At 41.8% G+C, this 253,685-nt stretch overlaps 2 protein-coding genes and 1 long non-coding RNA gene across 9 annotated transcripts; 1 reads left to right on the forward strand and 2 right to left on the reverse strand.

Moving 5' to 3' along the window:
* Nucleotides 1-37,071: 37,071 nt before the first annotated feature.
* Nucleotides 37,072-79,540, reverse strand: LOC124115123 (tropomodulin-like). Of its 5 annotated transcripts, none has more exons than XM_046475950.2 (10): nt 79,458-79,540; nt 56,043-56,185; nt 53,475-53,631; nt 52,977-53,105; nt 46,106-46,192; nt 45,305-45,435; nt 44,885-44,992; nt 41,792-41,935; nt 41,464-41,611; nt 37,072-39,755 (listed from the first exon to the last, which is right to left on the reverse strand). In XM_046475950.2, exons 2-10 carry the CDS (start codon nt 56,169-56,171, stop codon nt 39,727-39,729), a joined length of 1,062 nt encoding a protein of 353 aa, XP_046331906.1. In that variant the 5' UTR covers nt 56,172-56,185; nt 79,458-79,540; the 3' UTR covers nt 37,072-39,726. The 5 variants fall into 5 exon arrangements, with proteins under 5 accessions (XP_046331906.1, XP_046331904.1, XP_048251113.1 ...); XM_046475948.2 differs by lacking the exon at nt 79,458-79,540 and adding an exon at nt 77,059-77,212; XM_048395156.1 differs by lacking the exon at nt 79,458-79,540 and adding an exon at nt 73,896-73,915.
* LOC124115121 (dynein axonemal heavy chain 6-like) lies at nt 63,257-161,493 on the forward strand. 3 transcript variants are annotated; one of them, XM_046475943.2, is made up of 78 exons: nt 63,257-63,410; nt 82,088-82,302; nt 83,679-83,885; nt 84,680-84,803; nt 87,637-87,772; nt 88,139-88,286; nt 89,959-90,081; nt 90,250-90,384; nt 90,877-91,012; nt 91,213-91,354; nt 91,601-91,799; nt 92,312-92,511; nt 93,098-93,206; nt 93,598-93,718; nt 94,182-94,333; nt 96,043-96,195; nt 96,617-96,718; nt 97,291-97,440; nt 97,747-97,875; nt 98,199-98,312; nt 98,853-98,996; nt 99,670-99,879; nt 103,417-103,629; nt 104,376-104,556; nt 105,259-105,355; nt 106,140-106,294; nt 108,951-109,033; nt 109,569-109,715; nt 110,674-110,784; nt 111,047-111,172; nt 112,423-112,578; nt 114,372-114,533; nt 115,095-115,232; nt 115,730-115,883; nt 116,291-116,775; nt 118,051-118,242; nt 118,921-119,117; nt 120,254-120,437; nt 121,532-121,759; nt 122,611-122,832; nt 124,049-124,196; nt 124,417-124,574; nt 125,159-125,290; nt 125,604-125,775; nt 126,440-126,603; nt 126,860-126,991; nt 132,982-133,142; nt 133,651-133,801; nt 134,286-134,467; nt 134,890-135,076; nt 136,029-136,183; nt 138,343-138,523; nt 138,870-138,995; nt 139,487-139,596; nt 140,511-140,673; nt 142,195-142,277; nt 142,937-143,174; nt 144,276-144,578; nt 145,605-145,790; nt 146,054-146,226; nt 146,508-146,688; nt 147,022-147,201; nt 147,911-148,017; nt 148,266-148,392; nt 148,897-149,043; nt 149,415-149,606; nt 149,793-149,983; nt 151,235-151,328; nt 151,745-151,985; nt 152,404-152,504; nt 152,986-153,090; nt 153,231-153,345; nt 153,916-154,208; nt 156,090-156,176; nt 157,082-157,328; nt 157,792-157,955; nt 158,535-158,757; nt 160,055-161,493. In XM_046475943.2, the coding sequence occupies exons 2-78, from the start codon at nt 82,096-82,098 to the stop codon at nt 160,156-160,158; spliced, it is 12,576 nt and encodes a 4,191-aa protein (XP_046331899.2). In that variant the 5' UTR covers nt 63,257-63,410; nt 82,088-82,095; the 3' UTR covers nt 160,159-161,493. The 3 variants fall into 3 exon arrangements, with proteins under 3 accessions (XP_046331899.2, XP_046331901.2, XP_046331900.2); XM_046475945.2 differs by lacking the exon at nt 63,257-63,410 and adding an exon at nt 79,719-79,851; XM_046475944.2 differs by lacking the exon at nt 63,257-63,410 and adding an exon at nt 79,722-79,846.
* Nucleotides 97,845-98,941, reverse strand: LOC124115125. The gene is made up of 3 exons (XR_006857945.2): nt 98,804-98,941; nt 98,187-98,294; nt 97,845-97,926 (listed from the first exon to the last, which is right to left on the reverse strand). It is a non-coding gene; the product is annotated as an uncharacterized LOC124115125 (long non-coding RNA).
* Nucleotides 161,494-253,685: the final 92,192 nt, after the last annotated feature.

Below are 253,685 nucleotides of genomic sequence, written 5' to 3' on the forward strand. Positions count from 1 at the left end.
GTATATTACAGAGTCATGGTAGGACGTAAAGTACCTTTAATTGTATATTACAGAGTCATAGTAGGAGGTAATGTACCTTTAATTGTATATTGCAGAGTCATGGGTAGGAGGTAATGTACCTTTAATTGTATATTACAGAGTCATGGTAGGACGTAAAGTACCTTTAATTGTATATTACAGAGTCATAGTAGGAGGTCATGTACCTTTAATTGTATAATACAGAGTCACGGTAGGAGGTAATGTACCGTTAATTGTATATTACACAGTCATAGTAGGAGGTAATGTATCTTTAATTGTATATATTACAGAGTCATGGTTAGGAGGTAATGTACCGTTAATTGTATATTACAGAGTCATGGTAGGAGGTAATGTACCTTTAATTGTATATATTACAGAGTCATGGTTAGGAGGTAATGTACCGTTAATTGTATGTAACAGAGTCATAGTAGGAGGTAATGTACCTTTAATTGTACATTACAGAGTCATGGTAGGATGTGAAGTACCTTTAATTGTATATTACAGAGTCATGGGTAGGAGGTAATGTACCTGTAATTGTATATTACAGAGTCATGGGTAGGAGGTAATGTACCTTTAATTGTATATTACAGAGTCATGGGTAGGAGGTAATGTACCTTTAATTGTATATTACAGAGTCATGGTAGGACGTAAAGTACCTTTAATTGTATATTACAGAGTCATAGTAGGAGGTCATGTACCTTTAATTGTATAATACAGAGTCACGGTAGGAGGTAATGTACCGTTAATTGTATATTACAGAGTCATAGTAGGAGGTCATGTACCTTTAATTGTATAATACAGAGTCACGGTAGGAGGTAATGTACCGTTAATTGTTTATTACAGAGTCATGGTAGGAGGTAATGTATCTTTAATTGTATATATTACAGAGTCATGGTTAGGAGGTAATGTACCGTTAATTGTATATTACAGAGTCATAGTAGGAGGTAATGTACCTTTAATTGTATATTACAGAGCCATGGTAGGAGGATATGTGCCTTGAATTGTTTATTACAGAGTCATGGGTAGGAGGTAATGTACCTTTAATTGTGTATTACAGAGTCATGGGTAGGAGGTAATGTACCTTTACTTGTATAGTACAGAGTCACGGTAGGAGGTAATGTACCTTTAATTGTATATTACAGAGTCATGGTAGGACGTAAAGTACCTTTAATTGTATATTACAGAGTCATAGTAGGAGGTAATGTACCTTTAATTGTATATTGCAGAGTCATGGGTAGGAGGTAATGTACCTTTAATTGTATATTACAGAGTCATGTTAGGACGTAAAGTACCTTTAATTGTATATTACAGAGTCATAGTAGGAGGTCATGTACCTTTAATTGTATAATACAGAGTCACGGTAGGAGGTAATGTACCGTTAATTGTATATTACACAGTCATAGTAGGAGGTAATGTATCTTTAATTGTATATATTACAGAGTCATGGTTAGGAGGTAATGTACCTTTAATTGTATATTACAGAGTCATGGGTAGGAGGTAATGTACCTTTAATTGTATATTACAGAGTCATGGTAGGACGTAAAGTACCTTTAATTGTATATTACAGAGTCATAGTAGGAGGTCATGTACCTTTAATTGTATAATACAGAGTCACGGTAGGAGGTAATGTACCGTTAATTGTATATTACAGAGTCATAGTAGGAGGTCATGTACCTTTAATTGTATAATACAGAGTCACGGTAGGAGGTAATGTACCGTTAATTGTTTATTACAGAGTCATGGTAGGAGGTAATGTATCTTTAATTGTATATATTACAGAGTCATGGTTAGGAGGTAATGTACCGTTAATTGTATATTACAGAGTCATAGTAGGAGGTAATGTACCTTTAATTGTATATTACAGAGCCATGGTAGGAGGATATGTGCCTTGAATTGTTTATTACAGAGTCATGGGTAGGAGGTAATGTACCTTTAATTGTATATTACAGAGTCATGGGTAGGAGGTAATGTACCTTTACTTGTATAGTACAGAGTCACGGTAGGAGGTAATGTACCTTTAATTGTATATTACAGAGTCATGGTAGGACGTAAAGTACCTTTAATTGTATATTACAGAGTCATAGTAGGAGGTAATGTACCTTTAATTGTATATTGCAGAGTCATGGGTAGGAGGTAATGTACCTTTAATTGTATATTACAGAGTCATGGTAGGACGTAAAGTACCTTTAATTGTATATTACAGAGTCATAGTAGGAGGTCATGTACCTTTAATTGTATAATACAGAGTCACGGTAGGAGGTAATGTACCGTTAATTGTATATTACACAGTCATAGTAGGAGGTAATGTATCTTTAATTGTATATATTACAGAGTCATGGTTAGGAGGTAATGTACCTTTAATTGTATATTACAGAGTCATGGGTAGGAGGTAATGTACCTTTAATTGTATATAACAGAGTCATGGTAGGACGTAAAGTACCTTTAATTGTATATTACAGAGTCATAGTAGGAGGTCATGTACCTTTAATTGTATAATACAGAGTCACGGTAGGAGGTAATGTACCGTTAATTGTATATTACACAGTCATAGTAGGAGGTAATGTATCTTTAATTGTATATATTACAGAGTCATGGTTAGGAGGTAATGTACCGTTAATTGTATATTACAGAGTCATGGTAGGAGGTAATGTACCTTTAATTGTATATATTACAGAGTCATGGTTAGGAGGTAATGTACCGTTAATTGTATGTTACAGAGTCATAGTAGGAGGTAATGTACCTTTAATTGTACATTACAGAGTCATGGTAGGATGTGAAGTACCTTTAATTGTATATTACAGAGTCATGGGTAGGAGGTAATGTACCTGTAATTGTATATTACAGAGTCATGGGTAGGAGGTAATGTACCTTTAATTGTATATTACAGAGTCATGGTAGGAGGTAATGTACCGTTAATTGTATATTACAGAGTCATGGGTAGGAGGTAAAGTACCTTTAATTGTATGTTACAGAGTCATGGGTAGGAAGCATGGTACCTTTACTTGTAATTGAACGGGTCATGGGTAGGCAGTATGGTACCTTTACTTTTTATTTAACGGGTCATGAGTAGGCAGTATAGTACCTTTACTTGTAATTTAACGGGTCATGGGTAGGCAGTATGGTAACTTTAATTGCATATTTACAGTTCCACCAACAATCGTCCAGAGGACGGGGTTTCCGGGCTAATGAGGTTCCACTGTAGTGTATGTGTAGTAACTGTATTCTGAGGAATTGCCCACCACCGTAAAGTTCTGTGAAGGAACATTCCTCGTCAGAAATAACGTAAAATCTGGCAGCCGTCCAACTTTGATGGCGCTCATCTGGGAGTGCTATATCCCTCAACTGCTGACAACGGGTAGACTCAGCGCGACGAGCCTCCTTCACAGACAATGCTAGGGGTAATTAGATACCCCATGTACTGTCAGACACTGCCCGAGCAGGCCGGACAACAATACGCTGATGATATATATGAGATCATATTACACCTTTGTCAATGCGCGGGGATATTGTCACACCGGGAATGCTAATGATAGGAAATATTACCTAGTCGGAATCTGTAGGCCTATACATGCATGTCGAGTGTGTGATTGGCGTCTCGCATTTTAATCACGACGCTGGTCTTGATCGTTTATCAGTTTGGCATAGACACACCAGTTATTGATAAAGCAGTGGTTTAAACCCAGCGGATCCATGCATCAAGGGCCATAACTCTGTCCTGGGGTGTAGCATACTCTCCCAAAGCAGTTGTTTCACACCAATTTGTGATCGCATTTTACTTACCTACAGAAGCAGTCAATATGTCAAATAGACTAATGACACTTACAAGTCACCTGTATTTACAGATTAGTTGAATGTAGGTTTTGACTTTAATACATAAACTATCTCGAGTGAATCTGGGAACAACCTCTGACCAAAGCATTGAGACGGCTAGAGAGCCTATTAAAAAGTCACATGACCTCATTCTGACTAGACTATGTCCTAAACTACAGACTCACACATCATGATATACGTATAATGTTTATTGACACCAAGCAGTAATTGCCTCTGATCATGAATCGGATATTACAGTAACACCTAAAGTTGTTTTCCATTTTCTACTATGGTACATAAGGGGAATGGAAATGATCTGTTAAATAACAAAGACTTGTGAAAAATACCCAGAAAAACATGAAGCAAGAATTACGATTTGATTTCTTTATATTTTAAATTTCAAAGTGATTTTTTTATAAAGTCTGCAGAGTCAATCCCGTGGGCCTAATTAAACACCAGTACACTTCAAATCTTCAAAGAAAAAGTGTTGTGTGCATCACAAAGTAAGGAGAAAAGAGGAGTTAGTTTTTGCCCTTCAGTATATATTCCCCGGGGAACTAATCAACATGGTCATTTCAAAGGTCTGGATGATCTGTGTGTGGTCGAGATCGAGGCGGTCTCCGGGCAGACGCTCTATCCACTACACCACAGAGGCGGTCTCCGGGCAGACGCTCTATCCACTACACCACAGAGGCGGTCTCCGGGCAGACGCTCTATCAACTACACCACAGAGGCGGTCTCCGGGCAGACGCTCTATCCACTACACCACAGAGGCGGTCTCCGGGCAGACGCTCTATCCCCTACACCACAGAGGCGGTCTCCGGGCAGACGCTCTATCAACTACACCACAGAGGCGGTCTCCGGGCAGACGCTCTATCAACTACACCACAGGGGCGGTCTCCGGGCAGACGCTCTATCAACTACACCACAGAGGCGGTCTCCGGGCAGACGCTCTATCTACTACACCACAGAGGCGGTCTCTGGGCAGATGTTCTATCCCCTACACCACAGACGCTGTCTCCGGGCAGATGTTCCATCCACTATACCACAGAGGCGGTCTCTGGGCAGATGTTCCATCCACTACACCACAGAGGCGGTCCCAGGGCAGATGTTCCATCCACTACACCACAGAGGCGGTCTCCGGGCAGATGTTCCATCCACTATACCACAGAGGCGGTCCCAGGGCAGATGCTCTGTTAACTACACCACAGAGGCGGTCTCCGGGCAGACGCTCTATCAACTACACCACAGAGGCGGTCCCAGGGCAGATGCTCTATCAACTACACCACAGAGGCGGTCTCCGGGCAGACGCTCTATCAACTACACCACAGAGGCGGTCTCCGGGCAGACGCTCTATCAACTACACCACAGAGGCGGTCTCCGGGCAGACGCTCTATCAACTACACCACAGAGGCGGTCTCCGGGCAGACGCTCTATCAACTACACCACAGAGGCGGTCTCCGGGCAGATGCTCTATCAACTACACCACAGAGGCGGTCTCCGGGCAGACGCTCTATCAACTACACCACAGAGGCGGTCTCCGGGGAGACGCTCTATCAACTACACCACAGAGGCGGTCTCCGGGCAGATGTTCTATCCCCTACACCACAGAGGCGGTCTCCGGGCAGACGCTCCATCTACTTTACCACAGAGGCGGTCTCCGGGCAGACGCTCTATCAACTACACCACAGAGGCGGTCTCCGGGCAGACGCTCTATCAACTACACCACAGAGGCGGTCTCCGGGCAGACGCTCTATCCACTATTCCACAGAGGCGGTCTCCGGGCAGACGCTCTATCTACTACACCACAGAGGCGGTCTCCGGGCAGACGCTCTATCTACTACACCACAGAGGCGGTCTCATAGCAGATGCTCTATCCACTATACCACAGAGGCGGTCTCCGGGCAGACGCTCTATCCACTACACCACAGAGGCGGTCTCCGGGCAGACGCTCTATCTACTACACCACAGAGGCGGTCTCCGAGCAGATGCTCTATCCACTACACCACAGAGGCGGTCTCCGGGCAGATGCTCTATCCACTACACCACAGAGGCGGTCTCCGGGCAGACGCTCTATCAACTACACCACAGAGGCGGTCTCCGGGCAGATGCTCTATCCACTACACCACAGAGGCGGTCTCCGGGCAGACGCTCTATCCACTACACCACGGAGGCGGTCTCCGGGCAGAAGCTCTATCCACTACACCACAGAGGCGATCTCCGGGCAGACGCTCTATCCACTACACCACGAAGGCGGTCTCCGGGCAGACGCTCTATCCACTACACCACAGAGGCGGTCTCCGGGCAGACGCTCTATCCACTACACCACAGAGGCGGTCTCCGGGCAGACGCTCTATCCACTACACCACAGAGGCGGTCTCCGGGCAGATGCTCTATCTACTACACCACAGAGGCGGTCTCCGGGCAGACGCTCTATCAGCTACACCACAGAGGCGGTCTCCGGGCAGACGCTCTATCAATTACACCACAGAGGCGGTCTCCGGGCAGACGCTCTATCAACTACACCACAGAGGCGGTCTCCGGGCAGACGCTCTATCAACTACACCACAGAGGCGGTCTCCGGGGAGACGCTCTATCAACTACACCACAGAGGCGGTCTCCGGGCAGACGTTCTATCCCCTACACCACAGACGCTGTCTCCGGGCAGACGCTCCATCTACTTTACCACAGAGGCGGTCTCCGGGCAGACGCTCTATCAACTACACCACAGAGGCGGTCTCCGGGCAGACGCTCTATCAACTACACCACAGAGGCGGTCTCCGGGCAGACGCTCTATCCACTACACCACAGAGGCGGTCTCCGGGCAGATGCTCTATCTACTACACCACAGAGGCGGTCTCCGGGCAGACGCTCTATCCACTACACCACAGAGGCGGTCTCCGGGCAGATGCTCTATCTACTACACCACAGAGGCGGTCTCCGGGCAGACGCTCTATCTACTACACCACAGAGGCGGTCTCCGGGCAGATGCTCTATCTACTACACCACAGAGGCGGTCTCCGGGCAGATGTTCTATCTACTACACCACAGAGGCGGTCTCCGGGCAGACGTTCTATCTACTACACCACAGAGGCGGTCTCCGGGCAGATGTTCTATCCACCAGCCGTTTATAATCTACCATGTACATGAAGAAAGGGGACTTCAACCACATGATTCAGACATTTAAACAATGTCTGAAACAAACATATTCAAAACCGCCCATGCAAGTCTATAATATTTTCGGATATTTTAAAAAGGGTTTTTTCTGTAAAATGTGTTCATTTCAGAGAATAGATGTTAGTTGCCTAGTACTCCTAGGCCAAATTTAGAGATTCTTACAAAATCACGTAATATGATGCCCCGGCCTTATCGCCCACTCCACAAAGTTAGACCATGTAGAGCACCAGTACCCGCCACACCATGTGGCCAACACAGAAGCCCAGCCGTACACTGAGGTAGGCTTGTCCTCTTTAAGAAAAATGGTGATTTTAGGAAACTGAAAATGTTAAGAGCGTTACAATCATATTATTGATGTGTTTTTCCTTCATTATTTGGAATGCTTTCTGTCCCTTTCTTACAAGAGATTCCAGACAATGCTTAAATTTATACTTTTGATGGAAGATTTCACAACAGATTTATCTGTCTGACACTTCTGCTACTGACCACTTCAATTTGCACCCGTCACATCGTTTAGACCACAGTCTTTTCATTATTGATAATTGTCAATGCAAACATAAGATAGGAATTCCTGTAGTTGAGCGGGTGTATGACATCGATGATCAAGATCATAAGCGAAGGTTCCTGTCGGTGCTGAAGATCAGTAGTCTCTCGCCGTCGGTGGCGTCGTGCAGGAACACGTCACCAGCCTCAGTGCAGGTCCAGTCACCTTAAAGGCCGATCGGAATAAGCCGAGTGGCTCCGAATGTCTCCGAGTAGGTTTTTGTCATGGTCAAATGCACTTTCGAGATAATGAAACTTCAATGACATCAGCCTATTGTAATCACGTTGTGACGTCATGAACAATGGTTGAGGTAATATCGTATATTTCTCAACAGTGAAGCGTCATGCTACTTCATATCGCTTATGTGTAATGATATTTAAAGATATTTTTCCTGATGAATATAAATGGTCCAGGAATCTGAATTTGTAAGTTTCTTGACATTTGAAGACCCAAGACATATTATCTGACTGTAGGCTCCCCTCAAGTATGAGTGAGTATACGTGACCTCCGGCCATTGATAAGATCATACTATATATATTCTGACATCAAGCGTATGGTCTGGAGGACCTGTCAGTCCTTGGGAACTGTGTCAGATGACTTTACCCGCCGTCACTGCTTCCCCAGTGACTCAGAGGAAGAAGGGAGTTATAGCCTAAAAAAGGACAACCATAAAATGAATTAAATCAACAGCTTGCAAATACAGGCAGACAGCGGGATTAATTGCAACAATTCTAGTTCTCGTGTTGCTTTGTTTCGTTGAAATTCATTAACTACCGTCTGCATCTCACTTCTGTCCCGCCATGTTGGATTTCGGCAGACGACAGCAAAGATGTAATCTATTCAGAGTCGCCCATCTCGGAAACTTCTGACAGCGCGGGACAATAATCGATGCCTACACTACATAGAAACTGCCTGTTGGATCCAGGTGAAGTGCGCTGCGAGGAGCGAGAACAGGCGGAGCGCGCGCGCGCTCACGTCTGCCGAGGGTAGGGTTCCGTTTCATATAGGCGTCTCGGTTACTGCCCAGCTTTTTCACAGAGGTACCTTTGAGCATAGAAATATCAGTAATTATTTAACTGATGGGAATGTTTTGTCAAGGTCACTTGGAAGGCCGGATTCAGGTCTGTGTTTAATCTTTATTTCAGCAATTTATTATCCCGCCTTTCGCCAAAGACATAATCTCCTGCGATTTGTTTTGCTTTTAGCTAATGTGCGCAGTAGGTTTTACATCTAGATTATCATAAACTGAAGTGAAGTCCCATTACGGTGCGACAACCAGTCGACGCTGTGCGATGCCTATCCGAGGAAGTCCTGCGCCAGTGCGGGGATATCGCGAAACAAGATGGCCGCCCACGTGCACAGGCCGACCAAAGGGCATCACTTGTTACCCGACACTGTCCCTTTCGTCACTCCAATTAAGATAGCCTAAGTACAAATGTGTGTGTAGCAAACTTATCACTATGACAGCAATGGGCAAACTCGCTGCCAGTGATACCAGGATGTTTGGCGTCTATGGCTATATTAGGGTAGACGTTGTCGGTGGTGAAATAGGGTTTAACGTAGCGTCGGAGATTATTGCACTCACAAAGCGCGTGCGTGCATGCGTGCGTGCGTGCGTCCGTCCGTGCCTGCATGTGTGTATATATACTACATGCCTACTGAGTAACCATTCCGTAGTTTAACATGAATACCCAACTCAGACACAGTATATTAACTCCGAGCCGACCAGTCCTTGTTTTAGCACCTTAATGCCGAGCGCCAGGCGGGGTAACAAAAAGTACCATTTTGGTATTACACAGCCGGGGATCGAACCCCTGATCTTCCGCTCTCCGGGCGGACTCTCTACCACTAGACCACGGAGGCGGTCAGGTCGGCGTGAAGGCCACATAGAGTGTTTAGTCTTTAGGATCTCCCAACGTGAGGCCGCAGATTACAACATTTGTTGAAAGAACAAGAACATTTCTTAACATATAACGTTCCTGTGATGTACTACCAAGGTATCGAACTGGTCGGGACTATGGTAGTCTGACACATGGCAGGGGGCACAGGCTTCAGGCGGCAAAGGTGTCGTACTTCGCTGTACAGTACATCAGAAACCTAGGGCTGAAGCCAGGATTCGCTCTGAGTGTTTCATGGTTTGCTCTGTTACGAGGGCTGGCTGAAAAGTTCTAAACCTCAATGGGATATCTCAATCGGATTGAAACAAACTTTTGCCACCAACAAGTACAATCATTTAATGAATCATAGACATAAGAACTTCAACTGTAGTGTTATTATTGTCTTTGTACGAGACCATCTTGTGAACCTACCCATTGAAATCACCAGAAATGGACAAAACTGGCTATAGGGCAGTCATCAAGTACCTGCAACTGAAAGGGCTAACTCCAACACAGATACATGCTGACATGGTCTCCGGTTTAGGGGATGATGCCCCTTCCTTTTCCACTGTAAAGAAGTGGGCTGCGGAATTCAAGCGTGGCAGAGAGAGCCTTGACGATGACCTGCGTCCAGGAAGGCCTTCAACAGCAACCATTCCGGAAAACATTACCCGGGTGCATGACACTGTGATGGCTGATCGACGATTGACCACTCAACACATTGCCAGTGTTGAGGGCATCTCTCATGAGAGGGTTGAGCACATTATCACCAACGAGTTGGGAATGACAAAAGTTTCTGCAAGATGGGTGCCAAAGCTCTTGAGAGCGGATCAGAAACGTGTCACATTCCTGACGTCCCGTGACAATTTATGCCGTTTTGAAGCAGATCCCGATGGTTTTTTGGCCCGATTTGTAACCATGGATGAGACCTGGATTCATCACTTTCAACCAGAAACCAAAATTCAGTCTAAACAATGGAAGCATCCGGAATCACTCCCCCCCCCCCCCCCCCCCCCATGATGGCTTCCGTCTTTTGGGATTCCAAGGGTATTCTGCTGATTGACGATCTTGAAAAAGGCCAGACTATCAATAGAAGATATTATGCTGACCTACTGAGACAGTTGTGTGAAGCTATCAAAGCTAAGCGACGGGGAATGCTCACTAAAAGAGTCCTGTTCCACCAAGACAATGCTCCTGTTCACAAATCGGTGGTTGCCATGTCAGCGATCCATGATTATGGCTTCGAACTCATTGACCATCCCCCTTATTCACCCGATTTGGCCCCGTCAGACCTGTTTCCCAAAATGAAAAAGGAACTAGCCGGTCGCCATTTTCCTAGTAATGATGACGTCATTTCCGCTGTGAATGACTTTTTTAGGGTGACTGAAGACAAATTCTTCTTGGCCGGCACCCAGGCCTTGCAGTTTCGCTGGCAAAAGTGTGTAAACCTGGAAGGGGACTATGTGGAGAAATAAATGAAAACCATCGACTTGGTACGGGTCTTTCACAGTTAGGCTTAGAACTTTTCAGCCAGCCCTCGTATATCACGTCTTGCAGTGCGAGAGGAATGCCTTATGTGTGACGGGTACGGGTTTGGCACTGACACGTTCAAGGTCACAATAAGGGCAAATGTATGATTGCAATCAGTCGATCCTGGCACGACAAGTGGACATAACCCGCGGCCTATAAGACCAGTGGGTCACCCGTAACCCCTTGCTGCAAGTGTCACTCTACTATTGAAGTACCAAGTACGTCTTACACTGGACAATGGATGATCCCTTGATACAAGTGTCACTCTGCTATTGAAGTACCAAGTACGTCTTACACTGGACAATGGGTGATCCCTTGTTACAAGTGTCACTCTGCTATTGAAGTACCAAGCACGTCTTACACTGGACCATGAGTGATCCCTTGTTAAAAGTGTCACTCTTCTATTGAAGTACCAAGTACGTCTAACACTGGACCATGGATGATCCCTTGATACAAGTGTCACTCTGCTATTGAAGTACCAAGTACGTCTTACACTGGACCATGAGTGACCCCTTGCTGCAAGTGTCACTCTGCTATTGAAGAACCAAGTACGTCTTACACTGGACAATGGGTGATCCCTTGTTAAAAGTGTCACTCTTCTATTGAAGTACCAAGTACGTCTTACACTGGACCATGGGTGACCCCTTGCTGCAAGTGTCACTCTGCTATTGAAGTACCAAGTACGTCTTACACTGGACCATGGGTGATCCCTTGTTACAAGTGTCACTCTTCTATTGAAGTACGAAGTACGTCTTACACTGGACAATGGGTGATCCCTTGTTACAAGTGTCACTCTGCTATTGGAGTACCAAGTACGTCTTACACTGGACCATGAGTGACCCCTTGCTGCAAGCGTCACTCTGCTATTGAAGTACCAAGTACGTCTTACACTGGACCATGGGTGATCCCTTGTTACAAGTGTCACTCTTCTATTGAAGTACCAAGTACGTCTTACACTGGACCATGAGTGATCCCTTGTTACAAGTGTCACTCTGCTATTGGAGTACCAAGTACGTCTTACACTGGACCATGAGTGACCCCTTGCTGCAAGTGTCACTCTGCTATTGAAGTATGAAGTACGTCTTACACTGGACCATGGGTGATCCCTTGTTAAAAGTGTCACTCTTCTATTGAAGTACGAGGTACGTCTTACACTGGACCATGGGTGACCCCTTGCTGCAAGTGTTACTCTGCTATTGAAGTACCAAGTACGTCTTACACTGGACCATGAGTGACCCCTTGCTGCAAGTGTCACTCTGCTATTGAAGTACCAAGTACGTCTTACACTGGACCATGGGTGATCCCTTGTTAAAAGTGTCACTCTTCTATTGAAGTACCAAGTACGTCTTACACTGGACCATGAGTGACCCCTTGCTGCAAGTGTCACTCTGCTATTGAAGAACCAAGTACGTCTTACACTGGACAATGGGTGATCCCTTGTTACAAGTGTCACTCTGCTATTGAAGTACCAAGCACGTCTTACACTGGACCATGAGTGACCCCTTGTTAAAAGTGTCACTCTTCTATTGAAGTACCAAGTACGTCTTACACTGGACCATGGGTGATCCCTTGTTACAAGTGTCACTCTGCTATTGGAGTACCAAGTACGTCTTACACTGGACCATGTGTGACCCCTTGCTGCAAGTGTCACTCTGCTATTGAAGTACCAAGTACGTCTTACACTGGACCATGGGTGATCCCTTGTTAAAAGTGTCACTCTGCTATTGAAGTACCAAGTACGTCTTACACTGGACCATGGGTGATCCCTTGTTAAAAGTGTCACTCTGCTATTGAAGTACCAAGTACGTCTTACACTGGACCATGAGTGACCCCTTGCTGCAAGTGTCACTCTGCTATTTAAGTACCAAGTACGTCTTACACTGGACCATGAGTGATTCCTTGTTAAAAGTGTCACTCTGCTATTGAAGTACCAAGTACGTCTTACACTGGACCATGAGTGACCCCTTGTTAAAAGTGTCACTCTGCTATTGAAGTACCAAGTACGTCTTACACTGGACCATGAGTGATTCCTTGTTAAAAGTGTCACTCTGCTATTGAAGTACCAAGTACGTCTTACACTGGACAATGGGTGATCCCTTGTTACAAGTGTCACTCTGCTATTGAAGTACCAAGTACGTCTTCCTGTGGGCCGATGGACTTCGTCCTGAAGGATACATGCAGACAGGAGCCAGTGATTACATGCTAAGGGCTGTGAATGCTCTGAGGGGCGCGACTTGGTTGACGTCAATCTGAAAGGAGTATGTTAATACAAGGTCTGTGTTGCCCCCGAGAAGACAGCTGAATGCGACACCCTGACCCCCCGGGTAGGACGAGGCCCTTGGGTGGCCATATGAGTGGTAGAATGAATGGCAAGGTCAGCCGATGACGATCGCCGGTGAGACCTCATATTTGACTGTTAGCATGTGTCGGTACTGTCATCCAACAGAATGGACATCGTGGGCAGAAGATAATAGTGATGCACAGAATCAAAATAAAGTCGGATAATGAGCATCTGTATATTTCTCGAACCAACAAATAATTGTGAAAGTGATGACTATAAGTTAAACTGAACCACAGTGACGGGTATACTGTATCTGAAACTCAGGAATTAGTGAGTGGTGTGGATTATCTCCGCTTTGAAGTGTTTTTCCGTTGCATCACTGCTTTTCAACTTAATGTGGGAGGAAAGCTCGAAATGATTCAAATCTTCGTGAAAAACCCGATCATGGGATTCTGGCACGCCAGGGGGACGCAACACTGCAACACTTCGACTTCCTAGCTTTGCCTGGTGACGTCACTGAGTAGAGTTGTGGCCTTTCGTTGCCAGGATCAGCTGCGTGTGGTACTTCCCCCCTCCCCTCTTTCTCTTTCAGCTTCTTTCCGAATACTGTTCAGAGCGGTGTTAAACCTACATGCTAGCGCCTCGTATGCAAACTGTCTGGCAAGAGAAGGTACACGCATGCTTGGTGGTGGCTGAAAACAAAACAAACAGCCTTATACGGGTGTCACAGTTTGGTTTTGGTCTTAAGTTTGCAGTGTTTCGGCGACTGTTTTCAGCCAAGGAAAGTTTTCAACGTTTTCAAATAACGTTGTAATTTTGTAGTCAAATGCAATTTTCACGTATATACCTTCTTTTGCCCAGCAAATACGCACTGTACAACTCGCGCCTTTCCATCTCGTATTTGGCAAAATAATAACAGCTAACGAAACCTGATACCCAGCACATTGTAGGTGAGGTGAGGTGAAATGGGTTTTAACGTCGCGTTCAAGATTATTGCACTTATATAGTGACGTGTATGCACGTGTGTGTGTCCGGACCGATGCCGATTTTATAGTGCTAGCACACTGAGATACCACAGCAGTTTAACATGAATACTCGACTCAAACACAGTATTCGACTCAAAGCAGAACAGTCCATGTATTGGCCTTTTAATGCCGACTGCCAGGCAGGGTAACAACAAGCACCATCTTCTAACGTCTTGTGGTATGACGCGGTGGGGGATCAAACCCCCGACCCTTCCGCTCTCCCGGTAGACGCTCGTGTACCACTAGACCACGGGGGGAGACGTCATGAGCAGTAGATGACGTCATGACGTATTGGACTGAACGATATAGACATGTGACGCCATATTGTTTCAACTGCCCAATCAGTCAGAGAACCCGGAAGTTCAAACCTGATGGCTCAGTAGGTCACGTGTCATCCTCGTTCCTCAAGTGTACCGTATCTCTATTCTGTTATGATAAATACCCTGGGGCCATTCGCCGCCATAGTTTCCTTCAGGAATAATGTGACCACCTCCTTCTTTTTTCTAACTTAGCACACAATTTGTCCCGCTCGTGAGAGTGATTTGATGGGATGGTCGTTTAGCATCGTGCTGTTCTTATCAGTGTTAAACATAGTTATTGTAGCGGATGGGTCCAGGGTGTTTGCTATAACAGAACAGAGTTACATTACCCTGGAATAATTGAGGGTGACCATGTCCCAGCTCCGTGTGAAGTCCGATGACTGTATATTATCTTGTTTTGGAGATTGCATTCAGGTTGGTGTTGAATGAGGTCTGTACAAAATGTGGCGTTCCATTACTGACAGTATTAATGGCAACTCATATCAGTCACCAGCTAATATGAAATTAAATGGCTGTTATTTGTCCGGACGAGGGAATAAAAACTAAGCTCCCGGACCCCCGCACCCGGCGACCCTCGTCGCCCCGTGTGTTGATGAATCAGCTGTCGCCCTGCTGTAGACGTACTGTCGCTCGACGTGTCATAACGACCATCACTGGGACCTGTTGTTTTTACGCTTGTCTTAATATCCCCACCTAAGCCTATTTATCCACAATATCGCCTCGCAGGCGTTACTCTTTAATGACGGCAACCGTTACCCAGGGGAGGTAATTAATCCCAAGGGAGACAATCAACTAGTGATTAATTCATGAACCACTCGATAGTGTCATTGTAATGCACACATGGAGCTAATGAGCATATTTGTGTTTGATAAAAGAAATTAATAGGATGGTTTTTTTCTCGTTTTTTAAAGCAACCACATGCTCTATTTATACGTAATTATAAATGTTATAAAATGTTTTTTCAAGCAAATGCTAATGCCACAAATGCCATTTTCCTTTAACCCTCCAGGGAGCTCATCCGTCTTGTTTTTGTAAATAGTAAACTATAGTAGAAATACTTGAAGACTTTCATATACCAGTAATTCATACTGACGTCTGCCGCTGCCCATCACCATATTTTGTTCTTTTAGGAACAACCGAATGTAATTGTAAATATTTTAAATAATAATTGAAAAAAAATCTTTAAAAAAACAACAACGTTGACAACAACAATGGCTCTTATTTCCCTTACAGCTATGACATTAAAAGAAATGCTAAGTTTGTTTGTGTGTTGAAACGAAAACAATGTCAGACAGTTTCATAAACTAGTAACTCAAGCTGTCCAGACAGCAGGCGAACACGCTTACATCACACTTGGTTAATTAATAGGAGTAATTATTTAAATCTTGTTAACAAACGTTGCCTGAAAGGCGGTAAGTTGAGAACACTGTCACGGCTCAGGCTAGATAAGCGGTAATCCCCTTAGACTAGATAATCTAGTCAGCTACATTAGCAGGTCCTCGAGTCGCCGGTCTATCTGGACTGGCGCCCTGTCCCGCTTGCGTATTCTCTTTCATCTACAATTAATATTATGTTATCCGTAGAGCTGTGAAATTCGGCTCCAACCACAAATTTTGCAGACCTACTGGCATTGCTGAATCATTTGACGTTCTTTGATGAATGTTTGATGACCGACGCGGAGTGCCTGGTGTTCAACGACGATTCAAGCGAGAATTCATGTTCAGGTTGTTTCTGGTGCTAATTGAAGGCTGGGATTTGCCATTAAAAAAAATCACACATATAACTAACTGATATAGCAACGATTTATTTTCGAAGGAGCACACTGTAGACTTTTCTTATTATAGATGAATTAGTGCACTGGGGAGTGTGCTGCACGTGCTACTGGGTCGAGATGTCGCTAAATATGAAATAAATGGACCACATCAGTTACCTCCCTTGTTTCTTACTACCCGTTTGAAATATTAATCCAAGTGCAAGATATTATCTTTGTTTATTTTATATTTTGAAACAAGACCATACACGTGGTCGTGTGAACAGCGCGCAGGTCAACGTTGCGGAGAGTAGTTCGATGGGTTCCGTGGTCGGCAGCTTGGCTTCAGGGAGTTTCTAGGGCTTAGGTCCTGCCCCACACTGCAGTACATGTAGTATTATGGTGTATCCTTAGGCAAGTGGCTTCGAAACATTTTTATCCATCTTCAGACAATATCTTTTGTCACACTGTTGTCTGAAGTATGGTGAGTATGGTGCAAATGCAGTCTGTGAACATGGAACGTGATGTTAAGGGTGGACTTCGTGGATGGACGTTCCAGCCCCTGTATGCCTCAGATAATGTTTATATATAATTTTGGAAACTAGTTCCAGTCTACGTCAATGACTAGGTACGTCTGTTTACTGATTCCTACAAAAGTGGCGACACTCCTCGAAACTTAACCGACAAATAGAAAACAAATTGATAAATGTATGTTCAAAGACTTTCGGCGAACCCCAAGCGTGTTGTTGATGAGCCTGGCGACACAGTACGTGCAGGTCTGAGGAGACCCGACACGAGTAGCCTCGGAACACACTCGGAAAATATCGGGCATTTGACGTTGGAATACGCCTGGGAAGTGATTATTAATTGTGGACTGCCATATATACCAGTATTTGTTCTTTAGAAGGATCGGAAGATGGGCATTTGAAGTTCGATAATTAACTATGAACCCGATTGTACTGGAAGCTTGGTACGACACCTGTCTCCATTTCTTTTGACCGCCGTCATATAGCTGGAATATTGCTGAGTGCGGCGTTAAACAACAAACCAAATCCAAAGTATTTCCGACTTAGTTCGAAGCCGTTTACGGCCTTGATGAACGTTAAGGGTAGAGTTCAAATTTTGAAAAACCACGAATGATAATATGGGCGAATCTGTGATAGGATTCTGGCACGGCGAAGAGGACAGCTCTTCAATATAATATAATTGTTAATGCAAAATTATAACCAATGGCCCAAAGTGAAAAATAGCTGCGAAGTATATGAATGGACCAGTGCTGACACAAGGTGTTCGGGAGAAAGGGTAAGCAAGACTACCGATGTATCCCGCTATATGCTCTCTGATTCACTGAGACCCAGGAGGTCGTCTCACTACATCCCTGGCTCCACGTCTAACCAGTTCCTATCGTATAGCAATCAACATACATAACTTAATAAGTCCTGGCTGGTTTCAAGTCTCTTCTTCAACCAGAATGAACAGCTTTAAGCAAAATCGTCCCATCTGAATCTAACAGGCGCCATTTTCAATGGAAACAGACGATTGGAAATGAAAGGGCTTCGGTTCTCACTATGAATGAATAATAAAACTATTATTAGCATTACACGGCGCATAATGAACCTTTGTGACTCGGCAAGATCTAATTAACCAACAGTATTAGTGGTCATTAAAGCACGTGGGGGACTGACCACTTGTAGTCGCCCCTACATCGTCCTCCCGCCGGGGTCGGTGCCAGGTCCACCTCACAAATCCGTTATTATGAATGGCGTGTTAGATCGCCTGCTGCAGGGAAGAGGTCGATTGTTTTTGTGCGGGGGTTGGCACTGGTTGCGTTTTGGAGAAACATTTTTTTTAGAAATAATACGTTTGTGTCTGTTTCAAAGAACATTATACAGTCTGTTTTTCATATCCTATTTCATAGGTGGTGTTTAAGGGGACGTTATCATGACGCCGCGGGTCCTGAAGAAATGAGCTGTTGTTTGAATATTGGCAGACAAATTGGTAAATGTATGTTCAAAGACTTTCGGCGAACCCCAAGCGTGTTGTTGATGAGCCTGGCGACACAGTACGTGCAGGTCTGAGGAGACCCGACACGAGCAGCCTCGGAACACACTCGGAAAATATCGGGCATATGACGTTGGAATACGTGATTATTAAGTGTGGGCTGCCATATATACTAGTATTTGTTCTTTAGAAGGATCGAAAGATGGGCATTTGAAGTTCGATAATTAACTATGAACCCGATAGTAAAGGAGGCTTGGTGCGACACCTCTCTCCATAGTATTTCCGACTTAGGTCGAAGCCGTTTACGGCCTTGATGAACGTACCTGACACAAAGAGCAATCGATAGAGTTATAGGCAAACAATCAGCGCAAATATCAAGCGTCACTGCATTTGTCTACACAAAAGTCTTAACTACAAATTATAACACTGGTGTCTGCAGAAAGGGAATTTCATGCAGTCACGTGTTCAGGTCTACACTTCATCGTGACAAGAGTGATGCCGAAATCACGTATTCCTTCTGTACGTTCCGTGAAGGTGTATTTTCTTCCATCACACTAAGATGCTATAACATAAGTCAGCAGTGTTATTTAGAGCATAACGCTGGAAGAATGTCGCCGCAGTAATGCTAGACGGTCTGTTAGTTTGTTTGTTTGTTGTTTAACGCCGCACTCAGCAATATTCCAGCTCTATTACGGTGGTCTGTAAATAATCGAGTCTGGACCAGACAATCCAGTGATTGATATCATGAGCATCCATCTACTCAAATGGGATACGATGACATGCTTCAACCAAGTCAGCGACCACACGATCCCGTTAGTCGCCTCTTACGACAAGATTAGTCGCCTTTTACGACAAGCATGGGTTGCTGAAGACCTATTCTACCCCGAATCTTCACGGGTCGGTCTGTAAGTAGAAGTCTTTACTAAAAGGATCGTTTACGCCTCTCTCTCTATATAGTGTGTTACTGTTCCCAAATGTTTAACATATTGTTACAACTGACTTTTACTGACTGTTTTTTAATCAAAATTTAATAGTTTCAGTAGTGTGACAATAGAGTATATTTTTGTAGTCCTCAACACTTGGAATCACGAAATATCGCGATAATTGATAATTATTAACGAAGACAGCTGCACGTGCATACTTATGAAATGGAAACAAGCCATTCCGAACTTTACTTACAGCAATGACAAGAATTGCAAAGTGCGCTTTTCAAGACATCTCCATTTTTCAATCGATAAACATCAATGAGTTTTGATCACGTGGTTACAATCCGGGTAAGGGTTGGCAGTCAGGTGACTGTGAGCGGTGATACTTAGCAGTGGGTGCATCTGGAACGAGGACATATACCGATTCAAATACCACATCTGCACGGTGTTTTCTCAAATTATTGAATGCATGTTGTCCGTGTATCTATCTATCTACGTGTCACATCACAGCACTCACATTCACCAGACTGATATCGTCGGTCAGTCGGCGTGAAAACCATTAGCAGAAAGGGTCAAGCAAGTTTTCTCTGAATTTAATCTCAATCCAAAGTCAGGTGCAGCTACAACAACGGGAAGAGCACCAACGGCAGCAAATACAATCATCTCGTCTGCCGACCAAACGGGATCAATTCCACTCAGGTTATGGGTTAATGCGGGCAACAATAAATACGTGTCGTGTAAAACGTGTGTAACGCAGAACAGTTCGTTCAAACGGAACTATGTTCTGACCGCTCATGTTTTGTGGCGCGGGAAAACAAAAAGGGCGCCCCCTTTCGGCTACATGGCGACGGACTTACGTTGAGCACGTGCAGTGTACAATTACGAGGCTCCAGATCACATTAAGTTTGACTGAAATATTTTGTGTTTATCCAGAACTGAGCAATAAGCCATACTTCATATGATGCTATTACCAGTACGTCTGCGGTCGGAGACTTGGATGTTGAGGGCAATAATTTAGTCTTGGTAGCTGATGTGCGCGGTGTTGAGCTGGCTTGTCATGCGGGCGAGAGATCGCGGCAACATCTCGCAGTAACGGACGAGAAATTAGCAATTTAAAGAAATGTGTCTACACTAAGTACACAAATGGCTTCCTCGATTGCCCCCTCTTTCACAGGCCGTGTGGTTTGGGGGAATACATGAATAGAACAACGAGACACATCGAGACTTGGGGTCGGCACAAAACGAGAGTTTGTTAAATCATAGCTTGCAGATTATACTCAAGATGGTGATATTTAACACTGTGTTTCAGATTAAACGCCATCAAAGGAAGTCCCACTAATGAATGATCGCAGGCCATTGAGCTTTCTGTTGGCTGTACGAGGACGATGTTAAAGCTTCTGCTTGCTGTAGGCGAGCGACGCCGCTGGGACGATATGGCGTCGCTCTGTAGGATCAGGTGTATGATGGGTAACGTAACCCAGTAATTTGTACGGAGCAAGTGACAGAGGTTAAGCACTGCCCCGGTAATGACGTTCAGTTGCACCTGGTCGGCCAATCTTCAAGGTCAAGGGGTGCACGGACACGACACTTCCTGTACACCTTCGAGGTCAAGGCTCAACGTGCTCAATGCGTTGTTGGTGCTCACGACCATGGTAGTTCATATATATTAGTGTAGAGCTCCGGTCGACTTGTGCAAACTGGTGCCAGAGCTCCGATCATCAAATTTCTAAGATCGCTTTTGAAAAAAAGTGTAATGGAAGCATCATTAGCGATCGATACATATCAGTGACTTTTCAATTCTGTAAACAGGGGCGCCGCTGGCCCGGCCAGTTCGCTGTACAGAGTTACGTCCCCTAGGCGCACCAGAAACCTATGATCGTTGGTTCCAAATAGATCGCCCTGATTATGATTCTAGGTTTACCAGTACCATACCTGTGCTCATGGGTTACACCAAAGTAGTAAACGTTTGAGCCCTCAGGCCTGCAACACTTCTGGCTTTCCTCCCACATTAAGCTGACACGTCTTGATATAACTGGAACACTGCTCAAAGGGGCGTTAACCCCGACTCACTCGCTATTATTTAAATTGACAATCTGGGATTCCGTCCAAGTGGCTCACTCTTGTAAGATCGTGTGGTTACAATGTGGGACCTGACAGAGAGTGTGTGTCATCGTAGTCCACGGTGTGGGCCGTTGTTCACGATACCAACCTCAATTAATTATAGTTTATAACAGTATAATACTGCTGACTGGTACGTAAAACAACATTCACTTACGCCCTGACCCCACCGTGACACGGGGATTCTCTATGAAATGTATGTGACTTTCGAACTTGACATGTTGTTAATGGGGGACTACTGAATACCATAGTTGTTTTAATCCTCCAGAAACCATGACCAGACCCACTTGCACAGAATGGCCTAAGCGTAAACACTACTTTGTAGGTCCTATAGCTTCACATGACCTGAGAGCACCAAGATCTCTTTGTTGGTATAGTCGTATATCCATGCCAATTCTAGACTGGTCATATGACCTGAGAGCACCAAGATCACTTTGTGGTATAGTCGTATATCCATGCCAATTCTAGACTGATCACATGACCTGAGAGCACCAAGATCACTTTGTTGTTATAGCCGTATATCCATGCCAATTCTAGACTGATCACATGACCTGAGAGCACCAAGATCACTTTGTTGGTATAGTCGTATATCCATGCCAATTCTAGACTGATCACATGACCTGAGAGCACCAAGATCACTTTGTTGGTATAGTCGTATATCCATGCCAATTCTAGACTGGTCATATGACCTGAGAGCACCAAGATCACTTTGTTGGTATAGTCGTATATCCATGCCAATTCTAGACTGATCACATGACCTGAGAGCACCAAGATCACTTTGTTGTATAGTCGTATATCCATGCCAATTCTAGACTGGTCACAAGACACTTGACATATAGAACTTGGCCTGCTTTATTGTGGGGCTTTTCAAAACAAAAGTAGGTTGACAATTGTCGAAGTTCTCGTCCAGAGGCAACCCATGCTTGTCGTGAGGGGCGACTAACAGGGTGGGGTGGTCAGGCTCGTTGACTTGGTTGATACATGTCATCGTTTCCCACTTGCAGAGATCGATGCTCAATTGCTCATGATGTTGAAGGCCGACCACGAGTGTCGTGGAAAACGGCATAGACCCTCTCCAGACTGTAATATATCTATTACTATATATATTAGTAATATTAATAATATATCTCTTCCGCTTGTCATCACACTGTCTCCAGTCATGCCGGTAACGTCTAGCACTATTGTGTCGTAGGGGAGTTGAATATAGATTACCATAATAAAAAACTAAAGACGTCTTGCACATTATTTCTTCCTAAATAGTCGTTATAGAACACAGCAGCCTATATAGATACATGTATAATCAATATACATGAACTTCATTTGAGAAGTACCTGTTTGGTTTAATAAGCAACAATATCATATATAGTTTATATTGGGTATTACACATGCCATTAACAATTCATTATTAGGGTTTTTAAGTTCACATATTCTTTAAACTTTCTTCTTGATGGTAGCAAAACCACAGAACGAACCAGCAGTTGACACTATATTAAAGAGGGACATTCCTGGAGTTGACAGGGCTCATTGATACATGTAAACAAGGAGCCTTCTGTCTCAAGATAATACTGATAACACCAGCTGGCTACAGACGTTGGAAAGTTACACCGTGACTGGCCTTTGATCACTAGATTGTCTGGTCCAGACTCGATTATTTACAGGCCGTCATTAGCTGGAATATTGCTGAGTGCGGCGTTTAACAACAACAAATATCGTCCGGAAACAGGAAAGCGAAGACCAACGTTCATGCCACTGTATAAGCTTCACTGCCAGTTGAACTAATCTTAGGAATCCAAAAGGACTCAAAAAAGTTATAGGAGCCACATCATAAAAAATACCTGAATATTCTCTAGTTCTGATTTGCACATATCCTTTTTCTACCCGAAAGACGAATATTTTTCGTCGATAAGGCATCACTGAAACAGTTTGTTTGTCTGTGTGTCAGTTGCAATAAGGATATGTCTGTTGTTTTTCAGAAATTAGTTTCTGCACCATATTCATGAAAATAGTGCCGACTTGGGTCTATTGGGTGTGCCAGAAACATATGGGTTCGTGAGGAACGTGGATTCCAATACCAGATTCGTCCTGATTATGTTTCTAGGTTTGTTAGCATTATATCAATGTTCGTGGGTAAAGTGGTAAAGGTTTAAGTCTTGCATGACTTCGGGTTTTCCTCCTACACCAAGCCGACACGCCGTGAAATAACGTTACTACTATTCAAACATTTCAAACTCACTCGCTCTCATGAAAATAGTTCAAACGGTTTGTGTTTCGGAAACAAAGTAGCAGAAGGAAGGACAGAGTAACTTTGTTGACCTGAGGAAAAACTTGTTTTAGAGGTCAGTTTGGTTGTGCCTCCGATCGTGGATGTCTATATATGGTATTGTGTCAAGATTCAGCCCCACTCATGTCGAAGTAGGTGTTTTCCCCGAGCCCCGTCGCGCCCCAGAATGTCGACACGTCTAGGGGTGCATGGCCATGGCTGGGGCTCCCTCCAGCCCCAACACGGGGAGTGATTTGATATTGAACACGGCCATAGATCACCGCTGAAGTCATCGTCGGAGTAACATATGTGCGCGGAGGTGTAGACAAATAATCGTCTGCTCCCGAGTCAACGGCGTCAGCGAACGTAGTTCCCGGTCACTGAGGTGTGATTAGGCCTCGTTAAAACGTCATCGTTGGAGAGTTATTTGCCCATCAATGCGAACAACGGTGCGTATTGATCTCACTCATCTGCAGCGCCATCTACAATCGATAGCCACTTCTAAAGGTAAACTATCGTCGAGGGTAACTGTTTTGTCGCGTATGTATTTCCGACCCGACACAGTGTCTGGCCTGGCACGTGCTCTTGACGCCGACTGATTATCCCCCGACATGGCGTTAATCTGGGGTCAATTATTGCAATGTTATACATCCAATTGTCTTCTTGAAGAATGGAACAGCCGGCAATTTGGCTTTATTATCAAAATGTTGTTGCATGTCAAGAACAATGAAGGAACAAATCCCTCTGGAGACAGGACGGGGAAACTAAATAGCGTCTCCGGCGGGGACTGCGACGTCAAACCACTCAGCAACATGGGCGGCACATCACTCAATCCCTGAACCCGCACAAACACACTCTGTTTCTCGGATAGATCTCGTGCTTTCACGTTCATACGTGACACGCAATCTCGCCGCTCAGTATTCATAACGGAGTGTTCTCCCATTTTAGATAGCCTATTTCACAGCGCGGTATCGGGCAATAAAATCAGTAGTCGGATAAGAACTAGTGATATTAGACTCCTGAGGAAACTGTTGATTATTTGTTAACACGCATTATTCGAACCAGCTTTATGAAACTAAGTTCAGAAAGTCCTGCCTCGACTACATGGGAGGTTGGGGTTGTTCCGATAGTGGTCAGTAAAGCACAAGTGTATGTAGCAGGCTACATGACAGGGAATATGGGGATGTATGCATGCCACGCACTCTTATCGAGTGTGCGTATGTGTGTGTGCGTGTGAAGTCAGTGTCTAATTGGAGTCACAATACACATTGATCGTAAAATTCCTTCTTTATTGGACAAAAATGACTAATTCTACTTGTGGTAAAACGCAATCACAAATTCGATTTTTAGAGTTTAGATAGACATGTACAAATACTATTTTCTGTTTATTTTTCAATGTTTTTTACTTGTGGTAGTTTATTTACCGTTCATTTGTGTCAGCTGAGTCAAATCAAATTTATTCCATCCCACTTTGTGGTTTTACTTACAAGAAATATTTGTCAAAGACACCAATGAAATTGTCAGGCAAGTTGTATTGTAACTGAAATGGACCAAGCAACTTGCGTATTGAGTGATTTTCCTCTCTGTCAGGTATTTCACTGATTGACTGGACATAGACATTGACTATAAGATATTCAGTTATCCAATCAGGACATTATCAGTACTGGGATGTTTCACCTTAGTCTGACGCCACAGTGAGCAGTGGTCCAGTTGTAGTGTAGGTCATATACATGACGGCTGTGTAGTGTGAGAGAATTCCATGTACAATATACAATATAGATGTAAGTTACACAAGTCGCAGTCGCATTGCTTTGTAAGGAAAGGTAGCTAAGTTTTGGACAGTGGGTGAACTGTTGACATCAAACTATGAAACTTATATAATGTCTTCTCTCGCCACAACCCATTGTGTGTTGGGGGGTTGTTCTAACCCGGGTCCCCACAGGATTTGTAATCGAATCTTTACGTAACGGTCACATATTGTTTTGTTACGTGTAATTCTACTTTACAAACCTGATACCTCGCGTGTCGCATCTGGTCAAAGCATCTGCGAAGACTTATTCATCATCGGGGGCGGTATGCTGCTGATATGCAATGGGTTTGAATCACAATCGATTTTACGTGAAGCTAAACTTTCTTCAGATAAACTTTTAGACAAGCAACTGGTCTCTGAACTGAACATTTTTTACAGGAAAAAACAGTTGTAAAATTATAGTTATGTAGTCATACTCCAGCGTTTTGGTCATCTCTCTCTCTCTATCTATCTATCTATCTATATATATGTGTGTGTAGTGCAGTAAAAAATCACCTGCGTTTTTAATATATATAGTCAATAATCTTCAGCGTTTTGATCACTTTATATGGTCATTTATCTCCTGCGTTTTGATATCAGTATATATAGTCATTAAACTCCAGCGTTTTGATCATCAGTATATATAGTCGTTAATCTCCAGCGTTTTGATCATCAGTATATATAGTCATTAATCTCCAGCGTTGTGATCATCAGTATATATAGTCATTCATCTCCCAGCGTTTTGATATCAGTATATATAGTCATTAATCCCCAGCGTTGTGATCATTACTATATATAGTCATTAATCTCCAGCGTTTTGATCATCAATATATATAGTCATTAATCTCCAGGGTTTTAATCATCAGTATATATAGTCATTAATATCCAGTGAGTGAGTGAGTGAGTATGGTTTTACGCCGCTTTTAGCAATATTCCAGCAATATCACGGCGGGGGACACCAGAAATGGGCTTCACACATTGTACCATGTCGGGAATCGAACCCGGGTCTTCGGCGTGACGAGCAAACGCTTTAACCACTAGGCTACCCGACCGCCCCCATTATTATCCAGCGTTTTGATCATCAGTATATATAGTCATTAATCTCCAGCGTTTGGATCATCAATATATATAGTCATTAATCTCCAGCGTTCGGATCATCAATATATATAGTCATTAATATCCAGCGTTTTGATCATCAATATAAATAGTCATTAATCTCCAGCGTTTTGATCATCAATATATATATAGTCATTAATATCCAGCGTTTTGATCATCAATATATATAGTCATTAATATCCAGGGTTTTGATCATCAATATATATAGTCATTAATATCCAGCGTTTTGATCATCAATATATAGTCATTAATATCCCCTCTTCTTCCTCTGAAGGCTTCCCTGTGCATTCTGCAGCTATGTACATCGCCCGATGAGCACCGTTATAATTAGTAACACAGTTTGTTTCCGTAAGTGGTAAAAATACTTTTAAAAACAAAATTTATGAAGAAAAATGTTAAAGCTTAAAAAAAAAATCACATTTTCTAGATTGATCATCCATTGCATTGGGTAATGGCATATGACTATTAATCACTATGTCGTTCACAATAAGGAACGAATTGGCAAAAACAATAATTGGTGATTAATCATTTCCGCCAAGACACTTCCCTATGCCACTGCTGAATTAAAGTTATCAATCTTTAATTTCTGTCAAAATCAAATATCTGTTTGATACTATAGAGAATGGGCTAATGTTCGTCATCTTTTAATATATTTTTTTTCTTAATAACACAATAATGAATATTTAAGATGAATGTCATCGAAGAGTCGCCGCCATGTTGTTCTCTTATTCCAAGCCAAGTCATCCCTCGTCGACCTGGTGACTGCAGGTAGAGCTATCGCTGTTTGATCTATAGTCGTGGTAGCGTCATTAATTGACTGCCGTATCTCTCCTTACTGCGAGGCACATCTGTGGCCCGATCATAATAGGTTTCATTCCTCTCAGCTTTCCACAACTAATCAACATTTTCAATAACTCGGCGACAGGAATCTTCCTACCTGTTAACGGCTACGACGGAGCAGACGACATCAAACAAACACGCGCCCTCCCGCGGATTAATAGCATTTGCACATGGCACGTGCACACCTGACGTCACGGCATGTCTACACTTCCTGTCGACTTGTCGTCTGCTTGGCGCGACAAAATCTCCTGCCGTCGTTCCGTTGACAGTTGGGGGTCTATCATCAATAGTCATAGATATGAGTTTATATATCCAGACTACCTTCAATGAGAAATATATGTCTGCCCCCAATATGTATGTTATCACGACATGGCTTTGATTAATTGACAAGATATATATACATAGCAGTTCCCGGGCGCATAGTTTATATGTTCGGCCCCGACCATGAGTTTTTATGTTAGAATCTATGGCAAGTAAGATGCAATACTGACCACTGATTAGTGGCCAGGTGTGGCGCTGACATCGCCCGGGGGATTAATCACGAGATCGGGCAGTAATTATTGAAACTGATATCCTCAAATTAAAATAGATTCAATCACCCATGTCTACAAGTCCGCGCCATACTCCTGGGCAGTGTTTGTTGTATGGCTCCACACTCTGTCCTCCCTGTAATCAGTCGGTGAATTAACTTGATATGGCGAGCTTATTACGAGCGGGACTCAATGAACCAACAATACGGAAGCTTCTCAAATATTGACGGTTACAGATATTTGTTCTGCTTGAGAAGTATCAAGATGCTGCTGTAAGGCACTAATTCCGTCTGAGGATGTGAGGAGAAACGATGGAACATGAAAAGAATTTCAAATGAAAATGTACCACCGATAGCGACATTTCTAGCCGAGGGTGTCTCCATGTGGCGGAGAAAGTAGACAAGCCATGAGATATATATGCTTTGCTTAAACAAATTTTGATTTTATTTTTTTTACTTTTAAGAGGTAGAAGGCGAAAAATATTTGCACAAGTATCACTCTTGTCCCCAACTTGTATTTTCATGATTCAAATAAAACTGTTTTACAAAAAACAAAAAACCTGCCGGCTGGCTAACTACGGCACTGACTGCACTTATTACAGCAACGTTTCTCATAATATTAATCACTGAACCGTTTGGTCCCGGCTCGAATATTTACAGACCGCCGTCATATAGCTGGAATATTGTTGAGTGCGGCGTTAAACAACAAACAACGATACGACACCGTGATGTCAAGGAACGTACACCCTGACGTCTATCCAACGATACCACGATGTCAAGGAGAGTACACCTTGTCGTCTTTCACACGATGCCACGGTGTCAAGGAGAGGACACCCTGACGTCTATCACACGATGCCACGATGTCAAGGAGAGTACACCTTGTCGTCTATCACACGATACCGCGATGTCAAGGAGAGTACACCTTGACGTCTATCACACGATACCACGATGTCAAGGAGAGGACACCCTGACGTCTATCCAACGATACCACGATGTCAAGGAGAGTACACCTTGACGTCTATCACACGATACCACGATGTCAAGGAGAGGACACCCTGACGTCTATCACACGATGCCACGATGTCAAGGAGAGTACACCTTGTCGTCTATCACACGATACCACGATGTCAAGGAGAGGACACCTTGACGTCTATCACACAATGCCGTGATGTCAAGGAGAGTACACCTTGACGTCTATCACACGATGCCACGATGTCAAGGAACGTACACCCTGACGTCTATCTCACGATACCGCGATGTCAAGGAGAGTACATCTTGACGTCTATCACACGATGCCACGGTGTCAAGGAGAGTACACCTTGACGTCTATCACGCGATGCCACGATGTCAAGGAGAGTAAACCTTATTGTCTATCACACGATACCACGATGTCAAGGAGAGGACACCCTGACGTCTATCACACGATACCACGATGTCAAGGAGAGTACACCTTGACGTCTATCACACGATACCACGATGTCAAGGAGAGTACACCTTGACGTCTATCACACGATACCGCGATGTCAAGGAGAGTACACCCTGACGTCTATCACACGATACCACGATGTCAAGGAAAGTACACCTTGACGTCTATCACAGGATACCACGATGTCAAGGAGAGGACACCCTGACGTCTATCACACGATACCACGATGTCAAGGAGAGTACACCTTGACGTCTATCACACGATACCACGATGTCAAGGAGAGTACACTTTGACGTCTATCACACGATACCACGGTGTCAAGGAGAGGACACCCTGACGTCTATCACACGATACCACGATGTCAAGGAGAGTACACCTTGACGTCTATCACACGATACCGCGATGTCAAGGAGAGTACACCTTGACGTCTATCACACGATACCACGATGTCAAGGAGAGTACACCTTGACGTCTATCACACGATACCGCGATGTCAAGGAGAGTACACCCTGACGTCTATCACACGATACCACGATGTCAAGGAGAGTACACCCTGACGTCTATCACACGATACCACGATGTCAAGGAGAGTACACCTTGACGTCTATCACAGGATACCACGATGTCAAGGAGAGGACACCCTGACGTCTATCACACGATACCACGATGTCAAGGAGAGTACACCTTGACGTCTATCACACGATACCACGATGTCAAGGAGAGTACACTTTGACGTCTATCACACGATACCACGGTGTCAAGGAGAGGACACCCTGACGTCTATCACACGATACCACGATGTCAAGGAGAGTACACCTTGACGTCTATCACACGATACCACGATGTCAAGGAGAGTACACCTTGACGTCTATCACACGATACCGCGATGTCAAGGAGAGTACACCTTGACGTCTATCACACGATACCACGATGTCAAGGAACGTACACCCTGTCGTCTATCACACGATACCACGATGTCAAGGAGAGTACACCTTGACGTCTATCACACGATACCACGATGTCAAGGAGAGTACGCCCTGAAGTCTATCACACGATACCACGATGTCAAGGAGAGTACACCTTGACGTCTATCACACGATACCGCGATGTCAAGGAGAGTACACCTTGACGTCTATCACAGGATACCACGATGTCAAGGAACGTACACCCTGTCGTCTATCACACGATACCACGATGTCAAGGAGAGTACACCTTGACGTCTATCACACGATGCCAGATGTCAAGGAGAGTACACCTTGACGTCTATCACACGATACCGCGATGTCAAGGAGAGTACACCTTGACGTCTATCACACGATACCACGATGTCAAGGAACGTACACCCTGTCGTCTATCACACGATACCACGATGTCAAGGAGAGTACACCTTGACGTCTATCACACGATGCCAGATGTCAAGGAGAGTACACCTTGACGTCTATCACACAATACGACAGTGTACGCCTTGATCGCCATATATAATGTAATTTATACATTTTTATATATCACGTTGGGGCAAGTGTGTACGTTTTCACGCCGCTTTCAGCGATAATATAGCGAGGGACACCAGAAATAAGTTTAACACATTGTTCCCATATGTGGACTCGAACCCAGGTCTTGGTCGAGACGAGTGCACGCGTTAACCACCAAGCTATCCCCGCCGTTTCTTAGTAGCAAGTTTATGTCGGCAAACGAAAACAAGATTTTGGAAGTATTTCCTTAGGTCACAGATTTACTTAAAAGTTGTAAAGTGGGTAAATTGAAACATTAAATTAACTAACTAATGTTGCGTTTGTACAACATACTTGACCATAGGCATGCATATCTATTTGAAGAAATGAAAACTGTATTCGTTTTGTTCACACAACAGAAACCAATGCTCATATCCCTTTCTGTATGTTTACAGTTCACGCCCACTTCGAGGAGCGCCAAGAAGCGAGCAACCATTCTTTTCGTCCTGGTAAATTAAAAGGGGGGTAACTCCAGCAGAACGCGGGTAACGATCTCGCCGTCAATCAGCCGACAGGGGATTAGAGTGTCAGCTTGGCTGTCGTCTGCGCGTCCGGCGCGGTTCTCACTTCACACTGTATCAGACTGCCAAGCTATCTCCGGGCATCTGACCGGCGTTAGACGTCGGCAGGTCGCGCTCCGTATCTCAAGAGTCATTCACATATCTTCGTGAAGCACAGGTGACGGGATTACTCTCATGAATATTCTCATTAGGTCACATAATGTCTGATGAAAGGGTAGTCGGTGAAAGAATGCGGCTTTATGATGTTAATTTCTATTACTTTCCTTGAAATGTAATCACGATTATATCAAACATGGTGGTGTTTTAAGGGAAAAGAGGCATGTTTGTGTGTCGAAGATAAAACTACATAATTACCTATAACTGCGCCTTGGAAGGTTGAAACACACGCTGACATATTCTGGTCATATACTGTAACTACTACCACTGTTAATAATAACCATATCAGTGAGTGAAGTTTGTTTTGTGCCGCTGTCAGCTACATCCCAGCTGCAACACTGACCTCCATGTCAGTCTGATCTCACGACAAGCAGGGATGCTGACAATATACGGCGTCTGAGAAACGCGTGTACGCAACTCTGCGTCAGTGATGTCCGAGGCAATTCCCAATGTTGACTTTTGAATTTTGATATGTTCCCGTGTTGTCTTTGTTTAGATTTGCTTTTGCATGTGTTTGTGACGGCTGCCTCCGGTGGGGCAGGATACGCTCACCTTTTCGCGAACACCTGGTATCCTCGCTATGTGACATCACTCATGAAATAGTCGGAGTCGTACAGTGGACGCTGCTTTAAGAAGAATTTTTTATTGTTATGGAAATGTTTTTGTTTTTTTTTGTCGTTTTTATTCAACAAGAAAGTGGATGCGTTATTTCCCCAAGCCAGTTGAGGACGTTTGCAGCTATTCGAAGTCAAAGCAAGGTAGTTGGAATACTGCGAGGAATACATGGACCAACAAATCGTCCTGAAATGTCTTCAACCAGAACAGTTTTCATCAATGTCCCTGCTGTTAAAATCTGTTCAAATGAATGTAACAGTCATATACTAACAACCCACAACCGCGACAGTACATTTGTTCACACATCAACTGGTGCAGTTTTTGTTTTGTTATATATTTCAATATTCATCACACAAAGAAAATAGCCTCATAAAGCTAAAATTGACACACAAGTATGACACAAAAGTACGCGAGCATGAATAAATAATGTTTTCAGGCTATCGCGCCAGGTGACATAAAAAGTAACGATAAAAATATCGAACTTTTTATTGAGTGTCGTATATAAATATTATAACGATTATGTTGTTTATGTGTTGATTAACGCCGTACTAAATGATCTAGTCTGGACCAGACAACCCAGTGATTGATGTCATGAGCATCGATCCACGCAATTGGGATACGACCTCAAAGTCAGGAGTCTGACCACCCGATTCCGTAAGCCGCATGGGTTCTTGCAGACCAATTCTAACACGGGTCCTAAACCGTCCGGAAGCCCATCGGTGTATGATATATTTTTTTGTTCAAAATATTAATTAAAAGTGCTAGAAAATTTGCCGTAATCATGCTCAATGTGCTCGAGTGAAATCACATTTTTACTGACAGCGAGAAAATGGTAGTTGCTACCTTCAACTTCCGGTTTGGCATGGACAGCGCTTACCCCTTGTGTCACATGATTCTGGCTCGTTCAAGGGACGAAGCTGTGCGCAACGCATTGCCGATTCTGAGGCGATCTGGTAACCTGTGCCACCCCTGGTGGAAGTTTACAATTCAAAATCATAAAACAACATTTTGACACACATATTTTGTAGTTAAGCAAACTAATATAGTTGTCTAGAATCGGTGGTTGATGATAGGAGACAAAAATATATTAAAACCAAGCATAAAATCTGCATCTTAATCCCAACATAGTTGATACCACCGCTTCAATGAGTTTGGATTAGAAGTATGTTTCTTTTGCACACGGTGTCGTGATTTCGACGCTGATATAGACCTATATCACTGAAGGGTAATAACGGACGCTAGTCCGCTAGTCCGGGACTAGTGGCAGACTAACAGGGCTACATGTTGTGTCCCTGAACCTAGTTATGCTACATCAAAATACTGCTGAACTAGTTCCTGTCTTAGTTCCGCTGAAGAGAACAGTATGCAGTGCTGCTCCCCTTAGCAATGTCAGGATGCGCTGATTAATAATCACTAGCTTGACAGTTGCTTCCCGATTAGTCAATATGTTGTAGAAGGCATTAGCGATTTGTGTGATAAGTGACCGACATCATGCATATTTGCTTCATTTAAAAATGAACAATTCGGAATTGCAAAAGGTGTCTCTGGAGTATATATATACTGTTTAGAATAAGTAAGCTGACGAATCTCGCCGGCTCCCCAAATAGCACAAGGCACTTCAACCCCTGGTTACAACCTGTACCAAGTGGATGAAAATTCTTTCGCGCTTTTCAAGTTATGCTCCGGAAACGAAATACGGACGACAGACAGACCAGATGATGACTTTATACGTATTTAAGCCATTGGGTTAACAATGAGTTGTGCTGTCATATCAACAGATAAACACTCATTATAAATGATAAATCTACCATGACACTGAAGAAATCTTCGTTCTGATTGGTCAAAACAGGATTAAGATAAAACGGTTTCAAATTCCATTTGCTACCTCTAAATTAACAAGCTTATTCACGCAAATTAACGTGCGTATGAATACATCTATCGATAGCCTACATATAACAATGGCTGCCGATAACCAAACGGAACTGTATACGTTCGGAACATTATCGGATGTTTTTGTCACTATTACTGGTACATCAAAAACAACAACATAAACACACAAAGAAACCAGATTGTATTAGATACATCTTCGTTTATAGCTAGAATAGAGTTGAAGCTGGACGCACGTGCGGTTACCGAACACCTCAAAGATATTTTACGTGCTCTTCTTCCACGTATCGAAAAAGAGGAAAAGGGAGCAGTAGAAGAAGATGTATTGTACATAAACACCCACAAGGGGGGGGGGGGGGGGGGGGTGTAAAAACATGAACAGGACTTATAATGGAAAGTTACAAACATTGACATACACAATGGAAATACATAATTGCTATGGTTAAGGTCTAGAGAGGAGATGCAGATTATCTTTGCATGAACATTTTGTAAATGAAGTAGGAGATACTTTTTGCAGAAGCCGCTGGTGGATTTGGTAGTATTGTATTTTAAGTGGTATTTGGTGCAAAGCTGAGGCGGTTGATGATATTAGTTCCAGTCTCAGATCTTTGTAGAGAGGGCTTTTCAACAGAAAGTGTTCCTCATCTTCTATTTCGTTTGTTTAACAGAAGGTACATATTCTTTCTGCTGATGGAGTGTTCAAGCATCTTCCTCTCTAAATTTAAAACCCGTGAGCACGGAGCCTTGTAGCCGCTTTGCGGTGTTCTAATGAGGTGGCTTCATTTCCAGTTTGTTTCCTATTGTCTGAGCTGATTGTCAGTTTCACTGAGGTATACGCAGTTGAACTTTTCATGCACAGTTTCCTTAAATTTTCCAGGATAAATGTTATAGTGAGCCGGATCAGAGAAAAGATAGTTGAGTAGAATTTTTATTGAAGAGGTCCATGGGTTCACTAATCTTGTCTTCGTTGAAGGCGACAGTGAGTAATCTGCCATTCTTCAAATCTAATAGCCGAAGGTAATAGTTGTACATTGATAAGAATATTGTAATGTTCAGGGGATAGAGTCCGTGTTCTGCCAGACAGCCGATGTTATACTTGTTCTCCGAGGAACTTCTAAATTTCCCTTTACAATGTTGAGAGTGAATGGATTTGCTTCCTGTTAGGCCAGTTTTGTAGAACGTCCAGTGTTTGACTTGAGTGTCCAACACCTCCAAACCATGTGTTGCTGCTATTGGCTCCACCCGTGCTTCATGTAGACGTAATAAGGATATAATAGACGAAGAGGAATCCGTTGTAATATTAGGTTTGTTTGTTGTTTTAAGCCGCACTCAGCAATATCCAAGCTATAAGACGGTGGTCTGTAAATAATCGAGTCTTGACCAGACAATCCAGTGATTGACATCATGAGCATCGCTCCACGCAATTGGGATCAATGACATGCATCAACCAAGTCAGTGAGCCTGACCAACTGATCCCGTTAGTCACCTTGTACGACACGCATAGTCGCCTTTTACGGCAAGCATGGGTTGCTGAAGACCTATTATACATCACGGGTCGCGGTAACAAGGGGAATATCTAGTTCCTGAGGTGAGGTGAGGTCAGGAGAAGTGGGGTTTAACGTCGCGTTGAAGATTATTGCACTTATTTTGCGACGTGCATGCGCGTATACAAACACTGTATACTGACTCCGAGCCGACCAGTCCTTGTTTTATTCCCTTAATGCCGAGCGCCATCAGGGTAACAACAAGTACCATATTTATAAATGTGCATTAATCTTGAACGCGACGTTCAATCCCACTTCACTTCACCTCACCTTTGTGTACAGCTACAGCTCCAACTCCAAATGCATCTTCCTGTATAGAGTCGCTCTATATATTACTCCTGGTATACCCCAATAGCAGTTCGTATACTTTTGAGATCACACGACGTCATTACTGTTTCCAGGTATACCCAAGAATGCCTAGTTGGGGACACGTGACAGTAGGTTGTATAAGCAGAGGTATATATCAGCTTGGCAGCTCGATGCACGTGCATTCCATGCATATCCAGGAACTGAACAATAATCTGTAACCACGGTCAGCTGGCTCAGAGCACAAAGACAAATCCAAAGCAGGTGAGGTGAAACAGGGTTTAACGTCGTGTTCAAGATTATTGCACTTACATCGGGTCGTGCATGTGTTTGTGTGCGTGCGTGCGTGCGTGCGTGCGTGCGTGCGTACGCCTACTCTTGTACTAGTCCGGACGATTGCCGGTTCTATAGTGCTTGCTCACTGAGATACCATGCAGGAGTTTAACATGGATACCTCACTCAGAAACAGTATACTGACTCCACCCAACCAGTACTTTCAGCCCCTTAATGCCAAGCGCCAGACAGGGTAACACGTACCATCGTTTAACGTCTTCTGGTATGATGTGACCGGGATTCTAACAACCGACCTGCTGCTCTCAGGGCAAACACTCTATCCACTAGACCAGGGAGGCTCAACGGTTTCTTTTAAGTTTCCGCGTTAATTCAAGCAGGTGAGGCGATATGAATTGTCTGGCAGGATTATATATGCTTGTTTTGTGCAACAATTTTAATAGTCTGAGCATCCATCCACTCTGGTAGAACCATGGCACACAAGGTCGCAGTTGAGTGTTGGTTCTCAGTTAGGTTATCCACAATGTAGTGTAGTTTATATTCAACCTCATGATTCTGTTCTGATCAATTTCCTGGACAGGCTAGACGAGCTTGGGTTTGAGCCCCATTACACAATACTGAAAATAGCTGTCCACTCCAATTACTCATGAGCAATGCTGGGATTGTGTATCAAAAGCATATATTCATTTCAGCTACAACTACCAAACCAGATATATTTTTATATTTAAAATTTGGGGCCTGGATTTTCAGTCTGGTACAGTGACACACACTGAGCCAGGTCACAGTTGAGATTTGGTTCTCATCAAGTCTTTCACTGGAGTATCCACACACCTTGGTTTAGCCACCATTCCTTATGGTATTGAACAATTGAGTAAACTACTTCAAGTAATCACAAGACAGGGCTTCTACGGGATGTACTGTTTATTACCAGTTAGATGCATACTGTAGAAGGTACTTTACATTCAGCACAACCATTGGCAAGAAAACAAAAAGACTTCTAGCATATGTAGACTTGAGATGCATTGGACACCACACTCAGGGTGCAGGTAACAACCATCTTGGCCATCTTCCGCATGCCATTCAAAAAACAGTCACATATATTTCAGGCAAACCTTTTTTCCACAGGTGTTTGGTTGGAAGAGTAGCCTCATTCCACAGTGTCTTTCAACAAGCAATTTGAGATACCAAATTGTAGAATGATTTTTTTGTGTCAATAGTCATTCTATGATTGTTATAACTCCCAGCTCCAGGCCAAAAAACAAAAAGCAATGTTCCCCTATGTCAACTGACAAGGGCAGATAACTCAGACTGACTTTGGCCACGACAAACTGACAGTCTCCAACATTGCCATATGAAGCACATTCTACAATTGACAGCCAGAAATAATCATTGTAAGCCTTAAGTCTTTTGTTTTCTTAAAATCATACTTCTACAGAAATGGTTTTGAGATTCTAAAAGAAGAAAGCATGTCTACAATAGGTAAGAAACATCAGTCAATACTCTTGATCTGGGCCTGTACACTTAACTGGAAGGCCCTGAGTATGGATATAACATGGTTTAATGAAGAAATGATAATGGTGAAGACAGCAAGTGAAGGGCGGAGTGATCTAATACTAAATATTCATCATCAGAACCCGAGATCTCTGCAAGGCCAGTTCTTGCTACAGTGAAGTGGCAACCTGCACATTTGCTAAACTCTGTGACCACACATTCCACAGCCACACAACTTCTGGAGATGTTTCCAAAATGGTGGCACCAACATGCTACTCTGGAAAGTCAGTGCTGTCTACATATCTTCTTAAATATACTGGCTTTCAAAACCAAACACATACCCAGAAATGTTAAGCAACATTGTTTTTCATGAAGGTAATACAGATATGCCAAGCGTAAAAAGAGCAAGAATGAGAAAACCTAACAGTACATAACTGTTTCTTCATCACAGAGAAAACATGAATGAATATAGAGATACTTAACTCACAGACCAAAGACAGCTTAATAATGTAGAGTCAATATGAAAACTGCGTATTTACTGTTCAACTTGTGTTGATTGCACTATCCATTGCACTAAGAACCCTGATGGTGAGCTGGTGTGGGCAGGCCCTGCCCCGCCTTCAACACCACAGTCCGCCAGCACATGTACAGTACATTAGGCAGTGCCACACCTCACTACATTTCCTTAACAGTGAATAACCTCATAATTTTGACATGAATTTTGAAAAAGAAAGAACTGAAAACGTATGCTTGGTGTCATGGTTGGATTCATATGAAATTTATTTATAAAATATATAAAAAGTTGAGAAAGTTCATCAATTATGCCTATTGTAGTCTGTCATCATGCATTGCACGTAACTGTACTGCTCTCCCCAGACCTGCCCACGCCGAAGGCAGCCAGACACTTCAAACACACTGACACATCAATGACATGGGCTGTCTGAAGCTTTGTATACACCAATACAAGTGGTTTGGACAGGCAATAAGCATGCATCATGTAAAATACATTATGACCTGTAGCCCTTGCGAGGAAACAGTTGGGTGTTAAAGTGGTTGGATGCACACATACACATAACTCTGTGTACAAAAAGTATTCATTTCTGTAACCAACATTTAATCACAAATGTATAATTTTAAAAATAGTTACACATTTGTTTTATCTGTGTACACGCAATTGAGTAAATCATTACTAGAAATCGTCAAATAACATTAAAATTGTAAATAATAAAACATGCTGAACCTCTGGTTGAGAATAGTATCATTAGCATGATTAGAATGTTATTTTCTAATAAGTAAACAAAGTTTAAAAAAACAATTTGGTTCAAACGACATCCTATGCAACAATTGTAAAAGCTTAATATATGTAATATCTATGTACAGATATTGAAATGACCACAGCGCTCATCAGCTGTACCACACACGGCATTGGTCAGGGTTAAATCAAAGTCGCTATCACATTGTCATCACTGCTGCTAAATACTAAAAACAGCCTGATCCATGCCTATCTGAGATTAAACAAATTCCCAGGAATATCAGTAAGTTTGAATATTAGATTATTTAGAGTGTGACTTCATAAATAAAGGCCGAAAATCATGATCTTCAAATACAGAACATCTTTCTTCTGGTTTAACAAGGTCTTGTTCAAACTCAAGACATAACCTTATTGTAATACACATAGCATGGCAATGGCTCAGCATTAGCATGTATAAATGAAAAATGATATCTACAAATCTATGCCCTATACAGAAACTAATGAAGCAAATAAATAAAGTAGGCAGCAGGTAATATGAATAAAGAAATCCTCACAGAATCCTTCTTCAACAATGTTCAATGGGAGGTTACTCCAGAAAATCATCCAAGGGAGGGAACTCTGCACAATGCAAGCATGGTCGCACACAATCTACGAAGCATTACATAAAGTCTGAACATTCCTGTAATAGTGTGGTCAGGAACTGTTGTGAAGAAACTTGACTTTGTAATTCTTTTCTTCAAGAGTCTATCTGAATAGCCAATTTCTTTTAGGTTCTGGTCAATGACACCCTCTGGGTGTTCAGGCCGGTGAGGGCTTCATTCCTTTCCGGCACGTTTCTTACGTACTGCAAAACAAGACAGCAAAGATGTCAAGTAAGATTAGTTGCCAGCAACTGTAGGGATGAAGTATTCAAAACAAATAAGAAACAGAGATCCACTTGTTGCACAACAAGGGGTACTGTTGTCCTGAGGGCCGATCTCATACATTTGTTTGGGTGTGGGCTATTACCATTATTACTTGTGAGTGACCCCCATCTCAGTTGTCTCCCCATTGGTCACACTATGTTAACATCACTGATTAACTGTTGATGTCACACAATGTTAACATCACTGAATGACTGATGATGTCACACAATGTGAATATCACTGAAAAATGTTTGTTTGATGTTTATCGCTGCACTCAGCAATATTCCAGCCACATGATGGTGATCTGTAAATAATGGAGTCTGGAGCAGACAATCCAGTGATTGACATCATGAACATCTATCTATGCAATTGGGGTAAGATGATCAAGTCAGCAAGTCCAACCACCCTAATGGGTTGCTGATGATCAATTCTAACCTGGATTTTCACCGGTACACAGAATAACTGTTATCACACACACTGGAGATGTAACTGATATCACACATTGGAGATGTAACTGATATCACACACTGGAGATATATAGAATACTAAACGAGCTCCCATGTAATACCAATTTTATGAAACGAGTGAGTAGTTGTGGTATGTGACGAGCAAAAGTGAGTCAGATACCACAACTATTTACGAGTTTCATAAAATTGGTTTTACACGGGAGCGAGTTTAGTATTATATTTATTACTTGCCATTTATAACGTTTTTAGAATTATACTGTTGAGTATGAATAGGCTGACACCTACACGATCCACGGCATAGTCAATTTGAGTTTAACAGAATAATACTTCAAACACGTCAAAAGTTGAAATGTATGAATTAAATACCATACAACGGTCCTACTTTAGAATTCAGGCAGCCGTTCAACAAAATTATCGTAGGGCTAAGTAAGTGAGTGAGTGAGTGAGTATGGTTTTACGCCGCTTTTAGCAATATTCCAGCAATATCACGGCGGGGGACACCAGAAATGAGCTTCGTAGGGCTAAGACTATTGCAACTCACATACTTTAACTTAGACTAACGATTGTCGTTGTGCTACAATACGATCGCCTTGTGGAACAGGCCTTGTACCTCAAAGTTTACAATCACATCACAATACTCGATGACGTAAATTGTGGAATTTTGTTGCACGATCCATCGGCGAAACAATGCCATGTGACATCAGCCTAGCAACAAGGTTGCTGGGGTCATAGAGTGTGCATAAGCTCCTCTCAGTGATATCAACTCCACACACAATGTTGTTGAATAAGCCAAGGGATGTTGAGAGCTTTCAATATTTGTTTGTGAAACGTGTTTCGAGAGTAAATAAGCACGCGTTTTGGTATTACACAATGTGTAATACAGCTGTATGTTTATTAAACTGGTGATCTCTTCAAGGGCAAGTAATAAATAACTGATATCACACACTGGAGAAATAATTGATATCACAAACTGGAGATATAACTGATATCACACACTGGAGATGTAACTGATATCACATGCTGGTGATACAACTGAATAACTGATGATGTCAAACAATGATCACATCACACAACTGCGACATTAATGAACATTTTGACATTGCCATACACATTTGACATGTTTGTTTCAATTGGAATCTTGGCATATTTTGACAATGACTAACTGGCCGGTGCTACTCACAGGCATCATAGTTGGTCTTCAACTTGTCTATGACCCGAAACCTGGGGTCAGGGAACTCAAAGGTTAGACCAAACCGAAGTAGGGTGTTGTTCGCCAGGATCAGCTTCAACAGGTTCATCTCCACCTGGTTGCCAAGCAGCTCAGGTTTCTGGGGAAAAAAGGAGTAGATTCAAGAAAGGATCCTGATATTTAAGGTATGCTGCTCTTTAGTGTTCCTTTGTGAGATGTGTAATGACTGTCCACACCCACATCACCTACTGTCTCCACCCTCATCACCTACAGTCCCCAGCCCCATCACTTACTGTCCCCTCCCCTCATCTCCACTCACCTGGTTGGCGACTCTCAACTCTGTGACGACCTGGTTGGTGTTGATTGCCCGCATCAGCCCCACCAAACACTCCCCGCTGATGTAGTTGGATTCCACATTCACTGTCCGCAGTGTTTTGTTCTCGGACAGTGCTTCTGCTAATTTCTGGGAACAAAATTTCAGAAATTTATCAATTTCAACAATTACAACAATTCCAGGTTAAGAGATAAGGGCTGGAAGAACACTGACATTACTTGAGAAAAAAGCACTGTGTCATTGGTCTTCCCCTTCAGTAGCATTAGGGGATGAATGGGGAACTGGTTACAATTCATCATAAACCTTCAGAGACAACAACACAGCTACCATTACTCACGTACCTTCAGAGAGACAATAACTCGGCTACCATTACTCATGTACCTTCAGAGACAATAACCCGGCTACCATTAATCATGTACCTTCACAGAGACAATAACTCGGCTACCATTACTCATGTACCTTCAGAGACAATAACCCGGCTACCATTACTCATGTACCTTCAGAGACAATAACCCGGCTACCATTAATCATGTACCTTCACCGAGACAATAACTCGGCTACCATTAATCATGTACCTTCAGAGACAATAACCCTGATACCATTACTCATGTACCTTCACAGAGACAATAACCCTGATACCATTAATCATGTACCTTCACAGAGACAATAACTCGGCTACCATTACTCATGTACCTTCAGAGACAATAACCCGGCTACCATTAATCATGTACCTTCACCGAGACAATAACTCGGCTACCATTAATCATGTACCATCAGAGAAAATAACCTGGCTACCATTAATCATGTACCTTCAGAGACAATAACCTGGCTACCATTAATCATGTACCATCAGAGACAATAACCTGGCTACCATTAATCATGTACCTTCAGAGACAATAACCCTGATACCATTACTCATGTACCATCAGATACAATAACCCAGCTACCATTAATCATGTACCTTCAGAGAAAATAACCCTAATACCATTAATCATGTACCATCAGAGACAATAACCCTGATACCATTACTCATGTACCTTCAGAGACAATAACCCGGCTACCATTATTCATGTACCTTCAGAGACAATAACCCTGATACCATTAATCATGTACCTTCACAGAGACAATAACCCTGATACCATTAATCATGTACCTTCAGAGACAATAACCCTGATACCATTAATCATGTACCTTCACAGAGACAATAACCCGGCTACCATTATTCATGTACCTTCAGAGACAATAACCCTGATACCATTAATCATGTACCTTCAGAGACAATAACCCTGATACCATTAATCATGTACCTTCAGAGACAATAACTCGGCTACCATTACTCATGTACCTTCAGAGACAATAACCCGGCTACCATTAATCATGTACCTTCAGAGACAATAACCCTGATACCATTACTCATGTACCTTCAGAGACAATAACTCGGCTACCATTAATCATGTACCTTCAGAGACAATAACCCTGATACCATTAATCATGTACCATCAGAGACAATAACCCGGCTACCATTACTCATGTACCTTCAGAGACAATAACCCTGATACAATTAATCATGTACCTTCAGAGACAATAACCCGGCTACCATTACTCATGTACCGTCAGAGACAATAACTCGGCTACCATTAATCATGTACCATCAGAGACAATAACTCGGCTACCATTAATCATGTACCGTCAGAGACAATAACTCGGCTACCATTAATCATGTACATTCAGAGACAATAACTCGGCTACCATTAATCATGTACATTCAGAGACAATAACTCGGCTACCATTAATCATGTACCGTCAGAGACAATAACCCGGCTACCATTAATCATGTACCTTCACCGAGACAATAACTCGGCTACCATTAATCATGTACCATCAGAGAAAATAACCTGGCTACCATTAATCATGTACCTTCAGAGACAATAACCTGGCTACCATTAATCATGTACCATCAGAGACAATAACCTGGCTACCATTAATCATGTACCTTCAGAGACAATAACCCTGATACCATTACTCATGTACCATCAGATACAATAACCCAGCTACCATTAATCATGTACCTTCAGAGAAAATAACCCTAATACCATTAATCATGTACCATCAGAGACAATAACCCTGATACCATTACTCATGTACCTTCAGAGACAATAACCCGGCTACCATTATTCATGTACCTTCAGAGACAATAACCCTGATACCATTAATCATGTACCTTCACAGAGACAATAACCCTGATACCATTAATCATGTACCTTCAGAGACAATAACCCTGATACCATTAATCATGTACCTTCACAGAGACAATAACCCGGCTACCATTATTCATGTACCTTCAGAGACAATAACCCTGATACCATTAATCATGTACCTTCAGAGACAATAACTCGGCTACCATTACTCATGTACCTTCAGAGACAATAACCCGGCTACCATTAATCATGTACCTTCAGAGACAATAACCCTGATACCATTACTCATGTACCTTCAGAGACAATAACTCGGCTACCATTAATCATGTACCTTCAGAGACAATAACCCTGATACCATTAATCATGTACCATCAGAGACAATAACCCGGCTACCATTACTCATGTACCTTCAGAGACAATAACCCTGATACAATTAATCATGTACCTTCAGAGACAATAACCCTGCTACCATTAATCATGTACCGTCAGAGACAATAACTCGGCTACCATTAATCATGTACCTTCACAGAGACAATAACTCGGCTACCATTAATCATGTACCATCAGAGACAATAACTCGGCTACCATTACTCATGTACCGTCAGAGACAATAACTCGGCTACCATTAATCATGTACCGTCAGAGACAATAACCCGGCTACCATTAATCATGTACCGTCAGAGACAATAACTCGGCTACCATTAATCATGTACCGTCAGAGACAATAACTCGGCTACCATTAATCATGTACCGTCAGAGACAATAACTCGGCTACCATTAATCATGTACCGTCAGAGACAATAACTCGGCTACCATTAATCATGTACCGTCAGAGACAATAACTCGGCTACTATTTGAACCTGTGGTGAGGGGGGTATACCTTGGCTACTTTGTCGGTGGCTGCCACACCTGCCATCTCGAAGATCTTCAGTGTATTGTTTGTTTTCAGGGCCTCGCATACATTAAGTAACTGCTCGATGGAGAGATTCTGGAACAAAGTTACACACGCGACTATTGATTTGTTTCAGTTTCAACACTCCTGGCTCTCCATGAACATCCTAATCAAACCCTCAAAACACGTATACAATAGTTGTTATAACAGCCACACAAAGTCTTCATGACACTTCTTAAATAGTTCTTAAGACTATTTTATCATAGTTCTTAAAATGATTGTGTCATTATTTCCTTTAAGCTAATAGTAAACAGTTCCAAAAAACAGAGCAGACTAATTCACAGGTAGGGCCACACAAACCAGTTTTGTATAATACACACTGAACATGGACTGTCCAGCTGATCTCACCTTGATATTATTGAGGTTAAGGTGTATAAGCTTGGCATCATTGCTCTTCAGCTGCTCTATGCTCTTCTCAATGTCGGTGTCATTCAAGGGCTCGTCCGGGACGGCCTTGAACTGCTGGGCTCGAGCATGACCTGCATCCAATGCACTTGTATTAAACACGGACTGAGAAACAATGACCAGAACAACCGGGGAGCATAGTCTTGCACAGGAAGACCCCCACTCACACAGACTGTCCTCCAAACAGAGAGATTTGAAACAAAACTAAGAGACATTACCATTTTTATTCATGTGGACTTGACTTTGCTCCTAAATTATGGTTCCATTGAAAGAGCAACCAAGAGCAAGAGTCCAGTGAAGACAATAGCAGTCTCTGAGACCTGTTAAAACTTTAATCTAGTCCTTTTGCTTCAATATTAGCTAATGTGATAAAGTGTGTATGGCTTAATTAGGAGAAAAACTTACTCGGTTTCTAAATTTGATGTAGTCCCAGTGTCGGGGGTCAAAAGGATAATGGATACCTCTGTTTAACCAATCAGAATTACGGATTCTTCAATATCATAGTAGAATGCTGGTTAATGTGTAACTATATGACGGCAGCCTGTTCATAATCAATATTTACCAGACAAACCAGTGACTGATACTATGAACAAACATTTCCCCATTGCCGGGTACAATGACATGCAATGAACCAAAGCAGTGAGTCAACTGCTTCATTGAACTGCTTGTACAAGCACAGGTTGGTAGGGATTCTGCCGTATGATGAGTCTATGTGAAGCGATTGAGTGTACGAGGGTAACCTACCTGTGAAGCCGCCCTCACTGATCTTTTCGTCCTGCAAGGAGGCGTAGTACTGAGTCTGGGTCAGCATACTGTGGAAGCCCAGAACAGCTGCAACACATGGAGTACACATGTAGGAAACGCAATAACTCTGGACACTGAAACATATTGATCTGTAGAGCAGTGTGTCGACACAAACACAACACACGGAGACGTAGGAAGGGAGGTAACTCTGCACACTGAAACATACTGATCTGTAGAGCAGTGTGTCGACACAAACACAACACACGGAGACATAGGAAGGGAGGTAACTCTGGACACTGATACATATTGATCTGTAGTGCATTGCGTCGACAAAACACACTGAGACATAGGAAGGGAGGTAACTCTGGACACTGATACATATTGATCTGTAGTGCATTGCGTCGACAAGACACACGGAGACATAGGAAGGGAGGTAACTCTGGACACTGATACATATTGATCTGTAGTGCATTGCGTCGACAAAACACACGGAGACATAGGAAGGGAGGTAACTCTGGACACTGATACATATTGATCTGTAGTGCATTGTGTCGACATAGGAAGGGAGGTAACTCTGGACACTAATACATATTGATCTGTAGTGCAGTGTGTCCACAGAAAGAATACATGGAGATCTAGGAAGGGAGGTAACTCTGGACACTGATACATACTGATCTGTAGTGCAGTGTGTCCACAGAAAGAATACATGGAGGTCTAAGAAGGGAGGTAACTCTGGACACTGATACATACTGATCTGTAGAGCAGTGTGTCGACCCACAAACACAACACATGGATATATAGGAAGGAAGGTAACTCAGTTTGTTTGTTTGTTTAACGCTGCACTCAAAAATATTTCAGCTATATGACAGCGGTCTGTTAATAATAAAGTCTGGACCAGCCAAACCTGTGATTGAGCATCGATCTACGCAATTGTGATCAATGACATGCATCAACCAAGTCAGCGAGCCTGACCACTAGATCCCGGTAGTCGCCTCTTACGACAAGCATAGTCGCCTTTTATGGCAAGTATGGGTTGCTGAAGACCTATTCTACTCCGGGATCTTCACGGGTCGAAGGTAACTCTATACACTGATACATACTGATCTGTAGTGCAGTGTGTCGACAACACATGGACACCTACCGTAAGGGAGATAACTTCTACTACAAGGCAAGTGCCACATGCAAAATATGGTGGGCGTGTACTACGTGGTTAAGTATGGTTGGAGCGTACCACATAGTAGTTATGGCGAGAGTGAACTCCGTGGGAGCGTAGGGTGGGAGCGTACCACATGGAAGTTATGGTGAGAGTGTACTACGTGGGTAAGTATGGTGAGAGTGTACTACGTGGCTAAGTATGGTGGGAGCATACCACGTGGAAGGTATGGTGAGAGTGTTCTACGTGGGTAAGTATGGTGAGAGTGTACTATGTGGGTAAGTATGGTGAGAGTGTACCACATGGAAGGTATGGTGAGAGTGTACTACGTGGGTAAGTATGGTGAGAGTGTACTAAGTGGGTAAGTATGGCGAGAGTGTACTATGTGGGTAAGTATGGCGAGAGTGTACTACGTGAGTAAGTATGGCGAGAGTGTACTACGTGGGTAAGTATGGCGAGACGGTACTACGTGGGTAAGTATGGCAAGAGTGTACTATGTGGGTAATTATGACGAGAGTGTTCTACGTGGGTAAGTATGGTGAGAGTGTACTACGTGGGTAAGTATGGTGGGAGCGTACCACGTGGAAGGTATGGTGAGAGTGTACTACGTGGGTAAGTATGGCGAGAGTGTACTACGTGGGTAATTATGACGAGAGTGTACTACGTGGGTAATTATGACGAGAGTGTTCTACGTGGGTAAGTATGGTGAGAGTGTACTAAGTGGGTAAGTATGGCGAGAGTGTACTAAGTGGGTAAGTATGGTGAGAGTGTACTACGTGGGTAAGTATGGCGAGAGTGTACTACGTGGGTAATTATGACGAGAGTGTACTATGTGGGGAAGTATGGTGAGAGTGTACTATGTGGGTAAGTATGGTGAGAGTGTACCACATGGAAGGTATGGTGAGAGTGTACGACGTGGAAGGTATGGTGAGAGTGTACTACGTGGGTAAGTATGGTGGGAGCATACCACGTGGAAGTTATGGTCAGAGTGTAGTAGGGGGGTAAGTATGGTGAGAGTGTATCACATGGAAGGTATGGTGAGAGTGTTCTACGTGGGTAAGTATGGTGAGAGTGTACTACGTGGGTAAGTATGGTGAGAGTGTACCACCTGGAAGGTATGGTGAGAGTGTACTAAGTGGGTAAGTATGGCGAGAGTGTACTACGTGGGTAAGTATGGCGAGAGTGTACTACGTGGGTAAGTATGGCAAGAGTGTACTATGTGGGTAAGTATGGTGAGAGTGTACTACGTGGGTAAGTATGGCGAGAGTGTACTACGTGGGTAAGTATGGCGAGAGTGTACTATGTGGGTAAGTATGGCGAGACGGTACTTCGTGGGTAAGTATGGCAAGAGTGTACTATGTGGGTAAGTATGGTGAGAGTGTACTACGTGGGTAAGTATGGTGAGACGGTACTACGTGGGTAAGTATGGTGAGAGTGTTCTACGTGGGTAAGTATGGTGAAAGTGAACTACGTGGGTAAGTATGGCGAGAGTGTACTACGTGGGTAAGTATGGTGAAAGTGTACTATGTGGGTAAGTATGGTGAGAGTGTACCACCTGGAAGGTATGGTGAGAGTGTACTACGTGGGTAAGTATGGCGAGAGTGTACTACGTGGGTAAGTATGGCGAGAGTGTACTACGTGGGTAAGTATGGCGAGACGGTACTACGTGGGTAAGTATGGCAAGAGTGTACTATGTGGGTAAGTATGGTGAGAATGTACAAAGTGGGTAAGTATGGCGAGACGGTACTACGTGGGTAAGTATGGCGAGAGTGTACTTCCAGGGTAAGTATGGAGAGAGTGTACAAAGTGGGTAAGTATGGTGATAGTGTACTATGTGGGTAAGTATGGTGGGAGTGTACCACATGGAAGGTATGGTGAGTGAGTGAGTGAGTATGGTTTTACGCCGCTTTTAGCAATATTCCAGCAATATCACGGCGGGGGACACCAGAAATGGGCTTCACACATTGTACCCATGTCGGGAATCGAACCCGAGTCTTCGGCGTGACGAGCGAACGCTTTAATCACTAGGCTACCCGACAGCCCTGAAGGTATGGTGAGAGTGTACTACGTGGGTAAGTACGGTGAGAGTGTACTACGTGGGTAAGTATGGTGGGAGTGTACCACATGGAAGGTATGGTGAGAGTGTACAACATGGGTAAGTATGGTGAGAGTGTACTACGTGGGTAAGTATGGCGAGAGTGTACTATGTGGGTAAGTATGGTGAGACGGTACTACGTGGGTAAGTATGGTGAGAGTGTTCTACGTGGGTAAGTATGGTGAAAGTGAACTACGTGGGTAAGTATGGCGAGAGTGTACTACGTGGGTAAGTATGGTGAAAGTGTACTATGTGGGTAAGTATGGTGAGAGTGTACCACCTGGAAGGTATGGTGAGAGTGTACTACGTGGGTAAGTATGGCGAGAGTGTACTACGTGGGTAAGTATGGCGAGAGTGTACTACGTGGGTAAGTATGGCGAGACGGTACTACGTGGGTAAGTATGGCAAGAGTGTACTATGTGGGTAAGTATGGTGAGAATGTACAAAGTGGGTAAGTATGGCGAGACGGTACTACGTGGGTAAGTATGGCGAGAGTGTACTTCCAGGGTAAGTATGGAGAGAGTGTACAAAGTGGGTAAGTATGGTGATAGTGTACTATGTGGGTAAGTATGGTGGGAGTGTACCACATGGAAGGTATGGTGAGTGAGTGAGTGAGTATGGTTTTACGCCGCTTTTAGCAATATTCCAGCAATATCACGGCGGGGGACACCAGAAATGGGCTTCACACATTGTACCCATGTCGGGAATCGAACCCGAGTCTTCGGCGTGACGAGCGAACGCTTTAATCACTAGGCTACCCGACAGCCCTGAAGGTATGGTGAGAGTGTACTACGTGGGTAAGTACGGTGAGAGTGTACTACGTGGGTAAGTATGGTGGGAGTGTACCACATGGAAGGTATGGTGAGAGTGTACAACATGGGTAAGTATGGTGAGAGTGTACTACGTGGGTAAGTATGGTGGGAGTGTACCACATGGACGGTATTGTGAGAGTGTACTACGTGGGTAAGTATGGTGAGAGTGTACTACATGGGTAAGTATGGTGAGAGTGTACTACGTGGGTAAGTATGGTGGGAGTGTACCACATGGAAGGTATTGTGAGAGTGTACTACGTGGGTAAGTATGGTGAGAGTGTACCACATGGAAGGTATGGTGAGAGTGTACTACGTGGGTAAGTATGGTGAGAGTGTACTACGTGGGTAAGTATGGTAAGAGTGTACTACGTGGGTAAGTATGGTGAGAGTGTACCACATGGAAGGTATGGTGAGAGTGTACTACGTGGGTAAGTATGGTGAGAGTGTACTACGTGGGTAAGTATGGTAAGAGTGTACTACGTGGGTAAGTATGGTGAGAGTGTACCACATGGAAGGTATGGTGAGAGTGTACTACGTGGGTAAGTATGGTGGGAGTGTACCACATGGAAGGTATGGTAAGAGTGTACTACGTGGGTAAGTATTGTGGGAGTGTACCACATGGAAGGTATTGTTAGAGTGTACTACGTGGGTAAGTATGGTGGGAGTGTACTACGTGGGTAAGTATTGTGGGAGTGTACCACATGGAAGGTATGGTGAGAGTGTACTACGTGGGTAAGTATGGTGGGAGTGTATCACATGGAAGGTATGGTGAGAGTGTACTACGTGGGTAAGTATGGTGAGAGTGTATCACATGGAAGGTATGGTGAGAGTGTACCACATGGAAGGTATGGTGAGAGTGTTCTACGTGGGTAAGTATGGTGAGAGTGTACTACGTGGGTAAGTATGGTGAGAGTGTATCACATGGAAGGTATGGTGAGAGTGTACCACATGGAAGGTATGGTGAGAATGTACTACGTGGGTAAGTATGGGGAGAGTGTACCACATGGAAGGTATGGTGAGAGTGTACCACATGGAAGGTATGGTGAGAATGTACTACGTGGGTAAGTATGGGGAGAGTGTACCACATGGAAGGTATGGTGAGAGTGTACTACGTGGGTAAGTATGGTGAGAGTGTACTACGTGGGTAAGTATGGGGAGAGTGTACCACATGGAAGGTATGGTGAGAGTGTACTACGTGGGTAAGTATGGTGGGAGTGTATCACATGGAAGGTATTGTGAGAGTGTACTACGTGGGTAAGTATGGTGAGAGTGTACTACGTGGGTAAGTATGGTGAGAGTGTATCACATGGAAGGTATGGTGAGAGTGTACCACATGGAAGGTATGGTGAGAGTGTACCACATGGAAGGTATGGTGAGAGTGTACCACATGGAAGGTATGGGGAGAGTGTACCACATGGAAGGTATGGTGAGAGTGTACCACATGGAAGGTATGGTGAGAGTGTACCACATGGAAGGTATGGGGAGAGTGTACCACATGGAAGGTATGGTGAGAATGTACTACGTGGGTAAGTATGGTGAGAGTGTACTACGTGGGTAAGTATGGTGAGAGTGTACTACGTGGGTAAGTATGGGGAGAGTGTACCACATGGAAGGTATGGTGAGAGTGTACTACGTGGGTAAGTATGGTGGGAGTGTATCACATGGAAGGTATGGTGAGAGTGTACTACGTGGGTAAGTATGGTGAGAGTGTACTACGTGGGTAAGTATGGTGAGAGTGTATCACATGGAAGGTATGGTGAGAGTGTACCACATGGAAGGTATGGTGAGAGTGTACCACATGGAAGGTATGGTGAGAGTGTACCACATGGAAGGTATGGTGAGAGTGTACCACATGGAAGGTATGGTGAGAGTGTACCACATGGAAGGTATGGTGAGAGTGTACCACATGGAAGGTATGGTGAGAGTGTTCTACGTGGGTAAGTATGGTGAGAGTGTATCACATGGAAGGTATGGTGAGAGTGTACCACATGGAAGGTATGGTGAGAGTGTACTATGTGGGTTAGTATGGTGAGAGTGTATCACATGGAAGGTATGGTGAGAGTGTACCACATGGAAGGTATGGTGAGAGTGTACTATGTGGGTTAGTATGGTGAGAGTGTACTACGTGGGTAAGTATGGTGAGAGTGTATCACATGGAAGGTATGGTGAGAGTGTACCACATGGAAGGTATGGTGAGAGTGTACTATGTGGGTTAGTATGGTGAGAGTGTACTACGTGGGTAAGTATGGTGAGAGTGTATCACATGGAAGGTATGGTGAGAGTGTACCACATGGAAGGTATGGTGAGAGTGTACCACATGGAAGGTATGGTGAGAGTGTACCACATGGAAGGTATGGGGAGAGTGTTCTACGTGGGTAAGTATGGTGAGAGTGTACCACATGGAAGGTATGGTGAGAGTGTACTACGTGGGTAAGTATGGTGAGAGTGTACCACATGGAAGGAATGGTGAGAGTGTACTACATGGGTAAGTATGGCGAGAGTGTACTACGTGGGTAAGTATGGTGAGAGTGTTCTACGTGGGTAAGTATGGTGAGAGTGTACTACGTGGGTAAGTATGATGGGAGTGTATCACATGGAAGGTATGGTGAGAGTGTACTACATGGGTAAGTATGGCGAGAGTGTTCTACGTGGGTATGTATGGTGAGAGTGTTCTACGTGGGTAAGTATGATGGGAGTGTATCACATGGAAGGTATGGTGAGAATGTACTACGTGGGTAAGTAAGGTGGGAGCGTACGGTGCGAGTGTATGTGGGAGCATGGGGTTGGCATGTACAGTGTGAGTGTACTCACCGGCCAGGTCTACCAACTCCTCCTCTGAAGCCTCCGTAAGGATGTCGTCCCACTCTGTGTCAATGTTGAAGTCACCATCATCGTTGCTCTTCTTTGGCTTCTCCTCCTCCTTCTTCTTGAACACTTTGCCTGTACAACAACCAGACACAGGGCAAAGTCAGCATTCATTGAAAGCAACAAATAGAAACCAACAAACATAGATAACTTCTTTGTCCTCCAAAATCTGACGCCACCATCCGCAGCATTACTGAACACCAACGTAATGGAGACAAAACGTCATGTCCTTGATTCATTGATCCTGAAAACTGTTACTACAGACAAAGAAGGTTTCATTGTTAAATCTCTAAGTCGGTGGAGATCTAACCTCTTTCAACAAAGTATGCATGACTTCTTACAAGTTAAATGACTGGCCTGTCTTTTAAGCCTAGTTTGCAATACATTGAAATGAGTGTTTTTGAAACCAAACTTAACCCCTGGCAGGGAATGGTAGCAGGTTACCTCGGGTCTCCTTCACATAGCTCTTGTTCTGCTCCCAGTCCTTCTCCTGCTTGGCCTGGTTCTCGATGAACTTGAGCAGCTTCTGGCGGTTGAAGGGTCCAGTCGGCTCCTTCGACGTCTGGTCCCTGCATCTCAGGCCAGGGGGCAGCAGGGAGTTCTGACAATAGAAGGTGATTGTAGTAGTGTCAGATGATGACAGAGGGTGATTGTAGTAGTGTCAGATGACAGAGGGTGATTGTAGTAGTGTCAGATGACAACAGATGATGATTGGAGTAGTGTCAGATGACGACAGAAGGTGATTGTAGTAGTGTCAGATGATGAAGGTGATTGTAGTAGTGTCAGATGATGACAGAGGGTGATTGTAGTAATGTCAGATGATGAGGGTGATTGTAGTAGTGTCAGATGATGACAGAGGGTGATTGTAGTAGTGTCAGATGATGAAGGTGATTGTAGTAGTGTCAGATGATGACAGAGGGTGATTGTAGTAATGTCAGATGATGACAGAGGGTGATTGTAGTAGTGTCAGATGACGACAGAGGGTGATTGTAGTAGTGTCAGATGACGACAGAGGGTGATTGTAGTAATGTCAGATGATGAAAGAAGGTGATTGTAGTAATGTCAGATGATGACAGAGGGTGATTGTAGTAGTGTCAGATGACGACAGAGGGTGATTGTAGTAGTGTCAGATAATGACAGAAGGTGATTGTAGTAATGTCAGATGATGACAGAGGGTGATTGTAGTAGTGTCAGATGACGACAGAAGGTGATTGTAGTAATGTCAGATGATGACAGAGGGTGATTGTAGTAGTGTCAGATGATGACAGAAGATCATTGTAGTAGTGTCAGATGACGACAGAGGGTGATTGTAGTAGTGTCAGATGACGACAGAGGGTGATTGTAGTAGTGTCAGATGACGACAGAGGGTGATTGAAGTAGTGTCAGATGACGACAGAAGGTGATTGTAGTAGTGTCAGATGACAACAGAAGGGGATTGTAGTAGTGTCAGATGACGACAGAAGGTGATTGTAGTAATGTCAGATGACAACAGAAGGGGATTGCAGTAGTGTCAGATGATGACAGAAGGGGATTGTAGTAGTGTCAGATGATAACAGAAGGTGATTGTAGTAATGTCAGATGATGACAGAGGGTGATTGTAGTAGTGTCAGATGATGACAGAAGGTGATTGTAGTAGTGTCAGATGATGACAGAAGGTGATTGTAGTAATGTCAGATGATGACAGAGGGTGATTGTAGTAGTGTCAGATGATGACAGAAGGTGATTGTAGTAGTGTCAGATGATGACAGAAGGTGATTGTAGTAATGTCAGATGATGACAGAAGGTGATTGTAGTAATGTCAGATGATGACAGAGGGTGATTGTAGTAGTGTCAGATGACGACAGAAGGGGATTGTAGTAGTGTCAGATGATGACAGAAGGGGATTGTAGTAGTGTCAGATGATTACAGAAGGTGATTGTAGTAGTGTCAGATGATGACAGAGGGTGATTGTAGCAGTGTCAGATGATTACAGAAGGTGATTGTAGTAGTGTCAGATGACGACAGAGGGTGATTGTAGTAGTGTCAGATGATGACAGAAGGTGATTGTAGTAATGTCAGATGATGACAGAGGGTGATTGTAGTAGTGTCAGATGATGACAGAGGGTGATTGTAGTAGTGTCAGATGATTACAGAAGGGGACTGTAGTAGTGTCAGATGATTACAGAAGGTGATTGTAGTAGTGTCAGATGATGACAGAGGGTGATTGTAGTAGTGTCAGATGATTACAGAAGGTGATTGTAGTAGTGTCAGATGACGACAGAGGGTCAATTCAGTAGAGTCATATGACGCTTGAGGTCATTGTAGTAGAGTCAGATGATGACAGGGTGATTGTAGTAATGTCAGATGAAGACAGAGAGTCATTGTAGTAGAGTCATATGACGCTGGAGGTCATTGTAGTAGTGTCAGATGACGACGGAAGGTGATTGTAGTAGTGTCGGATGACAACAGAAGGGGATTGTAGTAGTGTCAGATGACGACAGAAGGTGATTGTAGTAATGTCAGATGATGACAGAAGGTGATTGTAGTAGTGTCAGATGATGACAGAGGGTGATTGTAGTAGTGTCAGATGACGACAGAGGGTGATTGTAGTAGTGTCAGATGATGACAGAGGGTGATTGTAGTAGTGTCAGATGACGACAGAGGGTGATTGTAGTAGTGTCAGATGGCGACAGAGGGTGATTGTTGTTGTGTCAGATGACGACAGAAGGTCGATGAAGTAGTGTCAGAGGATGACAGAGGTGATTGTAGTAGTGTCATATGACGACGGAGGTCATTGTAGTAGTTGTGATAATTACCCTAGATCCATTCACTAAATTTGCTCGGCTTTGGGTTTCAATTTACATTACACTGAAAATAGCTTTTCATCCAAATTACACTTCTGGGCGAGAAAGTCTCTTTGAAAATCTTTTGAGGGGATGATATAGTGATGACACCTCTAAAGCGGAGGTACAATTGGGACATGGGACAAGACAAGTACATAGCCAGCCTTGGTGACAGGAACAAGACACTCACATCGGGGTCAAAGTCTCCGTTGAGTTCCTCCAACTCCTCGGTTGTGAGCTGAGTCAGGAGATCGTCGAGGTCCTCCAACTCGATGTCCGGGACTTCCTTGTCCTTGTCCTTGTGCAGAATAGCCGACATCGCAGAGGTCAGGTCTGCAACATACAACACATCATGTTATACATATTTATACATTGCTAATTCCACACAATACATGCCAATAGGAAATACAATTATGTAGAATAATGATGCCAATACAACTGTGGTTTGATTCTGATCATTAGAATCATGGACCAACCTGTGTCTTAAGTCTAGACCACCCACCATCAGGGTGGTCTGTGTCTGGACCATCCACCATCAGGGTGGCCTGTGTCTGGACCACCCACCATCAGGGTGGTCTGTGTCTGGACCATCCACCATCAGGGTGGCCTGTGTCTGGACCATCCACCATCAGGGTGGTCTGTGTCTAGACCATCCACCATCAGGGTGGCCTGTGTCTGGACCATCCACCATCAGGCTGGCCTGTGTCTGGACCATCCACCATCAGGCTGGCCTGTGTCTGGACCATCCACCATCAGGGTGGCCTGTGTCTGGACCATCCACCATCAGGGTGGCCTGTGTCTGGACCATCCACCATCAGGGTGGCCTGTGTCTAGACCATCCATCATCAGGGTGACCTGTGTCTGGACCATCCACCATCAGGGTGGCCTGTGTCTGGACCATCCACCATCAGGCTGGCCTGTGTCTGGACCATCCACCATCAGGGTGGTCTGTGTCTGGACCATCCACCATCAGGGTGGCCTGTGTCCGGACCATCCACCATCAGGGTGGTCTGTGTCCGGACCATCCACCATCAGGGTGGTCTGTGTCTGGACCATCCACCATCAGGGTGGTCTGTGTCTGGACCATCCACCATCAGGCTGGCCTGTGTCTGGACCATCCACCATCAGGGTGGCCTGTGTCTGGACCATCCACCATCAGGATGGCCTGTGTCTGGACCATCCACCATCAGGGTGGTCTGTGTCTGGACCATCCACCATCAGGCTGGCCTGTGTCTGGACCATCCACCATCAGGGTGGTCTGTGTCTGGACCATCCACCATCAGGGTGGTCTGTGTCTGGACCATCCACCATCAGGGTGGTCTGTGTCTGGACCATCCACCATCAGGGTGGTCTGTGTCTGGACCATCCACTATCAGGCTGGCCCATCCACCATCAGGCTGGCCTGTGTCTGGACCATCCACCATCAGGCTGGCCTGTGTCTAGACCATCCACCATCAGGCTGGCCTGTGTCTGGACCATCCACCATCAGGCTGGCCTGTGTCTGGACCATCCACCATCAGGCTGGCCTGTGTCTGGACCATCCACCATCAGGCTGGCCTGTGTCTGGACCATCCACCATCAGGCTGGCCTGTGTCTGGACCATCCACCATCAGGCTGGCCTGTGTCTGGACCATCCGCCATCAGGCTGGCCTGTGTCTGGACCATCCGCCATCAGGCTGGCCTGTGTCTGGACCATCCGCCATCAGGCTGGCCTGTGTCTGGACCATCCACCATCAGGCTGGCCTGTGTCTGGACCATCCGCCATCAGGCTGGCCTGTGTCTGGACCATCCGCCATCAGGCTGGCCTGTGTCTGGACCATCCACCATCAGGCTGGCCTGTGTCTGGACCATCCACCATCAGGCTGGCCTGTGTCTGGACCATCCACCATCAGGGTGGCCTGTGTCTGGACCATCCACCATCAGGCTGGCCTGTGTCTGGACCATCCACCATCAGGATGGCCTGTGTCTAGACCATCCACCATTAGGACACAATGACACAAGATTGTGTGAGTCACAGAGGCTGACGATCTACATGATCTAGTCTGATGTTGGGTTACTGGGATCTTCCAATATCTAAATGTATTTCTGTGTAAACTTGCAAGGGAACACATGCCACATCACCTACAGCCACTGATGATGGGGGTGTAGGATTGGGCATACCATGGTGACTGGGACTGTTCTTCATACCTACCATTGCAGACCTCATTGTCCCTTGGCATGTTTAGAGAGGGTAGGAATGGAGTGTTTTCAGGGCAGGGCATGTTTAGAGAGGGTAGGATGAAGTGTTTTCAGGGCAGGGCATGTTTAGAGAGGGTAGGAATGGAGTGTTTTCAGGGCAGGGCATGTTTAGAGAGGGGAGGATGGAGTGTTTTCAGGGCAGGGCATGTTTAGAGAGGTTAGGAATGGAGTGTTTTCAGGGCAGGGCATGTTTAGAGAGGGTAGCGTGAAGTGTTTTCAGGGCAGGGCATGTTTAGAGAGGGTAGGAATTGAGTGTTTTCAGGGCAGGGCATGTTTAGAGAGGGTAGCGTGAAGTGTTTTCAGGGCAGGGCATGTTTAGAGAGGGTAGGAATGGAGTGTTTTAAGGGCAGGGTACTAGTCGGGACGTTTAGGTGTGCCCACAAGAGGAACGTTTTTTTTAGGAAATTTTAAATTCTGTTGATTAATTGGTTACCCATGTTCATATTTTCACATGTTTTTGAACAGTCCATCACTGGCTTCACATAATAAAAGTTGTCACAAGGCATATATACATTTATAAAAATGTGATTTTGTGCTTTTTAGCATGTTATTGTCAAAGCATTGAGAATGTATTTTAACCGTGTGATCATGTTTTTAAGCTTGCCAATAGGCACTTTTATAAGGAATTTTGAACCGTGAAGAGTGTTTCTACATTTCCTATGTTAAAGCAAATAGAGTTTGAGCGAGTAGTTTAATGCTGTAATTAGTGATATGAGCGAGTAGTTTAATGCTGTAATTAGTGATATGAATGATGAAACACAATCCTAGAAAACAGTGGACCAGCCCTAAAGAACATTCTATGATGACTAAGACAACCATACTGACTGACAGTACCTGACAAGGTTCACTAAGTTCATCACGGAACACAAGTACCTGCTGCTGAAGACAGTACGAGGTAACTGCCTCTCACCATGTCACTCACTCAAACATGTCACATAATGATGAGAGTATAAAAATTGTTGTGAACACTGTCGTCAAAATATTACATAAAACTCTCCACCCCTCTCTGTGCCAGTCTGCAGTAATCCAATCCCTAATACAATCTAAACGATTCCAAGGACAAATGGCAATACTGGCCATGATGATGAGACACAGGAAAATATCCAAACTTACCGGCCATTTTGAAAGTTTGCTTGTTTATCTGTGTTGATGTATAATTCTATAAGCCAGGGGAGAGGTAAATCCACCAGAGTAATGGAAACACGACAAGAGTTTGGTGCGCTACCTATGATGTAAAGAATAAGCCACACACTGCCGGTGCAGTTGGGCTGAGTATTGAGGCTCCCCACCCGTGGGGGAGCACAGCGTAACTTACACAATTACATTCTAGGGTTACAAATCTATTTCCACTACCATAGACCCATGAAATAAAAGGTATCATGTTTTAATGTTTAACATGTGATAAAAACATAGATATGAACATAAACCGTTGGGATGACCACTTTGACTGTAAGCATCATTAATACCATAGTTACTTGCAATTAACTCTCCATCTCATTTACTTTGAAAAAGCCTTACAATTCTTAGATCAGATCAGGGGTTTTGACCAAAGAATCAAGAAAAATTCGTTCAAAGTGTTGACAGTATTTGTGTTTAAATATTTTAAGTACATGTACACAAGTGTTGTGGTCCATTGACATGAATAAGCACTGGGCATGAGTTGCATCCACATTGTCTATTATTCAAACAAAGTGAAAAAAACACCTGATTTTCTCATAGGACTACTAGGGGTGAAACAATACACCGTTGCATTGAGAGTTTTCATGCCACGATACGATACACAATACGCCTTTTCAGTATTGATACATGACAATACACTTGCTTAAGTAAATAACTTCCTCATTGAATGACCTGGAGCAATTTTGTCAGTGAGATATTGCAAAATGTGCTGAAATTAAGTGTTTCAAGTTCAGTAGAGAAAATAGCTGCTTTCCTTTTGAACCTGCTCGGATATATTTATAGTCAATCCTTGTGATTTGATGTAAATATGCATATCGCAATATGTATCGTATCGTGACCTATGTATCGCAATATGTATCGTATCGTGACCTATGTATCGCACTATGTATCGTATCATGACCTTCCTGTATTGTATTCATTGCCATGACAGATTAACTCGTCATATGAACAAATCAGGTGTTGTTTAATTCTTTTGAGTAGTAAACATGCTGTAGCAAGAACATGAAGAATGAAAACAACCATCCCAACACATCCAATGACGTCCACAGAGCTACGGATAAGCTGCGTATTTGCGTAAAATACACCCCAAAACTAATCAAAACCCAATTACTTTCAATGAACTTGCGTAGAGAAACACATGAAAAAAATGAAAAACTCAATTGTTTGAAAACAGCACACGTAAATACCCAATGAAGCTTTTTCAGCATGTGGAGCTAATTTCCGTAACTTAGTTACGTGCTAATTTACTTTCTTACTCATTTAGGGATAAAAACCAATAGAGTGATGAATAGATAAGTGAAAAATCCAATGAAAAATGTAATCATGGTAATAACCCAATTAAAATAGAAACCTTCAAGTAAAAACTCAATTGCTCAAAAAGTTAGCTGGAGCTCTGCGTCCATCAAAAAGGGAAGGTTTTGTGACACGTCCACAAACCAATTACCAGCTGTTTGATTGTTTGTTGTTTAAAGCCACACTCAGCAAATGTTCCAGCTATATGATGGCGGTCTGTAAATTATCGAGTCTGGACCAGACAATCCAGTGATTGATATCATGAGCATCAATCCAAGCAATTGGAATACGATGACATGCATCAACCAAGTCAGCGAGCCTGACCACCCGATCCCATTAGTTGCCTCTTAGGACAAATATAGTCACCTTTTACGGCACGCATGGGTTGCTGAAGACCTATTCTCTACCTGGGTCTTCAAGGGTCCAATAACGAGCTGGCCAACATTGTAGCAATGTGAGAATTAAGTCCACATCTTAAGAGTGATGATTAAGCAGATGACCAGGGTGAGATATTATTGTTTGTTTTCACTAGAGCACATAACTGATCTGCTACAGAGTTGCCATCTACCCAATGGTGAAAGTGGCAGTCCGTAAGAAATATCCCTAGTCCTGCTACAGAGTTGCCATCTACCCAATGGTGAAAGTGGCAGTCCGTAAGAAATATCCCTAGTCCTGCTACAGAGTTGCCATCTACCCAATGGTGAAAGTGGCAGTCCATAAGAAATATCCCTAGTCCTGCTACAGAGTTGCCATCTACCCAATGGTGAAAGTGACAGTCCATAAGAAATATCCCTAGTCCTGCTATAGAGTTGCCATCTACCCAATGGTGAAAGTGGCAGTCCGTAAGAAATGTCCCTAGTCCTGCTACAGAGTTGCCATCTACCCAATGGTGAAAGTGGCAGTCCATAAGAAATATCCCTAGTCCTGCTATAGAGTTGCCATCTACCCAATGGTGAAAGTGGCAGTCCGTAAGAAATGTCCCTAGTCCTGCTATAGAGTTGCCATCTACCCATTGGTGAAAGTGGTTAATTTTACTAGTCTCAGACCAGTGGACTTGTTACTTTTGAAGCCGGTCATGACCTGTCTGTGTTGTTCTTGGATTACATTATACGCCCCTTATTTACATTGTACGTTTTTATGCCATTTTCAACTGCGTACTTATCAGAAAAGGGAAAAAAAACCAAAACATTTCAAATTGTCCGTCCTCTTAATTAAATATCACCCTCCCCCATGGAGAGCCTCAAAACTGCCAAACCATCTATATTTACCTAGGAATCAGTCATATGTACTCATTACTCATTAACCTCATTATAAGGTCACAACTAAAATAAACCCATGTCCTCCCATCACCACCCTCAACAGACATTGAGGCAGCAGTCTCCTTCCTCATTGCTACTCATGTTCCTAAATCCCTGGTAAGGAAAATCTTAACATCAAATTATCAATTTAGTTCCCATTTTTCCCACTATAGTGAGGAGGCTGAGAATACAACTATGGAGTAGGACATCTCAAAACCATATGTTTAGGTTTAATGTTATAAACAAGGTGCTCCCTCTCGTCAGTAGTGATGGTTGGGGGGCTCCTGAGGGGGGGATGACTGATGAGAAACATCACCATGTTGTCACAGAGTCTTGCAACAAAAGTGAGCGAGTGAGTGAGTTGGGTTTAACGCCGCTTTTAACAGTATTCCAGTTATATCACAGCGTGTCAGCTTAATGTGGGAGGAAAGCCCGAAGTGATGCAGGTCTCAGACGCTTACCACTTCAGTGAAACCCACGAGCACGTGTACGGTGCTGACAAACCTAGAAAAATAATCGGGGGAAACCGGGATTCAAACCCACAATCATAGGTTTCTGGCGTGCCCAAGGGACGCAACTCTGCACGTCGAATCGTGGCGCCTTAGACGACTGGGCCACCAGTGCCCCCTTGCAACAAAAGACAAAACAGAGATCGATATAAAGCATGAAAGTCAAGCGGTCCCTGGCATAACCCTGATTTTAACTGCTGAAAACTCAGAGGGTTTCTAGATTCAAATATGATAGGAGCAAACATCAAGGATCCTAGGAACCCCTTAATTTAAAACCATAACGTACCTTGGAGGCAAATGATAATTTATGACATAGCCTGTTACAGTTTGAGATGTTAGGGTTGTTTCTGGGTTAGAATTCTAATTTAAATAATATCATTCATTACCAGGGTTACATTTTTTCCTCTTTCCTCAGTATCAAAAACAAGGAACATAACATATAGCGACAACACAAGATGTTGTTGTGTTCTGGCACAAGTTACATTGCTTAGGACGCCGAGATGATGAAAACAAATCACCAATTCACAACAAGAGCATGACAACAAGCTTTACCTCTGAGAACCTTTTATAAGTTTAGTTAAATACTATCATGACCATATAGACACTATAGAAAATCATCAAATTTTGACATTTTACTTTACTTTTACAAAATTGAATCTGAATGCACAATAAATAGGTAAGGATTTGACAAAAAAGATTCCTGCTGTCATAGTTTATGGCTAATTGGAATCGAACAAGATTTAAACTAGAAATTTGAAAGTCATTACAGATTGAGTGGCACATCTGTGCAAAGCCCCAAATTATTTTTGGCAGTTCTTGCCAAGATAGCATCATGCATAGAAGTCTGCGGAGAAACCTGAGCTCGGGCACAGATCACTCAGAAAGCTCTGGTAACGGCTGATGATGATCTCACATCAGCTGCACTTGCTTCAACACCAAGGACAGTTTGGAGTTCTGAAGGTTTAAATATTGACGGAGGGGATTCACGTTTGGATACATCAAAATGCTGATGGATCTGACATTGCTGGGGACGCCTCTCAGGTTGGTCAATGTTGTGTTTGTAATGACTAGAAGCCTTGTGTGATAAGATGTCATGCAGCACTCTCCTCACTGGGCTGGGTGCTGTGATGTAAAACTGTGCAGCAGCAGGTACGAGCAACCACCACCTCTGGGGACACACATCCACTCCTCAACTGTTGTCCAGCAGTGTCAGTACATGAGGGCGTGATTGGGCGAAGGGGTATGTAACTACTGCAGTTACATCACAGCGGGATCGATCCTGGCCCCGGCAAATCACACCGTATCACGTCATCACAGAATCAGCAAGTCACAGTCGACATGTGTCTCCTGTTGAGTCACCTCAACCATGTCCATCTCAGATATGAGCAAAATGAAGACACATGACCAATAGTCACAACTCATAACTGTTTTAAGTAACTGTCTTTGGTATTTCTTGCCGAAAAGATCAGAGTACCGTATATCGCTGTGTATAAGGCAACCCCACGTATAAGACGACCCCCCTGTACACGCCTTAAAAATCAACCCAAAATCCTACCGTGTCAGCTGGTTTGACAATCTGCATCGAGGAGAGGGTCATTTCAACTTTATTTGCAGAAATTATTAAACTTTATTCAAGGAAAAGAGATACAAATAATGTTTATGTATGGAAATAGTTATTGGAACAGTTATTTAGGACGAAATGCGAAGTTTTATTGTCAAATGCTGGGCTGGCTATCGGACGCCGGTTGACATCGCCAGTGGGAAAAAAATGTGAGATCTTCGACTCCGTGTATAAGACGACCCCCCTTCTTAGCCCCCTCATTTTAGGTACGAACTCGCCTTATACACAGCGATATACGGTAGGTAAAAAAATAATTGATTCTTGATTATCCTTATAACATGTATAATTATGGAGTTACTGTTGTTTTACAAAGGGTAATACTAGAGCCTTGACCATGCTTTGGCTTGTGAATAATCTTGTTAATGGAGTCTGGTACAGACAAACCACTACTCAAGTGAACCAGTCTATGTTATAGGGGTAGTGGCTCTCAGTATGGCCACACACTGTAACCACTTGATTTTATTTCATTATAGCTCAGCCAGCATGAGGTACAGTGGCCTATTCTACACCAGTCTATACACTGAACTCTATGACTATGAGGAGTTATCATGCCCAGCATGTACAGATAGTAGTGCTGTTTAACATGTCCAACAGGAGCAGATAGGTGTGTCCCTGTCTTCACCTTTATCCATTTCACAACAAGACATTTACCAATAGCTTCAGGAAAAAAAGACTTGATTTCTGGTGTCGAAGGAACCTGTTTTAACGATGTTAGGTGTGCCATTACAGTTTAAACCCCGTTGGAACCCCAACACAAGGAATACAGGTGTTCATGATATACAAACTGCTGTACACACAAATGTAGAAGCTTCACAACACCGCACTACTTTTAATGTGCCTTCTTCCATCGAGACAAACTCCACTGATTCATCGTGATTATCAAATCATAACCATGATAAATCAAATGTAAAATACCATAATATCTACCAACGACGAACAAGTTATAACCATTACTAAGGACAAGACAACTGACCCTCCTTGAATTCCTCCATTGCGTCGAGTATACCAGTGTCGCGTCCGAGCGTCCACACAGGTGGACAGTGGTGGGAGAGACTGAAGGCCACGCTCACCGGAATGTCCCATGTTTACTCTTAATTACAAAGGCCATTGATGAGGGAACTGAGTGACCCTTTTACACTCAACAATACAAAGTGAAATTTCCCACAATGAGCCTATTCTTAAACCAAATTGGGTGATTGTAAGGATAATATCATTTGAGCTGATTAAGTTATTTTCTCACGAGTCACATATATAACTAATGAAACAGGGAAATGTATTCTAATCAGAGAAATGTATTGCAATGTGGACATGTCAGTGTAAGTAATTTCTTTCAAAGTAGGTGGATGTGATATAGCATAAGTTGCCAATGGTTATACTGTTATATGCATGTTAATAATAATACGCAGAAAAGTAAACAACTGGCATGTAAGATTTGATAAGTATTTAATTTATACAACCTTTATATTTCTTTTCAGACTTTGGTACAATGAATATTATTATCCTTGGGAGGCAATATTTTTTTCTCTGTGCCTGTTCTATACATTTGTAAGAAGTGGACGCACATTTCTGCGCCATGTAAAACCCTACATATAAATTATAGTATGTATGAAACTATCCCTCATCATGATGCTATACTTCTTGTGAAATACTGAAGGTAGACCAACATATATAGTCTCTGAAATAAAGTTCTCTAGACAAGCTAGAAGGTTAAATATCAATAATTCTATACACACAATGAGGGAACCTTCGAGTACAAAGGATTCCTCCAGTCTCCTGATGTCAGACCAAGAACTGAGGATCAGGGAAGAGCACTGGCTGCGTAGAGCTGAGAAGGGGTCAGAGCGGAATTTTCAAGGGTGTTCACTGTTTTATTAAACATATATCCGATATACTCTCTGGTTCTGTAAGAAGGGATACATAGAAGGCTGCTGAATGGCATTAGCATCACAAATATTGGGATCATGATCATGACTCCTTATCTGTTCTGAAGGGGGACATAGGTGTATGGTCGACAGAACCAAATAATATATATATCATGAAAACAGTAATATCTTGTATAAATGCTGTAATATAATATGTCTGTTTAAAAAGGTTATTAATACCTATGCCGTTTACATAACACGACATATCGCAACATCATCAACAATGACAGACCATATGCCCACATTGTGTGAACTATTTATGCCAGAATCATGACTTGCATCACTACGGATACAATCAGGACATTTAATTGAATATTTTCAACACAAAGTACATCAAATACACAGTTTCATTAATTCAGGGGAAGCCCATTGTTCCCCCTACCATCTCACAAAGACAAAAAAACAGCAGCAAGTTTCTTTGCTATCACTGACTATGTGAACCCTTAAAAACAATTGTCAATCCTTACCAGCTGAGAAATCCTGGTATTGTAGTAGTGATCTACCCACGTCCACTAGCTGACTGACCACCTGGGCCGAGGCCACCCACTATTTACATAAGGTAGGTAACATGGGGCGGCTGATTCAACATTACATAACACCATGCTGTGTGCAGACTCCCAGGAGAGTGGGGCACAGGGCTGCTCTCTCACTGGTCTCACAGTATGTCTGTAATGTTAGTCTGGACATGCTCTGTTACATCCCCTCAATGAATAGGAGTAATTACTGGATGTGTGGATGCCCAAACTTTACACCAATGCCTTTACATCAACCTTGTTTAGTCAACCAACATGCTTTTTAACATTTCTTGGTGTGCTGATCTTATCACGCTTATTGCAGAACTTCCTGGTTTGTGCACTTTGTGGTCATGGTGGTTGGGAAAATGTAAACATAAAAAGACAATTCAGATGTTTTCTTTTGTTCTTTAAAGACTTACTAGAATCTGTTCCCATGGGAGCAGCGTTAGTTCTGAAAGCTTGTCTTGTCTGTCTTAAAATTTAACTTATTGTAAGAAAATGTTTTTGTGGTGAACATAACATAAGTGGAATAATATTTGTTGTACTTTTCAGATTTATTTTATTCCTACCGTTCATTATCTTAGGGGTGTTAGGATTAGTATACCAAGCTTCATCCTGTGCCACATATCACTGTGACTGAACTTGACTTGTTGTCAGGGTATTAGCAGCTGCACTTGAAGCTGCTTGGTTCTAAGCAGTTTCTATTGGGGGTTACAGGGTTAATTAACTGGCACATTCCAGGCTGAATCTCCCTGTGTGTGATGAGACAACACACTGGCCACCAGGCCCCTCCCAGGCTTGTGTTTGCAGGGACCACAACACACACCTACTTTCAACACCCTCGTGCCCCACAGGCTGGTGTCTGCACACATCTCTGTCATCATAACATGTCATCACTGTAGCCTGCACTCTTACAGCCACACATTCTTATTGACATCCTCGTGTTTCTTGCACTGCCAAAAAAGCTTTCGTGTTAGGATATTCAATTGTAACAAATCTAACATCAGATATCGGGGCTTTACCTTGACTCACACAAGTGGGGTCCAAGATACCCCCAATACTACATTCTAAGGGTCCTCTCAGGCAATATGACGGTCCTGTATACCCGGTAGTAATGAAATGGTGTAGTGTACGGTAAGTTTTGTTAATTACTTTAGAGCCTTGAATGAATCAATGAAAATGATCATGTTGACAGTCAGGTCAATGGATGAAATGGCAGATACCCATAACTGCCCCTGATGTGATGTAGGTCCAATGAAGAACACTTGTGATTCATCTTCCAACTGTCACCAAGGCTAGATAATAAGCAGTAATATAGAAATCTAAATTTGAGCTAGCCCCCTTCCTTTTCACCCATAATTGATAATACCCAAAATAATTGTGAGCGAGTGAGTGAGTATGGTTTTACGCCGCTTTTAGCAATATTCCAGCAATATCACGGCGGGGGACACCAGAAAGTAGCTTCACATATTGTACCCATGTCGGGAATCGAACCCGGGTCTTCGGCGTGATGAGCCAACGCTTTAACCACTAGGCTACCAGACCGCCCCCAAAATCATTGTGAGCCTATACTGTGCATTAATCACATGTTCATCATTTTCCACGTGTTTGTCACACTTATCTGTGACCATGGGTATCACAGAATAAACATCTCACAAGATACCATATTTAAGTCTAACTTTCAGGCCCTGGGAACTTATAATAAGCCTGTCATATTGATTTTAACCATGCCTTTGCACTAAAAAACACAAGGAATTTCTAACCATGAACATTGTCTAAAAATATCCTAATTTTCATTACCCAGAGACCATATAAAAAATACCCAATGTCCAAGTTCCTGCAGTTTGCCAACTGGATGACCTTTAAACATGCCCAAGGTCTACTGACTGAGACTGCAACTTGGACAAGCATGATGGGAATAAGCATGATACCGAGAAGATGTGTGACATGAATACATCATCCAAGGCATGATCATGTTTTAGTTACGTTTGGCAATGATATACAGTTATATACAGGGGATATACACAAGTTCGATTTTTTTTAGTTAAAATGATGAACATGTCTTAATGACTTTTGTCTCTTCCAAAATCTCTGGACATATATCTGTGTATGTTATCATCCAAAACCAAAATGGGACTAATAAATTCCAGGAGGAATTTATCATACATATATTGTCACTTCATTTGTTGAACGTTTCTGTCAGCTCATAAGATGCAGTGCCAGAAACTAACAGTTTGAGCCCACTAGTCCTTGTGATGATATAGCAAAACCCTTAACAACCTAGGCACATTTCTACTGGTCCTTGTAATGATATAGCAAAACCCTTAACAACCTGGGCACATTTCTACTGGTCCTTGTAATGATATAGCAAAACCCTTAACAACCTAGGCACATTTCTACTGGTCCTTGTAATGATATAGCAAAACCCTTAACAACCTGGGCACATTTCTACTGGTCCTTGTAATGATATAGCAAAACCCTTAACAACCTAGGCACATTTCTACTGGTCCTTGTAATGATATAGCAAAACCCTTAACAACCTGGGCACATTTCTACTAGTCCTTGTGATGATACAGCAAAACCCTTAACAACCTAGGCACATTTCTACTGGTCCTTGTAATGATACAGCAAAACCCTTAACAACCTGGGCACATTTCTACTAGTCCTTGTAATGATATAGCAAAACCCTTAACAACCTGGGCACATTTCTACTAGTCCTTGTAATGATATAGCAAAACCCTTAACAACCTGGGCACATTTCTACTGGTCCTTGTGATGATATAGCAAAACCCTTAACAACCTGGGCACATTTCTACTAGTCCTTGTAATGATATAGCAAAACCCTTAACAACCTGGGCACATTTCTACTAGTCCTTGTAATGATATAGCAAAACCCTTAACAACCTGGGCACATTTCTACTAGTCCTTGTAATGATATAGCAAAACCCTTAACAACCTGGGCACATTTCTACTAGTCCTTGTAATGATATAGCAAAACCCTTAACAACCTGGGCACATTTCTACTAGTCCTTGTAATGATATAGCAAAACCCTTAACAACCTGGGCACATTTCTACTAGTCCTTGTAATGATATAGCAAAACCCTTAACAACCTGGGCACATTTCTACTAGTCCTTGTAATGATATAGCAAAACCCTTAACAACCTGGGCACATTTCTACTAGTCCTTGTAATGATATAGCAAAACCCTTAACAACCTGGGCACATTTCTACTAGTCCTTGTAATGATATAGCAAAACCCTTAACAACATGGGCACATTTCTACTAGTCCTTGTAATGATATAGCAAAACCCTTAACAACCTGGGCACATTTCTACTAGTCCTTGTAATGATATAGCAAAACCCTTAACAACATGGGCACATTTCTACTAGTCCTTGTAATGATATAGCAAAACCCTTAACAACATGGGCACATTTCTACTAGTCCTTGTAATGATATAGCAAAACCCTTAACAACATGGGCACATTTCTACTAGTCCTTGTAATGATATAGCAAAACCCTTAACAACATGGGCACATTTCTACTAGTCCTTGTAATGATATAGCAAAACCCTTAACAACATGGGCACATTTCTACTGGTCCTTGTAATGATATAGCAAAACCCTTAACAACCTGGGCACATTTCTACTGGTCCTTGTAATGATATAGCAAAACCCTTAACAACCTGGGCACATTTCTACTGGTCCTTGTGATGATATAGCAAAACCCTTAACAACCTGGGCACATTTCTACTAGTCCTTGTAATGATATAGCAAAACCCTTAACAACCTGGGCACATTTCTACTGGTCCTTGTGATGATATAGCAAAACCCTTAACAACCTGGGCACATTTCTACTAGTCCTTGTAATGATATAGCAAAACCCTTAACAACCTGGGCACATTTCTACTGGTCCTTGTGATGATATAGCAAAACCCTTAACAACATGGGCACATTTCTACTAGTCCTTGTAATGATATAGCAAAACCCTTAACAACCTGGGCACATTTCTACTGGTCCTTGTGATGATATAGCAAAACCCTTAACAACCTGGGCACATTTCTACTGGTCCTTGTGATGATATAGCAAAACCCTTAACAACCTGGGCATATTTCTACTGGTCCTTGTGATGATATAGCAAACGATTAACAACCTGGGCACATTTCTACTGGTCCTTGTGATGATATAGCAAAACCCTTAACAACCTGGGCATATTTCTACTGGTCCTTGTGATGATATAGCAAAACCCTTAACAACCTGGGCACATTTCTACTAGTCCTTAGGTTACCATAACTATGGGGCTGTTTGGTAAGGACTAGAGGATGTGCCAATTTCTAACATGTGTCTAATGCTGAGATGCCCTAAGTGCTTGAAAAGAAGCACACCTATGCACCACCATTTAAGTCCAATAACTTAGAATACGCTGCTAAACCCCATTTAACCTCACCTCATCATACAAGGGAAATAAAGAAGACATATTTCTTCTTTCTACATGATATATGTCCTTGAACTACAATAGTCTGTTCCTGCTGCAGCTACTGAGCTAGTCATGCTATTCCTAGCCAATCAATTACTCTGCAATATTATTTTGAAGACACAAATCCATGATGTGAAGAATGAAATCCAGATGTCGTGGAGCCATGGTGGACATAAATCAGAGCAATTCCACATCCTTAATTGAACCCGTGTGATGATGATAATATAGCAATGACCTGCAGTCTTCATGTAACAGGTGTGTTATTACTGAAGATGAAACAACATATGTTGATATCCCAGGTTGTCATGGTAACTGTTAATATCTTACATTACTGACATGCATGAGAATCTTCCAGGAATAATTGGTTCCACGCTGACGTACAGGAAGAAGAATGTTCATGATATATGTACCGACTGCACACGTATGTGCATGTCTGATGTCAGTAGGCTGTCTTTACATCAGCAGGCTGTGCCTGGGGAGGGTGGGCTGTACAACACCACCCATGGTTCTACTAACGTTTTTAAATTGCTGATCTTACAGATCCTGAAACAAATATATATCTAATACAGTCTATGCAAGCCTATAAAAGTTGGTAAGACTACAATACTGCAGTTCAGTCTCTGGGCTCCTCTTCATTATATTTTATTAAGATAATTTAACATCTGCTTTTTTCTGTAAAATATATTTTCAATTCCGAGGCTATAATGTTAGCCTAACACATGGTCCTAACCGACTGGCAGCAAATTAAAATACTGGTACTGGCAAATTTATTCCCTGTCCATTTTCAAAATTTCATTTCAGAAAAAAACCCACTAAATAGGCACTATTAGGCCTTTCCTTCATCATTCTTATCAATACTAAATACTTTCTGTGCTTTAGCAAACAAGAGAGAATCGACTGTCAACTGCTTGATAACCTTGTCATTTCTAAGTATGTATGATAGTCTCAATTAAGTTTGCCTTTAAACAACCGAAACAATTCAAGAGTACATCAGCCAAGGGCAAAAACCCTCAGTATGAAATGAGAGACGACTAACTTACAGATTGATACAGGGAAACGTGAGAAATACACCATCGTTTGTAAGGAAAAACAAACACTGAGAGGTCTGTGCTAATATTAATATTTTACATGGTGTAATGCTATGAAAATGCAGAGTTTTCTGTTCTCAGTTCAATAACAATGGTGCAGGTCTAAACATCGGAATTTCCTGGTCCAAGTTCTCTTTTACGACTCAGAAATCAACAATAACTGGAAAACAGTAACTGTGATCAGTCTTTGGCAAGTTTGGGGGTGAGACCTGGCAGAGTTTCAGGGTCGCTGACAAGCAGTAGCCATGTCTAACCCTGATTGTGTGTCAAGTTGAGCAACATTCCTCATGATCAGACAGATAGTTGTAAACTGTTTCCTTAGAACAGAGTCCGGAACCTGTCTCGGTTCGGTCTCATATTACAGGTTGGTTGGTTGGTTTGTTGTTTAACGCGGCACTGGGCAATATTCCAGCTATATACAGGACTTCCTAGCTTCCAAGCAGCTAAAACTCCAAAATTATACTTAAAAAACAACCATTTACCCTCACAGATTTAGTTAAATTCATTTTTTGTTAACTCTAATCCAAATGAAAAAAACCAAAACAAAATAATTCCCAAACTGTCATCATAAACAGTCATCATTGGAGAAGACATATAATTATGCAAACAAAATTGCAGTCTTCAAGGAAAGCTGGTCTTACACCTGACATGCTACAGAGAGCTACACAATATGCTGACTTGAAGATCTCGGGAGTTCAAACATGTCAAACTGTGTACTTTATTGCAATAGTATCTAACCTAGAAACCTGTTCAATCTTCATTTTCAAACACTAAGATGAATATAACAAGTGCCCCTGAAGTGGTAACTAGCAAATGCACTGCAGCAAATGTAAATATTACCATATTGGAACTAAAATTTTCTAAGTTCTTGTTAATAATGTTAAACAGTAACTAATGTTATTGCTTTTTGGGGGTGACTTGTATATCACTGATAACCGGCTTTAAAGTAGCTTTAATACTTAATTCTACATTATTGCACTGAATGTTATATCAAAATATCTCAGAATCTAGAAAAATAAGAACTCTGACAAAATAAAAATTTCCAATTTGTTGCTAAGGGCAGTGACTTAGTTTATAATTCCACTTCTAAGGTAAATCCCTGTATGGGGGAAGTGTCAATACTACATGTATGAACATGGTTAATGCTTCTGACTTGTACTGTTGTGAATAAATGTAGATTTGTCCCTGTATATTATGTCTCATATGTCATATTATATAGCATGATATACATGATATAGTAAACATGGTCAAATGTGAATATATTACTAAAATAGTGAATCTAAATCCTAGAGAGGACTACAACCCTGACAACTACACAACAAACAGGTGAGCCATCATGGCCACCGACATCGCTACTGTCCACAGAAAGTATGTTGGGACTCAGCGCAGTAATGCATTAGGCCTTAGTTGTTTAGTCGGCATCACAGTGAGTGAGAGAGTGAGTTGGGTTTAATGCCGCTTTTAAAAGTATTCCAGTTATATCACGGTGTGTCGGCATGACAGATTAGCTATAGTAATAAGAAAGAATTGGGTGTTCTGTAACTTCTTTTGAGTAGTATATAAATAAAAATAAAAGGCCTTAGCATAATAAGTAACAAAAAAAAATGACGGTGTTAAAGTATGATTAGATAATAACCATTCAACAAAAATGAAAACTCTATTCGTTGAATCAACATTATCACAAGTCCTGCACCATGACTGTGGAATATATTTACTTTATGAAAACTTAACCAATCTACATATATATATATATGATGATGTTAGACATCAATTGTTAGTCTACGTTATCACCTAAATTCAGGCCAAATGAAACCTTGATATACTTAAACACGTTATGCCTGATCCCAACCTGTAGTTTACTCATTTCAACAGCCAGTGTGACTACTTCATCTGTCTATATCTCACCTGCCCTGCTACAACTGAACACCCAACAGCCAGTGTGACTACTTCATCTGTCTATATCTCACCTGCCCTGCTACAACTGAACACCCAACAGCCAGTGTGACTACTTCATCTGTCTATATCTCACCTGCCCTGCTACAACTGAACACCCAACAGCCAGTGTGACTACTTCATCTGTCTATATCTCACCTGCCCTGCTACAACTGAACACCCAACTGACAAGTGGGATTCAATAAGCGTCCTGTCCAGAAATAGATAGCCAATTTGAACCAAACTACCCCGGTAGTCCAACATAATCTGGGTAATGTGTGGTGAATGAAAATTAGATTTCCTATCGCCTTTATCCAATGTGTGTTTTCAACAGTGCAGTGAACGGTATTGAGCAGCAAGGCAAGCCCTGACCCTGTTTGTTGACCGACCTGTTCAGAATGGGTGACTGTGAGTTAGATAGCTACCTAGCTGTGGCTTAGCAAACATTGCATGCAGACAGCAGGCACTGTCAAACAATCCCACCATTTACAAAAATCATTAATGAGGAATTCCGCTTATTGATAGTGTATTCAGTGGCTGAGATCCTTTATTTCTGGATGCAAGGGTCTATTAGTTTTCATGATGTAAACATCGCAGTTCAACATGTTCATGAGTCTATCCAAATATATTTCTGAGTTGAGTCTTTCCATCTAAATATATCTGATCATTACTGTATAATACTGACTGGGCATGGGACATGTAGTATTTCTTTAGGTGCAATTCTTCAAGAGTTAACATCCAACTTTTCAACTTTCATTCCAAATTTTATTCTAGACCCTTGTGTTTCCATGGCAACAAGAGACGCCAATCATAGGTCGATACAGTTTTGAATATATTTCAACATGTGTAGAGTTACACTTTGCAGATGCAGTGTTAGAAATTGGTACTAGTCCTGTAGTCCTTGCCAAACTGCCTAATCATAAGGACTAGTAGACGTTTGCCATTTTTAAGGGTTTTGCTATATGTTATCATTTTAAGGACTAGTGGGCTAAAACTGTTAGTTTCTACCGATGAGATGACTGATTATACATATGGCTTCACATACTGATCTATCCGCCACAATTAGATATCCTTTGGTTTGGGTGAGTTAGGGTAAAAACCTCGTGTGAGAGGCCTGGATTTCTTGAAATGCAACTATGTACCATCATCAGATGTGTCTATCGCATCTAGTCTGACCTCTTTGGAACAATTCTTCAAACACATGTGAAGATAGTGACTACTGACAGTTCGAGGGACTGGTCAGACAAGTTTAAGTTTTCACTCCCATGGGAACTGTGTCCATGGTGACCCCTTTTTCATGCAGAACACACGACTCAAAATTAACAGTACAAATTATATCCAGGAAAGAATTAGTTTTAGAAAAGATAAATATATCCAAGCATTTATCTGAGCCGTTTTTCCCTTTTAGGGGTTTTCTCATCCCAGTGTCAAAGAGGTAAACAAAGACAATTGGAAAATGAGTATCAACATGATGACGGTAATATCGTAAACATCCCTGATCTCATTTTGAAAATGACCTTCAGTTGTTCTAACAGGCTACTTGTATTACTCTTCCTCACAAGATCAGGATATATGCACCAAAACAGAATAATTAAAGGCAAAGAGATATAGTGAAAGAAAGTGTAGGTTTGTATTTCCAACTGCAATACAAGATGTCCGTGGCAAGTCATCCAAGACACTGCAGTAGTGTTACAATGACTGTGTAATGATCCACTGCCTTCAATACTGTGGCGGGCCACAAAAACATGGGTTTGGTACCCACTCTTCCAATGTCGGTATTCAATGCGGGTATTCAATTCAATATGGGTATTCAATGTGGGTATTTAATTCAATATGGGTATTCAATGTGGGTATTCAATTCAATATGGGTATTCAATGTAGGTATTCAATTCAATGTGGGTACCTGAAAAACTAGTTATGAAAAGAACTGGGCCTCCCCAAATCTCACCAGTCAACAGGGACATGATATTGATAGGAGCATGATGAATGGCAGTAACCCTGTTGATGGACTACAGCATACATCATCACATGTGAGTGTAGACTATCAACTGGGTCACTGATTCCAAATTATAGCCAGGCCTCTGCTATTTCTACAGCTAGTACTGACCATGGTTATGTCGATCTCTGGTGAAACCTAGATGTTCTGTTGGGCTAGGTAATGGCTATACCATGTATACCATGTCATACTAGGTCGAGTTCCACACTGCAGTCTTAGTGCTGTGATTGTCATACCATGATACATCTATGTTAAAGTATGGGAGTTATGGTCGCTTTGTGTAACAGAGTTCTGGTATAGAGCACATATAAAAGATTCCAATATGTGTGTTGTAAGACGACAAGTGGTAACAGTGAGGATGGTACATCTTCCCGAGGCAAGAGAGTTAACTGACCATTAAGTCCAGTTTCCACCCTTGCCGAACTAGGCTGGGATTATGGAATTATAGTTATGGTATGGCAACATGAAAACCCAACCAACTGTCACCAAGGTGACACATACTTAAGATGTAGAAATGTATCTTCTAAAGCAAAAGTTAAATAATATTACCATGCAATCACTGAATAAGTAAAAATGTATAGAAACATTTCTTGGAAGGTTACGTATGCGTGCCAGGAAACCGAGAACATGATAATTTTGTGTATTATCTGGTAAAAACCTGGATTTTATATCTGTTCTATGAACGTCAAGACAGTCTTATCAATGGAAGAGTTATCTTTCCTTGCCCGAGCCATGTAAACTATGCTGTGAGTATCCACGCTTGCCTGCTGAGGGCCACCCAGTAACCTGGGAAATCATAACAACAAGCTACAAGTCAACTAGTGTGTGCACATGGTACAGGTAATACACATGATAAACAAAGAGTCTAGAAATAACACTGTCCTACAACTGGACATCAACAAAAGTGATAGAAATTTGCACAACCTGAGACAATTTTTGTTAACATTTATACTGGTATTCTTTGGGCTGTAGAATTTTGAATATTTAGGGCATGTCAGGGGCTGTTTCCATATGTTGCCACTATTCAGGTTAGTAGACTTCCAGCATGTCCAGGGTAAATTTCCTTCCTTGTTAAAATACATAGATCATTAACTCTCAAAACACACAATAAAATCAATATCTCTCTGTGTCATTGTTTACCTGGAGAATTCGCTGAATAATGTTGCCCCCTGATGAGTAAGTGTGTCCACCAAGTCTTATAGAACAGCAGCACAGACACTGGCTTATTACTGGGTTTGTTGGAATGATGACACAATTTTATATGACAGAGTACTGCCATGAGGTGAAGCACAGCTCATAAAGAAACTAGTAATGACTGTCACTGTCAGCAGAGGACTCAAGGGTAAAGACGGTGTCATTGTGCACTGAGGCGGAACTGGAACCACACTATCGACTGTTAACATTGAAAGTAATGCTGATAGAAATAGATTGAATAGAAATAATCATATACTTGAATTGGCATACCCTTGCTTGTTACGACACAACATGTCAACTTCACAGCAAACAGCAGTGTAGCTTAAGGTGAAATATAGCCTGAATCTGTGCTTGAGTTGGCTTGACAAACATTTAAAATGAGAGACTATGCCCCATGGCCTGGTGCGAATTTACAGTTTCAGACTAGATATTGTTATAAATGTGTGAAATTGACCCATTTTCTCAGTGTAATTATTTTAATCACTCAGAATTGATCTCCAACATGCACAAAATCTATGTTTGCAAACAAAATGCCATTGGAAGAAATTGAACCAAACTTGCTAGCACTGAGCCTAGTGCCCCTTTAACCCAAAAATTCTACTTTGTCTACAGGGTTCACTAGCACTTTGTCTACAGGGTTCACTAACATCAATGAAGTTAAAATTCTTGCACTTTTCAGTTTTGCACATGTTGTAAGGACTTAAAGCTCATATTGTGGAATTGCTTTTATTAATCCAAATAACAAGTCAATCAACCATCTGGAAGTTCAGGTGAAACACTTCCAACTTGAATATAATCAATTTAAGAATATTAGAGCTTAATTATTTCCTTAAACCAGTGACCTCATCCTAAACAATTTCCTTCCTGTAGCAGAAGAAAGAAACTTATATATATATATATATCCTTTGTGATGTGCACCCATTTGCAGAGCGCACAACATGCATGGTTAAACATGGTATACAAGGAATTCTTATCCGAAACAAACTTACTGGGTGACAGGGAACATACAGCCTACATTTATTGCTCTGGTTGTTTTTTGTTAAATGCCACACACAGCAATATTCCAGCTATATAATGGCAGTATGTAAATAATCAAGTCTGGACACGACAACCCAGTGATTGACATAATGAGCATGACTCTAAGCAATGATGACATGCATCAACTGAGTCAAGGAGCCTGAATTCCCCATCCTGTTAGTCGCCTTGTTGCCTTTTACAGCAATTATGGATTGCTGAAGACATATTCTAACCCAGGTCTTCATGGTGCTCTATTGCCACTTGCAAAACCAAACCAAAGCCAATGATGGTACTCTCAATAACATCATCATGAGATTACTATATGAGACAAGAACCCAGTTGTAATGTTGCTCAATCTCTTAAGTGACAGGGAAGTAAAATGAACTTGATTTGAGCAAGTGAGTCAATGGTGGAAGATGCTGCAGTTCACTGAGTTAGTATGTCCCTTAGCATGTGTTGTCACACTAGATTCCATTCATATCCCAGATTCGCCCTGATAATGATTCTTGCTTTATCAGCACCATACATGTCTGTGGGTTTCACTAGAGTGGGAAATGTCAAATCATGCGTCATGTAATATATTTCCAATCATAAAATCATGTATATCTTATACAATATCCCGGAAAAAACTAATATGCATGTAGGGCATTGTAGACCTACATAAATTGGGTTCTACTACTATGATAAGTGAATATATCTTAATGTGTCAATTATTCCATGGCAAAGTGCATAACTATCCATATGGAATTCTCTCTTAAGTGCAAAATGTTTACTGAGGTAAATTCTGAACACTTGAGAGAGATGAGCAAAGATGACATCTAATGATCTATGTAGCTCCAGTATATACACACATTCTTTTCAAGGTCAAATCTTTGGAATACAAAACTCACAAGGATTGACAAAAGCACTGTCAAGATACGATATGACACTAAACATAATAATCCGAGACGTCTGTTAGAAACGAAGAAGCCATGTCGAGTTCATATGCCAAAGATCTTTGAAAAAGAAGCTTCGGCTATAGTTTTAAAGCGATATGGCAAAATAAATGTTTCAAGTTGAGGTACACAATATATCAATACAATGTTTTGAACGGAAGCAGTGGGACATTAAGTTTGATTGTGGTGTATTTGTAATCGCCAAGATGACAGTTCCGAGTTGAACAGGTGCCCCTTGGAGTTGAATCCCTGCCCATTTATGGAAAATAATGAGAAACGGTAAACAAACAAACGTAAAAATGAAAATGCATTCACTAACATAGACATCAGTGTTGAATATCTGAGTGATCTGTCAATTATGTATAATGTTCTTAATTAGAAAAACGTACTAACCGGTCTAAAAACAAAATCTTTTCCTGTCTGCTTCCTTTAATCAATTCTCGCCAAATCTCGTAAGCGGAAGTGCTCTGCGCGTGATTTGGTATTTTGTGTTGCTTCCTAAATTTTTATCACATGACAATATAATTCTTTTACGCATTTCCCGTGTAACATTTAAATTTCATGTATTGTAAGTGAATTTTGGGATTTGCTGAAAATTGTTAGGTGGTTTAAGTTTTCCGGTAAGACTCGGCCATGTCCGACTCGTTGCCATGCGATAGCTATCAACCAACATGGCGGACTAGGTTGCGTGAAAACACTGGGCAGAGTAATGAATATTTTATCATAGTGTGTAGCGTACAGATTCCCAAGGCATCAGTTTAGATAAACACTATCAAGAAAAGGTGAGGTAAGATAATTGCTCATGATTGCCAATTTAGAATTTTGAAGATAATTGCCGATAACAGATTTAAATAAAAAAGCAAATGAAAACATTTGCTCTAGGGCCTAGATTTGTGCCTAATATTCTTGTTGAAGTTTGCTAAATGTTCCGTGTTCTGTATGTTCTTTTTGAAAATCTAGGAAATGGAAAAGACATACATAATTGTAGATTTTTTTCACACTTATGTGGCCATGGTGATTTCGAAAAATAGGTCATACATTTACCATAAGACTGTGTATGTAAGTTATCTGAAACACAGTGTTGCAAACATAATTGGGAATGCTGCTTGTTTCAACCTTGGACTTGAGGTTATGTGACTGTATATGAGCTGCTTGAAGAAGAAAACAATTGTTCCCAATATTATGTACATGTATACAGGTTTTGATCCTGACTAGGTCCAGGTGTTGATGACAGTTCCATTCATCTGTTTTATATAATAATGATAATGATCATAACATCTACTTTTTATTTTACAAACAAATAGTGCAGTAGATTTAAAGTCTGATAATGTTTTTATTTGTTCATTATCAAAGTGTATTCTCTTGCATATTTGTTCACTGTTGGTTGTTAAGCAAGTTTAGTTGTATTATTAACAAAGATTGGAGCCCAAAAGATTTGCAGACAAAAGATCCTCTATTTTGAAGCTGATTGACAACATGGCTATTTGGAATAACTATCAATATTATGAAGTCAAAACTAGTAGCAGTCTGCATAGAATTTATGTCATGTTGTTACCTGAAGTTATCAATTCAAAGGCAGATTCATAATGTGTTTTGATATAACAATATTCTTAAGCACAAAAATACATAGGATAAATTTTCAAACTGACTGTCTTTTGGTTCCAACGTAACATTTCGGAATTGAGACCGCATCTCATTAAAACCATATGAAACTGAGATGAAAGAGTGATACATTTTATGTTCTGGTTTGACACAATTTCAGACATTGCCTGAATAAATATAAACATTACTCTGTGTTTTATCAGCCTACCAGTATGTACATTTTAAGTAAAGGGGACACATAATTTTTAATTTCCTCTTTATTTCTTACCATTCCTGATCTCATCATCTCTCCAAGGCAAGTCAGCTAACTGATTACAAGCATTCAGTTTCCACCTTTGTCCAACTAGGCTGGAATTTCTGAGTTACATTTTGGCTGTCCTAACACGTTTATGCATAGTCCAATAAACAATTGGGTAACAAAATCAACATCTGGCTCATAAACAACATTGCTTCTGTTGTGCAGATTTCAGTCAATTGCAGGATTTGCAGAGCATGTGTACCATGATCAAATGGGCATCAACAAATATTTTCCAAATCTTTTCATGTTTTTAATCAAGGTGCTCAAGTGATTTGATGTACTTGCAATGTAAGACCCATTTTATTACACTATAGATTTTGATTATCTATCAGATTGTCTTGACTTGGCACCATCATTTTGTTTGAAGGAAATGTGTGAGGTGAGGTGAAATGGGGTTTAAAGTTGCATCAAAGATTATTGCACTTATAAAGCGACGTGCATGTACGTGTGTGTGTGTGGCTGCTTGTACTAGTCTGGACTGATGCCGATTTATAGTGCTAGCTCACTGAGATACCATGCCACAGTTTAACATGAATACCCCACTCAGACACAGTATACTGACTCCGAGCCGACCAGTCCTTGCTTTAGCCCCTTAATGCCGAGCGCCAGACAGGGTAACAACAAGTACCATCTTTTAACGTCTTTTGGTATGACGCGGCCGGGAATCAAACTCCGGACCTTCCGCTCTCCGGGCGGACACTCTACCACTAGACCATGGAAGCGGTCTGAAGGAAATGGGAGTGATATGAGAGGTGGAATCTGATTGGTCAATAGAAGAGACATAAATCGTAATAGCCACTGCTGGCACTATGATCGAGCCACAAAATTCCAACCTAGTTCAGCAAGGGTGGAAACTGGACTTTACAGTTAGTTACCTCCCTTGCCTCAGGAAGATGGATCTCATTTACACATATTTACCAAATGAATTGAGTTAATTGTTCAGCCATATTGTTTTGTTCTCTTCAAGACATTCACAATCTAACAAAAGGTATTTTTTAAAACTTGTGTACATTCAAGTCCAGCTTGAAACATGATTATGTAAACCAAGAGAACAAGCAGATAATTCATTATAGAAATCATTTGCATATTCCTTTATCATGTCAGTAAGTCACTAATTCTTCAGACTTGGCCATGGCATCTGGCCCAAATGGATCCACGGGAAGCATGGGATTCCCCCCTGGCATGGACGGGATCAACCCAGAGAAGTTGAAGGCCAGACTGTACTCCTATGCTCCACAACAAGCACCAGCCAACCCTAGGGCCCTCCACTTCAAGGGGGTCACCCAGGCCCAGGCTAACAGAGTGAAGACACCCCTTGGGCCAAGAGTTGAGCCATTGGTCAGTGCCATTTTGAATGAATTGAATTTAGAAAACTTGGATTAAAGGGTTTGATGTTGTACATATTGAAAGTATGCCCTCACATTTTTGTGAAAAATTGGATGAAAATCTAAAAATTAATGTAGTAGGGCCTGCAGAAATAGTTTGAACAAAATAGATTTTTTTATCTTGACAAATTATATCAATAACTGAGTGCTGGATACAGTAACTACAGCCACTCAGTTTTTAACGATGTGATGATATTTCACAGAAACAAATATATTCAGCCTGTTCTTTTAAAGATGAATCAATCCATAGCGCTTATGCTTCACCAAAGACACTCACTCGGCCAGCCAAAGGCTGAATATTGACCCTCATCGATTACCCTGTGTATTATATGTGAATTATGTCCATTCTTTTATAATATATATCCTGAATCCATTCGCAATCCTAGTTTCTTTTTGAGTCCATTTCCATTGATACAATGCTTAAAATAGTCATCCAGTGACATAATATTGGTATGTGGAGATTCCAGTGCTCAACTCGTCTTGTTGTGTGTCATCTCAAGTACATGTACAACTGGGAATGTCTTGTAGTGTAGGAACTGCTCTTCCCATCTCAACACTCAGGATACATCTTTTACAGCTGAATGTCCATTCATGAAAGTATTCTGATTCAAATACATTTATTGAAGGCTGGCTTGTACCATACCATAACTTTGAATGTAGACACCAAACTTACAACCAGACGAGACACTTTGAATGGTTTTTTTTATTTCAAGCTCATGAAATTCTGTGCTAAGTTAACTATAAGAAAGACTGAGATGGTGACGTCTCTTTGGAATGAAGCTGTGGCGGTGAATATGTATGGTATATGTCATAATATAAGGGTAACGCTATTTTTCAGGGCATTATCATTTGCAGAAGCCCGAGATCTTCCATTAACTGCAGTTGATAAGACCGAGGGCTTCTGCAAATGATTATGCCTTGAAAAATAACTTGTTTTTGTTATCAAATAAAAGGATACAACAATATTGGTTTTGAAACATTTACTGCAATCAACACGAATGTCAATGACCCACTTTTACAAGTATTGAAACGTCATAAAGCAACCCAGATGACGTCACTATTGAACGTGACGTCACCTTACAACTGGCGTGATAATGGCCAATCATCAAGCAATATGAAGGCATTTAAAGTTACAGTGGCCCGCTCATTTCTGATAACATGCGGGCGGTTTAATGATAATTCTATCCATTTTAACTATAGTTGAATGCAGATGTAGTACATTCAATAATTAAGAATGAATATTGCTCTCTGTATTCAAAACAGGGTGTGTGTTATCTCAGCACTGTTGCATGATGATTCAGTGAATTAACCTGAACACATGACTTTCAGACATGCCTCCAGAAGCATCAGATGAGGAACCAGCCCCACTACATCCACAAGGTCAACAAGGAACGCATCCAGGCAGAACGACGAGGCAAGAAGGATGAACCGGCAACCAAGAAACTACGACGGGCAGGGTCAGTCGAACCCATGGAGGTCAGCAGTGGAGCTCAGTCACCTTTGCCGGACCTTCCAGAAGATCTCCAGGCCAAACAGGTCGGCATTTAAGTATATTCTTTATAGAAGGTTTAAAACTTGCATAGTGTACTCTATCACAAGATCAGCAACAGCTTTAGAAGGCCTTGAATTTTGCATTCTCGCCTTCAAAAGGGCATAAAATGTTATTTGTCTTGAAGGTATTACAATTACATAAAATGCTTGAAAAGGCCTTGAATTATTGTTGAAGGCCAATTATTCAAAGCTTGATTGCTAAATTATATTAAAATACTGGTGTGTGGACTTGGATGTTGTAACTGTGTTTCTACTGTGCACATGGAAACATTCTGACAATTGAACAGCGTATAATGTCTTAATAAATCAGTTTGATTTAGGTCAAATTTTAGACTTTGAAAAATTGGATCTCTTTACATTTAAACTTGGCAAAGACCAATTTGTTTTAATCTTTAATTTCAATGTTATTAGACTCAAGCATAAACTGAGTTTAACAAAAGAGATAATTATTGAAATATTGCTTCAGGTAATGAATGAATCAGTTAATGGTATCTGATTATTGACCATATTCACCTTGACCATAAACATTCCAGCACACTTGGTTTAAGCAGCCAGAATCATTAATGACTTCAGAAGCTCATTGTATAAGATGTAAATAAAATCTCTGAGTTGTCCTTGTTCATTTATTGCAGTGAGTTTTACCTTCTTTGTTATATTGGTAAGAATCCTGTTCACCTGTGAAGATATGTTACACTTATTTGCAAGAAAAATAAAATAAAAAAAATTCTGGAGAAATTTGAGATGAAGATATTGTTGACCCCCCATGTCTTCTCCCCCAGGATGCTATGGTCTATCACACAACACCACGGCTACCCTCCCCACCACAAGAACCCAAGCCAGAGTCCCCTCGGGGCAGAACCCACATACAGGCTGCCTCTATACCACCATCAACAAGACCAAAGTGTAAGTTTAACATTCTTTTAAAGAAAACTGATACCATCTTTGTCTGATATGCACCCCACAGTGGACACTGAAGTAAAGATTTCAAATATGAACACCTCACAAATCCTCACTGAAGTAAAGATTTCAAATATGAACACCACCCTAACCCCCACTGTAGTAAGGATTTCAAATATGAACACCTCCCAAACCCCACTGTAGTAAGGATTTCAAATATGAACACCTCCCAAACCCCACTGTAGTAAGGATTTCAAATATGAACACCATCCCAACCCCACTGAAGTAAAGATTTCAAATATGAACACCATCCCAACCCCACTGAAGTAAAGATTTCAAATATGAACACCACCCTAACCCCCACTGTAGTAAGGATTTCAAATATGAACACCTCCCAAACCCCACTTTAGTAAGGATTTCAAATATGAACACCACCCTAACCCCACTGAAATAAAGATTTCAAATATGAACACCTCCCAAACCCCACTGTAGTAAGGATTTCAAATATGAACACCTCCCAAACCCCACTGTAGTAAGGATTTCAAATATGAACACCACCCTAACCCCACTGAAATAAAGATTTCAAATATGAACACCTCCCAAACCCCACTGTAGTAAGGATTTCAAATATGAACACCACCCTAACCCCCACTGTAGTAAGGATTTCAAATATGAACACCTCCCAAACCCCACTGTAGTAAGGATTTCAAATATGAACACCTCCCAAACCCCACTGTAGTAAGGATTTCAAATATGAACACCATCCCAACCCCCACTGAAGTTAAGATTTCAAATATGAACACCATCCCAACCCCACTGAAGTAAAGATTTCAAATATGAACACCACCCTAACCCCCACTGTAGTAAGGATTTCAAATATGAACACCTCCCAAACCCCACTGTAGTAAGGATTTCAAATATGAACACCACCCTAACCCCACTGAAATAAAGATTTCAAATATGAACACCTCCCAAACCCCACTGTAGTAAGGATTTCAAATATGAACACCATCCCAACCCCACTGAAGTAAAGATTTCAAATATGAACACCACCCTAACCCCCACTGTAGTAAGGATTTCAAATATGAACACCTCCCAAACCCCACTGTAGTAAGGATTTCAAATATGAACACCACCCTAACCCCACTGAAATAAAGATTTCAAATATGAACACCTCCCAAACCCCACTGTAGTAAGGATTTCAAATATGAACACCTCCCAAACCCCACTGTAGTAAGGATTTCAAATATGAACACCACCCTAACCCCACTGAAATAAAGATTTCAAATATGAACACCTCCCAAACCCCACTGTAGTAAGGATTTCAAATATGAACACCTCCCAAACCCCACTGTAGTAAGGATTTCAAATATGAACACCACCCTAACCCCACTGAAATAAAGATTTCAGATATGAACACCTCCCAAACCCCACTGTAGTAAGGATTTCAAATATGAACACCTCCCAAACCCCACTGTAGTAAGGATTTCAAATATGAACACCTCCCAAACCCCACTGTAGTAAGGATTTCAAATATGAACACCACCCTAACCCCCACTGAAGTTAAGATTTCAAATATGAACACCTCCCCAACCCCACTGTCGTAAGGATTTCAAATATGAACACCTCCCTAACCCCCACTGTAGTAAGGATTTCAAATATGAACACCACCCTAACCCCACTGAAATAAAGATTTCAAATATGAACACCTCCCAAACCCCACTGTAGTAAGGATTTCAAATATGAACACCACCCTAACCCCCACTGAAGTTAAGATTTCAAATATGAACACCTCCCCAACCCCACTGAAGTAAAGATTTCAAATATGAACACCACCCTAACCCCCACTGTAGTAAGGATTTCAAATATGAACACCTCCCAAACCCCACTGTAGTAAAGATTTCAAATATGAACACCACCCTAACCCCACTGAAATAAAGATTTCAAATATGAACACCTCCCAAACCCCACTGTAGTAAGGATTTCAAATATGAACACCATCCCAACCCCACTGAAGTAAAGATTTCAAATATGAACACCACCCTAACCCCCACTGTAGTAAGGATTTCAAATATGAACACCTCCCAAACCCCACTGTAGTAAGGATTTCAAATATGAACACCACCCTAACCCCACTGAAATAAAGATTTCAAATATGAACACCTCCCAAACCCCACTGTAGTAAGGATTTCAAATATGAACACCTCCCAAACCCCACTGTAGTAAGGATTTCAAATATGAACACCACCCTAACCCCACTGAAATAAAGATTTCAAATATGAACACCTCCCAAACCCCACTGTAGTAAGGATTTCAAATATGAACACCTCCCAAACCCCACTGTAGTAAGGATTTCAAATATGAACACCACCCTAACCCCACTGAAATAAAGATTTCAGATATGAACACCTCCCAAACCCCACTGTAGTAAGGATTTCAAATATGAACACCTCCCAAACCCCACTGTAGTAAGGATTTCAAATATGAACACCTCCCAAACCCCACTGTAGTAAGGATTTCAAATATGAACACCACCCTAACCCCCACTGAAGTTAAGATTTCAAATATGAACACCTCCCCAACCCCACTGTCGTAAGGATTTCAAATATGAACACCTCCCTAACCCCCACTGTAGTAAGGATTTCAAATATGAACACCACCCTAACCCCACTGAAATAAAGATTTCAAATATGAACACCTAGCCCTCACTAATGTAAAGATTTCAAATATGAACACCACCCAATTTCACTGAAGTTAAGAAATCAAACTTTGACACACCCTCTCTTTATAAAAATATGGATCTATCATCCTCCTGTTTATATTGACCATGACCTTTCAGTCGGTGAGAGTTATGAAGGGGTGAAGGATGCTCACCAGATCATCCGAGTGATCCATGAGAACCCGCGTGTTGGTTTCCTGTACCTCAGTCCTGCTGTACCCAAGTCTTCAGTAGATTACCACTACTACAACCTCAGGTGAGATCATATCACACTGACCAGGAAGAAATCCACTGTACCACATTTGTCATAACCATTGGATTTTAAGGAGGGGGGAGGGGTATTTTCGAGAAAAAAAACATAATCAAATCCCTTGTTTTACTCTTTCATTCATTAAATAGGCATTGGCCAGTATATAAATATATTAAAGCCAGAGAGGTTTAAAGTGAAAATTTAATCTTTGAAAGAGTTACAAGTGTAAGAAAGCATTAACAGGGTAAACTTGTACTTGTGGAAATGATCAGAATGGCAATAGGACTCTGGTGGTCTGCATAGAGTATAGTCATGGATATTTGGGAACTTTCTTTTTGGAGTACAGATGTTAGAGATGCTTTTTCTGTACAGGGTTGTCAAGCATGAACATGTTCACAAGAACGACCACTGCACAATCAGCCGGAAGGGTGTGACGAGGATGCGCAGTGATGATGAGACTGAGTTTATCACCCTGGACAGATGGGAGCAGGAAGTCAACTACTTCAACAAACTCATCCAGGTCAGTTCCGTCATTCTACACACTTTACAAGGTGAAAATAATAATCAGTGTCAAATTGTCTCATGGGTATATACAACTATGCAGATATGCATAGATCATAACATCGCTAATGCAAATAACATATTCAAAACATAAGGTGTATTTGCACTTTTGTCCAGTCTATCAATTTCAAAGGCATGTTGGGGGATGTCTTGTTGAAGGAAATTTTTCACTCCAACCTACCAGGATATTTCACCAAAATATCTGTAAAAATGGCTTGCCTAATGATAAGCATATCACCTTCACTTTAAGTGCTGTTTGATGTGTACAAAAAGGGGTACCAAGTAGTTTTGGTAGTTATAGTTTGGGTACCTGGGTCATCAACTTTACATGTCCTAGCTCTGGATAAAAGGAGGTGAATTAGGTCAGGCATGCGTTCAATAGGCCGAGGCGCTTTCTGAGCACTTACTTAGCGCTCTCCGTGGACGTTCGGGTGCAATTGAACGATGTGTCAACTGCCGCCGGCATAGGATGCGGTTTTCAAAATGGCGTCAAAGACTGATTTTAGGAATATTGTTGAACATCGTGTATGTGAAGTTTTATTGTTTAGAATAAAGATACAATAAACTTACCATTAGTTAGACGGTCACCGATTAGACAACACAACTTTATTTTATGGCATTATCGTGATATACGTCGGACCCAACTCATGTAATCCTACGACTTATACTATATATAGACTGTGATTGTGTTGATTCCCCGCTGATTGCGTACAGCCAATTGTCAGTGATACTTGACAATGAGTGAGATTTTCCGTAAAATGCTTGTCCCGGAATAACATGAGTTGGTCACTAATGCCCCGACGGCAGGGGACGTTGTCCAAATCAACCACTGGTTAAGTTGTCAGGGACAAAATCGATTATATACAGGCCGCCCTGATATTGCTGGAATATTGTAGACTGCAGTAAAAAGGAACATATCGCAATGTTTTAGATTTATTTAAGAGAAGACAGACACCCATGAAAATATCTGAAATTACGTTTTCTTTGAGTTTCGACAAGTGAAGGTTTATATCGCATAATAATATATGTCAATTGTTTACAAAAAGAAATCATATGAGTGTTATTGGGACAAAACTGCAACTTCACACCAAATTTTTTTATACATGTATCTTGTTCACAAACAGATGCATGAAAAGGATTTTTTCAGTACTGAAATTAACATGGGTTGCAAGGAAAAATACTCCATGCTGCGAGGGGCTTCAAAATGCAGCTAAAACAATTGGGTTTTCCTGGTTATAACAAGTGACAATCTTCCAATAAATGTCATCACTAATGTGGTGGTATCAAACTTCACCGCTGTGTGCATGTATGTCTAACAAGTTGTTCCATGTCGAAAATGTAATGTTCACAGGCCCCGCGTGTCTCCTCCTCTGTATGCGCGGAGGCGCTAGAAAGCGCTCTCAGCGTGAGTTTCATTCATCGGGAAATATTCGGAGGTGCTCGCTAGTGCTCGCTGGCGCCTCAGCACAAAACGGCTGGTTGAATGCACCTCAGATATTAATTGAAACTGAATGTCTGTCCTGCCTGTGGCCTTGGTCCTGACCCCTGCCTGTGGTCTTGGTCCTGACCCCTGCCTGTGGTCTTGGTTATATATTGAATGTTTTTTTTACAGTAATCATTTCTTTTTCCAGATTCCTGCATTTGCCCTCTTCCGGAAGTGGAAGGCCTTCAGTGTTTGGAGGAAGAATGTCCGCACCAAGAAAATACAGGGTTGCAAGAAACAGCTGAATGAAAACCTCTTCATCGTCAACCCTGTAAGTGTTGTGTTTGTACTGTCCATGTACTAACGTGGGGCCGACTGATTCACTCACCATTCAGTGCATCACCATACTCTGTGCCATGCCATGATTCAGCTGTATGTTTCAGTAGCAATGTGTATTCAAGATAACCAAGTATGATGTGTACTGCGTTTGTTTTCCCAGTCTCTGCGACCAGCTCTGTTGAATGTCCGTGAGATGTGTCACCGTATCAGTGAGATGGGATTGTGTCAGATTGACAAGGATCACACATACACGCTCACTGACTTCAGAGAGGCCCAGTTCAACCAACTCAATGATGTAAGTGGCTCATATTATGACTATATAAAACTACCTTAAAAATATAAAAACAAAACAATATTAATAATCTATTTTATTCTGTTTATATCTTCAGGCACAAATAGGATGTTGTTACAGCTAACTTTACTTTTCCCATTAATATAAGCAGGCATATAATATATCTAGAATAATGAAACAATACCAATAATAGACTTCTATAGCACTTGACCCACTCTGAGGCATGTTTGAAGCGGATGACATATTATTAGAAATCGATTAGTGTGCATTCAAATTTCCCTTCTCAGCTCCTTTAGGAGTATACTTGGTTCATAATCAGTCTGCACAAGAGACATTTGGGTCCACAAGCCCAAAGGTTTTGCACACTTGTCTTTAGTTTTTAGTCGTTTTAAGTCACTAGATTTTCAAAAGCTATGTTTTGTTTATGACTGCAGTCACAGGCTCGTATTAAGCCTGAATGGAAAGAGGTGTAATGAGTTGCATAACCTGTTCCAGGTGGCGGGGCGCCTCCAGGACTTCCGGGAGCTGGTGAAGGAGGTGGTGCGCAGCGCGTGTCGGACTGCACTGCTGGAGGCCGGCTTCACCCCAGATGACTACTTCTATGATGGTCAGGACAGCCCCGGTCTGTATGGTGAGTCTTGGGGTCCCATCACAGTTCAGATGATGCAGTGTCTAGCAGTGAACAGAGAGCTAGACACCTTGCAAAGGCATCTGTCCTTCACTTAGTTGGGGAAGTGATGTCGTTGGCTGGTACAGTTAGAAATCTAGGTGGGCTAAAATATGTACAATGTTAGACCAGTCAGAATAAGTTGCCGATTGTGTGTTGTGCAGGTGAGGGCAACATGGCCCCTGGGACGGCCTCCAGCTACCTCATGCAGAGCAACTACGACATGGACATATATGGAGAGGCTCCAGACAAGATGACATACACCGAGCAGGCCAACAAGAGGACACACTGCAAGAGACTTACATGGTCAGTGCACTGCATTCAGACTATCTTAACTATCTCTTTGTGAAATGCAGCTTTCTTGCTGATATTTTTTTTCTAGGTTTTAACAATCTTAATTTCATTAAGGTATAATAATGGTTCTTATTGATTCTTGAGGTATTCCTAGTCTAAGGGTAGAGAGGATACTGCCTGTAATTATCAAGGTTGTAGGACTGATGGAACCACAGATGATTACATGGACACGTTGAAATGTTTGTGTTGCGTTTTCAGCTTCATCCGACTGGCAGATTATCTGATTGTGAACACGATGCATGTGCTGGCTGTGAACTCGGTGTCCACCCTGCTCAACTACCTGTCTGAGCAGCTGCAGAACACACCCACTCTCGCCCAGATACAGGGACTTGAGGAGGAGGGGGAGAAGAAGGAGGAGAAGGAGGAGAAGAAACCAACAGAGGACAAGAGTGGAGAGGTGGGTGAGGTGGAGAAGTTGAGATGTCTGTGGCTGCAGTCAGATGGTGGGGGTGGAGGAAAGAGGGAATGTCAAATGTGAAGAGGTGTCCAGGATACCTCAAGTACACAGAATATAATTATACAGATTTTATTTAAAAAGATGGGTGCATTTGTGATCATTAGTTAAGTACAAGTGCTAGATGTACACAAATAATCCTAGAAGCAATTGGTAGTTGTATTATCTTTGTTGAAAACATTTTACTAAATGCAACCTATTCATATTCCAATGTATGAATTTTGTATATGATTATAGCTGTAGAAACTAACATTTTTAGTCTGCTAGTCCTTATGATGATAACATAAAGCAAAACCTTTAAAAATGGCAAATTTCTACTAGTCCTTGATACCTTAACTACTGGGCAGTTTGGCAAGGACTACAGGACTAGTGCCAAAGTCAAGTCCTTTTTGACTTTTATATGAAATGTGAAAAAATGTAACTTTATTCTATTTCAATATAATCATGTCATACAGACACAGGACGAGGAGGAGGAGATTCCCAAGTTACCTCCTCTGTTCATCTCTGAGTTTATCCTGGAACCGATGCAGCTACTGTTCTCTCCGGATGTCGACGACTTCCAGGACGGTCTGGCAGAGGTCATTAAGAGATTCCAGGATTCTGTCCTCAGTGTCATGAATCTGGTGCCAGATCCCTACTTTGATGCTTTTACCAGGTGAGTCTTCTTTGATTATAGTTGTTTAGGACAGTCTGACAAGGATGCCATGCATATGGGTGTTGTTCATTGCAGCTCCTGTCAATCGGTTGACATAGTTGGCATAGGGAATGTTTATACGTCTATACTGAAAGAGGACGTCAATATCTGTAACTATCAGCCAATACACTATTTGTAGCAGTATGTGTGTTGGTTACTTACAGTTATGGGCTTCAAAATAAAAACCTTCTCCATAAAAAAATTAAACCCCAAGGCCAGAACTAATTGATAATTAATTTAAAACAGTGTCAGTTCAGTGAGAATGTTTTTTTGTTATATATGTTTTTTTTGACAAACTTCAAGGCATCTGTGTACATTAACTGACACATGACAGATGTCATTTACATGAAGTTTGACATTTTGGTAGGATGAATGAAGTACACAGTGTATTTTAACAATTAAAAGAAGCCCACGGAGCAGTATACTTTGTACATGGGGACACTAATATGATTTGAGCTTTCTGTTTATTGGTGAGGGGGGGATGAAAACCATCTGATTAATATGTTTCTACCTAATGCCCTACTAAGACATTGGTGTATTTTGTCAGACCAATAATCAACAACAAGTTCGAGGAGAAGACTTGCGGTGATGGTCCAAGCCTAGGCACCATGTTCGAAGATGACAAACACCTCCAGACCATCATCTACAGCATCAGGGTGAGAATATATTCAACTAAATCACCATTGCTACACTTGCTGTGCAGAGTTGTGTTTCTTAGCTGTTACAGGATTAGCTGGCCATTGTTTTGAATCCCTGATTAGACGTAGGAGAATTCTGAATCTGAGTTTGAAATACTGGGGTACTGTCAGAGCCAGTTAAATGGGCTCGGTAGGTCAGTCTTTGTGATTTTGCTGCTTGCGTGGAGCTCTCAATCACTGGTTTGTCCGGTACAGCCTGATGACAAGCTGATGTATGTATATATATATATCTGGAATATTGCTGATTGTGGCTTTACACAACATTCATTCCCTCACTTGTTCAGCTATGTTTCATTTGCTTGAATCCTCCACATGTGAAGAATGTGTATAAACCTGGTTGTGTATGCAGGACGCCATATCAGCAGCTTTCAACGCAGCCAGCCAGTACGCCGACACGTTCGAGCCGTACAGGGAGTTCTACAAGGAGAACGAGAGCATGGACCTGGATAGTGTGCGAGCTCAGGAACATGGTCAGTGTTGGTTCTTGAGAAGGATTTGTTGTGAGAAGATACTATTTGTCCTGCTGTCTTGGGTATTGGGTTGGGCATGGCTTTTCTACACGTAAACATTGTGATCACTTTCTAATATTCATTTGCCTTAATAATCCAGACAGTAGACAGCCAGTTCAAACGTATGATACAAAATAATGCCATCAATTTTGAGGCATACACCAACACAGCCTCTAAGCCTTAATTGTGAAACTGTTGACATCTTCATTCACAAGGAAAGACAGAAAACATTACACCATGCAAGGCAGGTCTTTCAACTGGCATGATTTTGCTTGTACAGCATCTCATTTTACCTACATTAGTGACCTACCCCCAAACTTATTTATCCGACGTCACACTTTTGAACTTACATGAGCAAACATCTTGTCCTACAGTAAGGTACCAGCGATTTTTGATTGATGAATATTTTATTTTTCATTCCCAGATGTGGCATTTTTCTCTGAACATCTTGAGAAGTATCATAGTCAGCACAAAATGGCTGAGAGTATTGTTGCTAAGCGACCAATTGGAATGTTGTTGGTGGATGCTCTGAAGATGAAGAATCAGTTGATACCGTCACCGCTCCGATGCCTGGATGTAAGTCTCCCTACACAGACCTTTGTTTTTTGAAGGTTTAGTTATGGAAATTTGCACCTGTATCAAACTAGTGGTCTTAGGGACTTCGACTTGGGAGATCTTTTGGTATTTTCTTGGAAACAAGGACTCCCCTAGAGCTTGTTCCCCAAACAAGACATGTGACCTGATGGGTGCTAGGATACAATTGTGCTGTCATAAAGAAAGACATTTGATGTCAACTTACTTCAGTAATAATCGCCATGTGTGAGGACTGCAAGGACTCATTTTCTCTCGATAGTTTGTAATGTAATAAAAATAGTAATTCAGAACATTTCAGCATAAATGTCTCCTTTCAATTAATCAGATATTATATCTAAAAACTGCAGTTATTAATTACATTAACAGTTATAAGTCTGAAAATAGGACTTTGCAGAAAATGAGTCCATATGAGATGTATCTCTGTAACAAATAGGAATTGAGGGTTGTGAATTATATTTTTGTGGTCCTAAACTACAAGTCACAATGTGATATTTCACCCAGGAGGTCCCTTATCTCTTGGTTGGTCACATATATCAAAATACTTCACTGAGTGAGGGGAATATGTAATTTCATGATAAACATGTTATATTGTTATGAGAGATTCTCTGAACATTTCAAACGACAGGGAGAATTTAGTTCAGTTCAGACAAATACAGTGTGGGAAAAGATCTCTTATTTTACTCTTATTCATATGAACATAACATATCTTTCTGAAAAGTTTGCTCATTTCTTATAATGCAATAAGTTATGATAAGGACCCATTTTATCCTTCATATCTTGTCCTTGGCTGGCAAAATTTAGATTATAAATACTACATTAAAATGTCAAGCAAACTCAAGAAAGATGCTACTAAAAAGAACATACACTGATATCGAGTGTAGAAATGTATAACATCTACCAATAAGGAAGTACATCTGTGTTGCATGATCTCACAAGATAAAGGTGAGCTACGGTACCTATTTGGTAAATGCAAACAAATGTATTTGTGAATGCAGCATGAATAATAGATGCCTTGGTGAGAGTGTGCTGATTGTGGCTGTGATAGCACTTCCACACTGAAGCATGTCATGCTCCCTCTCTGTACTTGTAGCAATGTATAATTAATGGCCGGTTTAGGCACGCACGTTGGCACTGATAACGATCAGTCATTGATTGCGTTGTCTTGTCTGTTGGTGAAGAGGCCTGCTGAAAAGTGAAATGTTTTAAAGTGGGTGCCGAGAGATTCTCAGTTTGATTAAAGTTACAGTTAACTGCTGTTTGACATGAAATATTGATTTGGGACATGCAGTAGGGGAGATAACTCTTGTTACTTTTGATTGTCTTGAAGAAGGAACATAGTTTTTCCATTTTATTGTGTTAGATGTTGTTAACATTCCAAAATAAATACAAGAATAAAAATAATTTGTTCCACATTTTTGTGGGTGTTGGATAAGATAGATATAAATTGTCACTTTCATGAACGAATTTACTATTTTTTTTCCAAACGCTATAAAGCTAAAAAATGAATGAAAACAGTTCAGGCAATGCTACTGCAAACTTGAAATGTGTGAGAGAACATTTTTTGTGTACACAAGTAATATAAATTCTTTGTAAAATTGAAAATATGCTGTTAATAAAATATAAAAACTCTATTTCAAAATTAAAATTCAAGCTGTATATTCAAGTGATTAGTGACATGTTGTGTATTTCAGGTGATCAATGACATGCTGCCTATCCTGGCTAAGAGCGAGGTTGACCGGCTGATCGCGGAGCTACAGGACGCGCAGTTCAAGCTGGAGACCACACCCACTACCACCCTGGAGTTCGTCCACTGTCTCACATTCCTGGACGAGATCCAAGTCAGGGTAGGGGCACAAACACTCTCTTGGACATCATCTTGTTTACATCATTTAGATTATGGAAACAAAGCCATGGCGAGGAATGGGTCTAGTGCAGAGGCTAAGATTGATGGAGGATATGACTAAAAAAGTTCCTTCTGTATCTGAAATATCATGACCGTTGCCAATATGGGCGAAATTAATTTTCCATCTTTGGGGTAGATTATTATTGGGCACTTTTTTGTTATAAATTGTAATGCAAAGACACCCACCCTACAGTACCAACTGCAAACTTACATGTCCATCACCAAATTGATTTCAGTTTCTTGCAGTGCAGACATTGTTAAAATTAGTTTAATGTAAAGAGAGCAAATTTAATATGAAAGTATTTAACAGGAAGTTTCCTTTTCTAACAGTTGTCAATGTTACTCTGTGTTGTATATTTCAGATTGAACCCCTGGAGAAGGAGGCAATGGTTGTCAAGGATATGTATGACTTGATTGACGAGTACAAAGTACCAACACCACCAGAAGACTTTGCTGTCTATCAGGCAAGATTTCAATTTGAAATACTTATGAAATATTTCCACGAGTTGGATCGTCTTACACTCTTATCTGCTGTTTTCTGTAATTGTGTATGTACATAGAATATAAAGTGATTTACTTTGCAAGAAATTTGATATTTGTGGATCACTTGCATAAACTTAAGGCACCTCAACAGGGCCTCTGTTATACATTTTTTATGTATCTTTAGATTTGATCCCTTTTCCCGAGGCAAGCAAGTAAACTGACTATAAAAATCCAGTTTCCACCTTTGCCAAACTGGGCTGGAATTCCGGAGTTACATCATGTTTGAAAACATGGATTTCAACGTGCAGACTGAATGACAATGTGCATGTGTACCTTCAACTGGGTGTTGACATATTTTGCACGTCTTTTCATGTTTTTCATGTTCCTTTGTGGGTAGGACAGTGGAACTACAGTCAAGCCACACAATTCCAGCCTAACTAGTTCGGCAAGGGTGGAACCTGGAGTCAGTGAACTCCCTTGTCTTGGGAAGATGGTTTTCATGATGCTTCTCTCTTATTATGTGTGAAGTTTATTGTGATATATTTGTGTACAGACTCTAGGCCCATCCATCACCAATGTCCGTAATGCAATAGACAAGTGTCTGACTGAGAGGGATGCCAACATTGACAAGTTCTGTACCCACCTGGACAAGGATATAGGCGAGCTGACGAAGGAGGTGAAGGAAATCAAGCAGGAGGCCCAGGTAACCAACACTGTCAACCTTGCTTAGCCACACACTTCTTGGTCAAATTGCCTGAAACACTTCACCTTTAGTAAATATAAGGGAGTGGCTAGACAACGAATACTGGATACCTTCCACTATCTTGGGAAAGGATCTTGGGAAGGGATATGCACAAGCTCCATCTTTAGTAACGGTTCCTAAGTTTCTTAACCACCATTTTCCATAAATTACCAGTCCCTAGGTTGCAAGGACTGAAGTTTATGAGAACTGTTGAAGAAGTCGGAAGGACCACGGTATGTATCTAACTGCCAGCCTCGTCTGTTGTAGAACCCCATCATCCTGGACGTCAACTCAGACACAGACAGGGTGAAGCAGGTGCTCACCAAGCTGCTCAATCAGATGGAGGATCTACAGAAACGAGCCTACACGTACAAGTCCTACCAGAAGAACTTCAAGGTACTCACTGTGTCACTGCATCTGTCTGGCTTGGACTTGATGTTCAATGGGCTGCAATAAGAGTAACTTTGAGTTAGATATTTTCAAAACCTACATTCAGTCTAACTGTCCATTCTGTGCGCACGTATCAACTACATTGCCCAAATTCCCACTTTATTATAGAGACATATCGGAAAATCACTCACCGTGTTTACAAAGACCTGCATCAGTTCGGACTTTCCTCCCACATACCTGACACTCAACATGTAACTGAGATCCTGTTCCCTACCTCACCCTCCTTCCATCCCTCCATCCCTCACTCACTCACTCACTCACTGTTACAGGTTGAGGTGACCAAGTTTGATGCTCTGGAGGAAGCGTATGCTGAGCTGAAGCTGAAGGAGCTGCTGTGGACAGCCATAGACGAGTGGGACATCCTGCTGGAGGAATGGACGAGTGTAAGTCTCAGCAGTGGAAGCAGTGTACATTTCACTCACCACGAAATTGACATGCTATTGATTACTTTGTATTGAAACATGTTATGGTTATGCAGGGAAGTTCATCTGGAATTTTATTTGGTAATTTCCAGATTAGAATAGGTCACCAGTATCCCTGGTTATTGTCACAAGTATCGAGTAGCCCGTCGCTTTGCTGATTGCAGTCATTGTACCCCATGATATGGATCATTGTTCCTTCTGTCAGTCGCTGGTTTATTTCTTGACTCGATTATTTATGAACTATCGTCATGTAGCTGAAATATTACAGACTTCGGCGTTACACAACAAACACCAGTGTTCAAAATTAACGTCAGTCGGATAGTCTGGGATGAGTAAAAGGACACAGGACATTTCCTTGTGGACTTTCACCATGACATAGAAGTCAGCCCTGTAGCAGATCACTTTGGCAGACAAGTTAAAAAGAAAAAAACCACTTTACCCTGTTCACTCACATGATGAAGGTTACACTTGTGGAGTTATTTGTGCATGCCTGTGTTTCAGTCGGCGTTCGAGACCTTGGATCCTGAGATGATGACCAATACGACTCTCAGGTACTCAAAGTCTGTCCTGCAGCTGGAGAAGGGCCTACCGCCAAACGCTGTCGTCCCCAAGCTCAAGGAGAGAGTGGAACTCATGAGAGAAAGGGTGAGTGACACACCAGAGCCTGATAGTCTGTTCTGTTGTCACTACTTTAAACTAGGGGCAGTCACAGGGGTAGCTGAATGATTGAAGCATTTGCTTGTCATGCCAAAGGCCCAGGTTTAATTCCCCATGTGGGTACAATGTGTGAAGCCCAATTTTGGCAACACCTCGCCATGATATTGCTGGAATTTTGCTAAAAGTCACGTAAAAACACAGCCAGTCTATTATAAGTGTAACAGGAAGAGTTTCCTTAACCCAGGATAGTTTCCCTTTATTTCAGCATGTACTGATTTTGTTATGTGTTTGCTATCTTTTATCTTGAAAGTTTAGTAACTTATGAAAGTTTTTCAAAAAGATTGTGCCCCTAATTTTTAATCACTCTTAAGAGACAACTTTTTCAACTCAAATTTTGTTTTTCCGCTTGATACCTTTCATAGTGTATGAGATATGCAAGAAAACCTAGCCATGGTCACATAGCCTCTGGCCCATCTCTCCATACTGTGAGCTGCAGGGGATGTGGCCACAAATAGGACATTTGGTACATTATAATCAAGTTTACTTTTATTTGTAACTTACTAAAGAAATAAAATAAAATTTAGCATACACCCTCTCTACCTGATCCCAACCTACTGATTGATCTGTCCATCACGCTAAAGTCATGTTGTGGTTTGTGCAGTTGCCTGTGATCACAGATCTGCGGAACCCGACCCTGAAGCCACGGCACTGGGATCTCATCCAGGAGGCTCTCGACTGTCAGTTTACCCCCGAAGATCCGCTCACCCTCGGCAAACTGTCCGACATCAACGCCTTCAAGCACAGTGAGGCTTTGCAGGAGATCTCAGGACAAGCTTCCTCCGAGGCCAGTCTGGAAGCCATTTTGAAAAAGGTTTGTTGTTGTATTCTTTTTTTAGAATTGGGGCTGTGTCAAGGTTTAGATAAAAGTTGAAATAGAAGTATTTGTAGATGTTTTTGTATTGAGTGTAATCTAAGGTGTTTTTATTCTCTTGTTACTCTTGCTAGACCGTCATCTCCAGAAATACTGATTATTAACTAGGTGTGTTTCCATACGAACAATATCACATATTTGGAATAGACAATGTATTATCTGAGCCATTCCTAATACATGTATATAATATTTATGTGACTGGGGGTGTGCAGAAATAACAGGTCGTTTGTACAGAGGTTTTATTGTAGACAGTCAGAACAAATGCCCTGAAACATATATTATGAACAACAAAAGTTCCTGTGACATTGAATAAGATTTAATGCAAAGTTATGTTTTTTACCAAATCTGAAACAAATTTCGGTTTGCAACAGATAAAAGACTCCTGTAAGTGTTCAAATGGCTGAATTTCCCATACTTACTTCAGAAAATGTGTGATTTCATAAAAATCATGAACATGCCAAAATGTCAATTTACAAATCAATAGCGTGTGTGTCCACCTCTGGTTGCGATGAAAGCTACACATCTTCGTCTCATGGAATGGACCAGGCGTCACACAAAGTCCTGTGGGATATCTGTCCATATCTGCTGGAGCATGTTTCAAAGTTCCTGGAGTGTCTGTGGAACACGTGGTTGACGTCGAAGGCGCCAATCCATCTCATCCCACATGTGCTCGATTGGTGATAGATCAGGGGGGCGAGCCGGCCAAGGGATGACATTCACGTTGTTCTGTTGAAGAGAATCCTGAACAATCGAGCAATATGAGGCCGGGCGTTGTCATGTTGAAAGGTAATGCCTGGGCCATGACAACGCAAAAACGGTAGAACAACAGGGCCGATGATCTTGTCGCGGTAGTGCCGTCCATTGAGATTTCCCTCTTCCACTATCTAATGGGCCCTCTGTCTTGCTGTAATCCCACCCCATACCATAACGCTGCCGCCCCCGAACCGATCTTCTTCCATGACACAATGATTGACGTAACGTTCACCTCGACGTCGATACACTCAAATCTGTCCATCACTGTGACTCGTCAGTGAATAGAACTTGTCCCCACTTGTCTCCAGCATAGACGCTGTCTGCACCACTGTAGATGTGCTTGACGTAGGTTTCCTGTCAAAATGGGACGTCTGGTGGGTCTTCTGGCGACAATCCCTGCACATCTGAGGCGGCGACGTATGGTTTGTGAAGATATTCGTCGAAGGCCAGGGATGATTCTTGCAGTCACTGTTGCTGGCTGGAATCGATTTCGTAGGTGTGTTGTTCGAATCCAGTTGTCTTGTCGATTATTGGTTACACGTGGCCTGCCACTCTGAGGATGGTCTCTGACTGCATTCGTCTGTTGCCAATGTTGCCATAAACACCAAATGGTGTTAAATAAACGTTAAATTGTCTTGCAACATCACGTTGACTCGATCCTGCTTCAAGCATACTTATGGCTCGCAGACGCTCATTTTCGGACAGGCGTGGCATTGCGTAATGTTGAATAATTGCATAATTTTGTTGTTTTTCTGAGTAGCTGTTGTCAGCACGATGCTAAACAATGCATATGGAATCCCATTAACGCACATATTTTTATACCCATTCTTGGGTAGTGAAATGCATGGGGCTTGCATAAAAGTCAACTTTTGCAAAGAATGCATGTTTTTCAGTAGCAGTTGCGATTTTGTGACTTGATTCCATACATGTACTACAATATTGAACTTTACTTGTTTGAAAAATACACTAAAATATTGGTGTCACAGGAACTTTTGTTGTTGAGTATAGCTCAAAATAGATACACATGTACATAAATATGTAAGGATACATCACGTCATGCAATCAGTTTAGTCACTCACAGCATTACTCGGACATCGTCATGGTATAATAGACTGAACTCATATATTTATCAAATCTTTCCAAGGATGGGTTATTAGTTACAATAACTATGTATACATATGTATTCATGGACATGCATAATGATATGATATACATAATTATTATTTGCATTAATACACAAAAATATAACCATACCCTGTGGGTAAAACTGGGGCTTACTGACCTAGCTAAAACATTTAAATGGCTGCATTTACATGACCGTATATATTGAATATTTAGATAAATATTAAAATATTGTGACACTGTAAAAGAACACACAAAGCTATACAAGTACATTGCCTACAATACATATAAAATACATAACCAACCTGTAAGGACGATCTCTGAGATGAAACATGACCACCAAGCAAGTGATAGCTGTGTGAAGTCAAGGTGTGGTGGCTGGTGTGCTGGTTGAATGCTGAGTATTAGGTGAGTATTTGAAACAAGGCCAATCAGGTGTAAGCTGACTTAAACAAAGGACCGACCCAAGCTATCTTCCCTACCCCACAACAAATAGAAGTTGACTGAGAGAAAACTCCACACAGAGATACAGTTGTTCTTCTGCTGAAGGCAGTGCTGTAGAGTACAGCAGCTGTACCGGTTTATTCAATTCAATGCAACACAATAAAAGGTTTCTACATCATTTCAATACAATATAGAAACATATGTAAAATAGAGAAAGTATACATACATATATGTATATATACATGTATATCCAACACTGCCACATTTACAGTAAGGAATCATACATGTCTTATGTAATAATTTCTTTATCATATCATGTCATTTGAAAAATGATGAATGTTAAAACTTCAGCAAAAAGTAATACACAGTTGAAATCCCTTCTCATAAAAGCAGTATTGCAAAAATACTCCTGCAATAGTCTGTGTGTTCCCTATGTTCATGGCTGTATACAGCTACAGATTGTTTTCAGATGGTTTGCCCGGTCAGATATACCATAGAAAGTCCACTCGTTTCGTAAAAATGGTATCTAACGAGAACTATGTATGTTGTAGTCACCTACATGACACCTGTATGTTGTAGTCTACATGACACCTGTATATTGTACTCACCTACATGACACCTGTATGTTGTAGTCACCTACATGACACCTGTATGTTGTAGTCTACATGACACCTGTATGTTGTAGTCTACATGACACCTGTATATTGTAGTCACCTACATAACACCTGTATGTAGTAGTCACCTACATGACACCTGTATGTTGTAGTCACCTACATGACACCTGCATGTTGTAGTCTACATGACACCTGTATATTGTACTCACGTACATGACACCTGTATGTTGTAGTCACCTACATGACACCTGTATGTTGTAGTCTACATGACACCTGTATATTGTAGTCGCCTACATGACACCTGTATGTTGTAGTCTACATGACACCTGTATGTAGTAGTCTCCTACATGACACCTGTATGTTGTAGTCTACATGACACCTGTATGTTGTAGTCTACATGACACCTGTATGTTTTAGTCTATATGACACCTGTATGTTGTAGTCACCTACATGACACCTGTATGTTGTAGTCTACATGACACCTCTGTTGTAGTCACCTACATGACACCTGTATGTTGTAGTCTACATGACACCTCTGTTGTAGGTTGAGGATTCATGGAAGTCCACAGAGTTTGTGGTGCTGCCTCACAAGGACTCCAAAGACGTGTATATCCTGGGCGGGACAGATGACATCCAGCAACTACTTGACGACAGCAACATCAACGTTGCTACCATTGCCAGCTCTCGTAATGTCGGCCCCATCAAACCTCGCGTTGAGGAGTGGGGGAAACAACTGGATCTGTTCAACAAAACTCTGGTTAGTTTGTTCATTTGTTGTTTAACGCCGCACTCAGCAATATTCCAGCTATTTGACGGCGGTCTGTAAATAATCGAGTCTCGACCAGACAATCCATTGATTGACATCATGAGCATCGATTCACGTAATTGGGATACGATGACATGCATCAACCAAGTCAGCGAGCCTAACCACTCGATCCCGTTAGTCACCTCCTGACAAGCACAGTCACCTTTTACGGCAAGCATGGTTGCTGAAGACCTGTTCTACCCCAGATCTTAGTGCAGACACTGACAAAACTGTCACTGTCTCACTGATTAACCATTTCAAAACTAATTTCTTAGTTCATGATTTTCCAGGTTCAATATTGTTGGACTTATGTATAGTGAAGTAGCTGTGTTTCTTATCTTCAAAACTAGGCTGGGGTTGTGGGTAACAATTGGTTCCCAACACCCATGCCTTTTGTCAGAGACAACAACAACGAGGGTTCGATTGTCACTTGTTGTGACCTGGCTGACGGTACAGACCTTTGCTCATGCTATCAGCCACCTGTATGCCTGGATCAGACATTACAAGGATGGTTTCAATTCACTTTTCAAAGGAATTACCGAAAACATTTCAATAGCAACTTATTAAAAATGTATTAATTTTAATTCTTCAATTAAAAAAAACCGTACAAAATATTTTTGTTAATATTTTGTCCAGAGAGTCTGACAACTGAATCCTCATATAGATAGAGTGTATATTATTGGTTATCCCCCTGACAGGAAGAATGGCTGAACTGTCAGCGAAGCTGGCTGTACCTGGAGAGCATCTTCTCGGCGCCGGACATCCAACGTCAGCTGCCGGCCGAGGCCAAGATGTTCATGCAGGTGGACAAGTCATACAAGGACATCATGAGGAAGGTGAACAAGGTCCCCCTGGCTATCCGGGCCGGCACACAGCCAGGTATGTTCAGCCACTGTCAGCCACATGGATATATTGCTGGAATGTAATTCTCTCCTCCAGGGATATGGCTGAGATAGTACTTCAAGCAGCATTAAACCATGCTCACTCACTGATCTTTCAAGTATGTCTTTGGGTGTGTTACCAAACTATATAACACTTATATAACTATATAACTATATAACAAAAATATGGAGATTACCAAACACAATTGCTTTCGCAATATATTTGCATTCATGTAGCACTTGTATATCAACTTTTGACCTGGAAATTCAGCCCTCTCTTCCTTATAAGCTCAATCCATGTTCAATTCTAATAATGGAAAAGCTATTATGAGCACATATCAAAATGAGTGTAGCACTGACTCAATGCCATCTTTGTTCTCATGCTATCGAGCTGTAGAGCATCTTCCCGAGGCAAGAGCGTCCACTAGCCTTTTTATCAAAGTCTTGTTTCCACCCTTGCCACATCAAGCCCACTTTCCTGTGCTAAATATGATTGGACTATCGCACATATGGATAATCCAATCAGAGAACGTTTCACAAAATCAACATCCATGACTGGTACTGTTATAATATGATTGTGTGATAATGTGATAATGTTATGATGTTATTGTGGGGTTGTTTGATTGTGTGATAATGTGATTGTGTGTTTGTGTGGTTGTGTGATTGTTTGTTTATGTGATTGTGTGGTTGTGTGTTTCAGGTCTGTTAGAGACCTTCCAGAACAACAATGCTCTGCTGGACCAGATCATGAAGTGTCTAGAGGCCTACCTGGAGTCCAAGAGAGTCATCTTCCCACGGTAAACAACAGTCCTGTTTCCTCTTACTCTTCATGTTATTTCCTCTTTTTCAAACAGGCTTTTCCCAGATCCTTTGAGTAAACTAAATGTGAACTGTAGAAGACAATGTGATATTGCCTGTTGATCCATAACAGGCTTTTCCCAGATCCTTTGAGTAAACTAAATGTGAACTGTAGAAGACAATGTGATATTGCCTGGTGATCCATAACAGTCTTTTCCCAGATCCTTTGAGTAAACTAAATGTGAACTGTAGAAGACAATGTGATATTGCCTGGTGATCCATAACTGGCTTTTCCTAGATCCTTTGAGTAAACTAAATGTGAACTGTAGAAGACAATGTGATATTGCCTGGTGATCCATAACAGGCTTTTCCCAGATCCTTTGAGTAAACTAAATGTGAACTGTAGAAGACAATGTGATATTGCCTGGTGATCCATAACAGGCTTTTCCTAGATCCTTTGAGTAAACTAAATGTGAACTGTAGAAGACAATGTGATATTGCCTGGTGATCAATAACAGGCTTTTCCCAGATCCTTTGAGTAAACTAAATGTGAACTGTAGAAGACAATGTGATATTGCCTGGTGATCCATAAAGTACAGTCACTGGAGAATTGCATTACTATGATTGCCTACCCAAATGGATGATGGGAATTTTGCGTTTCTTCACAAAACGTTTTAAGTCTAGGTTTTGTCAGCTTGAAAACATCCTACGGTTGATTTGTAACTAATGTTGGATTTCTTCCTCTTGCATGCAATAATTTCTTCAATTTATTGTATGTTTTAGATTCTATTTCTTGTCTAATGACGAGCTGCTGGAGATCTTGGCTCAGACAAGGAACCCTATGGCTGTACAGCCCCATCTGAGGAAATGTTTTGATGCCATCGCAAAGCTGGAGTTTGGGATACAGGCTGCATCAGAAGGCAAGGCATCACCTGAAGGTATGATGGTTGTCATGGCGATGTAATAACTAGGAGACACTGGCCCATAATAAATATAAGATTTCATCAAGACAATGGCAAAAATGTGAACAATGGTCCAGACAATGTGAACAATGGTAACCTTGATCCAAATAATGTGAACAATGGCAACCTTGGTCCAGATATGTGAACAATGGTAACCTTGGTCCTGAAAATGTGAACAATGGTAACCTTGGTCAAGATATGAGAACACTGGTAACCTTGGTCAAGATATGAGAACACTGGTAACCTTGGTCAAGATATGTGAACAATGGTAACCCTGGTCCAGATATGTGAACAATGTTAACGTTGGTCCAGATAATGTGAACAATGGAAACCTTGGTCCAGATGGTGGGAACAATGGTAACCCTGGTCCAGATAATGTGAAAAATGGTAACCTTGGTCAAGAAAATGTGAACAAAGGTCACCTTGGTCCAGATATTTGAACAATGGTAACCTTTGGTCCAGAAAATGTGATCCATGGTAACCTTGGTCAAGAAAATGTGAACAATGGTAACCTTGGTCCAGATATGTTAACAATGGTAACCTTGGTCCAGATATGCGAACAATGATAACCTTGGTCCAGATATGTTAACAATGGTAACCTTGGTCCAGATATGTGAACAATGGTAACCCTGGTCCAGATAATGTGAACAATGGTAACCTTGGTCCAGATATGCAAACAATGATAACCTTGGTCCAGATATGTGAACAATGGTAACCTTGGTCAAGATATGTGAACAATGGTAACCTTGGTCCAGAAAATGTTAACAATGGTAACCTTGGTCAAGAAAATGTGAACAAAGGTAACCTTGGTCCAGACATGTGAACAATGGTAACCTTTGGTCCAGATAATGTTAACAATGGTAACCTTGGTCAAGAAAAGGTGAACAACGGTAACCTTTGTCCAGATATGTGAACCATGGTAACCTTTGGTCCAGAAAATGTGAACCATGGTAACCTTGGTCATGAAAATGGGAACAATGGTAACCTTGGTCAAGATATGTGAACAATGGTAACCTTGGTCCAGAAAATGCGAACAATGGTAACCTTGGTCCAGATATGTGAACAATGGAAACCTTGGTCCAGATATGTGAACAATGGTAAGCTTGGTCCAGAAAATGTGAACAATGGTAACCTTGGTCAAGATATGTGAACGATGGTAACCTTGGTCCAGATAATGTGAACAATGGTAACCTTGGTCAAGATATGTGAACGATGGTAACCTTGGTCCAGATATGCGAACAATGGTAACCTTGGTCCAGATAATGTGAACAATGGCAACCTTGGTCAAGAAAATGTGAACTATGGTAACCTTGGTCCAGATATGCGAACAATGGTAACCTTGGTCAAGATATGTGAACCATGGTAACCTTGGTCAAGATATGTGAATAATGGTAACCTTGGTCCAGATATGTGAACAATGGTAACCTTGGTCCAGATATGTGAACCATGGTAACCTTGGTCAAGATATGTGAATAATGGAAACCTTGGTCAAGATGATGTGAACAATGGTAACCTTGGTCCAGATATGTGAACAATGGTAACCTTGGTCCAGATATGCGAACAATGGTAACCTTGGTCCAGATATGTGAACAATGGTAACCTTGGTCCAGATAATGTGAACAATGGTAACCTTGGTCCAGATAATGTTAACAATGGTAACCTTGGTCCAGACATGCGAACAATGGTAACCTTGGTCCAGATAATGTGAACAATGGCAACCTTGGTCAAGAAAATGTGAACTATGGTAACCTTGGTCCAGATATGCGAACAATGGTAACCTTGGTCAAGATATGTGAACCATGGTAACCTTGGTCAAGATATGTGAATAATGGTAACCTTGGTCAAGATGATGTGAACAATGGTAACCTTGGTCCAGATATGTGAACAATGGTAACCTTGGTCAAGATATGTGAACCATGGTAACCTTGGTCAAGATATGTGAATAATGGAAACCTTGGTCAAGATGATGTGAACAATGGTAACCTTGGTCCAGATATGTGAACAATGGTAACCTTGGTCCAGATATGCGAACAATGGTAACCTTGGTCCAGATATGTGAACAATGGTAACCTTGGTCCAGATAATGTGAACAATGGTAACCTTGGTCCAGATAATGTTAACAATGGTAACCTTGGTCCAGACATGCGAACAATGGTAACCTTGGTCCAGATATGTGAACCATGGTTACCTTGGTCCAGATATGTGAACCATGGTAACCTTGGTCCAGATATGTGAATAATGGTAACCTTGGTCAAGATAATGTGAACAATTGTAACCTTGGTCAAGATAATGAGAACAATGGTAACCTTGGTCCAGATGTGTGAACAATGGTAACCTTGGTCAAGATAATGAGAACAATGGTAACCTTGGTCAAGATATGTGAACAATGGTAACCTTGGTCCAGACAATGAAAACAATGGTTACCTTGCATGAGACAATGTGAACAATTGTAAACTTGTTAATGTGACAGATAATGTGAACAATGGTGTGATAGTGATATGATACTGACATAACAATTATGCCAATGGTAACAGTTAATATTTTGAGAGTGACAACAGTTATGACAATGGTTAGAGAAGTGATGTAGAGCTTGTGGCAGTGATGTATGACTGGAATGCTCCTTGTGTTGTAGATGGAGAGAAGGCTGAGATTCAGTACACCAACGACATCCTCGCCATGCTGTCCCCTGAAGGAGAGAAAGTGTCCCTTGGCAAGGTAAAACTGAAAAAACTAGAGTCTGATAAAACTAAACTTTACGGTCAATCAAATAGAATAAATTACATACAGTTCACACAAAACATCACACAAAACATATTGATGGGTCTGACATGGTACAAGACTATTCCTGTTGCTGTACCCAAAATGACCATGGATATCGGTGAAATTGTTTCAAGTAATTCTCCCTCAGCATTGTCTGTTTATGTTCATGTTAGTTACCCTCAATAGTTCCATTGTTTGCGAGATGTCATGTCAACACTTGTCACAAATACTTGAAGATGATGTCATCTATTGTTCATAATGTCCCTGATGTTTCTTGTGATGTCATTCCACAAAGACTGAAGGAGCTGATGGCTCCACTTATGACGAGGTAGCTCAGAAACAGACTGAATCATGGACTATCTGGTAATCATAACATACTGTCCAAAGTCCTCAGTCACGGCTCTGCTCTGGCTTACAGAATGAATTCACTGAGGACCCGTAATTCCTCATAGCTAGTGGTTATTCTGTAAGACTGTACTGTGTGTTGCAGGGGCTGAAGGCTCGAGGCAATGTGGAGGACTGGCTGGGCAAGGTGGAAGAAGGAATGTTCTCCAATCTCAGGAAACTCACCAAGGCCGCCATCACAGATTTCGAGCGCAAGACGAGGGAGGATTGGGTTGTCTGCCATGCTTCTCAGGTATTTCTACCAAGTCATTAATGTTGTAAAGTTGCAATATGTATTCGATTTTCAACAAAATTAAACAAAATATGAGGCGGAGGCTTTTTTTAAATTCATATATATTTTTCAAACAAGGTGTTTAAGATATCTGTGTAAAAATTTGTTCAAAAGATGGGATTCACTTGCCACATGAAGGTTATATCCTCAGCACAGTCGGCAGGGTTTAGTTGAGAGGACCACCAGATCATATTTATTTGGAATGAACGTTTGGTTTTCAAAACGCTGTATGTTTTTTCGAGAGAGCAACCAATATGGAATTATACATAACAAATTTGCACAATGGTTGGTTAATTTTTTTTGTAATGACATCCCACATCTTGCATTTCAGCCAACACACTAGAACTAAAAGTTTATAAATGTCCTTTGCTCCAAGGAGGAAAAGGGTCCTGTGTTTTGAGAGCTCATATTTCATTACTTTTATCCCAGATTTTTTCTTCTGGAAAAATATACCAGCATTTAGAAATCATTATGTATTAATATGTTTTGGCCAAGGGAAAGGATATGGTGGATTGTGTTACTTAAAGAAAGAAGGGAAAACTCCTACCCATTTTATTTGTACAATGGGACAATAAACTGATGTAAGGTGGGATGTTTTGTGGTGAAATAAAATCTAATAATTTATTAGTTATAGATTGATTATAGTTTGTTGTGGTAACAGATAGTCATTGATAACCTTTAGAAAAAAGAAGATATGTATTGATGATTGGATTGGACAATTATATGTTTGTCCCTCTATCTAAGCTTTTGCAAACAACTTCCTCCTGGCCATGCTGACCATCAAATCTTCAGATTTCCATTTATTGTCGTGATCATTGTCTGAAGGGGAAATAGTTGGGTTGATGATTATGATGGTTTACGTGCTGTATTCCCGATGGTGTGATTGAAATGATGACATGTAGTATGTGCTGTGTTGTAGATTGTACTGACAGTGTCGCAGCTGATGTGGTGTCGGGATGTTACCGAGATCCTGGAGGGAGACTTTGACAGACTTGCAGCCATGAAAGACTTTGAGGGGAAGAATTACAGAGTAAACACAATGCTTCAAACTGTTCATATAAAATATTTTTCAAGCACACTATGTATTCACAGACTGAAAGCAAAGGAAACAATCTGTTCTTGAATAGGATGGATGACATGGGATGTCAGTGCCTTTTTCTAACATAAAAGTGTGGTCCACTTTAAATTGTTATTGGTAATTAAGTCTTGTGCTAACGTTGCCATACCATTTTTGCCCTTGTCTTACTTGTGGAATTTCTGGAATGTTACAACACTCGTTTCTTCCATTTTAGGATTTGAACAAGCTGGCTGCCATTGTGCGCGGTGAACTGCCCAAGTTGGCTCGAGCTGTGCTGTGTGCTCTCATCACCATTGACGTCCATGCCAGGGACATGATCACCGAGATTGTACAGATGGAGGTAGGGGATGAAGTGACAAATTGCATTTCAAAACATCTACGACCCACATCATTGTGGTTCCATCAACTGGTAAACATCTATGACCCACGTCATAATGAGCAAGCCATGAAATAACTGAAATACTCTTCACTAATTCATGATTACCTTAAGTGACCTGCAAACCAATATGACCTGACCATGCCCTGTGTGTAGGTTGACATCAGCAATATGACCTAACCATGCCCTATGTAAGTTGACAACATCACCAAAATGAGCTGACCATGCCCTGTGTGTGTGTTGACAACATCATCTTTATGACCTGACCATGCCCTGTGTGTAGGTTGACAATATGACTTGACCACGCCCTGTGTGTAGGTTGACAACATGACCAGTATGACCTGACCATGCCCTGTGTGTAGGTTGACATCAGCAATATGACCTAACCATGCCCTATGTAAGTTGACAACATCACCAAAATGAGCTGACCATGCCCTGTGTGTGTGTTGACAACATCATCTTTATGACCTGACCATGCCCTGTGTGTAGGTTGACAATATGACTTGACCACGCCCTGTGTGTAGGTTGACAACATGACCAGTATGACCTGACCATGCCCTGTGTGTAGGTTGACAACATCACCAAAATGAGCTGACCATGCCCTGTGTGTGTGTTGACAACATCATCTTTATGACCCGACCATGCCCTGTGTGTAGGTTGACAATATGACTTGACCACGCCCTGTGTGTAGGTTGACAACATGACCAGTATGACCTGACCATGCCCTGTGTAGGTGGAAAACATTAGCAATATGACCTGACCACACCCTGTGTGTAGGTTGACAACATGACCAGTATGACCTGACCACACCCTGTGTGTAGGTGGACAACATCAGCTATTAAGGACCTGACCATGCCCTGTGTGCAGGTTGACATGACCAATATGACCTGACCATGCCCTGTGTGTAGGTTGACAACATCAGCAATAGGACCTGATCATGCCCTGTGTCGGGTCATGCCCTGTATGTAGGTGTACAATAGGACCTGACCATGCCCTGTGTGAAGGTGTACAATAGGACCTGACCATGCCCTGTGTGAAGGTGGATAATATGACCTGACCATGCCCTGTGTGTAGGTGTACAATATGACCTGACCATGCCCTGTGTGTAGGTGGACAATATGACCTGACCATGCCCTCTGTGTAGGTGGACAATATGACCTGACCATGCCCTGTGTGTAGGTGGACAATATGACCTGACCATGCCCTGTGTGTAGGTGGACAGCATCAACAGCTTCCAGTGGCAGAAACAGCTGCGGTACTACTGGGACCTGGACATGGACAACTGCGTGGTGAGGATGTCCAACTCCATCTACGAGTACGGCTACGAGTACCTCGGGGCGTCCGCACGACTCGTCATCACTCCACTCACTGTGAGTTCTTCCTTATTTGACATGTCTGATTTTCCAACTGCTTTTTGTTTTTGTAACTACAAAATGAAGTAAATGTATGATTTAAAGATGGTCTTGTAGGAAAGGAAACCCTTAGTTTTACCATGAATTTGGAAATTACTCAATTCTGATTGGTCAATCAGAGGCTATTGAATCACAATAAACCCTCTCCAATTGAAACAGCTGGTTTGACGGCCGCATCACCGCGGAAGTTAATGTTCATAGAATAGTACTTTTTTCAGTCATTGTCGGTATGCGTATTTAAATAATTATACCTATTATAGATTATAGATATTTTAAGTTTTGGGGACAACAGAGATATCTATATACGACTGTGATGTCATATCTTTTGTGTCACAATGAGCAATATGTAGAATGAAAGCTTTGCAAAGCTTACTTAGTTTTCTTTCTGTGTGCCCACCTCATGTTAGCTTTCCAAGTTGCCATGCTTATGTGCTGTCATTGCCTGCCACATGTTCGAGTGAAGTATCACGGTGTAAACAAATTGCCTGAGCATATACAGTGCCATATTTTGTTTAAAGGCTGTTGTCGGTGAATCCTAATTCAGATCGACAACCCTCTCAAAACACTGAACTGAACCCATGCCACTTCACTCAATATATTTGCTAGCACCAAAGAGTTCGCGTTTTATTTAGTCATAGTAAAATGGAGATAAACATACTGTGTTTTCAATGTAGAGCTCATCTTCCCGAGGCAAGAGAGTTAACTGACTATAAAAGTGCAGTTTCCACCCTTGCCGAACTAGGCTGGTATTATGGAGTTACATTTTGGCTGGACTAACGAGTCTATGCATAGTCCAATCAAAATCGCGCACCGAAATCGAAATCCGGTTCATAAACTGTCGTGCAGATTTCGGTTGATTGCAGGATTCGCAAAGCATGTGCACCGCCAACTCTTGTCAGCAGATATTTTCCAAATCTTTTCATGTTTTTGATCAAGGTGCTCACGTGATTTGATGCATTTCGCAATGTAAGACCCGTTTTATCACAATATAGATCTTGATTATCGATCAGATCGTCCTGACTCGGCGCCACCATTTTGTGTGAAACAAGTGCAAGTGATACGAGAGGTGGAATCTGATTGGCCCATAGGAGAGGCTTAGAAGGGACATAACTGGTAACAGCCAGTGGTGGCGCTACGATCGAGCCCAGTAATTCCAGCCTAGTTCGGCAAGGTGGAAACTGGAAGATGTGTAGAGCTAGGTTACCTGTAGATTTAACTGCGCTAGATTGAATTTGGAACCGAACATAACACAGTAGGTTTATCTCCTAAATAACACATAGTCTAAATCCATCACAATGGAATCCCCTTTCTGGGCTCAAAGCACTACATCATTAACATATCCGGCAAACAAGTCATTAATTGAATAAACATAGTAAAGCCCTGATTTTCATGACACAAACCTGGACATGTACACTGTTTGTGTAATGGCTTATCAATTGCTGCTTTAAATAATCTTCAATGTTCAACTAATTTACATTGGAAAAAGATTTTGGTTGACAATGTTGGTTTTGCGTGGTTTTGTGTGTTGCACTAAGTCACCATGTTCCAGGAATAAAGGTTTAGATAAATATGACCTGGTCACATCTTCATAGTATCTGAATGTATAGCAGGTTCTAGAAAAGGAAATACTGCTATTCTATTATTTTATACCTTCATTTATTACACTTAATTAGCTGTAGAAGTGAATGAAGTGGTAAGTTACTGTAAGTCAATTGGTAGGAGTGGAGTTGAAGGGAGAGACTGTGTTCCAGGATCGGTGTTACCTGTGTCTGATGGGGGCCCTGCAACTGGACCTCGGGGGAGCTCCGGCCGGACCTGCCGGGACGGGGAAGACTGAGACCACTAAAGATCTGGCCAAGGGGCTGGCCAAACAGTGTGTGGTCTTCAACTGCTCAGATGGTCTCGACTACAAGGTAAAGCAGATCAGTCCAAGTTACTAATCTTTTACGTGATTCAACTGTGTAGAAAGGTGGTTGTCAGTCTCGTGGTTAAGGCATTTGGTCGTTGAGCTGAAGGCCCCAGTTGAGTGTAGCCCATTTCTGATGTCCCCCTGCCATGGTATTGCTGGGATATTAGTAAAAGCGGCGTAAAACAATACTCGCTCACTCACTCTCCTAACTTATTAATTTCTTCAACAAAGGCATTTGAATTCATAGAGTGTTTCATGGCAGTTTCTAAGGCTGTCCATCCTTGATTTTGTTTCATAACAAATCTGTGCATTTGACCAAATTAATGGCCTGAAATATTTTTATTGAAATAATTTTTATTCACTGGAAAGACATTAAACTACATCATGTATGTGGTGTTTTGTGAAATTATTGATATTAGAGTTTTATACTTTGATACTAATTTTTTAGAATAAGTCTGTCCTGTGTTTTGACAGAAAATAGCATGTCAGTTAAGATGTTATGTCATGTCAGCAATATTACAGATGATTGTGAGGAGAGCTGGTGTACACGGTCTGCATGTTTCAGATGATGGGACGTTTCTTCTCGGGTCTGGCCCAGTCCGGGGCTTGGTGCTGCTTTGATGAGTTCAACAGAATCGACATTGAGGTGTTGTCTGTCATTGCACAGCAGCTGATTACCATCAGGAACGCCAAGGCACAGAAGGTAGGGGAACACAACTGTCTTCCTTCAGTGATGATGGACTCCCAGGACAAACTTGTTATACACCATGTACCTTTGCTACTCTCAGAACATGTTTCAAATCTGATTCAAGAAATTCAGTGTTATACTTGTCGATACAAAAAGGAGTTAAAAGATGTAAGAAGGAATTACCTAACTCTCAGTAACTTTTTGATGCAGTCATCTGAGGCACTGCAATTTTTTATGCAGAGCGCATTCCTTAGGCATGCAAGGGTCCGATGATTGTGGGTTTGAATCCAAAAATGGCCATGATTGTGATACTTGGTTTACCAGTCCCATATCTTATGGGTTTCACCAAAGTGGTAAACGTAAGACCTGCATCACTTCAGGCTTTCCTCCCACAGCAAGCTGATATAACTGAACTATTGTTGAAGCTGTGTTTAACCAGCTCACAGCTTCCAAATGTTGCAAGATCTGCAGTTGTGTGGGGTTTGACATGGTATCCAACTTGTTTTTTGCAGTTGTCCAGATTCATGTTTGAGGGGCGCGAGATCAAGCTGCTTGCGACGTGTGCTGCCTTCATCACCATGAACCCCGGCTATGCTGGGAGGACAGAGCTGCCAGACAACCTCAAGGCTCTCTTCAGACCCATTGCTATGATGGTGCCTGACTACCGTAAGTCGAATGCTAATCTGTCTTGTCAGTCAGCGTTGTTTTAGTCAGTATCATTATATGCTGTAGTTGTGATGATGCAGCTATATGATGGCAGCATGTAACAATTTAATACAGAACAGACAGTGTCCCAGTAGTTGACAGGATGAACATTGATCATTGGGTCTGATGCCCCTTACCGGTACTCAACAAGGTCCTACAGTGCGCCTACCCTATCTGTCACCATATTTGTCAGTATATTTACTAGTTGGGGGAAATGGGGAAGTTGTATGACCTATCACACCCTTGATTCTTTGTGTCATTGAAAGTGGGAAAAAGGTGTATTTCTTGAAGAGCATGTCCAAATTATGCTTTTGATGATGATGATGATGATGATGGTGGTGGTAATAGTGACGATGACCCTTCCTCAGGTCTCATTGCTGAGGTGATTTTGTACTCCGAGGGCTTCGAGTCCTCCAAGAATCTGGCCCAGAAGATGGTGCAGATGTACAAGCTATGCAGTGAGCAGCTCTCACAGCAGGATCACTACGACTTCGGTATGCGTGCCGTCAAGTCCGTGCTAGTCATGGCTGGCTCACTTAAACGTCAGAATCCAGACAAACACGAGGACGTGGTGCTCATCCGTGCTCTCCGAGACAGCAACCTGCCCAAATTCTTACAGCAAGATGCAATCCTGTTCCGAGCCATCCTGTCGGACTTGTTCCCCGGGGTGGAGATCCCTGATCATGACTACGGACGCCTCCAGACCGAGATTGAGGGCGTTCAGGCCAACATGAAGCTACAGCATGTGGAGGCTCAAGTGAAGAAAGTTATCCAGTTCTACGAGACTATGCTGGTTCGACATGGGGTTATGCTGGTCGGACCAACTGGGGGTGGAAAGACTACAATCTACAAGGTATGTTGAAGTTAGTTGTTCCCTAAGAATCTTTTGTGGAGTACCCTATCAAAAACAGCAATTGAAGGATGTGGCTGCTTGATGAACTCTAATAGTCTGTGTATTCTGTATTTGTTTTTATGTTGTGTTTGGGGCAGTTGGGTAGCCTAGTGGTTAATGTGTTCGCTCATCACGCCGAAGACCCGGGTTCTCCAGGTACAATGTGTGAAGCCCATTTCTGATGTCCCCCGCCATGATATTGCTGGAATATTGCTTAGAAGCAGTGTAGAACCATACTCACTTATATTGTGTTTCACCCTGCAGGGATTCTCAGGGTTTTACCTTGACTTACAAAAAGTAACCTAATAATTAATGACAAGGGTCCTTAAAGGAAATATGAGAATTCTGCAAAATATTGAAATGGTGTAGTGTACTGTAAGATTTGATAATTACTTTAAATACTGGAATTGCATATTTCTTTCCAAGAATTTGGCTCAAAGAACAATATTGTGCTTCTCTGAGGGATATACCGTATTCGACGTAATAAGCGCCCCGCTCTAATAAGTGCCCACAGCGATATTTGCTGATATATCGGCTGGTGAACAATCCCAATTAGCACCCCTTCCGATTGATCAAAGAAAGAATAAGACTTATTTATTCGCGTATAATACACACTCATGTGTTATATGCACCCTTAATTATGGGCAATTAAATTCTGGGAAAATATATCTGTCGTACATAAACATTTCAGACTGTCGCCATAAACCACGAAATTTATCTTTCAACTCTTTCACCAAAATAATATTCTATTAAGAGCCCCCTATTTCTAATTTTGAGAGCGCCCTGGGTGCTTATTACGTCAAATACGGTAATTTCATTTCTGTGTCCATTCTATACATTTATCCACACTGGATGAACATTTCTGGGTCAAGTTAAACCCTGCCCAGTGTCCTGTACTTGACTGACGAGGATCGTGTTTATGTTTGCACATAATGTTTTGTCGGTGGCATGGATCATTGCTTACATATTCTGTAACTTGTTTATCTTACCCAGAATATCTGGAATATTGCTTACTGTAGCATAAGAAACATTCAATCACTCAACCAAGATGGTAGCCTAGTGGTTAAAGTGGTATCTCGTCACACCAAAGGCCCAGGGAATAATTCCCCGCGTGGTAACGATGTGTCAAAACCATTTCTATATGTCCTGCTGGACAAATGTTCAATCACACACTCATTTACTTTTCTATAACTTTAGATATTTACCTGTTTACCTGTATGTGATTGTTTTGTGCAGATATTGGCGACCACTTTGACAAATCTCCATGCAGACGGCCTGTCCACTGATAACGCGTTCTATCAGCCTGTCTACTGCCATCTGATGAATCCCAAGGCCATTACCATGGAGGAACTGTACGGAGGTATTGACAAGCTGACGCTGGAGTGGCATGATGGGCTTATGGGACTGACCGTCAGGAAGACCGTGCAGGTACACTCTCTCTGCCTCTTGCTCTGTGTTACTGTGTACATAGGGGACAGGCTGGCCAACAGTATGCGCTCAAAACAGTTCTTGTCTTGTGGCCTGAAATTGTCTTTTAGAGATACCTATTTCAGAACAATTTAATCTTAATATATGGTTTCTTTTTAGCTGAGTTTACTGGACTGAAATATGTTTTACTAGACTTGAGCTTTGGAACAGTGGCGAAAATAGCACATTGCAGATGTATATTGAAAAACTAGCATCAAACTTGTCCTTACTTATGGGTTATTATTAGCAGAGCTCACAAGATGGAAATAAATTGTACTTGACCCAGATTTTGAACTTGAGACTCAAGTTGCAGCCTGCCCAGTCATCTAAGGCATTGCAATTCACTGTGCAGCAGAGTTGTGTCCCTTAGTTGTGCCAGAATTCCATGCCATGGATTCACATCCCAGAATCCTGCTGAGATGTTTCTTGGTTTGTCAGCACCAGACCTGTGTTCATGGGTTTCACTAAAGTGGTAGACATCTAAGACTTGCATCACTTCGGGCTTCCTCCTGTAATTAACCTGACATGGAAACATACATCTAAAATATTGTACAAATTTGAGTTTAGCTAAACTCCCTTGGTATGATGAGACGGGAACTTGGAATGCGTGAGGTTGAAGTGTTTTAACGTTTCCCCCAGGACACGTCGGAGGACCATCAGTGGATCGTATGTGATGGCCCCGTGGATGCTCTGTGGATTGAGAACATGAACACGGTGTTGGATGACAACAAGATGCTGTGTCTCGCCAACAGTGAGAGGATCAAGTTCACGCCGTTCATACACATGTTGTTTGAAGTGCAGGACCTCGCAGTTGCCTCCCCTGCCACAGTCAGTCGGTCAGTCACAGCTTTACTTGTCTGCAATTGCTCCTTGAACCAAATGAAGTTATATGCACACAAAATCTTATAATCTATAAATCTCTGATTGCCAAAAGGATTCCGTATGATTCCACTAGATCCTGCAATGTTTGTCAAGTGTGTGGATCTTGCTAAGATCATTTATTTCATTGCTCTAAATGACAATATTCCTGACAATATCTAAAAGAAGACAAAAAACTTCATGTGTGAAACCGATTTTTTCCCCCAAAAAAATAATTCTGTGAACAAAATTATTATCCCCCGCCCCAATGAAGTTGGAGGGGGATATTGATATGGGTTCCGTCCGTCCATCCGTCCGTGCTTCTGTGTATGCGTGCATCCCCAAATCGTTTCCGGACCATAACTCAGAAACCGTTAAATATTTCTCTTCGAAACTTTGCATGTCTATGAGACTCATCCTGAACTGGTGCCTTTTGCTATTTAGGAATTTTAGAAATTTTTATTTTTTATGCTTCCATGGCAACAAGTTTGACTTAGGTTGTGTAAGGGTGGTGTTCGTTTCCGGAGCTTAACTCAAAACCCTGTTAAATACTTTCTTACAAAAACTTTTTTTACTTAGTGATAAGTGTCTTCAATGGGGACAAGTTTTCTCAAAAACTACTGATGTTACATGAATGAAACTTTGCAAGCTTATCGAAGAGAATCTTTACATATCAAGACTGAGTTCGAAAATTGGTGCCATAATATATTTATTCCAGCTAAGGGACCTTTCGTTCGTATTAATTTCTAATCTGAACAGATTTTCTCAAATTTTCAGATAACATATGAAGCCATCCTAGTACTTATCACTTCTTAAGGCTTAATGGGACGCCAAGCTCTGTCCCTTGAGCACACCTGAAATCTATGATTGTTGGGTCCAAACCCAGTTCACTCTGATTTTGTTTCTAGGTTTCTCAGCACCATACCTGTGCTCATGGATTGCACCACATTAAGGTTACACGCCATGGTATAACGGGAATATTGTTCAAAGACTTGTTAAACCAAACTCACTCACACATGACAGGGGATAGTGATAACGCTGTTTCCTTGTTTTTTTCAAACTAATCCCAGCACCCCACTGACTCTATTCTGCTTCGTGTCTCGGATGTTCCCAGGTGTGGTATGGTGTTTGTGGACCCGGAGGAGCTTCAGTGGCTGCCATTTGTGCGGACATGGATGGAGAGCTGGTCACACAAGCTGAAGGAGGAGACTAGAGACTTCCTTTTGGAGCTCTTCACCAAATATGTCGCTGATGGACTCAAGTTTGTCAACAAGAAATGCTTACAGACCATCGGTCAGGTAACTCCAGAGTCTGACAGCAGAATTACCCTCCTGGAGTATTTTCTGTATAACTGGCTTGATATTATGTAAACTCACCCTAAGAGATCCTCTACTGTCCATGAAATGTGAGTTGAAGGACAACAGTATATAACTCTTAGCACAGCTGAAATGTTAGTTATCCTGAACCTATTATGATCCTGAGTCTTGGCGATAATTCCTAAGTTTTGATTTCTCACCTAATTTATTTTTATATTCTGGAGTATGATAGATTAATACCTTGTCTGTAATACCCCAATGACTAGACTGCAAGTGTTGAGATTACAGGGTTATTGTGGTGTGTGTTACCTAGGGTTGTGATGTCCTCACTACTGGCCACATAACAACTACTGCCAGAAGCTCCATTCTAGCTCATGCCGCTGTCACATTGGAAAGTGTATTGAACAAAGTGATGCTGTGAAGAGTTTCATGATACATGTTTTAAGGGTATCAGGTAGTCATAATGTCAGGCAACTTCGCTCTAGCTGGAATATTGCTGACTGTGACATAAAACAACATTCACTCACTCAGGAATCAAAATTTGTATATTTTAACAAGATTTTGTTATACAAAAAGCAGTTAAACATGGTGAAATCAATAATTCAAATAAATCTGTGTATAAACATATGGTTAGATTACTAGCAAACACCTCATAGGCCATGGTAACAAATAGAAATATTTCCACAGCAACACATGTGATCTGACATGCTGGCATGGTCCAGAAGGTGGTACAGTGGATGCGCATTCCAACCACCTGGTTCAAAAGTCTGCAATGATTTCACAAGAGACAAGAGGCATTAGGTTATTTTAATGATTTTATAGAACATATCTTTTGATAGGACATATTTCTATATCATGACAAAATAGGAAAACTTCTTAAAAGCATCTTGGATAACAATCAGTCAGTGTGGTTGAAAGTGACCAGATCTGAAAGCCTGCACCTTCCCTGTGCCATCCAGTGTGAGTCAGTCCTCCATGTGACTGTGGTCACTAGTGACTTGGGTACTGTAGATCATCTTCTCCTGGCTCCCAGTCAGCTGCATCTGTGAGGTGATGCTCCACTCCTGTGTTGCCAGGTTGACATCAGCAAGGTGACGACTCTGTGCAAGCTCCTGGAGGCCTTGTTGTTCCCCGCCAAGGGGGGACCGGACTTGAACCAGGACCCCAACAAGCTCCACCCCATCATCTGCACCACCTTCGTCTTCTCCTACATCTGGGCTATTGGTGGCAACATCGTCGAGACCTTTTGGGATGCCTTTGATACATTTGCCCGGGGACAGTTTGAAGACAACGGTGATGCCAAGGTATGCACATGACTTGTGCCAATCAGATAGATTTTGTACCAGGTTTCAGCTGATGAATCTTTCCAGAAAATGTATACCGGTATTATAGTTTAAGTTCAACATGAGGTGAGGCGATTAAATATTTTGGGGCTCGATGGTCTAGTGGTAGAACGTCCGCCCGGAGAGCGGAATGTCTGAGTTTTGATCCCAAGTTGTGTCATACGAAAAGTCGTTAAAAGATGGTACTTGTTGTTACTCTGTCTGGACTGATCAGGCCGGAATACTCAGTATACTGTGTTTGAGTGGGGTATTCATGTAAAACTGCGGCATGGTATCTCAGTGGTCTAGCACTATAAAATTAGTCCAGACTAGTGCAAGCAGCAAAACACACTAACACGTGCATTCAGTTTGTCATATAAGTGCAATAATCTTGGACGCGACGTTAAACCCCTCACCTCCACTCACCTCCCCTCGCCTACCCTCACCTCCCCTCCCCTCCCCTCCACTCCCCTTCCCTCCCCTCACCTCCCCTCACCTCACCTCCCCTTCCCTCACCTCACCTCACCTCACCTCACCTTCCCTCACATCAATCACCTTCCCTCCCCTCACCTCACCACCCCTCCCTCACCTCCCCTTCCCTCCCCTCACCTCACCTCACCACCCCTCACCTCACCACCCCTCACCACTCACCACTCACCTCCCCTTCCCTCACCTTCCCTCACCTCACCTCACCTCACCACCCATCACCTCACCTCCCCTTCCCTCACCTCACCTCACCTCACCTCACCTCACCTCACCTCACCTCACCTCACCACACCTCACCACACCTCACCTCACCTCACCTCCACTCACCTCCCCTCTGCTGCCTACAGCTGCCATCTGGTGGAGACCTCTGGGGCTGCTACATGGACTTTGAGACCCGCCGCATGGACTCCTGGGAGAAGATCGTCCCTCAGTTCAAGTACAACAAGGATATGTCCTTCTTTGAGATGCTGGTCCCCACCGTGGACACTGTCCGCTTCGGCTACCTGCTGGAAAAACTGTTGTCGGTCAAGCGGTCAGTCCTCTACACTGGAGGGACAGGAGTGGGAAAGGTAGGTTCGGAGGATACATACAGTAGTAATACAAGCTCCTATGGCTGTCATATGCGCCAGGAAAAAAAGGAAGTTTAACTCTTCGTTTTACTGATAGGATGTTGTGTGTTGTTGCTGTGTGTTGTACTGCGGGGCTATATAAATGTGGCCACTAGTATGAGACGGTGACTCCCCATTTTGCAGACACTCCAGTTTACAGACAGCGTAAACAAACAGAACACAAGGTTTAATGCACTGCCATTTACTACCTTCCTACCTCTTCATTAGAATGGTATCACCCATCCTACTTTGCAGACATTAGTCTGAATAATGAAACATGAGTTTCTGCATATTTTTATACTGTCATACAGATATTCATATTACAACAGACTTCCCACAGACAACATCCAAAGTACTGATTTATTATGTCATATGCATTATTTCTCCATATTTGTATTCTGTCAAAATTCAACAATGTATTAAAACAGACTTCCAATTTATCAAGTCATCTAGCACTGATTTAGGGCCAGTGTAAAGCACTGATTTACAAGTTCACTTAATTTAACTTAACAAGATTGTCAGCAGCATCCAGCAAGTCAGGTTGGGTTTTCAGTCCCTGTGCAAACTTCTCCTTGAGTCCAGCAAAAAGATTGTCTATCTCACGATACACTTGGAGGAGGGTTGATCTTCTCTCCCTCCTCAATGTTCTTGATGATGACAATGGAACAGAACAGATTGGGATGGTAGTGGGAGGGTGCAGAGTTGTCTGCATAATGGGGTGTCTGCAAAGTGGGGTGTCTGCATGATGGGCTGTCTGCATAATGGGCTGTCTGTGTAATGATGTAGATCTGTCTGAGACTAGTGAAACTCTGTAAGGACTAGTGGATATTCCAATAATGTAGTCATGTTGTTTGAACCACTTGTCTGAAATGAGTTGTTGACTTGTTGCATTTAATTCGTGGTGCTAATCACTGCTTGGTGATTAACTAAATAGCTTGAATTTTTTTATATTTTGAGTACAGTTAGTAGTTGGTAAGTTTCAAATGGACAAAAAATACAAACTTGTGTCTTTACAACAAATGCTGCATTCAGTTAGGCACTGGAGGTAGGCAATAGAAACTAGGTATTGTATACTCTTTTTGATATTATTATGTTTATAACATTTTTCGTTGTTGTTGTCAAGAATAGATAAATGTACAAAGAAATTTCATATGATCACCTGCTACATCTTGTTTAGTCTGTGATTGCCCGGGGCCTGCTGAACACCATATCAGAACGCCAGAACTATGTTCCGGTGTTCATCAACTTCTCGGCCCAGACCAGCAGTGCCAGAACACAGGAGATGATAGAAGGGAAGCTGGAGAAGAGGAGGAAGACAGTACTAGGTCAGTCACTCCGTCCCATCAACACTTGTGTCATCATTCAACAGAACATGCAGAAATTGCTCTTTTTGTTCACTCTGTTGCAGAAATCATCTATAAATATAAGTACCTTGACATTAGTTTTATAATGTGAAGATAGTGAGAAATGTACTTTGTACAAGTAATCTGGACATACACATGGAAGGAGTGAGTTGTTAGAACACTATCATCCTTGTGTTTCCAGGCGCACCTATTGGCAAGCGTGTCGTCTTCTTCATTGATGACCTCAACATGCCCAAGTTGGACACCTACGGGTCCCAGCCGCCCATCGAACTCCTCAGACAATATCAGGACTTTGGTGGATTCTACGACAGAGAAAAACTCTTCTGGAAAGACATACAGGTAGGATCAAATTGTATTCTTGTATTTGTTCAAAGGTATTTTGTCAGTTATGATCAGATAGTAGTGGTGAAATGTCAGTTGTTCTTGTGACCCCACCCGCATGCTTGTCCATTTACCTCTGACATTACCAGGCATTCACTTCACTTGCCTGTATCACCTGTCATGGCTTGGAACGGTCCTCTGTCATATTGACCCGCAACCCCCCTGCTGTAAATGACTCAACCCTGATATGTACCAGTAGAATAGGGCTGAAACTGTTTTGTTTTGTTCATAGCCTTGAAGAGTGTGTGTCTTGATATGTTGGAAAATTTGTAAATAAAAGACTTTGATTCGATTTTTGCGAGAGGCACAAATGTTTAGAAAGTGTAGAAGCTATACAATCTGTGGTACAAATACCAAGTTTCACATGCCATTTAAAAATTCTTATTTCTGCAGAAGTTTACTAGGTTTTAAGAAAATTTACCTTACAAAATCTCCAAACCTGTATAATAGAAAATTGGTGCTTTTCATGTGAAATATCCTGCTAAGTTACAGCTGAAGTATGTTTCCTGATTGATAACAACTCCCATGATCCACTCTTACAGGATGTGACCTTGTCTGCTGCCTGTGCGCCGCCTGGCGGTGGCCGTAACCTGGTGACCCCTCGTCTAGTCCGCCACTTCAGTATGCTGACCATACCACCACCGACTGAACACAGCCTCAAACAAATGTTCATGGTCAGTTCCAGACATTTGTCAATAACAATAAGTAATAAAAAATGCATATTTATGATGCAGATATCCATGCTCTGAAGCATGATCATGGCACTACACAATTATTACCCATATCAATGGATCAGTTAGTCCCAAGTCTTGAGACCTTCAGCGAGTACCTGGGTAGGGTCGGGTAATACCAGGGTTGAAAAGTTGGGCTCATCCCAGCGCCAGCAGTCGGAAACTCCCCCAAAGTACCTACATAGCAGACTTGTAGTTCAATTCTGCATCAATGAGATTGGACTGCAGTGTAAGTTGTGGCTTGTTCTTCTTCCAGGCTATCTTGACTGGGTTCTTCATGGACTTCCCCCATGCTGTGAGACAGGCCACCGAGTCCATCGTGTCCGCCGCTGTCGAGATATACGGCAGAATGAGCACAGACCTTCTGCCGACCCCGGCAAAGTCTCACTACGTCTTCAACCTCCGAGATCTGTCAAAATGTGTACAAGGTACAGATCATGGTTCCTTTATGTTTATTCCAGTGTTCTGGTCACTGAAGAAGCAGGGTAGACCAGTCATCTGGTGCTGGTGCTGCAATTAGCCTTGCAGAGTTGTGCCCCTTAGACGTGTCAGTAACCGATGAACATGGTTTTGAATCATTTGCCATGATTGTTTCTAAGCGTTTTCAGCAGTGTACCTGTGCTTGTCGGTTTCCCAATAGTGGTCAATGTCTAAGACCCAGGCTTTGTTTCACAAAGAAATCATAGCACTGAGTTACGATCATCTTAGTGCTAAGATCAGTTTGTGGAACAAAGCCCTGCATTACATCGGCTTTCCTTACACATCAAGGTGACATGCCATGATAAAACTGAGATACTGTTCAAGGTGGTGTTAAACTAAACTCAAGAAAGACAGATTCACAGGTTTATCACAAAACACTGACATTCAGGTAAAAGATAACATACTGGTCAAAACTGCTGTACTTTTGTTTGCACAGTTGTCTATTTTAATATGTTACATTAATAATGTCTTAAAACCACTTTTGTTAATCCAGTTCAAATTTAGAAACAGTTCAATATAAATATAACCTTTACTAAACATGACAAATGCTGATAGTAACACTTGAAGCATGGTTTAGTATCTTTACATAGAGCGGTGGTGGTGGCGTTTCAGGTATCCTGCAGGCAGACCCAGGAGTGATCCGTGACAACAAGCAGGTGTTCCGTCTGTTCTGTCACGAGTGCCAGCGTGTCTTCCACGATCGTCTCATCAATAATGAGGACAAAATTTACTTTCACCAGATCATGTCAGAGATGGCCAGCAAGCACTTTGGAGAGGTGAGTGGCCTGATTCTTTCATGTACACGACTGTTCTTCAATTCCACATGTTTGTTCCAGAAATATTTCTTCTCCCTTTTTCTTTGTAAATTATAACAAGACTGAAAGAGTTTTTGATATCTCATAAATGATTATATCTTATTGAATTTAGATTTCTGTAGGGTTTTTTTTATTTCTGCTGATTCTTGGTAAAGATTATATGCTTTTTTCAGCAGATAGATCTACTAACTATTTTATTTGATCTTTTTTTCCACAGAATATGGAGCCAAATTCATTTATTACACATCCTATAATATTTGGTAACTTCATGAAAATGGGTGCCAACGCTGATGATAAGATGTATGAAGAACTGAACGACTTTACCAAACTAAAGAATGTTTTGCAAGATGTAAGTATAAATTGGAGCTATTGCAATGATAATACAGTTGAATATCATTGAGTTGGAATCTGATGTGGTGAAATCTCTGTTGTGTCAATTGTTCCGGCATCACTATTGCCTTGGGTTATGTATAATGCAGACTGTAGTCATATTACTGAGATCAGTACAATGCAGACTGTAGTCACATTACTGAGTTCTGTATATTACATTAAGTAATACGTTACCACTGTTATACCGAGGCTGTTGTCTCCCACAACTGCTGCTATAGCGAAATCTACCACAGAGATGTCAATTACCTCATGCAACACGTGCGTAGCCACCTAGCTGCCATGTGACACCCTTCACTCTTGTCTCCTTCGCTTGCGTAGCAAGACGTGTAATCCTCTGCTGAAGCGTTCCTCAAATATTCGGTGATATTTATTATAGTTTATTCTCTAATAAACTGTGCTTTTATGGGGTGTTGCGGTAGCTACGCTTGGTTATAATTTTCCCGCCAAACGGAGAATTTTTCCCGCCCTTTTTTCTCTATACTTGCGGGGTTTGCGTATGCACTTTGTGTTTTACGTTTCCCCTGTTCTTGTCTGTTTTGGGGGTTAACATCACTTATTTCTCTATATGTTATATGTGTATGTTATATGTTCACATTGTTCGTTTATTTTCTTGTGAAAATGCTCGTTTGTGAATCATTGTGGTGCATGCGTTGTAACCATGTTTTGCTCTTTGTTCATAGAATTAAACAAACATGTCTGACATGGAAATGTCCCCGGTTGCAACCCCCTCTACCCCTGCTCCTCGTGTTGCGGTGTGTGCCGCAAGTTCTTGTCGTCCCGGGATCCCCATGATCGTTGCCCGCGGTGCAGGGTTCCTTGCGGGGACACCCGGTGCACCCTGTGCGAAGGTCTGGGGCCTGCGGAGTTTGAGCGTTACCGACTGTACGTCCAGTCCATCTCCAACCCTGTGGTGGCCGGTTCGTCCGGTCGGGGTCCCCGTGCGGGTACCACCTCCTCGGCTGCGGCGGATCCCTTTGCGGCCCTCGGGCTGTCTGGGGATTCTGTCGCCTCATTGTTGTCTAAACTTGTGGACTCCAAGCTGGCGGCCTTATCACAAGATAGGCCGCTGGCTGTTCCGTCCCCGGCCTCTTCGGTGGCCGCGGGTTCGGCCGCGGGGTCCACCGGTACGGCAGCGGCTGCCGTGGTTACCGGTCCTTCCCCCGAACCGTTGCTTCCGCTATCGGTTAAGGACCGCGTGGCCATGGTTTATGACCTCTTCGAGGACATGCCCAAGCCCCTGCCGATACCACGGGGAATCCACGGTTCCGTGGGTTCCTCCGAGGTGTACGACGAGACGTCCGACAAGGCTTTCCCGGCATCAACCTTGCTGCGCGGGATTAAGCCTTCTTTGGAGAAGGCCCTCGCGGCTGCCTCCAGTCGGGGTTTCCCGTTACCTTCACCGTCGTGGAGAAAAGGGTCTTTCCCTGTACATGACCTTGCCTTTCCCGAGGCTGGTCCTTCCGCGGAAGCCCATGTGGAGCGTTTGGGGGTCCGTGCCCCACCGGTTGCCACGATACCACAAGGTACCTTGCAACAGCTGGACACCCTCGCTCGACGCTCCATGCTGGCAATGTCTCACATACCTGGCTGCAGCGGCCAGTCTGGTCGAAGGTTCTCCTATGGACTGAGACCAGCGCATTTACAACTGCTTGCTTGGTTTAAATGCTTCCCTGAAGTACGTTGCCGGGGCTTCAGCCTTTATTTCCGGCACGTGCCATTTTCTTCGGCCCCAGTCGTATCTGGTTGCTTCAGGGTTGGACGCTGCCAATCAGGAGGTGCTCCTTTCGCAGCCTGTTTAATAACAAGATCCCTGGGGTTCTGAAGGAACAACAGGCCGCTGTGTCTGCCGAGGCCTCTAGGCACTAACTGGATCTTGTGGGGTCCTTGCATAGGCGCATGGGTGCCGCTCCGAAGCGGAGCGCGCCCCAGGATGCTGCGTCCGGCAGGCCTAAGGGGTCGGGTTCTTCTTCCTCCGGAAAGAAGCCCCACTCTAAGGGCTCCGGTAAGGGTTCTCAGCAGCCCTTTCGCGGGAAGAAGGGGAACTGGGGGAAGCCCAAGTCGTCTAAGGACAGCAAGGGCCCCTCCAGGTGGCTCTCATTGGAGGGGTTCGTATGCCGACAGCGCCAACTTCGGTTGGCCCGTAGGCGAACCCGAGTCACTTGGCCCTGGACAGTTGCGCCTGCCGCAGCCTGTCAGGCCCCCCTCTCCTTCCCCAGTGGGAGCCAGACTCCAGACTTACTGGGAGAATTGGGAACAAGTGATCGACGACCCGTGGGTGGTCAACACGATTCGGTACGGCTATCGGCTCGATCTCAAAGCGAATCCGCCGCTCACCGTTGCCTCGTCGGCAGGTTTCTATTCGGTAACCAATCTTCCCTTCCTCGCCAATGCCATCGACAGGTTGGTGGAGAAGAGGGCAGTTCGGGAGTTAGCTCTACCAGAAATAACACCAGGGTTTTACTCCAGGATATTTCTCGTTCCCAAGAAGGACAGTGCCCAACTCAGAATGATTCACAACTTGAAATCGTTCAACGAGTTCTACCTGCGCAAGCCGCCCAAGTTCAGAATGTTGAGCTTGGCGAACCTGAAAGCACTGATCATGCCGGCCGACTGGCTCGCTTCGATCGACCTGAAGGATGCTTATCTGCATGTTCGATTCACCCGGATCATCACAAGTATCTCAGGTTTGTCTTTCAAGGCAGGCACTACGAGTGGGTTGTACTCCCATTCGGTCTTTCATCCGCTCCCTGGCTGTTCACCCGGTTAACCACCCCCATAGTGGGGTTCCTCCACCGGAGGGGTGTCCGGTACTTCGCGTACCTGGACGACTCGCTAGTAGCAAATCGAATGACGGACACCCTGTCACGCCATCTCGTTTTCGCACGTCGGCTGTTGGAGCAATTGGGGTGGATTATCAATCTCCCCAAGAGCGAGTTAACCCCTTCTCAGAACTTGCAGTTCATCGGAGGTCGGTTCAACACGGTGTCCCATCACCTCTTTGTCCCCCCAGACCGGTGGCAGAAGATTCAGGCAATGATTGCCATAGTCTTAGCGGTGCAACAGACTGTTCACTGGCTACTAGGGCTACTTGTATCAGCCCAGGACTGCACCGAATGGGGTCGTCTCCAACTCCGCCCGCTGCAACGGTTTTTAATCCAGTTGTTAGCAACGGAGGTGAACAGTGCGACCGTCGCCCTCCCGGATCGGCTCCGACCGCATCTGGAGTGGTGGACGGTCCCTTACAATGTCTTATCAGGAGTCTCTATGCGGCCCTACCGGGCCATGTTGAACCTGTATACAGATGCCTCTCTAGTGGGCTGGGGCGCCCATCTAGAGGGGGAGGTGAGCTCGGGGCTGTGGTGCGTAGACGAACTAGGTATTCACATCAATTGTCTCGAGTTCAAGGCAGTGATCAACGCAGTCAATCACTGAAAGCATCGTCTCTTCGACCCCCGGCTCATGCTGGCGACCGACAACACGGCGGTAGTGTCCTATGTGAACAAACTGGGGGGAACCCACAGTCACTCGCTACTCGATCTCACGTTCGAGTTTTACGCTCTGGTGGACAGTGTCCCGTGCCAGATACGCGCCCGTCACATCCCAGGTGTGCGGAACATACTGGCCGACGCTCTATCGAGGCCTCAGGATCCGAGCCCCCACAGAGTGGATGCTGAACCCAGTAGTGTTTCAGTGGCTGCGCGAAGGTTTGGTACCCCGGTCACGCAGTCGCCACTTCCACTGCCTGTGAGACCGGATCTCTTGATCCACCCTCACACCCGTCAGCTTCATCCAAACGCAGGGCAGTTCAATCTGCACGCGTGGATGTTGTCACCGAGCGTCTGAGGAGTAAAGGTTTTTCTCGCCGGGCGTCTCGGGCATACGTTAGTATGCATCTTGATTCTACCCAGAAGGTGTATAATGCACGTTGGGTTATTTTCACGAAGTGGTGTTGTAAACATCACATTCATTCGCCAGATAAGGTATCTGTGAGGGATATTGCTCGTTTCATGTCTCACTTGCGAGAGACCCGGAAACTCTCCGGGGGTTCCATTGCCAACTATGTCTCGTCCGTTGCTACAGTACGGGACGTTGCTATGGGTACCAGTCTCTCCAAAGAGCCGGTGATACGGGGTATTATCAAGGGTTTCAAACAGCACGATCTTAAGAAGGGCCGCCTTCGGGCACTGGCCTGGGATCTTTCCCGAGTGTTGCAATCACTTACGGAAGCTCCATATGAACCCTTGCATAGTGCTTCGTTCCGGCATGTGACTTGGAAAACAGCATTTCTCCTCTCCTTTGCCACGGTGGCACGTGTATCCGAAATCCATGCACTCGATGTCGCCAAGGTACGATTCGATAGGGGTGACGAAGGAGCGGTCCGCCTGGGCCTGCTCATGGGCTTCGTCGCCAAGAATCAGAGAATCGGGCAAACGGAGAGAGAATTCACTGTAAGATCACTCAAAGAAATCTTACATCCTGCTGATACTGAGGACAGAGCGCTGTGTCCGGTTAGGGCCCTTAAGTATTATCTTAAGGCTTCGAATGAACGTAGACAAGGGCGTGACCGTCTGTTCATATCGTGTAACCCTAATCGCATGGTTGACATAACTCGCAACTCGATTGCGTTGTGGCTTCGTTCTGTCATCAATCTGGCGTACCGGTCTAGGGGGTTACCGGTAGCGGGGTCAAACCCGCACGAGATCAGGGCGCTAGTGGCAACATTTGCCCTACACTCGAATATCTCTGTTCACAGAATATTACGAGGTTGTTACTGGCGTTCTGACTCGGTTTTTGCCAATCATTACCTCAGAAACCTGACGTGGAGGGGGTGCACCGTCTTGGGCCGTTGATCGCGGCACAAGCGGTCATCTAGGGGGTGTGTCCAGCGCAATTCCAAACTCCGCAGTCGTCAGTCCTTGCACGGTGGTCAATCTGGGTCGTCCCCAATGTTCCCACGCCGTGGGTACAGGAGTGGGGGTCCTGCAAACCAGCGCACTCACACCACAGGTGAGGCGGCTTTTTGTGTGTTTTGTCCTTATTTGTATTTTGACAATTATGCATTTAATTGTCTGTCGTGTATTCCAACCTTGTGATACATGCTTACGAATACTGGAATTAGGTCACGCGCCTATTACATACTTTAAGTAGGCTTGCTCGGGGATATACGGTCTGAATGAAATTAATTTCCCTCTTTCGACTGTTTAACCTGATCTAAGATTTAGCTCACGCGGATACAGTGTTCTCATCCGCTGAGGCGATGAAATACCTATCCAGTGGGGCCTTTTGGAGTCACCAATCGTTTTGGCAATGACGATTGGGCCTTACGGTATGCGCTTGACAGTGCTTTGGTATTCCGATAGGGTAACGCCTAGCTAGGTGCATGCGCATCGAGTGCTTCCGCCTTGGTGTTTACTTCCGCTGGTCGGAAGGAATGCTTGCAGTCAGGATTCGGGTTGTAGGTGCTCCCCACCACCTAATGTGGTAGTCAGCCTCGGTATAACAGTGGTAACGTATTACTTAATGTAATTTGTAGAATTTTCCTATTCGGAATATTCTATAAGTAATACGTTACCACTGGGCTGCTGCCCGCCCGTCCGTCCCCCGAGCACTTGCTCTCGCAAGAGACAAGAGTGAAAGGTGTCACATGGCAGCTAGGTGGCTACGCACGTGTTGCATGAGGTAATTGACATCTCTGTGGTAGATTTCGCTATAGCAGCAGTTGTGGGAGACAACAGCCTCGGTATAACAGTGGTAACGTATTACTCATAGAATATTCCGAATAGGAAAATTCTACAAAATGCAGACTGTAGTCACATTACTGAGTTCTGTAGATGCATTTAGGAGTAATGCAGGATAATTATACAATGTAAGAAATATTTAAATTTTACTAAAATGCTGACTTAACTTAAATCCCAACTTGTTCATGTCTAGCATTGTGTCTCTCCTCAGTACCTGGACGACTTTAACATGCAGTCGGCTAAGGAGATGAAGCTGGTGTTTTTCTTGGATGCCGTGGAGCATGTGTCTCGTGTTGTGAGGATGTTGCAGCAGGAGAGAGGCAACGCCCTGCTTGTGGGGGTGGGGGGCACAGGGAAACAGTCACTGACCAGGTACAGTACTTGACAACACAGTGTCACCATGTCCTAATTGTGGGGGTGGGTGGTGGGCCCAGGGAAACAGTCACTGGCCAGGTACAGTACTTGACAACACAGTGTCACCATGTCCTAACTGTGGGGGTGGGTGGTGGGCCTAGGGAAACAGTCACTGGCCAGGTACAGTACTTGACAACACAGTGTCACCATGTCCTAACTGTCGGGGTGGGTGGTGGGCCCAGGGAAACAGTCACTGGCCAGGTACAGTACTTGACAACACAGTGTCACCATGTCCTAACTGTCGGGGTAGGTGGTGGGCCCAGGGAAACTGTCACAGACCAGGTACAGTACTTCACTTGACAACACAGAAGAACAGACAAGACATCTATAATGAAGCAACAGTCGAATTGATATTGTTTTTAGCGTTTTATTACTCAATTAGTGACTACCCTTCTGTCAATATGACCCTAAGAACGCCTGTGTGATAGAGAAAAAGGGATTTTAAAGTTCAATGTGTGCATTTCAGACTAGCCTCCCACATCTGTGGTTACAAGTGCTTCCAGATTGAGCTGAGTCGAGGCTATGACTACGCTGCATTCCACGACGACATAAAGAAACTATATGACATGGCTGGTGTTCAGAATCTCAATACAGTCTTCCTCTTCACAGACACACAGGTATGAGACATGGAGGGTTGCACAGGGATGACTAATCAATAATTACTTTTATTGATTGATGATGTTTTTTATTGCTGTTTCTTGTATTCCTTTTGCCATGATTTTACTACAGAACAAGGACTGATAACTGTTACCAAATGTCAAGTGGAAGGGGAGATAACTATCCACACTTTGATGTCATGACAACATATGTTTCTTTAGTAAAACTTCAGTTGGATTTTGTACTAAGAAATGATAAGTTTGTTCACAATATGAAATTAACAAATTAATTGTTTATTTTCATTTATTGTTTAATTATAATATTTATATTTGAATATAAAACAAAACACTCTGTTCCAGAGTTGTAACTTTATCAGAACTGAAAGGTGTCAGTGAACTTTAGATAAGGACAATAGTTTAGGTTTGGAAATATTTCTTTCTTGAACTGAAACCTAAGCTTCCAATCAATGAACGTATCTGTGAGCTGCTTGCACTCTTTCTGCAGATTGTTGTTGAGGAGTTCCTGGAAGACATCAACAACATTCTCAACTCGGGTGAGGTCCCAAACCTCTTTGAACCAGATGAATATGAGAAGCTGATCATTGGCTGCCGACCTGGAGCCAAGGAGGCTGGCATCCCCGAGGGCAACAGGGATGCCATCTATGAGTTCTGTATCAACCGAGTCAGGTAAGGTACAGCTCCATCATCAGGTGGGACACAGTTTAGACTGCACATCACATATGCCTGGAGTGGGGTGCTGCAGTGTGATTCAGAGCCAAAAATGAAAAGTATATGTGTTTCGAGTTTCTCAACCGACAATAATCAGCTCCCCGGCTGAAACAGGAAACACATGCATGTTTTCTGGCCATTTGAAATAGGATGCATGGTGATAATCACTTTATGACCCAACCTTTTACATTACTTGGGTCACAGAATTGTTCAGATGAGACCCTGCATTTCAAGAATTCACTCACCAAAGGGGTAAACATCTAAGACCTGCAGAAGTTCAAGTTATCCTCCCACATCACATGCAATCATAACTGAAATACTGATAAAAGTGGAGTAAATCCCATCTCACTCACTCACACAGTATTCTCTTGCACTTTCAGAAATAATCTGCATGTGGTTTTGTGCATGAGTCCAGTAGGGTCTGCGTTCAGGTCACGGTGTCGCATGTTCCCGTCGCTCGTCAACTGTTGCACGATTGACTGGTTTGTGGAGTGGCCTAGGGAAGCCCTTCTGGGTGTGTCCACTTCCTTCTTTGAGAATGTGGAACTAGGAGCAGATGAACTCAAGGTCAGTGTTTTAAATCAGCATTGTGGACATTTTGTGTTTTGTCATCTCTCTTGTTCCCTCATAGTTTGCTTCCTTACACTTTTGTTGTGGAAAACAATTATAAGATAAACAGAATTAAAAAAACAACAGCATCCTCTTCGGCAGAAGAAGAATAACATGGATGTTTATCATTAGAATTAGATTTAATTAACTAAATTTATTCAGAATTCCGATCTCCATTTTTAACTTCATATTTTTATCGATTTTTTTTTGTGAGGACCAAATTACCTACTAAATCATGTTTTTTTTCCAAAGTCTTCACTTATAAACAGATAAAAGAAGCTTGTTATATACTCAGTGATCATACAAATGTGAGAAAGCATGGGACAAAAAATATAACATCAATCTTTACCAAAGGATATTTTGACTTTTTAAATATTGTAATGAAAAACATTGTTCAGATCTTCTCCTCTACCCCCCGACAAAGTAAAAGGTAATCTGCCAGATCCTCACTTGTAAACAAAGGGCTGAATAAAGGATTCATGAATATGTTGTGCCACAGCAGCAACTGAGGAGGAGTATGGTTAGATGGGAGATCTTCCTGTGGGTGACCTCTAACCTATGCTTGTCTTAAAGGGCAATTATACTATTTGTCTGGTCAGGAACTGTGGTTTAGTTGATTGTGTGTCCTCGTACCTCAACAGTGTGGGACATTGCTTTATATACGAATCACTGGTTTGTCTGTCCCAGGCTAGCAATTTGCACAGGCCGCCATCACATAGCTGGAATATTGCTGAGTGTGGTGTTAAAGCACGAACACAATCTGGCCAAATCTTGCTGATTGCATGATACAACTGTTATGTTGCTGATCTGGTACAAAACAGTGATGACTCACCAAAGGAGAACACAACAGAGTCTTTGATGACCTAAGAACACTGATTCCACCTGTGATGTTTTTGTGATTGTTCCCCAGAGTAAGATCTCCGAGCTGTGTGTGGACATCCACATGAGTGTCTCAGACATGTCGGAGCGCTTCTACCAGGAACTGAAGCGCCGCTTCTACACCACCCCAACCAGCTACCTGGAACTCATCAACCTCTACCTCTCCATGCTCACCGAGAAGACGAGGTAAGCTGGCAGCCCAAATAGGTTTCCCTATTCAATCCATATTATTTTACCCCCGACCTAAAAGGCTGAACTTAAAATATTGTTTCATTTCAACATTTGTGCGACTTCTTGTCAACTCTTTTCATTGATTGTATGTCTTTATACTCCAACCACAGTGATTCCAGGGTGGACTAGATCCCCAGCAGCCTATGCTTGTCATAGATTGTGTGTCTTTATGCTCTGACCGTAGTGATTCCAGGTTAGACTAGATCCCCAGCAGCCTATGCTGGTCATAGATTGTGTGTCTTTATACTCCAACCACAGTGATTCCAGGTTAGACTAGATCCCCAGCAGCCTATGCTTGTCATAGATTGTGTGTCTTTATGCTCCGACCACAGTGATTCCAGAGTAGACTAGATCCCCAGCAGCATATGCTGGTAATAGATTGTGTGTCTTCATACTCTGACCACAGTGATTCCAGGTTAGACTAGATCCCCAGCAGCCTATGCTGGTCATAGATTGTGCGTCTTTATACTCCAACCACAGTGATTCCAGGTTAGACTAGATCCCCAGCAGCCTATGCTTGTCATAGATTGTGTGTCTTTATGCTCCGACCACAGTGATTCCAGAGTAGACTAGATCCCCAGCAGCATATGCTGGTAATAGATTGTGTGTCTTCATACTCTGACCACAGTGATTCCAGGTTAGACTAGATCCCCAGCAGCCTATGCTTGTCATAGATTGTGTGTCTTTATGCTCCAACCACAGTGATTCCAGGTTAGACTAGATCCCCAGCAGCCTATGCTTGTCATAGTTTGTGTGTCTCTATACTCTGACCACAGTGATTCCAGGTTAGACTAGATCCCCAGCAGCCTATGCTTGTCAAAGATTGTATGTCTTTATGCTCCAACCACAGTGATTCCAGTTTAGACTAGATCCCCAGCAGCCTATGCTTGTCATAGATTGTGTGTCTCTATATTCAGACCACAGTGATTCCAGGTTAGACTAGATCCCCAGTAGCCTATGCTGGTAATAGATTGTGTGTCTTTATACTCCAACCACAGTGATTCTGGTTAGACTAGATCCCCAGCAGCCTATGCTTGTCATAGATTGTGTGTCTTTATGCTCCGACCACAGTGATTCCAGGTTAGACTAGATCCCCAGCGGCCTATGCTGGTCATAGATTGTGTGTCCCTATATTCAGACCACAGTGATTCCAGGTTAGACTAGATCCCCAGCAGCCTATGCTTGTCATAGATTGTGTGTCTTTATGCTCCGACCACAGTGATTCCAGGTTAGACTAGATCCCCAGCAGCCTATGCTTGTCATAGATTGTGTGTCTTTATACTCCAACCACAGTGATTCCAGGTTAGACTAGATCCCAAGCAACCTATGCTGGTCATAGATTGTGTGTCTCTATACTCCAACCACAGTGATTCCAGGTTAGACTAGATCCCCAGCAGCCTATGCTTGTCATAGATTGTGTGTCTCTATACTCCAACCACAGTGATTCTAGGTTAGACTAGACCCCAAGCAGCCTATGCTGGTCATAAAAGGCGACCTAGTGGTCAGCTTGAGGCCTTGATTGATTGCATGTCAATGTACTCCGACATTTGCTCATAAGATCAATCACTAGATTTTGTGGTCCAGAATTCGTTATTTACAGGCTGCCGTCAAATAACTTGAAACTTGCCAAGTGCAGCTTTAAACAAAAAAATTGATTGGAACATTGCTCAGGTTGCTCATCGCTGGTTTGCCAAGGATAAAATATTGATGGCACACTGTTTTATTGCTTGGTACAAAACAACATTCACTTACTCTCTAGTTATTGGTAGTCATCTCTGTATGGAAATCTCTCTGGCCTTGTTGCATGTGGAAGTAGCTGTGGCTCCAGCTGTTTGATTGAAGGAGTAGCCTAGTGCTTGGGGCAGTTCCTAGCGAGGTAGACAAGGCTCTCATTGACAAATTCTTCCAGCCAACAGGCTTTCTGCTGTTGGGGTTTGTACACAGCCTTTGACGGCGAGAACGTTATCGTCATGGGAGTCAGAAGGTTTGACTCAGTGTTTTTGGTTTCCCCAAGCTGTTGAGATGCTACAAACAACAAGGAACACTTGCTTGTAAAACTGATATTTGTGGAGTTTGTTGGCTTCTGTTATAGAATCTTTATGATATTCCTTTAGGATTCTGAAGAACGCCCGAGACCGTGTGAAGAATGGCTTGGCCAAGCTTCTGGAGACCAATGACCTGGTTGACAATATGAAGATAGAGCTGGTGGCCCTGGAGCCGGAGTTGAAGAAGAAGTCAGAGGACACCAACGCCCTGATGGAGAGACTTGTAGTTGACCAGGAGAAGGCTGATGCTGTGAGTACCATTATCCTCATGACGTTATGTCCTCACGTCTTCGAGTCACATCCTCAAGTCATGTCCCACATCCTATGTCCTCAAATCCTCAAGTCATGTCCTCAAGTCACATCCTGTGTCCTCAAATCATTCTTCAAAACAGTGGCTGTCGCATGTTGCAGTGTGTACAGTGTTAAGCTTATCTTATTGGTCTTTCAGTCTAACATATTGTATACACAATTTTTGGTGGTGATACTTGTTTGGAGTTGATGGATTTCTAAGCCTATTACAACACAAGTGTGGCCTTAGGTAAGGTTCAGCATTCCTGGAATGTTCTGAATGTTTGCCTGGGTGTTTGTGACTTCAGGTACGGAAGGTGGTGATGGAGGATGAGGCTGTGGCCAAGGTGAAGGCCGAGGAGACCCAGTCTATTGCTGATGATGCCCAGCGGGACCTGGACGAGGCCCTCCCTGCCCTGGAGGCAGCTGTCAAGGTAAGGCTCACACACATGACACATGGAGGAGAAAAACACCACTGTCACATGTTCACACAATCAAATTCAAAGACCAAAATGTTGTTGTCATTGTGATGGAAATAATTTCAATTTAAGGGCTGAAAGCTGATTCACCACATTGTGTGTATTAACTTCTGATTATCTCTGATAATTTTCTGATAATTTCTACTGAGATGATTTTAAGGCAGGGGTGGTGTACTGATATTGCATAGAAACTGTGGGGTTCAGACTCCTGATGGTAGGGGGAGGGGAGGGGGAGTGGTAAGGTTAGCACGACATCCCTTATTTACCTCATACTTGAGTTTGTTGAAATGTATGGTGTGGGTATGGGGAGTATGTGTTGTCGGGGTTCACCATTTGTTGTGAACAAATGGTGTAGAAACTGCTGTGTAGAAACTTCCTGGCTTATTTTGTTATTTGGGGAATTTGGAAACTGAACTGGTTGTAAGTGAGTTGTCTTCCCTATACAGGCGCTGGATGCTCTGGACAAGAGTGATATTGCTGAGATCCGAGTGTTCACCAAGCCCCCGGAGCTGGTGCAGACTGTCATGGAGGCTGTGTGCATCCTGCTGGGACAGAAGTGAGTATCTTGGGATCACTCACTAACCCTGGGAATACATACATAGAAAACCCCATGAGGAATGGTCCCCAGCAACCTGTGCTGGTCAAAAGAGGCGACTTAATGGCCTGGGTGCTCAGTCCTGGTAACTTGTGTCATCTTACGGCCATGAATCATTGCTTACATTATTAATCAGTGGTTGTCAAGACAAGTCGCCATCATATAGCTGGAATATTGCTGAGTGTTGCATAATAACAAACTTAGAAAACAGATTGAGTGTGGAGTTGGGTTAACAACCCTAGTAACACGTTCTGAGGTGTATCACCTTCAGTGGACCAGGTCGTGGACAGTAAAACACATGGGTATGTTATGCAGCGTTCTCTTCAAAGTTCCTTCATGGGCATTCAACAACCAACAATCAGTGGTCAACTTCTGAAGTGCATCTTTCAACAATTGACATTTATCTCTCCCTACAACAAACAACCAGCTCTCTGTAACCAACATCGGTCATTAACACAAAACAACATACAACATTCCACAGGCAATTTTCAACATTCAGCATTCAGCCGTCAACAACCAAAAAGGAACATTTCATATCCAACATTCCTCATTCAACATTTATCATTCAGAACCAACTTAAGAAAACCAACATTTAACGACCAACATTCAACATTAGGTCAGGTGAAATGGGGTTTAACGTCATGTCCAAGATAATTGCACTGATATAGCACCATTCATATGTGTGTGTGACTGCTGGTACTAGTCCAGACTGATGCCGATTTTATAGTGCTAGCCCTCTGAGATACCATTTTCACATTCCACACTCAACAAATGATAACCAGCATTCAGCATAACACAATCAACAATCAACATTTCACATCCAGCATTCAACTTTCCACAATCAACATTCAACAAATGAACACATTTACTTCCAGAACCGACTGGGCTGCAGCTAAGACTGTGCTGGGAGACTCCAACTTCCTGAGGAAACTGGGAGAGTATGACAAGGACAACATCCCCGAGTCAATGCTGAAGAAACTCAAGAAGTACATTGAAAACCCCAAGTTTGTACCTGAAGCTGTGGAGAAGGTGTCCAAGGTATGTTGCTGTAGGAATTCAGACAAAGTCCCATATATGATGTATTTTCTGTAGTGTCATTTCAGGGGTACCGGTCAGTTATTGTGGAATAGTGAGGGGAGGGTGTGAGTGTGTGTTTGTGTGTTGGGGGGATGGAGGGATGGAGGTGGGGAAGTGGTTGGAGGTGAAATCACGTGGTGGGTTGGTGGTTGGTGGTTGGTGGTTAGGGCTGGGGGTCAGGACCATGAACTCATTGCGTAGTTATGGTGTGTTTTACTCGTTAGTAATGTTTGTGTACACCTTTGAATGTGACTTTGCTGCTTCTGTCAAACTTTGTTTGTGGAGTATGTTGTGTTACTGACACAATGTAGTACATTGTCATGTTACTGACACAATGAAGTACATTGTCATGTTACTGACACAATGTAGTACATTGTCATGTTACTGACACAATGAAGTACATTGTCATGTTACTGTCACAATGAAGTGCATTGTCATGTTACTGACACAATGAAGTACATTGTCATGTTACTGTCACAATGAAGTGCATTGCCATGTTACTGACACAATGAAGTACATTGTCATGTTACTGACACAATGAAGTAAATTGTCATGGTACTAACACAATAAAGTGCATGTACATTGTCATGTTACTGACACAATGAAGTACATTGTCATGTTACTGACACAATGAAGTGCATTGTCATGTTACTGACACAATGAAGTACATTGTCATGTTACTGACACAATGAAGTACATTGTCATGTTACTGACACAATGAAGTACATTGTCATGTTACTGACACAATGAAGTACATTGTCATGTTACTGACACAATGAAGTACATTGTCATGTTACTGACACAATGAAGTACATTGTCATGGTACTGACACAATAAAGTGCAAGTACATTGTCATGTTTCTGACACAATGAAGTACATTGTCATGTTACTGACACAATGAAGTACATTGTCATGTTACTGACACAATGAAGTACATTGTCATGTTACTGAAACAATGAAGTACATGTACATTGTCATGTTACTGACACAATGAAGTACATTGTCATGTTACTGACACAATAAAGTGCATGTACATTGTCATGTTACTGACACAATGAAGTACATTGTCATGTTACTGACACAATGAAGTACATTGTCATGTTACTGACACAATGAAGTACATTGTCATGTTACTGTCACAATGAAGTACATTGTCATGTTACTGACACAATGAAGTACATTGTCATGTTACTGACACAATGAAGTACATTGTCATGTTACTGACACAATGAAGTACATTGTCATGTTACTGACACAATGAAGTACATTGTCATGTTACTGACACAATAAAGTGCATGTACATTGTCATGTTACTGACACAATGAAGTACATTGTCATGTTACTGACACAATGAAGTACATTGTCATGTTACTGTAACAATGAAGTACATTGTCATGTTACTGACACAATGAAGTACATTGTCATGTTACTGACACAATGAAGTACATTGTCATGTTACTGACACATTCCTCTGTCTGGTAGGCCTGCAAGTCCATGGTGATGTGGGTGAGAGCGATGGACCTGTACGCTCACGTGTTCCGAACTGTCGAACCCAAGAAACAGAGGTGAGATATTTACTGGCAGTGTTTAGCATACAGAGGTGAGATATTTCCTGGCAGTGTTTAGCATACAGAGGTGAGATATTTACTGGCAGTGTTTAGCATACAGCTATAGGTGAGATATTTACTGGCAGTGTTTAGCATACAGAGGTGAGATATTTACTGGCAGTGTTTAGCATACAGAGGTGAGATATTTACTGGCAGTGTTTAGCATACAGAGGTGAGATATTTACTGGCAGTGTTTAGCATACAGAGGTCCTGCACATCATTGACAAGTTATGGATTCAATTTCACACATAAATAAACAATTTAAAAAAGTTCAAAAGATCAAAATCCAAACAAGAAAGAAACTGAACCTTTGAAATAATAATTGATCAAATACCACTGCCAAAAAGCAATGCCATCTCTGACAGAAGTAGATATCAAAGTACATCTTACTGTGAACATATTTCACATTTTGCACTTTTATCTGAATTAGCATTAATTTTTTTTCTAGCTGACTGACCAAAACAATATTATATGCTAAATAATATATATGAATTATTGAACAACATAAATACATTTATATTTTTACCCTTCCAAGTTAATTGATAAGCAGCAAATCTGTAAACAATAAAATATAACATTCATGTTCATACTTTAATACTGACTTGTGATGTTGCCAGACTGGCGTCTGCCCAGGGAGAGCTGGACGTCGTGATGAAGATGCTGAAAGAGAAGCAGGCCAAGCTGGCGGATGTGGAGGCCAAGATCGCACAGCTGCAGAAGTCATATGACGACAGTGTAGCATCTAAGCAGAAACTGGAGCGCAACATTGCCACCACAGGATCACGACTCAAGCGTGCGTCCAAACTTACATCAGCTCTTGCAGATGAACAGATTAGGTGGGAGGCGAGTGTCAAGGTGAGAAGCTTTGGCATCTTTACAGATGCATTCTGTCTGGTTATTTCGTTGGTCCAATGAGGACAGGTGGCACAATGACTGCTGGTTGTTGCTAGAACTTGGATTGGGCCACTACATCTCATGGCTTGTCATTGCTCCACATATATACTGTACACGTTACCTATTGTCTCTGTGCAAGATAGTTAGAAAAGTGGGAGTTTCCTATAGTAGTGGCATGATACCTGGATGCATCAATGGATCGCGACTTTTAACTTCATGCTACAAGTATCAATCACACTTGCACACTAAGTAAAAAGTATTGATTCTTACCTTAAATGTATTCTTAAATAAATGTTAAACCAAACACTAAATACAAGGGAAAATAAGTAGTGAGATGTAAATATTGTCATCCATTGTGCCATACTGCCAACCGTAAATTGTTAGTGTGCCAGGTATTTGGCCATCCTGTCTATGAAAAGGATGGTTCACGCCCCTCAGATAAGAGCACTTGAAATGATCATGATACGTATCAGATCGTGAGCAAGGTATTGTTATATGTATCGGACAACACAGTTGGTGTATCGTCCCAGCCCTAGTTTCCTGTACAAAAAAGCTACTTCAGCTGAGTCAGTCTGTTGTCAGAGCAAGGTCACATGGAGTCTTCTGTGATGTCGTGAATAATGGCTGATGCTATCTGGGATTATTTGCGACAATATCCGGATGTGATGTCATGTGTTTTGCAAACAATCAATATGTGAAGCTGGTTTCTTCTTACTTGAATATAACCCTGAAGTGTGTGGTACAGATAGTGCCGGACTGTGTGGTCTGGCTGTGCTGTGCTGTTGTCAGCCTCTGTATCCCACTCTCATCTATAGCTGCCTGCACTAGGGACTATGAACATCTGAAACAACTCTCAGCACTTCAAAAAAAGTTGATTAATGATAACTGAAACAACTTAAAGATAGAGATCAAGAGACCCCTTGCTTTTATGCCCAATTTTAAGAGTTCATTGAATATTGTCTCAGAAATTGGTTTGAAACAGTATGGGTTTAATTACAAGACTTTTGTTTGCTATCCTTTTAGATGGTAGTGCTTTATAATGAATTTGTTGTTGTCTTTTAGCAATTCAACATTGAAATCGGCAACGTGACCGGTGATGTGTTCATCTCGGCCGCCTGTGTGGCGTACTATGGAGCCTTCACCAGTGTGTACCGCCAGCAGCTGGTCAGTCACTGGATTGACAAGTGCAAGGAGCTGGAGATACCGGTCACTGACGGGATGACCCTAGAGAAGGTCCTCGCTGACCCCTTCGAGATCAGGCAGTGGAACTCGGATGGCCTACCTCGAGATCAGGTGTCCACAGAGAACGCCATCTTGGTGACACGAGGTCGGAGGTGGCCCCTCATGATTGACCCCCAAGAACAGGTGATTGTTTTTTTCAGAACTTGACAGTGATAGCATCAGATTCCGTTAGTAACATAATAGTTACTATATGCTTCATGAAAGTTATCTCGGAGGGATTCTTGGACAGTAAAATGCCAGGGCCCCATTCCACAAAGCTATCTCAATGTAAGTCTATGTTAAAGTATGAGAGTGACGATTGTCTCAGCGCTGCGTTCGATTCGAGGAATCAGGCCTTGGAAATGTTATATCCAGTGCTATGTGATCTTTTATTTATTACAATAAGTTGTTATTAACGGTACTAAAGGAAAGGAATGCACATTAAAGGGGTTATTCCAAAGGGCCTTATTGACCACTATGACCAGATGTTGTTATTTTCCTGGTGTACTGATTTCTATATCTCATGCAAAATTTTGTTGTAGTTCAATAACTAATACAAATTAGGGCAGTGTATTGGCCAAAAGATTGTGTTGCAATATATTGCGATACAGGTATCTGTATTGTGAGACATAGTGCGATATGCTGGGGCCTGATGTGTCTGACAGTGCTTGCTGCTGATTGTGCATGCAGGTCCTATTTTCTACATACTAAGTAAATTTTGTAATGCCAAAGTCGGCATGGTCAGTCGCCGCCACCGTGTGAAAAAAATCACTTCCACGTTTCTGCCATTTTGTCAATCAATTTCAAAGGGAAACATCATTTGTGAATGAATTTCTGTGTAGAATTTAGGTTAAACAATACAAACAATGATGAGACTTGCTAAACATTTTTTTTCTCGATATACCAGAACACAGATAAAATATTGCAATAAGTATCATTTGAAAAGCGTCTTGCAGTATACTGATATACCGGTAATACTGTGCAGACTTATTACAAATAGTTCTTTTCGTCTCTCTTTTCAATATTTTAGGGTCTGAATCAACATACTGCCTGGGTGCTAGGCAGGTTTAATTTAATTCTTTTGTGCTGTGTTTGTTATTTAACTTTATCAAAGGATACATTTATAAAATTGTATGACAAATAATGAATGAACTAATGTGGTGTTTCAAGGCCAACCGATGGGTGAGGAACCGCGAGGTTAAGAATGGCCTGAAGGTCATCAAGCTGACTGATGGTCAGTTCCTGAGGACCCTGGAGAACTGTATCCGTATCGGAATGCCGGTCCTACTGGAAGACCTTGGGGAGAGTCTGGACCCCGCCCTGGAACCTGTGCTGCTCAAACAGACATTTATGTCGGTCAGTACATCATCTACCTCTGTCTGGGTTATAGCTGTCACAGGTCATGGTGAATGTATGGCATATTGCAAGATTTAATGCTACAGTTAACATTTAGGACACTATGATTTCATAGAAAAAGCATAGGAAATGTATGCAAGGAAGTAGTGTAAGTAATAATAGTATTCAAGATGATCCAGTATTAAACAGGACTTGAGGTGCTATGATTTTATAGAAAGTAGAAATGTTTTTGTACAGCCGAAGGATGATGCTTTGTTCTTTAGGGAGGGCGTCTTCTGATTCGATTGGGTGACAGTGACATCGACTATGATCGTAACTTCCGCTTCTACATGACAACAAAGCTGTCCAACCCCCACTACCTGCCCGAGGTTTGCATCAAAGTAACCATCATCAACTTCACTGTCACTAAGTCTGGCTTAGAAGATCAGCTTCTCAGGTAGGTCAAGGTCATCATTATATATAAGGTGACATTTGTCTTTTGATCTTTATTATTTGCTTTTTGATGATACCTGACACAAAAGATTGTTTAGTTGGAATCTTTTCAGTCACTATCGATTTGTAAACTTGCCAGAGCTGTACTCTACCAAGGGAGTTGAAACTGAAAATTTGTTTCAAATAATAATTAGGATGTTGATGTTTATGAGATTAATAGACATCATCATAAGATTGAAACAACAAGTTGATTAAAAACTGAATGTAACACTTTGTACATTTTAGTGATGTTGTACGCCTGGAGAGGCCGGATCTAGAGGAACAGCGCAACCAGCTGATTGTAAGGATCAACGCGGACAAGAACCAGTTGAAGGCCATTGAAGACAGGATCCTCAAGCTGCTGTTTGAATCGGAGGGCAACATCCTGGATAACGAAGAACTCATCAACACTCTCAATGAGTCCAAGGTGAGACAGGCATTGAAACAGTTGTCCCAGTGTCTACTACATCCTTGTGTTTCAACTGTTTCTTCTTTCAGTCACCACACCTCAGTCACCTATGTTGTCATTAGAGACGAAAGGATCATGTGATCAGTCTCGTCCACTTGATTCTCTGTCATTTTATGCCGACATTACTCATGATATCAACAACGATTTGTCCGGTCAACGATTTATCCCATCCAAACTCTTTTATTTGTAGCGGCCTGTGTTCAGTGACCGTCAAGGTGTATATATACGTCTCTGTTCAGGTGACTTGCGTGCTCAGTGACCATAAAACTACATATATATATCTCTGTTCAGGTGACTTCTGGGGTGATCACGCAACGACTTCGGGAGGCTGAGAAGACAGAGGAGATGATTACGACTGCTCGTGAGAAGTACAGGACTGTAGCAGAACGAGGTTCTGTCATGTACTTTGTTGTAGCTGACATGGGCAACGTGGACCCCATGTACCAGTTCTCACTGAAATACTTCAAACAGGTAATTACACACATTCTACATGGACATGTTCCGATTGGTCAGCAAGCAGTATCAATTCGTTGTTACACCATGATTTTGCTCGTCACAGCCTCTATCTATATTTTAGTGTGAGGCACTTCTTCTTTTTGCATGTGCAACTAGTAGGCAGTTTTACTTTATAAACATTGTAACATACTGCAGTTCCTGGAAATAACTGAGGTAGCAAACATTCTCTTCAAGAGTGTCATCGAATTTAGTAGAATCCTACAGCAAAATTTGATACCTGTAATTGTTTAAATCATAAACATGGACCATTTTACTACAAATATAGCACAATAACATTGAACTATGTTGAAAACCTTTTAGGTCAAGATTAATATTATGAGCCATTTTCCACACATCCTCATGTGTAAAAGGTAACCTTCCAGATGTATTCTCCACCTCAGTGAGGTTATATTTAATTTGTTTTTTCTTCCAACTGATCTTTCACTCTGAAGATAAACATGGCCATGAGAAACACCACATATAATATGGATGTCCTACAGGAATTACATGAATTTCAGAAGAAAGTGGTGTTATTGAGCAGGTCTTATTTGTGTTAAACTGCTGTGTGGGATTTTATGTCTCGTAGGTACAAACTGTTTTATGAAGGGCAATGTTTTAGTGATGTGTGCTGTGCTGGAGGACAATGTTTGTAGCCTGTCTTCAGTGCATGTGTTTTATGTTCCAGCTGTTCAATGCCACGATTGAGTCCAGTGAGAAGAGTGACAACCTGGACACCCGTCTGGCCATCTGCCTGGACCAGACCACAATGTGTATATACAAGAACGTTGCCAGGTACGCCCTCCGTCCTTCATGTCAGTCTCAAACATTTGTGTAATTAAATGAGCTCTGACCAACAATTGGTGGACACAGTTAGCCCAATGAATTTTGATCAAACGCATTGTATACAGTCTCAGGCCGCTACACACAAGTGCTTCTCTAACAGAAGTAAGTATGTATGTAACTGAGAAAAGGGTATTTCATCCATCCATTTGTCCATCTGTCTGTCCATCCATCCATCCATGTTATTTGTGTTCCTCTAGAGCTCTGTTTGAGAAGGAGAAGCTGGTGTTCTCCTTCATGTTGTGTGGTGAGATCCTCAAGACTGCCAAATTCATCTCTGTTGCCGGCTGGAACTTCTTCCTGCGTGGTGCTGCGGGCATGGACAGGGTGAGTCTACACACCTCTCACTCCCTACAGCTGCATGGTCATGGTCAGGGACACAACTCACTGTGCAGTGTTGTGGCACTTCCTCTGCTGATTCATGTTCCCCATTTTCCCTGATGATGATCCTTGATTTGTCAAAGCCGCTCAAAGCCGCTCAAAGCTATTCAATGTGGTTCAGAGCCATTCCTAGTTGTTCATAGTTGTTGAAAGGCGTTCAGAGATGTGTCAAACCTACACAATCATTTTCCTCAATAAAAAGTAAATTTATAAATGCTGCTTTACAATCTTATTAACAAATTGCTGTAAATATATAATTTGATGTATTTATGCCCTTTTTTATAATTCCATTACTTTTCTGGTGGCTATATGGCTGAAACAGTGTGGATGTCGCCTTAAATGGAACTCCCCTCACACTCACTACTGATATGCCAGTATGTGGATGTGCTCTGATCTTCATCAGACACAAGAAGTATTTGCAAGATGTTGATGGAAGTGTTGATGTTACAGCAACGCCCCCCCAAGCCAGACAAGCCGTGGTTGAGTCAGACCGTGTGGAAGACAGCATACGACCTCAGTGAGACTGTGCCAGCTTTCAGGGGTCTGCACACTGACCTCATCAAGACCCCCGTGTGGGTCAAACTCGGAGACATTGAGGTAGGCACTAGCAGATGAAGAAAATCACTGTAAATGTAGTACAACCAAACGTTCATTCTGCATGTGAATCACATATTGACATTAAGTGTACATTGATTGCTCCTTGAAGAATTCGTTCAGAAAAAATGAAATATAATACAATATTTTCTTGTATATAGTGCACACTTTCCCCCAAAAAATACAGCTGTGTAGAGGGGGGTGCTCATAATACACGCATAAAATGAGATTTTATGTTTTCTCAAACACAAGGACATTGCTGTGAACACATAACACTGTTAATATAATACCTCACAGTTTGAAAATACTTTGTTTATTGTGGCCTAATCTCCAAGTGTCATGTTTGTGTGGTAATTGCCTTGTCCTGTGTGCAGGTACATCTGAACCCAGAAACAAATGAGGACTATGAGCCCCTCCCCGACGAGCCGGCTCCCCCTCCCCTCATACAGGAAACTGAAGGTCAGGAAGAGGCTCAAGCAGATGATGGCAAGGTCAAAGGTCACTGGAACATCAGGCTCACCAGCTTCCAGAAGCTCACCTTCATCAAGGCGTTCCGAGAAGAAAAGGTAAATGTTGTATTGGTGGTCTTGGAATATACCAGTAGATGTAAAGAATATGTAAAGAGATATGTTTGAGTTTACGCTGATGATCAGACTCTATCTAAGCCAATGGCTCTTACCATGTCCAATAAAACACCCATGAACAAAATGTTGGGAACATATTTCTGATGTTGGATATATGTCTTTTTTCAGACTGTGTTTGCAATCACCGATTTTGTTCGAGAGAATCTGGGTCAGCAGTTTGTGGAGAGTCCGCCAGTGGGTCTGCCGGAACTCTACGATGACATGAACAAAGTGACCCCCCTTGTGTTCGTCCTCAGCACAGGCTCCGATCCCATGGGGGCCTTCCTTCGATTTGCCAAGGACAGGGGCTACACAGACAAGTGAGTCCATGTTTAGGGCTGTGTTGCACAGCAACCTGACAATCAGTCTTCACAGTCTGACAATTGAACCTGAGGATCTGTTGAATCCATGTAGTCCATAACGGCACTGGTGGAAGGTTGGCTTATGGGCTACAGTGCATGTGTTCATGTGGTGCTTTGATGAGTATATGTGAAACATGACCTACTTGTGCACCATGTCCTTTAGCAGTAGCATCTGATCAAACTGTGTTTCTACAAAACACTGTTCAAAATATGTTTATAAGTGTATGAATGGAAATAATCAGAGGTAACTCCCTCACAACATCTGTAAGACCTAGGACTTAATGAACATCTGTAAGACATAGAACTTGAACAACATCTGCAAGACCTAGGACTTGAACAACTTCTGTTAGCCCATGACTTGGACATCTGTAAGACCTAGGACTTGAACAACATCTGCAAGACCTAGGACTTGAACAACTTCTGTTAGCCCATGACTTGGACATCTGTAAGACACAGGACTTGAACATCTGGAAGACCTAGGACTTGAACAACTTCTGTAAGACCTAGGACTTGAACAACATCTGCAAGACCTAGGACTTGAACAACTTCTGTTAGACCCATGACCTGGACATCTGTAAGACCTAGGACTTGAACAACATCTGCAAGACCTAGCATTTGAACATCTTATAGACCTAGGACTTGAACATCTTATAGACCTAGGACCTGAACATCTTATAGACCTAAGACTTGAACATCTTATAGACCTAGGACTTGAACATCTTATAGACCTAGGACTTGAACAACTTCTGTTAGACCCATGACTTGGACATCTGTAAGACACAGGACTTGAAAATCTGTAAGACCTAGGACTTGAACAACATCTGTAAGACCTAGGACTTGAACAACTTCTGTAAGACCTAGGACTTGAACAACTTCTGCAAGACCTAGGACTTGAACAACTTCTGTTAGACCCATGACTTGAACATCTGTAAGACACAGGACTTGAACATCTGGAAGACCTAGGACTTGAACATCTTATAGACCTAGGACTTAAACATCTGTAAGACCTAGCATTTGAACATCTTATAGACCTAGGACTTGAACATCTTATAGACCTAGGACTTGGACATCTGTAAGACCTAGGACTTGAACATCTGTAAGACCTAGGACTTTGACATGTTATAGATCTAGGACTTGAACATCTTATAGACCTAGGCCTTGAACATCTTATAGACCTGGGACTTGAACTATTTTTTTTTTATGTTGCAGGATCCAGTCAATTTCTCTAGGTCAAGGTCAGGGCCCAGTGGCTGAAAAATTGATTGCAAATGCAGTGAAGAGTGGAGAATGGGTCTTCCTTCAGGTAACAAGTCTCTCATTTATCATTGTTGATCTAATCTGCCTGGATGCGGTACGATTCATTCTGGTAGTTGCTCTCAAGTCAGGGTTCAGTGCAGAGTAGGTCCCCAGTGTCCCTTGGTTGTTGTCAGAGCCCGCCACACTTGAGGGATGACCAGGCTGATTCTATGTCCTCATGCTGTCAACCATCGATTTGCCTGCCTGGTTTTGATTATTTGCAGGCCATAAAACAACATTCACTCACTGATTATATTTGAGAATTTATGTGTATGTTGGGAATTTGGGGTTTATATCTTTGTAAATTTGATACCTCTTACTCAGTTATGCTTCAAATGTAACTGTTACGAATTAAGCCTGTGCTTATGTGAGACGAAGGTATTAATGTGCCTTGTTTCATATTGTGCTTGTCCTTGTCTCCAGAACTGTCACTTGGCCGCGTCGTGGATGTTGAGAATGGAGGCTACAGTGAAGGACCTGACGGAGAAGCCCAACGACATCCATGAAGACTATCGCCTGTTCCTCAGCTCCATGCCAGCCAAACACTTCCCCGTGTCCGTGCTGCAGAACAGTGTCAAGGTCACCAATGAGCCACCGAAAGGTCTAAGGGCAAATGTCAGAAGGGCATTCACCGACATCACCACCAACTTCTTTGAGGAGAACAGTAAGTTCATTGGGAGGGAGTGTTTGTACGGTTTTACTCCTCATAGCAGTATTCCATTAATATGATGGCAGAGGACGCCAAGAATGAACTACCGGGGTACTCACATTGTACCCATCGCGAGAGTAATACATGAGGCGGGATGGCTTAGAATAAGAGATTAGTGAGAGAACAAGTTATTAAATGCAATTAAATATTGTTGTCTTTCATAAACAGAAGACCTAATCAGAAAATTCTGACAGACTTGTTTTGATGTAACTGTCAGTTTGTTCAACAAATTATTGGTTTCAGTGTCTGTATGAACATTCACTGATTTGATAACAAGACAGTTGAAAGTATTTGCCTCCTGCATGTTTGGGGTCAGGGGTCAGGGGTCAGGGGTCAGGGGTTACACTCACGGATACATGTTACTCTGTTTCAGTTCTGGGCACAGACTGGAGGAAGATGATATTTGGTCTGTGCTTCTTCCATGCCATCATCCAGGAGAGGAAGAAGTTTGGTCCGCTTGGCTGGAACATCAAGGTGAGTGATCTCCAGGAGATTCTGTACAGTGTAAATTGGTCAATTCTTTTCGTCAATGTGACCTTTCAGTTTACATTAGTGACTGACATAAAGAATCTAAAATTAGAAAAAAGTGGCTTTTAACTAAACAGTTGTCTCAAACCTGGTTCACAAGTAGGTATTGTCCCAGGAACGTGTACATGATGTAATTTATAACTGTCCGGAGGTTGAAACAGCTGCCTTTCACAGACTGTCTGCTCCTGAAATGAGTCAGCTGCTGTAATCCTGATTGACCTACTGTTTCATGTTCTCGTCTGTTGCTGTTGTCAGTTAGTGTACATGGATCATGAAATCTGCTGAACTAGTGTTAAACCATTGACTTACATGGATACTGAAGGTGAATTAAGCAGACTGGTCTAATATAGACATTACCTCCTTCACCTTTTTTAAAAATCAATCTTTTATATTTTTAGGACTATCAATATGTTTTTGTGTATTTCAGTACGAGTTTAACGACAGCGACAGGGAATGTGCTCTGCTCAACCTGCAGATGTTCTGTTCTGATGGTGCCATTCCCTGGGACACTCTCATCTACATTACAGGGGAGGTAAGTCAAGTTGAGCTGAATATTCAATCTTTCTGTTGGTCACTTTTGATTATAAATAAAATTTTGTGAAATATTCAAAAGTTTAGATTTTATTTGGCCTATTACTATTCAAATGTCTCTATCTCTTTGTGTGATTTCAGATCACATATGGAGGCCGCGTGACAGATTTCTTGGATCAGCGATGTCTGCGAACAATCCTGCAGATGTTCTTCCGACCAGAAAGCATTCAGAAGGACTACAAATATTCCGAGTCAGGTGGGTAACGCAAGTCAACTTGCAGTTGAACCTGCTGTTTAAAGAGGGTGTTGTTGGACAGTGCAATATATACATTTGCGGCACAACAGAGAGCATGAAATTTGGTGGTTTTCTATATACAGCTGTGGCTTCATAATGTTTATGTCACAGTGAAAGGCAAGATGTCATAATAGTGATGTGCGGTGTAGAACAAACCTTTCAAGGATTGCTTAGTTTTCTTTTGGGTGCCTACTTCATGTTAGCTTACAAAGTGATCGAGTGAAGTGGTATGGTGTAGAAAACCTGCTTGAGAATATACATATTTTGTTAAGGCTGTTGTTGGTGATTCCGAAATTCAGTTTGACTCAAAACATTGGACTCAATCTGTGCTGCATCCTGCGCTCAGTATATTTGCTAACACTAAAGACTTCACATGTTATTTAGTTGTGGTAGAATGGAGTTAAACAGTTACCTGTACATTGAATCCAACATGATTTAACATTTGAAACCTCATGCTGTATGTTCAATTCCAAATTTAATTAAGCGCTATGTTGACAACACAGTATTTATATCTCCTAAATATCTGACCAGGAATTTACTACCCACCCGCCTATGAGACTCTGGAAGACTACCGGCAGTACATTGAGGGGCTGCCTCTGATTGATGAACCTGAGATATTCGGGATGCACGAGAATGCCAACATCGCGTTCCAGACCCAGGAGACACAGACGCTCATCACCACCATCCTGGACGTGCAACCCAGGATGTCTTCAGGAGGCACGGGCAAGTCCAACGACGACATCGTGTATGAACTGGCTGAAAACATCCTGGGGAAACTGATGGACAAGCTGGACATTGAGAAGGCTAACCAGGAGATGTTTGAGGTGAGAGGGAGTCCATTTGTCATGGTGACACGCGTGAGAATGCATCCTCAGCATGTTTGATGACTTGATTGATTGCCCTGATGCATGATGCATGCACAATTATCCATTGTCTTTTGCTTCATTCTGTTGTGTGATGACAATAGTCGCATACCTGTCATAAGTCTGTGTTAAACTTTGGGAGCTACGATTGTCTTTCACTAAGATTACTATGTGGAACAGGGCCCTAGACCCATTAGTGCAATGACTATCGTAAGTCTGTGTTAAACTACGGGAGTTATGATTGTCTAAGTGCAACGATTGCTTTGTGGAACAGGGCCCTCGACCCATTGGTGCGATGACTATCGTAAGTCCTTGTTAAACTATGGGAGTTATGATTGTCTTAGTGCAATGATTGCTTTGTGGAACAGGGCCCTCGACCCATTGGTGCGATGACCATCGTAAGTCCTTGTTAAACTATGGGAGTTATGATTGTCTTAATGCAACGATTGCTTTGTGGAACAGGGCCCTCGACTCATTGGTGCGATGACCATCGTAAGTCCTTGTTCAACTATGGGAGTTACAATTGTCTTTCGCTACGATTGCTTTGTGGAACAGGGCCCTCGACCCATTGGTGCGATGACTATCGTAAGTCCTTGTTAAACTATGGGAGTTATGATTGTCTTAGTGCAACGATTGCCTTGTGGAACAGGGCCCTCGACCCATAGGTGCGATGACTATCGTAAGTCCTTGTTAAACTATGGGAGTTATGATTGTCTTAATGCAACGATTGCTTTGTGGAACAGGGCCCTCGACTCATTGGTGCGATGACCATCGTAAGTCCTTGTTCAACTATGGGAGTTACAATTGTCTTTCGCTACGATTGCTTTGTGGAACAGGGCCCTCGACCCATTGGTGCGATGACTATCGTAAGTCTGTGTTAAACTATGGGAGTTATGATTGTCTTAGTGCAACGATTGCTTTGTGGAACAGGGCCCTCGACCCATTGGTGCGATGACTATCGTAAGTCCTTGTTAAACTATGGGAGTTATGATTGTCTTTCGCTACGATTGCTTTGTGGAACAGGGCCCTTGACCCATTAACTGCCAGTGCTTCATTTTCCTCATTGAATGGCACAATGCTAAAAATATCCATCCAATCAAATTACTCTCCTGTGTGAGAAAGATGTGTGCCAAGTTAGAAGTAGCAGAGATATTATACACTAGATAATACAGCTTATAGGACGTTATTCATTATATCAATCACTAGATTATCTTGACCAGATTTGATTATTTACAGGCTACTGTTGTATAACTGGAATAATGCTGTTTCCTTCGTAAAATAACAAACAAACAGCAAATATGACTCTAAGGAGAATGCTTGTATACTTTCTGATAACTTGTGTCCTGTTATTCTAAAGTTTTAAGACGGGAAATGTGAGTTCTAAGACGTTCTGTCATTCAAAAAAATTTCCCTTTGACAGAATTTCTCCATGAAGGGAAAAACATGAGATGAGGAAATTAGCAATGCTAAAAAACACTAAAAAGAACTGCACTGGTCTGAAATTAAAAGGGTCCTGTTTTTTTATGGTTTGCTGTTATTACATTTGAATCTGGAGACTTCCCACATTGTTACGTTTTTAACATTGGGGTTAGACAAGGACTCCTTGACTTTCATGCCTAATTTTGAACAACAAACGCAAACTAACATGTTGTCAGAGGACATTGTGTCCATGGTTTGTTAATCAGTAACACCAACAATATAGAACAGATTACGATAAACCCAGAAGCGTCTTTTTTCTGTAACAGTAGCAGAGCATATATAGTTTGATGTATGATCACCCACCTATTGCTTGTGGTGCTGTGTGTATGTATGCGCTGGCTCACTGTAGGGTGTGTGTTTCAGCCTGATGACAAGGGGCGGATGAACTCGTTGACGACAGTGCTGGAGCAGGAGGTGGACAGGTTCAACAAACTGTTGCGTGTCATCAAGGTACAGTCCACTTGCCCTCACTATAGAAGCTGTTTCTACTCTTGCATTGGTATTCAATAGTCAAAACACTATTGTACTGTATCTACTATAGGTACAATTATTGCAACAGTATAGAGTTGGTTCACTGAGAGTCTTTACCTTCCTACCATGCAGATGTCCGTGCATTCTTTGACACAATGATAGAGCTGACTGTGTCGGCCATGTCCCAGAGTCTGCAGATTTCAGTGAAGTGTGTTAAGGGTACCTCTGTTTATCAATGTATGAATCTTTTCTCAATTGATATCTTCATGCAACTTTTTAAGCGGGGCTTATTTGGGATCAATGAAAGAAATATAACAGAATTAATTTTTTTTGTATTTTAGAAGCATGTAACTCCAAGTATTCTTTTTTAATAAAATTATATACAAATTCAACAGTTCATGTTGAGATTCTGTCTAGCAATTTTCAATCAATTAATGTATTAAATAACAGTAACTTTGGTTTTGAATATATATATAAAAAAGAAAATGACTTATACCATTATTCCTTAATCTGAAAATTATCTATCTGCACAATTGTATTGAGAATGGTACCATGCAGGTTAATAGGGTTTAGCTGTAAATGTAGCTGTAATAAAGCTTTATGGTGAGTAAGACATCACCATCCTCCCTCCCACCAAACCTCTCTCTGTGGACCGCCTCCCATTGTCTGCCCCGAGAGTAGAAGGACAGTGTTTTGATCCCTTGGCCATGTCATATTAAAAGAGAGATGTTAAAAGATAATTCTTGTTGTGACCCTGCCTAACTTTCGGCATTAATGCCTCATGGTATCTCAGTGGGCTAGCACTATAATACTTCTAGTACAAGCAGCCCCACATGTGCATACCGCATAATCTCTATTTCACCTCCCTTCTCTTTGTGTTGTAGAACTCTCTGAAGCAGCTCCAGAAGGCTATCAAGGGCTTCGTAGTGATGAGTGAGGAGCTGGAACGGGTGTACAACGCCTTCCTCAACAACCAGGTGCCCCAGCTGTGGGCCAACGCCGCCTACCCCTCCCTCAAGCCCATGGCTAGCTGGGTGGCCGACCTCGTCCTACGCTGTGCCTTCATTGACAACTGGATTGTACATGGAATCCCCAAGTCCTACTGGCTGGCTGGATTTTACTTCCCACAAGGTAATGCTTCCGGACTTGTCAACTGGATCTAAGTTACTTATTTCTTGTCAAAAGTGATGAGGTTGAGGACAATTTGTTTTAGTTTTGTTTGAATTACTATCCTGTCTTGAAATTAATTGTGTTGTTATGATGCTTTGGGGAATGTTGTCAGCACTGTACATGTTTGTGGGTTTAACTGAAGTAGTCAATGCATTATTTTGGACTTCTCCCACATTAAGCTAACATGATGTGATTTAACTGAAATTTGGTGCAAAGTGGCACCGAACCCAGCTCACTTTCTGAAAACAGGGACTGAGATATATTTTGCTCTATTTGGAGATCCAAAGAAATAAATCGGTAGAAGCAGTTCCCAATATTGAAACTACTACGTTGTCAAAGAATACAATCCTGTTGGAATATTACAGTATTAAATATTCTGTCAAATGTATGGCCTTTATACCTCCATGGTGTTTGTGTACTGCAGGCTTCTTGACGGGCACCCTACAGAACTACGCCCGCAAGTACGACTACCCTATCGACCACCTCAGCTTCAGCTACAAGGTGCTGCCACACTACCGTGATCAGAAGGACGTCTTCAAACAGATGGAGGAAGTCAAGTTTGGGGAGGAGATGGAGATGGACAAAGAGGTGAGAGGTCATAAGGGTCAAGGTCATGGACATCGTAGGGAGTGCCAAAGAATATGTTAGCATGTGTACATGCAGCTTAGTATCCAGCACTCCAAGCTTTGATGTTTTGCTGGAGGCCACTTGGCTCCTGGCAATATTTTTGTATTGGTGCCTTTTCAATCTTTAAGGAGCCACATTAAAATTTTAGGAGCTACATTGATTTCGACTTACGAATTAATATTTAATAAAAAAATCGATAATAAGACAAGTCAAGTTTGAAAAAATTCCAATTGTTCTAATGTATCTGAACAACAAACTTTGAAAACTTGCTGCAATTAAGACTAGTCATTGAACAATTACCCTTGTTGAAAGACCATCTCTGGATTACACTTAGCCAATTACCTGAAACAAAACTGCTTCTGCCTTTTCGCTTTGTTTCAATGTTTTATGCATTTGCTTGGATTTCAGATTCATTTATTTCTATCAGGCAAGAAGAATACTGGTCTTAAAATTTCAATTTCAATCCACATTTTTTAACTTTAGCATCGATGCTTGTTCAACAGGATAACAATTTAAAAAAATGACATATTTCATGTTCAGATCGAGAGGCCAGAGGATGGTGTGTTGGTGCATGGCCTGTTCATGGATGGCTTCAAGTGGAACGACGACACCATGCACGTGGAAGACTCCATCAAGGGGGAGATGAATGGTGTGATGCCCATGTTGCACATGCAGCCCAAGATGGACTACGTCGCTGACGATAAGGACTACCAAGCACCTCTGTACAAGACAGCAGCCAGGGCAGGAGTCCTCTCTACTACAGGTACGCGTTCAAGAGATGTAGCTAAGTAATGGTTAAAGGGATGTGGGTCCCAGTCGTTGCGATAACTACCATATGTTAACATAGACTCATTATCACTGTAGCTCTACAATATCATTGTGGAATGAGAGCCAGTCCATGACAGTCTAATGAAGGTTTCTCATCAATGTGGGGGTCATTTACACTTGGCTGCAAGAACAAATAGTTATGTTTGATTTTAGTCCTTTGAATGTCACGATTGTGAGAACTGAGAGTAAGAGTTATCTTTCCTTGAGCAACAATGTCATGCTGCCTGATTAATTTTTGGCGTATTGAGAAGAAAAAGGAAAACAAAGACTGTTGTCCTGTTTGAAATAAGCTCATGAAAACAATTTTTTTTTTTTTTGGCTTAGGTTCAGTTACTTGTAATCAGTGAAAGAATATGTTGGTAGATATTGTATCATTATAGCAGGGCACCCCTCAGGCAGTGTTTACAAGGTATAAGTTGTCTGCTGATCTGAGACCCTTCCACAGACTATCTCACCGCCATCATTGATGTTAGCCGTGGTGCAAACTGTGTAAACCATGAAAGAAAACAGTGTGACCTAAGATTGCTTTGTGAAACCAGTCCAAGGTCTGCTGTGGCTGCTACCTTGGTGTGTGTTGGACTGAGCGCGGTCATATTGAATATGGGCTAAAGAAACTTATGTACTAAGGAAGAGTTGTCAATTGACACAGGCAGGAGTAGATGGCAGGTCAAGGTATTTTTCTGGCAATATTTATGCAGAGCATGACTGACAGATGTTGCTGATTGGACTGTGCATGTCTTTATTCAATGTGGTCAGAGGAGAATTGCAGAAGTTGTTGCAATTGCTATTTTTTTTACCAGATATTGTTTTCCTTTTCTTTTGGTAATGCTCCCTTGTTTGAACATGTTATACATTCTATGTGTTTGAGGCAATTCTTATGTATACATTTAGGTATATAGAGTAACATTGTCTTGTTCAGACTATGGCAATGTAAACATGAGTCATCCATGGGAATTCAGGGATAGAACTGTGCCCAGTAACTTATGCTTGTCTTGTGAGCTGAATGAATAGATCGGGTGGTCAGGCTTGGTTGATTGTGTGAACCTGAAGAAGTGGAACGATGCTCATAGTATCAGTCACTGGTTTGTCTGACGCAGACAGATTATTGACAGGCCGCCATCATTTAATTGGATTATTGCTAAGTGCAGCATTAAGAAACACATTAAGCACATAAACAAACTGACTTTGATCAACTATAATCAACAACTTACCCTGGTTATGTTTGTTTTCAGGAATGTCCACCAACTACGTGGTAGCCATCTATTTGCCATCGTCACAACCTCAGGATTACTGGATCGCCAAGGGAGCTGCTCTCTTATGTCAGCTCAGTGACTAACGTGCGTTATTTTGAATTGTAAAATAAATACTGTGTGTCTGCTGAATTGTGTGCCCCATTGGATGTTGACAGAGTTATGTGCCCCTGCTGTCCAGTAAGTGTGAGCTATCTCCCCTTGGCCAAGTAATGCTGTTGAAAGTTATTTGCTTGATCTTGTGTGTGATAAAGAAGTGTTTCAATTTATGAATGTCATTATTCATATTATATCCGTCCAAATAGTGAAGTCAAGAATATGTGATATATTTTGTGTTTACTGCTGATTTTAATGTATTCCATATATATTTATGTAATAATCTGTATGTCCATATTAAGTTGTATTACAAATTCTGAAGATTTGTTAACAAGAATGTTTGTAATTACATAGATGTGTCCATTGATTAAAGTTTATGTGAAATTCATTTTTCTACGACAAACCAGATTTACCAAAGTGTGTGTCCAAAGTTGGAAACTGAAGCATATGGACAATTAGTAGTTTGTAAATAAAATGATAAAAACAGAACTGTTTGTTCTGAACCCTTCTGTAAGTGCTGTTGTCTGTTATACACACAAGAACCATGTGATAAGTACATGTTTCTGATGCTGATGTCAACCTCTGTGATATGTCTGTCAGTGAAATACACTCCGTCCATGTTGAAATGTACATTTGTAAATAGATTTATGGTGAATTTATGCATCTATTCACAGTATTACTTTGTAGATGTTTCCGCAGTATATATATATATATATGTATATGTATGTAACAGATCAGGCAAGATACATAACTTTTATGCATGAACAATAAAATGCATTCAGTGCAGATATGCATGTATTATACTGCTGCCAATTTGAACGGCGTGTTCCACAAGAAATAGGTGCAGAAAAATATAAACAGATACCAGATCTAAACTTCTGTCACCTGTCATTGTATTACTTTATACTATATCTGAATGCATACAGAGGAACTAAGACAGAAATCTGACGAAAGTATTACTGTAATGATATGATGTTTACAGCATTCCCTTCTTCAGCATTGTATGTGTGAAGCTGAACATGGGTTGGTTATACACAAGGAGAGATAGGAGCTGATGCCTGTATTGTGGTGATAATATTCACTCTAGGAATCTAGGCTGTGTCAAGGCAGCAGTCTGTTCAGGAAATGGCAACTTTCAGAGATATTATGTAGAAAATACTGTTTGTCTGTGGTACATACCGACATGCTGGCCTTGTATGCTTCTATTTAACAGTCAACTTTGATGAAGAAATCATGAAAGTCTGTGATAATGCTGTTGTTTTTGTTTATACTCATGTTTACTGTACATAAAGTGCCTTTGAAAAAATAAATATATGTGACATGAACATTCTTTCTGTTTTACATATACAGTAAACTATGGTTATAATGAACTTAAAGGTGCCACTCATTTTAGTTTGTTAAAACCGTAGTTAGTTATAAGCATATATTCAGCATAAAAACACCATATGTTTGGTTAACTGTATTTCAAAAATATATTCAAAATGGTCAAAAACAGACATAATTTTCCTTTTTCCGTGTCTTGATACAAATTGTGTTTTGTTCATGATATGTTGTGTAGAACATGTAGGATTAGTACTGGACTAATATCTGTGCCTCTGGTACTGCTGTAAACAAGTGGTGTCATGGGGGACATGGTACTGGATATACACAACCCCCCCTGTCAGTCACAACCCTGGTAATATTAAACTCTTTTTATAGCTGGAATATTGCAGAGTGCAACAAACTTCCAGTTAACACCATTTGCAAAGTGATAGTTTTATCAATGAGTTGTTTTATTTGTAGTCTGCATATACCAATCTGTGTCTGTCCACCCAATGCTTTCGTAAGTGGCGACCAAAAAGATGGGTGCTCAGACTTGTGCCCTGGCTGATCGTGTGCTGACCGTTGCTCATAATATCAATCAGGAGATTGACTGGACCAAACTAGAGTATAGAGCAGCAGCCCAGAGCACTTTGGTCAAACGAACAAGGTACCAATATCGGAACACAGGAACATTTACTGTGTAACCCTCCATATTCATATATGGATGTCTGCCGGGGACCCCCTGCTGCGTGTGGCCCCTGGCCCCCAAAAAGAAGGGACCATTCAAGGGCTGGATCAAACATTGGAGGTACCACATGAAAGTAAGTGTAAAAGAACTGGTTCATCTCACAGAATACAGAATGGGCCACACCAGACAAATCTTCCTCTGCATAAGGCCTGCCAGACACCCCCAGAGAGGGTCCCAAAATTTGGGCTGGGTTAAACATTGGAGGTACCAAAATATCCATTGCCAGACAAATCGTCTGCTGCATAAGGCCCGCCAGACACCCCCAAATCTTGACCCTAAATGCACTCAGTGGACACTTTGGTAAAATTTGACTAGAGTATACCTTCAAAGTACCAGATGAAAGTAAGTTAAGATGAACAGGTACATGTTACTGAGTACAAAACGGCCCATACTGGACAAATTTTCCTCTGCATAAGGTCCGCCATACCCCCCAGAGAGGGTCCCAAAATTTGGGCTGGGTTAAACATTGGAGGTACCACATAAAATCAACATAAAATGAACTATTACACTCCACTAAGTATAAAATACCCATTGCCAGACAAATCGTCTGCTGCATAAGGCCCGCCAGACACCCCCAAATCTTGACCCTTAATGCACTCAGTGGACACTTTGGTAAAACTTGACTAGAGTATACATTCAAAGTACCAGATGAAACTAAGTTAAGATGAACAGGTACATGTTACTGAGTACAAAACGGCCCATACTGGACAAATTTTCCTCTGCATAAGGTCCGCCAGACACCCCAGAGAGGGTCCCAAAATTTGGGCTGGGTTAAACATTGGAGGTACCACATAAAATCAACATAAAATGAACTATTACACTCCACTAAGTATAAAATACCCATTGCCAGACAAATCGTCTGCTGCATAAGGCCCGCCAGACACCCCCAAATCTTGACCCTTAATGCACTCAGTGGACACTTTGGTAAAATTTGACTAGAGTATACATTCAAAGTACCAGATGAAAGTAAGTTAAGATGAACAGGTACATGTTACTGAGTACAAAACGGCCCATTCTGGACAAATTTTCCTCTGCATAAGGTCCGCCATACCCCCCAGAGAGGGTCCCAAAATTTGGGCTGGGTTAAACATTGGAGGTACCACATAAAACCAACATAAAATGAACTATTACACTCCACTATATATAAAATACCCCTTGCCAGACAAATCGTCTGCTGCATAAGGCCCGCCAGACACCCTCAAATCTTGACCCTTAATGCACTCAGTGGACACTTTGGTAAAATTTGACTAGAGTATACATTCAAAGTACCAGATGAAAGTAAGTTAAGATGAACAGGTACATGTTACTGAGTACAAAACGGCCCATACTGGACAAATTTTCCTCTGCATAAGGTCCGCCAGACACCCCAGAGAGGGTCCCAAAATTTGGGCTGGGTTAAACATTGGAGGTACCACATGAAATCAACATAAAATGAACTATTACACTCCACTAAGTATAAAATACCCATGGCCAGACAAATCGTCTGCTGCATAAGGCCCGCCAGACACCCCCAAATCTTGACCCTTAATGCACTCAGTGGACACTTTGGTAAAATTTGACTAGAGTATACATTCAAAGTACCAGATGAAAGGAAGTAAAGATGAACAGGTACATGTTACTGAGTACAAAACGGCCCATACTGGACAAATTTTCCTCTGCATAAGGTCCGCCATACCCCCAAGAGAGGGTCCCAAAATTTGGGCTGGGTTAAACATTGGAGGTACCACATAAAATCAACATAAAATGAACTATTACACTCCACTAAGTATAAAATACCCATGGCCAGACAAATCGTCTGCTGCATAAGGCCCGCCAGACACCCCCAAATCTTGACCCTTAATGCACTCAGTGGACACTTTGGTAAAATTTGACAAGAGTATACATTCAAAGTACCAGATGAAAGTAAGTTAAGATGAACAGGTACATGTTACTGAGTACAAAACGGCCCATACTGGACACATTTTCCTCTGCATAAGGTCCGCCATACCCCCCAGAGAGGGTCCCAAAATTTGGGCTGGGTTAAACATTGGAGGTACCACATAAAATCAACATAAAATGAACTATTACACTCCACTAAGTATAAAATACCCCTTGCCAGACAAATCGTCTGCTGCATAAGGCCCGCCAGACACCCCCAAATCTTGACCCTTAATGCACTCAGTGGACACTTTGGTAAAATTTGACTAGAGTATACATTCAAAGTACCAGATGAAAGTAAGTTAAGATGAACAGGTACATGTTACTGAGTACAAAACGGCCCATACTGGACAAATTTTCCTCTGCATAAGGTCCGCCATACCCCCCAGAGAGGGTCCCAAAATTTGGGCTGGGTTAAACATTGGAGGTACCACATAAAATCAACATTAAATGAACTATTACACTCCACTAAGTATAAAATATCCATTGCCAGACAAATCGTCTGCTGCATTAACCTCGCCAGACACCCCCAAATCTTGACCCTTAATGCACTCAGTGGACACTTTGGTAAAACTTGACTAGAGTATACATTCAAAGTACCAGATGAAAGTAAGTTAAGATGAACAGGTACATGTTACTGAGTACAAAACGGCCCATACTGGACAAATTTTCCTCTGCATAAGGTCCGCCAGACACCCCAGAGAGGGTCCCAAAATTTGGGCTGGGTTAAACATTGGAGGTACCACATAAAACCAACATAAAATGAACTATTACACTCCACTATATATAAAATACCCCTTGCCAGACAAATCGTCTGCTGCATAAGGCCCGCCAGACACCCCCAAATCTTGACCCTTAATGCACTCAGTGGACACTTTGGTAAAATTTGACTAGAGTATACATTCAAAGTACCAGATGAAAGTAAGTTAAGATGAACAGGTACATGTTACTGAGTACAAAACGGCCCATACTGGACAAATTTTCCTCTGCATAAGGTCCGCCAGACACCCCAGAGAGGGTCCCAAAATTTGGGCTGGGTTAAACATTGGAGGTACCACATAAAACCAACATAAAATGAACTATTACACTCCACTATATATAAAATACCCCTTGCCAGACAAATCGTCTGCTGCATAAGGCCCGCCAGACACCCCCAAATCTTGACCCTTAATGCACTCAGTGGACACTTTGGTAAAATTTGACTAGAGTATACATTCAAAGTACCAGATGAAAGTAAGTTAAGATGAACAGGTACATGTTACTGAGTACAAAACGGCCCATACTGGACAAATTTTCCTCTGCATAAGGTCCGCCAGACACCCCAGAGAGGGTCCCAAAATTTGGGCTGGGTTAAACATTGGAGGTACCACATGAAATCAACATAAAATGAACTATTACACTCCACTAAGTATAAAATACCCATGGCCAGACAAATCGTCTGCTGCATAAGGCCCGCCAGACACCCCCAAATCTTGACCCTTAATGCACTCAGTGGACACTTTGGTAAAATTTGACTAGAGTATACATTCAAAGTACCAGATGAAAGTAAGTAAAGATGAACAGGTACATGTTACTGAGTACAAAACGGCCCATACTGGACAAATTTTCCTCTGCATAAGGTCCGCCATACCCCCCAGAGAGGGTCCCAAAATTTGGGCTGGGTTAAACATTGGAGGTACCACATAAAATCAACATAAAATGAACTATTACACTCCACTAAGTATAAAATACCCATTGCCAGACAAATCGTCTGCTGCATAAGGCCCGCCAGACACCCCCAAATCTTGACCCTTAATGCACTCAGTGGACACTTTGGTAAAATTTGACTAGAGTATACATTCAAAGTACCAGATGAAAGTAAGTTAAGATGAACAGGTACATGTTACTGAGTACAAAACGGCCCATACTGGACACATTTTCCTCTGCATAAGGTCCGCCATACCCCCCAGAGAGGGTCCCAAAATTTGGGCTGGGTTAAACATTGGAGGTACCACATAAAATCAACATAAAATGAACTATTACACTCCACTAAGTATAAAATACCCCTTGCCAGACAAATCGTCTGCTGCATAAGGCCCGCCAGACACCCCCAAATCTTGACCCTTAATGCACTCAGTGGACACTTTGGTAAAATTTGACTAGAGTATACATTCAAAGTACCAGATGAAAGTAAGTTAAGATGAACAGGTACATGTTACTGAGTACAAAACGGCCCATACTGGACAAATTTTCCTCTGCATAAGGTCCGCCAGACACCCCAGAGAGGGTCCCAAAATTTGGGCTGGGTTAAACATTGGAGGTACCACATAAAATCAACATTAAATGAACTATTACACTCCACTAAGTATAAAATATCCATTGCCAGACAAATCGTCTGCTGCATTAACCTCGCCAGACACCCCCAAATCTTGACCCTTAATGCACTCAGTGGACACTTTGGTAAAACTTGACTAGAGTATACATTCAAAGTACCAGATGAAAGTAAGTTAAGATGAACAGGTACATGTTACTGAGTACAAAACGGCCCATACTGGACAAATTTTCCTCTGCATAAGGTCCGCCATACCCCCCAGAGAGGGTCCCAAAATTTGGGCTGGGTTAAACATTGGAGGTACCACATAAAACCAACATAAAATGAACTATTACACTCCACTATATATAAAATACCCATGGCCAGACAAATCGTCTGCTGCATAAGGCCCGCCAGACACCCCCAAATCTTGACCCTTAATGCACTCAGTGGACACTTTGGTAAAATTTGACTAGAGTATACCTTCAAAGTACCAGATGAAAGTAAGTTAAGATGAACAGGTACATGTAACTGAGTACAAAACGGCCCATACTGGACAAATTTTCCTCTGCATAAGGTCCGCCATACCCCCAAGAGAGGGTCCCAAAATTTGGGCTGGGTTAAACATTGGAGGTACCACATGAAATCAACATAAAATGAACTATTACACTCCACTAAGTATAAAATACCCATGGCCAGACAAATCGTCTGCTGCATAAGGCCCGCCAGACACCCCCAAATCTTGACCCTTAATGCACTCAGTGGACACTTTGGTAAAATTTGACTAGAGTATACATTCAAAGTACCAGATGAAAGGAAGTAAAGATGAACAGGTACATGTTACTGAGTACAAAACGGCCCATACTGGACAAATTTTCCTCTGCATAAGGTCCGCCATACCCCCCAGAGAGGGTCCCAAAATTTGGGCTGGGTTAAACATTGGAGGTACCACATAAAATCAACATTAAATGAACTATTACACTCCACTAAGTATAAAATATCCATTGCCAGACAAATCGTCTGCTGCATAAGGCCCGCCAGACACCCCCAAATCTTGACCCTTAATGCACTCAGTGGACACTTTGGTAAAATTTGACTAGAGTATACATTCAAAGTACCAGATGAAAGTAAGTTAAGATGAACAGGTACATGTTACTGAGTACAAAACGGCCCATACTGGACAAATTTTCCTCTGCATAAGGTCCGCCAGACACCCCCAGAGAGGGTCCCAAAATTTGGGCTGGGTTAAACATTGGAGGTACCACATAAAATCAACATAAAATGAACTATTACACTCCACTAAGTATAAAATACCCATTGCCAGACAAATCGTCTGCTGCATAAGGCCCGCCAGACACCCCCAAATCTTGACCCTTAATGCACTCAGTGGACACTTTGGTAAAATTTGACTAGAGTATACATTCAAAGTACCAGATGAAAGTAAGTTAAGATGAACAGGTACATGTTACTGAGTACAAAACGGCCCATACTGGACACATTTTCCTCTGCATAAGGTCCGCCATACCCCCCAGAGAGGGTCCCAGAATTTGGGCTGGGTTAAACATTGGAGGTACCACATAAAATCAACATAAAATGAACTATTACACTCCACTAAGTATAAAATACCCCTTGCCAGACAAATCGTCTGCTGCATAAGGCCCGCCAGACACCCCCAAATCTTGACCCTTAATGCACTCAGTGGACACTTTGGTAAAATTTGACTAGAGTATACATTCAAAGTACCAGATGAAAGTAAGTTAAGATGAACAGGTACATGTTACTGAGTACAAAACGGCCCATACTGGACAAATTTTCCTCTGCATAAGGTCCGCCATACCCCCCAGAGAGGGTCCCAAAATTTGGGCTGGGTTAAACATTGGAGGTACCACATAAAATCAACATAAAATGAACTATTACACTCCACTAAGTATAAAATACCCATTGCCAGACAAATCGTCTGCTACATAAGGCCCGCCAGACACCCCCAAATCTTGACCCTTAATGCACTCAGTGGACACTTTGGTAAAATTTGACTAGAGTATACATTCAAAGTACCAGATGAAAGTAAGTTAAGATGAACAGGTACATGTTACTGAGTACAAAACGGCCCATACTGGACACATTTTCCTCTGCATAAGGTCTGCCAGACACCCCAGAGAGGGTCCCAAAATTTGGGCTGGGTTAAACATTGGAGGTACCACATAAAATCAACATAAAATGAACTATTACACTCCACTAAGTATAAAATACCCCTTGCCAGACAAATCGTCTGCTGCATAAGGCCCGCCAGACACCCCCAAATCTTGACCCTTAATGCACTCAGTGGACACTTTGGTAAAATTTGACTAGAGTATACATTCAAAGTACCAGATGAAAGGAAGTAAAGATGAACAGGTACATGTTACTGAGTACAAAACGGCCCATACTGGACAAATTTTCCTCTGCATAAGGTCCGCCATACCCCCAAGAGAGGGTCCCAAAATTTGGGCTGGGTTAAACATTGGAGGTACCACATAAAATCAACATTAAATGAACTATTACACTCCACTAAGTATAAAATATCCTTTGCCAGACAAATCGTCTGCTGCATAAGGCCCGCCAGACACCCCCAAATCTTGACCCTTAAAGCACTCAGTGGACACTTTGGTAAAATTTGACTAGAGTATACATTCAAAGTACCAGATGAAAGTAAGTTAAGATGAACAGGTACATGTTACTGAGTACAAAACGGCCCATACTGGACAAATTTTCCTCTGCATAAGGTCCGCCATACCCCCCAGAGAGGGTCCCAAAATTTAGGCTGGGTTAAACATTGGAGGTACCACATAAAATCAACATAAAATGAACTATTACACTCCACGAAGTATAAAATACCCCTTGCCAGACAAATCGTCTGCTGCATAAGGCCCGCCAGACACCCCCAAATCTTGACCCTTAATGCACTCAGTGGACACTTTGGTAAAATTTGACCAGAGTATACATTCAAAGTACCAGATGAAAGTAAGTTAAGATGAACAGGTACATGTTACTGAGTACAAAACGGCCCATACTGGACAAATTTTCCTCTGCATAAGGTCCGCCATACCCCCCAGAGAGGGTCCCAAAATTTGGGCTGGGTTAAACATTGGAGGTACCACATAAAATCAACATAAAATGAACTATTACACTCCACTAAGTATAAAATACCCATTGCCAGACAAATCGTCTGCTGCATAAGGCCCGCCAGACACCCCCAAATCTTGACCCTTAATGCACTCAGTGGACACTTTGGTAAAATTTGACTAGAGTATACATTCAAAGTACCAGATGAAAGTAAGTTAAGATGAACAGGTACATGTTACTGAGTACAAAACGGCCCATACTGGACAAATTTTCCTCTGCATAAGGTCCGCCATACCCCCCAGAGAGGGTCCCAAAATTTGGGCTGGGTTAAACATTGGAGGTACCACATAAAACCAACATAAAATGAACTATTACACTCCACTAAGTATAAAATATCCATTGCCAGACAAATCGTCTGCTGCATAAGGCCCGCCAGACACCCCCAAATCTTGACCCTTAAAGCACTCAGTGGACACTTTGGTAAAATTTGACTAGAGTATACATTCAAAGTACCAGATGAAAGTAAGTTAAGATGAACAGGTACATGTTACTGAGTACAAAACGGCCCATACTGGACAAATTTTCCTCTGCATAAGGTCCGCCATACCCCCCAGAGAGGGTCCCAAAATTTGGGCTGGGTTAAACATTGGAGGTACCACATAAAATCAACATAAAATGAACTATTACACTCCACTAAGTATAAAATATCCATTGCCAGACAAATCGTCTGCTACATAAGGCCCGCCAGACACCCCCAAATCTTGACCCTTAATGCACTCAGTGGACACTTTGGTAAAATTTGACTAGAGTATACATTCAAAGTACCAGATGAAAGTAAGTTAAGATGAACAGGTACATGTTACTAAGTACAAAACGGCCCATACTGGACAAATTTTCCTCTGCATAAGGTCCGCCATACCCCCAAGAGAGGGTCCCAAAATTTAGGCTGGGTTAAACATTGGAGGTACCACATAAAATCAACATAAAATGAACTATTACACTCCACTAAGTATAAAATACCCATTGCCAGACAAATCGTCTGCTGCATAAGGCCCGCCAGACACCCCCAAATCTTGACCCTTAATGCACTCAGTGGACACTTTGGTAAAATTTGACTAGAGTATACATTCAAAGTACCAGATGAAAGTAAGTTAAGATGAACAGGTACATGTTACTAAGTACAAAACGGCCCATACTGGACAAATTTTCCTCTGCATAAGGTCCGCCATACCCCCCAGAGAGGGTCCCAAAATTTGGGCTGGGTTAAACATTGGAGGTACCACATAAAACCAACATAAAATGAACTATTACACTCCACTAAGTATAAAATACCCATTGCCCGACAAATCGTCTGCTGCATAAGGCCCGCCAGACACCCCGAAATCTTGACCCTTAATGCACTCAGTGGACACTTTGGTAAAATTTGACCAGAGTATACATTCAAAGTACCAGATGAAAGTAAGTTAAGATGAACAGGTACATGTTACTGAGTACAAAACGGCCCATACTGGACAAATTTTCCTCTGCATAAGGTCCGCCATACCCCCCAGAGAGGGTCCCAAAATTTGGGCTGGGTTAAACATTGGAGGTACCACATAAAATCAACATAAAATGAACTATTACACTCCACTAAGTATAAAATACCCATTGCCAGACAAATCGTCTGCTGCATAAGGCCCGCCAGACACCCCCAAATCTTGACCCTTAATGCACTCAGTGGACACTTTGGTAAAATTTGACTAGAGTATACATTCAAAGTACCAGATGAAAGTAAGTTAAGATGAACAGGTACATGTTACTGAGTACAAAACGGCCCATACTGGACAAATTTTCCTCTGCATAAGGTCCGCCATACCCCCCAGAGAGGGTCCCAAAATTTGGGCTGGGTTAAACATTGGAGGTACCACATAAAACCAACATAAAATGAACTATTACACTCCACTAAGTATAAAATATCCATTGCCAGACAAATCGTCTGCTGCATAAGGCCCGCCAGACACCCCAAAATCTTGACCCTTAAAGCACTCAGTGGACACTTTGGTAAAATTTGACTAGAGTATACATTCAAAGTACCAGATGAAAGTAAGTTAAGATGAACAGGTACATGTTACTGAGTACAAAACGGCCCATACTGGACAAATTTTCCTCTGCATAAGGTCCGCCATACCCCCCAGAGAGGGTCCCAAAATTTGGGCTGGGTTAAACATTGGAGGTACCACATAAAATCAACATAAAATGAACTATTACACTCCACTAAGTATAAAATATCCATTGCCAGACAAATCGTCTGCTGCATAAGGCCCGCCAGACACCCCCAAATCTTGACCCTTAATGCACTCAGTGGACACTTTGGTAAAATTTGACTAGAGTATACATTCAAAGTACCAGATGAAAGTAAGTTAAGATGAACAGGTACATGTTACTAAGTACAAAACGGCCCATACTGGACAAATTTTCCTCTGCATAAGGTCCGCCATACCCCCAAGAGAGGGTCCCAAAATTTAGGCTGGGTTAAACATTGGAGGTACCACATAAAATCAACATAAAATGAACTATTACACTCCACTAAGTATAAAATACCCATTGCCAGACAAATCGTCTGCTGCATAAGGCCCGCCAGACACCCCCAAATCTTGACCCTTAATGCACTCAGTGGACACTTTGGTAAAATTTGACTAGAGTATACATTCAAAGTACCAGATGAAAGTAAGTTAAGATGAACAGGTACATGTTACTAAGTACAAAACGGCCCATACTGGACAAATTTTCCTCTGCATAAGGTCCGCCATACCCCCCAGAGAGGGTCCCAAAATTTGGGCTGGGTTAAACATTGGAGGTACCACATAAAACCAACATAAAATGAACTATTACACTCCACTAAGTATAAAATACCCATTGCCCGACAAATCGTCTGCTGCATAAGGCCCGCCAGACACCCCGAAATCTTGACCCTTAATGCACTCAGTGGACACTTTGGTAAAATTTGACTAGAGTATACATTCAAAGTACCAGATGAAAGTAAGTTAAGATGAACAGGTACATGTTACTGAGTACAAAACGGCCCATACTGGACAAATTTTCCTCTGCATAAGGTCCGCCATACCCCCAAGAGAGGGTCCCAAAATTTAGGCTGGGTTAAACATTGGAGGTACCACATAAAATCAACATAAAATGAACTATTACACTCCACTAAGTATAAAATACCCCTTGCCAGACAAATCGTCTGCTGCATAAGGCCCGCCAGACACCCCAAAATCTTGACCCTTAATGCACTCAGTGGACACTTTGGTAAAATTTGACTAGAGTATACATTCAAAGTACCAGATGAAAGTAAGTTAAGATGAACAGGTACATGTTACTGAGTACAAAACGGCCCATACTGGACAAATTTTCCTCTGCATAAGGTCCGCCATACCCCCAAGAGAGGGTCCCAAAATTTGGGCTGGGTTAAACATTGGAGGTACCACATAAAATCAACATAAAATGAACTATTACACTCCACTAAGTATAAAATACCCCTTGCCAGACAAATCGTCTGCTGCATAAGGCCCGCCAGACACCCCCAAATGTTGACCCTTAAAGCACTCAGTGGACACTTTGGTAAAATTTGACTAGAGTATACATTCAAAGTACCAGATGAAAGTAAGTTAAGATGAACAGGTACATGTTACTGAGTACAAAACGGCCCATACTGGACAAATTTTCCTCTGCATAAGGTCCGCCATACCCCCCAGAGAGGGTCCCAAAATTTGGGCTGGGTTAAACATTGGAGGTACCACATAAAATCAACATAAAATGAACTATTACACTCCACTAAGTATAAAATACCCATTGCCAGACAAATCGTCTGCTACATAAGGCCCGCCAGACACCCCCAAATCTTGACCCTTAATGCACTCAGTGGACACTTTGGTAAAATTTGACTAGAGTATACATTCAAAGTACCAGATGAAAGTAAGTTAAGATGAACAGGTACATGTTACTGAGTACAAAACGGCCCATACTGGACAAATTTTCCTCTGCATAAGGTCCGCCATACCCCCAAGAGAGGGTCCCAAAATTTGGGCTGGGTTAAACATTGGAGGTACCACATAAAACCAACATAAAATGAACTATTACACTCCACTAAGTATAAAATACCCATTGCCAGACAAATCGTCTGCTGCATAAGGCCCGCCAGACACCCCGAAATCTTGACCCTTAATGCACTCAGTGGACACTTTGGTAAAATTTGACTAGAGTATACATTCAAAGTACCAGATGAAAGTAAGTTAAGATGAACAGGTACATGTTACTGAGTACAAAACGGCCCATACTGGACAAATTTTCCTCTGCATAAGGTCCGCCATACCCCCCAGAGAGGGTCCCAAAATTTGGGCTGGGTTAAACATTGGAGGTACCACATAAAATCAACATAAAATGAACTATTACACTCCACTAAGTATAAAATACCCATTGCCAGACAAATCGTCTGCTGCATAAGGCCCGCCAGACACCCCCAAATCTTGACCCTTAATGCACTCAGTGGACACTTTGGTAAAACTTGACTAGAGTATACATTCAAAGTACCAGATGAAAGTAAGTTAAGATGAACAGGTACATGTTACTAAGTACAAAACGGCCCATACTGGACAAATTTTCCTCTGCATAAGGTCCGCCATACCCCCAAGAGAGGGTCCCAAAATTTGGGCTGGGTTAAACATTGGAGGTACCACATAAAATCAACATAAAATGAACTATTACACTCCACTAAGTATAAAATACCCCTTGCCAGACAAATCGTCTGCTGCATAAGGCCCGCCAGACACCCCCAAATCTTGACCCTTAATGCACTCAGTGGACACTTTGGTAAAATTTGACTAGAGTATACATTCAAAGTACCAGATGAAAGTAAGTTAAGATGAACAGGTACATGTTACTAAGTACAAAACGGCCCATACTGGACAAATTTTCCTCTGCATAAGGTCCGCCATACCCCCAAGAGAGGGTCCCAAAATTTGGGCTGGGTTAAACATTGGAGGTACCACATAAAATCAACATAAAATGAACTATTACACTCCACTAAGTATAAAATACCCCTTGCCAGACAAATCGTCTGCTGCATAAGGCCCGCCAGACACCCCCAAATCTTGACCCTTAATGCACTCAGTGGACACTTTGGTAAAATTTGACTAGAGTATACATTCAAAGTACCAGATGAAAGTAAGTTAAGATGAACAGGTACATGTTACTGAGTACAAAACGGCCCATACTGGACAAATTTTCCTCTGCATAAGGTCCGCCATACCCCCCAGAGAGGGTCCCAAAATTTGGGCTGGGTTAAACATTGGAGGTACCACATAAAATCAACATAAAATGAACTATTACACTCCACTAAGTATAAAATACCCATTGCCAGACAAATCGTCTGCTGCATAAGGCCCGCCAGACACCCCCAAATCTTGACCCTTAATGCACTCAGTGGACACTTTGGTAAAATTTGACTAGAGTATACATTCAAAGTACCAGATGAAAGTAAGTTAAGATGAACAGGTACATGTTACTGAGTACAAAACGGCCCATAAATTTGGGCTGGGTTAAACATTGGAGGTACCACATAAAACCAACATAAAATTAACAATTGCACTCTACTTATTGCACAATACCCATTGCCAGACAAATCATCCTCTGCATAAGGCCCGCCAGACACACCCTCACCCCACCCCACACAGTTGACCCTCTGTAATCCCAGTGTGCATTATGAAACATAGGAGGCAGAAGAGCATTGGACATCAGCTCTGAGAGTCAACAAATGGTCAAATTTATGTTTTGTTCTTAAAGATGGAAGGATTTTATTGAGATTAAAATCACGTATTTATAAAATTAGGTCTCTGAATACCAGTATTGATATCATAGATTAGGCCTATCGTTGAAATGTAATGAAAATGGCATGAATCTGATTCTTGTGAATATATATCTGATCAGCTATGAAGTCCTCAAAGCCTGCTATAGCCTGCTAGCTTGGCTATGGATTCCTTCAAGCCCAAACATGCTTAGGTAGTCCTCAAAGCCTGCTATAAGAATGGTTAATGATAGTCCCTAACACCATTTGGAAATCTCTTGGTGATAATTGTGTTAAAAACCTATGATCTCCGTTTATTTAGCAAGTTTTATCATCTAAAAAGCTGAATTCCGGCCAAATATGTCCATATTTATCAATTTTACATAGACGTCCTCTCTTTGTTGACAAGATACTATTGCGTCAGGAAAATCAAGTCTAACTAATGTAATGTAAAAGATTGCATAGTTCTCGCTCGATCGTAGGCCTACCTTGTCGCCCAAATTTAAAAATGGCTTGAAAGTTTACAAATACGTTCGTACGAGTAAGCTTTAGAAGAGGAGCGCAAATTAAAAAAAAATCAAGACAGATCTCCTTTGTGTTGACATTCCTGCAGGTTATGTGTCATCAAGCATGGTTTTATCCATGCAGCATCCATTGATACAGTGAGCAAGTCTAATCTCGATATCTCGATAGGCCTTTGATATAAGTCTAATGATACCATTGCATTGGGTTAGACTTGATTTTCCAGACGCAATAGTATCTCGTCAACGAAGAAAAGACGTCTATGTAAAATTGATAAATATGGAGATATATTTGGCCTGAATTCAGCTTTTTAGATGATAAAACTTGCTAAATAAACGGAGATCATAGGTTATTAAACACAATTATCACCTAGATTTTCCAGATTATCGTCCTAAAACATTTCCAAGTGGTATTAGGGGCTATCATTAACCATTCTGCAACACTCAACAACAAAAGTTCCTGTGACACCAATATTTTAGTGTATTTTTCAAACAAGTAATGTTTGGTTTTCATTATTGTAGTACATGTATGGAATCAAGTCACAAAAACGCAACTGCTACAGAATAGCATGCATTCCATGCAAAAGTTGACTTTATGCAAGCCCCATGCATTTCACTACCCAAGAATGGGTATAAAAACATGTGCGTTAACGGGATTCCATATGCATTGTTTAGCATCGTGCTGACAACAACCACTCAGAAAAACAACAAAATTACGCAATTATTCAACATCATGAAATGCCACGCTTGTCAGAAAATGAGCGTCTTCGAGCCATTGGTATGCTTGAAGCAGGATCGAGTCAACGTGATGTTGCAAGACAATTCAACGCTGCAGAAACACCATTTGGTGTTTATGGCAACGTTGGCAACAGACGAATGCAGTCAGAGACCATCCTCGGAGTGGCAGGCCACGCGTAACCAATAATCGACAAGACAACTGGATTCGAACAACACACCTACGAAATCGATTCCAGCCAGCAACAGTGACTGCAAGAAGCATCTCTGGCCTTCGACGAATATCTTCACAAACCGTACATCGCCGCCCCAGATGTGCAGGGATTGTCGCCAGAAGACCCACCAGACGTCCCATTTTGACAGGAAACAACCGTCAAGCACATCTACAGTGGTGCAGACAGCGTCTATGCTGGACGGCCATGCAGTGGGGACAAGTTCTATTCACTGACGAGTCTCGTTTTCACCTCAGCCACATCGATGGACGGATTCGAGTGTACCGACGTCGAGGTGAACGTTACGTCAATCATTGTGTCATGGAAGAAGATCGGTTCGGGGGCGGCAGCGTAATGGTATCAGGTGGGATTACAGCAAGACAGAGGACCCGTTTGATAGTGGTAGAGGTTAATCTCAATGGACAGCGCTACCGCGACGAGATCATCGGCCCTGTTGTTCTACCGTTTTTGCGTCGTCATGGCCCAGGCATTACCTTTCAACATGACAACACCCGGCCTCATATTGCTCAACTTGTTCAGGATTCTCTTCAACAAAACAACGTGAATGTCATCCCCTGGCCGGCTCGCTCCCCTGATCTATCACCAATCGAGCACATGTGGGATGAGATGGATTGGCGCCTTCGACGTCAACCACGTGTTTCACAGACACTCCAGGAACTTCGAAACATGTTCCAGCAGATATGGACAGATTTCCCACAGGACTTTGTGCGACTCCTGGTCCATTCCATGAGACGAAGATGTGTTGCATGCATCGCATTCAGAGGTGGACACACTCGCTATTGATTTGTAAATTGACATTTTAGCACGTTCATGGTTTTTTTTATTTTATGAAATCACGCATTTTCTGAAGTCAGTATGACAAATTAAACCATTTGAACACTTACAGGAGTCTTTTATCTGTTGCAAACCGAAATTGTTTCAGATTTGGTTAAAAACATAGCTTTGCATTAAATCTTATACAATGTCACAGGAACTTTTGTTGTTCAGTATATAAAACTCATGGCACATAGCATCATATGCCTATCTGAGCATGTTTGGGCTCGTAGGAATCCATAGCCAAGCTATCACGCTATAGCAGGCTTTGAGGACTTCATAACTGATCAGATATATATTCACAAGAATCAAATTCATGCCTTTTCATTACATTTCAACGATTGGCCTAATCTATGATATCAATACTGGTATTCAGAGACCTAATTTTATAGATACGTGATTTTAATCTCAATAAAATCCTTCCATCTTTAAGAACAAAACATAAATTTGACCATTTGTTGACTCTCAGAGCTGATGTCCAATGCTCCTCTGCCTCCTATGTTTCATTATACACACTGGGATTACAGAGGGTCAACTGTGTGGGGTGGGGTGAGGGTGTGTCTGGCGGGCCTTATGCAAAAGATGATTTGTCTGGCAATGGATATTTTGTAATAAGTAGAGTGTAATAGTTCATTTTATGTTGGTTCCATGTGATACCTCCAATGTTTAAGCCTCATGTCTCAGGTGTCTGGTGTGGCCCATTCTGTACTCTGTGATATGAACCTGTTCATTTAAACTTACCTTAATGTGGTACAATCGATATATATTCCAGCCCAATTTTACCCGTGTATACCTGAAGGGTCAACTTTTTGTGGGTGTCTTGTGGGTGTCTGGTAGAGTGCAATTGTTAATTTTATGTTGGTTTTATGTGGTACCTCCAATGTTTAACCCAGCCCAAATTTTGGGACCCTCTCTGGGGGGTATGGCGGACCTTATGCAGAGGAAAATTTGTCCAGTATGGGCCGTTTTGTACTCAGTAACATGTACCTGTTCATCTTTACTTCCTTTCATCTGGTACTTTGAATGTATACTCTAGTCAAATTTTACCAAAGTGTCCACTGAGTGCATTAAGGGTCAAGATTTGGGGGTGTCTGGCGGGCCTTATGCAGCAGACGATTTGTCTGGCAATGGGTATTTTATACTTAGTGGAGTGTAATAGTTCATTTTATGTTGTTTTCATGTGGTACCTCCAATGTTTAACCCAGCCCGAATTTTGGGATCCTCTCTGGGGGTGTCTGGCAGGCCTTATGCAGAGGAAGATTTGTCTGGTGTGGCCCATTCTGTACTCTGTGAGATGAACCAGTTCTTTTACACTTACTTTCATGTGGTACCTCCAATTTGTGATCCAGCCCTTGAATGGTCCCTTCTTTTGGGGGGCCAGGGGCCACACGCAGCAGGGGGTCCCCGGCAGACATCCATATATGAATATGTTGGGTTACACAGTAAATGTTCCTGCGTTCGGATATTTATACCTTGTTCGTTTGACCAAAGTGCTCTGGGCTGCCGGTCTATGAGCCTGAACACCCGGTACTGTTAGTCGCCTCTAACGACAAGCATGGGTTGCTGAAGACCAATTCTAATCCGTATCTTCAGATGATAAGATAAGATTGCAATGAAATCTGTTCAAAACCTAAGCCCCATGCTGCTGTCAAACCATAAAAGTATTCGCATTTGAGTCGTATATATTGCGATATGTATACTGTGTAATTGGTATTAGATCACAGAAATCACAGTTGAGTCTGTAGCAACTTAGCCTTGTGCACACAAGTCCCTGGTTGTGCGTTTGATGTCATCTATTTTTCAGGACTATGTCCAGTTTTATTTTCGTTTATGATTTTCATCATTCCAGAAGTTTTGGCATGTGGTGTTATCTTGTTGACTGTACCTTGACCTGTATTTTTTTTGGCGAGATGCGACTCACATTTGTCTTCATTTGTTGTTTTCGCCCCATGTCAAGATTCTTTGTATCTTTGTATTCAGCACTGCTGCGGTCTTGGAACTCGGACCGAGTGGGGGGAACGGGTGGCCCAGTCGTCTTTGGCACCGCGATTCGCTGTGCAGAGTTGCGTCCATTGGGCAGGCCAGAAACCTATGATTGTGGGTTCGAATCCCGGTTCGCCCCGATTATGTTTCTAGGTTTGTCAGCACCATACCCGTGCTCGTGGGTTTCACCGAAGTGGTAAACGTCTGAGACCTACATCACTTCGGGCTTTCCTCCAACATTAAGCTGATACGCCGTGATATAACTGGAATACTGTTAAAAGCGGCGTTAAACCCAACTCACTCACTCACTCGCTCGGACCGAGTGCTTATGCTAGATGCTCGCCCGACATACGTTTGTCTCAATTTGTCCCTCTTTTCTTGGTCTAATTTCAGACACTGCAAAATGCAACACATGTTTTTGAACACACCACTTTCTCATTCGTGATGACTCAGCTATAACTGTTTTACTGTTTGTGTATCTTGATCACTCAGCTTTTGACAGTTTGTGTGTCTTGGTGACACAGCTTCGACTTTTTTTACTGACAGTCTGTGTGTCTTGGTGACACAGCTTCGGCTGTTTTACTAACTGTTTGTGTGTCTTGATGACACAGGTTCGACTGTTTTACTGATAGTTTGTGTGTCTTGATGACAATGCTTCAACTGTTTTATCGTTTGTGTGTCTTGATGACACAGCTTCAACTGTTTTACTGTTTGTGTGTCTTGATGACTCAGCTTCGACTGTTTTACCGTTTGTGTGTCTTGATCACTCAGCTTCGACTGTTTTACTGATAGTTTGTGTGTCTTGATGACAATGCTTCAACTGTTTTACTGTTTGTGTGTCTTGATGACACAGCTTCAACTGTTTTACTGTTTGTGTGTCTTGATGACACAGGTTCGACTGTTTTACTGATAGTTTGTGTGTCTTGATGACAATGCTTCAACTGTTTTACTGTTTGTGTGTCTTGATGACACAGCTTCAACTGTTTTACTGTTTGTGTGTCTTGATGACTCAGCTTCGACTGTTTTACCGTTTGTGTGTCTTGATCACTCAGCTTCGACTGTTTTACTGACAGTTTGTGTGTCTTGATGACAATGCTTCAACTGTTTTACTGTTTGTGTGTCTTGATGACACAGCTTCAACTGTTTTACTGTTTGTGTGTCTTGATGACTCAGCTTCGACTGTTTTACCGTTTGTGTGTCTTGATCACTCAGCTTCGACTGTTTTACTGATAGTTTGTGTGTCTTGATGACACAGCTTCAACTGTTTTACTGTTTGTGTGTCTTGATGACTCATCTTCAACTGTTTTACTGATAGTTTGTGTGTCTTGATGACACAGCTTCGACTGTTTTACTGATAGTTTGTGTGTCTTGATGACAATGCTTCAACTGTTTTACTGATAGTTTGTGTGTCTTGATGACACAGCTTCAACTGTTTTACTGTTTGTGTGTCTTGATGACACAGCTTCAACTGTTTTACCGTTTGTGTATCTTGATCACTCAGCTTCGACTGTTTTACTGATAGTTTGTGTGTCTTGGTGACACAGCTTCTACTGTTTTACCGTTTGTGTATCTTGATCACCCAGCTACGACTGTTTTACTGATAGTTTGTGTGTCTTGACTACACAGCTTCGATTGTTAAACTGATAGTCTGTGTGTCTTGATGACTCAACTTCGATTGTTTTACTCACGGTTTGTGTGTCTTGATGACTCAGCTTCGACTGTTTTACTGGGCGTCTGTGTGTCTTGATGACTCAGCTTCGATTGTTTTACTGGGCGTGTGTGTGTCTTGATCACTCAGCTTCGACTGTTTTACTGTCTGTGTGTCTTGGTGACACAGCTTCGGCTGTTTTACTGACAGTTTGTGTGTCTTGGTGACACAGCTTCGACTTTTTTTACTGACAGTCTGTGTGTCTTGGTGACACAGCTTCGGCTGTTTTACTAACTGTTTGTGTGTCTTGATGACACAGGTTCGACTGTTTTACTGATAGTTTGTGTGTCTTGATGACAATGCTTCAACTGTTTTCCGGTTTGTGTGTCTTGATAACACAGCTTCAACTGTTTTACTGTTTGTGTGTCTTGATGACACAGCTTCGACTGTTTTACTGTTTGTGTGTCTTGATCACTCAGCTTCGACTGTTTTACTGTTTGTGTGTCTTGATCACTCAGCTTCGACTGTTTTACTGATAGTTTGTGTGTCTTGATGACACAGCTTCGACTGTCTTACTGATAGTTTGTGTGTCTTGATAACACAGCTTCAACTGTTTTACTGATAGTTTGCGTGTCTTGATGACACAGCTTCTACTGTTTTACCGTTTGTGTATCTTGATCACCCAGCTACGACTGTTTTACTGATAGTTTGTGTGTCTTGACTACACAGCTTCGATTGTTAAACTGATAGTCTGTGTGTCTTGATGACTCAACTTCGATTGTTTTACTCACGGTTTGTGTGTCTTGATGACTCAGCTTCGACTGTTTTACTGGGCGTCTGTGTGTCTTGATGACTCAGCTTCGATTGTTTTACTGGGCGTGTGTGTGTCTTGATCACTCAGCTTCGACTGTTTTACTGTCTGTGTGTCTTGGTGACACAGCTTCGGCTGTTTTACTGACAGTTTGTGTGTCTTGGTGACACAGCTTCGACTTTTTTTACTGACAGTCTGTGTGTCTTGGTGACACAGCTTCGGCTGTTTTACTAACTGTTTGTGTGTCTTGATGACACAGGTTCGACTGTTTTACTGATAGTTTGTGTGTCTTGATGACAATGCTTCAACTGTTTTCCGGTTTGTGTGTCTTGATAACACAGCTTCAACTGTTTTACTGTTTGTGTGTCTTGATGACACAGCTTCGACTGTTTTACTGTTTGTGTGTCTTGATCACTCAGCTTCGACTGTTTTACTGTTTGTGTGTCTTGATCACTCAGCTTCGACTGTTTTACTGATAGTTTGTGTGTCTTGATGACACAGCTTCGACTGTCTTACTGATAGTTTGTGTGTCTTGATAACACAGCTTCAACTGTTTTACTGATAGTTTGCGTGTCTTGATGACACAGCTTCGACTGTTTTATTGATAGTTTGTATGTCTTGATGACACAGCTTCGACTGTTTTACCGTTTGTGTGTCTTGACCACTCAGCTTCGACTGTTTTACTGATAGTTTGTGTGTCTTGATGACACAGCTTCGACTGTCTTACTGATAGTTTGTGTGTCTTGATGACACAGCTTCGACTGTTTTACTGATAGTTTGTGTGTCTTGATAACACAGCTTCAACTGTTTTACTGTTTGTGTGTTTTGATGACACAGCTTCAACTGTTTTACTGTTTGTGTATCTTGATGACTCAGCTTCGACTGTCTTACTGATAGTTTGTGTGTCTTGATAACACAGCTTCAACTGTTTTACTGATAGTTTGTGTGTCTTGATGACACAGCTTCAACTGTTTTACTGTTTGTGTGTCTTGATGACACAGCTTCAACTGTTTTACTGTTTGTGTGTCTTAATGACTCAGCTTCGACTGTTTTACCGTTTGTGTATCTTGATCACTCAGCTTCGACTGTTTTACTGATAGTTTGTGTGTCTTGGTGACACAGCTTCTACTGTTTTACCGTTTGTGTATCTTGATCACCGAGCTTCGACTGTTTTACTGATAGTTTGTGTGTCTTGATCACACCGCTGCAACTGTTTTACTGTTTGTGTGTTTTGATGACACCGCTTTAACTGTTTTACTGTTTGTGTATCTTGATGACTCAGCTTCGACTGTTTTACTGATAGTTTGTGTGTCTTGATAACACAGCTTCAACTGTTTTACTGATAGTTTGTGTGTCTTGATGACAATGCTTCAACTGTTTTACTGTTTGTGTGTCTTGATGACACAGCTTCAACTGTTTTACTGTTTGTGTGTCTTGATGACACAGCTTCAACTGTTTTACTGTTTGAGTGTCTTGATGACTCAGCTTCGACTGTTTTACCGTTTGTGTATCTTGATCACTCAGCTTCGACTGTTTTACTGATAGTTTGTGTGTCTTGGTGACACAGCTTCTACTGTTTTACCGTTTGTGTATCTTGATCACCGAGCTTCGACTGTTTTACTGATAGTTTGTGTGTCTTGATAACACAGCTTCAATTGTTAAACTGATAGTCTGTGTGTCTTGGTGACACAGCTTCGGCTGTTTTACTAACTGTTTGTGTGTCTTAATGACACAGGTTCGACTGTTTTACTGACTGTTTGTGTGTCTTGATGACACAGCTTCGACTGATTTACTGACTGTTTGTGTGTCTTGATGACACAGCTTCGACTGTTTTACTGACTGTTTGTGTGTCTTGATTACACATTCGACTGTTTTACTGACTATTCGTGTGTCTTGATGACTCATCTTCGACTGTTTACTGACAGTCTGTGTGTCTTGATGTCTCAGCTTCAGCTGTTTTACTCACAGTTTGTGTGTCTTGTTGACTCAACTTCGACTGTTTTACCGTTTGTGTGTCTTGATGACTCAACTTCGTCTGTTTTACTGTTTGTGTGTCTTGATTACTCAGCTTCGACTGTTTTTCTGTTTGTGTGTCTTGATGACACAGCTTCGACTGTTTTACTCACAGTTTGTGTGTCTTGGTGACTCAACTTCGACTGTTTTACTGTTTGTGTGTCTTGATGACTCAACTTTGGCTGTTTTACTCACAGTTTGTGTGACTTGGTGACTCAACTTCGACTGTTTTACTGTTTGTGTGTCTTGATGACTCAACTTCGGCTGTTTTACTCACAGTTTGTGTGACTTGGTGACTCAACTTCGGCTGTTTTACTGACAGTTTATGTGGCTTGATGACACAGCTTCGACTGTTTTACTGTTTGTGTGTCTTGATGACACAGCTTCGACTGTTTTACACACAGTTTGTGTGTCTTGGGACAAATTGGCCAATATTTGATTAAGGTAACATTTCCCCAAGAGGGAAGATTGTCGAGGAAGGGTAACGCCAAGGGCAATGGTAGCAGCAACCAAACCTTACAGAAAATATGTGTGTATATTTCAAGTCTCATAAAGTACAAGGTATGTATGTGCAGGAGAAATTCAAATAACACTCCTGAAATATACCAATTCTGCTTTGTTATATGCTACCATTGCCAAGGCCCAAACATGCCTTGAATTGTAAGGTTCATTTTGAAAAGCCTTGATTTAAGTGTCAACCTTGAAAAGCCTTGAAAATCACCAAAGTGGCTTGAAAAGCCTTGAATTTGTAGATCGTAGACATTGTACCATGTAATGCAAATTATGCATGGGCTTACCTGACAAAGCTTAGTCTTTGCAGATCCTGCATTTATATACGTTCTGGTGAGTAATAGGGTGATACTGGGTTTTACATGTGCACTGATGTGCGTCACGTGCCGTTTCGGATGTATTCATCAAGAGGAAGTGACGTGCCGTGGCCGGAACCGAATGTACATTTCTCATTAAGTAAGCTACTGAGACCCTCTGGATTGTAGTCCTACTGTACTGAACATTCTATTTTTTAAAAGGAGAAACTAATCCGACCGGAAGTATACAAATAAAGTTGGAATTGAGTACTGTAAACGTATGGGTGTTTGACACTAGTGTCAATGAGACATTAAGTAAAAGCATCTTGCATTCTGTCCTACTCAATATAACAAATGTAATTCGGTGATCTGATTGATCATTTGTATTTTATTTACATGAAGAGTACAAATGTCCGATTGTAATTGAGAAGCAGTTGATAATACTGCATGTGTGTTTGGGCTACTTAAACAGACAATTAGTAACGTATTACTTGCTCCCATATTGAATATTTGTTTTGGGGGAAGGCGTTTCGTTGACACAGAGTGTCAGGATGCCATCACGATGTTATTCACATGGATCATGTGGTCAGAACCCGTGGAGAACTGATGAAAAATTGAGATCTTCCGCGGAACATGAAATTGCCTCGACAAGAGACATTCGAAATTATTACAAAATGTTTAATGTCTAATGTTTAGGTAGTTATTTGCTGTCACTACTTTCTTATGTGAACATTATATAAAGAACGTTATGGCAAACTGATGTTCGTCTGATACAAGCACGCTCGTGCTCAGTCGACGTGTTCGTTTACAGAAATGAGAATAGGATGAAAAACATCAGCTCTGAATATTTAAACACCATCTGATACAAAGGTATGTGAGCCTGTGAGACCCTATTCTTCCCTCGTGTATTCTCTATTACATTTTCTGGCGTTTAAACAACCTGGGGAAAATATTATCTAAACAAAGTCTAATGTCTTTCTCGTAATTGCAGATATCAAGAGTTATTTCTTTCATGACTTTTTAACAAAGTACATTTTTGGGGAATCATATCACATAAAACATTCCCCAACCAGACATAGCTTAGGAGTTATGCTATGTGTTGGAATGTCAGCCTCCAATCAGTTGTGTGCTGCCCCTTGATACTGTTAGTTATATTGTTTCCCGACAGTGAAACTGATTGGTTACCTTGACACAATTGGAGTGCTACTGAACCTAAAAGTTGAACTTCATTGCTTGTTTGAAGTTTTCCTCTGGAATCCATTCTTATTCAAGTTTAGTTATGTGACTTTTACTGTCTCTAGTAAAGACTTATAATGCAATGTAGTAGAAATGTTACAGGAATGCCTTTTGGTTACGATGTAGCAACATTTTGAAAATCATATTTTTTATGTTAGGGCAACATTATTTTCTAGCTGTGTAAATTATCAGAAAGAACCCTTCTGTATTTATTCCGGCTCTGGAATTCCAAGGCGTTTTCGCGTGACTGTGGAAGTATACCGTCAGTGTATAATTCAAGAAAAACGTACGAAAGTCACAATATGTCGTTTATGAACGCCAGTTTCGCGGTCATGTGACAGTCTCTCGTCCAATGGATTAGTCATATAGTAAACTTCACCTTCAACAAGTAGTATCCCTTACACTGCTGATGACACTTGTACTAAAATGATTTGTCCCCACACTTAATATCATAGACAGCCTATCACATCCGTTGACTCTTTGCATTTTCACTATATTGTCCCTTCCATAGTCCTATAAACTTGTCAACGCACATAGGTGCTTTAAGGCTGAAGAGATTCAATTTTTTCTTTTACTTCAAAAGTACAAAAATATATGGGTTCTTAAACGGACGACAGTTGAGGCTTTAATCAGTTGTACTATCAGGTGCAAAGTGTTTTGTTGTTGATGTCCAGGAGCTCATCATAGCTGGGTTTACCACCTACATTTGGTAATCTCTTCCAGGGTGACTAAATCAGATGTCTGCATGAACAGAAACATATGTCTAAATGAAAATCTATCGGACTGATGCCAAAGACAACTGTAACATTACACTCATAGTGAGAATAACTAAAGGTTGCAGGTTAATGACCAACTAACGTCACAGATTAACATAGACTGCTCACCCTCACCCGTCTGTCAGTCTGTGTACCACGTCCACAGTGATGAGAAAGGAAGACAGGATTGATTTGTGTGCTTCAATTTCTTTATTATTTCAGTGTACACTTATCTCGAACCCAGTGATCAACAACTGGGTTGGGCACGGTGACATACAGTGGAATCTGTCTAAACCGGACTCTGCCTAATCCGTATATTTGTCAAAATGGGACAACTTTACGACTCATTTGTCATGTAGTAAAATCTGTCTAATCCGAACTTTTCATTCCGGATTCCGGACTGACATTGTGGGACAACGGGCCAGTTTATCATGTAATATACGCTGCCTAATCCGAATGAACCGCATGTCACTCACTCCCGCTAAGCTGTCCTAATAAACAAACAATGTGATAGCAACACAGACAGATACCGAGCATGGTCCGATGTAAATACATCAGCTGTACCCGGTATGTATGTGGTTTGTATTGTGTTGTGGGCCTTCCAAAAGGCCATATCATTCTGGTATTATTCTACATGTAACCTAGGGCGGTCGGGTAGCCTAGTGGTTAAAGCGTTCGCTCGTCACACCGAAGACCCGGGTTCGATTCCCGACATGGGTACAATGTGTGAAGCCCATTTCTGGTGTCCCCCGCCGTAATATTGCTGGAATATTGCTAAAAGCGGCGTAAAACCAAACTCACTCACTCTACATGTAACCACATCTTCAATCTTTCTTGTTCATTTCCAAAGAACATACATGTTTGTTAGAATCCGGGCTGCCATGTAAACCATACATATCCCGGCCCCACACAAGGCCTGTTTAGACAGACTGCACTCAACATGTAGCCTGGATTACGTACACAGAGGTTAAAGAAGAGACAACGGTACCACATAAGTCGTTACTAGAGCTGAAGTCTGGTGACGGAGCCTGTGACCAACCCGCCTGATTTAGGTAATATTATTAAATTAACTCTTCAAAAAATGAAACTTGACATAGATGTAAAACCACTTTTTGCCAAATATCTAAAATAATTACATTAATGAGAACCAAATAAGTCAAACAGAAAGATGATGTGTCTATAATTCGCGAAAATACGTGCAAAGCACATAAACGTAGCGTTTGGGGATCAATTTTACAGCTTCATCCAAACGCAACCGCCTGTAAAAAACGTGCAGCACAGGATCCTGCGTTTAGGCATGCACGCCCCCCTGCTGAATGGGTATAAAAATCCACATCAACGGCTGTTCATACAGTCCTTATGACGGCAGAAGAGGACGTGACAGAATGCCAAGACTGAATGCAGCTCAACGGAACAACGCCATTGGGAGATTACAAGCTGGAGCAACTCAGCAAGAAGTGGCCAGGCACTTTGGCGTATCCAGACAGACAATCTCCGCACTGTGGACCCGATACAACAACACCAACAGAGTTGACGACAGACCAAGGTCAGGAAGACCAAGGGTGACAACCCAAGCACAAGATCGATACATCCGGCTGCGACACCTCCGAGACCGCACTACCACAGCCATGTCTACAACCACACAGATCCCTGGGGTACATAGAATATCAGATCAAACGGTACGCAACAGACTGTGAGGGAGACTCGACTTTTTGCACGAAGACCAGTTCGACGTCATGTATTGACCCCACGTCATCTGGCGGACCGTCTGCTTTGGTGCCAACAGAGTGTTAGATGGGCACTTGCAAGGTGGAGAAATGTACTGTTTACTGACGAGTCCCGTTTCCTACTCACACGTGCTGATGAGCGTGCACGTGTCTACAGACGTCGGGGTGAATGTTACGCCCCCAACTGTGTGCAGCAGGTTGTCCCATTTGGCGGCGGGAGTGGGCCGGAATTAAGGACGGTGGTAGGACGCGTCTCGTGCATGTGACAGGGGCATTGACAGGTGTGCGTTACAGAGACTTTATCCTACAGCCTTACGTTCTTCCTCACGTCAACGTTCATGGCGGACAGTTCCAGCAGGACAACGTTCGACCGCATATTGCACGTGTTTGTCAGGACTTCTTACAGCATCCAGACATTACCTTGGCCAGCCCGGTCACCAGATTTGTCCCCGATTGAGCATCTTTGGGACGAGTTGGATCGACGCGTTCGCAGAAGGAATCCACCGCCCCAAACACTTCCGGCGCTTTTTGATGCACTTCAGCATGAATGGCAGCACATCCAACAGCGTGTTATTGACAACCTGTTTGCATCTATGGGTCGTCGTTGTTAAGCGGTGATTGATGCACGTGGTGGGCACAACCGATACTGACATTTTCTGTACCCCTGTGACATTAACTGTATCGTGTACGTGTGTCTGTCTAGGTGACACGATAAATGTTTTGAACATTGTGTACATTGATCTTCAAACAGTGTTTCAATTATGGTTTCTGTGTCCTATTTTGAAACAATCGCAATATATGACATTTTGAAAGTCAGTGTCAATTTTCTTTTTTTGAAGAGTATATATTATATTTAAATGTGTATGTTTTCTTAAAACATTTCTAAGCGTATTGTATTGTGGTGTAATGTTTTTCTGGCGCTCCGGACGTGCTCCACTGAATACATCATTGTCCTAATGTATTGTATTGGTCTGATCAGGTGAATTGGTTACAGCACAGAGCATAATATAATATATTTAAATGTACATTTATTCTTAAACATTTATGAGAATATGACATTGTGACACTGCATGTATTTAGTCCCGACAGACACTTTACCATCACTATCGCCAGAGATGGTCTATAACTACAAGCAACAAACATCCAAACATTCCAGGGATGTCGACTCAGTATGGTTTCCCTTTATGTTTTACGCAAGATGTCGATGCTTTGTGCAAGATAATGCAATCTGTAAATATTCATATATCACAGATCACCTCCACGTCTTATTACTTGCTTGTTTGGTCTACCCTTGATATGTGATATTTCGTGGAGAAATTGATACAGTTTCTAACATGGTTAGAATGGTCACCCCAACCCTGAAAGTCATGTTTCACGAAACAATGGGTACAACTTATATTATCTACCATTGAGAAGTTATATTTCACAGAAAAACTGATAAGTGTTTGTGCATGGTTGATCATTCCACCCTTGTCCTTTGAGGAAGTGCACAGACAGGTCGACACAGTCCTCATCCTGACCATCCGATTGCGTCAATGAGGGTTGATCTTTTTGCCATTTACTGAATGAAAGGGTTGACCCGTCAACCCAGAAGTAGGTATCATTGTGATAAATGTCCCTCAGTCCTATCCAGTGTGATTCTGCAAAAGTAAGTTTAAATGATTATAGTGGTCATAACAATGACTGTCTAACCAAATGAAAGAATACGAAGACAATATCCAACAATGGACAATATACACTTTTTGAAACTGAAACAGCGAATGCGTCAGGTCAGTTATATTTGGGCCTTGTAAAGCCAACGTGAACAGCACACGTCAAAGTTCCAACCACATGTTTCTGTCATTACTTTCCAAAACATAGGTTATGGACAATCTGCAACCACATCTAGACAACCTAACTGAAGGTTACGGGAACACAGAGTACCACCGCTTCCTACACGATGCCCAAAACAGACATTTCGTCCTATTCCAGCTAGGCTGATTAATAAAAAGTGTCCCGTGCTTGCTCAAACCGTCAAGCAAGGTATGCCAGACACCAAGCACTAAACACCAACTATAATTTATACTAAATCTCAAAGTTGAATTAGTGCCATTTTGGTCTTGTTCAGATATAGATGACAGCAGAAATGACGGGCCCCAAAGCGACACTTGTAAGTATACGCGGACACAAATGCACGAACAAAGGTACGCACGCACACACAAATTACATTGAGTTCATTTGGATGCTCTATCATTTGGCTGTGCGGAAAACAAGCAGTAACTGAAATTCATCTGGCATTCAGACATTTACACCCACGCACGCACGTACAAACAAACGCCTGCACGCACGTACGAACGCACACACAAACGCACTTAGAGATTCGCACGTACACAAATGCACGTACAAACGCAAGCAAAAACGCACGCACACACGCAAGAAAAACGCACGCACTCGTAACGTACGTACGCACGCACAAACGTATTCACGCAAGCGCCCGCATACTCACGCACATACATACACATTCATATCCGCACACGTACCCTCGCACAACCATAAGCGACCACAAACGCACGAACATACAAATGCACACACAAACGCACACACAAACGCAAGTTAAACCGCAAGCACACACAACCGTACGTACTAACGTAAGGACACACAAACGTATGCGCGAACGCACAACGCACGCACAAACGAACGCACGCAAATCCCGAATTCTCAGGAAGTTTGGAAGCATTTCGTCCAGTTAGTTCCGAGATGTAGGGTTTGATGACATGTTCCAAAAACTAAGTGTGAAAATCTTGAATCCAATATGGCCGCCACGCTAGGTTACTTTTAACATGCAATCAAGAACATAAAATGTGATACATAGGCATCACAATATGCATGCAATATGATCCATGAAGAACTTTACAAGCAAAGAAATGTAAAAGTAAAATTTATGAGAAAAGAACGATAAAAAGCAAAATCCCATATGGCCGCAACCAAAAAGGGTATCCAAAAATGCCTTACAACGTTTGATGTATAATGCATGGAGGCCATTTCAGAAAGATTGGAAGCGTTATTATTTTCACTCAGTAGATTTAGAGGAGTAGGGTTTTGAAGACATGTACCAAAAACAAAGCGAAATACACTGTGAAATCATGAAGAAACATACCCTAGAACACATATTTTCACACCACAATGGGTTGTTAAACACAGCCGTAATCATGGGTTGTTTCTAGATTAACAAGAGTTTGCCACTAACGTGGCTATATTCCCCGCCCCTGTTGCAAAATTTATGACATAATTAAATCTAAACAAACCCTAACCTTTTTTTAACCGAGGTGGAACTTGTCATGAAAATTGTAAAAAAAAAGAAGAGTTTGGAACCTAAGTCCATCTTGTTGCCATGGAAACGTAAAAAAAAAAAATTCTAAAATTTCTAAATAACAAAAGGCACCAATTCAGCATATACCTGACTGACCTGCAAAGTTTGATGAAAAAATATTGAAAGGTTTATGAGTTATGCTCCCGAAACGAAACGTGACGGACGGAGGGACGGAGCCCGTTTCTATATCCCCCGCCAACTTTGTTGGGCGGGGGATAATAGATCCATGTACAAGTTGCCGAAGACATTTGAGACTGAGTATTACTCTTGGGTCTCTTGAAAGCCAGTGAATGGGGGTTATTCGTATATTTGTGGGACGCTTTTCTGCGAGGAACCTCACAAGATATGATGTTTGAAGTAAAATGTAAGAGAATCAAAATAAAATATAGTCGCAACCAAAAAGATATATCCAAACCGGTTATTAACGTTTGATGTGGTATGTGTGGAGACATTTCTCAGAAGGTTTTGAAGTATTTCAATCCGTAGATTCAGGAGTGTGATTTTGAAGACATGTACCCCGAAAAAGTGAAATACACATCGAGGAATCCTTGGACCTGATCATGGCTGCCAAACCACGCGACCAATAAACAAATTCAAAGAACATAAAATGACAAGCACCTGAAGCAGCAGGCATATGAAGAGTCTGACCGTAATTGAACAACAATAACAACAATAATAATTTATCTCAATCTCCTAAGAAATTCAGCTTGTGTCAAAGACTTGGTCATTTTCAATAATTTACAAAAACTCTCATGAAAACCTCTAAAATCAGCCTTTTATGCAAATTTTAGCTTTATCTATACATTTAGTATTGATGATTAGTAAGATATATATACATATATAACATGCAACAGTTGACATGAACACTCATCATCTTCCAAATGAACACAGGATTTCTTAAAAGCTTTGCCGATTACTTAAAGTATGCAGTAATTGTTGTCCAAAAATGGCCCTAATCCTTCTTATAGCTTCTCCTTTGTGTACTGTTAACATGTCGGTTAATGTGTTTGTAACAAAAGTCACTTACTAAAGGAAGCATGTTTTGAAAGTGAACGTTGCTTGTCTCTAGAATCTATTATCACAAGTGTTCCCCCATCGGAACGACACGTAGCCAAAGCTTTCTCCCAGGTCTTCTTTGCATGGTACTCTTTAACATAAAATGTTGTCTTTCCTGCGGTAAGCTTTTCATAACCCTTTGGACCTGTCAAAAAGGTTAATTGCATAATTAACATAGGTTAAATTTGAGAAATATAGAGTAACTGGCAAAACTAAATTTACTTCATCCTGTAGACTATGTTAACATTACTATGTACAATAGAGAGCCTATTAAAGAGATGGAGGATATTTCATGTGTCGAATGAAATATCATGTTTTTCGCATACAGTGATGGGGGAAACGACATATTTTCATGAGTGAAAGTATCTCCTTTTCCCACGTAACGAGTAAAAAAGTAGTTTCTTGTTTGCCAAAAAAGTAGTTTCGTGTTTGCAAAATCTTAAAAAGTATAAACAAAATGACAAAAATTGTTTAGGGTCAGGAAAATTCTGTATCATTCATAAAGATATGATTATATACAAAATCAACTTAAGCAAAACATATTCTTGAAACCACGAGACCACTGTTGGAAGCGAAAGCATACACGCAGGTCAAGTAACAAAAATGGCGCTTTGCAAAAAGAACAGTATCGATTGAAGAGTTAAACTAGAAATATACAGTTTATAACAAAACATTTTAAAGAGAATAAGAAACGGTATGAAGCTATATTAAATCCATAAATAACCATCTGTCATTATCTTGCCTTGTCAATGTGGGAACTAACGAAAAAAGGAAGTCAACAGTTTGTGTTTGGGCCATCACTAGGACAAAGGGGTACAATTTCAGGGGAGGCCACTCTTGTATGACAATAGTTCCGTCAAAGTGTTATGTTCACGTCAGTGAAAAATCAAGTGTTATGGCTTTCCCACTGAAGTAAATAATAAATGTCATTACGCATTTATATAGTTGTTGTTATTTGTTATAACGCCGCAATATTCGACCTGTATGACGGCGGTCGGAAAATAATCGAATCTGGACTAGACACTTTCAGCATCGATCTACGCAAATGGGATACGATGACATGCATCAGTCAAATCAGCGGGGGTATACATTGATAAACAAGAATTAAAACAATATATATACACAACGGACATATAACTGCATCTATTTTGTGTTATATATTGATACATCAAGATTTGCTGTGACAGACATAGATATGGCTATTTCTGGCTGCAATGTATAAAGTTAGGATAGCAACAATAGTATTATGATGGCAACACTATGTATTCTGATTACTCCTGAAATTACTGTTTAGGATATTTTGTTTACCCTTTTAGTATGACGTTATGTATTCCAAACAAGTAAATCTGAGCCATAGACCGTGTGGCTCTTTTGTGAGGTTTTAAAGTTGACTGCTTTAATAAACATTTGCGTTTCGAGTATTTGTTCTTTTGTCCAGTTTTAGACGAATGCAACTAGTTCCTCCTTACATCATTAAGTGTGTCTGGTTGTAATATTGAAATGGCTTTCTTCAGGGGCAAATGACCTGTCGCAACAGTTTTACCTTTCCGCATTGGAGCCTTTCTACCTGTCTGTGGGTTGTGTTTCGTTTCATTCATTCCACCAAACATCATCTTAGTTCCATGGAAGACTTTGGTTGCAATATTACCACCTTGCTGTGTGTTGGTTTTGCTTTCATTTATTCTAATATGTTACATTTTGTTTTGTATTTTGCTGTATTGCTTTGACTTACGTGTGCTTGCACTCCTTTCACTCTGCCCAGTGTCTTTTCCATTTACATTCTGGGTTTGTAAGTTGATGCCTGCCAGTGGCTCGGACTCAGATGTGTCTTTATTTCCACCTCGCCCCCTCTTCTCTTCCATCATGTCAATGTTCTGTTCACTACTGCCTGGTTGTGAAATTCCTTTGGATGCATTCACTCCATCTCGCCCCATCGTCTGTTCCTTCATATCTTTGTTCTGTTCACTACTGCCTGGTTGTGAAATTCCTTTGGATGCATTCTCTCCATCTCGCCCCATCGTCTGTTCCTTCATATCTTTGTTCTGTTCACTACTGCCTGGTTGTGAAATTCCTTTGGATGCATTCACTCCATCTCGCCCCATCGTCTGTTCCTTCATATCTTTGTTCTGTTCACTACTGCCTGGTTGTGAAATTCCTTTGGATGCATTCACTCCATCTCGCCCCATCGTCTGTTCCTTCATATCTTTGTTCTGTTCACTACCGCCTGGCTGTGAAAGGGTTTTGGAATCAGTTATTCCACCTCGGCCTACTTTAACTTTGCTGTCTATGATATCCTTTGTTATATTCATTCTGCCATGCACCATTGTCCTTCCATTTCCATTTGAGGTCATTTCTGACATTTCCATCTCAGACTTGCACGCCAACACGCACTTCATGGCTGTAACCGCGCCCATGCTTCTGTTGTGTCTCCGTTGCTTACCAATGTAAAACCGCACATGTAAGATATAGAAAGAATATCACAAGTTTTCACCAACATAAGATGTTTTCAATGTTGATGAAGATCACATGACATATTATTGCAAAGAATACACGAAGTATGCCAAAATATTAAAGGCTGTTTTGTTAAAGTCCACACCAGTTATATGTTCACATTTCACAATATGGCGCAAACAGACCACAACCTTTCCAGAATGCCCTAAAACTCGTCACATATAACATCTCCATTGAAGAAATAAAGTTGCATGCCTCCAGCCAAATTTATAAAACACTTTATAAATTTCTTGTATAACGGCAGTGGCCTTTAATTTAAACCATGAGTTGAAAGCTAATTTCAAGTTGCAAGCATGGGTGATGTTAGTCATACGCTATGTGACTGAACGACATTAAATGGAGTTAAAGGAGGTTTGTATAATGTATTATTAATTACAATACAGTAAGACCTGGCAGTTAAACTCAGTTTCTATCAAAGATATCTTATTGAAGTTTCTAGCTGCACCTTCATAAAGTCAATACACGGTATCCATTATTACTGCATTTTCTTTCTTAATGCAACTTTCAAAAGTTGGATATAAAGTGTCTATTTTTCAGCTGCCTTTTCTTCATCAAGTAAAAAGAACGTTTCCATAAATACAGCCTTTTCTTTCTGATGCAGCTCTATGGATCTTTGTAAGAAACTTCCTGAATGAAGGACATTCTAGGTGAACGTAATACAATCACATGTTACAGGTTTTGAGATTACATGACCTCTAGTCATCTTCGCGGTACATTCAGGTCACCCAAAGCTAAATGCGATCGAGACCCCACCCTAAAAAAATATGTTACCTGTGATCAAATTCTTATTATAGGGGTCAAAGCAGTGTTAGTCGCCTCTTACGAGAAGCATGGGTTGCTGAAGATCTATTCTACCCCGGATCTTCAAGGATTACTTGTTATGACGATTAAGCAATCTGTTTTTGGGCGAATACAGTCACAGACTTGTTAAATGGTAAATTGTAAATGAAATTATAAGCTATAAACTTACATTTAAATCAGAATTCATTGAAAATACATAAGCCACGTGTTCATTTATATGACAATGTAAGTTAAAGATATAATATACACTTACCACGACTGTTTCATCTGTGTCCTCTATGAGATGGTTTATCGGACTGTTCTGATGACAGGCAAATTTGAAGATTCCTATTGGGAATGCCTTACATAATCCGGTCTTCGAACAAACTTCTCTACAGATCTGTATCCTCTTACAATTGGCTGATTCCTCGAACACGAGTGTACTTAACGTCAGTGTCAGTGCCATAAACACATTCATCATTGGGTATTTGTTCAGCGTTTGTTCTGTAAGAGTAAGAGTACAAAAAATCGAATTGTATAAGGCTTTGTACCGTAAGGGAATTGAAATAGTCTTTTTAACATGAAAGAACAGCACGTGTTTCCTGACCACAACCTAAAGGGAGCTGAGCTGTTTGATAAAGAAATGTTGGTAACATGGCTTTCAGTATCATCTCGCCTGGATATGAGAAGGGTCATACCTTGGAATTTCAAAGGTGGGTTGAGCTATACGCATAAGCAATGGTTACAGTGTGTCAAGGTCTTTCAGCTTCAGCCCGCGTGTATATGTGAACCGTGATGCTTTGGAATGCCATTTGATCCTTTGGAACAAGTTAGTTGTATATCGCATGCATACGCAAGGATAACAATACTTCACATACTTCGTGAAATTCAATACTGTACCGTCAGATTGGCTAGTAATGTATCATTGCACAGGGGAATCCATAATGTCATATTTATAAATCACTTGGACCTGGTGTTGGCTATAATGATTTCCATATTTGGCTTGGTATCGAGTCGACTCGTTAGATATTGATGGTATTGGTAAGGGAAGATACCCATCAAGATATGAAGAGTTGAAATTATAATCCTACAACATTAGCTCAATTCATAGCAAAGCTTATATTTCTTAATTTAAATATATCACTTGATGTTTCGGTAAACAATTCAAATCAAAACCTCAAATCAAAAGAATCCAACAGCAAGATGGAAAATCCCGTGGCTCTAGATGAATAAGGTACTTCCCGTTATATGGACTTAATTGTAACGTTCTCTTTAACAAAAAAACCCACATAAGTTCACAATTATGGACTTTCAAAAATTCATGAAGAAATTACGAAGGTTATTATTTTTTTATTTTACAACGGTTAATGGAAGTATTTCTAGTATTTTATTGACGCTTCGTCTTTGTGACAAAAGAGTGAGTGGGTGAGTATGGTTCCAGCAGTATCACAGCGGGGAACACCAGAAATGAGCTTCACAAATTGTACCCATGTCGGGAATCGAACCGTGACGAGCGAACGCTTTAATCACTAGGCTACCCGACCGCCACCTTTGGCCGAAAGAAGAGTTAAAAAAAAATGGTTTAATACACCGTTCACTGACTTAATTTACATTTGTGTAGTCAAACAATAAACTTTATACCATTTTAGTCGAAGATTCATTACTCCCTCACCACAGTCGCACTTGATCAGCATCTAATGACGGTGTCCCATGTCCAATCTGGAAGCTGTTTGCTTATAGCTTCTGAAAAATATAATGTTTTATGTTTTATGAATTAATACCTTCACGTCCGCCACGTCCGCGATGTTTGACATGCACGTTAGAACGAAATGTTTAACAGATACGTCCTTTGCTGAGTTATCTAATTATAAACTACTGTGTGTGTGTGTGCAAAACCAATGCAGACGCGATTGTTTTAAAGCACGCTTTATAAGAAACTTCAGATCAGAAGTAAAATCCAAAATAACGGCAACCTTTCGAGATATCTAACAGCGGTTAGAGAAATTACTGCAATTAGATTCAGAGGAAGGGATTGCGAAAGATGGCCAATATGGCCACCACATCACATAATGTTTGCAGTATGACCCAGAGCAGATCTTCACCAGCCAATAGCAAATATGGGAACTTTCCATGCAAGCAAATGCATAAAGCAAAATGTTTCCTGACAACTTTCACCAAGACTTAATATGGCGGCCATCGAAAACATATGTCAACAAGTTTTCTGATAACATTACAGTATCGTGCATGAAAAGCAAGTATAGTTTGGAAGCATTTCATCTGATAGTTTGATCGGAACAGAATTTGGCAGACAAGCATGTCCAAAACTTTCAACCCAATATGGCTGCCAAACAATGCCATTTAGAGACATAGGACGTCGAGGCGAAATTGATGGACATCTGATGCCATTGCCGCACGCCAAATTTGGAAGCCATTAGACTATTGCTTTCTGAGATATGTGTTTGTAAAGGATGCTTTCAGTGAATTAGTTTTGATTTATCTGCCCTGAGCCATAGGGATTTTTGTTATAACTGTTTCACATTGGTCCAAATGCTGAGGACTTTTGGAGATGTTCAGGCCACTGGTAGTTCAGTTATATGGCAGAATATTAAACGATAATAAATAATAATAAACAGAACGATGACAATGGGGCTCTTGCCTTTAAGGTGTGGGGCCCCAATCACATCTTGATTCAAAGTGACTTATATGGAGACCATGTTACAAACAAAATAAGATGTACACAGGCAAGATTTTGCTGTATGTTGTTTAACGCCACCACAGCAATAGCCCACCTAAATCCTAGTGACGTCGGTCTGTAAATATTCAAGTTTAGATCAGACAACCCAGTGACCGATATTGTGAGCAAATACATTAAAAATACAATCATGCCAAATTGAAAGCTTTATGTCTTCTCTTAAGTTGTCATCCATGATTGTTTGGAGTATCAGGAAGCCGTCAACTGGTTATTCATATGCCTTGAATAGTGCATGTCAACTGGAACGCGAAACGTCATCTCTATTTAGGAGCCTTGAAGAACTCAATGCGGATATTTTCAGTAGGAGATGAAATGGCCTTTCCCAGAGACACGTTCGAAAGATGTATAATGTTTATTAAGTCATTAGCTCTCTCTACTTTCTCATTTTGACACTGTAAATGAACGTGTCGTACTGTTGCACGTCTGTTATAAATATAAGCGTCTAAATTCTTTCATATTTACAAGAAATTTCTGCCCAAAGCAGAGCTCATTGTACAATTCATGAACACGTATTGATGAATCACTATTAAATAATGATGATACCAAGTGTTTGCGAAAAGGTGCACGTATCCTGCCCCACCGGTGGCACCCGTCACAAACACATGCACAGGCAAGTTCGTTGTTCAGCTGAAAATACAGGGGAACATATACTACAAGTCAAACCAAACCAAACTGAGTGATCAGACAACGTGTTCGTATCATTACAGAAACAAAGAAATTATGAAATAGACAAGCTATGAATATTTGAATATCATCTGATAGAAAGGTATTTCTGGCGTTGCAAGAACCCTGGACTAAAGTATTTGCACTTTCCTAACATAGATGATCTCAAGAATGATTACTTTCATGATTTTTTAAACATACTGGAATCGAAACACAAAAATACCATTTCCCAGCCAGACATTCTTCAGAATATATGTGAGGAAAATGCTGTACTTGACACTTTTTTCCAGATGTATTTTTTACAATGGTCAAACAGATTAGATACATACAAGATGTACCTTAACATTTCTGGCGTACAATTGAACCTAAATGCTCACATTCCATAAATACGTGTTGACAATTCAAATAATCGCACGATTTGTATTTTATCAGAGCGCCGGACTTACTTCAAAAAGTAAAACACAAATCGTATAGATAATAATAAGAATCACTTTGTATTTCTTTGTTTGTTGTGTAACGAGGCAATATTCCAGATATATTGGAATCGAGTCTGAACCACATACATTACAAATACAATCATGCGTCTACTAGCGTCTACTAGCGTCTATTTGTGTTCTATTAGCTTGTTATCCTGGATTCAATGTTTGGGGGCAGGTGTTTCGTTGACACAAAATATCAGGATGCCATCACGTGGTTATTCACCTGCATTCATATGTATAGTGCATGTCATATGGAGAGAGAAAGGTGGTCTCAAGTCAGAGACTTTTGAAGAACTAAATACTTGTGGAGATCTTCAGGATGAAATCGCCTCTGCCACAGACATTCGAATCAATTGAAATATGTTTAATGTTTAGTAAGTTATTTGCTATCGTTACTTTCACATTTAGACATCGTGTAGAGAACGTTATTTCATGCTGTAGCTCGTCTGATATAAGGAAGCTCGTGCCCAGTCGACGTGTTCGTATCTTAACAGGAACAAGAACAGGATGAAATATATCAGCTGTGAATATTTAAACACCATGTGATAGTATTTCATTGGCACTATTCTTTCCTGCACATGAGTTTGCCATCGCATTGTCTGGTGTTTAAACAACCCGGGGATAATATTGGCATTATCCTAACATAAGCGAATGTCGTTTTCGACATTGAAGATATCTAGAGTTATTTCTTTCATGATGTTTTGAACAAAGCACAATTTGATTGGAATCAAAACGTAAAGCACACAAAACATTTCCCACCCAGACATACTTTAGGATCAATGCTCTCTTTCGGAATGTTAGCCTCCTATCGAAAATGTCCCTTGACCCTATTAGCTATATTGTTTCCCGACAGTGATACTGATTGGTTACCTTGATACCATAGGAGGACTTTTGAACCTACACACACATACACACATACTTACATACATAACCATTTTTTCACATTTACACACACTATCCGTGTTTAATAATGTTGAATAATGAACGATGTTGACATTTTGTATGATTATACAACAAAAGTCCCACGCTACTGGCTAACGAAAGTTGTATTCAAAGCGTTGTGTTAAAAACGATTTTTGTACGATTTTGTAAGAGGACTTAGCAATTTTGCAAGTACTAGGGTTCTGAAACACAAGTGGTGATATCAGTGGCACAGCTAAATCATAACATATGCTGCATAATGAAACCACAGTGTGAGCTTCTTCTGATATGAACTCTTATTTTCCGACCCCAACTTCTGACTGCATGTTGCAACCATTTCGTTTTGTTACAACGTTGTTGGACATTATCATATGAAGCAGCAGAACCTTCCAGAATGTCACCACGTTTTATAAATAATAATGTCCAAACAATAATATCGGAAGAATCGTAGATAAGCGTTTACACTTGGCCATTTTGGCCGGTTAACTTCCGTTCATTGTCAAATCGCCCGGATTACATAATTCGTGAATATGTATTCCCGATTACGTGGTAATGTCCTACTTGTTGTATACTGTCGTGTCTTACAGTAGTCTTCCTGGAAGATCTGGGCTCATGTTTGATTGTGCCTTTCTAAAAAGCCCTGATGGCGTTTGTCCCCAGTCCCAAGCAAATGATAGAGTGACATCAGTTGCCATGAAGGGAAAGACTATGTCCACATAACCAGATGCTTTATTAACGTTCATCAACTACAGTGTACCATTTCAACACAGCGAGTTTAAAGTATGGAAAGATGAAGACATGAACATAGTGAAAACATCAAACTGATATAATGTACCACATCGCTGGTCGTTCCAACACTTTCCCCGCAACATGTCGATAGAATGATCGACACAGTTCTCCTTCTTCCCATCCGGATCCCTGAGAGACGGTTGACCATTTTGCCATTTACTGAATATCACAGGTGACCCGTCAGTCCAGAAGAAAGTGTCATTGTCATAGACATCCTTCAAGCCTAGCCAGTGTGACTCTGAAATAATACTTATGTTATTTAGAAAATCGATTTACACATATAAATCATAGATACAATGTACATGTAAAATTCTTCCGACAGAAAAGCACGATCATTCAAAATATCAGTGCTCGGTAAGATGATATCCTTTTTGGTCCTCGGGATCTATGCAATTTAAGAAATTCAGCAAAACGTTTTGACACCGAAAGATGTTGATAACGACTATACAAGCATATGTCTGAATAATCGTCATCTGTCACTCATCTTAGCTATACTCATGTACTTACTTATGCCATAAATATAATAAGGGCCCTTTTCAGCTCACTGTTTCAACCATACTTGCAACATAATTAACTATCAGTATAAAAACGGCCTACATGTTCACATGGCTGACAAGTAGCCCTGTTCTCATTGGAACTTTGGGAATTTTCGTTTTGCAAGCATGACATTTTCAGTGAGTTAAAAGTAGCCCTTATTATACCTCAAGATATGAGCTTTATCTCAAATCTACTACGATTAGTAATGAGTGAGTGAGTATGGTTTTACGCTGCTTTTAGTAATATTCCAGCAATATCACATGGGGACACCAGAAATGGGCTTCACAGATTGTACCCATGTCGGGAATCAAACCCGGGTTCTCGGCGTGACGAGCGAACGCTTAACCACCAGGCTTGCTCACCGCCCCTCATATCTTGTCAGGTTCTTCACAGAAGATAAAACAGTTTGCATGAAGTTATGGTGCCATATGGACATCACAATATGTTCTTAATTGCATGTTAAAAGGACACCGCTTGACGAGTATATTTGAGTTTAGTTAGTACCCTCATTGAGTACAAATACTTAAGGAAGTGACCCACAAATATACGATTAAACCCTATTCATTGGCTTTCCAGAGACGAAATGGCAATGCCGTCTTGTCGCAAATGGCTTCGGCATTATGTTCACTACCCTTGAACATCCAGATTAGAATTGGTCTTCAGCAACCCTTGCTTGTCTTAAGACGCAACTAACAGGATCTGGTGGTAAGACTCGCTGACTTGATGCGTGTCCTCGTTTCCTAATTGCCAATTGCTAAGGTGCCTTACTTTTCACTGCATTTGTACAAGGAAGCCATTTAGGGTCCGAACACGTTCGAGGTCGGAAATGGCTGAATAACACCCTGGACACTCTGGCACACGCTAATTTCGTAGCGGCTATATGACCCTCGGCACTGATTCGCAACTCCAGTAATTCTCAACGAACTTAAATCAATCATTGCGTAGACCACTGGATATTATTGTTTTTTTAAATATTGGCAAACGACCAACCATGCAGAAAGCATAGGTTCTATTCGCATGGTGCTCAGTTAGTTGGCCTACTTCTGGTTGCTGGTGGCCTGTAGCCTGCTGTACATTGTAGTACATGGTTGCTAGTGACCTGTAGCCTGCTGTACATTGTAGTACATGGTTGCTGGTGGCCTGTAGCCTGAAGTACTCAGTAGTGCATGATTGCTGGTGGCCTGGAGCCTGTAGTACTTCTTAGTACATGGTTGCTGGTGGCCTGTATCCTGTAGTACTTATTAGTACATGGTTGCTGGTGGCCTGTAGCCTATAGTACTTATTAGTACATGGTTGCTGGTGGCCTGTTGCCTGTAGTACTTTGTAGTACATGGTTGCTGGTGGCCTGTTGCCTATAGTACTTATTAGTACATGGTTGCTGGTGGCCTGTTGCCTGTAGTACTTTGTAGTACTTATTAGTACATGGCTGCTGGTGATCTGTATCCTGTAGTACGTTTTAGTACATGGTTGCTGGTGACCTATAGCATGTAGTACTTTGTAGTACATGGTTGCTGGTGACCTGTAGCCTGCTGTACATTGTAGTACATGGTTGCTGGTGGCCTGTAGCCTGAAGTACTCAGTAGTGCATGATTGCTGGTGGCCTGGAGCCTGTAGTACTTCTTAGTACATGGTTGCTGGTGGCCTGTATCCTGTAGTACTTATTAGTACATGGTTGCTGGTGGCCTGTAGCCTATAGTACTTATTAGTACATGGTTGCTGGTGGCCTGTTGCCTGTAGTACTTTGTAGTACATGGTTGCTGGTGGCCTGTTGCCTATAGTACTTATTAGTACATGGTTGCTGGTGGCCTGTTGCCTGTAGTACTTTGTAGTACTTATTAGTACATGGCTGCTGGTGATCTGTATCCTGTAGTACGTTTTAGTACATGGTGGCTGGTGACCTATAGCATGTAGTACTTTGTAGTACATGGTTGCTGGTGACCTGTAGCCTGTAGTAAGTATTGGTACATGGTTTCTGGTGACATGTAGCCTGTAGTACTTTGTAGTACATGGTTGCTGGTGGCCTGTAGCCTATAGTACTTTGTAGTACATGGTTACCGGTTCCCTGTAGCCTGTAGTACTTTGTAGTATATGGTTACCGGTGGCCTGTAGCCTGTAGTACTTTGTAGTACATGGTTGCTGGTGACCTGTAGCCTGTAGTACTTTGTAGTACATGGTTACCGGTGGCCTGTAGCCTGTGGTACTTATTAGTACATGGTTGCTGGTGACCTGTAGCCTGTAGTACTTTGTAGTACATGGTTACCGGTGGCCTGTAGCCTGTAGTACTTATTAGTACATGGTTGCTGGTGACCTGTAGCCTGTAGTACTTTGTAGTACATGGTTGCTGGTGACCTGTAGCCTGTAGTAAGTATTGGTACATGGTTTCTGGTGACATGTAGCCTGTAGTACTTTGTAGTACATGGTTGCTGGTGACCTGTAGCATGTAGTACTTTGTAGTACATGGTTACCGGTGGCCTGTAGCCTGTAGTACTTATTAGTACATGGTTGCTGGTGGCCTGTAGCCTGTAGTACTTTGTAGTACATGGTTGCTGGTGGCCTGTAGCCTGTAGTACTTTGTAGTACATGGTTACCGGTGGCCTGTAGCCTGTAGTACTTATTAGTACATGGTTGCTGGTGACCTGTAGCCTGTAGTACTTTGTAGTACATGGTTGCTGGTGACCTGTAGCATGTAGTACTTTGTAGTACATGGTTACCGGTGGCCTGTAGCCTGTAGTACTTATTAGTACATGGTTACTGGTGACCTGTAGCATGTAGTACTTTGTAGTACATGGTTTCTGGTGACCTGTGGCATGTAATTCTTTGTAGTACATGGTTGCTGGTGACCTGTAGCCTGTAATACTTTGTAGTACATAGTTGCTGGTGACCTGTAGCCTGCAGTACATTGTAGTACATGGATGCTGGTGACCTGTATCCTGTAGTACTTTGTAGTACATGGTTGCTGGTGGCCTGTAGCCTGTAGTACTTTGTAGTACATGGTTGCTGGTGGCCTGTAGCCTGTAGTACTTTGTAGTACATGGTTGCTAGTGACCTGTATCCTGTAGTACTTTGTAGTACATGGTTACCGGTGGCCTGTAGCCTGTAGTACTTTGTAGTACATGGTTGCTAGTGACCTGTATCCTGTAGTACTTTGTAGTACATGGTTACCGGTGGCCTGTAGCCTGTAGCCTGTAGTACTTTGTAGTACATGGTTGCTGGTGGCCTGTCGCCTGTAGTACTTTGTAGTACATGGTTGTTGGTGACCTGTAGCCTGTAGTACGTATTGGTACATGGTTGCTGGTGACCCGTAGCCTGTAGTACTTTGTAGTACATGGTTGCCGGTGGTCCGTAGCCTGCAGTTTGATTTAGTACATGGATGCTGGTGACCTGTATGTAGTACTTTGTAGTACATGGTTTCCGGTGGCCTGTAGCCTGAAGTACTTTGTAGTACATGGTTACCTGTGGCTTGTAGCCTGTAGTACTTTGTAGTACATGGTTACCTGTGGCCTGTAGCCTGTATTACTTTGTAGTACATGGTTGCTGGTGACCTGTAGCCTGTAGTACTCAGTAGTGCATGATTGCTTGTGGCCTGGAGCCTGTAGTACTCAGTAGTACACGATTGCTGGTGGCCTGTAGCCTGTAGTACTCATTAGTTCAGGGTTGCTGGTGACCTGTATCCTGTAGTACTTTTTAGTACATGGCTGCTGGTGACCTGTAGTATGTAGTACTCTGTAGTACATGGTTTCTGGTGACCTGTAGCCTGTAGTACTTTGTATTACTTGGTTGCTGGTGGCCTGTAGCCTGTAGTACTTTGTAGTACATGGTTACCGGTGGCCTGTATCCTGTAGTACTTTGTAGTACATGGTTGCTGGTGGCCTGTAGCCTATAGTACTTTGTAGTACATGGTTGCTGGTGGCCTGTAGCCTGTAGTACTTTGTAGTACATGGTTGCTGGTGGCCTGTAGCCTGTAGCCTGTAGTACTTTGTAGTACATGGTTACCGGTGGTCTGTAGCCTGCAGTACATGTTAGTATATGGATGCTGGTGACCTGTATGTAGTACTTTGTAGTACATGGTTACCGGTGTCCTGTAGGCTGAAGTACTTTGTAGTACATGGTAACCGGTGGCCTGTAGCCTGTAGTACTTTGTAGTACATGGTTACCGGTGGCCTGTAGCCTGTAGTTCTTTGTAGTACATGGTTACCGGTGGCCTGTAGCCTGAAGTACTTTGTAGTACATGGTTACCGGTGGCCTATAGCCTGTAGTACTTAGTAGTACATAGTTGCTGGTGGCCTGTAGCCCGTAGTACTTTGTAGTACATGGTTACCGGTGGCCTGTAGCCTGAAGTACTTTGTAGTACATGGTTACCGGTGGCCTGTAGCCTGAAGTACTTTGTAGTACATGGTTACCGGTGGCCTATAGCCTGTAGTACTTTGTAGTACATGGTTGCTGGTGGCCTGTAGCCCGTAGTACTTTGTAGTACATGGTTACCGGTGGCCTGTAGACTGTAGTACTTAGTAGTACATAGTTGCTGGTGGAGTTTGTGATTGTACGGGTTATTTTGTTCTATTGAATATATAACAAAATCCTCACCAGTTTACTGTTCTTTTATGATTTATATATATATTACATCCCATTCTGATGCGATGTTCTACTCAACACACACTCACATGAATATACCCCGTGTCCTTGCATGTATTTGGGAATTATTTTGTCATCGGCTTCATCATAACGAAGTCTTCTCTCGACCACTAGGAACAGCGGCGGTAAACACACACCTCCGTGCTTTACGTTGTCACTGAACATCTCAAGGTCATCCTCACAACGCGAAGAGTGAGTGAGTGAGTTGGGTTTAACGCCGCTTTTAACAGTATTCCAGTCATGCCACGGCGTGTCGGCTTAATGTGGGAGGAAAGCCCCAAATCATGAAGGTCTTAGACGTTTACCACTTGGGTGAAACCCACGAGCACGGGTATGGTGCTGACAAACCTAGAAACCGGCGAACCGGGATTCGAACCCACAATCGTAAGTAAATGGCGTGCCCAAGGGACGCAACTATGCAAAGCGAATTGCGGCGCCTTAGACGAATTGGGCCACCCGTGCCCCCTTACAACGCGAAGAAGACAATCAAGAAAAATATAACTGTTTGCAAAATGAAGAAATACCTTTATTTTGTATGTGGTCACAGAACATAACAATAACCGTATGATCACTGAGAAGCAAATAGGTGAATACTGCCAACGCACGAATTTTACATCTATACTTGGTGAAAATATTTGAAGAGCACAGATGTTAACCTTGATAAATAATGGTTCTAATAATGATATCTGCGACATCTCCAATGATATCTCTTTGACCATATCATATCACTGATGCTATCTAGGTGACGATATACATCACTGATGTGTGTTAACAGGCATCATCGAGGATCTCTGGGGGATACTAGGAGATCATTGAGGATCTTTGGGTGATAATAGACATCACCGAGGATCTCTTGGTGACAATAAACATCACTGAGGATCTCTTGGTGATAATAGGAGATCATTGAGGATCCCTTGGTGTGATAATAGACATCACCGAGGATCTCTTGGTGACAATAGACATCACTGAGGATCTCTGGGTGACAATAGGAGATCATTGAGGATCACTTGGTGTGATAATAGCCATCACCCAGGAAGAGCCAACAATGTTCGTTTACAGTCTGCAAGGAAGCACAGACAGAGCTACACAGAGTTCCATTTGACACAGTTTGGAATTGTTCTAGGGTATGACGCAAATGAACACTCCACGTGTAACTTCTTCTTTAAAGTCTAAAGTTAAGAAATGTTCGTTTAATACTTTGTCTTTCAAAAGTCCAATTATGTTGGAGCTACCAGAGTGACTTATAAAAATATTTCTACCATAATACAGCATACGTTTAGGGTTACGTGAAATTTTGATTACTTCACTTGTATTGTGCTTCAGTGACTTTTGAAAGATTTCATTAAAATCACTGTAATAAAGAACATTGTCATCATGGTCTATAGTCACTGCATTCACCAAAGTCCCAGAATATACCTCCTTCTCATCTTGACCTTTATAGGTCACGGAAATTATTTTACTCCTGGTCGATGCAAAGATTATGTGACGTTGTGTATACAGAGCGATTTGTACAACTGCGTAATCTTTGCTTGTAAGAAGGGATTCAATTCTACTTCCATCCGGTTTCATCCGTTTTATATATCCGACATCTCCGATAAATATAAGCTGCTTCTCCTGATCTACCGATATGCACAACGGTGCTTCATCTTCTACCATGGTTTTCCTGTCTCCGCCATCAAGGCTTTGGGAGATAAGGCGTTTTTTCCCTCTTGGCATCCATACACCAATGATGAGTCTTCTGGATGAAGCTATGAAGGCCATAGAAGATGCATTCTGTGCAGAGTAGGGCAGGACTGTCTTGTTGGTGAAGAAGTACCGTCGTACAGGGCCTGTGTGGACCTCCCCATACAGGAGCTGGCTCGGCATGACCTCACCTGCAGGTGTGTCGCCATCATTGGCTGAAAATTATTGGTTATTATTATTAGTTATAATTATTGGTTATTAGTTTGTTTTTTATCTCCGACAGAACATTGTAAAATGTACTTAAAACGAAGTGGAGTGTGTGCTGCAATATCACTAGTTGCAAAACATGATTTTGGATTTGAAGCTCCGACATTTCCTGCACTATTCACTGCGCCTGAATAATTTCCTTGAGTATCTTTCTTTCTCAACACCAAATTTAAACAAAGTGCCATTCGGTTCGGCGAAAAGGTTTAATTATTTATCAGATCAACTCTGATTTAAGTGTTTGATAACTTGATACTTATTTGTATTTACAATGTCGATAAACATCCCAGATTTTTAAAAAAAATGTGCTATTTGTGCTTCAGAAAATGACCGATAAACTTATAATTGTATTTCACTATGTCGACAAACATGATGGGTTTCCCGATTTTAGGGTTTATCGAGTATTCTATGCCTGGTAAGCTTTAAATTTATAACCTCTGGTTCCAAATTAAGTTTGTGGGAATCAAATATTTAAAAAATCGGCAAATTTTAAAAACAATTTATGTTTATTTCCCATAATATGTGGATTAAACCTGAAGGCTTATTCCACATCACCTGGATTCACTACAAATCTACTTGTTACTTGTTCCCGGTGTCTCATGGATACCTGGTACTTAATGTGACACCTGTCATCGGTCAACGTGTGACACCTGTCATCGGTCAACGTGTGACACCTGTCATCGGTCAACGTGTGACACCTGTCATCGGTCAACGTGTGGCACCTGTCATCGGTCAACGTGTGGCACCTGTCATCGGTCAACGTGTGGCACCTGGCCGGATGATCGTGTGACGCTTACCCATGATCAACGTATGTGACACCTGTCATCGGTCAACGTGTGGCACCTGGCCGGATGATCGTGTGACGCTTACCCATGATCAACGTATGTGACACCTGTCATCGGTCAACGTGTGGCACCTGGCCGGATGATCGTGTGACGCTTACCCATGATCAACGTATGTGACACCTGTCATCGGTCAACGTGTGGCACCTGGCCGGATGATCGTGTGACGCTTACCCATGATCAACGTATGTGACACCTGTCATCGGTCAACGTGTGGCACCTGGCCGGATGATCGTGTGACGCTTACCCATGATCAACGTATGTGACACCTGTCATCGGTCAACGTGTGGCACCTGGCCGGATGATCGTGTGACGCTTACCCATGATCAACGTATGTGACACCTGTCATCGGTCAACGTGTGGCACCTGGCCGGATGATCGTGTGACGCTTACCCATGATCAACGTATGTGACACCTGTCATCGGTCAACGTGTGGCACCTGGCCGGATGATCGTGTGACGCTTACCCATGATTAACGTATGTGACACCTGTCATCGGTCAACGTGTGGCACCTGGCCGGATGATCGTGTGACGCTTACCCATGATTAACGTATGTGACACCTGTCATCGGTCAACGTGTGGCACCTGGCCGGATGATCGTGTGACGCTTACCCATGATCAACGTATGTGACACCTGTCATCGGTCAACGTGTGGCACCTGGCCGGATGATCGTGTGACGCTTACCCATGATCAACGTATGTGACACCTGTCATCGGTCAACGTGTGGCACCTGGCCGGATGATCGTGTGACGCTTACCCATGATCAACGTATGTGACACCTGTCATCGGTCAACGTGTGGCACCTGGCCGGATGATCTTGTGACGCTTACCCACGATGAACGTATGTGACACCTGTCCTCGGTGAACGTGTGTGACCCTGTCCTCGATAAACGTATGTGACCCCTGTCCTCGATAAACGTGTCTGGCACCTGTCCTCGATGAACGTGTGTCACACCTGTCCTCGATAAGCGCGCGTGTCACTTGTCTTCGATGAACGGGTGTGACTCTTGTCCTAGGTGAATGTGTGTCACACCTGTCCTCGATAAGCGTGTGTGACACTTGTCTTCGATGAACGGGTGTGACACTTGTCCTTGATGAATGTGTGTCACACCTGTCCTCGATAAGCGCGTGTGTCACTTGTCTTCGATGTACGGGTGTGACTCCTGTCCTAGGTGAATGTGTGTCACACCTGTCCTCGATAAGCATGTGTGACGCTTGTCTTCGATTAATGTGTGTGACACCTGTCCCCGATTAGCGTGTGTGACACTTGTCTTCGATGAACGTGTGTGACACCTTCCCTCAATGAACGTGTGTGACACCTGTCCCCGATTGGCGTGTGTGACACTTGTCTTCGATGAACGTGTGTGACACTTGTCCTTGGTGAACGTGTGTGACTCTTGTCCTCCATGAATGTGTGTCACACCTGTCCTTGATCAGCGTGTGTAACACTTTTCTTCGATGGACGTGTGTGATTCTTGTCCTCGGTTAGCATGTGTGACATCTGTCCTTAGTGAACGTGTTTTCACAACTCTTCAAGTAATTTTTAGTCTTGGGTACAAACAATATACTGTATCCCTGGTCACCAGTTTGGGGTGCGGTGGATGGTGACCAGGGATACAGTATATTGTTTGGGGTGCGGTGGATGGTGATTACCTTATTATGTATATAGCAATATTACTTACAGCGCACACATTGTGACATCTTGGTCCTGGTGAGGATTATCTTGTGGCACCGTGGACAACACTCAGCAAACACAATATCTCTGTTCCGGATTTCCTTGGAATGACAATAAAAACTTCCATCATCATTTTATAGATATAAAAATACAAGAATGATTTGAGGTTTGGATTTAGGTTCGGGGTGGGCTAGGATACAGTTAATTGTTTTGGGGTGCGGTAGGTGGTGACCAGGGAAACAGTATATTGTTTGGGGTGCGGTGGAGTGTGACCAGGGATACAGTATATTGTTTGGGGTGCGGTGGATGGTGACCAGGGATACAGTATATTGTTTGGGGTGCAGAAGGTGGTGACCAGGAATACAGTATATTGTTTGGGGTGCGGTGGATGGTGACCAGGGATACAGTATATTGTTTGGGGTGCGGTGGATGGTAACCAGGGATACAGTATATTGTTTGGGGTGCAGAAGGTGGTGACCAGGGATACAGTATATTGTTTAGGGTGCGATGGATGGTGACCAGGGATACAGTATATTGTTTAGGGTGCGGTGGATGGTGACCAGGGATACAGTATATTGTTTGGGTTGCGGTGGATGGTGACCAGGGATACACTATATTGTTTGGGGTGCGGTGGATGGTGACCAGGGATACAGTTTATTGTTTTGGGTGCCGTGGGTGGTGACCAGGGATACAGTATATTGTTTGGGGTGCGTTGGATGGTGACCAGGGATACACTATATTGTTTGGGGTGCGGGGGATGGTGACCAGGGATACAGTTTATTGTTTTGTGTGCCGTGGGTGGTGACCAGGGATACAGTAAATTGTTTAGGGTGCGGTGGATGGTGACCAGGGATACAGTGTATGGTTTAGGGTGCGGTGGATGGTGACCAGGGATATATTATTTTGTTGGGCGTGTGTGTACGTGTGTGGATGTGTGGGTGAGAATTTAACGTCACTCGATTCTTGTTATAATCTGTGGTCATCACCCTTTTTTTTTGAGTATAATGTAAAGGAATATTTTCATGAATAATCTAATATTTGTTTCTCAAAATAATTTGGTTCAGGACAAAATAGATTTTCCAGTATGTTCGGGCAAAAATTAGGAAAAGTACTGTTGATGTGTTTCTCAGGTCAAGGATATTTTAACAATAAGTTTTTGCATAAGGTACTTGTTTTCATTGGATCTGGCATCTTAGCATGAATTTCAAGCCGTTTTGTGATACACGTAAACATGAAACTGGACAATATTTCCAAGACAAATTAAAGAAAACGAAAAACAGTGTTTGTTTGCTTGCCTGTAATTTTTGCCAGTATATTAACTGAGGAGGAAAACTGCCAAACCCATGCATCAGTACTACCATCTTTTGACTTGACTCTAAAACCTAAAGACATGCCCAATCCTCTTTTGTGTTGGATTCCAAAGCTCTGTACAAAGAGAGGGATATTGCTGGGTCCCGCAAATGTACAACCAAATCCCTCTCTTAAAGATCAACCATAGTCCCTAATACAACCAAGGTTGGACTGTCCTTATCTTCACGGAAAGTATTTGAGACAAGTGGAATTAAAACCAAGAGTTTTCTTAAAAAACACCAAAGGCTTTGCTTGACTTTTTGCAATTTCAACCAAGTTCAATTCTATCAAAATATTTGATATTTACACTTTATGCACCACAACCCTACACGACCATATACACAGTTGCAGGTCATTCTTCCTAGGTTCAGGACAACTGGTCAAAATGAAAGCAAATGTCATCTGAAGTTTTCTGAGAAATAACTATGAAATGTTGGACTTCCTCATTGATAACTTCCTTGTCAAATGTTGGTGTAAGACATTTAGGCAAGAACTGGGCATCCCCATGGGCACTAACTGTTCCTGATCTGTTTCCTTATGCACATGAATCGGAATTTCTACTCGGATTGGCAAAGTCAAAACAAGGTAATTTGGCTAAGAAGTTCAACTTACCTTCAGGTATGTCGATGATCATATATCGCTCCAATTCCCTGCCACTGATTTACCCAACTGAACTAGAAATAAGGAGACCAGTGGGACCGCCTCATCTGTTTCATATGTATATATGCAAATACATTCACAGTGTGTGACAAAACACTCTCCACAACACTGTGTGACGAAAGGGATAACCTCAACTTTCCATTTGTCAACCTTCCCTTTATGTCTAGTAATGTTAAAGCAGCTCCTGCCTTTGGTTTATACATATCACACCTTTGAGGTAAAATCGAGCATGCTCTTTCCACGAAGATTTCAAAGAGAGTCATATGACGTGTGCTCAAAATGTGTTTGGTCAAGCTTATAACATTTAAGGACTCAGCAAAGTTTTCAAAATAATTTTGTGGTAGACTTGTGAAGGACATTTCCAAATTTGATGCATCAGTGACAAAAATTATGCGCGATACAATTCCTTGTTTTTACTTGTACCATATGTTCATGTGTTTTTTTAGGTGAACAATTGACTTGCCATTGCATGTGTTTGTGACGGGTGCCACTGGTTGGCAGGATAAGCTCACCTTTTCGGGAATACCTGGTATCATTATTATTTGATAGTGCATCATAACAAAAGATGCCCAAGATTGTCTGAATTGTACTATCGAATCGGATTTTATAGGAGATTCACCTAAACAAGGACATGCTCCAACACTTACCCTAATACAGACATCACCCAACACTTATCTTAACACAGATATCACCAAACACCTACCTTAACACAGACATCACCCAACACCTACCTTAACACAGAAATCACCCAACACTTACCTTAACACATAAATCACCCAACACTTACCCTAACACAGACATCACCCAACACCTACCTTAACACAGACATCACCCAACACCTACCCTAACACAGACATCACCCAACACCTACCCTAACACAGACATCACCCAACACCTATCTTAACACAGATATCACCCAACACCTTTCTTAACACAGACATCACCCAACACCTACCCTAACAGAGACATCACCCAACTCCTATCTTAACACATATATCACCAAACACCTACCCTAACACAGACATCACCAAACACCTACCCTAACAGAGACATCACCAAACACCTATCTTAACACAGATATCACCAAACACCTACCCTAACACAGACATCACCAAACACCTACCCTAACAGAGACATCACCAAACACCTATCTTAACACAGACATCACCCAACACCTATCTTAACACAGACATCACCAAACACCTACCCTAACACAGACATCACCAAACACCTATCTTAACACAGACATCACCAAACACCTACCCTAACAGAGACATCACCAAACACCTATCTTAACACAGACATCACCCAACACCTATCTTGACACAGATATCACCAAACACCTATCTTAACACAGCATCACCAAACACCTACCCTAACAGAGACATCACCAAACACCTATCTTAACACAGACATCACCCAACACCTATCTTGACACAGATATCACCAAACACCTATCTTAACACAGACATCACCCAACACCTACCCTAACACAGACATCACCCAACACCTATCTTAACACAGACATCACCAAACACCTATCTTAACACAGACATCACCAAACACCTACCCTAACACAGACATCACCAAACACCTACCCTAACAGAGACATCACCAAACACCTATCTTAACACAGACATCACCCAACACCTATCTTGACACAGATATCACCAAACACCTATCTTAACACAGACATCACCAAACACCTACCCTAACAGAGACATCACCAAACACCTATCTTAACACAGACATCACCAAACACCTATCTTAACACAGACATCACCAAACACCTATCTTAACACAGACATCACCCAACACCTATCTTAACACAGACATCACCCAACACTTATCTTAACATAGACATCACCCAACACTTATCTTAACACAGACATCACCCAACACCTACCCTAACACAGACATCACCCAACACCTATCTTAACACAGACATCACCAAACACCCATCTTAACACAGACATCACCCAACACCTTTCTTAACACAGACATCACCCAACACCTATCTTAACACAGACATCACCCAACACCTATCTTAACACAGACATCACCCAACACCTATCTTAACACAGACATCACCCAACACCTATCTTAACACAGACATCACCAAACACCTACCCTAACACAGACATCACCCAACACCTATCTTAACACAGACATCACCAAACACCTATCTTAACACAGACATCACCCAACACCTATCTTAACACAGACATCACCCAACACCTACCCTAACACAGACATCACCCAACACCTATCTTAACACAGATATCACCCAACACCTATCTTAACACAGACATCACCCAACACCTATCTTAACACAGACATCACCCAACACCTATCTTAACACAGACATCACCCAACACTTACCAACTTTCAAAGTAATCGCAAGTGACTAAACATATAACAGTACTCTTGTTATAAGTAATGTAAAGTTATCTCATTTGACACTCATTTCAAATGTATAAATGCCGATGGTAAATCGTGTGAACGCAACTCCTTGATTAGATACCTTCAACTGATGAATTACAAACGACTGCTTGGAGATTTCTGTGTTTGTCACTTGGCAAGCAATATCCGTTGTTGAAAACAGGAAACTGGAACAGTCATTGATGCTGTGACAAAACGCCTGACACATCCGTATTCCAAATGGTTGGATAATATAGTTGAACGTTAGTGGCAGTGCAAAACCTGAATTAATCATTGCCATAACGATTGTCAACATAAAGATGTCTCGTCCATACAACATCTTTCGTATTTTATTTGATTCCACACTCACTCAAAACAGTCGACGATCACGGCCTCTGAAAACGTAATTTATAACATCTTAGTTGAATCTTCATGTATTATAACCATCGATCAATACCGTATGATGAGGTCGTCAGAATAACGTGGTGGTGTGACTTTTTTGAAAACAGCGTTTTCTGACACAAAATAATGTCTTATGGGTCCAAACATATATGTGATGTTTGGCTTCTATCAAAGAGATAAATGCATGTCCTGAAGCGCTAACTGAATAAATGACTATCTCAATAAAACGTCCCAGGACTCCCCACCCCCTGTACATGATTGGGCCCTAAGATGGCGAGGTTTCGGAACAAGCGTTTCTATTGTCATGTCTATATTTCATTTCAAATCGCATGTTTTTCTCCATTTACCTGACACCAGCGTAGTTGAGTTATGCATACTTCAAGTGATATGTTATCAGGAGTGAAATAGATAAATATCAAACACATACTGACGGTTGAGAAACGCCTAGTAACAGATGCGTTTTATTTTACTTCATAAGTAATTCTATGCTTTAGAATATATACAAAACGAAAACATGGAACAAAATGAATGTTTGAAATAGCTCGTCGCTGTATAAGATGAGCATTATGCAGGGGTGATTGTACATTTATATTGAGATTTGTATATGTTGTCACTAATTGCGGATTTACATGTAATGTTGTTAGTTGCAAAACAAATGTGTAATATTCCAACCGATAATGGAAAGAATGTCTGGAGCAGGTCAATGAAGTACAGAAAGTGATTTCGTCGCCATGGTTGTGGTTTAGGAATAAAGCAAGTTAAGATTATTCTCCTCCAAGAGCATGTTCGGTGATAGCTGTATGAAGGGGAGAAAAAAAAGGAAAAGTTAAAGTTACAGAGAAGAAGTTGAGGAAACTTTTGAAGGCATATATACTCAGCCAAAAAGGAAAGTATACACACTCAGAATCGGACCATATTTTATGTCATATATAATACCGATAAATCACACTGCTCTCAGAGACACAATGTTACGTCACAATGAACAGCGCTAAATTCCACATGACACCAATAACAGTTCAGTAGGTTGTGTGTCCACCTCTAGTATAGCGTCTATACATGGTTGACAACGCCCCATCGACTCAATAGTATTATTCACCATTGTGATTGGGATATTCCGCCATTCAACAAGCGCCTGTTCACAAGGGCTGTCGGTTTGTTGGCAGAAGTGGAAGTCGGCAAATACGGCTCATTTCATCGTGTAAAATAGATCTTAAATTTGGTGAATACGCTGGCCTTAACATTATTCTTTATCAGAAACGAGCAGAACAGAGACGAGCGACCTGTGGCCGACCTCAAATGTGACGTGAAAGGACAGCAACTGTTGCAGCCGATGTTTCATCGGTTCCCCATATCTGTGAAGGTCAGGGCTGCCCCGTTCTGAAACTCCTGCCCAAACCATGACCGTCCGCCCCCGACGTTCGTCAACCCGACGGTAAACTCGAACACGACAGCAAGTACGCTGAGATTGAACTAGAACTCGTCAATGGTGAGGACGTCATCTGAACATGGTCCATCGTAGATGTTGACGTACAACTGATGTAGACTGCGGAGACTGGGTTGTGCAGAGTCACCACACCTGACGTGGGGATCGGGTTGCCTTGACTTGATAGTGTGGCATCGTTCCCTGACGGTGTCGGGGTTTATCATGCTGTTAAGCACGAGTTAGCCGTGTTCAGACTTATGTACAGACTGTCGAACAGCAGTAAATGGAGCTTCCCCGAATGGCTTTGTACTTAAGAGTTACCTGTCCTTGCGGTTTACATGAACATGTCAGACTTGATCATTCTGGCCGTTTCTAGATGGGACAGACCGCCTCTGTGGTCTAGTGATAAAGCGTCCGCCCGGAGAGCGGAAGGTCCGGAGTTCGATCCGGCCGCGTAATACCAAAATACGTTAACAGATGGTACTTGTTGTTTCCCAGTCTGGCGCTCCGAAGTAAGGGGCTAAAGCAAGGAGTCGGAGTCAGTGTACTGTGTCCGAGTGGGGTATTGACGGTATCTCAGTAAGCTGGCACTATTAATCGTCACCCGTCCGGACTACAAATGTAGTACAAGCACACACACACACACACACACACACACACACACACACACACACACACACACACACACACACACACACACACACACACACACACACACACACACACACACACACACACACACACACACACACACACACACACACGCTGTACCTGTATAAGAGCTATAAGCTGCCGATTCGAGGACTCTTTCTACCAGATATGTTTCCAAACTACTTACCCGATGCTCTTTGGATATCTTTTGAGAAACGCAGAATTGCTGCCAGCTTCTGTTCTGGGTTCAAGAACGGAGAAAGTCTCCTTTCATGATATTTAAGTGTGACAATATTCTGAACATGTGAACATTCTGGGATATGTTATTTATTGCTGATGGCAATTATTTGAGCCATTAAAGTGGTTGTATACCTAAAAATGTTTCTTAGTAAAATTTATTGATTATTTATTGAACTTGTGTGGTCGTTTACTGATTTTATAAATAATTCTGTGCAAACCTATGTCTGGGTTAACCTCTGTATTTCAATTTGGAAATCACAGATACGGGGGGTTCGTTTTGGATTCGAATTAAATTTGCTGAGAATTCTACATTTGTATTTTTTCAGTGTTACATTTGCTTGTGCTCAGTGTACTGTCGTTGCTTCAGAGAAGATTATTGTGAAATCAGTTTAAATTTAAATTAAGTTAAGTGAAGAGACATTTGCTGAGACTCTAAGTGAGGAGGAGATCAGGATTTGGAAGAAACCAGATTGGTTAGCTTTAGTTACGTGTTATTGCCGTAATGCTAGGCCTTCAATGAGAAAGTGAGAAAATAGGTGTGGTATACTTGTTACTTCGTTATCAAGAAATGACTTATACAAAGATTTCATATGACCTTTGCCAAGAAGTCTATTTATCAAGGTTACGACATTCAAGGCCTCAGTAAAGCTTTCAAAACGTTTTATGACAGACATGTATGTCGGATGTAGTGGCCCCTCTCACTAATTTGATGGCTCAAAAGACAGTGTCTTTGGGATGACCCCTGCCAGACAGCTTTTGTAAAAGTGAAAAGTCTTTATAAAAGCAGATTTTGAGGACACATTTGAGCTGGCACTTGATGCAAGTGATATTATTGCTGGTGGTGGATTGTTTATAGGAAGATGCGAACGACATCGATCACCCTGTTTGTTACTCTTCAAAGAAATTTGTCACAAGAAAAGTTACTCTAATATTGAGAAAGAAATCATTGCCTTGATTTTGCCATTGCAACACTCTTCACTGATCACAATCCGCTGACAAGCAGAGTTTGTCAATGGAAGAGTTTAATCTTGAGATAAGACATATTGAGGGCAAAGACAATGTAATTGTGGATGCTCGTTTTAGAGTCAAGCGATTGGATCAGTTCACAAAAGCAGGTAAACTTTGAGGCATGTTATCTTTCTCCTTGAAGTTGTGCATTTAAAGAAAGTTTTCACTGCCTCCACACTTTTTCCTCATGTAGACGAACAACAGTTTAGAAACAATAATATGCCAAATACTGAATATGATAGTTTATCTCTATGAATTTGCTTACAAACAAGAATATATTCGTATTAAGTAACAGGAAACTGGTCGAAATTAAATGTACTATAATCAGTGTCTCAATTAGTGTGCAAAAGGTTTGTAGATCTCTTACCGCAATTATCTGCTCTTATCTGCCATGATAAAATATATTAATAACGTTCCCTCGCCATAAGTACTGTGTTCCTTCGCAATAACTTCTCAGCGCACTACGTGGATTAGACATGGAGACGCCTTCGAGTTTAAGAGTGTTACTTGCAAGGACACACCGATACGGTGAGTGTTTGTATTTTGTTGGAACGCGAAATCATAGCGAGGGAACGAGAAAGTTATTACAATAGAACGCGAAGCTTGATTTGAGGGAATGCGGTAATATTGCGAGAGAACTCTATAATATAGAGAGGGAACGCCATACATATATTCATATTTGACCACTGCAGGGAGGAGCTTCCGTATCAGACTTCACAGATGGTAGATCAGATACATGTACTGGACATTGCTTGTTAATAAATCATACATAGGTACAAGTTTATTGACGTGTCTTCTTTAAGCTAATGGATGATGTCACAATTTCTAATATAGGCTTCTACGGGAGCAAAATTGGTAAGTCCTGTCACAATTCTAGCTGTAATAATTCTAATTTATTAGCATTGTAAGAAGAACGACTGTTCCAGATAACTGAGGCATAGTCTCATGTTGGTCTGATGAGAACTAGATGTATTAGTACCAGTTTTCTCATTGATGATGCCATCTTTTGAAGCACTTAGACTGCTTGATAATGAAACAGTCTACACTTTATATACATTTCCATTTGCTCTTTATTTATAGGGTTTTCAATATGATTAACAGCTGGGGTTCATATGCAAATGCTGGTATCATGCGCGAACAAAGTATGACAAATTCTCATTCATAACATATGTCTTTATAATAAATTCAAAAGAATAATGGCCCAAGGACCAATCCCTGAGGGACGCCCGCGACTAGAAATTGTTCACTCGATAGACAACCGTAAACACTTATTTGCGCTTGAGCAAAGACTGGTAAACAACAAATACAATGGAGTTGTTAAAGAATGGACAAGCGAGTGTTACTGTTATCTGGGCCATTGGGTTTGTTTAGTGGAAGTGACTTTATCAAATCGATTTTTTTCATACTTGAGCATCATGGCATTCTACTACCTGTTATAACAAAGATAATTATTTTGGGTTTGGAAACAGGAGTAGTACCGTATCAATTGAAGAAGGTTCTCATCAAACCAACTCTCAAGAAAGCAAATCTTGACCCATCAGAGTTGAAGAACTCTAGTCCTATATCAAATTTGTCTTTTCTTTCAAAGCTCCTGGAAAAAGCAGTCAACAAGCGGCTAAAGACACATCTGGATTCAAACAACTTGAAGTATGAGTTTCAATCTGCACACAGAGAAGGTCATTGCACGGAGACAGCCTTACTTCACATCCTGAACTACCTCCAAAGTTCTGCAGACAAAGGCTCTTACGCAGTTCTCATACTTTTGGACTTATCTGCAGCTTTCGATCGATACTGTGGACCATGATATTCTTTTTAGACGACTAGAGACGACACCCAACTTGCGGATCAAGCTATAGCTGATGTGAACAACAGACTTCCACTAGAGTCATGTGTTGATGAAGTTAGCCTTTGGATGTTGTCAAACAAGCTAATGTTGAATGCTGACAAAACTGATGCAATAGTTGTTGGAACGAACATGATGTTAAACAAGCTTGATAACATCAGTTTAACCACCTGCCAAGAAAATATAACTCCATCAGACAAGGTTAGAAACCTTGGTGTCATAATGGATTCCAATCTACCCATGGAGGCACAGGTCAATGACCTGTGTAGAAAGTGTCATCACCAACTCAGCAACATTGGCAAGATTCGACACTTGATATCTCATGATGCTGCAGCAACACTTGTCAGGACACTGATCTTTTCAAGGCTTGACTATAGCAATAGTCTGCCGAGTGGTATTAAAAAGGACAGGCTCTCTAAACTTCAACACATTCAGAATATGGCAGCCCGTATAGTCAGTTGCAGTGTCGATATTGACAGTGTAATGAACCTTCTGCAGCCCAAAACGTACCCCCGGCGATATTGGTGGTAAAGTGTGATATGAATGTACGCCCTGGTGATAGTGGTGGTAAATTGTGAGATGAATGCACGCACTGGCGATAGTGGCGGTAAAGTGTGAGATGAATGTACGCCCTGGTGATAGTGGTGATAAAGTGTGAGATGAATGTACGCCCTGGCGATAGTGGTGGTAAAGTGTGAGATGAATGTACTCCCTGATGATAGTGGCGGTAAAGTGTGAGATGAATGTACGCCCAGGTGATAGTGGCGGTAAAGTGTGAGATGAATGTACGCCCTGGTGATATTGGCGGTAAAGTGTGAGATGAATGTACGCCCAGGTGATAGTGGCGGTCAAGTGTGAGATGAATGTATGTCCTGGTGATAGTGGCGGTCAAGTGTGAGATGAATGTACGCCCTGGTGATAGTGGCGGTAAAGTGTGAGATGAATGTACGCCCTGGTGATAGTGGTGGTAAAGTGTGAGATGAATGTACGCCCAGGTGATATTGGCGGTCAAGTGTGAGATGAATGTATGTCCTGGTGATAGAGGCGGTAAAATGTGAGATGAATGTTTGTTCCGGTGATAGAGGCGGTCAAGTGTGAGATGAATGTACGCCCTTGTGATAGTGACGGTAAGGTGTGAGATGAATGTATGCCCTGGTGATAGTGGTGGTAAAGTGTGAGATGAATGTACGCCCTGGTCATAGTGTGGTAAAGTGTGAGATGAATGTACGCCCTGGTCATAGTGTTGGTAAAGTGTAAGATGAATGCACGCCCTGGTGATAGTGGCAGTAAAATGTTAGATGAATATACGCCCTGGTGATAGTGGCGGTAAAGTGTGAGATGAATGTACACCCTGGTGATAGTGGCAGTAAAATGTGAGATGAATGCACGCCCAGGTGATAGTGGCGGTCAAGTGTGAGATGAATGTACGCCCTGGCGATAGTGGTGGTAAAGTGTGAGATGAATGTACGCCCTGGTGAAAGTGGCGGTAAAGTGTGAGATGAATGTACGCCCTGGTGAAAGTGGCGGTAAAGTGTGAGATGAATGTATGTCCTGGTGATAGTGGTGGTAAAGTGTGAGATGAATGTACGCCCTGGTGAAAGTGGCGGTAAAGTGTGAGATGAATGTATGCCCTGGTGATAGTGGCGGTAAAGTGTGAGATGAACGTATGTCCTGGGGATAGTGGCGGTAAAGTGTGAGATGAATGTACGCCCTGGCGACAGTGGTGGTAAAATGTGAGATGAATGTACGCCCTGGTGAAAGTGGCGGTAAAGTGTGAGATGAATGTATGCCCTGGTGATAGTGGCGGTAAAGTGTGAGATGAATGAATGTCCTGGGGATAGTGGCGGTAAATCGTGAGATGAATGTACGCCCTGGTGATAGTGGCGGTCAAGTGTGAGATGAATGTACGCCCTGGCGAAAGTGGTGGTAAAGTGTGAGATGAATGTACGCCCTGGTGATAGTGGCGGTAAAGTGTGAGATGAATGTACGCCCTGGCGATAGAGGTGGTAAAGTGTGAGATGAATGTACGCCCTGGCGATAGTGGTGGTAAAGTGTGAGATGAATGTATGCCCTGGCGATAGTGGTGGTAAAGTGTGAGATGAATGTACGCCCTGGTGATAGAGGCGGTAAAATGTGAGATGAATGCACGCCCTTGTGATAGAGGCGGTAAAGTGTGAGATGAATGTGCGCCCTGGTGATAGTGGCGGTAAAGTGTGAGATGAATGTATGCCCTGGTGATAGTGGCGGTAAAGTGTGAGATGAATGTATGTCCTGGTGATAGAGGCGGTAAAGTGTGAGATGAATGTGCGCCCTGGTGATAGTGGCGGTAAAGGGTGAGAAGAATGTATGCCCTGGTGATAGTGGCGGTAAAGTGTGAGATGAATGCACGCCCTGGTGATATTGGCGGTAAAGTGTGAGATGAATGTGCGCCCTGGTGATAGTGATCCGGAAGAGTGAGATGACTGTGCGCCCTGGTGATAGTGATCGGGAAGTGTGAGATGAATGCACGCCTTGGTGATAGTGGCAGTAAAGAGTGAGATGAATGCACGCCCTGGTGAAGAGTTGATGGTTATGATTTGATGCTTTTTACAAATTCAACTAAACCGTGTTTTACTATTTTGAAATAAAGTCTGCACTTTCAATAGATATTAATATTGACAATAATATTATGTATATTTCCACTTCATTTTAGCGTGTTTACACGTGTTACCAGGATACGTAGTTATAAAGAACAAAGGATGAAATATGCATTAAACATTAGAAAACGCTGCTCCGGTTGGTGGAGCAGGAGCTCTGAGGCATACCGACATATGTATGCAAGTGTAACGTCGGATAACTTGGGGCGTAATACAATGTCACAGAGCATAAACACAAGGACGCAGTGGCTACAACAGAACAGCCATCTGTATTCTGGAATCAATATAGACTAATTGATACAATAAAAGATACTCGCAATAAAACGTAAATTAGAACTGAAAGGAACTCCTTGTCCTTTCTGATCTTTTAGTACATAGAAAGTGATTTGGTTTAACACCATCTTGAACAGTATTTGAGTTATATCATGGGCTTCATGTCGACTTCATGTGGGAGGAAAACCCTGTCATAATGACCACCTTGTTCGAAAATCAGTATCAAACAACGTGCGGTTGATTATCAAAATGTCAGTGAGGGTAACACATTCTGACAGAGTGAACCAGTGTTCACCAAGCATTATTTAGGACGGTCGACTGAATTAGGGAGCAAGTGACACGAAGGTTGAAAGGGCAGACTAACATGGGGGTCAAGTGACATGCTGGTTGAAAGAGCAGACTAACATGGGGATAAAGTGACATGTTGTTTGAAAGAGCAGACTAACATGGGGATCAAGTGACATGTTGGTTGAAAGAGCAGACTAACATGGGGGTCAAGTGACATGTTGGTTGAAAGAGCAGACTAACATGGGGATCAAGTGACATGTTGGTTGAAAGAGCAGACTAACATTGGGATCAAGTGACATGTTGGTTGAAAGAGCAGACTAACATGGGGATCAAGTGACATGTTGGTTGAAAGAGCAGACTAACATGGGGGTCAAGTGACATGTTGGTTGAAAGAGCAGACTAACATGGGGATCAAGTGACACGAAGGTTGAAAGAGCAGACTAACATGGGGATCAAGTGACATGTTGGTTGAGAGAGCAGACTAACATGGGGATCAAGTGACATGTTGGTTGAAAGAGCAGACTAACATGGGGATCAAGTGACATGTTGGTTGAAAGAGCAGACTAACATGGGGGTCAAGTGACATGTTGGTTGAAAGAGCAGACTAACATGGGGGTCAAGTGACATGTTGGTTGAAAGAGCAGACTAACATGGGGATCAAGTGACATGTTGGTTGAAAGAGCAGACTAACATGGGGATCAAGTGACATGCTGGTTGAAAGAGCAGACTAAGATGGGGAAAAAGTGACATGTTGGTTGAAAGAGCAGACTAACATGGGGATCAAGTGACATGTTGGTTGAAAGAGCAGACTAACATGGGGGTCAAGTGACATGTTGGTTGAAAGAGCAGACTAACATGGGGGTCAAGTGACATGTTTGTTGAAAGAGCAGAGTAACATTGGGGTCAAGTGACATGTTGGTTGAAAGAGCAGACTAACATGGGGATAAAGTGACACGAAGGTTGAAAGAGCAGACTAAGATGGGGATCAAGTGACATGCTGGTTGAAAGAGCAGACTAACATGGGGGTCAAGTGACATGTTGGTTGAAAGAGCAGACTAACATGGGGATCAAGTGACATGTTGTTTGAAAGAGCAGACTAACATGGGGATCAAGTGACATGTTGGTTGAAAGAGCAGACTAACATGGGGGTCAAGTGACATGTTGGTTGAAAGAGCAGACTAACATGGGGATCAAGTGACATGTTGGTTGAAAGAGCAGACTAACATTGGGATCAAGTGACACGAAGGCTGAAAGAGCAGACTAACATGGGGATCAAGTGACATGTTGGTTGAAAGAGCAGACTAACATGGGGGTCAAGTGACATGTTGGTTGAAAGAGCAGACTAACATGGGGGTCAAGTGACATGTTGGTTGAAAGAGCAGACTAACATGGGGATCAAGTGACATGTTGCTTGAAAGAGCAGACTAACATGGGGATCAAGTGACATGCTGGTTGAAAGAGCAGACTAACATGGGGATCAAGTGACATGTTGGTTGAAAGAGCAGACTAACATGGGGATCAAGTGACATGTTGGTTGAAAGAGCAGACTAACATGGGGGTCAAGTGACATGTTGGTTGAAAGAGCAGACTAACATGGGGGTCAAGTGACATGTTTGTTGAAAGAGCAGACTAACATGGGGGTCAAGTGACATGTTGGTTGAAAGAGCAGACTAACATGGGGATAAAGTGACACGAAGGTTGAAAGAGCAGACTAAGATGGGGATCAAGTGACATGCTGGTTGAAAGAGCAGACTAACATGGGGGTCAAGTGACATGTTGGTTGAAAGAGCAGACTAACATGGGGATCAAGTGACATGCTGTTTGAAAGAGCAGACTAACATGGGGATCAAGTGACATGTTGGTTGAAAGAGCAGACTAACATGGGGGTCAAGTGACATGTTGGTTGAAAGAGCAGACTAACATGGGGATCAAGTGACATGTTGGTTGAAAGAGCAGACTAACATGGGGATCAAGTGACATGTTGGTTGAAAGAGCAGACTAACATGGGGATCAAGTGACATGCGTTTTGAAAGAGCAGACTAACATGGGGATCAAGTGACATGTTGGTTGAAAGAGCAGACTAACATGGGGGTCAAGTGACATGTTGGTTGAAAGAGCAGACTAAAATGGGGGTCAAGTGACATGTTGGTTGAAAGAGCAGACTAACATGGGGATCAAGTGACATGTTGGCTGAAAGAGCAGACTAACATGGGGTCAAGTGACATGTTGGTTGAAAGAGCAGACTAACATGGGGTTCAAGTGACATGTTGGTTGAAAGAGCAGACTAACATGGGGATCAAGTGACATGTTGGTTGAAAGAGCAGACTAACATGGGGATCAAGTGACATGTTGGTTGAAATAGCAGACTAACATGGGGATCAAGTGACATGTTGGTTGAAAGAGCAGACTAACATGGGGATCAAGTGACATGCTGGTTGAAAGAGCAGACTAAAATGGGGATCAAGTGACATGCTGGTTGAAAGAGCAGTCTAACATGGGGATCAAGTGACATGTTGGTTGAAAGAGCAGACTAACATGGGGGTCAAGGGATATGTTGGTTAAAAGAGCAGACTAACATGGGGATCAAGTGACATGTTGGTTGAAAGAGCAAACTAACATGGGGGTCAAGTGACATGTTGGTTGAAAGAGCAGACTAACATGGGGGTCAAGGGACATGTTGGTTGAAAGAGCAGACTAACATGGGGATCAAGTGACATGTTGGTTGAAAGAGCAGACTAACATGGGGGGCAAGTGACATGTTGGTTGAAAGAGCAGACTAACATGGGGGTCAAGTGACATGCTGGTTGAAAAAGGAGACTAACATGGGGCTCGAGTAATTACAATTATGTGTGACCATACTGATTGTCACCATATTCCAATATCACAGACTGGTGAACATGACCGAATTAATTGTGTAAATTACGCGTTGCTGCCCCACGGATTGAGAGCCTCAATACTCAATACAGTATTGCTTTTGCAGTGGGTGGCTTGTACTTTTCATCATAGTCAGATCTCATAGATGTGAGCCTCTCCTGGCTTGTCTTTGTTTAAAGAATTATACAACGATTCAGAGTGAGTGAGTGAGTTATTATTTAACGTCACATGGGCAATATTTCAGCCATATCGTGACGAGAAATTACATTTATGATACATTTATGATACATATATTTAAACTGAATAAAAAGCTGTCAACGAAGTACAGTAGAATAACTAGAATATCACAGACTTGATTTAAAACTAGTTGAGAATATTAAAAGGCAGTAAGCATTAATGAACATCACAATTTAAAAATGGGCTAGAAATCGTCAGCAACTGAAGGGAGATCACCATACTGGGGACCATGGGGACTTACAGTACTTTTGCTTCCTGCATGGGCCCCGGCAGGATTTATATCATCCCTTCAGTCACTGGCGACAGTGTACCAGTTAAGCCTTAGATTAAAATAACGAAGATACTACGTTTAAAAGCCTAGTGTGCAGAAAAATACTACGAATGATTTGGGACTTACATACCCTCTTAGGGGGACAATAATTTTACGCTACTTCAACCCCCCTCAAGGGTACAGCCACTAACAATCTAAGTTATGAATTTCGCACTACCAATTTGTAAAACAATACATTGAACACATCAAAATTTATGAAAAAGCTCTATTTCCTTTAAAAAACATAATATTAAACGAGAATTAACATCATTAAAAAGGTCCTTAATTGTTTTTACATTGAAATATTTATCCCTTGCGATGGAAAAATCAACACAGTCAAGCAGGACATGCTTGACCGTGATTCTTTCATCACAAGGGATACAAAACGAAGGATCCTCACCTTGTAATAAATATTCGTGCGTATATCTGCTGTGGCCAATACGACATCGTCGCATAATGACCTCATCAAATCTGGACTGACAGCCCAAGTAGGTGTAACCGATATTTGGTTTAATTTCATGTAATTTATTGATACCTACTTGGGCGTCCCACTTCTGTTGCATAAGATCTCTGATGTAAGATCGAATCAAGGGTTTAAAATCAGTGTATGGGATCAGAAGTGGTGTCACAGATTTGTTGAGGGCTGCTTTTGCAGCAGCATCGGCCATTGTGTTACCTTTGATACCAACATGGCTTGGTAACCAACAAAAGACGATGTCATATTGGCCAGTAGCAAGATCATTAAATAACTCAAGAATTTGGATTAAAAGTGGATGTTTTGAAGACATATTTTTAATTGCCTGAAGACATGAAAGAGAATCTGAAAACAGTATGAATTGTTTATGTTTAGATTGATTACTGATATATTTAAGTGCTGTAAAAATGGCGTTTGCTTCTGCAGTGAATATTGAACTGTTATCAGGTAAACGGGAAGAGATTGTTCTGGATCCAATGACAGTGGCACTAGCAACTGTGCCACCATCCTTGGATCCATCGGTAAATATAGATTTATAAGTGCCATAATTGTTTCTAAGTTGGTGGTATTCTTGTTGGTATATTAATTGGTTAGTATCTGATTTCTTAAGTTTGGTTAATGTCAGGTCTACCTCTGGCCTTACCATTTGCCAAGGAGGAGAAGAGAAAAGTTGAGTAGGAGCTATATCTTGGAGTTTAATATTTGAAGCTGATATTGCAGATTTTATTCTAATTCCGAGTGGTGGATGGAGTGCCGATTTCTTATTGTAAAGATCTTCGTAGAGAGGATGGAATATACATTCAAAAGCTGGATTTGACGGATTAGAATATAATTTAGTGATGTATTGTAGAGATAATTTTAGTCGGCGTTGTTTAAGAGAAGGCTCATCTGCTTCTATATAGAGACTGAGAATGGGAGACGTTCTGAAGGCTCCAAGACAAAGCCTCAGACCCTGATGATGTATCGTATCTAGTTTTTGTAAATTACTTTTGCAGGCTCCACCATAGATGATGGAGCCATAATCAAGTTTGGAACGAATTAGTGACCTGTACAAGTGTAAGAGGGTTGTTTGATCCCCTCCCCACTTTGAATTAGAAACAACTTTTAATAGATCGAGTGCCTTCAGGCATTTAGCTTTGAGGTATTTAATATGCGGGAGAAAAGTTAAGTGATGATCAAAAATAAGTCCCAAGAACTTGGCTTCCTTAACAACTTTGATAGGAGTGCCATTCAGAAATAGTTCAGGGTCCTTATGCGGTTTATATTTTCGGCAGAAATGTATGCAATTAGTTTTTGATTTGGAAAATTTAAACCCGTTTTCTAGACACCACTTGTTAATTTTATTAAGACATAATTGTAATTGCCTTTCAATTGTGTGCATATTTTTACCCCGACAAGATAGATTAAAATCATCCACAAAAAGTGATCCATCAACTGAATCATTTAAAACTTTTGACAAACTGTTAATTTTTATACTGAATAAAGTGACAGACAAAATACTGCCTTGTGGGACACCCTGATCCTGATTATAATGATCAGACAGGGTTGTACCCACTCGGACTTGAAATTGCCTGTCTGTTAAAAACTGGGATATAAAATGAGGCAGACGGCCTCTTAATCCAAAATCATGAAGATCTTTTAAAATACCATGTTTCCATGTTGTATCGTAAGCTTTTTCTAAATCGAAAAAGATCGATACAGCATGTTGTCTATTTACAATGGAATTTTTAATGAACGATTCTAAACGCACTAAATGATCGATAGTACTTCTATTTTTCCGGAAACCACATTGTATATTGGAAAGAAGATTATTTGTTTCCAAGTACCACACTAATCGATTATTTACCATGCGTTCCATCGTTTTACAAACACAGCTAGTTAAAGAGATAGGTCGGTAATTTGATGGATCAGAATGATCCCGCCCAGGTTTGGGAATGGGGATAACAATGGCTTTATGCCATGAAGCTGGAAACATCCCAGATGTCCAAATATCATCGAATATATTTAACATAGTTTCAAGGCATGATTCTGGCAAGTGTTTCAGCAGCTGATAATGAATATTATCAGCGCCTGCTGCTGTATCATGAGCTTGCCCTAAGGCAGTATATAGCTCATGTAGTGAAAATACCTCATTGTAATCTTCACCATTATCAGATGTAAAATTTACTTTTTTCTTTTCCTGTTGAAGCTGATATTTTTGAAATTCAGGAGCGTAATTAGATGAAGAAGAATGATGAGATAAAGTTTCACCAATGCTATTGGCAATGGCAGATTTATCAGTTAACAAAGTATCGCCATCCTTCAGATGGTTAACTGTAGAATTTGATCCCTTGCCTTTGATCTTTTTAATCATATTCCATACCTTGGACATAGGGGTACGAGAGTTAATTTTGGAGACATAGGTCCGCCAGGATTGACGTTTATTTTGCTTAAATAGACGTCTTGCCTTGGCATTTGAAATTTTTACAATATTTAAATTATGGACAGTGGGATGTTTACGGAAGTACTTCTCCGCCTTCTTACGACATTTCCTAGCTTGTTTGCAAGTGTCATCAAACCACGGTTTACGAACACGTGGGTTGATAGAGGACTTAGGTATTGATTCATCAGCAATTTCATTCAGTAGATCTGAGAACAACTGAATCGGGTCAGTAACATTTTGAAAAGACGTAGGTAGTAATTTATCTTTGCATAAAGATTGAAATAAAAGCCAATCGGCCTTCACAAAATTCCATCGAGGTGAAGGTGGATCATCAGCGGGATTAATAGGTTTAAGCACCGTGGGGAAATGGTCACTCCCACATAGGTCATCATGGACAGACCATGAGAATTCATTCAACAAAACTGAATCCGTCAAAGACAGATCTAATGATGAATACGTACCAGTAGCAGGGTGCAAGTAAGTGTTGGAGTCATCATTAAAAATGCAGAGGTCATTATCAGAAACAAAATCCTCGATGACTTTACCCTTTTGATTAATGATAGAACCTCCCCATAAAGGATTATGACCATTTAGATCACCCATGATGACACAGGGCTTTGGGAGCTGGTCGTACAGTTTTTGTAGATCATTACGCTGAAGATTTGAAGATGGAGGAATGTATAAGGAGCAAAGTGTGAAGGCAATATGCAGTGTAAGTCTAACTGCAACAGCTTGCATAATCGTATCAAGCGGAACAGGACTGTGAACAACGCCCCTCCGCACCAAAATAGAAGCTCCTCCAGTAGCTTTATCTCCTGGAGGAGAAAAAGAATGATAGGAACTATACTGCCTTAATTCAAAGTTATCTGTATTTTTTAAGTACGTCTCTTGTAAACAAATTGCTGATGGAATATAATCTGTTGTTAATAACTGTAGTTCATTAAAGTTGTGCCTAAGCCCTCTGCAATTCCATTGAATTAGACTAGAATGATTCATGGTGGTTCTATAGGAGAACGCTCACGTGAATGTGAAGATGAGTCACCACTATTGTTGTGGTGTGAAGATGGGGTAACATCCATCTCAAGAGGCTCGAAAAAGTTATGAACATCTACAGATGTTTCAGTGACAGTTGGGATCTTTGTTGTAATTTTTTTACTTTGTTTTTTCTTTTGTTTTTTTGCCATTTCCGTTGAAGGTTTGTTTGGAGCTGACATTTCAGAAGATGGTATTTTCGGAGTTGGCGGTGATGGGGCCACAGCCTGAGTCACAACCGGAGATGTTGAAGATATAGCACCTGGACTGACGGAATGATTTGTCTGACTCTCGGATGTTGTAGTCAGAGGAACCGGATGCTCAGAAATTGTCCAAGTCAAGTCAGTCTGACATTCTATAGATCTACTGGTTGAATGGCGAGAGACCGTAACAGCAGCAGCAGCAGCATACGAATGTTTTGGTGAAGGTGTCCGGCTATCAAAGAGTTTTTTAGCATCAAGGTAAGAAACATTGTTTTGACATTTGATAGTCAAAATATCTTTTTCACGTTTCCAAAAAGGACAGGATTTGGATGACGCTACATGTTGACCCGTACAATTTATACATTTGAGGTCTGCTGTACAATCGAAACCTTCATGATTGCTACCACAACGGTGACAAACAGTAGGACGAGTGCATGATTTTGAGCCGTGTCCAAATTTTTGACATTTGTAACACCGGAGTGGATTGGGGACATACACCTCCACTCCGATGTTAAAATAGCCTGCCTTTATAGACTGGGGAATGGTTGAAAGTGAAAATGTGAACAAATATGTATTTGTTGGAACAATGTTCTCCCCATCCTTTCTAGTGAAACGCTTCACCGACGTGACGCTTTGTCCTTTTAGTTCCTCAAGAATGTCTTCTTCTGACATTTCCGCCAGACAACGTGCTCTGTCGCGGATGATCCCCCGACTCGAATTTAAAGTTCGGTGTTCAGAGACAACAACTTGCGTGTTAGCAAAGATTGTACATTGCAAAAGATTAATAGCCTGCTGTCTCCGTGCACACTCTACCAAAAGAGAGCCGCTCCTGAGACGTGAAACATTCTTTACCTCACCACAAATACCTTCAATGGCTTTACATATGGCAAAAGGGTTTATTTTTAATGGTTGTTCATTTAGTGCTTCGACTACAAGAAACCGAGCCCAAGAATTTGATTTTGGTGAAGGAGAAACATCTTCATCAGCCGAGAAAATCTCAGCTTCTAGACGTCTTTTCTTGTCATAACGGTTCGAACCAGATTGATTGTGAGCCATGATGAAAGTAATTTATTCAGCACCCCTGCTCCCCACCCACCATGGAGTGCTACAAAGAGCGATGTTTTCCTGCACCGGATCTCCAACATGCAAACATCAGGGATACAGAGGTGTTATACTCCAGTAAGAACAACATGAATAGCTGTATTTGTCTATCAAATAAAATGTCAGGCTGGTTCGGCCCATGGCAAGAAATTGAAGACATACAGAACTCAGAGGTCGAAAGTACCAGATTGGCCCATGAGCCACCGCCTTCTGGCGTAAGACTCTAGGCAATTTATTCCATCAAAAATTGGTAATTCATACAAAGTATGCTTGGCCAAGTCCAAAATATACATTATAATACAACACAGGAGTGCATATACAATATTACGCACAGGGCCTGGCATGACCAGCCGATTGATAAGACCGGGCCCATCTTACCACCCGTCTAGGCGAAGTAAGGGTCGAAGTAGTGTGTTGGGCAAAGGAACACAGTTCCAGGAACCAGTGCCCTCAACTACCAGACTCCCGTCCTCCGCCGACACAGGGACGCAACCCACGGCAAACAGGTTGCCCATTTTAGTCGCCTCATACGACCAGCAATGGGAGGCTGTGGAAATATTCTGCCCCGGTTCCACACGGGGGAAGAGCGATTAGCGTTACCCAGCACTCACCACGAGGAGGTTGCTCTTCACGAGTGCCACAACGATTCAGATGAACAACTAAACTTTCAAACTGTCCGGTAAGTTTGAACATTTACTTGTGTCGCATCAGGTTTAATTTCTTCTTGGAATTGTTTAGGGCGTTGTAAGGGATTGAATTAGGAAATGAACTATTTTACATGCTTGGCGTGCTTTATGCCTCCCCTGTTCTGTGAACTTTTTTAGATGGTGGGGGTACGACGCCAATCCACATAAATGTATATGATGATACGGCGGGACGCTAACCTTTAAAAACGTTCTGTGGTACCACAAGCTAGCATTTGAAAATCCATATTACCATGTTGGTATTCTATAAGTAACCTTTAAACCAAATTGTAATGAAAATATTCTGTATTATGTTTACTCATACGCATACCATTATTTCGGACATATTTATATTCAACATTTCTTTGATCATTTTACAAGTAGACCAGATAGAATACGCTTTTTCTTTTTCACAACTGTAAAGAAACAATTGATAACCATATTTGCGATGGCTTGACATCCATGATAAGATATTTGCCTTTCGAAAATTCTCGCCATTTGATAAGTTTGTATCGGTGCATAAATGCTTTGGCTCCTTTTTCAAGTTCTTCTTTTGTTGGCTTGTAATCGTTCATTGTTATACACTTATGGGAACATTTATCTCAATGGAAATTGTTCGGTGTATTAAAGGAACATCAATATTAATTAATAAAATTTACTATAGCCCGCGAGGATATTGGAAAGGTAAAGGAGCAATAGAAATATACTTGCCAGCCTCACGATATACCGAGGACAAAAACTTAATATTTTCATTGCTTATGAAGTTCATCAGGCTGACCTCGTGTTTCTTCCACGTTATAAGGTAAGATGCAAAACATATGCTTACATATGCTTACATTGTAGTAGATGTAGCTAGTCGATACGAAGAGGCTGAACCATTAACCTCAAACGTTTCAAGTAGCTAATGCTATGGATCACATATATAAACGTAGACCCTTAAATTGGCCTAAGTTATTTCAAGTAGATTCTGGACGCGACTTTATGGGATCAGTAACAAAACTTTTAATAAAATAGTTACAACCAGGCGTTGTGAAAAAGAGGCCCATCGTAGCCAAGCTGTTGTTGAAAGAGTAAACCTGACTTTGTTTGAATATCAATATGCTCAGGAGATGGTGATGACTGACAAAAAATCAACGGAATGAATGACACGATTATCAGCTGTTGGATCAGCGCTAAATTATTAAGTAACACAGTTAACTGGTAATTAAATAAAACCATCCGGTGCTGTTAAAATGAATTCTTTGTCTTCTGAATCAAACGGAGAGGTAAAGAACAAAAACTTCCAGATGGAGCAAGTGTGAGATATTTATACCAGTCCGGTGAAGGAAGTCAACGCCGTGCAACTGATCTAGTTTGGTCTCTTGAGATACATAACAGTAGTCGATTGGTTATGAAAGAAGGTGGGCCTTTTAATATTATTTTAAGATGGGCCAGGCAGAGGATTTGTACGAGAAGAGTTGTCTATAGTTCCCTGTGATACAGTATTACCTCCCCAAGTAACCATATGCATAGGTAATGATGTCTTATTAATTCTTAGTCCATAAATACTGTGTTTGTCACTCCATAAAGTATTCATCGCATGTTTGAATGTTCTACTGTTGAACAATACCTCTTCATAATGTTCATTTCTATATGCTCTTTCACTACATACTTCTACCCACCTTTAGCTTTTCTAATATCATCGTTATCAGATTTCTTTAAAGATTACAGCTTCGGCCTTATATAATCCAACGTACTCGTCAATAGAACTTCCAGCGCACTCATCCTTCATCTTAACTTTTTTATTTACTGTGCCGTGCAATTGATTATGTTTTGGTTAATTGCTTGTATCATATATATCTATTTGTTCTGCCATATCTTTATATACATCATCAGTTTGTATTCCCTTTAACAAAAAGTCACATGTGTATAACACCACACATCTATCACCACACATCTATCTTAAGTTCATTGTAATGAAAGTAATATATCAAGTGTTTTGACAAGTCAAGAATACTCATGCCAAAAAAATACTGGTCTGTTTAATTTTATATTACTCTGCCTCATGTTTAATGTCACCAAGTACTAGTCATCATCAAATATCTTACTTCTCTTAAAAGCTGGACGAGCTATTAGTTTCCTAAGCCTTTCTTCCTGATGAATTCAGACCAATTTAACATCAACACCCTTCCGTAGATTCTCCATAATTATACCAAATACTGAGTTATTCATGAGCTTATATAGGTTCTTTTCGAAGTCACTTGTAGCCTTCCTTCTTAAATCTGTGAAAACACTATACGGGTGCAGGTCAACAAGTTCTAAACTTGAGGAAGACACAGGTGTAAGCCATCGATCCATAGCAACTTCTATTCATGAACATTTACAGATGAATTAGATAACTGCTCGTCGGGTGCCAAAGTTTCTAAACTCTGATCTTAAGGAAAAAAGAACTGACATTGCCAGAGAAAATTTAGAGCTAATTGAGGAGGATTTCATCAAATGCAAAAAGAGATTAGTAACGGGTGAAGAAACATGGGTCTACCACTATGATCCCGAGTCAAAGCGTCAGTCCATGGAATGGCACCATTCCACATCTCCGGCACCAAATTTAAAGTCTTCAAGATCAGTGAGAAGGTTATTGCCGCTTTATTCTGTGATGCACAGATCCTTGTTAATTACTTGGAAAGTCAAAAGATTGTTACCGGTGCCTAATATGCTGATTTGCGTCATGGTATGTGAGATTCAAGTGATTTCCACCTCTTTCCTAAACTATAAGAATACCTTCGTTGGAAGTACTGTGACGACAACGATGACATCAAAGCTGCCGTGAATGGTTATTGCAGGGTGGCTTCAGAAAACCTTTTCCTGAATGGAGTTGAAAAGCTTCACTATTGATATGAGAAATATATTGAAAAGCAGGGAGATTGAAAAATAAAATTAAAAACACTTTCACAATTCTTGGTTTTGTTGGTTAGGCTGACAACTTTTTGACCAGCCCTTGTATAGGGTTACATTCAAGGGTCTTGATCACACTTCAGAACTCTATGTGTTTTCTTGTTGATACCTTATGATAGATTTCACTGGAGATTTCAATCTTGGACTATATATTTTGCCTTATCCATTCTGTTTGGATCGAGTTTCTCTAGATTAGCTTACATTGTCTTTCCCATCAATTTATGTTGATATTCAGACATCCAATCTCTATTTACCATTAACCTTCCAGGAGCTTGCGGATAACTATTAGGGTGTTTATGTTAATTTGTGGGGTATTCTAAGTCAATTTCTAGTATGTACCCTTTATCAGAATCTTTGGGAATATTATTCACATGAACATTGTCTACCCACACAAAACCATCTGTGGGTAATGGCTGACTCGTGGGCCATCCACACAAATTGTTGATGTCGAGATATAATATGTGTATGGTTGGTTTACTCGATTCTTATGTTTCTACTCATTTATTGTTGGCCTTAGAATATCTTTTCGCTGCCATTCGTATGTCTCCTCTCAATCCTTCCTCAAGGAACAAGTGCATATCGTAATCAGTAAGTAGGTTCAGTTCTATATTAATCTTTTATAACAATGCATCCCACGACAGTCCACGACCGGAAAAGTACCATACTGGATCCAAGCCACATTGATTTAAACAGGTCTTTCTAAATACCTCAGTTACATCAGCGAGTACTAGTACATCATTTTTTAAATTATAGATCATGATAAACACCTAAATTCTTACAGCTTAACATATCCCTCACATTAAGAGCATGTTTATAATCAGCATTAGTTATTTTAGATTCTGTTAAGTCACCATAGAATGTTATTATTTAGTTTCATCAAATTTAAATCAATCATCCATATATTCGTAAGGATATATACCCTTTCTCAGCAACAAATGTCGAGTTAACTGATCAGTATATTGATCTGTTATAGCAAAGTCATTAGGATCGTTTGCTTTAGCTAAACTGTCCAGAGAAGATAACTGAAACTGTATGATATCTAAGTTACTATGTTTTGTTCTCTCTATCCCATGCATACTTGCCTGTATAATGTATACTTTTAGTCAAAGAGAATGATATATATCTTTCGAAATAATTAGAAATACATGTTAAACCTCCATCAGTCTTTGTGATAGTTTGCATGATGAGATGAAAATTATACCCTCTGAGATTATGAATAGCCCTTCAGCAACCCATGCTTGTCATATGAGGTTACTAGCGGGGTCGGGTAGTCAGGCACACTGACTTGGTTGATGCATGTCATCATATCCTAATTGCGTAGATCGAATCTCATGATATCAACCACTGGGATTATTTGCAGACCGCAGGAATATTGCTGAGAGCGGCGTTAAACAGCAAACAAACAAAGAAACAAATATGGATTTGTATTGCGATAAATTTTCACTGATTTTTCTCTCTTCTAGGAACTTTTCCGCTGCACCAGGACCTCTGTAAATCACAAAAGCATTTGTTTCACCATCATGGCTTACAACTCTATATCCAAACCCGCAAGCCATATGTTCATGAGTTTTATGTGTATAACTGCAGTCAGTACTATGTTCAGTACTTTCAATCTGTGTCATAAAAACTTCAACGTCAGCGTAAAATATGTATGGTACTGGCATTTGCTTACAATAATGATCAAACGTTAATACATTGTAACTTCCTTTGGCATTTCGCTCCTGATAGCAGTCTGCCCAATACCTCTACAGTCTTCTTCTTCCAAAAGATCCTGTCTACTGTATCTATGCGGACATCGTTCACCGAAATATTTTGTCCCTTATGAGTTTTTTCATCATATAATAGTCTGCTTAAACCCTTTCATCATGTATAATGATATCTACCACCTTTTTCCACCAGAAATAAAAATTGATTCTGGGAATATTTTCTGGGACAGAGCTTATCTTGTGTACAACAGTTCCTTTAGAATGTCCGAAAACATTTAAAGCTGTCGTATTTTTCTTTAGATGCAGATGTATCTATGCCTTCAAGGTTGAGTCTATCATTTTGGGATAGGACGAAGGTATATCTTTATTCTTTTTAGAATCTACAGGAATTAAGGGAGATCTTAATGGGTATTATCATCATTCTCATCTCAACGTTAATGAAGGCTTGTTTTTCTAAAAATATGGGGATAAATCTATATGAGGAAACCACCTTTCAAAGGTATATAATTTGCTGTATCTAAATATAAAGTATCAATTCTATCCACTATCCAACCTGAACTTCTATTAGTCATTCACTCCAAACCTACTTGGATCTGTTGAAATGTTGTATCTAATGATGAACTCGATTCAGTTATTATATCTTTGTTGTTCCTATTGGCCTTGTCTATTCCAAGTTTACAATAGATAGTAAAGGAATACTGCGACTGCATGGCTCTCCAGTTATTGATCTCATGAATACCCAGACTCTACAATAGCTGGGCGTTGTGATGGTATCAACCTTGTTCATAATGAATTACTTCTTACAGCTCACAAGCAAAACTAAGGTTCTTCAAACAGTGCGCACTGAACTTGGTGCAACAGCATCATCAATAGATCAAGAGATTTTAAACGACATACCACAGCGTGTTTGTTCCTGGGTGTGCACAAATACTGCAATTGTTGACTTCATGTTTTTAAGCCATTCGTAGACACTGTAATACAATGAGGACATTTTCTGGAGCACCCCCGAGCTAGACTTCAATATAAAGTGTAGCGCACTGAGGTATAGTCTCCGAGTTATTTAATACGTCACTGAACTCAGTCACCAAATTAAAACTTATATCTTTGAATGTTGGACGACTTATTTACATGTAAATGCACTTGATGGAGTTGACACTGCACTTATAGTAACTAGCATGGGGATTGGCGCAGCTGACGTTGGTTTATTTCTAACTACAGTTATAGCTCTTAAATGTATTTCTAGCCAGATGCAAACGGAAGCATTAAACCATGATAGTATTCGCGTGCTGGTTGAAGCAAAGTTAAATAGCATTGAGGATCATATCTCAACAGCACTAGCTGATGGCAAGGTATCTGAGGAAGAGTTTGTATAGTGGTGTCAGAACTCATCAAATACAACATAATGAAATGAGATATTCGATCACATTCTCCTAAGACAAGTGACATCAGTGAAGATGAGAACAAAGTTCAGAGGACAGGGAAAATAACAAGCACACCAAGCAATCCTTACCAAAACCAGAGAACTGGTTGGAGATTAAGAATAAATTGTATTGTGTGTATTTAGTGGTACTGATACATAAATGTGCGTGTTTTTAAAATTTAAACTGAGAAAGGAACTTAAGAATGTTTATCATTATTAAATGCTTAATATTATTGAAGCTACAAACTAATCCAACGAACTGGGTATCACGATCCGATAAATATGCAAATGATGTCACCTAGAAGAAACTAGTTTTAGTTTCATCCAACGATATTTCCTCAAAAAACTAATGCACAACATTTCCAAATTGATTAGTTATTGATTTACCGATGTGTGAGTGCTAATGTAAACAAACATTTAATCCAATATCATAAATGGGGCTGTCCACTCAGGCTGTAAATTCTTTCGTGGTTTCTAAAGTTACAACAGTGGATAGCAATATGTCTTATACTTTGATTTAAGAATGACATTGTTTGATAAAAAGAGTATTACCTTAGTGTGCTTCCGCATCGTGGATATCAGGGATAAAAATATGTATTACACTCGTCAAATGGTCGCATAATACAAATGTTATTAATAATATATGACATTTACGATACGGAAACACACCCGACAAATAATCTCTATTTAGTGTCTGACCGCCTCAGTGGTCTAGTGGTAGAGCGTCCGCCTGGAGTGCGGAAGGTCCGGGGTTGAATAAATGAATGAATGAATGAATGAATGAATGAATGAATGAATGAATGAATGAATGAATGAATGAATGAATGAATGTCAAAACATAATTATCATTAACGTAATTATTTACGAACAAATGTATCAAACACACATATGACGTACGTGGGAACAGTGTCCCACATATACACACACTAACAACAGAAATATTGGTATTATTATTATTGTCTAGGGTTGTTCAAGATACTCTTAATGTCATATATAACATAGTTACGCGATTAATCGCACAGTTCAATGAAGAACGAAACGGTTTTTTTCACGATAAAACATTCTTCCATCATGGCGTCATTTCTGGAGATTCGCATATTGATGACGTCACATATTGGACGACGTTATTTTTTAGAGGTAAGTGTATAGTGAGTTGTTCCTCATAGCTGTAGCTGGGTAACGCAGATAAACGCTGTGGTCGAACGATCGCATCCAAAAGTGGCAGACATATGACGAAAGGTATTGGGAGGAAAGGTACTGATAATCGACGTGAAATACAAACGGGAAATACAAACTTAACCCACCTGTTCATAAAATGGACATTGCCGAGGTCGGATTCTATTCAGTTAGTCATCATCATTAAAATATGGGTAAATATTTATATTGAAGCGTGTACATTTTTTCAACATCATTAAGAGGCTGTACATAATGTTGATATCTCATATAAGAAATAAACGACTTATTGTACAATAACACACTACTACCTCGTTGATATGTATTTCATTCAATACATCTTTCTCCACATATTCTTTACGGGGAATTGTGTGATATTTGCACTGAACGAATATGTAAAACATGATGTGTTGTATGTTGCAGACCTGACCTCTGCGATGTCGGCTATTCTGCAAAAGGACAAGGACAAGGAAGTCCCGGACATCGAGTTGGAGGACCTCGACGATCTCCTGACTCAGGTCTCAACCAAGGAGTTGGAGGAACTGAGCAGAGATTTTGACCCCCAAGTGAGTTTCTTATTCCTGTAATAAAACAGGAAGCGGTTTTAGCATTTGGGATGATTATGTTCTTTTGTCTTGTTCTTGTCATAATACAGGAAATCTGCAATAGAAATGATTTGTCGATTCTGTTTCTATGTCGTAAATATCATATAGAAGGAATATTTCCTACTCCTAAAAGAAGCCTTATACGATACGCAAACACACGAGTGTAATAATCTCTTTACCATATAATATCATTCAAAAAATAATGGATGTCATGAAACAGGCTTGTCTCTGCTCTTGAATCCAGAGCAGTGTTGGAAGGTGGCAGGAATTCGTCATTTTCGGATAGGTATCCAATCCGAACTTGCAGAGTAAATATGACGCTTCAGGTTTGAAAAAGCTTCGAAATGGGCCTCGAATCGAATTTTTGTCGCAGTTGTATCGGCACAGTCAGCCTTCTAGAAACTATTACATGCAGAAACATCTCGAACAATCCAGCGTGCCATGTCTGTAAACCACCAGGGGCTGTAACTCTATATTCCACTTACTCGCTGCCGACGACAGCACTCAACATTTTACTAACGCTTCAATAATTTGCTCCCACTGACAATCAAGGCAAATAATCAACAGGGTGTGATATAAGCATTAGAGCTGAAAACCAACCTCTCTCCGTTTGCAATAATTTACTCTTTCAGCAGGATCTAACGCCTAAGTCACCTCGTGACGTTGTCCATTTGTACTTTCGTTGAAGAATGGATATCCGTGCATTCCTCTCAGAACAATGAGTTGTGAACAATGACGTCTGTTATCTGTTACTACCACTATGCCCTTTCTTTCCCCAACGGCTAACATGACACGCCTAACATAGGTTGCTGGGGACAATCTGGAATCGCCACGGGGTTATTTTCTGTTAGAGGAGAAGTAAATAAACTGATAACCTCAATAAACATTCAGTTAGCTGAAAATAGACAAACTGACTAAGTACTAATATAACAAATATAAAACTTGTATGCTGACAATAGAATGCGTGTATCTGTCATGTAGAACAGTTAATTGTATTGAAGGCCCTGCGAGTAATGACCGTGGACTTTGCAATGTTCAGGCTTCAGTCGTGTGTGAAAGCAGAGAGCAGGAAGAAATTACAGTCGACGATGTTCAGTTCACAAACACGATGTCGGACAGTGCCTGTTTCAGTGTGTCAAGATGGCCTGTGAGAGGGATGGTAACTGTTCTGGGCGGGTTTCTCGTCCACTTGACCCTCAGCACCACCTATGTTTTCGGTAAGAGACTTTAAGTAAATTAACGATTTGCTATAGCATCCTGCATAGTGCTTTTACATTATTAATCACATCAACGGTTTCAAAAATGGCAATGCTGTGAGCAAGATGCCAGATCACGTTCTCCAATTAGGAGCTTCTGAAGCTTGTATGGGCAGGTTATATTTCATGTTATCGAAAGAAAAAAATCTAGATTTATGATTATTTTGCAAACTCGTTATTCAAAAGCCGACTTGATGAGATTGCACGATTCCTCTTCTCATAAAGCTTAGAAAAAGCAATTATTTGAATTCTGGATATAACGTAAATACAGTAAACTACAGTTATAACCAACTCAAAGGGATCACTAATCGTAGTTCGTTATAAGCATATATACAACATATATACAGCAAGTGGACGGGATTAAAACACATTTCGTTATATTCGTCAGTTCGTTATAAGCGTCTTCGTTATAAATGTAGTTTACTGTATAGAATTATTCCTATACTGGATATAACGTAAATATATAATCATTCGAATACTTGATATAACGTAAGTATATAATTATTCCAATACTGGATAGCATGTAAATATAGTAATTATTTGAATACTGGATATAACGTAACTAAAGTTATTATTCGAATACTGGGTGTAACATAAATATAGAAATAATTCGAATACTGGATCTAACATTTATATAGTAAATATTCAAATACTGGATATAATGTAAATGTGATAATTATTCGAATATTGGATAAAGCGTAAATACATTAGTTATTCGAATACTGAAAATACCACACATATAGTCATTATTCGACTCCAGAATATAACGTATATATTGTATATATTCGAAAACTTGATATAGCAAAATGTTTTTTTTGTTGGATTAGTGTCTTTTATCTCAAATTGCTCCGTGGTCTTGTGGATAGGGCGTCTGCCTTGAGAGCAGAAAGTCGGTGGTTTGATTCCTGTAATGAAAGACGTTAAAAAAGATGGCACTTGTTTGTTTTACCTCATATAACCTCAAATTGACTGCATTGTAAATGATAAAGTTCATGATGGTTTATACTGTAAAACACGTTCAGTATTTTACAAGTGATAACAGAGCGCCCTTTCACTTAATGATGTTTACTGACAGGGAATATGAACCCGTACGTTACCTCCTACCTGCGAGGGGGGGGGGGGGGGGGGGGGGAGAACTCCAGCGTGGGCTACACACAGACCATATGGATATCAACTGCCCAGATGATGTCTATGGAGGGGGCAATGCCTATCTTGGGGTTGCTGGAACAACGGATTCATCCCAAATACTGTGTGCTCATTGGCTCGTGGACTTTCAGGTACATGTAACCTAAGCTGTTTTGACTAGAAACCTTAACCTTTAACTGATAACGCAAATGACAGATGGTTTTGCTGTTAACCCACAAAATTGCCATATTATTTCTCTGTATACATATACCTACACTACTGCTCACAAGTAGTTACCTCTAGTTTTGGGGCGGTACCCACTAAGGTAGTTCCGAACATGTTACACATTCATTCAGAACAAAATAAGACGTGACTATTTCAGTTCCGCAGAACGTTTCCGGAATCTTACGGCGATTAAGAAGTGTTTAGTTTCGTATTTAGAGCAGTAGTGTAGGTCTGGGTGTAGGAATGGCTGTAACCTGTGCACAGATTTTGATCCGTGGGGTATATCTGAAGATGTGTAATATTGAAAATAATGTATATTCTGTCAGATGTTGACTACTGATTATCTTCCCCGAGTGACTTGATGTCCCGACGTTATTGCATATTATATTCGGGTGAATGTTTGTTGTTTAACGCCGCACTCAGCATTATTAATATTCCAGCTTTATGACGTCTGTTTGTAAATTTTCGAGTCTAAACCAGATAATATAATGATTGACATCATGAGCATCGGTTCACGCAATTGGGATACGATGACATACATTCGATCCCGAGAGTCGCGTTTTACGACAAGGATGGGTTGCGGAAGTCCTGTTCTAAACCGGATCTTCATGGGTCTATTATATTCTGAGACAAGGCAGACAAGGTAATTGAAATTCATATAATACCATCCTTGGCGTCATGAGCAACAGATTATGTCGTCTTTATTTGTTTGCGTCACTTCGTTCATATAGGCCACTTTACAAACAATGAAAGAAAGAAACAATAGATGTTAAGTATCATAACGAAAAAGTTATATAAAATATAAGAGTTCTGAGATTAACTGCTTCAGGCAAAAAACAACGAACACTTACTTTTTATGAAAAGTGTGTGAGTGGTGGGTGCTAACGAGTGGCAGGACAAGCGTACGCTTTTCGGGAAACCTGGTATCATCACTGATTTTCAGTGATCAATTCATATATAATTTTCAAATTTATCCTATTACACCCAATGCAATCTGTTTCGGCAGAGAAGCGACACTGATTATTCTCTGGCGTTTACGTTTTATATTCAACTAAATCCGGATACCGTAGGAATAGGGACCACTGCTTATTTATGGCTGTAAGGATCATTATGTAAGATATGTCACCAGGTTACATTTGTCATATCATCCCGACATGTCAGGGTTTCATTACTCTCTGCCAGATTATCTACGTCACGTATATCAGGGATGCCAGAATCACGACCTAACTTGTGTCAGGGTGGCTTTAATCACTGACAGATTATCTACGTCACGTATATCAGGGATGCCAGAATCACGACCTAACATGTGTCAGGGTGGCTTTAATCACTGACAGATTATCTACGTCACGTATATCAGGGAAGCCAGAATCACGGCCTACCATGTGTCAGGGTGGCTTTAATCACTGACAGATTATCTACGTCACGTATATCAGGGATGCCAGAATCACGGCCTACTATGTGTCGGCATTGCTTTAATCACTAACAGATTATCTACGTCACGTATATCAGGGAAGCCAGAATCACGACCTAACATGTGTCAGCGTTTCATTACTCTCTGACAGATTATCTACGTCACGTATATCAGGGATGCCAGAATATAGACCTAACATGTGTCAGGGTTACTTTAAACACTGACAGATTATCTACGTCACGTATATCAGACATGCATTAAACACGACCTACCATGTGTCAGGGTGGCTTTAATCACTGACAGATTATTTACGTCACGTATATCAGACATGCATTAAACACGACCTAACATGTGTCAGGGTTGTTTTAATCACTGACAGATTATTTACGTCACGTATATCAGGGAAGCCAGAATCACGACCTAACATGTGTCAGCGTTTCATTACTCTCTGACATATTATCTACGTCACGTATATCAGGGATGCCAGAATATAGACGTAACATGTGTCAGGGTGGCTTTAATCACTGACAGATTATCTACGTCACGTATATCAGACATGCATTAAACACGACCTAACATGTGTCAGGGTGGCTTTAATCACTGACAGATTATCTACGTCACGTATATCAGACATGCATTAAACACGACCTAACATGTGTCAGGGTGGCTTTAATCACTGACAGATTATCTACGTCACGTATATCAGGGATGCCAGAATCATGACCTAACTTGTGTCAGGGTGGCTTTAATCACTGCCAGATTATCTACGTCACGTATATCAGACATGCATTAAACACGACCTAACATGTGTCAGGGTGGCTTTAATCACTGACAGATTATCTACGTCACGTATATCAGACATGCATTAAACACGACCTAACATGTGTCAGGGTTGTTTTAATCACTGACAGATTATCTACGTCACGTATATCAGGGATGCCAGAATATAGACGTAACATGTGTCAGGGTTGTTTTAATCACTGACAGATTATCTACGTCACGTATATCAGACATGCATTAAACACGACCTAACATGTGTCAGGGTTGTTTTAATCACTGACAGAATATCTACGTCACGTATATCAGACATGCATTAAACACGACCTAACATGTGTCAGGGTTGTTTTAATCACTGACAGAATATCTACGTCACTTATATCAGACATGCATTAAATACGACCTAACATGTGTCAGGGTTGTTTTAATCACTGACAGATTATCTACGTCACGTATATCAGGGATGCCAGAATCACGACCTAACTTGTGTCAGGGTGGCTTTAATCACTGACAGATTATCTACGTCACGTATATCAGGGATGCCAGAATCACGACCTAACTTGTGTCAGGGTTGCTTTAATCACTGACAGATTATCTACGTCACGTATATCAGACATGCATTAAACACGACCTAACATGTGTCAGGGTGGCTTTAATCACTGACAGATTATCTACGTCACGTATATCAGACATGCATTAAACACGACCTAACATGTGTCAGGGTGGCTTTAATCACTGACAGATTATCTACGTCACGTATATCAGGGATGCCAGAATCACGACCTAACTTGTGTCAGGGTGGCTTTAATCACTGACAGATTATCTACGTCACGTATATCAGACATGCATTAAACACGACCTAACATGTGTCAGGGTTGTTTTAATCACTGACAGATTATCTACGTCACGTATATCAGACATGCATTAAACACGACCTAACATGTGTCAGGGTTGTTTTCAATCACTGACAGATTATCTACGTCACGTATATCAGGGAAGCCAGAATATAGACTTAACATGTGTCAGGGTTGTTTTAATCACTGACAGATTATCTACGTCACGTATATCAGACATGCATTAAACACAACTTACATGTGTCAGGGTTGTTTTAATCACTGACAGATTATCTACGTCACGTATATCAGGGATGCCAGAATATAGACTTAACATGTGTCAGGGTTGTTTTAATCACTGACAGATTATCTACGTCACGTATATCAGGGATGCCAGAATATAGACTTAACATGTGTCAGGGTTGTTTTAATCACTGACAGATTATCTACGTCACGTATATCAGGGATGCCAGAATATAGACTTAACATGTGTCAGGGTTGTTTTAATCACTGACAGATTATCTACGTCACGTATATCAGGGATGCCAGAATCACGACCTAACATGTGTCAGGGTGGTTTTAATCATTGACAGATTATCTACGTCACGTATATCAGACATGCATTAAACACGACCTAACATGTGTCAGGGTTGTTTTAATCACTGACAGATTATCTACGTCACGTATATCAGGGATGCCAGAATCACGACCTAACATGTGTCAGGGTGGTTATAATCATTGACAGATTATCTACGTCACGTATATCAGACATGCATGAAACACGACCTAACATGTGTCAGGGTGGCTTTAATCACTGCCAGCTTATCTACGTCACGTATATCAGACATGCATGAAACACGACCTAACATGTGTCAGGGTTGTTTTAATCACTAACAGATTATTTACGTCACGTATATCAGGGAAGCCAGAATCACGACCTAACATGTGTCAGCGTTTCATTACTCTCTGACAGATTATCTACGTCACGTATATCAGGGATGCCAGAATCACGACCTAACTTCTGTCAGGGTGGCTTTAATCACTGACAGATTATCTACGTCACGTATATCAGGGATGCCAGAATCACGACCTAACATGTGTCAGGGTTGTTTTAATCACTGACAGATTATCTACGTCACGTATATCAGACATGCATTAAACACGACCTAACATGTGTCAGGGTTGTTTTAATCACTGACAGATTATCTACGTCACGTATATCAGGGATGCCAGAATATAGACTTAACATGTGTCAGGGTTGTTTTAATCACTGACAGATTATCTACGTCACGTATATCAGACATGCATTAAACACAACTTACATGTGTCAGGGTTGTTTTAATCACTGACAGATTATCTACGTCACGTATATCAGGGATGCCAGAATCACGACCTAACATGTGTCAGGGTGGTTTTAATCATTGACAGATTATCTACGTCACGTATATCAGACATGCATTAAACACGACCTAACATGTGTCAGGGTGGCTTTAATCACTGACAGATTATCTACGTCACGTATATCAGGGATGCCAGAATCACGACCTAACATGTGTCAGGGTGGTTATAATCATTGACAGATTATCTACGTCACGTATATTAGACATGCATGAAACACGACCTAACATGTGTCAGGGTGGCTTTAATCACTGCCAGATTATCTACGTCACGTATATCAGACATGCATGACACACGACCTAACATGTGTCAGGGTTGTTTTAATCACTGACAGATTATCTACGTCACGTATATCAGGGATGCCAGAATCACGACCTAACGTGGGACGCATAAAACCACATGTACCGCTAGTGATACTGCTATCAACAAATTTATTTTGCCGACATTTTTTTAATCTGCCAAGAATTCAAACACATTCAAAATTGATAGAAAGCAGATGTTCGATTGAGCTGCGGCTTTTTGCTTTGATGCGGGGCATGAAGGGAATTATTCTCCCGCTCCGAAATTAATTCCTTCCCAGGCGGGATACGTCGTATCACATGTTATTACATCTGCACCTCCCCTCAAAGTCCTGTTATTGATGAAAATGAGTCTGTGTCCCAGATATCTGAAATGACACTATACCTACGTATGGGTCTAATTGTATGACACAATGTTGTCCAGTCTAGGCATTGCCTTGACCTACTGGACGGTCCACCACTCGCTGGGATTGACGATCCTGACGTATGGCGTTGTTCACGGTGCAGGCAAAGGAATGGCCTACCCAGCAGCCGTCAAATGTGGCCTTGAGGTAGGTCGACTGTACAATCAGCCAGTAGCAGCATCAGGTCAGTTACAGACATCTTATTTCATTAAAACGCGAAGTAAATTGGTATTGTCAACACCAGACACACAACAAGCAGTTGAAGTAACAGTACTACGAAAACGTGATCCTCACAAGTGTGTTCATATTGATACTCACAAGCCTGTTCATGTTGATATGTTGTTGTCCCGATTCAGTGGTTTCCTGAAAGGAAGGGTCTGGTAACCGGTCTGATCATTGCTGGAATAGGCGGAGGAACATTTGTCTTCAATGAGGTCATCACACACTTTATCAACCCCAACAACCTCCTGCCGGAAACCTCCCATCATGGCGACTTGTAAGTAGCACCTGCTATAGTTACACCAACATCCTCATACCGGAAACCTCCCATCATGGCGACTTGTAAGTAGCACCTGCTATAGTTACACCAACAACCTCCTACCGGAAACCTCCCATCATGGCGACTTGTAAGTAGTACCTGCAATAGTTACACCAACAACCTCCTGCCGGAAACCTCCCATCATGGCGACTTGTAAGTAGTACCTGCAATAGTTACACCAATAACGTCCTAGTGGAAACCTTCCATCAAGACGACTTGTAAGTAGCACCTGCTGTAGTTACGGCAAAAACCTCCGACCGGAAACCTCCAATCATGGCGACTTGTAAGTAGTTCCTGCTATAGTTACACCAACAACCTCCTGCCGGAAACCTCCCATCATGGCGACTTGTAAGTAGCACCTGCTATAGTTACACCAACATCCTCATACCGGAAGCCTCCCATCATGGCGACTTGTAAGTAGTACCTGCAATAGTTACACCAACAACCTCCTGCCGGAAACCTCCCATCATGGCGACTTGTAAGTAGTACCTGCAATAGTTACACCAATAACGTCCTAGTGGAAACCTCCCATCAAGGCGACTTGTAAGTAGCACCTGCTGTAGTTACGGCAAAAACCTCCTACCGGAAACCTCCAATCATGGCGACTTCTAAGTAGTACCTGCTATAGTTACCCCAACAACCTCCTACCGGAAACCTCCCATCATGGCGACTTGTAAGTAGCACCTGCTATAGTTTCGGCAACAACCTCCTGCCGGAAACCTCCCATCATGGCGACTTGTAAGTAGTTCCTGCTATAGTTACACCAACAACCTCCTACCGGAAACCTCCCATCATGGCGACTTGTAAGTAGTACCTGCTATAGTTACACCAACAACCTCCTACCGGAAACCTCCCATCATGGCTACTTGTAAGTAGTACCTGCTATAGTTACACCAAAAACCTCCTACCGGAAACCTCCCATCATGGAGACTTGTAAGTAGTACCTGCTATAGTTACACCAACAACCTCCTACCGGAAACCTCCCATCATGGCGACTTGTATGTAGTACCTGCTATAGTTACATCAAAAACCTCCTACCGGAAACCGCCAATCATGGCGACTTGTATGTAGTACCTGCGGTAGTTACACCAAAAAACTCCTACCGGAAACTTCCCATCATGGCAACTTGTAAGTAGTACCTGCTTTAGTTACACCAAAATCCTCCTAGCGGAAACCTCGAATCATGGCTACTTGTTAGTAGCACCTGCTATAGTTACACCAACAACCTCCTACCGGAAACCTCCCATCATGGCTACTTGTAAGTAGCACCTGCTATAGTTACACCAACAACCTCCTACCGGAAGCCTCCCATTATGGTGACTTGTAAGTAGTACCTGCTATAGTTACACCAACAACCTTCTTCCGGGAACCTCCAATCATGGCGACTTGTAAGTAGCAACTGCTATAGTTACACCAAAAACCTCCTGGCGGAAACCTCCAATCATGGCGACTTGTAAGTAGCAACTGCTATAGTTACACCAAAAACCTCCTGGCGGAAACCTCCAATCATGGCGACTTGTAAGTAGCAACTGCTATAGTTACACCAAAAACCTCCTGGCGGAAACCTCCAATCATGGCGACTTGTAAGTAGTACCTGCTATAGTTACACCAAAAACCTCCTGGCGGAAACCTCCAATCATGGCGACTTGTAAGTAGCAACTGCTATAGTTACACCAACAACCTCCTACCAGAAACCTCCCATCATGTCGACTTGTATGTAGCACCAGCTATAGTTACACCAAAAACCTCCTACCGGAAACCTCTAATCATGGCGACTTGTATGTAGCACCTGCTATAGTTACACCAAAAACCTCCTACCGGAAACCTCTAATCATGGCGACTTGTAAGTAGTACCTGCTATAGTTACACCAACAACCTCCTGCCGGAAACCTCCCATCATGGTGACTTGTAAGTAGTACCTGCTATAGTTACACCAACAACCTACCGCCGGAAACCTCCCATCATGGCGACTTGTATGTAGCACCAGCTATAGTTACACCAAAAACCTCCTGCCGGAAACCTCCAATCATGGCGACTTGTATGTAGCACCTGCTATAGTTACACCAAAAACCTCCTACCGGAAACCTCCCATCATGGCGACTTGTAAGTAGTACCTGCTATAGTTACACCAACAACCTCCTGCTGGAAACCTCCCATCATGGAGACTTGTAAGTAGTACCTGCTATAGTTACACCAACAACCTCCTGCTGAAAATCTTCAATCATGGTGAATTGTAAGTAGTACCTGCTATAGTTACACCAACAACCTCCTACCGGAAGCCTCCCATCATGGCGACTTGTAAGTAGCACCTGCTATAGTTACACCAACATTCTCCTACCGGAAGCCTCCCATCATGGCGACTTGTAAGTAGTACCTGCTATAGTTACACCAACAACCTCCTGCTGGAAACCTTCAATCATGGTGAATTGTAAGTAGTGCCTGCTATAGTTACACCAACAACCTCCTACCGGAAACCTCCCATCATGGCGACTTGTAAGTAGTACCTGCTATAGTTACACCAACAACCTCCTGCCGGAAACCTCCCATCATGGCGACTTGTAAGTAGTACCTGCTATAGTTACACCAACAACCTCCTACCGGAAGCCTCCCATCATGGCGACTTGTAAGTAGTACCTGCTATAGTTACACTAACAACCTCCTACCGGAAGCCTCCCATCATGGCGACTTGTAAGTAGCACCTGCTATAGTTACACCAACAACCTCCTACGGGAAGCCTCCCATCATGGCGACTTGTAAGTAGCACCTGCTTTAGTTACACCAACAACCTCCTACCGGAAACCTTTCATCATGGCGACTTGTAAGTAGTACCTGCTATAGTTACACCAACAACCTCCTACCGGAAGCTTCCCATCATGGCGACTTGTAAGTAGTACCTGCTATAGTTACACCAACAACCTCCTACCGGAAGCCTCCCATCATGGAGACTTGTTAGTAGTTCCTGCTAAAGTTACCGTACCAACCTCCTACCGGAAACCTCCCATCATGGCGACTTGTTAGTAGTTCCTGCTAAAGTTACCGTAACAACCTCCTACCGGAAACCTCCCATCATGGCTACTTGTAAGTAGTACCTGCTATAGTTACACCAACAACATCCTACCGGAAGCTTCCCATCATGGCGACTTGTAAGTAGCACCTGCTATAGTTACACCAACATTCTCCTACCGGAAGCCTCCCATCATGGCGACTTGTAAGTAGTACCTGCTATAGTTACACCAACAACCTACTGCTGGAAACCTTCAATCATGGTGAATTGTAAGTAGTGCCTGCTATAGTTACACCAACAACCTCCTACCGGAAACCTCCCATCATGGCGACTTGTAAGTAGTACCTGCTATAGTTACACCAACAACCTCCTGCCGGAAACCTCCCATCATGGCGACTTGTAAGTAGTACCTGCTATAGTTACACCAACAACCTCCTACGGGAAGCCTCCCATCATGGCGACTTGTAAGTAGCACCTGCTTT

The sequence above is a fragment of the Haliotis rufescens genome, unplaced genomic scaffold, assembly GCF_023055435.1.
Source record: "Haliotis rufescens isolate VD_foot unplaced genomic scaffold, xgHalRufe1.0.p SCAF_14, whole genome shotgun sequence".
Taxonomy (NCBI): domain Eukaryota; kingdom Metazoa; phylum Mollusca; class Gastropoda; order Lepetellida; family Haliotidae; genus Haliotis; species Haliotis rufescens.

Excerpts from the sequence above, each read along its gene's own strand:
- LOC124115123 (XM_046475948.2), bottom strand. The coding sequence starts at position 77,197 with ATGGCAGTACTCTGTCATATAAAATTGTGTCATCATTCCAACAAACCC. Across the intron at positions 53,106-53,474 it reads CTATGTGAAGGAGACCCGAG|GCAAAGTGTTCAAGAAGAAG; the intron begins GTAACCTGCTAC and ends GTTGTTGTACAG. Across the intron at positions 41,936-44,884 it reads CCACCGACAAAGTAGCCAAG|AAATTAGCAGAAGCACTGTC; the intron begins GTATACCCCCCT and ends TTTTGTTCCCAG.
- LOC124115121 (XM_046475943.2), top strand. The coding sequence starts at position 82,096 with ATGGCATCTGGCCCAAATGGATCCACGGGAAGCATGGGATTCCCCCCT. Across the intron at positions 91,355-91,600 it reads CACTGCAAGAGACTTACATG|CTTCATCCGACTGGCAGATT; the intron begins GTCAGTGCACTG and ends TTGCGTTTTCAG. Across the intron at positions 156,177-157,081 it reads AACTGTTGCGTGTCATCAAG|AACTCTCTGAAGCAGCTCCA; the intron begins GTACAGTCCACT and ends TTTGTGTTGTAG.